At 44.8% G+C, this 288,358-nt stretch overlaps 1 protein-coding gene, 1 non-coding gene and 1 pseudogene across 11 annotated transcripts; 1 reads left to right on the forward strand and 2 right to left on the reverse strand.

Annotated features, from left to right (window-relative positions):
• Window positions 1–2,416: 2,416 nt before the first annotated feature.
• Window positions 2,417–212,341, reverse strand: TRERF1 (transcriptional regulating factor 1). Of its 10 annotated transcripts, none has more exons than XM_027524008.1 (18): window positions 212,234–212,341; window positions 211,286–211,370; window positions 125,961–126,043; window positions 71,075–71,189; window positions 43,554–45,221; window positions 42,142–42,188; window positions 41,103–41,253; window positions 39,731–40,036; window positions 35,970–36,357; window positions 34,874–34,940; window positions 33,491–33,630; window positions 33,254–33,357; window positions 31,652–31,727; window positions 23,641–23,729; window positions 21,645–21,758; window positions 14,292–14,492; window positions 11,469–11,716; window positions 2,417–6,170 (listed from the first exon to the last, which is right to left on the reverse strand). In XM_027524008.1, the coding sequence occupies exons 5-18, from the start codon at window positions 44,961–44,963 to the stop codon at window positions 5,846–5,848; spliced, it is 3,666 nt and encodes a 1,221-aa protein (XP_027379809.1). In that variant the 5' UTR covers window positions 44,964–45,221; window positions 71,075–71,189; window positions 125,961–126,043; window positions 211,286–211,370; window positions 212,234–212,341; the 3' UTR covers window positions 2,417–5,845. The 10 variants fall into 10 exon arrangements, with proteins under 10 accessions (XP_027379809.1, XP_027379810.1, XP_027379808.1 ...); XM_027524009.1 differs by lacking the exon at window positions 212,234–212,341 and adding an exon at window positions 212,009–212,149; XM_027524007.1 differs by lacking the exon at window positions 212,234–212,341 and adding an exon at window positions 211,801–211,994.
• Window positions 212,342–226,548: 14,207 nt separating this feature from the next.
• On the reverse strand, window positions 226,549–226,831 carry LOC113881417 (annotated as a pseudogene).
• Window positions 226,832–251,750: 24,919 nt separating this feature from the next.
• LOC113882350 lies at window positions 251,751–251,857 on the forward strand. Its single transcript, XR_003508359.1, has one exon. It is a non-coding gene; the product is annotated as a U6 spliceosomal RNA (small nuclear RNA).
• The last annotated feature ends 36,501 nt before the right edge of the window (window positions 251,858–288,358 follow it).

A 288,358-nucleotide genomic window follows, 5' to 3' on the forward strand; every position in this document is an offset into this window, starting at 1 on the left:
AGGTGCCAGCCCTGTACCAATTAGCTGGGGGCAAGGTGGGAGTCATTGTGTGGGGCCAACTGGGGTTTCGCCAACAGTGGGGTTGTGGACAGGGTCTTTTGGTATGGTGTGTAGGCATAGACAGTGCAGGTTTTTTGTTTTGACACATTAAAGTTCTTAGTTTATTAGCATGGACAGTGTTCTGAAGCTTGGCCAGTCCATTATAAGTCTCTTCCCTTTGGTGGCTCAGATGGTAAAGCGTCTGTCTACAATGCGGGAGACCTGTGTTCAATCCCTGGGTCAGGAAGATTCCCTGGAGAAGGAAATGGCAACCCACTCCAGTACTCTTGCCTAGAAAATCCCATGGACGGAGGAGCCTGGTGCAGGCTACTGTCCATGGGGTTGCAAAGAGTCTGACATGACTGGGCGACTTTACACTTTCACTTTCTCTATGAATTAACCCTTCAAACCTCTGAACTAGTGTAATTGAACAGGAGATCAAGTGATTCTAGATAGTTGATGCAAGTCTACCTTGCTTTATATCCAGGAAAAATAAGTGTGTGCATCAAATATTTCTAAATTAAATCATACTTTGATTGCACCGGTTGTGCTGTTTTAAAAGACAGCCCTTCTCCCTTGATTGTGCTGGTTTCATGGTTATACACTTATCTCCAAACTCATCAGGTTGTACACAATAAATATCTATAGCGTTTATGTGTCAAACGTGCCTTTAAATAAAGTGGTTGGGAAAAGAAGAAATATCAAGACCGTCAAAAATAAAATTACAGAAGCAGCGGAAGTAATGACCCCAAACAGCCCAAAGAGCGATCCGTGTTGTATGTTAAGGGTGTGTGTGCTGCAGTGTAGATCAAGCATATGTGACTGCTTGGCCTTTACATTCAAAACAGAAACATTAAACACATCCCTTGAGGGATGGCTGGAGGATAGATTTTTTCAAGATTCTCTCTCATGTAAAGTAATAATCAGTCCTTTGGTTCTCATATACAGGGATATCTGAGACTCAAAAATCTATTATCTAAATAATAAGATATTAATTAATATTAGATTAATAATAATATATTATCCAGATTCTTAACATGACTTCCTAATTATGTTTTGCTTATGTCAACATTAAAACTCAGCCTCAGTCTCCAGCTGGCTGGCTATGACCAAGGAAGGTAGACTGGAGGCCCGTGGAACTAAGAGTTGACTTTAGGTAAACTCAGAAGAGGTTTTATGTACACATACACGCACGTAGATAAGCATACCTGGAAGATTAGAGATAATCAATTTAACAAATAGTTGCTGAGCACCTATTGCAAATTGCTGTGACTATGTGGGTGATGGAGAAGGCAATGGCACCCCACTCCAGTACTTTTGCCTAGAAAATCCCATGGACAGAGGAGCCTGGTAGGCTGCAGTCTATGGGGTCGCTAGAGTCGGACACGACTGAGCAACTTCACTTTGACTTTTCACTTTCATGCATTGGAGAAGGAAATGGCAACCCACTCCAGTGTTCTTGCCTGGAGAGTCCCAGGGATGGGGAAGCCTGGTGGGCTGCCGTCTATGGGGTCGCACAGAGTTGGACACGACTGAAGCGACTTAGCAGCATGTGGGTGATGGTGAGATGGTTCAGTAATAGTAATAAACCATGAGCTTTGCTCTTCCCACTGGTGGACTTGGATCTGTTCCCAAGACACTATATGTTTTTTTCAAGTATTAAATGCCTTGGCATGCAGGCAGGAATGATGTCACAGTCCTCTTTGTCCACTCAACTCCCCCATGTGTAATACAGCATAGAATAGTGCCTGCTAGATTTGTAATGAATGAAAAACTTAAAATCTTCAGATTGGACACCTGAGCCTCTGGAAGCAGAATTTAAATGTCCAACACTGGCTAAACGCACAGTGTTTGTAAAGGAAGAGCTGTTTTCTTTGGTACAGGACCAGAATTGCCCAAATTAAAAGTATAAAATCCCCAAAGCATATAGAGGATCAAGGTCTCGAACAGCTATGCCCCACTTAAATCAAGTTCTGTATAAAATCCAGAATTTCAGATTTCTTCCGAACTTTGCTGTTGAGTATTAAAAAGTAAACACACCTTTTAGAATTTGGAAATTGAGATTAGCCATGCCTATAAATCAGGGTGGGCTGGATTTTGTTGGCGGTTCCTTGTGAGATAACTCGTGTATTACTGAACTGCCTGAAATGGCACTGTGACTGCTGCGGGTTAGAGACCATCAACCCTTCACATGGCTCATCCACTGCTTGGAGAAGCAGAAATGTTCAGCTTGGCCTCCAGAGTGGGGGTGGGGGCACTTATATGAGCATTAGATCTGATCAACACCCCTCTAAACCGGTCTCTAGAAACCAGCTAATGGTAAATTAGCATTGAGAAGTCACTTCAGCAGCTAAAAAAGAAGGAATGTTAAGCCAAATGAAACTCAAAAAGATAACATTTTATTTTCAGAGCAGCTGATGCAATATTGAATCAGGTTTTCACAAATAAATATGACAGTGTCTATTTGGTTACATCTCTGATGAATGCCTATCTATAAGAACTGTAATAAATTTCTGAGGAGGCTAATGGCTGGAAACTTTTAAGTAAAATTCTCCTGGCTTTCTGAAAAATAGTATTGTGGCAATTTAAAAAAAAATGCTTATCACTCAGGGGGAACCAACCTAGAATGCCCTAGTTGTTTTTGTATTTTAAGGAATGCAACTTTTGAGGACAAGTCTATAAAACATCTTTATTTATTTGTTACATATGATGTTTAAATATAACTTTGCTTTCAAGCTTCAAACTTTTTTGTTAAACCCCTGGGAAAATAAGACTTTTGGTTCACCTTAACAAAAACTGACCTAGGAAGAAACATTTTTAGCAAAATGTATTATAAAATTCACTAGAAAATACTGTCCTCTTTTTTTGCCAAAATGTTACATAAAATCCTTATTAAAAATACACACGTTACAAAAGAAAAAGGTATGAATATGCTATACATAGTGCTTTTGATATGGACCAAGGGACCTGCATTCCCGGGGAAAATACAGTGAAGCACATTAGATATTATGATGTCAACTAAAAATAGTGCAAACCGGAATAAATTACATCCTAACATGGCAAGGCATGCAAAACATTTCCTGCGAATAGAACACAACGAAGCCAGAACAGGAAGCAATCACAACCACCATTTAAAAATGTTTTCGTTTTTATTACATTAATTTTTTTCAAAAATACTTTTCTTTACAATAGAACTCCTAGAAAATATTTACAACCTTCCTCTAATAAAATAGAACAGCAGTTAAATATATTTGAAAATAAGATGGGTTTTTCCATAAAATATATCTTTTAACTTTTTATATACAAGCTTTCTCAAAGAGGTCTAAATTCACTAATGAAAAACTATCTGATAGTAAACAGTAACGGGTTGAAGACATAAACCATCGGGAAGAAAAGTTCTTTGGGGTAAGGAGAGATGGGGGTGGGGAACTAAAACACAACACGTACATGCAGGCAGAATCATTTCAGAAAAAAAAATAAGTGCAATATTGTACTATGAAGTCAATCCTCTACGCTAATACTGTGAAGAAAAAAACTAATTCAGCAAAGTGAACTGTCTCGTCAAGGAGGAGTTCTTTGGTTATTTCAAGTCAAAAATGCTTAAGGTATACTGCATGGAAAGTCAAAACTAAATTGTGCATTATATTTTTGCCTTGGCAACTCAGTTTATTTTAATGTTTTAAACTGGAACAGCCGGGCAAATCTCCAAGCAGAATGCATACATTTGCTTTATAAACATTTTTCCTGGGTGTCTGCTCCTTTGCCAGATAAACTTTCAGAGATCCACAGAACCCTTCCAGAACCCTCTCATATACCCACGTGTGGAGGGAAGTAGTCACTGGGCAGATGGGATCAGCTGGTATTACACTTAGTACGGTTCTCAAATAGTTCTGCCACAAAGCTGATGCCCTGCCCAGGCAGTTCTGAACTCAAACACAGAATAACTTGTCAGAAATGGCAGCAAATGACACATTATTTCCCTCCCTAAAAAAAAAAGGTAAAGGAAACTTGCAAGACCTCTTTTTTTCTGAGAACAGAAATGATGGCATGAAAGGAACCATTGTATTGATCTTCTGTCCATGGCTTTCCTGAGATTCAGAGGACACTGCCTGCGTGGGGCCGCTGTGGGTCGTGGCTGCCCGCTAAATGCTTTTGCAGAGACAACGTAAACGATGCTTTGTTCCTATCCTCATCCTTCCACTGACATCCTCCTTCACGTCAAGCTAGTTACTGTGTCAGCAAAGTGCCCTGGCAGGGTTGCCACGCCTGCAGGAGCTGGGGCATCAGCCTACCTGGGGTGGGGGAAGGCCGGAAAGCCCCCTGCTCAGAAGTCACCAGCCAGACGCGTCAGCTCTGAGCTGGGACTGCATTCCAGTCTGAAGGCGTGCACTCGTTTGCCCTGACGGAGGCCAGAGAGCAGTCTGACTCAGCTCAAAAGCCTGAGCTGAAAGCCATTTTTGAAGGATTACAGGTTTAATACCGTCAAGTACAAACAGCAGCCCTGCCGGCAGGGACAGGAGGCAGAGCAGAGTTATGTCGCTTGGAGAATTCTAGAAGAGCTTTGGTAAATGACTTTAATGAAAAATTCACTGTTTGAATGCAAACAATGGAGCCAAAGGGGCATCTGAAACTGTTTTTGTTGGCCTTTAATGCTATTTCCCTTGTATTCACCATCAGATTTGCTAGAAAACCCAGAGTTAGGAAAACTCAGAGTTAGCGTCAAAGTAAACTTCAGTCCTGCACAGATGCATAGCAGCAGAATCCCAGTGAATCAGGTTTCATAGTGCTTCCAAGTGGCACAGAGTAACTTGGAACCCCACAGACCATTAACAGTGTGGCAAAAAGGAACGGGCTCTTCTGAGCTAGTTTTTGGGCAGAAGAAGACTGCTTGGCATTCTAGATACTTTAATCTGTGCTCCTTGACTATCTTCCCCTAAAAACAACCCTGGCAACTTAATAGTTGGGGTTATTTTCCTCTAGACGGACTTGCAGTCAGTCAGCTCAGGCCAAAGTATGCCTCTGCCAATTGGTGAATTGGAGTCAACCGGTCCTCAGGGAACTGGGAAGAGGACACGCTTGCTCTATGAACCACCTTCTCAGTAAACCACTGTCTGGGAGGGAAAGCCTGAAATGATACAGTACTCAGTTTTTAGAGCCAGGCTGAGTGATGGGCAGGGCAGGCAGAAAAATTATTTTTACATTTGGTCAACTCTTCCAATGATGTGTATGCTGGAAGAAAGCCGTGGAACACAAGGCTGACTTTGCTCACTGGAAAGCTACTTCCTAGCAGGGTCTCCCAGCAAAGATGCCAAGTTCACTGCCAACTGTGGAATGAGGTCAACACAAAAATGACTGTTGGTGGGGAAGGATGGTCCAAGACCCCAGCAGAAAGAAAGCAGCCTGCTTTACACACACACAAACACACACACACACACTCGCTCACTCACGCAAGCTTTGGGACAGAAGGCAACCAGGATGGTTGGCATCTAAAAAGCAAAAGAACATGAATGTCAAGTTCATTCCCAGCCAGGAATGAGTTCTTGGGAATGTAGCCTAGCCCAGATGAAACACATCTTAAAGTAGAATTGTGCCAATTATTTATTCCCCCCAACCGCCCATAAAAACAATTGTTTTTAAATAAAAGGAAAAGAAAAAACCGATTTGTTTCTAAACCTGGAAAAAAAAAAGACCACTTTTTAAACAGGTAGTTTAAAATGATTACAAAACAAGCGGGCAGTCCCAGTGTCCTGATGAAGGAGGCTGGAGGCTGTGGGTTTTCGCTGTCTCAAAGCGACACGCGGGGCCTTTAGAGTTCCGTGTCACCCTGAAGCAAAACTGAAGCCTGATCATCCAGGAGGAGACCGGTGTCCACAACCTCGGCCTCTGCCATGACGCCTCCTAGCTGCTGGACGACGTCGTCATCGAGGAGGTCCACGTCCTTGATGGGTTTGATCAGACTCAGCTGGTCCAGGGGCAGCAGCCCCTGCGGCCCCACCGGCCCCGTAGTCCTCTCGATTGTGGCTGCCATCTCGGCCGCGAACGCCGCCTTCTGCGCTTTCTGCCTCTGCTGTTCCTCCTGCTGTCTGTGAGTTTTCATGTGTGCATTTCGGCTTTTGATCTTGAAGAAGACTCTATAAAAATGAGAAAAAGAAGCATGAGACATTTAGAGCATCAGAGTTCTTGGAAATCCAAGGGGTCCTAAGGGAACAGTGGGTGTGTGGTCTGATGCCTGCTTTGGGGTGGTGTGACAGTGTTCTGGTCTCCTTAGCTCCCAAGACCTCCTCCCCCAGTGACCTGTCACCTCTCTTCTCTCCAAGGGAAGAAGATGGGGACAGGAACACATTTATGTGTGTTGGGCTTTCTCCCTGTGACAATGGAGGATGAATTCTCAAAGCTTTCCTGTCCACCTGTGGCCTGGGCCCACGCCCCTTTCCCTCCTTCTCTTCCCTCTTTCTATCTCCATTGCTAAGTAAGCCCTCTCAACCAACTGAGAATCCCCAAATCATGCAGCCCAGCTCCGCTGGTTCCCACCATAAAACCACCCCTCCCCTGCCTCTGGCCTCCAATCCTGTTCTTCCTGTCAAAATTCCAGGGGGTCTCTGCAGACATGGATTGCTCGTCCGTCCTCCACACTCTCCAAGTGGAGCACCGTCCGCTGTGCTCAGCCCGAGTGCTCGAGATCGCTCGCTAGTAATTGTGTGGCCAAATCCAACAGCCCCACCTCGGTCTTCACTGTACTTGACTTCTGCACCGAGCAGTCCTCTTTACCCAAGATCCCTTCTTGTTTTGGCCATCATATATCACAGTTGGTTCCTGTTAGCTTTCGAATGAGACAGTGGCTCTCAGCTGAGGGTGGGTCTGCCTCCCAGGGAGTAACGTCTGGAGATATTTCTAATGGTCACAGTTGGGTGGTGCTGGCACTTCTGGCTTTGAGTGGGGTAGAGGCCAGGGACGTCACTAAACATTCTACCATATTGAGGGCAGGCCCTCTACCCCAAACAAGGAATCGTCAGACCCAGGTTGAGAAATCCTGGGACGAGGGGTCTGCCAACCACGGTCAGTGGCCAAATCCCATACGCTGCCTGCTTTTGTAAATAAAGTTTTCTGGGAATACAGCCATGTCTCTCTGTTTATGTATCGTCTATGGCTATTTCTGCACTAAAATGGCAGAGCTGAGTAGCTGTGACAGAGACAGAATGGCCTGCAAAGCCTAAAATATTTCTCTCTGGACCTTTTCCAGAGAACATTTGTCCAGAGGTGAGGCTGCCTGTTTTAGGGGAGGGTGGGTAGCATAAATATTCATTCCTGAGCTCATAAAGGAAAAAAAGACCTGATTTGTAAGACCTGTGTCTTAGAACAGAGTTGATGAATCACCACATGACACTGAAAACTGTCTAATGTGATGAACATAATTTCAGCAGCTAAAAGAAGCATTCTGCAAACATTTGCCTGATGTTATTCTTAGTGTGGAAAACCATAAAAAATATTTTTATTTTCCATAAAATCTTAACTGGAGTTATGCTTGAAAAAGATCCCAAGCAACATAAAAACAGGACAAGAAAACAGCGAAAGTCACTGAAAGAGCCGGAAACTCTTAGTTCTGGTCGTTCTGTCCTTTGCTGCCACCTAGTGGAGTAAGGCGTTGCTGCCTGTCTGGGGGAAGTGAGCAGAGGGTGCTGGTTCCCTGCAGAAGACACTGGTGTGACCCTCTTTTCTGCCTCTCTCTTCCACCCCAGGGCAAGTAGATGGAAGTCAGACTAAGGAGGTTTCATTGTTCCAAGTAAATAAGGCTGATGGTCAATCCAGGGGCTCCCTTATTTCTTGGTGACATGAAGATGGCATCATGCCCTGGCTCTGGAGGACATCAGAGCCCCGAGGAGGGGGCCCATCCTAAATGTCTCCCCATCTCTGCAGGAAGAGAGCTGCTGGTTCCAACTCACCTCGCAGGTGCCACTGACCTAAGGCTAAGAGTACGTACTGGGCTGAGGAATAAATTAATACATGTAAACATCCTTTCAAACAATGCCAGGCAAGCACTGAGTAACTGATAAATGGAAGCAAAATGCCTGAAATATTCCATGAGGATGAATATTATAAACAGAGGTCCTCGGTGGCCTCACTCATATAACCAAGGATGTTCCCTTGGTAGAGTTCTGGCAGCTACCTGGTGGGTACCTCTCCAGGTAACCCTGCGTGTCTGCAGCATTGCAGGTTACAGGAAGAGCAACTTGGTAAGGCTCCTAAAGGAAGTCACTTGTGACAACCCCTCTTAGCAGACTCACTGAGAAATAAACTGGAATTCTATACTGGATGCTGTGGGAGGGGACTGTGTGTATCTTACCAGTGATAAATAAGCAAACAAAGCAAACCCATGGGATGGAACAGTGGTCAGACACCCAGGCTCTGTATCTGAACACTGACGGCTTCAAATCTCCGTTCTGCTCTTTCTGGGGGTGTGACCTGGGGCACATCAATTTAATTAATGTTCAGTCCTTATTTGTAAACCAAGGATAAAATAGTATCTGCATCACATGGAGTTTTTGTGTGGGGATTAGAAGAGCTCAGGCACATAAAGTATGTGACAAAATCAAGTGCTCAGTAAAGGTTAGCTGTTATTACTGCCCATTGTCAGTTTCGCCCTTTTCACTGTTTTAAATTATACTTAAAAGGGCAGAAATGACAAATAGGTTTTCTCTCATGGATCAAGTCTGATCAACTGGTTGTGCCTGCTTGAAGCATGAGGATTTAAAGGACTGAAAAGCATTGGAGTCTTAACTTAATACAGTAGCAAAGAGCGTAGCAATTGATTAGTGATGTCTGCCCCGGGTGCAGGAGTCATCAGTGGTGCTAGAAAAGCCATTTCTGCTACAGAGAGTTCCTGACTAGATGTTTTAGAGCCATTCTCAAATCACTGGGCAGGGATGCAAAGAGAGCAGTCCTGGTGAATATGGTTTCGGTGTGAAGGGAAGAGGTGGGAATCAGTCCCATCCATCATTTCTGGAAAAGAGTGAAGTTCTGTCACTAGAGATCTGCTCTCTGATGATGTCCATCCTTATTAGAGTTTCAGTTCAGTTCAGTTCAGTTGCTCAGTCGTGTCCGACTCTTTGCGACTCCATGAATCGCAGCACGCCAGGCCTCCCTGTCCATCACCAACTCCAGGAGTTCACTCAGACTCACTTCCATTGAGTCGGTGATGCCATCCAGCCATCTCATCCTCTGTCGTCCCCTTCTCCTCCTGCCCCCAGTCCCTCCCAGCATCAGAGTCTTTTCCAATGAGTCAACTCTTCTCATGAGGTGGCCAAAATACTGGAGTTTCAGCTTTAACATCATTCCTTCCAAAGAAATCCCAGGGCTGATCTCCTTTAGGATGGACTGGTTGGATCTCCTTGCAGTCCAAGGGACTCTCAAGAGTCTTCTCCAACACCACAGTTCAAAAGCATCAATTCTTCGGCGCTCAGCCTTCTTCACAGTCCAACCCTCACATCCGTACATGACCATAGGAAAAACCATAGCCTTGACTAGATGGACCTTTGTTGGCAAAGTAATGTCTCTGGTTTTCAATATGCTATCTAGGTTGGACATAACTTTTCTTCCAAGGAGTAAGCGTCTTTTAATTTCATGGCTGCAGTCACCATCTGCAGTGATTTTGGAGACCCAAAATATAAAGTCTGCCACTGTTTCCAATGTTTTCCAATCTATTTCCCATGAATTGATGGGACCAGATGCCATGATCTTCGTTTTCTGAATGTTGAGCTTTAAGCCAACTTTTTCACTCTCCTCTTTCACTTTCATCAACAGGCTTTTGAGTTCCTCTTCACTTTCTGCCATAAGGGTGGTGTCATCTGCATATCTGAGGTTATTGATATTTCTCCTGGCAATCTTGATTCTAGCTTGTGTTTCTTCCAGTCCAGTGTTTCTCATGATGTACTCTGCAAATAAGTTAAATAAACAGGGTGACAATATACAGCCTTGACGTACTCCTTTTCCTATTTGGAACCAGTCTGTTGTTCCATGTCCAGTTCTAACTGTTGCTTCCTGACCTGCATACAGATTTCTCAAGAGGCAGGTCAGGTGGTCTGGTATTCCCATCTCTTTCAGAATTTTCCACAGTTTATTGTGATCCACACAGTCAAAGGCTTTGGCATAGTCGATAAAGCAGAAATAGATGTTTTTCTGGAACTCTCTTGCTTTTTCCATGATCCAGCATATGTTGGCAATTTGATCTCTGGTTCCTCTGCCTTTTCTAAAACCAGCTTGAACATCAGGAAGTTCACGGTTCACATATTGCTGAAGCCTGGCTTGGAGAATTTTGAGCATTACTTTACTAGCGTGTGAGATGAGTGCAATTGTGCGGTAGTTTGAGCATTCTTTGGCATTGCCTTTCTTTGGGATCGGGATGAAAACTGACCTTTTCCAGTCCTGTGGCCACTGCTGAGTTTTCCAAATTTGCTGGCATATTGAGTGCAGCACTTTCACAGCATCATCTTTCAGGATTTGAAATAGCTCAACTGGAATTCCATCACCCCCACTAGCTTTGTTCGTAGTGATGCTTTCTAAGGCCCACTTGACTTCACATTCCAGGATGTCTGGCTCTAGGTCAGTGATCACAGCATTGTGATTATCTGGGTCGTGAAGATCTTTTTTGTACAGTTCTTCTGTGTATTCTTGCCACCTCTTCTTAATATCTTCTGCTTTTGTTAGGTCCATACCATTTCTGTCCTTTATCAAGCCCATCTTTGCATGAAATGTTCCCTTGGTATCTCTAATTTTCTTTTCTTTTTTTTTTTTTTTAATTTTATTTTATTTTTAAACTTTACAGAGATCTCTAGTCTTCCCCATTCTGTTGTTTTCCTCTATTTCTTTGCATTGATCGCTGAGGAAGGCTTTCTTATCTCTTCTTGCTATTCTTTGGAACTCTGCATTCAGATGCTTATATCTTTCCTTTTCTCCTTTGCTTTTCGCTTCTCTTCTTTTCACAGCTACTTGTAAGGCCTCCCCAGACAGCCATTTTGCTTTTTTGCATTTCTTTTCCATGGGGATGGTCTTGATCCCTGTCTCCTGTACAATGTCACGAACCTCATTCCATAGTTCATCAGGCACTCTATCTATCAGATCTAGGCCCTTAAATCTATTTCTTATTTCTACTGTATAATCATAAGGGATTTGATTTAGGTCATACCTGAATGGTCTAGTGGTTTTCCCTACTTTCTTCAATTTCATTTAGGACATCAGAAGGACCATATTCTGAGTCAGAGACAAGGTCCACCTGCCACGATGTACCATGCCGACCCCAAGGATGGTATGAGAAAAAACTGGAGAGTCTGGGTTCTTTTTCTACCTGGAGACATTTTAGACTACCCTGGCCCAGACCCCACAGTGGCCTTATTCATCACACACTTAGATCCAGTCCCTGGCCAAATTCTACCTACTTGCCGCACTCTTTGCAGGGGAAGATGGTGGTGGGGTCTGTCTCGCCGCTGGTGGTGCTGTGGGAGGGTGAGCTCTTCACCGAGCAGTACCCACTCTGGGCACTGCCAGGCTTCTGCTTCCCAGAGGGAACAGTGCCCCGAGCTTTGGTCACCTGGTTGGTGCCACCATGGATGCGGGCGTGGCCGTTCAGTGCCTGCCGGGAGCTGAACACCTGGGGAAGAAAGGGAGTGACATGACATCTACAGTCCTGAAAAGGAAATTAGGGTTATTAGTTACTCATCGGTAGAACATGGGATACTTGAAACAGAGTCTAATGACAAGGCACAGGGGTTTTACATAAGCAAACTCTGGGCAAATGCCACAGAAAGCAGAGATCAAATACCACAACCACAAATGCTGTGCCATCAACAACAACAGTCACTGTTACGACCAAAGACTGGGGGCTCAACCCAGAGCCTCCAACACACACGGAGGTCACTGGGCCATCTCCCCTCTGAATGCCTTATTTTTTCCATCTATACAATGAGGGGGGTCTGAACCAGCTTTCCAATATTTTTTTCAGCCAGAAACTTCCTTCCACTTTTTCCCCTTTATTTTCCCCTCCTCTTTCCTTTTTTTTTAAACTTAAAAAATCTTATTCAAAAGCTCAAAGTTAAAAGCAGAGGTGCTCTGGCTGAAAGAGACAGCATCCCAGAACTGGGTCTATTTGCTCAGCTCTATCTATCTCCCCTAGGAATCCCTAGAAGCCTAAGAGACACGGCTCTGAAAACACTGATTAGCTGCTCTGCTCTATTCTATGTTATATCTAAGCCCCAGTCAGTAGCCCAGTGCTAAAGCCACATTTCAGACCCCCAAATTTCACTGCAGGATGATAAAAAGGGGAATGACTCAGTCTTTTGAAGTCTGCCGTAAAGCATGGTTTCCCAGCCTCAGTATTGCTGACATTTTGGGCTGGATGACTGTTTGTTGTGGGGCTGTCCTTTGCATCATGGGGTGTTTAGCAGCATCCCTGGCCTCCACCCACCAGATGTCAGGAGCACCTCCCCAGATGTGACAAAAATGTCTCCCTCTGGACACTGCCAAATGTTCATGTGGAACAAGATCATTCCCCAGTGAGATTCACTGTTGTAAAGGGAAGTGATCCACCCCCTGAATTCCTAGAGCCCTGACTTCCAAATCGCTAAATGCACCAGCTAATGTGAGTACTCACTGAACCACCTGGCCACAGACGGTTGCTGTGTTAAGTTCATGAGTTCTGTTTATAGTCTTGCAGGGGAAAAAAATCTTTGGTTGATTTAGCAACCAAAACTTCCACGGTTAGGCAACGAATAAAACCAACACACTTTTTTTCCCCCTGTTGTTTTTTTGAAGTCATGAAAAAACATTCATCCCGCTGAGCATTTTTGATTGGGTAAAGTAAAAGATGATTCCCCTCACAGTAAAGAATTTACTGTAGACCCAAACTGTGAACTGAGAAAGCAACCAATTTCTAAACAAATTCACCAAAAATACCGTCATTTAAAGTCACTTTTTGAATGGAAGTGTTCTATACAGTACGGTAATGATGGAGTGAAGCATCTAGGTCTTTAAACATCAAAGACAGAAACAAGCTAGCAATTTATGTTCTCTTCAAAGGTAATGCAAGATGTATATATCATTTTTTTTTTTACTTCTTAATTTTTTTCTTAGATGTGAATCAAGTAAATTTCAGCTTTAGAGTCTAAAATATTTGAAAGACTGCTGCTATCTTCATCTAAGTGACAGACTCAATAAACAGCATTCAATACACTCTGGAAAAGTGTGTTATCCTATGTAACACACAAGCAGAAATAAGCACTAACTTGGGGGAAACAGGGCTTCATATGAAATGAATCATATGTTCTAATTTTTTTTGCATAATACCTCTAGAACTTGCCTGTACAGTTGTGTACAGCTTTAAGAAACCTGATCTGAGAAAAGCTCAGCAACTCAGATGAGTAGGAAACCACTGGCCTGGAGAAGGAAATGGCAACCCACTTCAGTATTCTTGCCTGGAAAATTCCATGGACAGAGCTACAGCCCATGGGGTCGCACGAGTCGGACACAACTGAGTGACTTTCACTTCACAGGAGACCAGTGGATGACTGACAGTCCGAAGTTAACAATTTAAAAAATCTATTCTTCAAAATACACAGTCTTACATCAGCCAGTACAGATTCTGTAAGGCTTTAGCACTACGAATGATCAAATGGGAATTGGTTTTATTTTAGCAAGATGATGCTTCTAACGTACTTATTAATAAAAAGTACTAGGTTAAGTAATTAAACAGACACGCTTTCAGCCTGTTTACATGATTAATTTGCTTAGTAAATCTTTTTTTTTCCCTTCCCTCAAAGAGTACAAAGATAAACTTCAGCCAAATCTTTGTAATTATGCCATAAAAGGAGACTCCTCTGGGGGCTCTTTCACGGCATTCCAATGCATGTTTCCAGAGCACGCCTGGTGCGACAGCTCAGAGGAGTCGGGAGGCACCAAGAAACAGGAAGTGTGAGTTCTGGAGGCCAAGGCCGCTGCAGAGCCTGAATCACCTGCTTCCTGAGGCCAGGAAAGGACTTGCGTCCTCTGAGCATTGGCAGTGTTTGACTCTGCTTGACTCCAGAAATATCTGTGGGCCAAACAAGTAAATGGATGAAAGAAAGAAAAGCCTGGCTACGTGGATTCTCTCTGCCCAGCTTTCACTGCTGGAAGAGCACCCTCCTTTGTAAAAGGCATCATCTCTTTAAGCCGGCTGTGCGCACGGCTCTCACCAGTCCCAGAGCCTCTGAGGACACGGAGACACTTACCGCCCCGCAGTTGGGCATTTCACAGATGAAGGAGCCCGAGGGCTGGCCCAGGGCCTGCAGGGGCGGCCCCTCTGCGGGAGCCAGGACCGGGCCTTGCGGCGGCTCCGGGGACTTGGGCAATTCACTCTCCTCTTCTCTTGTGGATTTCCTGTCTTCTTCCGGATCCTCCTCCTCCTCTACCTCTTCATCTTCTTCACTCGTCTGGTGTTAAGGGAATACAAGAGAAAGGGGGAAACCCCCCCAAATGACATTTTTAGTGATGAACAGAACCCAGGGGCCAGCAAAGAGGGCCTGGACGCTGGGGCTGTGTCGGCATCTTTGTGCATGAGGGAGTGTCTGGCAGAGGCCTCTCAGAAGGGACAAGGTTGGTCACTGGACACCTGGAATTCTGAGAGCAACCAAGTCCCCGAGGCCCACTCTGGGTCCCCTCATCACTTACTTAAAAAAAAAAAATGCTAAGGCAGACAGGAGAGATTTTTCTATGTAGAGTTTCTCTCCCTTGTTGGAGACCAGTAGAACATGACATCGACCAAAACCCAGGCAGGCTGCCCCACTTGTAGCTGCTCTGCCTTCCAAGGGAGTAAGAAGGGTTTTCAAGCAGCAATGACACCGTGGAACTCCGTTGGGCAGAGACCAAAGCCCTATCATTTTTTTTAAGCTTACTACTTATTTTGGCTGCACCTGGTCTTCATTGTGGCTCGAGGGCTCTCTAGTTGCAGGCTTGATCCCTGACCATGGATCAAACCTGGGCCCCCTGCTTTGGGAGCGTGGAGTCTCAGCCATTGGATCACCAGGGAAGTCCCCATGTTTGTTTGTTTAATTAATTTATTTTTAATTGAAGGATAAATGCTTTTCACTATTGTGTTGGTTTCCGCCATACATCAACATGAATCAGCCATAGGTATACATATGTCCCCTCCACCCATGGTTTGTTTTTAAAGGCTTTCTATCACACTTCCTTGCAAGACGCCCAAGATATTGATTTGACCTTTGGCAGGCACATGACCCATGGCATTCTGATGCGTTCCTGCTCTGTTCTTGTCAGAATATAGGATCAAAGAGTGAACCACAATGGCTCTGAAAAGGGGCAGAAATGCAAGGGGATTGGTTATTTCCTTTTACTTCTCATGTTTTTTTGTTTGCTTGTTTCTGGTCATAGGCTCTTGAAGAAATGCCTTTCCGAGGCACTCTATAAAAAAGAACAAGAAAAATATTTCTATGAATAATTATCTTCTCTGCAACTGTATCCCCTCCGTCTACTTCAGAACAGCAACGAGATGAATTACGCAGAAGATTCTGACCATCCTTGAAGTTAACAAGACAGTTAAAGGAGCAGCCTGGAGGAGGTACTGGGTGGGCTGGGAGGGAGGGCAGGAACCCGGGCGGCCCTTTTATTGAACTGAGTGCCCTATTTTACAATCTCCATCCGCATGAGGAGGCGGGCTGAGGAGGGCTTGCTCCCAGGGCCTAGAAGGACTGAGGACCAAGGATGGGAACTCTGTGTTCCAGCAGCCTCATTTCAGCTTCTGTTTTACAGCACTTCATGGTGTATGAAGTGCTTTCACATTTGCTTTGTCATTTGATAGACTGTAAACAGTCCGCCTGTTTAACAAATGAGGAAACAACATGGGGGTGGCCACTGCCTCCCTCCCTGATGGGTCACTGGTTTCTGCTGGGCTCTCGGCACGCCCACTGCTTGAAGCATGTGGGCTCCAGTTTGGTTTACCCTGGACAGTGATGTAATGCTGGTTGAGCCTATGAGTCTTAGAACCTGGAAGCCAGAACTCCTGGGATCCAGAAACCACCAGCTTTCTTTTTCCAGTCTGGATTGGAGATGGGAGTGAAAGACAATCCCAGTAATATGGGCATTTAGCACACTCCTCACTCTTTCAGTTTTAGCCTTATTTAATATGGTATATGGGGCTTCCCTGGTGGCTCAGACGGTAAAGCATCTGCCTACGGTGTGAGAGACCCGGGTTCAATCCCTGAGTCGGGAAGACCCCCTGAAGGGAATGGCTACCTACTCCAGTATTCTTGCCTGGAGAATTCTATGGACAGAGGAGCCTGGCAGGCTACAGTCCATGGGGTTGCAAAAAGCTGGACATGACTGAGCAACTAATACTCATTCACTCACAGTATGCTATATATGCCTATTTGAGACTATGTATTAATAGGGTATACTTAAGAAATTATCCCAGTTTCCAGTGGTTAATTAGGATTACTCAGTAATGATTACATTTGCTGAAAGACTTCAATGAATTCAGATATAGGCTTAATTTATTTTAGAGTGATTTGTGATATAAACTTATAGTCTCTTACCAGTTTAGAACAGACAGGTTGATTTCACTTAAATGGCCTTAGTCTCGTATGAATCCACCACCTTCCAATCTCAAGAATTTTAGGTAAAACCATGTTATGTCAAACCCCACCGGTTCACTCCATTCCTTTACAGAACTGGAACTTTGTGGTGTCAAGTATCAGGTTATTAAGCAGACCAGGGCCTACAGCTCACCATTTAAAGTAAATTACACAGTAACTTTCAATGACAATGGCATTTATTTCATGGCAGTTGTTATAATTACAATTTTCTCACTGTGCCATTGTTTGGGCTTAAAAGCTCTTAGAAAAAAAGTTCCATAGAGCCATTAAATTACAGACTAAATTATACTGTCCTGTGATTATATACGTCTCAGGAATGCAGACAGGTTTTAATTCAAATGGCAATCTATGCATGTTCACAAAATGATTTATCACCAAGCCAAAGGGCTCACCAAGGTGACTAACAGATGCAAAGACGGGATGAAACCCTAACATGTAGGACTCTGTATCTACAAGTTGGCCATTTCCTGATGTACTGTGAAAAGGAAACATTTGGTAATATTCCAAACCTGGTGGAAAGGCAGGCAAATACAGGGCTGGGAGATGGTTCTATATGATACAAGCTGCTCAAAACTTGGAGAGTCCAAGTAAGAATTTGTTGAGGAGGAGGAGATTTTTATTTCTCAGGCCTGCAAATGGCATTTATATTATGAGAAATTTACAAGTTAAAACACAGATGCTCAATAATCCAAATTTCAATGACACAAATTTGAGTGTTACAGTCACCAATGAAAGATGTTGGTGATGATAACACACTGAAGGCCTGCTTTGGATCAGGGACTACACACACACACACCCCCACCCACACACAGCTAGTTCTCACAAAATCTCTGCATATTTTTTTTCTTCTTGTTTATTTTTTCCCTTTGTTTTTTTTTTGGGGGGGGGGTGGGCAATGACATGCAGCTTGCAGGATCTTAGTTCTCTGACCAGGGACTGAACCTGGGCCCTCAGCATTTTGGCAGTGAAAACATGGAATCTTAACCACTGGACCGCCAGGGAATCCCCTACAAGTTTTTATTTTTTAAACAAATAAGAAATTTGCCAGAGAACTGATTTTCCCAAGAGCACACAGCTGGTAAAGAAGCTGAATTGAGATTTAAATCCTGCACTGTCTGATTGTAAAATCTCAGCCTCTGCTCCTTGCCTGCCTGCACATGTCCATAGACGCACATCTGTCCATCTGGGCATGGCTTAGATTTTCAGCTCAAACACAGAGCTTTTAAACCTCTCAAAACCATTAAAGCCAGCTGCTTTTCTGTGTCAAAGGGAAGAGGGATGTTTCCCAGGCCCCTTGTCAGGGGACCCCGCTGCAGGTGACTCAGGCCGGGGACCTGGGGGAGCTGTGCTCTTGGTGCCCTGACTGCTGTCTTCCGAAGTCAGTTACATTTCTCAGCTGGTTTCTTGAATTGCGCTCAATTTTGCTCCTAGTCAGACCCACGGATTCACCCTGAGTGGGGGCAGGAGCCTGGGCAGGAGACAGGACGGTGTGATCAGCACTTCCCTCCCACCTCCGCAGCAGAGCACACCTTGGCCCCCTCTTCTGCCCAAAAGGGTGGGAGAGGAAGGCTTGTGATGGTCTCAGGCCAGAAGTCAAGTCACCTACAAGGTGAGCGATGTGCTATGCTGACCCCCTGGCCCCTCAAGAGCAGTCACTCCCCATCCTTCTTCATCACCCTTCTCCCCGGGGAAGTCCCTGAGCTCCGGACTGTGCTCCATCCAGGGGGAATAGTCATCTGTCCCTTTAATAAATTACTGAGCACACATGGTCAGGAGAGCTACCCAGGTAGGCCCTGAGGACTGAGAGAAGGACGCCCTCCTAGGACGGTGCTTCCTACAGCCTCTCTGTCCTTGCCGGGTCCTGGTTTTTATCTCCACTTGGCAAACTATCCTCAGAAGGTGGACTGTGGGACTTCCCTGGTGGTCCAGTGGCTAAGAATCTGCCTGCCAATGCAGGGGACATGGCTTCGAGCCCTGATCTGGGACGATTTCACAGGCTGCAGAGCAACTAAGTCCGTGTGCCATAACTACTGAGCCCACACGCTCCAGGGCCCATGTTCTGCAACAAGAGAAGCCACTGCAATGAGAAGCCTGGGCATCACAACCAGAGAGTAGGCCCAGCTTGCCGCAACTACAGAAAGCCTGAGTGAGGCAGCAAAGACCCAGCACAGCTAAACAAACAGGCGCTGAGTCATCTACGCACATGGCTTTTTGTTCTCTCTAAGCTCACAGGTCACAGGTGTGGCACACCTGACCCAGCTTAATACCAGCCCCTGGCAAATAATCCCAAGAAGGTGGGGTGCCTGAGTGCCATCTTAACCTTTCCTCCTGGGTCTGAGGCTACACGCTGGCTCGGGCCTTTCCAGACACCCACGAAGGCCTGCTGGCCCCAGATGGCACCTCTGCCTCCGATAGTGACACCGTCTTCAGCAGCCCTCCTCTGCTCAGAAGCCCCTGGTTCACCCCATCTCCTCCCAGGGAGCTCATAGAGGGATTGCTCCCATGACCCAGAGTGACTCCTAGCTGGGAAAAATTTTCACTCATTTACTCAACAAACATTTACCGAGTGCCGATATTATGCCAGGCACGGTCCTGGGCACTTGGTAACACCCAAGCCAAAGGTCTGCCTTAGGAAACCATACCCTCTGATTTTGCTCTCCTCCAAAACATGACTCTGAACATTCCAGAATCGGAAGGGACCGTCCAGGTTATCTAAACCATCGGCCCCATTTTACAGGGCAGTAAGCTTAGGGGCCGGGTCTTAGGTCTCCCAGGCCGGGAGTCTTGGTGCTTCCTCATTTACTGTCTACCCCCTCGGAAAGCAATGCTCGTGTGACCATGGGCAAGCCCCTTCCCCTCTCTGGGCCTCAACCTTCTGCCTGAGGACTGGAAGAGCTGGATAAGAGAGAATTCCTGAAGGTCATATCTAATACTTTCTGGTTTTCACCTCACAGTGTTTTTAAAGACTTGAAGTTCATGGTAAGTTTTCTCTTCAGGTATACCACGTCTTCCAAACGGTAACATATGCCCTGGGGCAGGGGCCGAGGCCAGTCAGCAGCCCTGGCTCACCCACAGCACTATGGACACAGCGAGGACTCAATTTCTTTTAGCGGACTGAACCAGAAGAGATCACGCTGCTTTCTTAAACATTAACCACAGATGAGAAAAAGGCTATTCAGATGTAAGGCATCACTACTTAAGCCAGTCCAACAACAGTCCTGATCACAAGAATACTGCCATCTCTCATCAAATGAATGGCAATACCATTCTATTCTACAGATGTCTATTTTTTTTTTTTGATATTTGGGTCCACATATAACTGTATATACGTGTTTATATTTTGTAGCTGGGATCAAACTCTTAGTTAGGAACTCAGGCTTTGAAATCTTAATGACTCCAGGTGTTTTTAACTTCCCAGAAGGCACAATGGTAAAGAATCTGCCTGCCAGTGCAGGAGATGCAAGAGATATTGAGCTTGATCCCTGGATTGGGAAGAACCCCTAGAGTAGGAAATGGCAACTCACTCTAGTATTCTTGCCTGGAGAATTCCATGGACAGAGGAGCCTGGCAGGCTACAGTCCAGGGGGCTGCAAAGAGCTGGACATGGCTGAGGCCACACACATGCATGCATGTTTTTACCCTTCTGTAAGAGGATTAGCATTTGCTTGCTCCTGGGTGTTATACAGGGGAGTCAGTCCCAGACAACACACTCACCAGCCTTTGACCATGGCTAAGTTACCTAGGCTCTGTGCCTCAGTTTCCTACCTCATAGAAATGGTACAAGGAGTAAATGAGTCATTATACGTTAAGTCCCTCCTAGTACAACGCCTGGAATGTATGAAGTGCTATGTGTAAGTGTCTGTGAAAGAAATTAACCTGCATATGTGCTAGGAACACTTATGCATGGATACAGTTGGGAATGAAAGTATAATTGTAAAATTCACGATATTTATGAATTTGAAACCATTTCCTTAATGGCTGCAGACTGGAGTTTAGTAATCTGTTGTAAGACGTAATTTCTACATACACGTATGTGTTTTCCACAACATGCAAGATTTTCCTTGGCTATGGATGCAGAGAAGAGAGTTAACCACAAGGACGAAAGCAGTAGCCATTTCCAAAGCCACAAATAAGGGGTTTGGAGAAGATTTCGATCTCGTGACGCCTTTAGTAGGTTCTTCATCTTAATCTGCAGACAACTTTGGATTTGTCTGCTAATGAAGGAAATCGATATTAAGGATAAATGGTGATGTGAGGACCAGACTAATCCACACACTGCTAACCAGCTCGCCAATGATGGAGGGTTCCTGGCGCCATCTAGAGGTCAAAGCTGCTTCTTGCGCATGCTTCATAGAAGCTGTGTAAAATCCCAGAACCTTCGTCTTCCTGAGGCAGGGCTCCCCAACCTTTTCGGCACCAGGGATTGGTTTCATGGAAGATAGTTTTTCCACAGACGGGGGGTGGGGTAAGGGGGTGGTGTGGGGATGATTTAAGCGCATTACAATTATTGTGCACTTTATTTCTATTATTATTACATCAGCTCCACTCAGATCACCAGGCATTAAGATTCTGGAGGTTGGGGACCCCTGTTCTAAGGCATGTTAGTTCTCTGGTGAGAACTATTGTGAAAAGATTGGGAAGGGCTATCCCAGGACAACAGGGTGCCTCTTAAAAACCACACACATCAAGGCTGGGACCACCACAGTTTAACTCCCCTGGCACCTACCTGCCAGAATGCAAGCCAGCCCTCACTTCCTTAACCGATCACTGGGCTGCAGGTCAAACTGGAAGCTGCCCTTCCCTTGCCTAGTTATCCCAGGAAGTCAAGGCCTGAATCCTGACTGGGAAATGGCCCATCACCTACTCACCACAGCTGCCTGGCAGTAAAGCCAAGCCCAACACTAGCCACTTATGAACCTGGGCGTGGGGTGGGGGTGGGGCCCGCAGAAGCAGCACCCGGGCACCTTCACTCACCACACAGTCATCGATGATTTCTGAGAGCCGTGTCCGGTGTTTCCTCCCCAACCTCATGATTTTTTTCCACGTGTAATAGTACTCCACACACTGAGCCACCGTCTTGGACTTCACCTGTTGGGAAAACCATCTCAAGATCAGCTCCAACGGTGGGCAGGGTGTAAGGCAACCAGTTTTCATGCAATTTTAAGTTTGTTAATAGGTAGGAAGTTTATGCAGTTAAATAAAAACATGTACATGGTGGAAAATCTCCTCCCCAGCCCTGTTCTCCAGCCATCCATTCATCCGTTCCCTCCCCACCCCTGCAACTCAGCTAGCCTCCCTGGTTCATATCTTGGGGGATATTCCAGAATTTCTCTACATGTATACCAACAACACAAAAATATATTCCTGCCCACCATTTTGCCTCACACAAGGTAGTAAGTACACTGTATGTACTGTTCCGCATCTTGACTTCTTCACAAGAGGGCTTGGAGATTTTTTTTTCACAACCATCCATAGCAAGCTCCCTCCCTTTTTTAACCCACAAAGCAGCATGCTTTTTCAAATGCTTGAATGAGTTTGGCTCTCCGAGTTGCTGACCTTCAAAATCTATTTATGAAAAATGTTCCTTAGTAATCGAACAGGAATATAAGGCAAAAGTTATGATGACAAGAGCTTAGTGTTTGCAGAAAACAAGCCTTGTCCTGTTCTCCCCCCAAAGGGCAAAGGTAAATGTGTTTTAAAGAGAAAAAAATTCCTTTGTTTAGTTCACAGTTCTCTAAGCTCAAAGTGGGGTTCAATAATGTGAGTTTTCTGGAGGCAGGCTGGCTGTCCCATTGGGTGTGGAAAGAAGGCCACCCACACAGTGAGAGTGAAAAGGGCACCTTCCAGACATCTGGTCTCCTCAAAGTTACGCCCTTCACACACACCTGATAGAGTGAATTTCTACATTAGAGTTGCCCAGGGAGGGAAGATAGTGAGAATCCCAGAGAATCCTGGTTTAAAATCCTGAACTGCCTGGTGAGCATGTCATGTGAATCCGTCATCAGTCAACAAGGTGTGGGACCTTTAAGAAATAATAAGACCTAGGACAGGAGGGGGTGACTCAGTACAGACAGGAGCTGCTGGAACACAGGGCAGCAGAGTGCGGTGGCCTCCAAGACAGAGTAAGCTGGGTGCGCATTCAGATCTGCAGATGGAGGCAAGTCGGAGAAAAACTCCACCTATTTCCGTTTCTCATTCACTCAAGGCCCAGGGTTAAGGACAGGAGAAGGAACCTGGGACAAGACTGAGGTCCAGCCCAGAGCCAGTGGCAGCTGCCGTCTGAAACCCTGCTCTCCGTGGGCCTGAGCGTTTTCATGACCTTAATAACTCAGTATGGTTCCCTCATTCATCGGTTTGCTGAAACACTCCGAATCATTGTAACTTTCAGCCTGAACCACTCTCAGCCAGTTAAGGCCTATTCCATTTATTACGTGCTGGACAAATGCTATTTCATCTTGGTGAACTCTCTTTTGCTGCGAGATGCTGTATATGTAACATTTTATTGCTATTGTTACTGTCCTTATGATCAGGGGCCCCACAGCAGAAACTCTGCTACTGGCTAGGGCCAGGGCTCATATTCTCCCTTCTCTGGATCCCCCTCCTCCCACCATGTTCTGTCAGAAACATGACAGATCTGTCAAACACACATGAAATAAATTATATAAATTGTGAACCAGCAGCCCCAAGCTTATTTTATTCTGATAGAATGTATAAATCACACATCTTTATTAAGATACAAATACCCCTCCCCACCACTGCCACATCCAAATAATCTATGCCCACCTCCCCCCACCTCCTCAACACCAGGGCCCCGCCATCCATAACAAATACCATCCTTTACCAACAAAAGATGGAAGACATTGTTTTGGTGACAGTCTTAAACCAGCAATAAAATAATTCTATATGTATCTTTAGGTGCGCAACTTCCCAAATTTGGTTTCAAGACAGCAGTGGGAAAAAGCATGCTTACCATCTTCTGTACAAAAATAAAGTCTTTGCTGTAAGTGGCTAGTGCTTTATTAAACAGTTTTCTTTCTAGGGAGGTCCACTTGTCCGAACCTACAACAAAACACAAACTTCATAAAAAAACAGCCCAGTTCTTCCCACTTGTAGTTGCTGGTTCACTTAGTGAAGTTAAAAACTACAACTGTTCGTGTGTGACATGTAAATACCCACACTACACTTCTTTCTGAACAAAAAGCCAGTGCAGTGTAATGGTTAACAACCCTGCCACCTGGATTCAAAGCTTAGCTGTGGCCTTGACTTGGCAAGTTACTGAACCTAAGACTTGATTTCTTTACCTACGAATGGGAATACTTCTGAGTGTCTCCACCTCTTAGAGGACTTTTGTGAAGGTTAAAGAACCTAAACTCCCTAAAACTGTCTCTTAGTAACTGGAAAATTGTGAGCACTCAGCAGATTTTAGCTATAGTTTTAATATAATTAGGGAGGGCAAGCATTCACGTAGCCAGTGCTCCTCGTGCGTGCTGGACTCAACAGTCTAGTGGGGAGAAAATCAGGAGGCAGTGCATTCAAGGGGATGACTGCAAGGATGAGGGCAGGGGTTGGGTGCCAGTGGGGCACAAAGGAGGAACACCAGACTCAGAGAAGCTGGGAAGGCTTCCAGGAAGAGGAAACACCTGAGTAGGGTTTAAAAAGACACAGAAGCAAGTCAGGCCAGGAGATGGAAGGACTTCCCTGGTGGCCCACTGGCTAAGGCTCTGTGCTCCCCATGCAGGGAGCCTGGGTTCAATATCTGGTCGGGGAATTAGATCCCGCATACCACAGCTAAAGATCCCACATGCCACAACTAAGAGTTGGTGCAGCCAAATAAAAAATAAATAAAATAAATATTTAAAAAGAAGGAGATGGATGGGAATTCTGGGGAGCGGAAGTGGCGAGTGCACAGTCAGAGCCAAGTAGTGAGAGGATACATTTCATTCACTTGTTCAGCAGATATTTATTAGATATTTAGATCGCTGGGTGGAGAGGACCCCCCGGAGTAGGAAATGTCAACCCACTCCAGTATCTTGCCTAGAACATTCCATGGTCAGAGAAGCCTGGTGGGCTACAGTCCATGGGGTCGCAAAGAATAGGACACAGCTGATCAACTGAGCACACACACATGCAAGACACTAGGGGGGAAAAAGCTAATGCTTATAAGTGCTTGCTATATGCCAGGTTCTAAGACCCTCGAAGATACTAGTCATTTGCTTCTATAGACAACCCTATAAGATTGATATTACTTCTTCCCATTTTACAGATGAGGAAATGGAGGTGTTCAAGGAATAAGCAGTAATCTGGTATGGCTCGGCTACAGGGTTCCAGCAGAGGGAAGGCAGATGAGGCTGGGAGGTAAGAGGGACTGGTTCCTGATAAACCTGTAAACCAATGAGGAAGAGGCCCAGAGGTGTCAGGCTGGGGTACCTGCCTGATGGATGAGCTTGACATTCATGTCAAAGTGGGATATGCAGACAATCACAGAGGATGGTCCTGGTCTAGTTCCAAGGGAAGTCCTATTTCTGTGGGCTGCAAAGAAGGCTCAATTTCTGTGGCTGGTTAGCAGAAAACTCGGCCTCATTCTAATTTTTTGAATTCCCTATATCTCTGATTCTTTGGATGGTATATGTCTGGGCCTTTGACAGGCTTCTACTTTTCAAAGCTGTAATCTCCAAACCATAGTATTTTTCCTTCCAAGTAGGACAAGCCCAAGATTTCCATTTTGCTATGGTTCACTGAGGGGCTGAAGTATAGAAAACCTGAATTGCTTCTTCCCTCAAAAGATTCGGCCTGAATCAGTTGATTAGGTGAAATCATGCCTGGCAGGCAAGCAGGAGGTGAAGATCCTAGGATCCTTGAGAAAATATGTGACTCGGTGATGTCAGCTCAGATTTCTGAAATAAACACCTTCTCCGTGGGACTCCCTGAGGGGTCCTTAAGCCAAGAGCTCTGGCTCCAGTACAGAATACACTCTCCACATCGCGGCTGTTCCAGGTCTCTAAAAATCACCACCTGACTCCTTTGGTTTGCAAATTTCTCTAAAAGAAAAGCAGCTTTCTAATTAATCCTCAGCAGAATGAAGCATCTTACACTGGTTCTAGAGACCAGGACATGTCTGGTCGTGCAAACCATCGTGACAGGGAGAAGTAGGGCCAGGGCTTTGATGAAATTCTGCTAGAGTGGATGTGAGCAGAGGAGGTCGGTGGGATTTCAGGCTCTGGAGTATTTTCATCACCATTCCTCAAAATTCTTCCAACATTCAAGAACTTGGGGTCCTGGCTCTCATCTGCTCCCGATGTCCAGAGGCAGAGACAGAAAGAGTGAAACAGAAAGGATGGACCAACAATTGAGCGACCACAGAGGAGTCACGGTTACTTTTAGGCATCCATCAAAACAGCAAAGAGAGATCAGAGAGCAATGGTGTAAGTGGAACACGACAGGGACGTGCCACACCAGTCGAGTCCCCTGACAGACGTGTAAGGATAGTTTTGTTCTGCCCTGATGCAGGTCCAGTCTGTGCAGCTCCAGGTTGCATCTCAGTTAGGAAGTTAGGGAACACTCTTTTTTTTTTTTTTTGCTGTACTGAGTCTGTTGCTGCGCATAGACTTTCTCTGCTTTCGGTGTATAGGCTTCTCATTACAGTAGCTTCTCTTGTGGAATGCGGGCTCTAGGGCTTGCAGGCTCAGTTGTGCACAGGCTTAGCTGCCCCCAGGCAAGTGGAATCTTCCCAGACCAGGGATCAAACCCATGTCCCCTGTATTGGTGGGCGGATTCTTAACCACTGGGCCACCAGGGATGTTGGTTAGGGGACATTTTGCTGATGAAACCCCTCCCAATGAGATGAGTAAGAATCCTTTCCATCTTCAGCTGGACCCTACGTTTCCCCAAAGTGCAGCTTTAAACCCTCATGAGACACTCAAGGGCCATGCGGCCTTCTCAGGTCAGCACCCAGCCTCACACTGGGTACACTTCCACCCCACACCAAGCTCACCACTGGATTACTGCCCAAACCACAGTGTGAAGTCCCCAGGTCAGTATACCTGTGAGATGTCCCTTCATGTCCCCAGATGGCCTGCCAGTTGTAACCCCACAAAGGGAAGTCACTTCCTAGACCATCTGTTATAGGGGACCCTCAAGCCTCATAGGGGAAGGAGGCCTGCTCCCCATCAACTCTCCAGTGATTTGAGTTTTTTTTTTTAAATAATTTCTCTAGTTGCAGTGAGCAGAGGCTACTCTCTAGTTGCGGTGTGTGGGCTTCTCATTGCGGAGTACGGCCTCTAGGGCTAGCAGGCCTCAGTACTTGTGGCTTGCAGGCTCTAGGGCGCAGGCGCAGTAGTTGAGGTGCACGTGCTTAGTTACTCCTCACCACGTGGAATCTTCCCGGACCTGGGATCAAACTCGTGTCTCTTGCATCTTCACCACTGAGCCAGCAAGGAAGCCCTTCTCCGTTGGCTTTTAGGGCTGCTGCTCAGTGATGGGGCCTCCAGTCTTCCTGATCCCGGGGTGTTCACTCCACACCACCAGTCTCCGACTGAAGTAGAGAAGCCTCTAGCTTTCCTCTCTGTGCTGGCCAGAACCCTGATGGCCAGGGCGGGGAGCATGTGCTCAGACGCTGAGAGACGGCTCCTCTACTCAGTCCTAGGGTCCATGGTTTAGCACACAGGACTGTGCTGTGCGTGCGTGTCTGTCCAACAGGGGTGTCCATGAACTGAGAGACACAGGTGGGGCCAGACAAGCCCATCCGTTCTCACACTCACAGTAGCAGGCTCTTTACCGCACCCTGATCACGGATCACCCATGGGGCCAAGAATCTACTCCAGGTCTCTTGGGCGGAATTCTCAGGCCAAAGCCTGGTGTATAGACATAATATCTGAATGTGCTCACCCCAAATAATGAGGTCACTGTGCTGTGATTAAAAAGGGGCAACTTTAATCAGAAGACGGTTTGATGCGAACCTGGTTCTGCCACTTAACTCCTGCAAATTTACTTCTCTGATCCTCAGTTTCCTCTCTTGCGATTTAGGGATTTTGACAGTCATGCAGTGCCTAACAGCCTTTGGTCCTAAGGAGGGGCACAGTGAATGTCTCAAATCTGGCCACTTGGACGGAAGATTCCAAATAAGCTTGCCGCCGTGGAAAACATGCTGTCTGTGCTGATGTCCATGTTAGTGGCACTCGTGAAGCCCACTGGTCCCTGCCGGTGTTCCGTGTTGCGTGTGCACACTCACAGTCTTACTCCAGGCCGCTTGGCACTTGTGCAGTCTTCCTCTCCCTGCCTCGAAATCCTCCTGTAATCCATCGAGGTACGGTTCGGCATCTGTACTCCTGGAGACTGTCCGGCAGGAGTGTTTTCCCCATTCTAGGACAAGGTGTTTTTTGTTTTGTTTTGTTTTAAGCCAGTTCTTCTGGGATTCTGCTTCTTGGACAAAGTCCAGGATAAAAATGCAAAAACCGAGGCAGAGGGCTGCCCCCACTTCTCGCTTGGCCATCCTCCCTCTCTGAGATCACTGCTGTCCACTCAGCACGTCCCTAGGGTCAGTGGGCTGACACCCTCCCCCTCCCCACCCCACACTCATTCATTCTCCCTGGGGATTCCTGGCTAGTGGACTATTATCAGCAGGGGTCCCTAATAAGATGATTAAGCCTAATTACAAAGAGCCTAATTAACAGGAGGAAGCCGGTGCTGGAACAGTATCCAGAGGAGAAACGTTCTGAGCTTCGGTTGCCGGGAAACAGGCTCTGGATGGTGGTGAAATTTGGGGCAATCTATAGAGAACGCAGGCAATTAAAGAGAGACCTGGAGGGGTGAGAGAAAGTTTGGGCACAATGTCTTTTAAAGAGGGCCTTTCGGTCTTCCTTTCAATCTTTTAAAAACTGTTATTGATGCTGTCACAGAGGTTACATAAGAAAGACATGTTCATTGCAGAAAAAGGAGGACTTGTTTTTATACCAGATCTTCATTTAGTGAAAGATTTTCCATGATGGGTGAAGGCTGAGTAATTTTTTTAGGGGTGCATGTGAACTGGGTGATACCAAAGTTCCCTCTGGAGGCAAAGGGCAAGGAGGCCTTGGTCTGAATCCAGAACCTGAGCTTGTCCACTAACCTTCTTCTCTCTAAGCGCCGTGTCAGGCCAAGCAGCAAAGTGCATAGTAACTTGGTTCCTGCCCTTTGCGGGGGTCAGTCTCCAGCTAGCAACATGGGCTAAGAATGCCTGCGAGGTGACTTCACAGCTGTGGTTCTTTCAAAGTATTCTCTGGAGCATGTAATTCTGTTTCCCCACCAAACTGGGGCAACTTCCAAGACGTAGACCAGCCTCCTCCGCCTGAATGGGTATTTCCTCCAGGTCTCTCCCATCTCTGGAGTCAGGTCAAGGTTCAGGACCCCTTGAGAACTTGGGCTGTGGGGGCGCCCATACGAGCCTCTGCTGAACTCTTGCCAAGAGTCCCAGGGCCAGCTCTGACGCCCCTCCACTCTGCACCCATCTGCAGGAATGACCAGCTCAGCGAAAAACCAAGGATGCTGAAGTCCTCTAATCACAGCCAGGCATCCTCGCCCCCTCGACATCCCCATGCTTAAGCCTTCTCCACCCAATCCAGCCGCTGACTGGGAGCCACTGCAAACAACAGCTGCCCACACATGGGTGGAGGGTGCGGAGAGAAAGCTGGACCAGGCGCTTTGGTGTCAGTTTGAGAGCCCTGAAGGCCACAGCAACAGCGCCACCCTCTGAGGATTCTAACAGAGCTCCTCCAGGTTTGCCGAGCAGCCCACCCACACCAGCGTCTCTTCTGGGCTCCAGAACTGGCCGTTCTTCCCTTTTCTTTCTGAACTGCTTGGGGTGGGATGGGGTGGAAGGGCAGTCAGGAGTAAAGTCAGAGAAGTGATTTTCAAGGGCCCCTGTCTCCCCCAAATTTAGTCTCCCCCCGAACCCAGTCTTTCCACCTTCCTTCCAGGGCACAAGCCAAGGAGGTCTGACCTCTCTCTAGACAACTGGGAGTCTGGAGTTCAGCCCTTCCAGTTGTGTCCGACTCTCTGCGACCCCATGGACTGTATAGCCTCCAGGCAAGAATACTGGAGTGGGTTGCCATTTCCTCCTCCAGGGGATCTTCCCAATCCAGGGACTGAACTCGCGTCTCCTGTGTCTCCTGCTTGGCAGGCAGATTCTTTACCACTGAGTCACCTGGGAATCAAAGTTTTTAGTCCTATTTCAATGTTTTTTTCTTGTTTAGGGTGGGGGTAGCTTCCAGCCCACAGTTTTCCCATCTTTTTCACGTCATGACACACATTAAAGAAAAAAAAATCACAATTGTTGCTTGGCATGCGGGAAAGAACCAGAGGGGATTTAGGTTCCAGAAGAGGTTGCTCATTGCTGGAGCTGACCCACCCCGAGGCGCTGGCCACCCCAGTCACCCTGGGGGCGGAGGGCAGCCGCGGCAGATGGTTGGGAAGTCTCACCCACTGAGCAAAGAAGCTTGACACAGGCTCCAGGAGGCTGGACGGCCTGTCAGGGTTTAATGGGTAGCAGATGACGCTGGGAATTAAGAGAGGATTGAATTGTTTCCACAGCAGATTAGGGAGAACTCCCACATCTTCTAGCCACACTCAGGGAAGACACCGAGCAGGAAATGATGGAGACAATATTAAGAAACTGGCTCCTTGAGGCAGACAGTGGAGGTGGGGACAGGGAGCCGTCTAAGAGCACCGTGGTACCTGCAGAACAGCCCTCCCCTGAGGCCACATTTGGCCACCTGGACCAAGGCCTGGAAAAGGCACCACTGGGTCCCGAAGGCCACTGAGGTAGTCAGCACCTACTGTGCAGGGTCCCCCCAGGCACCAGAGACACCTTCAAACGAATACCACCAAGGGGCACTGGAGGATCCAGCCCTCTCGGAAAGAGAGAACCTGGGCAGGCTTGTGGAGACGCCAGAACAGATAGGGCTACCGCTTAACAGAATACAGACGCTGACTTCGACTTCACTTGTCACCACAGGCTCCCCAACCTGTTTCCTTGTCTTTTCACCATTCTCACCACATTCAACTCTCTAAGGTGTGTGCTCCTTCCCTCTTATTGGTGATGCCATCATTAATCCACCGGCTTCTAAGACAGTGTACATGCGTGTGTATGTGTGTATCTATGCGTACAAGTACATGTAAGTGTATATGTTTGTGTGTGTGTGCTCAGTAGTGTTCGGCTCTTTGCAACCACATGGACGGTAGTCCACCAGGCTCCTCTGTCCATGGAATTCTCCAGGAAAGAACACTGGAGGGGACTGCCATTTCCTACTCCAGGGGATCTTCCCGACCCAGGGATCGAACTCGAGTCTCTCGTGCCTGCATTGGCAGGTGGATTCTTTACCACTAGCGCCACCTGGGAAGCCCCATGTGTATACGTATAGGTACAGGTATACATACGTGTCTTTCTCCTGCCATTTGTGTGACCTGTTGTTTAATAACTGCCTCCTCCTCAGACTCCAAACTGCATAAGGCAAGACCGTGTCAAAATCCGTCACTGTCACTTCCTCATCTTAAATTGTTCAATAAATGAATAATAATGGCTACTAGAATGTTCCAGGCAAGAGGCTCCATATGCTCTCTAGTCTTCACAAAATGCCATAAGGGATGGACTATGAGCCCCACTTTACAGGTGAGGAAACCAAAGCCGCAGAGGGCCACGGGGAGCAGGCAAGACTGGATTCCAAAGCCGAGGGGCCACTGCGAGTTGTTGCCTCTGTGCTACCCTCTGGGGCTCTCTCCCCTGCCACACGAGGGGCCCCTGGCCGCTGCTGCCCAGCTCTTAGCACACCCAGGAAGGGAGGAGACGGACAAATGCCCAACAGCGACCAGTCGGTGGACACAGCTGCCCCACTGGCCACGCCCCAGAGGCCCAGGGAAAACAAGCAGCACCGAGGAAAGAACAGGTGCTCTAGTAAAGGGGACACGAGCGACATGCAAACAGTGAGCCCCGGCAGGGCCCTGGCACCTACCGGCATAGTGGTAATTTGCTAAAGGATGACATTTTAACCTGACTGGTTTCCGCAACAGCAGCATTTCCAGAGCAGCCTGCAGACCCACGGGAGAGAAAAGGCGAGAATCATTCATGGGGCTGTGCATCCTCGGAAGACCAACTATCCCACAAGGAAGATGAGCCAGCATGGCAGGGCCCAAGGTGGGGGTGCTGGAAGGGAAAAAAGGGGAGACTCCCCTATTTGGGGTCCTTCTTCCAGTCAGCACCCAACAGGACTCGTCATTCTAATACCTCCCTTGCCCATGCCTGCAGCTAGCTAGTCATGTCACAGAAACACAGGTGGCAGCCCAAATGCCACGCCTTCCTTGGTGAGGGCCCTGGTGTCAGAGATACGGGGGGGCCTCCTATGAATGGAGGCTGAGTCTCTGGGGAAGGGTTCTGAGGAAATGAGTGGGTGACTTGGAACTGTTTTTGCAGAAAAAAAAAATTACATGTTTCACTATAACTGAACACAAACAGCTGTATTAGTAATAACTGTACTGCACATTGTCCTTCCAGGGAGCCTCACTAAATAACCTATTCAAATCTGCCTCCTTCAGCCTTGTTGGGGTTCTTTAAAAATGGCACAAGCAGAGTTGAGTAGTGGATGGTTTAGGGGGCAGAGCAAGGTCTGGAATCTTGCTACTCCAAGTGCAGTCCATGGGCCAGCAGCCCGAGCATCCTCTGGGAGCAGGTTACAAATGTAGCACCTTGGACCCCAACCTCCTGAACTGCTGTATTTTAACAAGCCTCTCCAGGGGATTCATGTGCGTGGTAGAAGTTTGAGAAGCACAGCTCTGCAGCACTGATCTTAAAAGGTCAAGGGGAGTTTTCCAGTGTTCTAGAGAATCTCTGAAGGGTATCAATAATCTTGTGAGAAGGTAGTACTGGGACATTTGTTTGCTTATGCATTTTCATAAACTTACAAAGCAGGAGGCTAGCTCTGGTATAAGAATCATGTATTTACTGAAGGGAAAGCTGAGGCTAGTGACGTAGTGCTCCAGCCAGGGGTCCTGGTTGAGCAGGTAAATGATCAGCTCTGATTCTGGGAGAAGAGTCCCAACATCCTGGCCTGGGTCTGGCAGAAAACTGTGTCAAAAGTGGAAGAATGACACCAGATGGTGTGCAGCAAACATCTCTCTTTGATTAGGGCAGCAAACGGTTCTATGGACATCAAACTCTGATTTCCATGGTAGGGAAGAATGAAGAGCAGAGAATGACAGGCTTTTTTAGGCCAAGTCTTGTTTTAGGAAGGCCTTCTACCTCCACCATTGCAGACCTGTTTCCTGATGTGAATTACAAGACTGCTGAAAAGAAATTCTAGTTTTCCAAGACAGATGTTCAAATCATCATCACTGAGGAACAGATGTGTACACAAAAGTCCAACTGGAGGTTTTCTTGCAGGCTTTCAAATTCTGACCTATTCACTGAGATAAGGAATATGGGAGGGCACACTGACTGGTCATCATCTTATGAGTTGGTTACACGGGACGTGAGACAACACAGGAACTTGGGGAAATGCTTTTCAGAATTTCCACATGAAGAGTATAAACTGGGAAGCCTCCTTTTCATGGTTCCTTACCATCACATCACCTTTGGCCTCGAAGAGAGAGTGCAAAGCAAATTCAGAATTGGTCCCTCCACCTGGCAACGCACTTGAACAGCATAAATTCAGGAGATTCTCCACTGTTGGGAACAAAGACAGGGCACTGCATCAGACAGAGCTCAGTGTCACCAGAAAGACACACTGATCCTAGAGCCAGAGGCCCTTGGGAGAAATCCAGCCCTTCCTACCCAGTTCTTCCCAGGCTGTCAATACCTCTTTGCTGGAGGTCGTGGTTTTCCAGCTCTGGCCAGGGCTTCCATACTAGTGTGGCCCTGTGTGTGTCCTGGGCCAGGGCAGAGACATCCTGGAGTTCTGGGATCTCCGCTTGGAATCGCAAGCCAATGTTGATGCGTCTTTAAATCACAAGAAGAAAAACAACAGTGTGGTCTTCAATTTGAGACCAAAGGTAAATGTCAGGGACTTGAAAATGAAGGAAACCAGCTCCTTCTGCAAGAAGAATGCAGGGGCATTTCCTTGCACTGTGATCTGAAGATTCCAGGCATGACTTTTTCACTGGGATAAAGAACAGCTTGAAGATTGGGGAGAGATGCCACGGGAAGCAAGGGAGAAGGCTGGCTGGGGATTCTTAGCTCCCTAGAGCTGGGGAGGGGCTTCTCCTGTGGCTCAGCAAGTAAAGAATCCACCTGCAATGCAGGAGACCTGGGTTCGATCCCTGGGTTGGGAAGATCCCCTGGAGAAGGGAAAGGCTACGCTCTCCAGTATTCTGGCCTGGAGAATTCCATGGACTATACAGTCTACGGGGTCGCAAAGAGCTGGACACCACTGAGCGACTTTCACAGCTGGGACAGGGAGGGTGCTAATGCCAAGGGACAGCTGCCCAGAACATGGCCAAAGGTACCACTTGACCCAGTGAAACAAATACAAAGTCCTTATTTTAGTTTTGTCCTTTCAGGCCACTTTCACATAAATGATCCCATCAGAACCTCACAAAGGCCTGTGAGGTAAGCAAAGCAATGAGAAGTATTCTACTTAATAGATGAGTTAACTAAACTCTACAAAGGTTAACTTTATCAAGATCAAATAACAAAATGGTGCTGGAACCAGGTTTCTTGATTCCTGACTCAATCTCCTTACCACTCTACCATCTGGCCTCTTTTGCGTTTACCCAGGAACAGGAAAAAAAAAAATTTTTTTCTCTTCAAATATATCCCCCAACTCAAGTATTCAACAAGCCCATTTGGCGGCCCAGCCAAGAATCTTAGGGAGGGGGTAAAGGAGCAGGGTGGTGGGTGGAGCCTCCTAGGGAGCTAGGTACCCTGAGAGAGATGTCACTGGGGACGTGAAGGCCTGTGGCCCCCAACCAAACTGGCTCATGGAGCTGGAGATGGGGACACTAAGGTTCTCCAAATACGAGGCTCCACATTCTTAATGCCTTTAGTCTGTAGAAAAGGCCTTGAAATACTGGAAATCATAGGGTAACCATCATACTTGAGAAATACCACGATCCTACACTTTCTACAACTTCTTGCCCAGTGGCCACTCGGCCCCCAGAAGTACTAGCTATACTTCTTAAAGCTCCTCCTCCCTTTTCTAGGTTGAGGCTTCTGTTCTAAAGAATAATTGGCTCTTCCTTACGGTTCGACATCAACGGTCTGCTCTCCAGGCCCCGGGGTGACCGTCAGGTTGCTGCCATCGATGCTGTCTGAAGCACAAAAACCAGAGGTCACTGGTCAGCAGAGAAGGTACTAAAGAAACTAAACTAAACAAGCAGTTACCTGAACAGTCATGGTAGGGACCCTCTCCTACCCAAACCACGCAAGAGTTACCCCCGCAGTCCCTGAGGAGCTGGAGTGTGGAGCAACTTGGCTTAGGGTTTCCCCATTTCTTAACACCTGGCTTCCCTGGTGGCTCTTAGGGTAAAGAATCTGCCTGCAATGCAGGGGGCCTGGGTTCGATCCCTGGGTTGGAAGATCCCCTGGAGAAGGGAATGGATACCCACTCCAGTATTCTTGCCTGGACAATCTCATGGACCGAAGAGCCAGGCAGACCACAGTCCATGAGGTCACAGCAGAGCCAGACACAACTGAAGCAACTCAGCCGTACACACACGCACTTCTCAGAGTAAGGAGGGCCAGCTATCTCTCTGGTCTACTACTCTTTTTTTCTTTTCATTAATTTTTTTTTTGGCCTGCACTGTGCAGCTTTCAGGATCCCAGTTCCCGGGCCAGGAGTCACACTTGGGCCCTTGGCAAGTGAAAGCCCGGGGAGTCCCAACCAATGGACCGCCAGGGAATTCCCCTGTTAAGCTTTCTTGTTCTATGACATTCCTCTTGCTCTAGAAAGAGATCCTGCTACAGGCCTTGATCTTTACACCGCGTGCTAAAATGTGGAGGTGTGGTCTTGCCGCTAATCCTATTTGTACGTGTACTTAGTACATTTACTTTGGGTGTTTGAACACGATTCTCCACGGCGCACTTCGACTGTTTTTTTTTCCTCCCTCATCTCAGAGAAACCCTAATGAGCTTTATGCGTTGGTCTCCGCGACTAGACTGTGATTCCCTTGAGGGTAAGTATTCTAAGAATTCCTAGCACGCAGCACACGGTCCGAGCCACCTCAAAGGTCTGTGGGCCACCTCAAAGGTCTGTGAGGTGAATGAGACAAGGGCAGAACGCGAGCCTTAGGGCAGCACCCACAGCCGGGGTGGCGGCGGCGGGGTTGGGGGCGACTCACTGGAGCGGCAGAGCAGCACGCGCGGCGTGGGCGTCAGGGGCGTGAGGGGCAGCTGCGGGTGGGCGCCGGGGCCGTGGCCGGCGATGAGCACGTTGCTGAAGAGCCCCGAGCCCTGGCGCACCGGGCTGAGCATGGGCGGGGGCGTGTAGGGGGGCAGCTCGTGGGCGGGGTCCAGGAGCAGGTGGTCGCCCAGCACCCGTGGGGAGCGCAGCTGGCTCTGGTACAGGGTGGCGCCCGAGTGCGAGGCGGCGAGGTTGGGCGTGTAGGAGGGCGGTGGCGGGATGAAGAGCGGCTCCGGCCGGTGCCGGAACTTCTTCTTCTCTGCTGGCGCGCTCCTGAGGGCTTCCTCGGCTTTGGCCGCGCCTGGCTGGTGCTTCTTGGGAATTTCCTACGACGGAAGAACGATCCGATTCAGATACGGGGGCTTTTCCCTCAGGCCCTTGCCACAGGTTGAGGGGAGGGGGAAATCCGCGTTCTAACGGGAACACGCCCCCCCCCCCCCCCCCCCGCCCCGGTCTGACCCCAGCATCCCCTGCCTTGAGAAACGGTCACAGCCATCTCCGACAAGGCGAGATCTGGTGGCCTGGTTAAGGGAGCCGACTTTGGTTTGGGAGGAAATCCCTCATGTCTGGAGACGGATTGGGGGGATGGGGCGGGTAGGAACAGTGGGTGGGCAAGAAAGAATAAATTCACATTCTTTACTGCTTATCACCGCATTCCCATCTGCTGAGTGGACTCCAGCTGAGTGGGCCCTTTAATTCCCCACGGGCTCCCCAGGGACGGGACTTCGGGGACAGATAACACATGTTCTAAGAAGGGGACAGAATCGTCTATTCAGGGAAGCTGGCAGAGGCTGTGGGGCAGGAAGACCGGGGGCGGGGCGGGGGGGGGGTGGTCAGGCCCCAGCCAAAGCTCCCAGGGCCAGTGACCCACACACTGGGCTCCCCCTTGGAGGTAACTGTCAGGGTGGAGGAGGGCCAGCTGGGATCTCTGAGGCCCCCCTCTCATGTGCTGTCCTAGAAGTAGATCCGCTGACCCTTCCCCCTCACCGCCCTTCACTCCTGCTCCCAGCACTGGTGACTCTCCTCTGTGGCAAACCCTTCTCCTAGGTTGGTTTCCTGTCAGCGGGGTTAGTTTATTTTATTCCAGCAGAACCAAGCATCTTCTGGAAGGAAGATTTGCCACATGGAAACAGATATACTAATAAGTAAACATATGCATGGAAGGAGATAAAGCAGGGCATGCCAAAGCCAAACATAAACAGATTTGGTGTGTGCCAGCATCAGCTCAGAAAACCCAGAGCTGGGTGAGGCTGGAGAGACAGTGATGCTGTTGGGGGGGGCACGGTGGCGGGGGTGCAGAGGGGATACCTGCAGGGAAATTCCGGGCAGTCTGTGGTCCCCTCCCAGGCCCTGCAGGCCAGCCTGTCACAGCTGTGGTCCCTGGCAATCCTGGTATCCACCTTGGTGCCTTAGTAGGAGGCAGCAGGGGGTGATGGGAAGGGTTGGCCATGGTCATGTGACCTGCCCCAGTCACCCCTCAGCTCTGGGCTTCTCTCCCTCTAACCCCGCTGAAGGCAGTTCTGCTGCCTTCAGCACTTCAGGCTGCCCCTCCTTGTCTCCCCCTCAGTTTCTGGGGTGCCATCCCAGCCCCTAGCAGGGGAGTTTAGGGAAGCAGAGAGGTGGGGAAAGAAGGGGCAGAGGGACTCACCAGGGGGCTCTCCTTAGGCCACAGAGCCCCAACCTGCCTTCTTTCCCCACCTGAGGGCTCCTCACTGCCTGATGCTGAGATGGAGTGGAATGGGGAAAGGATGCCTGTGCCCCCCAACTAGGGGAGCAATCCTGATGCTTTACACCTAGTTCCTGGGTGACTGATGAGGTCAACTGAGGACTCTGCATGTCTTCAACACTGCACCGGAATCCAGACCTCTGACCACAGACAGGGCCAGAGGTCCCTTTGGGGCTCTCTCTCCTTGAGCCTCTGGTTCAATGACAACAGCTCTGAACTGGAACTTTCCAATCCTCCAGGCAAGGCTCTGAGACTGTGGGCCAGGGAAGGCCCCCAGAAGGTCAGACCTGGATATCACCTGGGAGGAAGTATATACAGAATTCCAGCCAAGCAGGGCCAAGCGCTGAGAGGTTTTAAAAGCTCCTCAGAAAGGTGACAGCCACTGAGGAAGCCCACTCCCTTCCCCCTGAGGTCACAGGAGAAACCATGGTTCTGAGAAGCGAAGGGTCTCAGCTGTCTGTACCCCAACTGACTAGGAGCACAGTAGAGATTAAAACCCAGGGCTCCTCCCTGAACATTTTCATCTCTTAATATATTAAGTGTCATGACCTTGCTCACATGTACTCAGTCCTACTTTATGCTTCCACTTCGGCTTATCTCCTCACAGTATCTTTCTCACCCTTGCCACAAAACCGAGTTCATCTCTGCCTTCAAAACTCTGTCTGGAACTCTCCTCATGATGGTCTTCTAACACCAAACGTCCCTTGCCTTGTCTTAGTCCCTAACGACCTTAGCTCTTGGGGTATATTCCCCACCAGCCCCATGCAGGGCAATGCTGCCTTGGTGTCTCTGTCTTGAATTGAGGCAGACCTGCTGCCTGGGGCTCTGATCCCTGTGTCATTAGGAACCTGACTTTCTCCAGCTTCAGGCTGAAAGTTTCGAAAGGGTAGAAACAGTATCTCTCCCACCAAATCAGGCACTTCCTGGGCAAAGCGGGGGCCTGGCGGTGTGGTTTCATCTCTCTCCCTGTTGCTGGCCCCCAGGACCTGCCAGCTGATGGGAATCCTCACCTCCAGAGGTTCTCCATCTGTCTTTTTCCTCTTCTGAGCCTTGATATTATGTAAAGAACCAAAAAGGCTCTTTCTGGACTTTTCTAGTTCTCTTAATTATTCTCCCTATCCTTCTCCTGGCCCAGCCCCTCCTTTATGCCTCCTGGAATCCCAGTGGCCACTTATTCTGTGAGAACAGGTATGACCCAGCACAGCACTTTGTGGGGAGGGGACAGGTCTGATGTAATGAACCATAGGGGTTCCAGACTCCACGGCGGTTGGGGGCAAGGGTGGGGAGGGAAGGAAGGGGAGAAGGAAGGAGACAGAGAGATCTCTGTCCCAGAGCCAGGCTAAGCTGCTTGGGTGAAGCACTTGGAAGCTGAGAAAGAGAAGGACAGTAAGAAACACGAATCTCTTTGCTTTCTTGAGATTGGGGGTGGGTGTCTCAGTGGAATTACTTTGGGAACCTCAATGAATCAGGTCCTCTGAGAGTATTTATTTATGCAGAGGTGATATTGAAAATATTAAGCATCTACTAAGGCTGACCATCAGCATGGATGCCTGGAGGACCTACTGTGCCAGGGGTTTACATCTCTGGTGGATGGATCTGGGGAGGTCTGGAGATCCTGGGGGAGGGACCAGGGAGGGCCCTGGGCAGTAGCTCTTTGTGATCCGGAACAGTACTTCCATATTTTAATCACTGTGATCATCAGCTGAGTTATCACCTCTGTTTTTAATCCAGGAACATCTTCGGTTCTCTCAGAATCTAATCTGGAACGTGAGCCTGGTAGAGTACTAGGCATTTACTGGGTAGCAGGTAGATTGGAAGCAGATAGGAATTCCCAGGGTAGCCACAGGGGCTCAGCCCCAAGGAGCCATGCCACGTCTGAGCTCTGGCTGGTGGCCCGGGCAGATCTGTCCCCATCTCCAAGAAAGCAAAGGGATGTCCCCACCTCAGGCAGGTGGGGTGGAGCTGCAACTCACAGCAGGCGGGTTGGGGGCAGCCCCTTGGGGCGAGTGTGGGGGAGAGAGGGTCATCCTCACGAGCACGGGCATCTCGTCGTCCGACATCGAGCTGGCTGGCTTGTCTCTGGCCGAGGGGGCGGCAGCGACGCTGTTGGCGAAGCCCTGAGAGCTGGGCTTGGGCGGGAGAAGCTTGACAGGGACAGACACGGGCATGACCATAGGCGTGAGGCTTTCCGCCTCGGGAGGGAGCTGAGGTGGCGGCGGCGGAGGCGGCAGTGGCGGCTGGGGCTGAGGCGGAGGCGCCGGGGCCTTCTCTCCTTCCTCCTACACAGACAATAAAGGCTTTGATCCTGGGCTCAGAGCAGCTCCCACAGTGGGGCATGCAACTTCGCTCTCCCTGCAACGTTCCTGGACATCACGCGTGGGTGACAGAGAACCACCTCAGGGCGGCTTCCTTCCCGCCACCCTGAGTCTCTCGGCTCCAGTGATGCCCATGAGCAGTGAACAAGGCACTCTATTTTCTACATTAAAAAAATCCTGACCACTTGTATATTCAAACAGACAGTGAAGAAAAATTTTTGTGTGGTTGTCATTGCTTTTAACGAAAAGGATCTGGACTTAGAATCAGGCAAAAAAAAAAAAAAGAAGGAAAAACCCCACATAAGCTCTCATGTAGGACCTTTTAATTCTTTGGGCTGTAGTTGACTCATCTGTCAAAGACAAAGATCTTTTAACTGGCATCGTCAAGAGACGGAGTGACCTGGATCACATCAAAGTTTTTGGTGAACAGCAAGTTAATCTCATAGACTTAAATTAAGATGCAAAATATTCAAAGAATCAAGAAAATTCTTTTGAGTTTTAACCTAACTCTAAAACTGCGTGGATAGTTCACCACAAGCATATCCTGCCTGGATAATCCCGAGGGCATTTAAAGGTCTCTAGACTCTAAATGCTAGAGTCTAACACTGGTGCCCCAGTGAATAGAAAATAATGGCTGGGAGCCTGGTGGTCACACTAGCTCTCCCTGGCCACTGACTACTGATCTGGAAGGCCTAAGGGACCCTGGTCTTGAGTGCTTCATGCAACAGAAGTTAAAAACAATATTGCATCTCCATGTTTTCTTTGCTGTCTTCTCCAGGACGCAGAGAGGCTGGGATCCCCTAAAAGGATTTCTACCACCTCAGTTCTGGATTTTTGTTCATGGTGCCAGTGGAAGTGGGGACTGTGTGACCTGGCTGGCTCCCAGCGTCAAAGCTTGAGCACTTCTGTTAGGGAAAGACTACGCCTCTCCAGGTCCCCCGGGTGGGGCTCATATTACTCCATCTGACGGCAGCAAAGCAAAGCAAGCAGCACATGGCCTGGAAAGGATAGGGGGTGGATTCCTGCTCACCTGTTTGAGGCTGGGGGAGGCCCTCATCCCCCCATGGGACCGCATGTGGCCATTCAGGGCGGGCAGGCTCTTGAACTCCTTCAGGCAGATGGAGCATGTCAGCTTGTTCTTGGCATCAAACTGCTCCCCAAACACTCCTTTGGGTTGGCCACTGCTCAAGGGTAGGGCCAAGTGGAGAGGACACGCACATCAACGAAGGGAAACAATGACTCATCACAAGGCCACATACCCCACAATGAACCCGTTTCATTCACCCAGAGCTCCCACGGCCATGGCCCCTCACCAATTCCCTTCAGAGAACTGAGCCCAATTTGCAGATGGAAAACGGAGGCTCAAAAGTAAGAAAGGGTATGCTTAAGATCATGCAAAAGATGAACCAAACATCCTTCTTCATTCCAGGCCTTCACGTGCTGTCTTTTTTCCCCACCTCTGGTTTACTACCCTTCTAGAAGCAGGGTGCTTGGGTCCTCCTCTTCTAGAAGCCTTCCCTTAGAGATATGAGTCTCAGTCCACTGATTAAGTCTTCAGATTACACGTCTTAAGTTTGTCAGGTTCTGGCTAAGTCTTTAATGATTTACAAGACCCACGAGGGGAGAAAGCAAGACTGTACTATTTCACTCAAAGCTTAGTTCTATGTCTGGCACACAGTAGGTACTCAACAAACACTCACCAAATGGATAAGAGGGCAGAACATGGGCTTTGGAGTCTATGCCAGCACCCCCGCTTTCTTGATGTGCAAACTTAAGCTCTCTGAGACTCAGCTTTCTCATTTGTAAAATCATAATGATAATAACAGTTAACAGTGGTTGAGTGCTTACTACATGCTAGGCACATGGTAATCACACCTACCCTCACTGAGTTACTTTTATTAGACATGATATGGAGTAATGGTAAGTGGCTCAACCACAATAGCTGCTATTATTGTCCTTATAAATTTCTTTGAGGAACTGACTTTGAATTTGGAAATGAATCATGAGACAATCCAGGAAAACCTCCCAGTCCCCCCGCACGCCAACAAGCCTCCACGCATCCATCCTACCTTGACTCAGGAGACCCTGGCTGGGCTCGGCCATCAGGTAGGTGCATCTAATTTTGAGCAATGCAGGACACCAGAAGAAAGAAGAAAAAAAAAAACATGTTTCTGACAGGAGGGGTCCTTGAGCAGTGGGAATACCAGGGCCTGCCCTTCTAGGATTCTTCCCTCTCTCTGCCTCATGGTGACCGGGCTCATAGCTACTCATACCCTTGCCCTTCTGCACCTGAAACTTCCAGTCTTCTTTCCCTCGATGCTCCTGGGCTTGGGGCCACACCCCTGAGGATGCCCCGCCAGCCACAAGCCCACTGGGACTCAGTCCCTCACCTCCTTTCCTGTCCTTCCCGTCCACCCCTCTGTGCATGGACAGACTCCATTCCCAAGAGAGACACAGAATGGAGAGCTGATGATACAGCCTCACACAAGGAGACCTCCTGCTGGAATTCTTTTTAGCCTGGGCCATGTCATCTTATTCTTGTATTCACAAAGGCTCTCAGTTACTACTGGCCTGAGTCCTAAACAAAACAGGGTCAAAGGGAGTTCATCTCTGGCCTTCAGCCTTCATCGGAGCCCTCTCTTCATCTACCCTGGTCTTATTCAAGGTACCCTCCTCCCTTGAATCTGTTGTCACTTGAGTGTAGCACTTGGAACACGCCAAAACACGAACGGTGCCCAGCACACAGTAGGCAATTTTATGATCAAATATATTTGGGAAACAATTAAGAGTTAATACCTGTCACCTGCAGGCTGACTCTGATCTGCAGACATAGTCTGCTTGGCTGGACTGTTTTTAAAAACCCTGACTATGGATATCATTAGTTGGCGCATTGGCCCTCCAGTCCACACAATCCATACCAGGCCATTCTGCTTATTGACTTTACCTGCCTGGATCCTGTGGGCAGCTAAGGTTTCTCGCCTCTGCAACTACATGAGGTATCCCCTCATATTGATTTCTCCCAAGAACCCACTCCCCTCCCCCGAGCAATGTCCACTAAACATTCTATGGAACTCCTATTCTAAGCAATAGACTTTGAGAAATGCTGTCACAATATGGTCTCCCTCCCCAGAAGGGAACAATTTCATAGGAAGTCCCCTAAGGATTCAGATCTAAGGGGACAAGACCACTCCCACTGTGTGGTCCCTGGGCACCTGATGAGGCCTTGACCATGACATGCATCATTTGGGACCTGATATATATTTTGGCCACCTCTTTAGTGAGATTATAAGATCTATGGGCAAAAGACTGAGTCACAGTTGATTTCGTATTCCACAGTGTCTGATTAACGTTTGTGGAATAAAGAAAAGAACGGAAGTATCAGAGGGGTTTGGAGGACAGGACTAGGCACTGCACTGGACTCAGCTCTGGTTGGCACGCGCGCACCCTGAGATCCCTGGATTAATGTCCACTCTGAGGATACCTGGGGCCACACGGCACTGGGAGACAGCTGCTGGTGCTGAGACCCCATGTTGTTGAGGTGGATGCTGCCAGGGGACAGGAGCGGCCGGTGCGGGAGGGCACTGCTGGCCCGGTTCAGGTCGGAGCTGGCTGCGTCTCCCATTCCTGTATCTGGAGGTCCCAGGTCCCCGTGGGAGCTCAGCATGGCCTGGGCCTGCCTGTCGCCTGGATAAGTCTTGGGCTGACCATCCTCAGGCTGCTGGTGCTGAGGCAGGTGGCTCTGCTGGTACACGGGGTGGCCGTAGGGCTGCTGGGGCTCCTGGTAGTAGTACTGGGGCATGGAGCCCAGCTGAATCAGCTGGACTGCATGCGCCTGCTCTGGGGTGTATTGATGGGGGTCCCTATGATAAGAAGAGGGCTGTAGGTGCATCTGGGGCTGCTGCGGCTCTGGCAAAGGCTGTATCATGGGTGGGGACTGGTAATACTGAGGTATCTGCATTGAACCCTGCCGCGGCTGCGGCTGCGGCTGGGGCTGTGGCGGGCGAATCTGCTGTTGTGGTGGCGGCTGCATTTCTTGCATGGACACCCGCTGTTGCCCGGCGTGTGTCTGTTGCTGCGGTGGGTAATACTGATGCGGCTGCAGCTGCTGCATGTGCTGGGATAGCATCTGGGGGGCCTGCAGCGACTGTCCGCCCTGCACCGGCATTTGGGCCAGCGGCTGCTGGTAGTCGTAATACAGGTGCCCTTGGCTCGGGTGCTGCCCGACCTGGAGAGCCGGTTTGGACAGCCCACCAGTGAAACCAGGGTGAGGCTGCTGGGACGCCTGCTGGTAGCGCGACGGGAGAGCCGCTGCTGGGGCCTCCATGGGCTTCTGGGACAGCAACTGGCGGAGGGCGCTGTCGGGCGCTCCATCCATTACTGCTGACTGGGTGTGCAGCACCTGGGCCATATTGTTGACCTGAATTCGCAGGTTTTGGTTGGCAAACACCTGGGTGAAAGAGTCTAGCTTGTGCAGGACACCGCTGGTGAGCTTCTGGGTCCGGATCTCGCTGGCCTGCGAGTAGGTGTACTGGTAGCCATCGGTGGGCTCCGCCTGGGCCGGCGCCCCCCACATCATGTTCGAATTGGTCAGGTTTCCACGTAGCTGGACATGGTTTCCAGGCCCTGCGTGGCCTCCCCACCCTCCCTGCCTCGAGGTATCCACTTGGCCAAGGTTTTTGGAGCCAACAGCCAAGCCTAGACCATCCCGAGTGTCTTGAGGGAAGTGGGGGGAGATGGGTGATGCCTGAGGGGCATCCATTCCAGCCCCGGGCACTGTATTCCCATAGCTGTGGTTCAGCCCGCCGTGGACGCCAAGTGGTGGCTGTTGGTAGAAAAGGTTCTCACCACCGTGGGCCACATGATTGGTCTTGTATAGCTGCTGGTCTCCCATGGTGCCTGCCCTGGTTGTGAATGTCCAGCCACAAAACCATACAAAAAGGTCAATGACACAAACCCGAAAGGACTGAAACCCTGAGAAGCAGAGAGAAAGCGTCCACACTACTCCACGGCTGACATGTCCGTGACCGTGGCTGCAGCCAGGTGTTCCTGTTGGCCTCTACCACGCATGTGCAGAGCGAGGGGTTTTACATCCTCACCCGGGCTAAGGGACGGACCAAATGCCACCGTGGTGAAGAAATGCTGCTCACACCTGCAAGACAAGTTGCAAAGGACAGGAAAGACTTACTTGGCTGTTTTGCAATGAGCAACTGTATCTACCACGACTCATTAGAGAAATAAACACAAAACGGGAGCCTGGATTAGAAATAGCCAGTTTCATACACGCCACACCTTTACACTGATTCCGCAGATCTCGACCCTCACGTGAGATGTGAACTCTCTTACTTTCAAGCCATTGCTCAACGGCTCATTAGTTCATCGATTCGTTAATTCATTGTTTTGCTCACTGATTAATTCATCCGTTCTTCTGGGACCCTGCTATTGAAAGCCCAGCACTACTGTAGGGCCTAAAAGGATATGAAGAAGTTTAAGACACTCATAAATCAATTCATCTGGTCAACAAATACTTATTAGACACAGACATTTACTAAGTGGAAGACGCAATGCTTAAAGGAATGATTAAGACATGGGCCAGATCTCGAGGAGCTTACAGTGGAAAAAGAAGTTGGTCACATGAATAACTACAGTACAAGGAGGAAAGAGATGCATGTATAGAAAGGGAAAAATAACAGATATGGAACTCATAGGCTGAAGGGTATATTTCTAGCAGAAGAACAGTTTCAAAGAAGAGCAGTGCACGTCAGTACACAGCTACCTGATCCTTGGGAATCCCTGCTCAAAGAAACATCTGGGCACAGTGCTGATCACCTGGCCAGAGTCTATGATGTGCCTGGACTCAATAAATCAATAAATAAGTAGATAAACAAATAGGCTGAGCCAATCAAGTTCCCTCTCTTAGAAACATGAACTAGGGGGTTTCCCTGGTGGTCCAGTGGTTAAGAATCTGCCTGCCAGTGCAGGGGACATGAGTTCGATCCCTGATCCAGGAAGATCCCACATGCCACAGAGCAACTGGGCCCCTGCGCCACAACTACTGAGCCCACACTCAGAACGCTGAAAGTGAGACACTCTAATAAATACGTAGTAAATCTTATTTGCAAGCTAGGTGGTTTCCAATTCTTGTTTTTCATTAGGAAGGCCCAGGAGAATTAAAATACAATTGTCAGTGATAGATCGCTATGTGATTTTTGGTACATAACTCAGAAGCAGATCAAGAACACACCACTTTAATAAAACTCGTATTTTTTATCTATTAGTTTATATGAATGAGAGTTTTCAGTGTTTACATCTATATAAATGAAAAATGGAAATATAATAGATGCTGGTCTGTGTCTCATATCTCATGCAACAAATAGTATTCTTCCATGGACAGATAAGCAAAAACAATAAACAAGAAACAACCCAGCACCAGCAAGAGCCTACCTCTGGATCTGGGTGACGACTGCATGGGTGGTGGGGTGCTTACTCTGTGATAACCCGAGTTGCACACTCGGACTTCATCACATATGTATATGTTGTGCCTCAATTAAAAAATGACTTAGCCAAAGCATGGAAGCAAGCTAAATGTTCATCAACAGGTGAATGGATAAAGAAGACATACACACACCCACACACACCACACACACACACACATAAAGGAACACTACCCATCCATAGACAAGAACAAACTAATGCCATTTGCAGCAACATGGATGCAATCTAGATTGTCATACTGAGTGAAGTAAGTCAGAAGGAGAAAAGCAAATATATCACGTAAAAGTGGAATCTAAAATATAGCACAAACGAACCTAACTACAAAAAAGAAACAGACTCACAGACACAGAGCTCAGACTTGTGGTTGCCAAGGGAGGAGGGTGGGAGAGGGATGAACTGGGAGTTTGGGGCTGGCAGATGTAAACTATTACACTGAGAATGGATAAACAACGAGGTCCTACTGTTTAGCACAGGGAACTATATCCAGTCTCCTGGGATAAACCATGATGGAAGAGAATATTTTTAAAAGAATGTGTAAAACTGAGCCACTGTGCTGTACAGCAGAGATTGGCACAACATTGTAAATTAATTATACTTCAAACAAAAAAAAACCCCAACACCGCAAATAAAAAAGTGTATTTACTTGAAAAACAATTAAAAATTACTTTAAAAAGTCTCCAGCATCACCATCTAAGGTATATTTTCAATATAATTTTAGTTTTTATGTGTATTATTTATCCAAATTAGAATATACTTTATGCTATCTTGATCAACTGTACACTTTTAATAATCATTATAATGATAACTCAAACAGGAAGAAAATTTTAGAACTTAGAACTTTATGATTTCAGGAAATTTTAAAAGTTTTAACTTCATATAAAGTTGTTACAAAAAATTAGGACAGAGAAACAACTGATAGAGTTTTAGGGACAAAAACATATTACATTAGCATAAAATTCCACGGGGGAAGTGAAACAGAAATAAAATTTCAGGAGAAAAAGGAACACTGACTATTAATGAAGAACATGTTCATGCATTTTTAAAATGGATGATGTGGGTATCAAATTCCATGGTGTTTAGATTCCACTGGATAAATTTAAAACAGTGATGTCATAGTTTTACTTATAAATATCAATGTTTACAGTGTACTGGAAATTGCATCTTCTGCAGACATATGATAAAAAATGTAGATGTAAACTTAAAAATGTGTGAGGGGGTAAATGGTTTTACAATATCCTTTTATGGAGGATTTTAAGCAGGAAGTTTTTGAAGACCCTCCCTCCAACTGGGAGCAAATCTAAGTTGGTCTCTGTCCCTTTCTGAATAAGAGATGGAGATGGACAAATTCAGGGTGAGGCATTTGGTTTGGTGGAATGAAGGGAGGAACAAGGAAAGCAGTGGGGTGGGACAAAGGCTGGGTCAACGTGGCTGGAGCAGACCCTGAAGATGAAGTCTTGAGGACTCCCAGGGACCACCCCCTAAGAGGGTCTGACCTCCTGATCAGCCTCCTGCTCCACACCCCCATTTCCAAGTTCAAAGCAAACTCAACATCTTCTCCCCACAAATGGATGCTCCTCCAAAGCCCTTGGGACTTCCCTGATGGTCCAGTGGTTAAGACTCCACGCACCCAGCGAAGGGGGCTCAGGTTTGATCTCTGGTCAGGGAACTAGATCCCACATCTGAAAAAAAAAGATCCTGCAGGCCGCAACTAAGACCCCTGAGTGTTTGTGTGCTAAGTCGCTTCCGTCGTGTTTGACTCTGTGTGATCCTCTGGATTCTAGCCTGCCAGGCTCCTCTGTCCATGGGATTTTCCAAGCAAGAACACTGGAGTGGCTTGCCGTGCCCTCTTCCAGGGCATCTTCCCGACCCAGGGATGGAACTTGTGTTTCTTATGTCTCCAGCATTAGCAGGTGGGTTCTTTACCGCTAGTGCCACCTGTGAAGCCTAACTAAGACCCAGCACAGCCTAAATATTTTAAGATAACAAACCAAAACAAAGTCTCACCCTTGACTCTTGCTTCCCCCTTAACCAACCACCACGACCCATCAGTTTACCACCTAGTATTTTCTGAACTCGATCCATCGTCCTCTGGTTCCACTACCAGCACCCTAGTCCAGGGCACTGTGGTTATCTTCCGCGCCACCCCCAGAGCATTCTGATTGGTGGTCTCCCTGCTTCCAGTCATGTCCATTCTCCACACAGCAGCAGCAGATCTTTCCGAAATGTACTGTGGTAACATCATCCCACTGTTTAAAACCTTTCCATGGCATCTTTAGTACCGTTTAAAATTACAGTTTAAAATAAAAATCATAACAGGGCTGACAGGGTTCCCCATGGTTTGTTCCCAGCCTCAGGATATAACCCTTTCCTCCTTGTTCTCCCCACCAACTCCCTGTCCACATTCCCAGTCACTCTGGTCTCCCAGACTGACCAGGTTCCATGAATCTGCCAAGCTGTCTCTTACAACAGGGCCTTTGCACATACTGCCCCTCCCCAGTTTGGAGAGCTTTCCCCTTCCCTTCTCCACCTCTTTATCCAACCAAGTCCTGGGCACCCTTCGGTTCTCAGCCCAAACTATACTTTCTTAGAATGTCTATCCTAACCTCAACTCCCAAGGCTACATCAGGGTCATTTCTTTTATGTTCTCATAAAACCATATCCCTCTCCTTCAGACCACTCTTCTCAGCCTGTAACTGTATTTCCACCAGTGTAATTATTTGATTCACGGATCTTTTCTTACCAGGGCAGGGACCATGTCGTTTTTTTTGCCTATTATGACCAACCTAGATAGCATATTAAAAAGCAGAGACATTACTGTGCCAACAAAGGTCCATCTAGTCAAGGCTATGGTTTTTCCTGTGGTCATGTATGGATGTGAGAGTTGGATTGTGAAGAAAGCTGAGCAATGAAGAATTGATGCTTTTGAACTGTGGTGTTGGAGAAGACTCTTGAGAGTCCCTTGGACTGCAAGGAGATCCAACCAGTCCATTCCGAAGGAGATCAGCCCTGGGATTTCTTTGGAAGGACTGATGCTGAAGCTGAAACTTCAATACTTTGGCCACCTCATGCAAAGAGCTGACTCATGGAAAAGACCCTGATGCTGGGAGGGATTGAGGGCAGGAGGAGAAAGGGACGACAGAGGATGAGATGGCTGGATGGCATCACCGAATTGATGGACATGAGTTTGGGTAAACTCCGGGAGTTGGTGATGGACAGGGAAGCCTGGCGTGCTGTGATTCATGGGGTTGCAAAGAGTCGGACACGACTGAGCGACTGAACTGAACTGAACTGATGATTCTATTCCCCAAATCTACCATAATTCACAGTATATGGTAGGCCCTCTGATAAGAATTTCTTGACAGAGGGGTAATATTATTGAATGAATGAATCAATAAATGGAAAAAAAATTAAGAGAACAATGATCAAGTGTCCTGGTGAACTGATATACAGGAAAAGATATTCAGTGTAGGCTGAGCGAATATTAAATCCTCATAAAGAACGATTATATTTTACCTGGTCCTGATGGACACACAGGGTTTACAGAGCTGAGAGGACCAGCAAGGGTATCCCACCTGTGGGAACGTGCACAAAGGCAGAGATCAGGTGCAGGGGTCCATGCTGAGGCTCCATGTCCTTGTGAGGAACTCACTGATGATCAGGCTAAATTTGTATGGTCAGGGATAAATTGTGGGGGTCTTAAAATGATGTTCAGGGACATCCCTGGTGGTCCCTGGGACTCCAAGCTCCCAATGCAGGGGGCCCAGGTTTGATCCCTGGTTGGGGAACTGGATCCCACATGCCACAACTAAAGATTTTGCATGCACAATTAAGGATCCTGCGTGCTGCAACTGGGACCCAGCACAGCCAAATAAATGAAAAGGAAAAAAAAAATATGTCCAGCAGTGTTATCCTGTGGGCATTAGCCTTGGTGATATCAGAATGGCCTGCCTGGCTTAAACCTCACCACGTAACCTTCCTTGAAAGCCTTGCACCACGGCACCTCCCCCAGGAAGAATTACTTGCTGAAACTCACCAGACTCTAACCATGATCTGACTCTGTGTCTCTCCATTAAACACCGTGGGTGGAAGGGAAGCCAGATCATTTTATGTCTGTTGACCTGTCTGCTCTGTTGTGTTCCCAGACTGCTGCGCAAGAGGGATTACTTGGTGTTCTGAGCTACTGTATCCGTTATTTGTGGATAATTTCAGAACTGGGAACGTAGTTTATTTATAAAGAACCCTAGAAAGCAGAAAACACTAGAAAGTCAGAGGCGGGGCTCCCAAAGTGTTTTTTCCCAGGCCAGCAGCATCAGCATCACTTGGGAACTTGTAAATGCTGATTCTTTTTCTTTTCCTTTAAATTTATTTTTTATTGACATATAGTTGAATTACAATGTTGCACTAATTACTACTATACATCAAAGTGACTCAGTTATACATTCTTTTTTCATATCCTTTTTCATTTTGGTTTATCACAGGGATTATAGATTATAGTTCCTACTCTGCTTTACAGTAGGACCTTGTCATTTCTCCATTGTATATACACCAGTTTATGTAAATGCTGATTCCTGAGCCTCACCCAGACCCACTGAATGTCAGGGGTGGGGTGGGGTGGGGCCCAGCAGTCTGTGCTTTTTTTAAAAAAACATTTCTTTTTTGCTGTGTCGTGCAGCATGCAGGATCCCAGACCAGGAATCAAACCTGAGCCCCACCACCCCCAACATTGGGAGCACAGACTACCAGCCACTGGGCTGCCAGGGAAGTCCTGGCAGTCTGTGTTTTAATGAGCCCTCCTGTTCGGTCTGATGCCCTCTCAAGTTAAAGGCTGTCTGTAACTTCCAGACCTAGAAGAGCACCTGACTCAACAGTAGTAGGCAATCAAGAATCATATACTCTGTGTAATGGCTCTAGGTCCATCCACCTCAGTTCAACTGATTCACATTTGTTCCTTCCTATGGCTTAGTAATATTCCACCATATATATGTACCAAAACTTCTTCATCCATTCACCTGTTGATCGACATCTAGGTTGCTTCCTTGTCCTGGCTATTGGTGGGAGGTAAGCTCTAGAGGGAGGGGATATATTTATATATATGTGTATGTGTGTATATACACACATATATACAGCTATGACTGATTCACATTTTTGTACAGCAGAAACCAACACAACATTGTAAAGCAATTGTTTATTGCTCAGTCACGTCCTACTCTTCTGCAACCCCATGGGCTGTGGAACGCCAGGCTCCTCTGTCCACAGGATTTTCCAGGCAAGAATACTGGAGTGGGTTACCATTTCCTTATCCTCCAGTTAAAAAATTAATTGAAAAAAGTGAATACAGATATCATAAAATGGGAAAAAAAAGAATCATATACTGAATGGAAAAGAGGAAAAATGACTTCCCTGGGGAGATGTATTGAGGTAACGGCAAAACCATATGCTACTTATTTGATTAAGTTTATATATTTTTGAATAGATACTAAATTCACATGGTTCAAAATTCAAAAGGTATGAAAAACATACAAAAGGTATAAGAGCATACAAAAGAGTGAAAATAATCTCAAATAAATGCTTGACAATGAAATGAAAAGTTAGAGCAAATTTTTTATAAAGGGTACTTCAGCCAGCCAGCACCCCTCCAGACAATCACTCAGGTTTGTATATTCTAGAGACACTTTATGCTCATACAAGAATGCTTGTACATAGCCCCACCCCTACCCCATTTATACAGGCAGCAGCACACAGGGCCCACAGTTTAGCATCTGGTCAAATGTTTCTAAATAAAACATTTAAAACCTGGAAACTGTTCTTCTTGGTGGATTAGTCAATCCCACAGGACTGTTATAATACTAACTCAAGATTCAGGTCTTTATTATTTTGCTAATAAGGTCACTGCTTTTCTCATTATGTATTACACTTCCTATTGGGTAACTGGCACCGGGAACTTTTTCATTTATGAATGAATTAACAGAACAACTGCTTTCACATTTCTTTGGTCAAGTCCTTCCTTAGAACAAGACTCCTGGATTTTGGATTCAGCTCAACAAAAATGCTGCCTGCTCAGAACCTGAGATGCTCACTCTGATTCCTCTGAAGCATTAGAGTCAAATGACCTGCTTTGGTGTTATGCCCCCATTGGCTGCCCAGTCCTTCTAAGGCAGGGACAGCATCCTCTCCATTTGGGTTCCCAGAGACACTCATTGAGCTGCAATGCCAAGTCAGACAAATGAGGCCTAAAGCACTTCCCCCCCAGATTCCTATGCCTCTTTTCCCAGGGTGCTAGAGTGCCAGAGTCATGGAATGCTGTACATAGTAAGAAGGCTCTACGGAGATGTTTTAGCACAGGGCTTTTCTGTACAGGGCCAGAGAGTAAATATTTTCAGCTTTGTGGGCCATACAATGTCTGTCACAGCTCTGCGGTTGCAGTGTGAAAGCAGCCATAAACCATATATAAATGTGTGGTTGTGTTCTAACACAATTTTATTTATGGACACTGAATTTTATATAATTTTCACATGTCAAGAAATAGTGTTCTTTTTTGGATTTTTCTTCAACGTGAAAAACCCTTCTGGGCCCACAGGCCGTTCAAGAACAGGCTGGGGCTGGATTTGGTCCCAGTCACGGCATGCTGACCTCTGTTGTAGTGCATCAAAGTCCCTCTCCCCTCCCCTCAAGCCCCCCGGGGGTACAGGAGACAGGACGCAGTCTGCAAAGAAGGATGGAAGGGACCATCCTTGGAATCAGAGAGAGAGAGGAAGTTGATTTTGGCCAACGGTTCCGCAAGACTTGTTTGCTTACAATTCAGGGTAACACCATGCTCCCGCCAGACCACCACCGCTTGTTTGAGGAAGAAAAACCAAAAAGATTTTCCTTTTTTTGACACCAGGCTATCCTTCAGGGACTATACACACAATTCCCCTAGTGACTTGGCTTCGGTCTTAGGCAAGACTTCCTCTCAGGTCTGTCAAAGGAGCTTAACTTGGATGCTCCTGGAATTCTGTTCCCCGAAGGAAGCAGAAGCCAAGGGCAGTTCTCCAAGACATGGACTCGTGGCTCATGGTCTCCTTTCTAGCAACACTGTTGTTCTAAATGCTTTCTGATTAGTCTTCTAAATAAAGCCAGTGGGTGTTTTATAATCCAGTAACCCAATTACTGCGGACCAGTTCTGCCAATGCGGGCGATTAGAGCTGAGTCTTCCTCCACGCAGAGCGCCTGGCCCGTCCTCGCTCCCTCCAGCCCCCACTGCTCCCTGCCCCCAGTCTCACGCTGACTCTCAGCCCTGGGCGGGTTCACAAGCCTTCCTTTGGACACCAAGAGACATTTATTTCTACATCTTTCAGTCTCACCCCGTAACATCAATTGCTTCCTCCCAAGCCCCAGGAACCAGGAAGAAGCCTGACTCACAGCCTGGAGAGTTTGGACTTCACTTCCTGGGGCCGGCTCTCCACCAGGGCACGGAGATGGGAGCTATTTCACTTTCTGGGATGCAGTTCTCACTGTCTGTGCTCTCTCTGGGCCAACGGGAGTTCTACCAGAGAATTAATTAACATTGTCGTCCCCAGCCCTCGTGACTGCCACATGCCGCTTCCTTCCCACCCTAACTGGTATGAAGCAGTGTGGATGCTGAGGACACAGGGAGAAAAGGGGAGGGCCTCAGGAGTCTAGGGGAGCTTCCTGGAGGAGGCAGACATGGTCTGAGGGGGCCCTGTTGATCCATTTCTGGATACAGTTTTTCAAATCACCTCTCCTTGACAAATGGTTGGGACTAGGTGGGGAGATTAGGAATAAGAACTAGTGGGACTCCCCTTTGTGGTTCAGTGGCTAAAACTCTGCACTCCCAATGCAAGGGGCCGGGGTTCAATTCCTGGTCAGGGAACTAGATCCTGCATGTTACAACTAAGACCTGGCAAGGCTAAGTAAACAAATAAATATTTTTAAAAAGGAATAAGGACTAGCCGGAAGTTGATGAGAGATGTGCAGAGAGAAGGCAGGATGGGGAGACACCAGAACCATTCACACGTGAGTCCCTGGGCGACCTGAACACCGACTACTTCCTCATCACACGTCTCTCCTAAGGAGCTGCTGCTGGGAGAATTTTAGGAGTCACATGACCATATTTTAAAGACCTACTTTGCGCCAGGAGAGATGACTAGGTCATGACCACTGGCCTCCCAGCCTGGAGACTGGCATCTGGGCCTGGCCTTATCCTCCGTATTCCTTCCTGCAAACTCACACGGAGGACCTACTGTGCCAGCACCCTGCTAGGAGAGACAAAAGCCTGCAAACCTCTGTCTTGAGGCCCACAGCCTTGGGGTGGGGGCAGGTGCCAGGCTTCCTAAAGAGCCAAAAAATTTCACAAGGAGGAGGTGGAGGGGGCAGAGGAAAGCCTGGCGGGGGCTAGGGTCACTCTAGCCAGCACTCAGGAGGTGCTGTGGGCCAGTCCCCTGCTGCTGGGGACTCAGGGAGGGTCTCGGCAGGGTGACCAGATGGAGGGGTCTGGGCCAGGGTTGCAGGGAGGAGCCTCCACTCCTGCCTCCAAAGACCTGAGGCTCAGGGCTGTGAATCAGCACTGGGGGGTGCAGCCAGGGAAGAGCCCTGTTCCCACAGCTGTCCCGGGCAGGGCAGGGCAGGGCTGGGAGACTGGGAGGCTTCCCTCTGACGCAGCCTGAGGGAGCACGGAGTGAAAATGGAGGGAAGGAGAGGTGGCTGGCAGGTAGATGTAGATTCACTGGCCCCACTCCCAGAGACAAGAAACCTAAGAAAACACAAGTCAAGCACCCGAGGACTCTGCTCCTCACTCAAGCTCCACACCCAGCACCCTGGGCTGAGCTGCTGGGAGGGACTCCAGCTGTTCAGGCAGCACAGACTGGCTTCCTCTGCAGGGGAAGGGAGGCGGGCGGCCAGCACTGGCCCCTGGGACTGCACCAGCCCCCATCCCCAATGTCGCCCAGGATTCCAGGTAGGCTGCATGGTTAGGGGCTCAATTCACAAATGGAGCGGCTGGCTTGGCTTTGGTCTGTGATGTTGAAGATGTTCGATTGTGCAAAAAACAAATGCCCCTTGACACCCAAGGCCTGGAGAAGGAGCTGGTGTATCAGGGAAACCACCTCCCTTCTTTTTGGTAAACAGCCCACAGTTCATTGGGTAACAAAGCCTGGGATGCTCCCTTGTGTGGAAATAAGTGCGTGAAGGTTCTCGTGCTCTCTTGATTCTTCTGTCTGTGTTTCAGGCTTCTCTGGTGGCTCAGACGGTAAAGAATCCGCCTAGAATACAGGAGACCTGGGTTCGATCCCTGGGTTAGGAAAACCCTCTGGAGAAGGGAATGGCAACCCACTGCAGTATTCTTGCCTGGAGAATCCCATAGACAGAGGAGTCTGGCGGGCTACAGTCCATGGGGTTGCAAAGAGTAGAACATGACTGAGCGACTAATATGTACACTTGGCCCTTCTGTCTGCATTTCGGACGGGAGGTACCCCGGGTTATGACGTCAGTGCCACACTGGGCCATCCTGTCAACACAGGGCCCCAGCCTGGGGCAATGCCACGGCCCTTCTGACCCAGAGTTCTAAGACTTTGGGGGGAATTCTGGGAATCAGGAAACAAGCCAGAAGGACCTCTGGTGTCTGGGGCTGGAGGCTTTCCCAGCGGCACTTCCTGAGTCGGTCCCTCCTCCGGGCCCCTGTGAACCGGGTTCTGGCGGATCATCCTCAGTCCGCCCCCACCTTCCCAGCGGGGGTGAACTTGTCGAGGGCAGCTGGAGGCCCCTCTTGCTCGTTTCCAGGACCCAGCCTGGGCCCCATACCTGGCACTGTGCTAAGCAGGCGTTCGCTCAGTGGAGCCAGACACAAGGCCTCAGCCCCTCTCTCATTTCCCACCACCCCGGAGCCCCTGGACTGAAGTCTGACTCAGTGGCTTGGCTGCCCCTGGCGATGTCTCTTTAGTCCTTGTGCCAAGCGAGGGAGGCCAGCCTTCCTCATCAGAGAAGAGGGCACCCTGACCAGGATCCTACAGCCCACAGGAAGCTGTCAAGGGAGGGGAAGCAAAGGGTGGACAGCCCCGGGGATGGAATAGGGAAGATGCCCTGCGGGAGACGAGCTGACGCGAGCTGTCGCGACCACTTTTGAGACCACTTTTGGGAGGGTCCTGTCCCAAATGACAGCACACGCCAAGACTGAGGAAAAACTGCATGCTTTAAGTTACAGATGCTTCTAGGAATTCCAGTATTACAGAAAAAAGTTGGAAGTGAATATTCACCTGAGAATCCTGCTGTTCATGTTCTGTGTGCAATAGTAGGAGGATCACAGAGCCTGGCTTCCGTCTACCCAACAGGTTCTGAGAGGCCTCAGGAGATCAAGGGGCTGTCCTGCCCTTTGTGAGGTTTGCCCCCTCCTCTGGTAACCTCCATCCCTCCTGGGAAGCTCCCAAGCCTGTCTGGACTCGCTCAAGACCGATGTCCCCTTGGTCACTGGCTCTCATTACCTCACTGCCTCCATTTCTTGCCAAAGTAACTTTCCTTGGGACTACCCTGGTGGTCCAGGGGTTAAGAACCCGCCTTGCAATGAAGGGCATACAGATTTGATCCCTGGTCAGGGAACTATGACCATGGATGCCTCAGGGCAACTAAGCCCGAGTGCCACAACAAGAGAGCTCGCGTGATGAAACGAAGAACTGATGCAGCTGAATAAATAAATAAATAGTGAAAAAAAAAATAACTTCCCTTGGCTGCTCTAAGATCAGAGGGCCGAAGTGATGCATCCACCAGGGGCCCCAGCAGCTGGAGCAAGAAGGCAGGCATGGGGTTCTCAGAGCCTGGGGGGCCTCAGGGAAAGGGAGGACCAAGCCCTGGGCAAAGATCTGTAGGCCCAGACACATGTCACTCCTCCAGGTCAGTTCTCAGACGAGAACCAGAAGAACCTTGGGTGTTCTACTTCTCCACCATTGCCAGACTCTAAGTTCTATAGAGGCAGAGCTGTCTTAAAAGCTCTGCTTTTACATCTCTCCCTTGCTTCTCCATGATGGCATGAGCAGTGTTTGACCCAAAGCCAACCCACTCAATGTTTAGGGAAAGCAGTCAACAAGCTTGTCAAACTTCCCTTCTCTTTTGCATCCACAGGTCGTCAATTTACGTCACATTGAATTAACTGAGATCTTGTGAGATCTTAGTTTGTGAGATCTTAGTTCCCCAATCAGGGATTGAACCCGGGCCCATAGCACTGAAAAGTGCCGAGTCCAAGCCACTGGACCGCCTGGGAGTTCCGTCTCTGTGCATTTCATGTATTAGTTACATGTCTTCAGGTCGGGTGCAGACCCTCTGGGGGCCAACAGCTGGGTTCCCCATGGTGCTCAGAGCAGAGGTGGGTAGGGCAGGGTCTTGGTGAACATTTTCAGAGATGAGTGCAACTCTTTTTTCCAAAGGCTTTCACAGTAGGATTTCTGACAAAGCTGACATCTAGACATCACGTTTCAGGAAATGGGTGAGCAAAGACAGGTCTCTTAAGATCTCCTTGAGTGCCTGTTTAACCCCCTAAGGAGCTGTTTGGGATAGAAATCCCCAGCCTGAACCCCCAGCTGCTCCTGGCCGAGTTGAACCCCTCAACACTTTAGAGGGGACATGGCACCCTCTGCTTGAAAAAGGGAGAAGAAAAAAGCCTATGACCTGAACCTCAAAAGCTTTTCGTCTCAGCAGATGACCCTAACTCCACTTCATAGAGAACAGGTTCTCTATGAACACCTCCACTTTCTGACTCTCACACAAACATCCACCTTCCACCTGCACCCCAACAACTCTCTCTCCACTCATCTTAAACGCTGGAAGGGCCTGGATCAGAAACATGGGATCCCAAGAGCTCACCTCCCCCACTTCCAATCGGCTATCAATTCCAGTTGGCTTCTCCTCCATAACATTCCCTGACCACCTTCTTCTCTTATCCCCACTGTCCCAATCCACAGAACAGTCCTTTATAGCTGGCCTCACCTGCTCTAGCCCTACCCGCTCTACCCCACTGTCCACAACACCTCTGCTTCAAACCACCAGTGTGCCCTCTGTCCACAGAAGCATCCATAGAGCTTAGCCTAGCAGAGGGCACCCCACGATTTGGCCTCACCTCCTCTTTCAGTGATTTACCCCACCATTCACCCATACACGTCTTGAACCCCCTACATGGAGCCACACAGAGTCTCCAGAATTTGGTCCCTCTGCCTGAAATCCCCTTTTCCCCCTTTCTCCTTTTTCTCAACCTATAAGTTCCTGTTGAAACCTATCTTTTATAACGCCTTCCTTGATTCTCAGACATTCAATGAAATGAAGTTTTTACTGAGGGCCCTCTATGTCCTAGGCACAGTGGACACGGTGAGGGGGGTGCAAGACGTGGTGTCAGGGGCTTGCCATCGAGGGATGGGGGAGTGTCAGACAACGACAGATCCAAGTCTGTGACTGTGATGAGGGGTTACAGCAGGGGCTGTGACCTCAGCAGAAGGTCAGGGGAGAATCCTCTGTGTGACTCAGTGATACAGCCACTTGCAGGATGAGAAGGGTGTAACAGGAAAAACAGAGCCTCCCAGACAAAGTCAAGGACAGCACAGGCAAAGGCCCTGTGGCAGGTGGGAACGCAGTGGACACAGGAGCAGAAATAAGGCCAGAGTGGCCAGAACAGGAGCACAGCAATGAAACTGGACAGGGGCAGGGGCTGGACCACCCCAGGTTCCCAAAGGCTAGGGGTTTTATCTTTACATCCAGAGCAACTGAGGAACAAGCCAAGTGTTTGGAGCAGTGTGTTTCTGTGTGTGTGTGTACAAGCATGTGTCCCTGATCAGATTTCCATTAAGCAAAGGCCACAGGATGGAGGAGAGATCAGCAAACCTTTTCTGTAAAGGGTTGGATAGCATATATTTTAGGCTTCACAGCCAGGAGGCAAAATTGAGGTTATGATATAGACATTTGTATCACAAAAGGAAAAACAGATTTCTACAAACTTCTTGAGGAAAACTCAAAATATAAGAGTAATTGAGTATAATTTTTTATAATGTAGATCTAATGAGAAGAATGGGATTATTTTTTGGAGGGATAACATTTTGTTGAATTGGGTTCAAAGTCAGTGTCCCATATCATCAAATCACCCTATGGACAAAACATTTCTAGCTCGTGGGCTGCACACACAATCGGGCAGTGGCTGGATTGGCCCCAGGGCCATAATCTGTGGACCCCTGGTCAGAACAACGGGCTGCAGGAGGGTGAGTGATGATACGGATGGATGCGGGGGGCACTCAGCTTAGTGATGGTCTGAGCCAGGCAGTTCGGATGTGGGTGGTGATGGAAGGGCATCTGGGGGTGAGCCTGACAGGACTTAGCGATGAGATGGGCACAGGGGTGTGGGAGAAGTGAGTGTCAAGATGACGCCTAGATCTGCATCTAAGACGGAGCACCGCGAAAGCACTTTCATTCCGAGACCTATGACAGGAGCTGTCACAGAGGCAGCTGGACCGAGGGCTCCAAGGTTCAGCGAGGCTGGCGAATCCCCTGACAACAGGGGGGAAGTGAAGACAGAGACAGGAGGAAGGACGGCTGGAGGGCAAGTGAGAAGGCAAGACTCGGGCTGTGTGTCTTGATTACACCACTTAGTGCCCCGGTTCCAGCTGTTTTATCTGCCTCAGCCACCAGACTGGGCCTTCTCTAAGGAGTACCTACTGGGGTCAGCACGATACAGGGCACTGCTGGGAGCTAAGGACACAAGACAGGGAAGAGAGAGGAAGCGGGCACATTTCACTTCTGCAGGCTCATACAGAGAAGAGCCCCCTCCATTCACAATGGAAGCCCACTTCCCACTTCCACCCTCAGAGCCCACCACCTCCCTGGCTAACCTTCCACGGGAGCTGCTTTCTGTAAGGGTCATGGGACCTTCCCTGATCACTTAAAATCATTCAAGCATGTGCGTGCAAACACAAGCACACACAAATCTCCCACCCACCAACCCTGGCCACATGATTTGTGGTGATGTATTGACAACATGCTCATCAGCTGTCAGTTCAACATGTCTAAATATTATGTTCCATCACCCAGAACATCTTTTTTTTTTTTTTTTTTTAATTAAAAAAAAGTGGCAGTCCCAGTCACAGCAAGGAGGGGAGAAAGGGAAAAAAGCCATAGGTTAATGAAAATCAATTCTCCTTTCTTCCTCCTTTTCTTTTCTTTCTCTTGCCTTTTTCTAAACAGAAGAGTGACAAGCTTGTGGCTCCGTCTCTCCAACAGCCCTGGGACGAGGAGGTCAGGGCTGACATGGAGACTGACCCACCCTGGCGGCCGTGGGTGTGTCTGCCTGCGGTCAGTGGAGCTCAGAGCAGACCCGTCCCCTGAGGCAACGGCCACGAACCCTTTGGCCCACGTGGAGTCTCTGGTAAGGACAGTGAGAAGTTCACGGGAGGGCGTGCTTGTCCTCACGGCCAACAGTAGCCTTCTGGAAAGCACTGGACAAAGCACCGACATCCACTATTTTGTTTTGTCCCCACCACAGGCCTGTGAGTTCAGAATTGCTTTCTCCATTTCAGAGATGAGGAAACTCACATGCAGGGGATGATGTACCCATGGCTATACACATGCAGCTGGGGACTAAACCTCCAGCCCTCTGATGCCAGGACGGGGTGTCCTCTGATACCGTGCAGTGCCCTTCGTTCATCTGTCACAGATCAGAGTAGCATGAAGTTACTTGCCCTAGCTGGACCCCTGCAGCGCTCCCCAGTTCTGACGGGTCAAGGAGAGCTGGCTTATACCCTGGCGTAGACACGCCCTGGCCATCAGCTCCAGGCAGCCTTCAACCATCCAGCATACAGCTATGGAAGTATGAGAAAGAATCTGATGCAACTTATACCCCAAGTTCTTTCTCTTTCTAGGTTTAAAGGGCTAGCTTCAGTTCTCTGAAACCTTTTTTTTTTTTTTTTTAATCATCAGGAACTTTTCTCACTGGAGAGAAACAAAATGGATTATGTGGCAGGCGTTTCCCTTACAGAGGCACCCAAAGCACCAGACTCTGGAGTCAGAAGACCAGAGTTCAAATCATTAACATTCCATGGCAAAGTGAGAACTGGGCAGGCCTATCTAATCTCTTTTTTGAGTTTTTCTGGGGCCTCAGTTTTGACATCTGTCAAAGGGGCGTAACAACACCTCGTTGCTCCAGGTTTTGGGTGAAGGTTAAACAGGAGAAGGCTTGGGACATGCATGGTGGCCAGGGAGGACTCACAAAGTCTCACCGCCTGGGTGGGGTTTCTGCTGTTTTGTTTTGACTTGGGTACAGTTTAGATCAGGCTCAGTGACTCAGGGATGATTAAATATGTTTAGTTATTTGTTTCCTGGGCAACCTTCAGCCTTCCCTTGTGTTTCAGTGAGCAGCACAGCTCTCAGGGGCAGAAATGGCTAGACGTGGACGCAGCAAGGAAGAGAGAAAAACCACAGCTGTGTGGGCCCCTCTGGTGTGGTGATAGGTAACCTCTCTTCCCCTGACACCCCTCTGAAGCACCACCGCATCGGAGAACATGCACCTTTATCCCCAGGGAAGATCCAGAGTTGCCATGGAAAGGCTAACGTCCATTTAATATACTGTTCGCCAGGCGGAGGAAGAAGCAGGGGGCGCACAGGCCCACATGACTTGCTCATTGATGAAAGATGCTTTTGGGGCAGGCTGGTCCCTGTGAGAGAGGCCTGCAGATCTCCACAGGTCAGTGCGACTCGGTGGTGCCCGAGGGACTCAGTGTGGCCGTGGGTCAGGCCGAGCTCTCCAGTGAGGCTACCGTTAACTAAGAAGGTATTCTGCTCTCTGGGGTCTGGCTCGCAGGCTGCTCAGACTCCAGGAGAAGGAAAGAGAGGTAATTCTTGAGAGGCCACCTCAAGCTTAGGGATATTAGAGGTTATCATTAAAGCAAGAAGCTGAAAGGGGTGCCGCCCCAGTTACCCGGAAAGAGACATTTCATTCCCTCTACCATGCCTAATAAGGAGATAATCTACTTCCTTTCCTGTTTCAAGGGGGGCTCCAGTTCTCAGATTCCAGGAAATTGGCAGTAACTGTGTCCATATCTGATGTTTCCTTACTTGCAGTTACAGCCTCCTGGCCTCTCAAACAACAGCCCCCTTTAAGGGACGTGGGACATGCTGTCTGGCAGGGCTGGCCCAGGCAAGCAGGCCTTGGTGCCCACATCTGCCACCTAATGTGATGGGTGAACAAGACCCTTTCTAGTGGAAGCTCTGAGTCCCTCAGAGTCCATGCCAGCCTCCCAGAAGTTAGGGGGAAAAGGAGGCCAACCCTTGAGATTTGGGGAACACTTCTAGACCTGTTGTTTTTCTGTGAGTTTTGAGCTAAACTGTGGAAGCTCCAAAGGAGGAAAAGAGTTCCAAAAGATCGCACGTGGCAGGAAGAAGCCAACCTGAGGGAGAAAGAGCGGAGGCCTCTGGTCGTTGGCCAAAGAAGCCCTCAGAACCACACACGACCAACAAGAGCCTCCGCATGACTCGAGTGTGCCCCAAGACATAAACAAGAAGGCATCATGGAAGTGCAGAGGAACAAACCCCGGTTATTTCTACTCCACCGATGAGAGCAGCACGGCCTCTCTGTCTCTCCCGCCAGTCCTCCTCCTTGTCCCTCCACTCTCCGTCTTCTGGACCGGAACCAAGCCTCCCCCCTCCTCTGGATCATGTGCACACAGATTATCTGCCTCTTCATGGGACACTCACAGGAAATTTAAACATTCTCAGAAGGGGTTCTTCTAAGCCCACTTCCCCTGCCCTCTGCCCCACCCCCCACCCAGCTGCTGTGTATTCAGGAAATGCAAACCCAATATAAAGATAACCCGGGCCAAACAGAAAAGGAGACTGGCCCTGTGACCTTGTTGGGCAAATGACTTCCCCTCCCTGCATCTCAGACTCAGCTTCTGCAGAATGAAGAGGCTGGACCTGACGGGCTGCAAGAAGCTCCCACTGCCTGCACCCAGCAAGGGCTCAGCTGGGGGAACCTTCCAGACCCTGCCTGTCTCGGGGACACCCAGCAACCTTGAGGCAGAATATTGAAGCAGTAGGGTTTTCTACCACTGACACCTGATCCTTAAAACCTCTGGCTCCCTGGGTGGGCGGGGAGCACTGGGAGTCGGGACACCTGGATGCCTGTCTCAGTTCTGCTGTATTTCGGAAAAGGAAAGTGAGTGAGTAGGGGGAGGTTATCAGAGCGGACTGAAGCTCCAGCTGGAGTGTTTTAATTTTTTTAAAATAGAATAATCTAGGGACTTCCCTGGTGGTCCAGTGGTTAAGACTCTGTGTTCCCACTGGAGGGAGCATGGGTTTAATCCCTGGTCGGGGAACTAAGATCCCACATAACATGAGGCACAGCCAAAAGAGGAAAGATACAATAACATAAGTATTAAAAAATAGAATAATCTATATGACTAGTAAAATAAAGATTATTAAAATAGTTTTAGAACCAAGACCACCCAACAGAGAGGAGAGGATGGTCAGCTTCCACAGAGGCACTTACAGACTCAACCAAGAACGCATTTCCATCGGCTTTTATGAGGCCAAGGCAGCATATGCGTCCTGTGCCTGGGGCACCTCCTGCCTCTCTACCATAAAAACCTCAGCCCCCAGACTCCTCACATACTCCCGTATGTGATGTCCCAACTTCCTGGTCTGGAAAGGGTTTCCACATCCGCGTCTAGCAAAAACCCTGGTCTGACTGTATGGACTCTGCTGACAAGGAGAAGTCAACCAATGAAGAGTATTTAATCTACCAGTTGAGCTCCCCATGGGCAAGGCCAGTTGGACGGTGTAAGTAATCAATCTTGGCTCACAGCCCTGAATAACTAAAACGGAGGAGGGACAGGAAGCATGAATCATTATCTGGAGAGAGGCTGTTAATAAACTTTGAGGTTTGTAGGCTGGGTGGGGATGGGGTGGGGTTGGTCTGGCCTCTCAGCTAGGTCGAGAACGTTGGTGGACATCTTCCTGGGAGCCAGCCCCGCTCCCGAGTGCAGCAACATCAATGGTTAGGCACCTAGAAACCCCCAAAGTCCTAGATATTGGAGCCATACTCAGAGAAAGAAGACAAGTAGTTGACTCCAAATAATATTTTGATCCTCAGAGACTGAATTTTTAAAGTCACCAATCCCTGTTTTACGAAAGTTAGTTGGTAGCCTTTATAGAGAGGCAAAAGGCAACTGCATATCCATTCAAGACCATCATGGTCACTGGCCATAAGTGACTAAACAGAGGAAACCCAGTGAAACACAGTCAAACATTAATTCCAGGACTTGTCGGGGGCTTGATATGCTGATGGATCTGGCTTTGTAAGAGGGGCCACAGAGGCCATCTGTGGGGCTGGCAGTACCGCACTGGGTCTCCCTGGTTCCAGAGAATGCCCATCTCTAAACCTCAGTTCACACTACTTTTACATCCACCATGTACAAGGTTCCTTTTCCAGCCACCTCACCCTACCTTTCCCCAGGGGCCAGCTCCAATCTTTTCCCTGGCCTTCCCCAGAAAGCCTTCCCTGCCCAGTCGAGGACACATGGCTGTCCCCCTTGAAAACCGACTCTGAATACCTGGCATTATCTTTGGAAGGCGTTTTCCCCTTTATGCATTGTTTTGGTCATAAAGTCTTTTAAATGAATAGACTATTTCTCAGAGTAGTTTTTGGGTCTCAAGCAACTTTGTGCATTTTTCATAACATTTGCCCACGGTACAAACCCCAGAGTTACTACAAATAGCAGGTGCTAAAACACGGTTGCTTGATAGATACCGAATCAGGAAGTGACACAAATCTAAGCGTAATATAAAGTCACTGACTTATGAAAAGGGAGTGTGAAATAATAAGTAGTAAGCTGTAAGGTTGGACATAAAAGGAACAGTGAAGACTACCCATCCTGCCCCTCTGGACAGGTATCTAACAGAGTGGGCGTGCCATCCACCGCCTGAGAGACTGGGGCTCCACAAGGGAAAAATTCCCAGCAAGTGGTGTCACGAGACTCCAGCCCCCTCATGGTTCCATGACAGAGAAAACAACTTGGAGGGAGGGCCAAGATGCTGAGGTGTTCCGTCTCTAGAAATGACCACTTCTAGAACCCATGGTTTACAGCTGATGCAAATACTGGCCAGACCGATGTGCTTTGTTTTCCCTCAGATTATTATTATTTTTTTAAAAAAAAAAACATACCCCAGTGAGGCTGGGAATCCTACACTGACCCTAGATTTCTGCCTCCATTTCCATCCCATTTCATAAACCAACTCTGCCAACATGAGCACATCACTGAACAAAAGAGTGAGCCCTGAAGGGGACTCTTCTCAGTCACAAGGATACTGACTACCATGGACTGAGTGCCTGTGATATACTGTAAGCTCTTGTTACGAGCTCTGCATACACACGTCATCTCATTCAGTCCTTGAACCGCTCTGTCTGTGGTCCCCACGTTGCAGGTGAAGAAACTGAAGCACTGAGCAGTGAAGCTAGGGTGTGGCAGAGCTGGGTTCAAGCCCATGAAGTCTAAGCACCCTGCTCTATGGTCTCCCCTCTGCTGAAAGGCACACAAAGAGAAGACAGGAAAACCGAGAGCAGGAAGGATGGGGCTGGGGGTGTGGAAGAGAGGCCCAAGGGAGGGAAGACCCCAGGAGAGAGAGCACGCGGAGGAGAGGAAGCCGGGGTCTAGGCAAGGTGCATGTGGGATCTGGCTGTGGGTCTAGGAGGCCTTTGCCAAGTGGGAACGAGGCAGGAAGGCTGCTGGTGGCCACGGGAGAAACACGCCACCAAAAATGCAGAAGCCATTTCCTCTCTCGAGGAAGATAAACAATAGATTCATAAACAAATTTTACAAAGCTGCTCAGCTATTTAAAGCATTCTGGTACAAACTTGTATCCTTTGAGAACATAAAGCTAATCCTGACAAATGGTCAACAGTTATTTTGGGGAGAGAAAAGGTAGGAAAGCGGGGTGGGGAGGGATATACTCCTTCTGAGTCCCTCACCAGCTACATGTGTGCCTGCAGCCAGTTACATGTCCTTTCTGAGCCTCCTGTGAACAAGGAATAGCAATTCTTGCCCCACAGGCTATAGTGGAGAAGAAAGAAGACAGACCTTCCGGCAATATGGCCCACCAGATACCCTACTTGACATTCCCAACTGAAACAACTAACGTACTATTTAAAATTTAAAATATAAAAATTGTAAACACACTACAGAACTGGTAAAAATGGAAGGATTCTTCAAAGACCAAAACCAAAAGCAGGAACCTTGGGATGTAAGAGAACAGCAAAGCTGGCTTTTGCCCTATGGGTTCCTGCCACAGCCTATGGATTCTAAGTTTCCCATGAGAACTGCACATGGCTCAGGAAACAGGAGAAATATCTCAGTTCCTACATAAAACTGGGACTCCAAAAGGCTCCCACTTCCAGTGAATAAGAAAAAGACCCACAACCCAAAAGGAGACCACAAGGAAACCTGACCTTGGGCTGGGTAGAAATCTGAACTCATAAGCTGGACCTCACACAGCTTTGCAGTCTGAATTCAAGCCCTGGGTAGAAAATGAATTTAAAGTGATTTTTTATTTGGGAGTGCCCCGAGACAACCAGCAGACGTTAATGCAAAACCTCTCTGGAAAAATCGACTTCAACCCATCCATCAAATACTTCTCAAAGGTAAATATCTAAGGAAAATGAAGAGCTCAGAGAAACTAACAACAGCAAGGAAACAAGGCACTATGAGGAAACTAACACACAAGGAAACAGGGCCAGCAGAGGCAACAGACAGCAGAACCAGACCCACAAGGAGCTCAGATTCTGCAACAACCAGACATGAAATTCTACAATGTCTAAATAGGATCTTCAGTGTAGCAAAGAAAGAAAGAAGTTTGTGAATATAAGCAAGGAGTGAGAGGTCATAAACTCACCAAGCAGATTTAAACAAGAATGGACCTGGTGACTTCCCTGGTGCTCCACTGGTTAAGAAGCTGCCTTCCAATGCAGGGGACATGAGTTTGACCCCTGGTCAGGGAATGAAGATCCCACATGCTTTAGGACAACTAAGCCCCTGAGCCACAACTACTGAACCTGTGCACCACACTAGAGGGAAGCCCATGGGCCACAATGGAGACCTGATACTGCCAAATAAACACTTAAAAAATAACGGACGAGAACGAATAGCAATGATAAATAAAGAAGATGAATGGAAACATTTCAATGTATGGATTAAAGAGCACTTGAGATACAGAATAAATTAAATGGAAGACACGTTTGAAGACATTATTCAGAGTTCAGCACAGAGGGACAAAGAGGTAAACAGCATGGAACAGAGGCTGAGAGATACAGAGAACAGAATGAGAAAGTCCACCATATGCCTACCTGGAGTTCCAAACAGAAGCATCAGAGAGAATGGAAAAGAGGCAGTAGTCAAAGAATGAAGAGTGAGAATTTTCCAGAATTGTTGAAAGTCATCCATCTTTAGCATTAGGAATCCCAACAAAACCCAGAATAAAGACAGAGAAACTGACACCTAATTGCATAAGAAGGAAGTAGCAGAACACCAAAGCGAACAGCAGCATCTTTAACGTTAACTAGAGAGAAATGCCGGAGAAGGCAATGGCACCCCACTCCATTACTCTTGCCTGGAAAATCCCATGGACGGATGAGCCTGGTAGGCTGCAGTCCATGGGGTGGCTCAGAGTCAGACACGACTGAGTGACTTCACTTTCACTTTTCACTTTCATGCACTGGAGGAGGAAATGGCAACTCACTCCAGTGTTCTTGCCTGGAGAATCCCAGGGACGGGGGAGCCTGGTGGGCTGCTGTCTATGGGGTCGCACAGAGTCGGACACGACTGAAGCAACTTAGCAGCAGCAGCAGAAGCAGAGAGAAATGCCAGGCCACTTATAAAGCAAAAGTAAAGAGACTGACAGCCAACTTCTCAGTAACGCTGAGAGCCAGAGGCAGTGGAATAATGGTTTCAGTGACAGAAGAGAATATATTCCACTAAAGTTCCCTCTCAAAACTGAGAGCAAAATAAAGACAGGTTCAAGTCAACAAAAACCAAGCCAAAATAAAACAAAAACAACTTGAAAGCTTACCACCATAGATTCTCACTAAAAGATAATTCAAATGGATTTATTTTAGGCAGAAGGAAAATGATCTCAGGAAAGAATGGTGAGAAAAGAATATGAATAAATCTATACAAACACGTATTATATAAAGTAATGATGTCTAACTTGTAGGGGAAAAAATAGAATAGAAGGAAAACACAGGGTAACAATTGTACATAAGTTGGAAGAAGCGGTGGTTAGAATTAAACCAGTTTATGATTCTTGAATTTTGGGGCAGGAAGGTAAAGACATTGTTCCATTTTATACTTTGTTTTGCTAAGTATGCCTATTAAAATAGATGGGATAAACATTGAAAGAACAGACACAGAGCACATAACTTCCAAATAAGAAGACAGAAAATGGAATGAGGAAGGAAAAAATCTCAATCAAAAAGAAACAGTAGAAAAAACTGAAAGTATATAAAGATGGTAGAAATGAATCTCTATTCATCAGTTAGATATACCTGTTCTAAGTATCTATGTGTCAAATAGCACTGCCCTAAAATATACAAAGCAAATTTTTTTGCAGTACAAGGAAAAATGGACAAATCCAACAGGAGATTTTTAACAGGTCTCTCAATAATTGAAAGGCAGATAAAAACAGAAAAGGACATAATATACATAATTTGAATAGCACAGTGAACTATATTATTTTAATGATCATATATAGAAAACTACTAAATATGTAATAATTGGAGAGTACACACTTTTTCAAGCACTCACGAAATATTTAAGAAAAAATTTGAAAACATAAAATATTTAAAAAGAGCATATAGAAATGGTTCAGTGCTTATTTCAAAATCTTTCCAAGGATCTATATCTGTTTTGTCTTAAAAAGACAAAGACCCTGTCTTTTTTGTTCACTGATGTAACGTAGATAGCATACTAAAAAGCAGAGACACGACTTTGCCAACAAAGGTCCATCTAGTCAAGGCTATGGTTTTTCCAGCAGTCATGTATGGATGTGAGAGTTGGACTGTGAAGAAAGCTGAGCGCCAAAGAATTGATGCTTTTGAACTGTGGTGTTGGAGAAGACTCTTAAGAGTCCCTTGGACTGCAAGGAGATCCAACCAGTCCATTCTAAAGGAGATCAGTCCTGGGTGTTCTTTGGAAGGACTGATGCTGAGGCTGAAACTCCAGTATTTGGCCACCTCATGCGAAGAGTTGACTCATTGGAAAAGACTCTGATGCTGGAAGGGATTGGGGGCAGGAGGAGAAGGGGATGACAGAGGATGAGATGGCTGGATGGCATCACCGACTCAATGGACGTGAGTTTGAGTGGACTCCGGGAGTTGGTGATGGACAGGGAGGCCTGGCGTGCTGCGATTCATGGGGTTGCAAAGAGTCAGACATGACTGAGCGACTGAACTGAACTGATGTATCTCCAGGGTCTAGTACAGTGACTGTCACAAAGGGGGAACTTAGTATGTCCTGAAGAATGAATGGTGAATGGAGCCTGTGTTGAGGAAGGTACAGGTCAGGTGGGCAACTGGCAGGACCAAACTGGAGGGGATTAAGACCCTTCCAACATGGAGGGGACAAGAGAACAAGGTGAGTGGCACCAGTCTCCACAGAGAATTTTCTCTTCAAGAAAAGCAGAGTCATGACAGTCATCATCAAATTCAAAGAGGGTCATGTGGAAGAGTCTTTGAAAGCCCAGTCTTTGTGGCTCCATGTGGCAGAGCAGAGGAGAAAAGGCAGAAACTGCAGAGAGGAAGTATTTGTACCAATATTAGTAGGAATTTTCTAACAATTCACTGTTCAACACTGGCCAAGAATTGGCCTGGTTGATCCTTCTAAGGCCCCTTACAACCCTGCGTGGGAAAGGAGACTCTGTCTAGGGCATTCTGTGAGTCCCAGGCCATCCACCCAGTTCTATCCTATTCCAGAGATTCCTTCACCCCCAGAGTCCTGGATGCTGTTGTTATTTGGTCACTCAGTCATATCCCACTCCTATGATCTCATAGGCTGTAGCCGCCAGGCGCCTCCGTCCATGGCGTTTCCTAGGCAAGAATACTAGAGTGGGTTGCCATGCTTCCCTCCAGGGGATCTTCCTGACCCAGGGATCGAACTTGAGTCTCCTCTGTTAGCAGGCAGATTCTTTACCACGGAGCCACCAGGGAAGCCCAATATACCTGATCCCTAAAAGACCTGTCCAAGGTCCCAGATTCAGCAGGTGGTGGAGGAATAATGACAGCTTCAGTCCCCAGAAACTCAATTCCCTGTCCTTTCTGCTTCATCACTGGCTTCTCCATTAACCGAAACAAAGACATTTTGCCCCATTAGACTGACATGCACCTTTTCAGTCTACCCATATCCCAGTAAACACTCTTTTTCCAGTACATGGCAAATGATTATAAAATCATAGCAAATTAGTTCAAGTGAAAAATGCCCACACCTTCCAGGAGAAGGGGAACGAGCTTACCTTGACTTCTGCAGCAGCTGGTTGAGATGGGGGCCTGGCTCTGGGGGCTTCTCCTGCGGCCGGCCAGTCATGCTGCTCTCATGCTGCTGGGCAGGTGGGGAGAGGAGGCCTGGTTCTGTGGGAAAAAGAGAAGAGAAAGCCACTCCATCGCTTGTTCCCAGCTCTCCATCACCAGCGTGCCGAGGACACTATCCAGATGCCAAGGGAGCTCACCCACTTTCATGTCACTAGGGAGCAGACGTGCACGGGATGGATGTTTCCCACGCCCTCCAGTGTGCCAGGCAGGGATCTAAGGAACGAGGCTACAAAGATGAATTAGATGCAGTCCCCGCTCTCAAGCAACAACAGCTTAGCAAGACAGAGAGAGACGTACACGCGTTTCATTACAAGATAATTTGGTAAGTGCTGCGATTTTCCCAAATTCATTCAACAGCCTACCTGTCCCACAGGGAGCAGAGACAACTTACAAGCGCTACAGTACAGGGCTTCTCAAAGCTATTTGCGATGAAGGACCAGTTCTTTGTTTCAATTTCCGATCCATCACAGATGAATACTTTTATAAAATATAAGATAAAGGAAGGGGTAGAAAAATGAAGTGACAAAGATATTCACACAAAGTACAAGCCTTCTTCTAATGATTCAACAGCTTACTTGGTCAAATTGGCATGGAAGCATCTCAGGGCTTACTCTCAATTTCTGTACTGATCTGGTCAACAGTTTGCAGACTAGCACGATTCCACACACCATGGCTGAGAAACACCACTATAGGAAAACGTTTACACAATCTGCGACTTTCCTAAGATGGCTGGCTGAGTTCTTGGTTGAGACAGAGTGGCTAAAAACAAAAAGATGTCAAACTCACCCTCTAGACTACAGTTCAGATTGCTCAGAGAGTCTCTCTCCAACAAGCAAGAGATATGGCATAGATGCTGGGAAAGTGTGGCGTTGGGGTGTTTGTTCAGAGGTGGTGGCACCAACTCACTGGGTTCATGGGAACCTAGTCAGAAGTTGTGCCTGGAGCCCTGTCCTGCTCTGCCTTGAACTTTTAAGTGTAACTATGGCAACCCCAGCCGAAGCGACCGCCCAGAATGGGAAGAACAAAGTGTCATCTATTAAAATGGACTGAGACGTTTCAGAAAATAAATCATTTCCAAAATGTCAAGAGGGCTGCTGCTGCTCATTCCTACTATTTAACGCTATAAAAATGATTTTTTTTTAAATCGAGAAATCTTTTGTCTGTGACAGCCAGCTCCCAAAAAAGCCTTTAAATGCCTATTGCCTTAATACTTGAGGGAGAGATTACAAGTCATTTTCCCCCATTTGAATGCTTAAGAGAAAGTGCTCATTCCTCTAAACTTGCAGCTTTTAAGTAGTTCTTATTTTAAACTTTAGAAGAAGATATCTCTGCAGAAGAAAAACTTCCCTTTTCAAAGTCTTTTTTTTTTTTTTTAATGCATATACATATACGCTCTCACTCCCTGCTTCAAATGCTAAATCATCTGCAATTTGGGAGTTTGTTGCTCATGAAATTCTAGCGATAAGCACATCATAAACATTCCTATAGCAAGAGAATGCTTTTGAAGTGACGTCTGTGATGCTATAAAGATCGTCTATCATTATCTCTGAACGTTGGCGAAGAGAAGATTATGGGAATAACTATTTATGTATAAATAAGTCAACAGAGTAACTGGCAACTTCCACAGCAGACCTTACCAAGAAGCTAAACCAGAGCATGAGCCGGGAAGCAGGGATGGACCCCCGTCAGGTTCCATGAAGAAGTGTGCCATCCTCACTCTCAACATGGGAAAATAACTCTCCAAGCTCCCCGACAGGAGCAGAAGCCCTTGGATCCAGTCTCAAAGGCGAGATTAGCTTAAACAACCACACCACCAGCTTTTATATATCAGGTGCTGGGTTACATTCTAATGGTCCCAAAATGCGTTCTTCTTGAAAGAGACACAAGGGAGATATATAAACAGGCGATCCCAATCTCCCTTGCCTGTAAGACAAGTATATTGGGTGGAATTAAGGGAAAGTAAATGAAGTTAACTAGCTCCGTCCATCAATCCAACCATCCAGTGGTCCATCCATTGCTGACTGAGTGGCTGGTACAGAGCAGGCAAGTACGAAGCACTAGGCATACAACAGCTGAGACTGATGTCATCCCTGGCTTCATGGAACTTCTCCTCTACTGGGGAAACCAACATCAAAACATCAGAAAGAACTATAATAGCAGTGTGCTCTGAAGAAAGCATGATGACTGTCGTAACAGTATATATCAGAGGCAGACCTAGCACGGGAAAGGGTCAGTGGTGCATTTGCAAAGAACTAATCTTTAATCTGAGCCCTAAGAATAAATTAGTGAAGCAAAATAGGGAAAGCAGGAGGGAAAAGATAGAAAGAAAAGGTGCTGTAGGCAGGATGAACAGCCTGTGCCAAGATCCTATGACAGAAAGAGCGTGGAATGTTTTAGCTATGAAAAGAGGCTCTCAATAGGGATCAAATCGGTTCTTGACCTCACTCCACGCTTCCACTGCTGTGGTTTTCAGGGCATGCATTACAGATGTGCAGGTTTTTCCAAAAGTGCCCAAGAAGTTACCTAGAGCAAGCCAGGAAAGAAAGATAGATGTGTATCTGCTAATTTTCCTTCTTCCTAAACTGGCACAGGGCATCCAACACAGGGGGCCACCATGCCCACCCTCTCAACTTACAGCAAGTTTTGGGATTTACCTATTTTTCTCTTCAACAGTGGTAACTGGGCCAAATCCAATTTGACCACTGGTGAAAATTAGCTGGTCAGTGCTGACATAGGCAGATAGTGGGTGTGGGTTTGGGGATGTGAATGAGCATTCAAAGCCGCATGGTCAATGCTACTTTATGGAAGGTCACTTTCATGCAGAGAGCATGAGCTTTGGGGCCAAGCAGTTCAATTCAGTTGTTCAGTAGTGTCCGACTCTTTGTGACCCCATGGAATGTAGTTCGTGGAATTCTCCAGGTCAGAGTACTGGAGTGGGTAGCCTTTCCCTTCTCCAGGGGATCTTCCCAGCCCAGGTATCGAACCCAGGTCTCCTGCATTGCAGGCAGATTCTTTACCAGCTGAGCCACCAGGGAAGCCCAAGAATACTGGAGTGGGTAGCCTATCCCTTCTCCAGCGGATCTTCCTGACCCAAGAATCAAACCGGGGTCTTCTGCATTGCAGGCGGATTCTTTACCAGCTGAGCTATCAGGGAAGCCCGGGGCCAACCAGACCTGTGTTCAACTCTGGTCCCGCCCCTCACTGGCTTGAACCTTCCACAAAATGGAGTTAGCAGTGACTTCTTTGCTGGGAGATCAGCAAGAGCGTGGGTCTCTGACTGAGCACATTTCCCAGTTCCCACCCAGCCCTGGATAAGTGGCAGCATTACTATCACACACCAGTTAGTGAAGACAGTTCAGCTCCTCTCTCAGCATAGAAATCAGCAGGAAGCCATGACACTATTTCCCAGGTGGTACGGGGGCTAAAAAGCAGAGACATCGTTTTGCCAACAAAGGACTGTATAGTCAAAGCTATGGTTTTTCCAGTAGTCATGTATGGATGTGAGTAGTAGCAGATCAATCCCAGTCATGTCCGACTCTTTGTGACCCCATGGACTGCAGCACACCAGGCTTCCCTGTCCATCACCAACTCCCAGAGCTTGCTGCAGCTCATGTCCATCGAGCCGGTGATACCATCCAACCATCTTATCCTCTGTCATCCGCTTCTCCCCCTGCCTTCAATCTTTCCCAGCATTGGGGTCTTTTCCAATGAGTTACTTCCTCATGTCAGGTGGCCAAAGTACTGGAGCTTCAGCTTTAGCATCAGTCCTTCCAATGAATATTCAGGACTGATTTCCTTTAGAATTGTCTGGTTTGATCTCCTTGCAGTTCAAGGGACGCTCAAGTTTTTTCCAACACCACAGTTCAAAAGCATCAGTTCTTCGGTGCTCAGCTTTCTTTACGGTCCAACTCTCACATCCATACATGACTACAGGAAAACCCATAGCTTTGACTATATGGACCTTTGTCAACAAAGTAATGTCTCTGCTTTTTAATATGCTGTCTAGGTTGATCATAGCTTTTCTTCCAAAAAGCAAGCATCTTTTAATTTCATGGCTGCAGTCACCATCTACAGTGATTTTGGAGTTGGGCCTTAAAGAAGACTGAGCACCAGAGAATTGATGCTTTCAAATCGTGGTACTGGAGAAGACACTTGGGAGTCCCTTGGACTGCAAAGAGATCAAACCAGTTAATCCTAAAGCAAATCAACTCTGAATATTCATAGAAGGATTGTTGCTAAAATTGAAGGTCCAATACCTTGGCCACCTGATGTGAAGAGCTGACTCACTGGAAAAGATTCTGATGCTGGGAAAGACTGAAGGCAAAGGAAAAGAGGGTGGCAGAGGACGAGACGGTTAGCTAGCATCACCAACTCAATGGACGTGAATCTGAGCAAACTCTGGAAGATACTGAAGGACAGGGAAAGCTGGTACACTGCAGTCTAGGGCGTCACAGAGACTCAGACACACGACTTAGCGACTCAACAACAGTAACAACAATGGGGGCTTCAGGGCAGCTTTGCAAGAGCGCAGGGTTCCCAGTGACTCAGTTTCCTGTGCCCTCTGGGTTCCCTACCGCTATGCTCAGAGTTCCCAGAGGGCAGTCCCACCACACCAGGGCTGACTGTCACTGAGTCACGCTTGTCAGTCCCAGGTCCACCTTCTCTGAATGGGACTTACAGAGGGCTCCACCCAAGGGGCTGAGGGCTGGCAGCCAATGGACTCAGATTCCAGTTCCAGCTCCACCACTCATGGCTGGGGTTCCCTCTGGCAAGCAGCCGAGTTCCAGAAGGTAGAGGAGATGGAACAACTACCACATCCTGAAGGTCTGGACACAGGGCAGGCCTGGTGCTGGGCCTTCCCGGATGTGCCCAAATCCTGAAAACACTCCTGCGGGGTCACTGCTGTACCACCAGGTCACAGGTGAGGAGACAGAGGTCTGCTGGTTCATCCCAGACTTGTCCCAGACCTGAGCGTTGGAGCCAAAATGGGAAGCTGGGAAGCCCTTCCTCTTTAGCACTGCACCACCTTCAGTTCAGTTCAGTCGCTCAGTCATGTCCGACTCTTTGCGACCCCATGAACCGCAGGCCTCCCTGTCCATCATCAACTCCCAGAGTCTACTCAAACTCATGTCCATAGAGTCGGTGATGCCATCCAACCATCTCATCCTCTGTCGTCCCCTTCTCCTCCTGCCTTCAATCTTTTCCAACAACAGGAATGGAAATCTTAGCTCTTTCCCACACGACCAATGAGCATGCAGCCCGGGAAGGCTCTGTGACTTTCCAGGGACCAACAGGCAGCCAGCCAGCAAGCAAGGCCAGACTACTTCCCTTGTCCTCACACGGCTGTCAGGGCCTCAACTCTCCTTCTGCACACAGTGGTGACGAACATTGCCTTACTGACCATTCTGCTGTTGGAGTGATGGAGAGAATGAAGATTTAAGAGCCTTGTGAGGGAAAAGTCTAATACGAGACATGAACAATTTAAATGGCTATCGAGAGGCTCAAACCAAAGAGGAAGGGTCCCCATCGGCCACAAAGCAGTTGAAAAGAACTGCTCCCATCCCCCTGGGCCAGGAGCAGGGTGCAGCCGGGAGAGGGGAGAGGACAGAGGAGATAACTGTGGAGCTTCTGAAATGGGAAGCAGGGCCCAAGGAAGTGTAAAGAATTCCCTCCATGCCACCCACAAGAAATCAGAAACTGGCACAGATTTTTAAAAGAGGAGACCAGGAGTGGGGAGGAGAAAGAAATTGAGGAGGAAGAGGAGGAATTCAATCTGTAAATTTAATATAAGAACATCTAAGAAACAGGGTGGAGAGTAATCAATGCAGTGAGAAATCTTAGACTCCAGTCGCTTGAGGGCCACCCATCCTGTCAATGAGTTCTCCTGCATAGAGATGATGGTGACATTGTGGAAGATCTAATTTTCAAGTGAGACACATCCACAGCCAGGGAGGCCTAGAAGCTTCTCTGATGCAGTGAAAATCCCCATTCTCTCTCCAGACAGCTCTCCCCCTCTGTTGATGCCTCCCTCCTACCTCCATGGAAGTTGAGGCAAGAATAATTCACAGGACTAGAAGAGGGGGGTCCTGCCCAGACCATTATGGGAGACGTGTGGCCACTTTATCAGGCCTTCATGCTCTTGGGTATTCCAGAACACAGAAGCTGGACCATATAGCAGCTCAAACACTGAGAGTGTATCAGAGGACTCATAGTAGATCAACAGTGGATGGCAGACCTCCGTCCAGTCTCCAACTTCCTCAGGACTCCTATGCCCTCGCTCACAACTCCATCCAGCTTGTCTTTCAGGTTTTCATATACTCCAAGCTCTTTCCTACCCCAGGGCCTTTGTACATGCTGGTCTATTTCAATAGGACGCTCTTCTCCTAGCTCCCCACTCATTAATGTCTAGTTAGCTTTCAGAGTACAGCTTCAGTGAGACGTCTTTGACTCTCCAAAAAGCAAGTGTTGGAACAGTACTTATCACAATTGCAATTAATTAATTATGTGATTAAGGAATGGGCCTCGCCAATCAGGACAGTAATCTCTCTGAGGGCATGGGCAAGGGTCTGCTTTTTGCACCGTCATGTCCCATGGGTGAGCACAGGAGTTCTCAGTCCTGTCTGCACATCAAAACCACCTGAAGGAGCTTTAAAAAACACAAATACTTGGGTTTCACCAAAACCTATTAGACAACAGTGCTTCAAGTTTGCCAGAAGATGGTAACACGTGGCCGAGGCTGAGAACCGCTGACCTAAGGAGGCCGTGGGTGCTGGACCTCTGCCCTAGAGCCGTCTTGAAGTGGCCCAGGGAGTAAGTAACAGTAGGACCTTGCTCCCTTTCCTGGTGGATAAATGTATCGTTTAAAGGTTGTTTTCCACCGCAGAGATTAAATTTGAGGAAATTCCGGAAGAGGGAAACAAAATCCTCATTGTTAGAGAGGAATACTATTCCTTTCGCAAAGCACTCCCGCTGCAGCCCCCGCCCCGACACGCCTCTGCCCACTAACCCCAGGTTATCACCTTCATCCTCAGAGCCGCGGGATTAACCTGACATGTTCCTGAAATACACTTAACTCTCTGGGGTGATACCCCCTAATTTTAAAAATAAAGTCAGGTCCAGCTATACTATGCAGTAGAATGCAAAATTTCACAGGACATTTTATTAAAACAGAAGAATTCAAAGCCAGTTCATGCCAGCACAGGCCCTCCAGGCCAAGCCCCAAGCTGCAGGTTGAGGTGCTTTGCTGAAACTTGCCCATGGGGCACAAGGGTGGGGGGACCTCACCCGGGGTGTGGGCAAGCCATCTGCAACTGATCTGGCCTTTCCAGGGCAAGCTGAGAGCAAGTCACCCCTACTCACTCAGCTCCCCTTACTAAAGAGGAAAAAGTGCTACGTGCTAAATGTTCTATGGTTCCCCCGTTCCCAAATATTTACGTTGAAATCTTAACCCCCAAATTGGTTAAGATTGGTAGGTGGGGCCTCTGGGAGATGTTTAGGTCATGAAGGTGGGTGGGGGTCTCACGAATGGGATTAGTGCCCTTATCAAAGAGACCCCACAAGCTCCCTCATTCCTCCTGCCACGTGAGGACGTGGCGAGAAGGCACGGGCAATGCACGAGACGACGGGCCCTCACAGAAGGCGGCCATGCCGGCTCCTTGATCTTGGGCTTCCAGCCTCCAGAATCGTGTGACATAAACCTCTGCTGTTTAAAAGCCACTCTCTGTGGTATTTTGTGGCAGCCCAAATGGACTAAGACAGTAAGATGAGTGAAAAAAATCCAACCTCTTAATCACACACACAGGAACAACGCCAATTCCTGCTAGGTTTCACCAGCCCAACAAAAGCACTGTTTGATCAAGTCCCACATCCCACCGCCCTTGAGAACCGGACCATCACTTAACCCACTGTAGCACGAGCTCTCCTGAATATGGCTCGAGCGCCCAGAGGGACCACCTGGAGAAGTTAAGGACAAAGTTCACTTTGTAATCACTAGGTTGGCAACAACAAGTGTCAGTGAGGGTGTGGAGAAACTGGAACCCTTCTGCATTTCCGGCAGGAATGGTGCAAGCTGCCCTAGCAAATAGTGCAGCTTAAAACCTTAAACACAGAGTTACCAGTGACCCCTAAGAGCAGTAATTCTGCTCCTAGGTATAAACCCCAAAGAGCTGAAAACAAGTACTCAAACAAAAACTCATTCACGAATGTTCAAAGCAGCTCTGTTTTGTTCACAACAGCCACAAAAATGGAAATGACCCAAATGCTCCATCAACTGACGAACAGATAAATCTGGTACCTACATACAATGGAATATTATCCAGCCATCAAAAGAATGAATTTCTGATACATGCTCCAACATGAATGACTTGAAAACATTAAGTGGAAAGAGACACAAAAGATCACATATTGAATGGTTCGTTTTATCTGAAATACCCACCAGTGAGTCCATGGAGACAGAAAGCAGACCAGTGGTTTCCAGGGGCTGGGGCTGGGGGGTGAATGAGACGTGGCTGCTTAAGGGGTATGGGGTAACCTTGCGGGGTGATGAAAATGCTCTGGAACCAGACAGAGGTGATGGCTGCGCAACACTGAGAATGCACGGAACGCCACTGACCTCTATCCTTTAACAGGGTCAGTGGTTAATTTTATGCTATGTCAATTTTACCTCGATTAAAAACAACAATAAACTAAGCTTCCAGGGCCCCACCACGAGAGGCTCTGACTCAGCAGCTGTGGGCTGGGCCCAGGGACCTGCTTTTCCAAAGAACATCTGAGTGTTTCTGATGGGGGTAGCAGTTGTCTCAGGCATGGCCCGAACGTCAGGGCTGATGTGTGTAAATTGTGCCTTTTTAAAAAAAATGTTTTAAATTTTATACTGGAGTATAGCCAATTAACAATGTTGTGATAGTTTCTGGCCGACAGCAAAGGGACTCAGCCACACATATACATGTATCCATTCTTCCCCAAACTCCCCTCCCATCCAGGCTGCCACGTAACACTGAGCAGAGTTCTCTGTGCTATATGGTAAGGCCTTGTAAGTTACCCATTTTAAATATAGCAGCGTGCGTATGTTGATCCCAAACTCCCTAACCGTCCCTTACTCCCATCCTTCCCACCTGGCAAGCATAAGTTCTTTTCTAAGGTCATGAGTCTGCTTCTATTCTGTAAATAAGTTCATTTGTATCTTTTCTTTTTAGATTGCACACATTAGGGATGTCATTAGATATTTCTCCTCCTCTGTCTGACTACCTTCACTGGGTATGACACTCTCTAGGTCCAACTGATGCCTTTTCTTCAGATGGATTAGTAATACCTGCTGTTATTTCCCAAGGGCCCAGTATGGACCAGGCAGACACTGGGCTTGGTGCTTTCAAGTAGAGTATCTCAGAATCACACTGCAAGGTGGGAATGGTCACTGTTTCATTTTATAGATGAGGAAACAGAGGCTCAGAGAAGTTAAGTAAGTTGTCCAGGGCGCACAGCTGAGTAACAGCAGATTCACACCAATATCCGTCTGACAGACTATATTTTTCCCATGACTTAAACTACACCACTGTGTCTTTTAACAACCCCTTCCAGGTGGCAGACCTGCATTTCTGTGTTTATAGACTCTTCAGGTTAGAGACTTAGTTCATCTTACTAAAACTGTGGTTGGCATCTCCTGGGAATTCACTAGAAACGCAGACTCTCAGTCCTCACCCCAGCTTTGCTGAATCAGACTCTGCTCTCCCCAGATGACTCGTGTGACACTAACGTGTGAGCCACACAGGTTTCTCTAGAGCTGTGCTATCCAGGATGGTAGCCACTAGCCTACTGAAGTGGTTACTGAAATGAAAATTAACTAAAATGAAATAAACTTTAAAAACTCAGTCCTTTGGTTGCGCCAGCCACATTTGAAGTGCTCCATGGCCGCATGTGGCCGGTGGTTACCTCTGGGCAGCCCAAAATAGAACGTCTCCATCAGTGCTGCTCTGAGCAGGGTATCCTCTGGGCTGGATAATTCCTTCTTGGGGGCGGGGCTTCCAGCACATGGTAGAGTAGTAGTTTGCAACCTGGGAAGATTTTGCCCCTCAAGGGAATGGCAATGTCTGCAGACATTAATTGGTTGTCAAAGCTGGCAGTTCTACTGGCAACATATGGGCAGAGGCCAGGGATGCTCTTAGACACCCTACATCCTACAGGGCACAGGACAGCACAACAAAGAATCATCTGGTCCAGAGCGTCAGTAGTGTCAAGGTGAAAAACCTCACTCTAGAATAATCAAAAATATGTGCTCAACACTGCCTGGCGGTCCATTGGTTAAGAATCCGCCTGCCAACGCAGGGGACACAGGTTTGGTCCCCAGTCCAGGAGGATTCCACATGCCTTGGGGCAACCAAGCCCGCGCACAACAACTATGGTGCCTGGGCTCTGCAGCTTGGGCACAGCAACGAAGCGCCAGCGCAGCCAAAAATAAATAAATAATTAAAAAAAAAAAAAGCATAGCCATTCTCAGTAAAACTGGAGGCAGGAGACTCACGACACCAAAGTGTTCGCCCCCCTCCTTTGCCAAATTCAGAATCCAAGAAGAGTATCTATTTTCTCAGAGTGCAGAGTAAGGAGTCCTACTTTCCAGAATAATCGACGAACTCGTTACTAAAACGAAATCCCTACACTTCGAATCCCAAGGGCTGGGAAAGGAAGACACTCATCTTTGATGTTTGGAATGCCTGATAAATTCCACAAGAAAGCACAGTCTGTCTATTTGCCAGGTGTAGACATAGCATTCGTTCGTTTGGTTATCCACTTATTTACATAAAGGTTATTTTCTGATCACCCATCAAGTGTCAGGTACTTTTCTAGTGCTAGAAGCAGAGCAGCCAATGAAATGAACCAGGTCCTTGCCCTTGCAGAGCTGGCATTCTCGTGGAGGAGCCCAACAGGACCCAAGTAAACAAATACACCAGCAGTGAAACGGAGGTGATCAGTGCTTCGAAGGAGAGGAGGGCAGAGGAGTGATGGGGACGGGTATCTGAGGTCATCTATCTGAAGTGCCCGGGGCACCTGAAAAGGTGACATCTGACAGAGATCTGAATGAACTGAGACTGTACCCGGTAATTCGAGGTGGGACGAGAGTCCTAGGCACAGGGAACAGCGGCTCCTGAGTTCCTTGGTGAAATGAACTTGTTGGAGCTGGAAAAGTTTGGCGGGTGAGGTCAGCGAGGCAGGCGGGAGCCAGGACATGAGGCTAGGAGCCCACTGGACCTCTCTGAGCACAAGAGAGGTGGGGCTTGATTAGTTTTTCACATAGAGAATACACTACAGGAGAATAAGATGGAAGAGACCAGACCTGTGGTCTATTTGCCTGCTACAGGCTTCCAGGCAAGAGACGGTGATGACTTATTATTAGTTAATTGATTAATGAAAGGTTGCGGCATTAGCAGTAAAGAACCTGGCCTGCCAATGCAGGAGACACAAGAGACTTGGGTTTGATCCCTGGGTAGAGAAGATCCCCTGGAGTAGGAAATGATAACCCATTTCAGTATTCTTGCTGGAAAATTTCATGAACAGAGGAGCCCGACGGGCTACAGTCCACGGGGTTGCAGAGTCAGATGCAACGGAGCAACTGAGCACATACAATTAATGAAATCATTAATATTAACACTAGCTCTCTACTTGGCCGATGCTATTAATACTCTACCTCGGATATGACAGCATCATGTTCAAGCTACATCTGTGGGGAAATGCATTCTGAGTTCCAAATGATCAACCAGAAACCTTTTCCATTCACCTGGGTTTTCAGTTGGGGATTGTGTGACCTGGGAGAAGACAGTAAGAAAGGGACTTGGGGGCTAGGGCACATTAGCAGGAGGAAAAGAGGGTGTATTCCCCAATCAGTCCCTTTCTCCAGAACTGTCCGAGCAGAGGTGACTGAGAGGGGCCTTCATATCCAATTCTTCCAAGGGTTGTTGGGTAGCAGGTGGTGGAGAACCTGCCGTTCCACTGCAGGCAGAACAGAAGGGAGAGGACAGGTTCTCCTGAAGCAGGGCGCTGCGGCTGTGCTGGAAGGAGGGTGTGGAGTGTTTCCCGAAAGCAGGGGAGCCTCTATTTCTGGGGTTTCTGAAGTTCCACGGCATCACAGGGTCAGGGAAACAGCCACAGAGTGGGCAGAGTTAGGGCAGAGGAACGCAGCTGTGCTGGTCACTAACTACACAGTGCTAGGTGTGCCATCCACCTCCCTGATCCTCTGAAAAAGGAAACGACACCCCTGCCCCTCGGAGTGGTTACGAGGGGTCGAGTCAGATGATGCCCAAGCCAAGAGAGACGACAGCTTCTGGTCCACGTGCCGAGGTCTGGGCACACGCGCCCTCTGGAGCAGGGGTACCATCCTCCACGGCATGCGGCTCTGGGCTGGACACACGCTCAGGTGGTTCAGCTTTACATGTGAAAATGTGCTTCCCTGTCATTAGTTTCTTTATTCAACACACATTCCCTGGGTCTTGGTGCCAGGAGTGGTTGGAGACATGAGAACAGGTTGTTCTTTTCCCTGGGGACCTTGTGACTGCTTTCCAGGTGGTTTGCATGCCTTTGGACTAAACCCACCAGCCTGCTGGGGCCTGGTCTACATGCAGCCTGCAGTGCCAACCTTAGCGGGGGGGTGGTCAGTGCCTCTCTCCTCTCCAGACTGGCAGGCCGTCCTGGTCATTTCTGCTGGAGCAGAAAAGGATGGTGAGAAAAAGGCAGGGCTGGCCTTGGCAGAGGGAAACCGGGAGAAGCAGTGGTTCAGCAAGGCCTTCCTTCCAGCCCCCACTTCTGGCCCCCCGTGGACATGGCTCCAGAGGGGTCAGGGGGCCAGGACACCCTCTCTGGCCCCCTGCTCGCCTAGGGCACAGCATCTCCCTGGCGTTTCCCAAGGAACGTGTTCAAGAGAAGGTCCCAGCTCTGAGTCATCTGCAGCAGAGAGGAGACCTTGTAAAAATAACTCCAAGGATGAGGCTCCTCCTGCAGTCACATTATTCACCATACAAAGAACAAAAAAGCTGAGCAGGAAGCAGAGGAGGAAAAGTGTCGTTCACATCAGTTTTCTTCACATGACAAGCAGCCAGGGACTCGCTTGCTGAGCCCCACCGCACTCTCTCCCCGCAGAGTGATTATATAAGCCGGAGAGAGGGGCTTCTTTGCAACCTTCTGACTCTGCCACCCACCCCTCTTCATCTCTCCCCTCCAAATCTGAGGCTGTGTGCCCCAGAGAATCCTCGTGGAAATATGACGGAGCAGCTGGGCTGTGCTCAGGAAAGGCCCTGGGGAGGTGCGCGTTGAGCTGAGGCCCGGATGGCCGAGCAGTGGAGATCTGAGTGGAGGACGCTGAGCAGCCAACGGGGGCAACTGAAGCGAGGCCCCTTGGCAGGGATCAATGTGCACACAGCAGGACAGAGCAGAGAAGGGGTGTGGGAGGGGAGGTCCCCATCATGTGGGGTACGGGTCCTCAACCCACAGCGCCTTCGTCCTCCAGAGGAGATCTGACGATGTCCGGAGACATATTCGGTGTTAACAACTAGGGAGTGCTATTGGCATCTGGTGAGTAGAGGCCAGGGAGGCTGCTAAGTACTTTTGAACACGCAGGACCGCCCCTATCAATACAGAATTACTAGGCTCAAATGTCAGTAGTGCTGGGGCTGAGAAGCCCAGTATAGGGTTTCACAGGTCACCGTAAGGATTTCTTGTGCACACAGACACACATGGGTGCCTGTGACTGCCCGAGTGTGGTCCTTCCACATGCCCGTCCATCACAGGCGTGTCCGGGGTATGTGTGTGGAAATAAAAAAAAAAAAAAAAAAAAGAGGAAGCTAAGTTCAGTTCTCGGAACGCAGGAGCCAGGGCGGAGGCAAAGAGCTGGGATAAGTTTCCTCCAACCTCATCTGGAGGGAAAACGCAAGAAACAAAGACAGAGGAGGTTGATCACAGAGAGGCATGGAGGCTATGGCCAAGCAAACGCCGGCCATGGGAGCTGCGTTCAAGCAGCTGATGTCCCTGGAGGCTCGAGAGAGGCCCCTGGGTGAGGGGAGAGGGCCACCCTGTCCTAGTGAAGGGGCTAAGGGCTGCAGAACGTGACGCATCTGATGAGTGTGGAGGGCACACAGGCTGAGCCAGTGTGTAGACAACCCAGGACTCAAGAATGACATTGCCAGAAAAAACAGCCAAGGGCTAAAGAGAAGGAACTCAGGTGGGTGTGAAACAGGAGGAGGGAGGGCCCCCGGACCCAACCACTTGATACCTGGAAGAGGCAAATGAGGAACCAAGAGGGACCCAGCCAATTAAGGGCGTTTCAGTACGACCTTGAACTTGGTTAGGATGGCGGCATGGGTTGCTCTCTCTGCTCTGCTGGTGGCAGGGGCACCTGGAAGTCAGGCCACTGTAGCTGGTGGTCAACACAGACAGCACTTTGGGGCGCAAGTGATTTCATTTCTCCTTAAAGTCTAGCAAGCCCACAGGGGAGTGGCCGAGATGACCGATGCCTGTGACACGCAGTTAACCCCAGGCACACCCCTCCTCCTCACCCTATTGATAAATCTCGATGATTCATCCAGAGAGGCTGGTCCCGCCTCAGCGGAAAAAGAATTGAGATGAGGTTCTCATCACTTAGAAATGAGAAGAATTTCTCAGCAGAGAAGCAGGCTGGAACCCTTCCACAGTCGCTATGTAAAGACGCCTTTCTCCTCTGAGGGAGGGTGAGCGGCACGGGCTGCCTCAGAGGACTTGTTCGGACAGAGTTGCCAACGGCATCCTTGGGCCCACACGCGTGCTCACGAGCGGGCGGACGCCCCGTCACCACTCAGACTGACTCTCTCTGCCTCTCTAGTTTCAAAACAGCATTTATTCTTCTCTGCCTAGAAAGCATGCTCACTGTAAAAGTTTTAAACATATACAAAAGAGAAAGAAAAGCCACTCATCATCCTTGTGAGAATATTTACCCTCCCTTTTTTTTTTTTGACTAAATTTTTAAGACATGATCGTTGAGATCATATTGTATATATAATTTTATATCCTGTTTCTAACATAAATATATGGCCATGTTATTATTCACCTTCATCACTGAAATAACCCATTGAAAATATGGTGTATTCTTTCATGTTATAAGAAGCAGAGGCCCAGATCCTCTGAGGGCTTAATTCACCTCCTACGGGTACTTTAAAGGGTTAAGCATTGAATATAAGAACTGTCCCCATATTCTGACCACTTACGATGTGTGCCATGGCTGGTGGCTGTGGAGATTAGGTGTGGGGGTGGCTTAATATATTGTCACAAGCAAAATGCATTCCCTTTCTCCAGACTTGGGACCTCTGCGCTTCACTGGGCTGGGGTGAGTCATACTGCTTCTCACAGAAACCACGAACTCACCCTCCTCACTCAGTTGAGGGCAGTTGCAGGTCCCATCTAGGGACAGGGAATGGAGAAAACGTGGGTTAGGTCCTGAGACACAAGGAAAAGCGGACAATGGAAAAGCTCTGGAATGGTCACCAGGTGGAGAGATGAGCAAGGGTTGGTCAACCACAGCCTGCAGGTCGGTCAACCACAGCCTACAGGTCAGTCAACCACCTGTTTATGTAAATAAAGCTTTATTGAAACACAGCCACACCCATTCATTCCAACAGTGTCCGTGGCTGCTTCTGGCCACCAGAGGCAGAGTTGGGCAGTTGTGATGGAGACCACGTGGCCCGCAAGCCTGAAATATTTACCACCTGGCTCTTTAAGACAAAGTTTGCCGGCCCCTGTGTTTGGAAGCCAGCCATTCTCCAAAATGTGTGTTTCCCCCTTACTTAGCTAGGAGTTGTCACTGAGAGGCTGCTGCTCAGCCCAGACCTACACCTCCCAGCTCCTCCTGTGTCAGGATGGGACCCGTGACTAGTTCTCATCGATGGAATGTGGGCTAAGAGATCTCGGTCATTCTGGGGCCAAGATGGTTAAGAAGCGAGTGAGCCTTCACCACTTTCTTTCTTCCCTTTTACCTGAGCACAGGATGCTCCTCGGCCCTGCAGCCGTGTCTCTCAACCTTTTTCATCACTGTTGCCCTTGTAAGCGGTCTTTTCAGGCACTTTTTTCACAGTTTCTTCCTCTGTGGAATTTTAATGCACTGTGTATCTCTTTATGGACCACATGTATGTCTGTGATTCATGTATCAAAATGAAGGGTTTTTTTGTTTTTTAGCCCCAAGAACTAATTTTGCCCCAGTTGAGAATATATTCTCTTAAGGCAGCAGTCCACAACCGTTTTGGCAGCAGGAACAGGTTTTGTGGAAGTCAATTTTTCCATGGATCAGGGTAGGGGGTGGTTTTGGGGATGATCCAACTGTATTACTCCATCTATTGGGCACTTTATTTCTATACGATTACCTCACCTCCATCTCAGATCATCAGACATCAGATCCTGGAGATTAGGGATCCCTGCTCTAAAGTATAGCAGAGTCATAAGATGGAAGATGCCTGGGTCCCCGCATTACTTTGGGAAGAAGGCCAGTCGAGTCATAACACTCCATTTGACTGCTGGAGCTGTGAGAAACAACGTTAATCATGGTAAGCCTCTGAAAATTAGGAGACGATTATGGCAACTAACATTGCCTTAACAATGGTAGTACGAGATCTAAACCGATAGTTAAAACAAAGTAAGAATTGGATAGACATGTTTATAATACAAGGAACTCATAAATCCTAAAAGAGGTAAATTTAGGATTGAAAATGCCTAATTTAGATGGTGGACAACAAATTAACTGTATTCATTTATAGTCTCATCATCTATACACATCATCACCAAGACGAGAGTGAAGTAATTTTAAACAACAAAGGAAACATGTAAGGGCTACTGGAAAAGAGACTGGGAAAAAAGATAGAGTATGCAAGATTAGAAACTGATATTGTAGCCACAGGGAGCCTGAACCTGGGCTCAGATGCTAAGAGTTCATCAGCCTGGCAGAATGGCCAAGGGGCTCATGACTCAAAGATGCCGGGGCAATGGAGGGCAGGAATCAAGTGTGAGGCTAAAAAGCGGGGGGATTATATAAAACCTGAAGTCAGAACAGTTGAGCCACTGGTACCCATGGGGCAGATAGATATCTACTCCCCCAAGCACAAAAATTTAAAAAAAAAAGAAAGGAATTTCCTTCTCTAAAGAAACTAAATGGACACAAAGAAGAGATGAGATCCAGGAAACAGCAGAGCTAACCTAGTATAATAGTACAGGAAAGTCCCAAATGTCAACTGTGTAGCAGGCCTAGACAGCAACCAGGTCAAACTTGAGGAAGATGGAGAACTCTGGGAGGAAGGGAGAATAGATAAAATACCCAACTGGCTAGAGAGTCTGAGAGGGGGGAAAAAAAAAGGGATATGATAATAGCAAATAGTGGGGAGGAAAAAAAGAAGGCAATGACATACTCGGGAAACTATAAAGCTATATATATAAAGGAAATTCATAATATTGACTGCAAAGAGAGTAACAGATCAGGCATAGGATCACACACTTAAATGCCGTCAGGGTCAGGCAAATACGTAAATGAACACAGCAGGCTAGGAGTCTGAGCACTTGCCTACCCGGTCTGAGTAGTAGGGTCTGCAGCAAGCTGGAAGGAGGCAAGCTTATTCTAAAGGAAACAGTGTTGCCATATGGAAAGTCAGACAAGATACTACAACCTTTAAAACAGTATCCCAATCTCTGTATCTTTTATGGAAACTCTCCCGACCTTTAGAATGTTAGCTGAATTTTTTTTGTTTGCAATCACTAGGCAAACTAAACATGTATGTCGGAGAGGAGACTGCCACAACTTGTTTCCACACTCACAATAACATACACTCTATCCATTGATTGTTCAGTCTTTAGAGTCAACCTACAGACAGAGCACATTTTTTTACTGGCAGTTAGAAAATAAAGATGTAAATGTTATCACCCTTAACAATGTAAAAGAAAAAACAGAGATGACAGAAATTAGGAAGTTGGAAGGCAGTTGGGGTAAGGACACTAATATCTTCATCTTACTGTTCAAGGGAATCAAGAGATACTGCTGTTAATAAGCAAGAAATATGATAGTGAAAATATTACTTATAAAGCTAACCAAATAGAGGAACTATAAATAACGATGCAGCTATGCTGTGAGGATGTGGGGAGGGGAGGTAGAAGCGTGGTACAAGTGAGTGGAGTCGTCATCATAACAGGAAGTAAGCAGATAATTTCTAAAATAGGAGTAAAACAAAAGCACATTATTTTTAAACATGGAGGTAAATGTCAGAAAAAAATAAATGAAAGAGTTAAAAGAAGTTGCCCCAAGGGAGAAGTACAGGTTAAGAAGGAAAGAGGCCAGGAGACTTTTCATTTCTATTATAGAATCTTTTCAGTGTGCACCCCACTGCCCCAAACCCCCAAAACCCTCTGTAAGAAAATGAAACAGGTCAATTCACAAGTTGATAACCAGACCAGACAACTAAGCCTACAAGGCTGACTCTCAGTAATACGATGAAAAATGAAAGTGAAAGTGTTAGTCACTCTGTCCCATCTAACTGTGACCCCATGGACTATAGACCACCAGGCTCCTCCAGGGAATTTTTCAGGCAAGAATACTGGAGTGGATTGCCATTCCCTTTTCCAGGGGATCTTCCCCATCCAGGTATCAAACCCAGGTCGCCCACAATACAGGCAGATCCTTTACCATCTGAGCCACCAGAGAAGCCCAGACAGCATGGTGGAGGGACCCAAAGGCCACCCTCAGGAGCTGGAACTTTACCTCTGGAACAGGACGTGGTCCAAAATTTCAGAACAGATGACGTGCCTGAAGCAGTACGGGAATGATATGGGTGGGAAATGAACCAATGTCAAAGCAAGAGGAGGTGGGGATACACACAAGGAAGGGACTTGGATCCTAGTAGGTGTTAGTATGTGTGGAAGGATGAGATGTCGGGAGGGACTGAGTGATATAAGTAAGGACACAGCTTGTCTTTTAAGACTCGACAGTCATCTCTTTTGTAAAAATTTTCTTGACTAAACTCTGCCTTTTCTTGGTACTGGGAATATTAAGCCCCCAACTAAGCATGGAACACTTCATGGAACTCAGGTTTCCTATTATTACTGTATGAATCCCTTGAATGCAAGGATGGTGACCTACTCATCTCTGTATCTTCAGGTCTTTACTCTGGGTCTGATTCATAGTTAAGTGCTCAAAAATAAGTACTCCACTGGATAGATAGGTGACTATATGTATGTATGTATGTATGGGCTTCTCTGGTGGTTCAGACTGTAAAAAATCCTCCTGCAACATGAGAGACCTGAGTTCGATCCCTGGGTTGGGAAGATCCCCTGGAGAAGGTCATGGCAACCTACTCCAGTATTCTTGCCTGGAGAATCCCCACGGACAGAGGAGCCTGGCAGGCTACAGTCCACAGGGTCACAAAGAGTCAGACACAACTGAGCGACTAAGCACAGCACAGTATGTATGAGTGTACGGATAGATGGATGGATGGACGGATGGATGGATGGACGGATGGGGTATGGATGGGGTGACGGGCGTCTACAGTACAAAGAATGAAAGAACAGAATCAATGGGCTCTGGTGCCTGGATGCTTCCCAGAATGTGCTGGGCTTGATGCCTCTTTAGGAAAGTAGAATATTATAACATTATTGCTTTATCACTCTGCAAATATTCCCCAGCTTGCAAGGGCATGTTTGGTTAATAACAGATCGTGCAACAAATTAGACACAGGAAACAAACCAGGATGACAGAAAGGCGGGTGGGGCCCAGGGCAAGAACCAGCGACCAAAGCACCGTCTCACATACTGCTTAGGAGGAAGGGGTCAGACAGGTTGGCCTGCTTTACTTGAAAGGTTTGGTCACTCCATTCTTCAAAGTCCATCTCAAGAGGATGACAAGGAGCAAGGGCTTCACAGGGCTGTTTCCCCATCACACACCAACATCCCGTCTATTACCACAAGCTGATTTCTAACTCATGGCCTTGGCAAAAACCACAGAAAGCAAAACATTGCTCTTGCCTTAGGTTCCAGAATAACACCAGCTGTTGGAATTAAACAGCCAGGCTAGTAGCCTAATGATGACTGAGAAGAACTTCCTTCCAAAAGCACCATGAGTAGGTAAGGGATTTTGGGGTCCTTGGACAATAAAACACCACTTCCAGTTAATGGGAGGGCTGCCCTAAGTATCATAATCCTACTGACCAGTTATAAAAGTACAGCATCTCATATCAGTGGGTCAAAAATTGATTTTGAGATTCTAGCTATCCAACTCTCCAACTATTTTAAGACATTTAAGAATTGCTTGATACCATAAAATGACGGCAAGAAAGGGAAGGGGGTGAAATCTGATAAAGACTTAGGACGAGCAGGACAGATGTGTGTGTGTGTGTGTGTGTGTGTGTGTGTGTCTGTGTGTATGTGCACGCACACACCAAGGTGCTTCAGTCCTGTCTGACTCTTTTCAACCCTACGTATGGACCTGTAGCTCTCCAGGCTCCTCTATCCATGCCCTCCTCTAGGTGATGCTCCCAACTCAGGGACTGAACCCGCATCTCTTACATCTCCTGCATTGGCAGGCGGGTTCTTTACTACTGGCGCCACCCAGAAAGCCCAGGACAGAGATGAGTGTCCTCTGCCTTTCCCTCCAGCAGGTAGGAAAGCAGAACATGTCTGTGGTCTCCTAGTCTCAGAGTGAGGAACGGCCAATGACTCCCTGCATCTGTACCTGTGCACACCCCAAAGTGATACTAGAGTGATGGATCACCTCAAAGTGATTTCAGCAACAAATCCTCCAAACCCAGAGGAGCAGCTGGGGCAGGTGCCTTTATCTCTATTTTTAAAAATCATTAATTTTCTTTTTGGTGGCACTGGGTCTTCATTGCTGCTCTTGGGCTTTCTCCAGCTGTGGCGAGTGGGGGCTACTCTTCGTTGTGGTGCACGGGCTCTAGGTGTGTGGGCTTCAGTTGTTGCGGCTCGTGGGCTCTAGAGCGCAGCTGTGGCCCCTGGACTCAGTGGCCCCGAGGCGTGTGGAATCTTTTCAGACCAGAGATCGAACCAGAGTCCCTTGCACTGGCAGGTGGATTTTCATCCACTGGACTACTGAGGAAGTCCTCTTTATTTCTATTTTACAGATGGGAAAATTAAAGCACATATATCTGTGTAAGCAACTTGTTCCAGGCTCTCAGAGAGGAGTCACCGGCCCAGACTGGTCTAGAACACTGTCTCCTGATGACTTGAATGCAGGACAGTGACTTTCTCATTTTTGGATCCCCTGATCCTAGCACAGAGCCTGGACCTGGTCCACAGTAACTGTTTAATAAATGTTTACTGAATAGAAGACTCCCAGTGCCAAACTATTACATGAACCTCTGTCTGGGCTCGATTTCTTTATCTGTAAAACAAGAATAATAGTGGTCTTCTCATATGGTTAATGGGAGGATCAAATGTATTCACACAAGTAAAAGTTTTTTATAACACTTCCTGGCACATGGTTGGTACTCTTTAATAATAGCTATCATTATTATTGTTGATATTGTGTCTGCTATGAAGAAAAGAGAATGAGGCGATATGAGAGAGAACAGCACAATGAGGGATGTGCTACCTTAACTAGGGTGGTGGGGAGGGGCGACACTAGAGAAAGACTCAAACGAAGAGTCAGGTGTAGAGGATCTGGGGGAGGGCAGGACAAAGGCGGGGAGATGCAAGATTATGTCGGAGGAGCAGAAGGAAGTGGCATTTTTGTGCTGATCACAATCCAGCTTGGTTTTTACATTCTAATGAACATCCTTAACTTTAAGGAGAAAATGTCGAATTACCCATCTGAACAGACAGCCCACGGTAGACACTCCTAAAGGCCACTCTGAAGGTTTGATCACAGTATCTCAAATAGGTCTGAAGATCTCACTTTGCTGAGAGTTTAAGAAAACTCTCTTCAACACTGTTCACACATTTCTGAAACACATCTAATTTCTAGCTGTTGAACCAATGGCTGAGGGGGAACCGAGGCTCCAAGTCCCTCCCCATCCTGGAAGTCCCCAGCTGAAGCTCTGAATGCAGCTTCCCAGCATCCACCCCCGTGGCCCCACTCCCCAAGCAAGTCTCACCAAGAGCAAATCTGGGAACTTGCAGAGGAAGCAGGCAAGTCAGTACAGTAAGCACCGCGGAGAAACACAAACTGCAAGCAAAACCACGGAGGCGACCCTGTCCTGCGTCATTTGAGGCTGCTCTGTGCTGTTATTCCCTGGGGGCTCCAATGGTAATCAATCTGCCTGCAATGCAGGAGACTCAGGTTCAATCCCTGCGTTGGGAAGATTCCCTGGAGAAGGGAATGGAATGACTAGCCACTCCAGTATTCTTGCCTGGAGGATTCCATGGACAGAGGAGCCTGGTGGGCTACAGTCCATGGGGTCACTAAGGGTCGGACACGACTGAGCTACTAACGCTTATGCTATTATCACAGGAAGCCTGAGTTGAACCAAGTCATGCGGGTCCTTTTAAGTCCTGGTCCCACTTGTCTTGTTCTGACTTCTGAGGCTCAATGGTAAAGGATTTGGACAGAAAGAGCCCCTCCTCTTATTCACTGGCCCTAGTGGGCAACACTGCCGCCCTGAGGCCAGCTGATAGTGAGAGACCAGCAGCCATGCCTATTCACGTCACGTTCATACCCCTCATGACATCCACCCTCTGGCTCTGGATCACCCCAACGGCCAGCTGCATTCCAGGTTGGTAACTCTGGGTCTTGGGCGGGGCTGCCTCTTCACCAGCACCAACCTCGACCCCGCACTGTGGGTGAGCAGCCTCTGGAGAACTGTCCATGGTCACCTTGCCCTGCTTCTGAAGGACCTGGGGACCATGCCTGGAACTGAGGCAGCAGCCCATCACCCAGGCAAATAAAGACATACAGGATACCTTAGAAGGATACCCAAAGTTCAGGTAATTCTGGAAGCACATCACAAAGACAAAAGGCTGGTAAACATTACTGTTTAAAACATTAGCTGGGACTTCCCTGGCGGCCCAGTGGTTAAGAATCTGACTGCCAATGCAGGGGACATGGGTTAAAGATTCCACATGCCATGGGGCAACTAAGCCTGAGTGCTGCAACTACCAAGCCCATGCTCTAGAGCCCCTGCTCTGCAACAAGAGAAGCCACTGCAGTCAGAAGCCTGTGCACCACAACTGGAGAGTAACCCCTGCTCCCCACAACCAGAGAAAGCTAGGGTGCAGCAGCAAAGACCCAACACAGCACCCCCGCAACCAAAAACTTATCAGCTAGATATATAAACAGACAAAAAGGGCAAACGAAATGTCAACAAAATTTAAAAAACAATTTGTTATATGCATATTAGTTTCCTTAATATATAAAGAGAGCTTAAAAATCAAGAAAATGATAAACACTCAAGGGAAAAAATGGGTTACAGGCAATCCATGAAAGAAAAATACAAATGGCATAATATATGAAGACCTGTCAAACTCTGGAGAAATCAATAAAATCAACCTACTAAACTGGAAAAGATTTTCATATCCTGCTGCAGTGTTGGCAAGAATGCAGAGGAAACAGGCATGTTCATACGCTGATGGTAAGTTGAGTAATATCCATCCAAGCTTTGATGTGCAAGCGTTTGAGTCAGGGATCTATCCCACAGGATGTTCACATTATATACCCAAATAAACATGCTGAAAGACACCCAGCATCAACAAGAGGGTGGAGCACATTCACGTATGGCTAGTGGGGATGCAAATCAGTGTCATATTTATGAAGAGAAATTGAGCAATATGCAGCGAAAACACCTTTAAGTTTTACATATCCTCTGACCCAGAAAGTCTACTTATCAGAAATTCACTCTTAGGAGGTGATCATAATATGACTAAAGGTTTAGCTATAAAGATGCTTATATGTTAATTTTAAGGGACAAGCGAAGGGGGGAAAATATAAAATGTATAAAATGTTAAGACTGGATAAATAGATGACATAGACACAGTGGAATTCTAGGAAGTGATTCCAAATTATGCCACCGGTCTTCTGGTTTTTAAAAAATTGTAGATGAAAAACATGTGTTGATCTCCTTTTCCTTCTAAGACTGCACTAAAATGATAGTAAAGGAATTATTTTAATTGTGTAAACCTAAAACATTGAAAAGAAGGGGAAAGAGGCAACCACAGGGACAGTCCCTTATGACCTCCGCCTCCCCCTTCCTCTGAGCACTGCCAGAGTTAGAAATGGAGAATTTGCTCCCAAAGAAGGAACATGTGTCACTGACCACTCTCTTCCTGAACAGCCAAGAGACGGTCTAAACCAGGTGAGTCCTCTTTACAAAGAAGAGGCCCCGTGAAGCGTGGGTGGGATGAGGTTTGGGGGCTGAGCCCAGGGAAGCTCGGTCTACTCCGAATTTTCCTCAGATCTCCACACAGAGAGAACAACAGCTCAGAAAACAGACGATCCAGGACTGGATTCTCTCGGCCGGTCAAGACCCCCTTACCTCCTCGGGCTACAGATGATACTGAAAGTGAGCGAGACCACATGGGGGAGCGGGTGTCGAGCAGGAGCATCCCTCCTCGGCCTTACAGGCAGGGGACAGTCCCAACTCCCCAACGGGCGGGATGGTCCTGGCTAAAGGCAAGCGGACAGCTCTTGTTCCTTTTCTAAGTCTCCCTTCCCATCGCCATGAATGTGACCCCTGTAAATGTGCTCAAACGGCTCTCACTGTACTTGGGGCCTGTGTGAGGAAGACTTTTCCACTGGCTTTTCTCAGACAGACAATATTTATTTTCTTGTTGCAGAAAATAATTCTTTCTAAGAATTTCAGAAGGCTGCGTTCTGGCCTTTAAGATCCAGGTCAGGAAGGGAAAATGGTTGCAGTGGGATAAGAAGAGGGTCTTCCATGGAGCCCCTGGCTCAGTGATCCTACATCTTGGTGCCACGCTGAGAGCAAAGGACAGGAAACGGGTCTGCTTTTATGGATCTGTTGTGTTTCCAGTTAAAAATAAATAGATAACCAACACAATATTGTAAAGCAATTATCCTTCAGTTAAAAATAAATGAATTAAATATATATATATACACCTACAGTGACTTCTCTGGTGGTCGGTGGCTAAGACTGCTCCCAATGCAGGGGGCATGGGTTCAATTATCCTACATACCATGCCGTACAGCCAAAAACAAATAAGTTAATTAATTAAAAGAGTGTGTGCATGTGTGTGTGTGTGTGTGTGTGTGTTAGTCACTCAGTTGTGTCCGACTCTTTGCAACCCCATGAACTGTAGCCCGCCAGGCTCCTCTGTCCATGGAATTCTCTAGGCAAGAATACTGGAGTGGGTTGCCATTTCCTCCTCCAGGGAATCTTCCCAACCCAGGGATTGAACCCAGGTCTCCTGCATTGCAGGCAGATTCTTTACCATCTGAGCCACCAGGGAAGCCCCAATTAAAAGAGTGTGCAATTCTAAAAACAAAAAAATAGACCTTACAAATATATATACATAGAAAGAAAGCACTCCTGATGTTCCAGGGACTACTGGAAAGCAAACAAATCGGTCCTTGCCCCCAAGGAGATCCTAGTAAGAAATGGGGTTGGAGGTTCATATAAAAGTCAGGTGAGGGAGCACCAGAATGAACCGATCTCTCACAGCCCAGCACAGAAGCGTTCACTCATCACCTCGGGGCTTGTTCCTTTATAATGACCAGTCCTACCATTGGCTGGTGTTAACTCAGACGGGTCCTGATTCAAAGGAAAGGAAAATGTATCTTAATTTTCACAAGCTTATTTCATGTTCTGCTTTTATCATCCTTGGGGTCCCCGTAAACTGGGGAGCTAGGTTCAGGCAATATTTAGGGGGTGCTCATGACCGCTGTCAGTGTTTAAGGACATATATGTTACCATCCTCCTGGTGAGCTGTGAATGGGGCGCTGGAGGGGATATTTTCAAGTTCTTGGAACGTGGTTCTCTCAGGTACTGGCCTCCTCTACTGCTGCTCACCTGGCTGGACGGGGACCTGCAGCAGCCATGTGAGAGCCAGCAGCAGCCCTCCACCCCGTGAAAAGAGTCCTTCCCGCCAGAGAGCAGGCCTGGGTCCCTGAGAAAAGATGCAGGGTTCTTACCACCGTTAAGTAAAAGGACACCTCAATCCAACTGGCACAAGGGGCGGAAAAAACCCACAAGATCCAAAGGCGGCCCCCCACTACTGACTTCAGCCTCCATGCGAGGAAAATACAGGAGTCTCCAAGGGCCACACGGGCCCCTCCAGTGCTTACTTAACGTGAAGAGGAAATTGCCCCACAGACATCCACCAACGGATGCAGAGAACGGAGGCCAAGGATGGTGACGAATCCCAACGGCCAGATCCGACCACCTCCCAGCCACAAGGAAATGGAAAATTTCAGGGATACAGCAAATTCATTTTTTCTTTTCGGTTGGCAGTCCGAGATGGGCTTTCAGTTGGGGCCACTAAAAAGACAAACAAAACAGCTATACAGACACATGTAGCTCACAGGGGTGTGTAAGTGTGTGTGTGTGTGCACACTCAGAGGGGCACATACACATGCATACATATGAACAGGTGTGTGATACACAAATCAAGGAGCCCCAAGGGCATAAATATGGAAATCTAAAAGTAAAACAAAGAAAACTTCGGAAAGGTGAGTGGAACCCAACGATTTCAAGGTGGTTGAGTCGTGGGGGGTTACAGCAAGCCTCAGAGAGCCCAGGAGACCTGCCGGCAGCAACCACTGGACCCACTCATTCCTTCCAGAACAGTGATCTCAGCAACTTCCACCATTACTACCCCCTTTCAAATTTTAAAGCTACTCAAGTCCCAACTCTAATATTCTCAACAATTATATTATCTAACGCTATTATAGAGGCCCATCTCATCCATCAAATCTCATTACAAGAAGAACTGCTTGGATGGGCCAAGTCATGGTGATGTCTAGTTCTGGCTAGAAAAAAAAAAATCTCTCTGTGAATGAATCCTGGGCAGCAAGTCCTTTATCTAGGTCTGATTGTGTAGAGTGGTCCCTCTCTGTGCTGAGAATCACTGGCTCTGCACTGGCAGCAGGACAGACCTGAGATGCGCCAGTGGAGAAGGTCATGACTCTGCTCATGGCCTCAAGTCCCTCATGGGGAAAGGGATTAAAGCTTGAGACCCCACCCACGTAAGGCCACCACACACCACAGGCCCAGGGACGCCGGAAGTGGAAAGATAAAGGGGGGATCCTTTGGTATTTCCAAGCTGTGAGTGATCCACCTGGCCATGATAGCTGCATGACAGCAAGAGGCCATGTGGGAACCTGCGGGACACATCGTCGGGGGCAGGAAGGGGCACTGGGGTTCCAATCTGATGGAAGTTGGCGAGATGCTTCCACCTCTGGAGTCTTAACACCCAAAATGATGTGAATCTGACACTTTAGTGTAGGACTTGCTGGATTGTTTATAGGCTCCATGGCTCACAGGCCATGGAAATGAATACAGTGAATACAACTGCTGTGACTTCTGTACAGCCAAATTAAGCACTGACAGGGTCAGCTGGGAGGATTAAAAGCAGAGAGGACAGGGGCTTCCCTGGTGGCTCAGTGGTAAAGAATCCGCCTGCCGATGCAGGAGACACGGATTTGATCCCAATCCGAGAGGGTCCCATATACCTTGGAGCAACTTAAACCCATGCACCACAGCTACTGAAGCCTGAGTACCCTAGGGCCCATGCTCTGAAACAAGAGAAGTCACCGCAGTGAAAAGCCTGAGCACCACAACTAGAGAAAAGCCTGTGCAGCAACGAAGACCAGCACAGCCAAAAATAAATAAATATATAGAAATATTTTTTTAAAAGAGAAAGCAGAGGGGACAGGGTTGGCAGGGTGGGGAGTGGGGTACAGGATCCAGAACTCTTGGTTCACCTGGCAGTGAGAACTCGGAGTGCAGAAGCTCTGCCCCCAAGTAGTCGGGGGCCAGCACCAGGTAGGGACTCCTTGATCATAGCAGGAGCTCGAGGCAGGGCAGCCCCCTGCTAACAAGTCACTGGCACGGGTAAGAATGGTAGTAACAGCTAACAATGCAACAGCACTCACAGTGAACCAGCACCCCTAGGTGCTTTTCGCGTACTGACTCAATTCTCAACCACAGCTCTGTTGCGTACGTATTATTTTGCCCATTTTACAGATGAGGAAACCGAGGCACTAGGAGTTTAAACGAGCAGATTTGAACACAGGAAATGTGGATTCAGAGCCCATGCGCGCTCAGGATAGCAGAGTCCATGCTTCCACACAATTCTGGATTACACAGTCAACAAGAGCATGCATGGGGAACACCATTTATGGAATGCCAGCGAGCAAGATCTCCAGGCACTTTCACATGCTTTAACTCTGTAATTCTCTCTTCTCCACTCTTCCCCAACTTCCCTGCCAGCCTGGTTACCTGACCCAACTCCAACTCACCCATCACTTCCTCAAGGAAACTCTGGTCCCTCTGCACTAGGTTATTCACTGGTAAGGCTCCCTCTACTCAGTCTCTTATCACTGTCCATGGCTCTACACTATTTGGTTGGACAGTAAAGAATCTGCCTGCAACGCAGGAGACCCTCATTCGATCCCTCAGTTGGGAAGACCCCCTGGAGAAGGGAATGGTTACCCATTCCAGTATTCTTGCCTGGAAAATTCCATGGACAGAGAAGAGTCAGACACAATGGAGCGACCAAGACTCACTTAATAAAGGTTTCTCTCCCTGGCTCGACTCTAGGCCCAGTATCATTCAGTAGAATTCTCTGCTATAGTGGAAACATTTTATGTTTGTGCTGTCCAATGCGGTAGCTCTAGCCACGCATGGCTGCCGAGCACCTGAAATCTGGTTAAGGGCTGAGATCCTACTTCCTGAACCAGAGGCATCACCATCACCTCGCAGCTAAAAAGTACAGTCTCAGGTTTCACCCCAGACTTCCTGAATCAGAATCTGCCTTTTAATAAGATTCTCACGCGATTTACATGCACGTGAAAGCTTGAGAGACCCTGTTCTTACAGTATTAGAGGGAGAACAAGGAACTGCATTTAAAGCAGCTGGTTTCCATTTTTTGGATCAAAGGCATCTGACTCACTGTTGTGAGTGAGTAGCAGGGCCCTAAACGATATCCAAATGACTCAAAGCACCAAGAACCGTGGATCTACTGAGCATCTACTAGAGAGCTGCCTCTACTGGGCATCGTGGGGAAAGAAGAGTCACCATAAAGCACACATATAGGAAAGGAGAGAAGCTAGGGGTCAGGGGAACCAGTGTTCTGACAAGGCTGGGATTCTGTGAGGCCATGAGAAGAAAAACTGTTCTGGGCCACAGGGGTGTGAATAGAGGGTGCGTCCACGTGCAAACACAGAGGCATGGAATTCAAAATGGCGCTAAAGGGGTATCAACCTCTGAGCTACTATCAGAAGCTCAGTGTTCTAAGTTAAATGCATCTGTTCATTAAAATGGAGTTTACAAAGAAATTAACAAGCTCTACTATTAAGTTTTGAAAACCAGCTGTCCTGCTTCTGAGAATCATGGGCTGGAAATGAGAGCAAAGGTGGATCCACAATGATGCTACTTTGCCTCCCCTCTTCCTGTGCACCCTTCCTGCCTAGCCAGCTCTCAGCTGGCTTTCCCTGAATCCAGCCTGCACACTGACTTCGGTGGTGATCAGCTACGGGGCTGGAACGGGACCTAAAAGATGTCCTTCCATACTATAACACGCAGGTACTCAAACTCCATTCACACACAGGAAACTACACAGGAGCATCTGGGTTTTTTGTAGTGATGATTCATCATATATTTGTTTTTGTTTTTTTCTTTTTTCACCGCTAGTCTATGCCCAATGGCTGGCTGGATAACCCTCCAATCATTCCTCACCCTTCTTGTCCACTTCCGCTATCAAGGCTGGAAAAGCTTACTCATCCCCTCACCAGCCTCCCTTGCAGCTCAGGGCGACCACATCACACCCCTGGAAGTGACAAGACTAAGAAGCCAAAACACTACAGAGGACAGGGCAGAGAAACTGAAAAAACTCCTATCTTTGACGTCACTGTTGAACTGCCAGATCAACACCAGACAACCACTGTATTCACCCCAGATTCTTGTTTCATGAGATGTGTTACTCAGGCCACTATTCGTTTGCTTTTTTTCTGCTTACAGCCAAAAGCATGCCTGTGGTCGTTTCCTATCCCCAACTCCTCTCACCTGACTTGCTTCGCCTCTTTGCTCACTTACTATTTCCATCTAGCTCCTGCACCAGCCCCCAGACTGCTCCAATTTCCCTTCTTCTTTTCCTATTCACATCCTCCTCTCACAGCTCATAATATAACAGTAGGCTCAGATGCCCAACTCCCATTTTCATTTTTTTGGAATATTTACTTCGTTTTGGCTGCATCAGGTTTTTGTTGCCGCATGCAAGATCTTTCTCGTGGCTTGAGGGTTCACTAGTTATGGCACACAGGTTTAGTTGCCCCAAGGCGTGCGGATCTAAGTTCCCAGACCAGGGATCGAACCTGCGTCCCCTGCACTGGAAGGTGGATCCTTAACCATTGGACCACCAGGCAAGTCCCCAGCCTCTATTTTTGAAAGGTCAAGTCTGAATACCCAATCTTTGGTCCTCATGTAGCAACCCTTCTGATCCCTGGAAACGATCTTAGCTACAAATTTTACCCAAAGCTGTAAGAACAATGAGCAAATTCCATTATGATGTTTCTTTACTTCTTGGATTACTGTTATGAGCTAATAAAAGTATGTAAGGATATTTTTCAAATGCATTTAAATTGAGCAAATCTCGAATTTCAAAGCAGGTATGCAGACTCGGCCAGCCCATCCAGGCTGACACAACAACCAAGAGAGAAGGCTTGAATAAGGAACTACTCCTGCGAGCAGATGTGTACACGGAAACAGTTTATGAACTAGCTCAGGGCTCTTTCTAGTGCAGACTGATGTAAGCTACCTGGCTGGGCCCTGCAGCCTCCCTCTGGCACTTAATTGGATCTGTGATTAGGAAAAATATATTTTAATCTTGATTAAGCTTAAGATTTCCATCTTTCAGTTTACCACTTAATATATGTTCAAACCAACCTGTTTCCTGCAACTATGGACATGCCTTGGCCTCCTTTAGGTGATGAAGTGCCGAAAGGCAGGAACCGAGTCCAAATGGCACTGTGTCCTTCCACACGGCACCCACCCCGGGGCCAGGTCTGATCCCATCCCCAAAAACAACAGCAACCAAGTCAAAATTAGAAATTATATGGCAGTTGCCAGTCACAACCAAACAGCCATTTCTTACCTGTACACGCTACAGAAATGAGTCACATTTTCAGGGCTCCTTCATCTCAAGAATGATTCACAATTTTTTGTGACTCAGACACACCACCCCATTCCTGCTCCATCTCAGAAGGAGTGTGGAGTGAAAACGTCAAGGGATGGACACGTACTTCAAGAGGACCTTAGGGGGCAGGCAGGCAGACCAGAGAGGGATGGGGGGTTCACCAGGACCATCACACAAGATGGAGCGCGTTCCCCAATGGCAATGCTCGAGTTGCCCAGGCAGGAAACTTGCCGTCATGTTCAACCTCTATTCATCAGCGCCCAGACAGATCTATTTGTTCTTTTATAAGTGGTATTCTCCCCACCTTCAGCTTTGTTTCTTCTTCACATATTGCATATAAACTTCAGATGGGTCACCTTTCCCCAACCACGAAAATGAGCAAAAAAGAAAACTCTCTTATCAGATCACATTAAATGAACATTCTGAAGAATCTCCTGAAATGATAGATTTCTTTCTGGAACATTCTCTGACCAGTACCTCATTCCTTCATAACACGGCTGGCTGACTGCTTTTATATGCTGAGCACTTGGGTATGGGTGCTGGGAAATCATTCAGAACCAATTGCCCCGAGGCCCCTGTGGGTTCTGAGGTGTTGAGGGCCCATCAGCAGTGACCGGCTCCTAAGCAGTGCCCCGCTTGTGGGCAGGAGTGAACCCAGCCCAGTGGCTTCCCCTCATATCCTTCCGGATTTGGGTATGGGACTTTTATGACCCCAAATCATTTACCAGCAGAGCAAGAGAGTAGAAAGAACAAGATGCTTTATAGATACAGAGCTCTGGGTATTAACACAGCTTTGGGCAACCCCAGGCACCTTATTTAATTTCTCTAAGCCTCATTTTCTCAACTGTAAGTTAACACTTGCCGTGCAGGGCTGTTTTGAGAATTACAGCGAGTGCGGGAAGTTTCTGGCCCAGAGGGGATGGGCAATACTTGTCAATTACCGATAATTGTCATCCTCATCACCAAAGTGAGAACACTCCAGAAACTCACCTATGTGATGCAGAATCACGTTAGTACAGAACCTGCCTGGTCTGTGTGTGCGCAGACAGTCAGGGTTTTCATTCTCTGGCGTGTCTGTGGGTCTGTTTAGATTCTAAGGCCCTAGGGATGGAACAGGGGTGAGGACAGGGCAAGGTCTGGACAACACAGCAGAAGAAAGCACGTTCCCTTTGGAAATGAGACACCTGTTATTTTTCCGGGAGATGTGGCTTATCATCACAATTCAGCAGGTTAACCAGCTCTCTGGATTGTGCAGGGTCCCAGGGCTAACCCTGACTTGGCTCCTTCTTCCAAAGCCATGGAGCCCACACCCCTTCCACATCTTGACCTGGCCAGGTGTTTGATGAAGAAAATGGTTACCAGCCACAAACAGCAAGTTAGCACAACCTGCTGGCACCCCCAGAAGAAAATTAAAAATCTGTTCCTCAATTTATCTTGGGGACAGGAACTTCAACTTTAGTTGTAGGAAGAAGGCCATTGAAGTGTTCAATATCAATTCATATGCCAACACCCCTCCTTGCTGCAACCCCAGGCTTTGGTAATTATTAGTGGAGCCATCTGCTCATCCTAATGAAATGTGCAATCTCCTGTACATATAATTAGTGAAGCTATTTTAATTAATTGAACAAATTAATTAATTGCAAAGATAGTGCAACCATCTCCCAGGGACTGCATCCAACTCATTTATGCTGCATGTGTCTATGGGGCTCCTGCAGAGGGCAGAGCCCCACACTCACACGCTGAGAAGATGAAGATGTTCCTGTATCTTCTCCATCAGCAGAAACGGAACCCAATACACACAGTCACTGGTGATCATCTGTCCTACTTGGGGTGACCAGTTCATCCTGGTTTTCCTGGGTCTGTCTTGGAGTCAAAGTCCCGAAGGGAGGGCCGCCTTGATCCCAAGCAAACCAGGATGGTTGGTCATCCTGCTTATGCTTGACCTGAGTCCGAGATTACCACCACCACTGGAAAAGCGATGGCTAGGCTGGGTATCCTGTAACATAGCCTCCTGCCATAGCAAACACTACTAATCGATTGAGGAGCTCCTACTTGCTTAACTCAGACTGAGCCAGGTCCCAAGCATTCTCATCTTTGCTTTAGGCAGTCACTATTAAACACACTGAATAGGAGGGTCAGAAAATTAATTTTCCATCTGTGTCCTAGAATCATAGAAGCTCTAGGCTAGCAAAGACTTTCGAAGTCTAGTCTAATCACTCATTCAGGGCTTAAATCCCTCTACAGTATTCTCCACAAGTGACCAGCCAGGCTCTCCTTACATACATCTAAAGATGGTGAACTATCTCTTAAAGCAACTCGTCCTATCGGCAACAGTGTTGGCTGTCAAACGCCTTCCTTAGATTACTGAAACCTCTCTCTTATCAGTTTCTCTTGGGGGACTATATCATGGTGCTTCAAATAATGACACTCAGTTATTAAATTCCTCCCAAGTTGTCTCTTTTCTAGGCCCAATTTCTGCTTATGTTACTCATATGGCTTGGTTTCAAGTTGGAGTGTTGTCCCAGTCTTCCAACATGCCGTCTAAGCCTCTCTTGGGGTGTGGAACCTCTCTTGAGGTGTGTGTCCCCCACACCAGTTACCCTGCTCCTGGTGAATTCTCCACCAGCATCTGGCAGCTCCATCAGGCACTGACTCATACCAACATCCCAGTGCCATTTCTAAACACGCTACTGTTAAGCCACAGCTCCACTCATCTGCCACAGGACTTTCCCGGAGCTTATGCTTCATCTGGAGTCCCGGGATAGGAGAAGCCCCATGAGACGGTTAAGAAATATCATATAAATTACTGGCAGCCAATTTCCTTGTTACAAACAACTTGCTCTAAAGGCTTGCTTAAAAGTAATTGTTCAGAATCTTGACAGAACGTAGCCACAGAAACCATATTTTAAATGATGGTTAGACTCCCAGGCTAGCCCACAAAAGCCTTCTGAACTCACAACGTACTTGCAGCATAAAATGAACAGTGCTATTTTAACTACATGCAGCCACCATTTATATTATGGTTTCCATGGTAACACACACTCGCACTCCATTTCAGAGAACCAGACACGAGGTAAACCCAGTGCTGCATTTACTCTCGGTGTCCTCATGGGTGGCAGGGTGGGTAGGGGTGCTGACCCCAGAGGAGAAGTGACCCTAGACACTAGCCCCCGCCAATCCAGCTCTGTTCAGACCCACAGGTCTTTTCAAGTGTGTGGTCCTAAATGTACAATGTCCTACGCACATGAGGGCCTGTCGGGACCAGGGGAGTCAGGGGACCCTTGGAAAGAGACCAGTCATCATGGGTATGAGGTGTGGTTGTGTTTGTGATGGTATTGCTTGTCAGCAAGTTCCTGCAGACACAAGAAAAGGGACAGTTCTCAAAGTCAGAAATGTAAACCTAAAAAAGCCACTGATTATCGTGTCCATCTCTAAATCCTTCAGAGGCATGGTTACAAGCTGGTGTCTGTGGCGATGGGAGGGGAGGAAGAAGAAGATGCACTGATGTCTTAGTGGACCACAGTGGGGATGCCGAGCAGAGCTGCTGAGTCTCCGTTCTTCCCTGTAGAAGTCCATACATTTGCTTCTTTCCGCCTTGACCAACCATGCCCCCCTCCCTACTGTCCTCGGTCACCTCTGAGATCCACTTCTCTTCTGAGGAGACCGTGGAGCAATCAGGAAGGTCGTGGCCCATGTCTCTTGGGCATCCGCCTGAAACAGGAGCACCTGCCCCAACCTGGAGGAGGGCAGTGCCTGCATGGACTGAATAAGACCCCAGAACCCACTTGTGCCCTGAACTTGTTAACTAGAGAGCCCAGCCTCCTCCAGCCTCATCTTCCACATCTCTAAACTGAGCACCATGTCCTCGCTGGGTGGTTGTGATTAATAAATGAAAGGCAATAATAATAATGATGATGATGATGATAACAGCTGAACATTTTGGTAATGGGTCTTACCAGCACTGTTCTCTATGCATTTGCATGAACTCACTTAAACTGTATGAGAGTCCTATTATTTCACAAGGAAGGAAACCAAGGCCCACAGAGGGTGGGTAATTTGCTCAAAACTGTGCAGCTAATAAGCAGCAGGGCCAGGAGTAACAGATAAAAAGCTGCTTTGGAAACTATCATGTTACCGAAACGGTGGTCACTCTTATGGTTACTGAACAGCATAGGGCCCTGCCTGAATGCTGTTTTCTTTTTTTTTTCCCTTTTATGATTTTTGGTTTTTGATGTGGACCATTTTTAGTATCTTTATTGAATTTGTTACATTATTGTTTCTGTTTTATGTTTTTGTGTTTTGACCACAAGGCATGTGAGATCTTAGCTCCCCATCTCCCTGGATCGGAAGGCGAAGTCTTAACCACTGGACCACCAGGGAAGCCCCCTGGGTTTTCTACCACAAGGGGACCTAAGTGGGTCCTGTCCCAAGCTCCCAAGGCTCAGCTGGTGTGTCTCCTCCAGCCCCAGCCCCGGACCCTGTGCAGTCTCTCAGCAGCGCACATGTTTGCTAAACATCACCGCCACCAGGGCTTCCCTCTCACATGACCACCCTGCTCAAAACTGTGAAATGCACTTTACCTCCTTCCCTCCCTTTCACCCTCCTTATCTCATTTTTTTTCCCTATAGCACTTAACCACTTTGTAACCTACTACGTATCATTTTTATTTATTGTCGGTCTCCCCAAGGAGACCACAGGTTCCAGGAGGGCAAGGAATTTGATCTCTTTTGTTCAGTGCTTTACCTCCAGCACCCGGGACAGTGCTAGACACGTGGCAGGCATTTGGTGAGTATCGGCTGAATGAAGGACAAATCCATTTTTATTGACGTAGGGAAAATGTCCTAGCATAGTGTTCAGCAAAAGAAAGGCCCCTAAATTTTATATAAAATGATCCCACCTGTGTAAATACGTTATGTGTGTCTGAACACAGAAAGAAAATCTAGAAAGATACCCAGGAAAATGTTCACTGTGGTGGTTTCTAAGGAGTAGGAGTAAATTAACTTCCTTCCAAATGTTTTACAAAGACCATGCATTATTCCTATACATTCCTAAAGCTATTTATAGTTGAAAACAAACACACTTGTGTACACTCGTGGGCAGACACACAGCAGAAGCATGCAGCTGGTTATCAGTGACCAGAGCAGGAAGTCAGGACAGTGACAGCCCTGAGCACCCACCTCCCGCATGGTGGGCCATAGCACATTCCCACCCATCCATCAGCAACGCCAAGAGAAATCACAGGATGACTTCTACAGGGTCTGGGACTCAGCAGTGCCTCCTTCGAACTCCCCCCAGAAGGAAATGAATCAAAAAAGGAAAACTCTCTAAGATCCAACCCCATTCCCCCACCTCTCTAGAGCCCTCTCAAGAATTGTTTAATCCTATGATTATCCGTAAATTACATTAGAATGTTCCAGAAAATGTACAGTGAATCCAAGACATCAAGTGAGGCATTTTGGAACTAAAAACTCACTTTGCAATTAAAAAAAAAAAAAAGCCTCTTTCTCTCATGCCTGTGTTAAAGAGGAAGTCAGAAAGAGGGAATTCCACCCGACACCTTTGGCTTGGGCCTGGCTCGGGTGCCAGCCTCCGTCAAGCTCCCCTCCTCCACGCCGCCCGCAGATGTGCTCTGCATACAGGTGCTCACAGGAGCCTACCCACTGACTCACGTATCCTTAAATCACATGAACAGTAATGATGTGCTAAGTGAGGGCCAGCTGTGGGCCAGCACAAGGTCAGGTGCTGTGAGGGGGAAGGAAAGGAGACCTAAGATGAGACATGTGCCCTCAAGGAAGGGGAGAAAGACGGAAGAAAACAGTCATACTTAATGGGGCAGCACTCAATAGCCATGTAGTAAGAGTTCTTCCCTGGTGGCTCAGTTGGTAAAGAATCCGCCTGTGATGCGGGAGACCTGGGTTCGATCCCTGGGTTGGGAAGACCACCTGGAGAAGGGAAAGGCAACCCACTCCAGTATTCTGGCCTGGAGAATTCCAGGGACTATAGTCCATGGAGTCGCAAAGAGTCGGACACAACTGAGCAACTCACTTTCAATAAGAGTTCTGAAAACAAACAGGTGAGTGTGGACAAGGAGGCTGCAGGGAAGAGGGCAGGCTAGGCCCAGGCCTTGCTGAGAGCCAGGCCCGAGGTGCCCACGAGACAGGGGCTGAGGGCTGAGGCCCGGGCCCAGGCAGGTGGGCCTTGATGCCCGCCACAAGCCCTGCCACCTTCCTGCCCTACCTCCCGGGCACAGCCTGCCACTCTGAGCACTGCGTGTGCCTGGAGAGCCCCCCCCACCAAGAGAAGACACTCGCATCCTAAACCAACGGAGGTTTACCTCTAAGTGACAAATTCTCATAGCTCAGTTGATTTCTGGAGCCAAATGGAACCAGAGAGGGGGACAAGGTAGCACCTGCAATTCCATCCAGATCTGGAATGCTGCTCAATCCACCGTGATTCAGGAAATGGTCCGAAAGGCCTCTAAGCATGGAGATGCAGGCAAGGCTCATGGCTTGGCTTGAAAAAGCTAGGTGAGAAGTGGCAGAAGGGGACAGATATAAAGAGAGGAGGGGGAGAGGCCAGACGAAGGACTTCGCAAAGGGAAAAGAGATCAAGAGATCCAGCCAGGGCAGGGATGGGAGCCAGTGGTATCCAAAGAGACCATGTGTCCTGGTTTTCTAGGGACGGACAGGTGGCCCAGGACTCAGGACTTCCAGGACTAACACCAGGACCACCCCAGGCAAACCGGGATGAGTGGGTCAGCCCAGTGGTAGCATGCCACTCAGGAATGCTAAGGGGTTTGTCATCCCTGGGAGCTCTCCCTCCCTTCTCAAGAACCTGTCACTGCCCACCTGTACCTGCGGGGCGATGGGAAGGACGAAGTCAACATACAGGGGCAACCACGTACCCCTCCTTCTGGCTTAAGTCCTCTCATCTCAACCGTGCAGATGTCTGAAGAGGCTCAGGAAGCAAAGAAAATTATTGTTAAAATACAACGCAGAATCGCAGCCACTCTCCTTTCCTCAATGGTTCCTCAGGCACCTGGCTCATCGGCTGCCCAGCCAGGAGTGGACACAGCACCTCACCCTCAGGGAAGTGCTGCTTCTATACTTGGACATCAGAAGCAGCAGACGGGGGACTTCCCGTCTGCTCCAGTGGTTAAGACTCTGCACTCCCCAGGCAAGGGGCCGGGGATTGATCCCTGGCCAGGGAGCTAGATCTCACACGCTTCAAGAGTCCACAGGCTGCAATGAAGATTGAGGATCCCGCGTGCCTCAACTAAGACCTGGTGCAGCCAAATAAATAAGCTAATAAAGAATTTTTTAAAAAGAAAAAAAAAAAAGCAGCAGCAGAGGGGTTAACACACCCAGCTCCTCAGCCCAGCTCCATCCAGTCTCCACCTCCTCTGCCCTTTCAGAGCTTCACTTCCCATCTGCCTCTCCCCAAAGCAGGTCCCAAGAGGGTAAAATCCACTCACTCGGCAAGGTCTTACTGGGCACTTACTGTGTGGCAGAGGCTGTAAGAGACCGTGAAGAACACAAAGAAGTTATGGTTCAGTGGTGGGGGGTGGAGAGGGGTGGCAAGGTGGGGCTGGTTTAGAGAAGGTGAGAATGATTCAATTAGTCAACACTTAATCACACAGCCCTTAATATAACAGACGCCAAGAACTGCAATGGAGGGAGAGAGAGAACTTACCAGACAACTACAAAACCACTGTAAGGACGATGATGGTGATGCAGGGGCACCTCCTTCGGTTACTGAACCAAATACCAGTGCACTTCACTTTAGCCTGGAGGTAAGTGCCATGGAGAAGGAAGGAAGGGAAGGAGGGAAGGACAAGGAAAGAAAGAAAAAAAGGAAGGACAGAAGGAAGACCAAGCACTGACCTGAAAGAGCTAACAACCCTACCATACAGGAAACAATTAGTGCACTGGTGCTGACCTGGAATACGGACCTTCCGCACACAGAGATGCAGAGCTGGAGAAAGTCCATCGCTTCCCAGAGGAAGTACAAGCAAAACCTGAGATGAAATGCTGATGGAGGAGGGTCTTCCAGGCAGGGAGAAGACAATAGGCACTTGCAATTTTTCCCAAAATGAGAAAGCAAGGGTATGGTTGTTATTCAAAATGGCACACCTATCACTGGTCCGTGGTTTGAGTATCTTGCCAGTGGTGACTTTCATAAATGTAAGTTACATTTAAGTGGAAAGGCAGGCATCAAATCTAATTCAGTCGTCCAGACTAAGGCAGCAGGGAATCAACACATAATTTTCTAACACAGATCTGTATGCATGCTCCTACACACACACCCCCACACCCCTTAGCCCTTCTCTGAGTGTCTATCCTCAAGTGATCCAAACCCCATCTCTCTGTTAGGAGAACTCTGTAATACAGGGAAAGGGAAAGGGAATTACTAGAGACAATCTAAAAATTAATAAATGGGAATTGACCACACTGGTGGTTTGTTATAATGATATTCGCAGAGTATGAGCAGAAAAGGCCACATGTGGTCTGACGGTATATTGGTCAGTCAATAGAAGTTAACAACTATTGACTGACTGTCTGTTTAATGAAGAACCCTTGGCTGGTGTTGGGGGAGTGGGCTGGAGGAGCCCCTGGGCAGGTCTGGTAGGAAGAAGGCAGGATACAGTGAAAACAAGCGGAAGACACAAGACACCGAGCCTGAAAAGGCCTTGGGCGAGTTGATCCCGGGTGAACTTCCCTTCCTCATCTATGCACATGTCCTACCTACTTCTCAGGCTCATTTCCTGAAGTGAGAAAATCTAAGCCTGAGTACTGGGCAAGCAGAAGGCTCTGTTGAGGTGTCATGGGGCTTAGAGGTGCCCCCCAGCTTCCCTTTCTTCAGTGGCTACCATAAAAGAGAATAAGAAAACATCTGGAGGAAACCTGCAAAAATAGAACTGAGACAAAAACTCTGATTCTTCAGCTTATCATGGAGGGTTTTCCCTCCTGCCATCTCTTCCATCACTAGGACCCTCCCTGCTCTTGAAGGACAGGAAGCAGATGAAGGCAGGCCCAGCAATCACTGAAGGCTTACCCCACTTTCTCAGCACTCCCCTGAGTCCCCCAGGTGGTCAGTTCATCCCATCCCATCCATACAGTTCTGGTTCAGAAGAGCAGAGGATACAAGTTGAGCCGACCAGAGGAAACCAGACTCAGTTACAAGCCGTTGGCCAGCCCAACAGGAAAGTCATCATCATCTTCTCCCACTGACTGAGAACAGAGAAAGAGAAGCCTGGGCGGCCACCTTGGGGGCAGAAGGGGAGATTGTGCCTGAGAAAGGAGCTCACAATCAAGGAGAGAAACGGGTTTCAGACACATCACAGGAAGCTCGGGAAAGCCTCACCTGATGCCAGGATCTGGACTTCTCCTGGACTTCTCCATCACATACGCCAACCCATTTCCTATTTTTCCTTAAGCCAGTTTGGGTTGGTTTTTAGTTCATCTGTCACCTAACTGACATAAAAGGAGGGAAAACGTGGCTCATCAATGCTATAAACCTCTCTAGTCCCTCAGCAAATCCACAAACTACACAGGGATTCACTTCCTACTTACGGTCCTCCTGAGGGGTGGACCTCAAGGAAACAAACAAAAAATGGCAATCGTAAGCAGTAAGTCTTCAGTGACTGCTTGGGCCTGCCTTTATCTGCTTCCTGTCCTTCAAGACCAGGGAGGGTCCTTGTGATAGAAGAGATGGCGGGGGCAAAACCCTCCATGATAAGCTGGAGAATCAGAGTTTTTGTCTCAGTTCTGTATTTGCAGGTTTCCTCCAGACATTTTCTTATTCTCTTTTATGGTAACCACTGGAGAGCCCAGAGGAACAATACGGGTATCCCTCTGATTTATTTTATATCTTAAAAGATTATGTAGGGCCTGCAGTACTGAGCTCATGTTCAAATTAAATTTGCTGGAAATCTAATTTGGGATGAGTAATTTAATTTGGCTACTACAATTAAAAGTGGCACGGTATTTGTGTTTTAGAGGAAAACCACATTAGATTCATCTAATCTTATTTGGTGAATATCACATTTAGATCACATTATATCTAGGACAGATATATACTGGATTGATTTCTTTCATAAATCACTCAGGGGACCAAAAGAGTAATCTTCTCCCTGCTTCCCACCCATTCACCTAACACAGGTCAGAGTAGGGAGTGAATGTGGAAGAGGACTCGGGGGGAACTCTGCAGCGTAGCCCTGGAATTCGTGTGCCCAAAACACCACTTAAAGACAATCCCTTGGGGACTTCCCTGGTGGTCTAGTGGTTAAGAAGCTGCCTCGAAATGCCGGGGACAGAAGTTCAATCCCTGATGGGGGAACTAGGATCCCACATGCCACAGAGCAACTAAGCCCAAGAGCCACAACCAGAGAGTCTGTGCTCCACGATGAAGATCCTGCATGACACAACGAAGATGCTGTGTGCCACAACTAAGACTCGATGCAGCCAAATGAATGAATGGATAAATACTTCAAGAAACAACCCCGAGCATTATGCAGAGGAGTAAACTGAGGCGTTGGTCGGACAAGAAACTTGCACGGGGTCGCAGTGAGTGAGTGGAAGAGTTGGGACTACAACTCAGCTCGCTGATCCCTCGTTTGGTGCCCGCCATGCTACTAAATAAGATCTAACATGAAAAATAGCCAGAGGGCCTCTGCTGCTACTCACTCAGCTAAAACCATGGGGTTGTCAGATATCACCTGTCTTCCTGCCTATCCTAAGTGTCCTGGGAAGATAAAGAAGGAGGTCTTACCATCTCCATGGGTGACTTAGACCAGCACCCCAAATTCTTCTGGGGAAGTCTATTTTCTTGATGAAACCCCCTCACTCCCAGATAACTAAAGTTCACATTAAAAGCATTCCAACCATATGATGGATCATAAAAAAAAAGAATCTGCTTTGCTTGTTTAACCTCAGGAGTACTGCTAACTGGGAAGATTCAGCGGGTGTGATATCACACATCAGAGTTTCAACTGTAGAGTTTAATCTAAAAAAATTAGGTTACAAAAGAAAATCAAGGCAAGAAGTTAGATAAAAAATATTTGTAACATGGGCTTCTCAGGTGGCTCAGCAGTAAAGAATCTGCCTGCCAAGCAGGAGACTCGAGTTTGATTGCTGGGTTGGGAAGATCCCCGGAGGAGGAAATGGCAACCCACTCTAGTATTCTTACCTTGGAAATCCCATGGACAAAGGAGCCTGGCAGGCTACAGTCCATGGGGTTGCAAAGAGTCGGACGCGATGGAAGCAACTTAGCATGCATACATGCATTTCTAACATATGACAAGTCAATACGCACACTGCATGAAAATCTCTTATCAGTGATTGAAAAAAGATGGAACACTGCACAATAAAAATGAGAAAGGATGCAAAGAGGCAATTCACACACACACACACACACACACACAAAGATTATCAATGACCACACGAAAAAATGTTCAGACCCATTACTAAGCAAAGCTTTCAAATTCAACAATGCCAAACTATTTTCAACAAATTGACAAAAATTTAAACAACTATAATGCCCAGGACAGTCAAGGGTGCTCTGAAATAAGAATCCTTAAACACCACTGATGGCAGTGTAAATTAGTCCAATTTCTGAAGGGCCATCTGGTATAATATATCACCAGCCTTAATACTAAGCAAGAATTTTCCCCGAGGAAATGATCAGAGGAATGCTCAAAAATTTATGCACAAGGACAGTTATAGCAGCACTAATCACAATAATAAAAATCTAGAAAAACCTAACTGTACTATAATAGAAAAATGGTAAAATGAAATACAAGGAACACCGTGTAGACATTAAAACTCATGCTTTTGAAAAAGATTTAAAGACACAGGGAAATGCCCACAAAATGATGCTAAAATTCAACACTCAGTAGGATAATACCATTTTGTAAAGAAAATATATATCATATACTTTATATGTATTATAAATGTAACGCATATTTATATCTATACAGGCTTCCCAATGGCACTAGTGGTAAAGAAGCTGCCTAACAATGCAGGACATGTAAGAGACGCAGGTTCAATCCCTTGGTTAGGAAGGTCCCCTGGAGAAGGAAAGGGCAACCTGCACCAGCAAGAAAATTTTCCATGGACAGAGAAGCCTGGTGAGCTACAGGCAGAGTCAGACACGATTGAACACACCTACTTATACAGTATATATTTATATGCATTATAAATGCAATAAATGGTGGCAGATTCAGCCAAAAGTCCAACAAATATTCATATTCCTCTTGCCAGACTGTAAGGTTTTCACTGGAAAACAGCTGCCCAGCCAGGGACTTCATTTCCCAGCATCCCTTGTATCTAGATGGCCCCATGTGACTATTCCCACTAATGGAATAGAGGCGAAGTGAGGAGAGGTGGCTCACTTCCAGGCTGAGGTGGTAAGTTTTCTTTCATCTGCCAACTATGTAAGATGTTTCAGGAAACCCAGATGAACTTTTTGGCTAACTCAATAGAGGCAGAGACCCCAAAGCCCTAGCAAATGCAAGAGTCATAAGATGGAACTGCTCATTGGAGGGCTGAGCACCAATCAGGAGCATCTATGCTGGACTGAATAATCCTCTACTGTGTGAAGTTATAATTGGGGTTTTGTGTCTTCAGCAAGTGTTACTCTAACTAATACACACATATAGAAAAGTTACTGAAAGGTAAATTACCAAATTTTATCTGATGCACTGTATGATAAATTATAAGGTAAATTTTCAAGTGTATTCTTTCCACCACACACATGCCTTATTTGATAACCAACAAAGCTATTAAATAAAAAAGCAAACTTTAGAGGGCATGCTATGTAATGAGATCTCTATTAAGGTACTTAATAAGGTAACAAAAATTAAAACTTAGAAAGTTACAAAGACTCAAAAAAAAAAAACAAAACCCAGATGCATAACATTTAAAAATCAACTAAAGCAATTCCAGACAAATGATTGTGATTGTTCAAAAATGACCCAAAGTTAAATGACAATAAACCTGGAAATATTGCAACTTACATAATATATGAAATATTTGTAACTATTAATATGTAAAGAGCACTTAGGAAACAATAAGTGATGGATAAATACAATCATTGGGGGAAAAGATATAAACACCCAGTCACAAAATAGAAAATACTAACATGCCTTATGAAAATTCACTAATAAATAAATGCAAATTAGAATAAGAGAATCTTTATCCTTTTATCAGATTGGCAAACATTTACAAGATTGTGAATATAGCACCTAATGTGGCTGAGCTTATGATAAAATGGAGGGAGTTCAAAATGGTATCATATTTTCAATAAACAGTTTGGCATGATAGGAAAGAAAAGCTTTTAAAAATGTCTTTGACCTTCTACATATTTGTCAAAAGAAATAAGCAAGTATGTAGAATTGTTTGAATAGTGAAAACCATGAAACAACTTAGATACTCATCTGTAAGGTACTTGTTAGATATATAAACGATGGCATGTGTGTGTGTATTCACATACTGGAATGATAAATAGCCATATTTTTAAATTATGATGAAGATCTAAATGTGCACAACAGTGACCACAATATAAAAAAGCAGAGTACAAAACAACACAGTTAGTATACTTTCTTAATTGTTTAAAAGTGTATATGTATAGAATGTTATAAGTGCATACAGAGAAAGTACAGTGAGATTTTTATCAAAATGTAGTTCTCTCCTAGGGGTTGGATTATGGGTAACCTTCACTTCCTTCTCTATACTTTTTTATGCTTATTTTATGTTTTATTGTAGAAAATAATAAACATACACAAAAATAGCAAGAATATACTTACCCACGGCCCAGCTCCTATTATTATACATAGCTGACAACATTTCATCCATATCTCTAGATGCCCCCTATCCCTGGATGATTTTAAGGTAAATCCTGGATGAATATACCTGAGACATAAGGACTTTTATAGTTAACATACTCAAACTCTCCACTGTACTATTTTAAAGTAAATATCCAATATTTCATTTGCCAAAAATCTTTAGCATGTATTTAAAAAATATACTCATCATAACAATATCACACCTAAAAATTAATAATTTCTTATATCAAATATCCAGTCAGTGTCCCAATTTCTCCAGTTATCTCATAAATGCTTTTTTACAGTTGGTTTATTTAAATCAAGATCCAAACAAGGTTAACATTTGTATCTGGTTAATGTCTTTTGACTCTTGTAAAATTTATTACATAGTGCCCCCCCATCCTTTTCCGTGCCATTTTATTTACTGAGAAAATATGGGTCTTAGCTCCTAAGAACTTCCTGATCAAATCCCTGTGGTGTCTTTTAACAGGCTTCTCTATTTCCTGTATTTAATTTCAACTGAGATATAGTTTAAATGTCTAATCTACTTCAGGTTCTATTATATTTTTTGTAAGACTATTTAAAATCAATTGCATTATTTTATAACCAGACAAAACAATGAAGCTAAAAAACAATTTTTTAAAGGAATTCAAAGAAACACCAGCCTTTCTAATTCACCCATTTCAGCAATTCATCAAAACTCAGTGTCCAAAATTTCTTTGGAAGGCAGGCGAAGCCAATGCTGTCTTACAGGAAAGATGCTCAGTAACTATTGATGGACTGATCCATTTTTCAAACACTTTCCTTTTACAGTTGAAATCCATCTCCCCTTCTGCCTCAGAGCTATAAATCAGTCCACCACCCTCCGAGCAATGGCACACCCTCCAATGGAGGGAGCTTACGTCATCCTACAACTGCGTTGGTCTTCAATTTTCCTTTCCTTTTTTAAAAATAATGTAAGCACATACCTGAAAATGTGGAAATGAGAGAAGATGAACGAAGGAGACAATCACCGTTACCTGCACACTCCGTCCCGTCCTTATTGCTGTTGTTCAGTCACTAAGTTGTGACCGACTGTTTTGCCCCCCACGGACTGTAGGCCGCCAGGCTCCTCTGTCCATGGGATTTCCCAGGCAAGAATACTGGAGTGGGTTGCCATTTCCTGCTCCAGGGGATCTTCCCGACCCAGGGATCAAACCCAAGTCTCCTGCTTGGCAGGTGGATTTTTTGCCACTAAGCTGCCTGGGAAGCCCACCATCATTATTAGGGATACACATTTTGTACCTAAGTGTAATCAGCGAATACTGGTTTTAATATTCCTTTAGTTAACATTAAATGCATTTTAAATATCTGCAGTTTATATGAAGGGTATAAAAAATAGCAATAATAAATGCAGGTGTGTCCACAGACCAGCATAAGGAAGAGATTTTTACCATGCTCCTAGCTCACTCTATGGGCTGTTCCTTCATCCTAGCCTTGCCCCCATCAATTTTCTGAACCTCTGTTTACACTCACTTGGTCTCACAGGTCTTGCCACATGCATGTGGATGTGTAAACACTGTATCACTGGTTTCGCGTGCATCTAAACCTTATGCAATTGGAATCACACCGCAGCTATTGTGCAACTTGCTTTTTTATTTAACGTTATATTCCTGAGATCCTTCTGTGTTGTCATAGCAGCTATGGTTCATTCATTTTAACAGCACAGCTGATAGAGTTACATTCCACAGTAAGACTATGCCACAGTTTATACTGCAATTTCTGCACATAAAATTATATTGTAAATATCTTGTCACAATGCTACGTATCCTGAAAATAATTATTCATTATAGTAGAGTATTATGCTGAGAGAAGAACTATTTAATTTTATAGTTACCCAACTGCTGGACATTAATTGTGTGAATGTCTGTGTGTGTTTGCTTTGTAAATAATGCATCAGGGAAGCATCACTGTCTAAACAGCATATTAAATATTTGGTATTATTTCTTTTGGAGGGGGATGTGGAAAGATAGTCCACAGAAGTGGTATTACTGGATCAAATGTATGAATGAATAATATAGCTCCTTAATACATTGTAAAATGGCTTCATAATAATGTAATAACATCAGAATTGGGGTTATCATTAAAAAATGGGTTGTTTTGCTAATTTGTTAAAATAGCACTTTACTGCTGTTTTAATCTACATATCTCTTGTTGCAAAACTGAACATTTTCCACATATTTGCTTAGTGTTCTCTTTAGGTTTTCAAGGGCTCTACCCAGGTTTCAGTGTCTTCCTTTTTAATTTGTTGAGCACATAAGAAAGAATAATTTCTGTTAGTTACTTTTCCCAGGCTATTGTTTTCTCATTTGTTTTTTACATGAAGAAATCTTTGACTATCCTTAGCTTGATGGACAATTCTTTTCCCTTTTTAGTGTTCTTCTTTTGCTTCTAAGCAATATTCAATTCTATTGATTTCCTATGCATCTACATTTTGCACTTAATTGTTTAATCCATCTGTAATTCATTTGGATGAAGTCAAATGATTTTTTCCAAATTGCTAACTAGGCATCGAAATTATTTATTGAATAATTTTCCCTTTCCCACTGATTTGTGATGACTTCTTTATAATTTATTAAATTGTATCTGTGAGAGTCTATTTCTGAACTATCCTAGTTCACTTATCTGCTCCCCCCTTTTCTTCTAGCACCAAAATATTTTAATTACAAAAGCTTCATAATGCATTTTAATATCTGAGAGTGCTATATATTTTAATATCCAGTAGATCTAACTCCCTTCCTCCAAAACCATTTTCATAATTCCCCTTGAGGTTCTCATATATGTATTTTTCCAAATAGACTTAGAACCATCTGGTAAAATTTTTAAAAATCCTGATGAGACTTTTGAAAGGAATGGCATTAGACTCATGAACCAGTTCCACAAGTATCCAAATCCTTAATTTTAATCTCACCATTTAGAAATAAGGATTTTAGCAAATCTCTTTAACTATTAATTTACAACTAAGCAATCTGTAGTTAATGATTATTTTATTATTTTCTTTACAGTATTTATTCTCTAAAGTTACTATTTTTATAACTTTCTGCATTGGCTTTTTGCTTTGATCTCAGTTCATATCCAGTGATACCTTTCTGGGGCTCCAATAAAGTATAAAGCCAATGGACTCCACGAACTCAATTTTCCTTATCAGATTAAGGAATGGTCATCTTACATAGTGCATTCCTCCTTTTTAAGTGGTTTGCTGAAATTAGAAGTTGAATTGATTGAATGTACTTTTGATATTAATGAGATTATTACATATTTTTACTTAAACCATTTCGTGAATCAAATGAAAATATAATGTATATGAAGCCATTCCTACATTCCAGGAATACAACTGACTTGGATATGGTAGAACACTCACATGCTCTAGAATTGAAATCTACTCACTAGAATTTTATCTCATATTTTCACATTCCTAAGCAAGATTGGTAATAGAGCCTCCCTTTGGGGACTTGCCAGATCTGTTATCAGGGTCATGTTTGCTTGAAAATAGGATCTGGAGGTTTTCCATCTTTCTTCTAAACCCTGGAACATTTTATACAACACAGAAATTATTGGTTCTTTGAAAGTTTAAAAGAATTTTCAAAGGATAGGCTGAAGGGTGGGATGGGGAGGGTGATGGGAGGGAGGTTCGGGAAAGAGGGGACATGGGTGTACTTAGGGCTGATTCTTGTTGATGTACGACAGAAAACCACAAAATTCTGTAAAGCAATTATCCTTCCATTAAAAAAATTTAAAAAACAACAAAAAAAAATTCCACCTGGCATGTGTGTGTGTGTGTTCCTGTGTGCACATCTCTGTCCATGTGGACGTTACTGTGTTTGTATATATTTAAAATGACACTGTAAGATACTGATCTCTCATGAAACAGGGAGCAGTTTTAATTTACTGCCTTTTCTTCCCCCCATGAAACAGGAAGAAATGCCCAAAATGATTAAGTGCTAAGAAATAACCCATTTTCCCAGGCTTTGGTTCCAAGAGCCTCCTTTTCAGAGGCCCACCAAGTTATAGAATACTTCATGGGAATACTGAGTGCTAAACCATCCAGATTTCATTGAGGCTGACCAAGTTTGGCAACCACAACTTTACCACTGACATATGAAACTAAGAAATCGAAGCTCTGAAAAGACAAGGAGATCACCAGGCTCCTGCAGGTTCCCTCCAGCTCTGCGGTAAATGTCGTCCAACTTTCTAGTCCACAGAACCATCTGCTCCAGTTGGGAACACTGCACCTCTCCCACAGCAAGGAAAGCTCGGACCTCTAAGGCCTCCTCTGCTTTCTGCAGGGCTCCTGGACCTTCCAGGAGCATTGCTATGGGCTGTTTGTCCCCATGCCCCCACATTCTTATGTTAAAGCCCTAACCCCCAATCTGATGGGATCAGGAGACGGAGCCTTCAGGAGTCAATTAAGTTAAAATGAGCCACAAGGGTGGAGCCCCCACGACAGGAAATGTGTCCTTAGAAGAAGAGGGACTTCCCTTGTAGTTCTGTGGTAAAGACTTCTCCTTTCAATGCAGGGGGTCCAGGTTTGGCTCCTGGTCAGGGACCAAAAGATTCCACATGCCTAGTGGCCAAAACAAGCAACATTTTAACATATTCAGAAAAGACTTTTAAAAATGGCCCACATCAAACAAAAAAATTTCTTTTAAAAAAACCAAAGGAAGAAGAGGAAGAGACACAGAGCTTCCTCTCTCCACAAAGAGGTCATGTGAGCACGCAAGATGGCGGCTACCTAGAAGCCAAGAGAGGAGGTCTCAGAATGAAATCTACCTTGCCAGCACCTTGATCTTGGACTTCCTAGCCTCCAAAACTGTAAGAAATAAACTTCTATTATTTAAGCCACCCAGTCTATGATATTTTGGCACTACGGCAGCCCAAGCCGGCTAAGACAAGAGGGTTGTGGGAATGTCGGCCCAGAAGCACACCAAGCTGTAGCTGTGCAGACGGCATAGCCTGCTGTGGAGATTCACCTTAAGAGAAACAAGTGGCGCAGAGTCTGAACCAGTTAAGACCGAGCGTCTACTAGACCATGCAAGGACGGTGCCATATGAGCGTACGGGACAATACAAACAGGACTCCAGGAATGAGGCAGTGAAGAGGGCAATCACTGCAGACGCGAGTGTCTGCTTAGGATGGTCTGCTTTGATCCCAACTGATTTTTGATCCCAACCCAGGGATCAAACCAGCATCTTTTAAGTCTCCTGCATTAGCAGGAGGGTACTTTTACCACTGGGCTTCCCAGGTGGTTCAGCGGTAAAGAATCCACCTGCAATGCAGGAGCCCCAAGATACGTGAGTTCGATCCCTTGGTCGGGAAGATCCCCTGGTGGAGGACATGGCAATCTACTTCAATATTCTTGCCTGGAGAACCCATGGGCAGAGGAGCCTGGTGGGCTACAGTCCATAGGGTCGCAAAGAGTGGGACACAACTGAAGCGATTTAGCACACAAGCATGCACTTTTACCACCAGTGCCACCCAGGCAGCCCTGCTTTTTCCTGAGGAAGACAAATTTGAATTCTACAGAGGATCCATGAAACATCAGAGATCCACAAAACGTTAGGATTAGGTGCCCTTTGGTCAGTCAAGGTGATGAGTGTCAGGGTAGCCTGGCAGGATGGCAGAAACCTCACAACCCTCTTTGGCGCTAAGATTCCACGATTCCATTCAGGGTTTCACACAGACACAGTGAGCAATCTTTTGCTCCCCTCATCTCAGTCATGGCCCCACACAGAAGCTTAATCCTGGGCTGGAAGGCCAAATGTATTTGCGGCAAAGCCATGCAGGCGGGTGAAGCAAAGCAGAATGAGAAACATTTTGTTGCTATTTTGGATGCTAGGGGCGGTTGGGTGTATGTTTGGTGTTTTTTATTTTTTAATGACTTCAAAGGCATCTTAAAAAGTCACCCTCTTTTGACAGCTCCAAGATGTAATTGCTGCTACAAGTTCTAACACTTACTAGCAACTGACTGGTGGACACATTGCTTTTCTCAAAAGTACCCTTTCCTTTCTGAGGCCTTTCAGACCAAACTAAGTTTTGTGTGTGTGTGTGTGTGTGTGTGTGTGTGTGTGTGTGTGTGAGCCAGGGCCTACGCACACATAGAAACACAGCACACCACTGAAAGCCAAAGGAAACTGAACAAATTTGCCATTTTCAGTGATAAGTGGTGGAAAAGGAAAAAACTACTGACATGCCTTTTCATTTGAACTATTTATTTATTGCAAGATCTTCCTATCAGTAGAAAATTAAACTAACAATTCTAAGTTAATGACTTGAGAGTAAACAGCTCCTCTTCTTTTAGAAAATGAGTTGGGCTTATCAAAACTTGTGTTTAAGTGAATTTCTCCTGTCCCTTTAAATCAAATAAAGACATGATGTCAGTGAATGCCCAGGCTCCATGAGAAGCTTCCTAAAACTATGATTTTTCTCCGTACAGTTGCATAGTAACTCCATATATCCCCAACACCTGTTAGGCACAGTTGCAAGGAAGCATCCACCTTTAACACTGTTTTCACAGGTGTTGCCAGAAAAATAAGGAGTGAAATAATCATTCCCAAAGCTGAATATTTTCAGTGTAAAGATTCCACTCCTTAGACTATCTCTTTCCTACTATTTTAGCAACAAGATGGTCCTTTCTTTTATGAAATTGTCCCTCCTTGGCGAAATAGAAAAAAAATTGGTAGCCTTAAGCTAATCCCCTCAATTCTTTTTTGTAGTTTCTTGGTCCAGGAGATCTATTGTACATTTGAGGATCACTTCTCTACAGCATCCTCCAAACCAAGGAATTTAAGGTCAGTTGTTCAGTTATCACCAGTTCTCATCTACTTTATCACCATGGTGACCAGCCAGTCTTGGGGCAACAAACAACCTACAGAAAATTTAAGTCAGTGTTCAGCAGGGAGGAGAATGAAAATTTTTACAGTTTATAAATTTGTGGTCTGTAAGTTCCTGGTCACTCTGGAACTTTTCCCTCCATCCATAAGCCCCTCACTGTGCCCTATCCATCCTGCATCCTCACAGTTTTCACCTCCCATTTCAGAAATCAATTTCAGGGTGCTGTGCCAACTTGTGCTCTTCCCACCACTGATCTGAGAACCCCAAACCAAGACCCTTCAGCTCCTAGAATTCTGAGGTCAGCCTGATGGCACCCAAGGCTCTCGAGAACAATCCACAGCATTCTATCAGATAAAATTCCACTGAAATAAAAGCCCAAGGCTAGCTTCTCTCTACTCCAGCATCTCACCCAATCCAGATGATCCTAAAGTCTATCCCATCCACCCAGGAAAGCTTAGCTGTGGGAAGCCAAAGCTGAGGAGGGCCATCTGCCCCTCCAGGAACTCCAGACAGAGAACGGCGGCAAGAAAATCAGTTGGTCGTAACAGGCTCTCAGCTACTTACAAGATTTTTTTTTCAACCAAGAATACATTAATATGTAAAGTTAAAATTCCCTGTTTTCCAGGGATTATGAAAGTGAAAGTGAAGGTCACTCAGTCGTGTCCAACTCTTTGTGACCCCATGGACTATACAGTCCATGGAATCCTCCAAGCCAAAATACTGGAGTGGGTAGCCTTTCCCTTCTCCAGGGGATCTTCCCAACCCAGGGATCGAAACCAGGGCTCCCACAATGCAGCCAGATTCTTTACCAACTGAGCCACAAGGAAAGCCCAAAGATCCTTGAGTGGGTAGCCTATCCCTTCTGCGGCGGATCATCCCGACCCAGGAATCGAACTGTGGTCTCCTGCATTGCAGGTGGATTCTTTACCAACTGAGCTACCTTTAATTTAACTGTGGGCTACTTAAATTTTTCTTTATTTAATTTTCCCCCCAAAATTAATTCCAAAAAAAAAGTTTAAAAATTCATAAACACTAAATATTTTAATATCTTCATTTACCTTGTTTCTAACTGAGCTAATCAGTGACACATATTTGTTGTAAAGAGTTAATTTCCCAGATTAAACATGCACATAAACATGTAAATATGACAGTATTTTTAGTTATATGAAGCTAATAGAGATAACATTTATTGGGCTAGCCACTGGGCCACTGGGCACTTTGCTTGGATTACCTCAGTTAATGCTAATAACAAACCTATAAAGAAGGTGCTTTTCTTATTCCCATCTTACAGATGAGGTTATAGAAGAGCAACTTCATTACTGTAATTTAATCTCCACTAACTCAGAATTCGAGTAGAGTGTTTATTCTGGCTATAAAAAGCTTGAATATGCATATTAGAAATAAAACAGCATTATACAAGGCATAGTTAACCTCCTAGAAAGTCCTATGTTCTAAGACATACTGAAAAGCAGATCAGTTGCAAGATTTCCAACGGAACTGTTTGAGAAGGTTCTGTCTGAAACTATGCTATGCTGAACACTAAAATTCAGACTTCCACTATCTAAGAGTGGGTTTCCTCTCACTGTTACCTCAACAATTGGTAGCTAGTCTATAGATTATACAATATAATACATATCATTTGTCACTCCCCGCATGTCTATCTCCCTCCTCCCACAACAGTATCCAGACCTGTGCCTTCCCCCACCCAGGTGCTCTGAGGAAAGCTGACACATCACCCAGTGTAGGGATAAGCCAATTAGGAAATAGCTCCCATCCCTGTCAATCAACAGGGGGTGTTCACCTAGCCACTGTGATTGGCTAAGGAATGAACATATGACTCAGTTCAGGCCAATGAAATGCCAGGGTTGGCTTTCTGGGGAGGGACTTTTGGAAAAGATAGTTTCTCAGTCTTTCAAAGAGTTACTGGAAAGGATGCTTCTTTCCTTCTGGCTGGAGAGGTATGCAACAATAAGCTCAGAAACTTCTGTGGCCATTTTGCCTCCAGGAGAAAAGCAAGGCCTAGGATGCACTGACACCATGGAAAAGCAGCTGAGAGAAGGGAAGAAACTGGACTGCTGATGACAAGTTGAGCTGCTACCACACATGTACCCTATAGTCCATCCCATCTCTGCATTTTGCTGGTACAAGTCACTTCATTTAATTCCCTGTGCTGTGGGAGCCCCTTTGAGTTCCGTTTTATGACATTCACAACCCCAAAGAATCCAAACTGAGAAATGGGAAATAAGCAGTCATCCACAGCTTTTTCCTAGCACTTGCTCATATTTTGCTTTGCCCTGTTTCCAGTGGTTTTGTGTTTTTTTTTCTTGAAAAAATACAACGGACTTTCAAGAAACACTTTCATGAACTAATGAGTGGCCGTGAGCAAGTCACTTGATCTCCCTGTGTCTTTTCAATTCTAGAACGGGTAAAGTTTGACTGGAGGGTTTCTGGGCTCCTTCCAGCCCCCAGAGCCAATGATCGGTTCCATGTAGCTGACCTAATAATGCAAAGTTTCACTCACTCAAATCAACGAAAAGCCCTATTTGGGTTCTAAAGTAGAAACATCCCTTTTAATATATTCCAAGTGAGAATATATTAAGAGCGCATCTCTTGGTCGATCGGGTATTTTCCATTTGCGCCTGGATATCCACCCCTGAGGGGGCTTCCCTAGTGGCGCAGAAGGTAAAGAATCTGCCTGGAATGCACACACGCCTGTGGGTGTCCAGGCCCAGTGCAGGTGACCTCCAATCTGTGGGGCATTTTCCACACCACAAGGATCAAAGAAATGAGCATTCAAACACCCAGAATGTCAGAGAAGCTACCTGTTTCACGATTAAGAGGCTTAATCTCTCAGGGTCGTCCTGCTTCTGTGTCTTCCTCTTTCAGCATCCTCCAGAGCCAGAGCCTGTAGGGGTGACCCAGAAAGTACATTCAGGATATCTGGCTTCACCATGGGGACAGATCATATCAACCAGGAGGGACTGAAGAAGCAGCTAAGGATGGAGCCCTGAAGAACCCAGCAATGGAAGGACCTGCCTGGTGAGAGGCCCTTGCAGGGTTCCTGGGGGTAGAGAGGATTTAAGAAAGAAAGACACTCAATTCTAAACTAATAGTCACTCAGTTCCGAAACCCAGGAGTCATTGTGACTCCCCTCTTTCCCTTACACCCTATGTCCAACCCATCAGCAAATGATGTCAGCTTTATCTGCAAAATACATGCAGACTCTCACCATCTCCACTGCTATCACTTTGGTCCAAAAAGCTTCTCTTATTAGCATATTGCTCTAACCTCCTAGCTGGTCCCCATACTTTCATCCTTGCCCGTTATAATCCATATATTGTGGGTTGAATTGGGTTATAGGTTGAATTGTGTCTCCCCACAATTCCTACATGAAAGTCCTAAGCCCAGAACCTCAGGACATGACCTTATCTGGAATAGGGTCGAAGGCAATGTCATGAGCTGTTAAGCTGAGGTCGTACATCATACACTGAGCAGTAAGTGTGTTAGTCGCTCAGTCGTGCCCGGCTCTTTGTGACCCCATGGACTGCAGCCCACCAGGCTCCTCTGTCCATAAGATTCTCCAGGCAAGGACACTGGAGTGGACTGCCATTTTGTTCTTCAACACTGAGCAGGGTGGGTCCCTAATCCAATGTGACTGGTGTCCTTACAAAAAGGAGAAACTTGGACACAGACACCTACACAGTGACAGCACCATGTGAAGACTGGAGTCACACTGCCACAAGCCAGGCAATTAGCAGAAGCTAGGAGAGAGGCCTGGAATGCGTCCTTCCCTAGAGCCTGCGAGGCAGTGTTGCCCTGCAGACATCTTGTTCTCGGACTCCTGGCCTCAGAACAATGAGACTATAAATTCCTGCTCTTTAAGCCACCCAGCTTGTGGTACTCTGTTATTGGAATACTAGCAGACTAATACACTAGGCTCCTCACAGCCTCCTAAGTGATCATTTAAAAATCAGTCTTCTGCTCAAAACATTCCCGTGTGCGTGCTGAGTCACTTCAGTCGTGTCCGACTCCTTGCGACCCCATGGACTGTAGCCTGCCAGCCTCCTCTGTCCTTGCGATTCTCCAGGGAAGAATACTGGAGTGGGTTGTCATGCCCTCCTCCAGAGGACCTTTCCGACCCAGGGATCGAACCCATGTCTCTATGTCTCCTGCATTAGCCAATGGGTTCTTTACCACTAGCACCAGCTGGGAAGCCCAAAACATTCCTAGAGTGTCTCATCTCTCTCAAAGTAAAAGGCAAAGTCTTTGAAATGTCCCACGAGACGCACACGACCTGGCCCAGCCTCTTCCCTGAACCCCTCTCTTCTACTCTGCCCTTCAGTTTCCCCCAAACACAGTGGCTTCCTCTAACATCCCAAGCAGGCTCCCACCCCAGGCCTTTCATGTGCTTGTCCCCTGCCTGGAGTACTCTTCCTCCAGGCATCCTTCACTTCCTGCAGGTTTCCATGATAATGTCACCTTCTCAGTAAGACCCTCCTAACAACCCCAGCACCCATCCCCCTTCCCGGCTGTATCTTTCCTTGTTTCGCTCTTCACCACCTGACTTTTATTTATATTTTTATCCATCTCCCCTCACACTAGATTAGAAACTCCCTGAAAGCAGGGACCTGGTAGTATGGTATGCCCCAGAGCCCAGCACACAGGTGATGCTCAAGAAATAGTGGCTGAGAGGTTTATCTGCAGAATGAAAGAAGGCAAGAGAAAAGAGAGTTGCAAGAAGGAGGAAGTTGTCCACAGTGTCAGAAGTAGCAAAGGCTCCAGAAAGATAAGGACCACAGTGTGTGTTGGGTGTGGTCACATGGAGGCCACAGGTGACATGGAGAGCAGTTCATGTGGAAGCAGGAGCCCTGTGCAGCGAACCCATCGCATCCTCCCTTGCACCCCTCACACCTCCCAAGGGCAGAAGCCGGCCTGAGCGGGCTGCCTCAGTAAAGGACCAAAACCCAAGGGTAGGTTCTTTCCGTCTGGGAAAGAACGGGAAGGAAGAAGAGAGGCAAAAGACAAAGAGGGGGTGAAGGTTTGAGGAAAGACTCCAGCAGCATGACTGCAGGGGGTGAGGTCCCAGGAACTGAAGGAGTGAGTCCCTGGGTGCAGGAAGAAGGTTCCCTCTGGCCAGGAGGAAGAGGGGCATGTCCTCCTCTGAGTGGAAGGAAACCAAGATGGGATGAGCCCAGCTGGAGATCATGGCATGACGGGAGAGGAGAGAACCTGGGTGGGCTTGCTGCTGAGCGAGGGGCTGAAATCACTGAAGGAAGGTTGTCTCCTGAGTGACCAAGGACAGACAGGAGGGGGACTGGAGGGAGTGGGGACGGTGGGGAACGTCTCTCAGGGTCAGCCCTGAAACCCAGCACCCCCACAGGTCTCCCTCACATCACCCAGTATCCACCCTGACAGGAGAGAGAGCAGGTCACAGGCCAGCATCACTGAGGTCGCAGCTGAGAGGCCGTGGGCTCAGACACGCACAGTCCATGTGGCTGTGGGTTTCTGGGACAAGCCCGTGGCAGCCTGAGTTTAGGAGATGGGCCTTTTCCAAATGAAGAATGCTGGGACCCCACACAGCGCCACCCCTTTCTGTCTGGGCTGCCTCACTCTCCCAGGCCCCCACATTCAACCCTTCCGGTCCTCATTCTCCGCTCCCCTGATTCCTCCCCGTCAGTCACCAATCCTGCCTCTCACATTTGTGTGCTGGGTGCGACCCAAGTTAAAACCCTCACACACTAGTCCCGTGCAGTGTTCTGAACATCTGCTTACACTTGATGAAACTAAGCCTCAAGAAACGAAGTCACGTGCTCCAGGTCTCACAGGCAGCAAGTCAAATCCCAGTCGGGGTCTGAAATCTTCCATCTCTCTTTCTTCTTGTCTATATTCATACCTCCACCCTGGTCCAAGGCCTCAACATTTCATTCCTAAAATTTAATATAATAAACGTCTTCTAACTGACCTTCTAGCATCCCCCCTGGTTCAGGGGACACATCCAGATGAACCTTCCCACACCATTGTCTTGTTTGGTTTTTCTGTTCCAATAAGACTTTACATACAAAAATAGGCTCCAGGCCATAGTTGGCTTGCAAGTCACAGTTTTCCAATCATTGAATTATAGTCTTCACAGAATTATGAAAATTTTTCTCCATTATTTGTTCAAGTATTCTTCCCTCTCCCACTGAGACTTCACTTACAGATATGTCTGATCACTTAATGTTGTCCCACAAGTCAATGCTATGCTTTTGTTTTAAATATCTCTGTGCTTCTTCTTGGACAGTTTCTATTGCCGTGACTTCAAGTTGGTGTCTAATCTACTTTAATCTCATCCAGTATGTTTTTTTGTTTCCAATGCTGTATCTTTCAGCTCTAAAAGTTCCACTGGAATCTTTTTTAACATCTTCTGTTTTCTTCTCTTTTCTGATCTTGTTTTCTCCCCTTGTTGAATATGTGGAGAGTATTTATAATAGCTCACAGCACTGTTTTTACCCATTGCTGTCCTATGTAACCGGAAGGATCCTTCTTCACTCTTGTTTCCCACATGCATGCTCTGCTCCACCCCATGCACCCCTCAAGGTCCCAGTGCTGGGACATTCATCCCCTCCCTCATCCCCATAGCTCCACCCCTCTGAGCACCCTATTTGAGTCCCAACTTGCTGAGCAATCTGTGTTCTTGTGAGTTCACTGCATTTAGCTTCTCTTGGCAAGTGTTCCGTCTGCTGAGTTTCCGAGTAGATGGCACACCCCTTGAGGGTAATTAATATATGTGTTGAATGCTTGGAATTGCCCACTGCTTAACAGAGCCTACAAGGGTAGATGTCACTTGATCTACAGAACAATTCTGATGGAGTGCAGATGATATACTTCTAGAAGTATAAATATAAGAAAATACAAGAGAACTGGGACAGGTAAGGGAAGGGACACAGGGCCTTCTTGAAGTTTTAGAAGGGTAACTATTCTTCCTTTGTAGGAGCCCCCAGAGTTTGACACCATGGAACAGCCACCATGATAATAATGAGGGTGGCTTGACGGAGCTCTCTGCCTACCTCCTGCATATTCAAGGTCTTGGAACCCCTGCTTAGCTATCTGCTTGCACTCACACAGATATCCTATCTTCCTCCCTCTTCATGGGAAGAGCTTAAAATGTGAGCAATTCAAATCTGGCTGAATGGAGTTCACAGTGACCAGCAGGATGGTAAACGTAGGGAAGAGGATCCTCCACTTCTGGGAAATAGGGAGTTGGCCCTAACCCATTTCAACTATCAGCTGGGGACAACGCAAAAAAAAAAAAAAAAAATTAAGATTCCCTCTAGAAAAATGGTACAAATGAACCTATTTGTAAAGCCGAAATAGAGACACAGATGTAGAAAACAAATGTATGGACACCAAGGGGAGAAAGGGGTGGGGGGGAGAGATGAATTGGAAGACAGGGATCGACATATATACATTACTATGTATAAAATAGAGAATTAATAAGAACCTACTGTATAGCACAGGGAACTCTACTCAATGCTCTGTGGTGACCTAAATGGGAAGGAAATCCAAAAGAGAGGGGATATATTATACATATAGCTGAATCACTTTACTGCACAGATGAAACGGTTGTAAAGCAACTATACTCCAATAATTTTTTTTTTAACTCTAAGAATTCCGGGGCCAAAGCAGGAGGATGGTTGGGAAAAGTGAACGTCAACAAGGCACTCAGGAGTCTATGCAGACAGAATGGACAGCACCTGAATAACAGGGCTCTGGGAGGCTTGGGGACGCAGCAGGGGCCGGAGAGAGTGGGACAAATTGAGAGAGTAGCACTGAAACATATGCATTGCTGCTGCCGCCACTAAGTCGCTTCAGTCATGTCCGACTCTGTGCGACCCCATAGACGGCAGCCCACCAGGCTCCCCTGTCCCTGGGATTCTCCAGGCAAGAACTCTGGAGTGGGTTGCCATTTCCTTCTCCAATGCATGAAAGTGAAAAGTGAAAGGGAAGTCGCTCAGTCGTGTACGACCCTCAGCGACCCCAAGGACTGCAGCCTACCAGGCTCCTCCGTCCACGGGATTTTCCAGGCAAGAGTACTGCAGTGGGGTGCCATTGCCTTCTCCAAACATATACATTACCACATGTAAAACAGAGAGGTAGTGGGAAGTTGCCCTGTAACACAGGAAGCTCAACCTGGTGTTCTGTGACAACCGAGAGGAGTGGGATGGGCTGCAGGGTGGGAGGGAGGTTCAAGGAGGAGGGGACATGTGTGTACTTATGGCTGATTCACGCTGTTGTACAGCAGAAACCAACCCAACACTGTAAAGCAATTATGTGCTATGCTTAGTCGCTCAGTCGTGCCCGACTCTGCAACCCCATGGACTGTAGCCTACCATGCTCCTCTGTCCATGGGGATACTCCAGGCAAGAATACTGGAGTGGGTTGCCATGCCCTCCTCCGGGGGATCTTCCCAACCCAGGGATTGAACCAGGGTCTCCTGCATTGCAGGCGGATTCTTTACCAGCTGAGTTACCAGGGAAGCCCTCAAAGCAATTATACTCTAAACTAAAAACAAACAAACAAGGGTCCAGGAGGAACCTATGGAGGGGAAGGCAATCCTGTCCACCAAGATGCCCACTAAGAAATCAAGATCTCCCCAAACCCATGGAACCAAAGGCACAGTGTGGTCCTCGAGACACAGTGGAAATACCAGGAGCTTTGGAGTCAAGCCTGGGATCAAACCCTGACCCTGTCATATAGTGGCTGGCTAACTTACGCTGGTCACTTCCCCTCTCTGAGTCTGGCTCTGCATGAGCTAATGTGAAGCCTAAATAAAACAAGAAATGTGGAGACACATCCAGCACAGTGCCTGGCATTATATAAGGGGCCCTATAAGTATGCTGCTCTCCCTTCTTCCAACCTTCAGATCTCACAGCTCTCAACCCTCCCTAAGAGGAGCTAGTGCAGAAGCTAGAGAGCATTTCCCAGAGGGAAGGTTTGCAAAGAAGGGTGGCCAAAATCAGCAAAAGGCAGGAGGACAAAAGGAGCTCCTCATGACCACGAAGAGAGAAGCACTGGACTTCTGTCAGTGCCAGGGTTTCGAAACACACCAAGCCCCAGATCAGACCTAAACAGGAAGTTTGTGACAAGCTTAGAAAACACGCTAGCTCAACTGCAGGAGGTTGACAGCACTCAGAAAAGATGGAAATGAGCACTTCTGGGGGCAGGGGTAGGTATGGAATAAGGAGCGTGCGCAGTCAACATTCCACAGACACACAACTCCTCCCAGTGCCCAGAGCACCCGCCCTGTGCTCCGCTCTCATACGAAGCACAGGGACCAATCCCACACAGCTGCCCTGGTTTTCTGGCTTCCACGCGGAGCCTGTCAACATCTCCCCACTCTCTGTCCCTCTCCTCCCTCCCCAGGCATCAGGAGCAGTGGACACTTTGATCAGTTCTCAGGGATCTGGGGAACTCAGGTGTTGAGATCATTTCTCAGGTGGGAGAAATTAGCACAGAACGAGGAAGTGATGTGTGGAGGTCCCACAGGGCTCTCCACCAACATCTGGTTGGCTCCCAGGAGGGCCTCCTGGCCCTCCACCATGGGTTCTCCAGGCTGCCATGTTTCCTCCTCTGAAATCCTGCCTGGGACTAACATTTTCACTTGTACTGTTCACACCGGTACGGGACACTGTAATTTCAGATCGCTTACTTGCAAAGGCAAGAAATACAGACATGCCTGACCTCCATGATTTGTGTCCGTCCCCAGATGAAGTGAAAACTAGAAAGCTCCTTCCCCTGTGTTCTTAATTTCCTAGCACATGTGGATTGAGCCTTGATACCAGGCCCTATGTCTGTTGGGTGTGTTCCAGAAAATACTTAGTAAATTAATAAACAACATCATTACCATTTCATCCCAACTTCCCCACCCGCTTCCCACTCCCCCATCACTACCACCAAACTGTCCCACTGGTCCTGATACGCCCTGGGCAGACAGGTCCTTAGCTCCGCCCCTCCTGGGTCAACCACCCAATTGTGAACTCAGTTCCCTGATTGTCAGCCTCAGTGCCCGCCCCCTCCTTGGCACCTCCCAGCAGTGGTTTCCCCACCTCCCCAAGTTAGGTTCCTTTTTAAAAAATGACTCATTTAGGAAGAGACAAAACCAAAAACTTCAATGGTGAAGATAAAACAGCACCGACTCTCTTTAAACACCTCCTACTCCATGTAAAACTTAGATCCGATAAAGACACCCCAGACTGGACCTCCTCTTTTTAAACACCTCCTACTCCATGTAGAACTTAGATTCAATAAAGGCACCCGAGACTGGACCTCCTCGTTTTGAACTTACGGTATACACAATTCTTCTAGCAAAACACATTTCCAGTAATGTCTTCTCTCTGAACTCTTCAGGGTCTTCTTTACAAATGGAGGTGTCAGTACCTTTTTAAAAATGTGGGAATGAGAAGTGAAAGTCCATGCTTTCAACTCCTGGGTCAACAATTATTTCATGTTTTACTACGTTTATGATTCTGACGTACTGGACAAAGGACACTGACATTATACCACTGGCCTGATGAGAATTATGGGGAGTTGTTGTTGTTTTTTTAATAAAAAGTAAGATTTCTTCATATGTGAGAAGTTTATAATATTTTGTGCACAGTATCTGAAAGAAACAACATTGTAGGATATAAGATGTAGAATCATAACATTTTAGGACAAAAATGTGCAATTAGGATGATCCTAATCCTGAGATTCTCAACATTGGCTGCAATAAAAAAATTCCCAAACTGGAAGGAAACTTAACAAAAAATTCCCAGGCCCTACTCCCAGAGATTTGGATACACCTGGACTGTACAGGGGCTCTGACATTGGTTTTTTCTCTTAAGTTTCCTGGTGATTTTAATGTGCAGCCAGGGTTGAGGACTCCTGATCTACGGCAGATAAGGAAACAGAGATCTAAAAAAATTAAGGTGCAGCCCCAAGTTGCATAGCCGGATACAAAACCTGAACCAAATATGACATTTACAAACCTCCATCCAGTTCTGCTACCTTGCTCAGATTTTCAGTATTCATCCAATTGTTAAAACCTTTTTTTTTTTTTTTTTTAATTTGGGGGACTAACACAGACATGCCAACTTTTCATTTTGTCAAACAAGGGTATTTTTATAAATATCTATCAGTGACTGTCACTGCTTCCTGACATGTCTCATGCTTATTTGCATGCCTGCCATCTCTCCACCCCAAACCATCTATCTCTCCACGCCCAGGAGGTAAGATTGGACCATAGCTGGCCCTGTTCACAGTCTTACTCACCTCTACTCACCCTGCCCCTCACCAGCACCCACAGGACAAATCCAGATACGACCCAGGAACTCAAAAATTCTCCATCTTCCCCTTTCCTGACCTCCACAATACTGATTTCTGAAAACCCCTTCCTTGACCACAATCTACTTCCCAGTCCCTCCAAACCCACCCTTGGCCTTTCTCCTGACCAATGCATGACAGCTAATATTTATATGAGTCACAAAATTCAATATTTACAATTCATTCTTCCATACACATTATCCCTTTCAAATCTCTCCATCATCAAGGACATACTGGAAATTTTTTAAAATTGAAGTCTAGTTGCTGTACAATATTAAATGTTACAAGTGTACAATATAGTGATTCATAATTTTTAAAGGTTATATTGCATGTACAGTTGTAATAAAACATTGCCCATATTCCCTGTGTTGTACAATATATCCTTGTAGCTTATTTCATAGCTAACAGTTTATACCTCTTACTCCCCTATCCCTATTTTGCCCCTCCCACCTTCTGCTCCTAACAGGAAACCACTTGTTTGTGTCTGCTTCTTTTTCTATTATATTCACTAGCTTGTTTTATTTTTTAGATTTCACATATAAGTGATATCATACAGTTTTATGTCTTTATCTGACTTCTTTCACTGAGCACAATGCCTCCAAGATGCACTGGAAATTTTTAAAGAGGCGACCTCTGAGGAGTAGGATTAGAGGCTGAAGTGGGAAGGTGGGCAGGGGGTTTCTCTTTATACCCTTCAGTCTGAGTTTGAGGCAAGCATGTAATTTTTAAGCGGGATAAAAATCACACATACATGCACACATAGAATAAAACAAAGCAAGTTACAAAATACACCTACAGTTTGCTTCCACCTTGTAAATACACATGTCTCGGGGAAGTCTCCATACCCAAGTTTTCAACGTAAATGATATTTCAGTTCAGTTCAGTTCAGTCACTCAGTCATGTCCGACTCTTTGCAACCCCATGGACTGCAGCACGCCAGGCTTCCCTGTCCATCACTAACTCCCCAAGTTTGCTCAAACTCATGTCCACCAAGTCAGTAATGCCATCCAGTAATGCCATCTGTTGTCCCCTTCTCCTCCTGCCTTCAATCTTTCCCAGTGTGGGGGTCTTTCCTAATGAGTCAGCTCTTCACATCAGGTTGCCAAAGTATTTTGGCCACCAGATTTCGTTGAGTACGGTGTTCATGCTCTCAAAGTTATTTTATGGCTTCCATATCTAGGTGGCGGGATGATGGGTGACGTTAATTTCACTTCCTTTTTCTCTTTGCTTATCTTTATTATGTTTTATTTATGTAATAAAGAATATTGAAAGTTTAAAAACTGTACCAAAGCATTATCTGATCTCTGAAACCTACACAGTATCAAGACGCCACAGCACCAGAGCATGATTCAGTCTGATATGCAGAAATATCTCCTTTTTTGAAAAATGCAAAATTTCTCCCCAGTCAGGTCTTGGCTTCTGCAGCCTTCCCAGAGGGCAAATCTACCATTACAACTGACCCCAGCCACACCCAAGCCCTGGCGCTTCCCAAGAACTGATGTAGAAAAGAAGCCCAAGTGCAGCGGTCAAGTCCCTTCTGGGGCCCAGCTGGCCTTTTCAGCTTCATCTTCCCCTTCTCCCCACGTTTCAGCCACACGGAACAGTTGCTCTCTCCTGAGTGTCTCCACTGGCTCCTGCCTCTAAGTTTCACCCAGGCTGTGTCACCCACCCCTTACTTGTTTCCTTCCTGAGTCTCTGCCAAAGCAAGCAGCCACACCTCCTCCAAGTAACATTCAAACCCACAGCTTGAAGATCGGGAGCCCAGAAACTCTCATGATGGAGGGAAAGCTGTGGAATTCTCCACAGACCCCACTGCTCCCTAGTATCTAACAAGGCAGTGCAGAGGGTGAGCGTGTTTTCCAGGTAGCAAGAACCATGAGCTCGAGGGCCTGGAGCTCAGAGGGTGTGTCATAAGTTCTGGGGAAGAAGAGGCATTTAGAATGTCTGAAGCACCTCCTGGCCATCCAAGGCTCAGCAGAAAGAAAAATCCAAAGACGTTTAGCAAAATATACAAGGGCCAGCACAGAGAGGCCCAAGAGAAGGGCTCTTAGCCTTCCATTTGCTACTCCTCCTTCCAACTGCTTCCCCGCAATTCACTCTGCCCTTCCAGTGTATATGGGCTGAGGCTAACAGGAGTGGGTGGAAAAAATAGGAATAGAGAAAAATGAGATTAAGCAACACCACACTGAGGTTCTTCCTGTGCAACACCAAGTACTCGGGTGATGCTTGGGGCAGGCTGGAGAGAGTGGGGAACGTGGTGCTTGGCCCTCTCCTCGGTGTCAGGCCCAAAGGTGAAAGATGTCTGCAATTATACAAAGTTCCAAGAACCTTCAGAGACATTTCAAAAGAACCGTGAGGCTTTAAAACTGTCGAGACACAGACTGGTTATGCTCCACCCCGCTGCCTCTGTGGCCTGTGTGAAGCCTTTGGGGAAATCCTCCTGGGGGCCGTGGGACTACCCTCCCTACCTTCTGTCCTGTAAGAAGGAGACTTGCGACAATTCCAGCTCCTCACATGTCCACCTCCATTGGGTGTGGTCACCAGGCTGATACCCGGGGGGAGATACAGCTCTGTGAAAGCACAGTGCTGTCGCAGACTTCGTGTCTGTCACCTCTCCTGAAAACACTCAACAAGACCGTAAGCTCCTCATCTCTAGCTTATTCTCTTTCCTTTTACAGAACCCTCCCTGCTGGCTCTCAGTGGGCATTTACTAACCAAGGAGAAAACCAGCCCTCCGATCCATCACCGCCTGCCACTCGGCCCCTCTCCCAGGGCCCCGGCCCTCCCTGGGCTCTGGGGCAGATCCCTCTGAATAAGTTCCCTCAGGCTTTGCAGGCGTAATGGCATCTCCCCCATGTCACTGGTCCGTGGGCACCATCGCTGTTGGTCCCCTGAACCCTGGAATAGTTACTCTAGCCTCTTCAATTAAAACTTCAGAGCAAGGGAAGGGTTCCAAGAACACTCAGGACCCAAGATCTGTACTGAAGGAAGCTGGAGCCTTCTTGGAGATTGAAGAGATGGACACTCTCAAAATGGCCGGAAAACACACCCTGGAGGGCATAGTGGGCAGTCCCCTGCCGCTGCCTGCGCGGGGGAGGCGTGGGGGCTGGAATGGCTGGAGAAGGGCTTGCAGAGGAAGTGAGATCTGAGTTGGGTCCCAAAAGTGGGTTTAATTGGGTCAAGTGGAGAGGAAGTGGGAAGACCATCCCAGCACAAGCGCAGCACTGACCACAGTGTGGGTAGGGCCCCACTGCGGGGGAAGGGGACCCAGGGAGGCAGTGGTGGGTACACGTGTGCATGCAAGAGTCAGACAAAATTGCTCTGATTTTGTCAGAGCGACTGACAAAGACAAAATCAACTTTGCCTCTTGTTAGCTGTTGCAACAGGGCAACTCACTAACTCCCTCAGTCCCACTCTGAAGATGCCTGCCTGCTGGAGTCATTGCGAAGACTGAACAAGAGGATGCCCGGAAAATGCTCAGGATGCTGCGTGCCTGCTGTCAATGAACATCATGTTATTCCTGCTACAGTCAAACACCCAGTGCTCACCCTGCTGATGTCGACAGGGTACTTTCTTCTTTATAAGCCACGATGCTGGGAGGGAGGAGACACTGCCTGACCAGGCACATCCTGAATAACCTAAGAAGTGTATAAGAGCCAGATGGGCATTGGAATGCCCCAGCGGCCAGGGGGTGGTGGGTATTCTCAGCCGCGCATGCACGCGCACACACACACACACACACAGAAGCACACATGCTTCTCTGCCTTACTGAACCACCTACTGCAGCACCTGGGCTCCCTAAGCTTCCAGCTGAACTGGGCAAAGGGAAAGCATTTATTCCCCGCTTCCTTCTGTTTCCCTGGTGGCTCAGATGATAAAGAATCTGCCTGCAATGCAGGAGACCTGGGTTTGATCCTTGAGTTGGGAGGATCCCCTGGAGAAGGAAATGGCAAACTACTCCAGTATTCTTGCCTAGAGAATCCCATGGACAGAGGAGCCTGGCTACAGTCCATAGGGTCACACAGAGTCACACACAACTGAGCAACTAACACTTACACTTTCCTTGGCAGTGGTTGTATCCCTTCAGCATCACAGCTATTGTCAGGGGCCCCAACTCCCCAACTCCAGAGCTCTGTCCTCTTAGCCAAGGGGGAGATAGCAGCTTCCCACTGCTGCCAACCCCACAGGTGCCTGCCTACCCTTTGGCTTCCCTAACCCTGACCATCCTTCTCTAAATACTCCCCTTCACTAAAGTCTCCCCAGTAAACCCTTTGCCGGTCATCTCATTCTGGGACTCTGATGGACAGAGCCAGGGCCGCGTCCATCTGCCAGATACATGGGGTGGAACTCACAGCCCTGTCTTATTCTCACTCCATCCCTTCCCTCAGAGGCAGGGTGTGAACAGCAGTGTTTAAGACAGAAGCACCAATGCACTTTTCCCATGAGCCATCACTCAAGACTTTAACATCCCTAGGAATCTGGAGAAAACTCAAGAGGCTCAAGGAAAAGCAACTCTTCCAGGCCAGGCAGGGCATATTCAGAGGCGCTGTGGTTCTCCACCACCAAACAGAGTTCTAATCAAGTGGCAGAATCTAGATCAGTGCCTGGCAGTATACACAATAAATATTTGTTCATGCAGGTCCTTCTGGCTAAGGATGAAGCCTGAAATCCAAGACATCTTTCAGGAGAGGATACTCCACAGAAGCAGCTCCTCCACGAGGAAGCTCCAGAGATGCCCTGAGCTCATGACATGAAACTCTGAGGTGCCCCCAGTCTCCCACCCTTCATACCACACAAGCTATTTCCTTGTCTCTTATCAAGTCATTCCTGAGCCTTATAATGTCCTCGGCATCTCCCTTGCTGAGTTCATTTTTCTCATAGGGTCAAACACCATCTTGGTTCAGTGTAAATCAAAAGCATTCATTAAGGGCTTACTGTGTACAAATACTGTGTTAGGCATTGAAGATCCAAACATGATTAAGATAAAGGTCTTGGGATCCAAGAGCTGCAGAAAATATGAAGGAAGAGGGCTTAACAGTGACTAAAGGGGAATCTCAGAGAGACCAAGCTTGGGCCACATCAGATCTTGGAGGATGGGGCTGTGACAGCCGGGAAGACGGCAGGAGATGTGAAGAGGGAAGTGGGGGGTGGTGGTGAAGGAGCACTGGGGAAGGACAAGTAACACTGAACTGACAGGAACAAGAGCAGAGCAGAGCCAGGGAAGGGCTCTCTCCCAAATACGGCCCACCTGATTCAAGAACCAAGGGCAGCCACAGAGCAAAAATGAACCTGACCAGAAGGGTATTTCTTCCCAACAGCCCCCCACAATCAAAATGCCAACCTCTTTGGAAAATGTCAGAAGAAGCCTGGATGGGTCTGGGGCAAAGATGCTCCTCCTGAAAGGGTGTTTCTCGGCCTGCTTACTCATCACCCGCCTGGCCCTGCCTCGGGGTTGGCCAGATCCATGGGTGGAAAGGGGACCTGCCGCCCTGGAGCTTCAGAGGCGCTGAGAGCACTCCACCCAGTGAAAAATAATAACTTTCCACACACGCTTGCTTGCTCTTACTTGGAATTCTAAAATTAAACGTTCCTTCTTCTCACCTAAAAGCTTTCTCCCTTTAGAAGCTAATATGCAAATGCCTCGGGAGAGGTCTTAGCAGCCGCAGATCCGCTGAGGATGAAGACTTCCAATAGTTCTTTCCTGGAAAACAGGCTTTGCAGGAGAGCTGCTTGAGAGAGGATCTGTGACTGAGGGTGAGGCAGGAAGAAGAGGGAAGGGGTTCAGGGAAGGGAAGAACGGCCACTCCTTCAAGGAACCAGCCACATCCACCAAGGGCAGAGGGGTAAGAGAGTTAAATGCCAAGCCCTCAAAAGACCTTAGACCTTTTTTTTTTTTTTTTCCTTTTAGTTTTAAAAAAATTGAGATTCGGTTCACAAACCATAAAACTGACCCTTTAAACTGCCCAATTCGGGAACTTCCCTGGCAGACCAGTGATTAAGACTCCACTCCCAATGCAGGGGGCATGGGTTCCCTCCCTGGTCAAAGAACCAGACGCTGCACACCATGCACAGCCTGACCTAAGACATGAAATAAAGAGATAAATGAAGATTAAAGTTTCTTGAAAAAAAAAAATCCTATCCAATTTGCTGGTTTTAGCATATTCACAAAACTCACAAAGTTGTATAACCATCATGACCACCTCATTTCTGAATATTCTCATCACCTTCCCCTCAAAGAAAAAAACATTTCCATCAGTGGTCACTCCTCCTTTTCCTTGTCCCTTGGCCACCAATTTCTATCTTATGGACTTGCCCATTCTGGACATTTCACATAAACAGAACTATACAGTCTGCAGCCTTTCGTGTCTGGCTTCTTCCATTTAATGTTTTCAAAATTCATCCATATTGTAGCATGCATCATTACTTCTCACCTTTTTATGACTGAATAATATTCCATTGTATAGATAATTCATCCAAAGATTTTCTAAAAGGCAAAACAAATGATGTTCCTGCAAGAAAGGACCCCCTAATATCCTTAGGGCTGCTTGGGCAACACAACCCCTTGTAAACCATCCCTCTCTGCATCTCCCATCAGCACCCATGAACACCATCCAAACCCTGTCCATTGGGCTGGAGTGATTTTCCAAGCACACAGAGGCTCAGGACAGCTGCCCTGAATCACACAGGCCATGACAGAAACAACTCAAATTCCTTCTGAGGGAATTTATAATGACTCTTAAAATGTGTTTTATAAATCTCCATGGTCCTGGTATTGAAGATAAGAGAGCAGAGTCCAGCTTCACAAGCTTACAAGGCCCCCCAACTTGGTTTAATGCTCTGTTGTTCCTGTCTTGAAATCCTTAGTCATTCTTAAACAAGGGGCCCCTCATTTCCATTGCACTGGGCCCAGTAAATGTCTGGTCCTGGGCAAGAGGTAAGGATTTGGGAAGTGGTTGGAATTTAGATACTCTTCCTGAGTAGACCGCTACATAACAAACAGCTCACTTGAGTCAGGTTGGGGAGGGGGGTGGTTTGCAGACAAGTGGCAAAGAGGGGCCAGGTCTATAGCAAAGCTGAAAATCCAGCTTCGAAACTGCCTGAAACCACGTCTTCCTACCCTAAGACCTGAACAGTGTGGCTGATCAGGCCTCCCCAGAACAGCCAGACTAGCTGAAAGTAAATGTGATAAGCCAACGTGATATAGGTTCAGACTGTAAAGCAGCGAGGACTCAAACTGAAACTTGTTTGATCTTGTAATCGCTTACAGGTTAAGACCAAGAAAAAGAAATACAGAAAAAAAAAAAATCCCACACTTACTAAACTAACGGGCACTGAGAAAACTTTTTAAACATTTATTTTTTTTAAACTATCACCTTTATTTCCAGCATATCAAGGAAGCCACGGTTTCACCAAACATCTGATATTTGATCCAAAGAGAGCAGTGAATCTAAATGCAGCTGACGTTAGGGATGTTAAATTAGAAGGGACTTTGGGGACCACATCCACATGGATCCCCAGGAGCCTTAACCCCAACCCCCACCGAGGGTTGGCCAAAGCTCACTTTATAGATGAGGAAGCTAGGCTGTGAGAGGGGAAGTAACCCACCAAGGCCACCCACAAAAAGGGGCAGGACAAGAACCCAGGAGCTAGCAGCTTCCCGTTCCTACCTCCCAATTTCATGAGTCCATACAAAATTCATATGCTGAGTGTATGCACCCCCACACCCAATCTTCTCCTGAATCCTCAACTCAAATCTTCTAGTGCCTCAGGAGGAGTCTGGTGGTGCAGATAAGATTCGCACACCGTAGGGAAGAAGATGCCGCTTCCTTCCAGCAGTGCAATCCCCAGTCCGTCATCTGGCGAAGGGCCAGGGTGCTCCAACGCAGTTTTCAGAGCCCCTCTATATCCAGGGCATTCATAAAACACTCTCTTTCTGGGAAGAGTGAAGTCTAACCTGGTTTCTTTGCAGTTGTAGGTATAAGGATCGTGTAAGGCGGATGGAACTCAGGGGCAAACTGGAAATGCTGCCAGCCTACCACCATACCAAAGAGAAAGGTCCAGATGCCCACTGGAAAGTGATGGATCTCTGCCACCCCAATACATTTCATCCTTTTTCTACATCACAAATTAACCCAGTCAAACCATCCTTAACACCACGTGCCTGGATTTCAATTTGTGTTGTATGCTCCCCACCTTTATTCTTCTCTTCTTCCCCTGAACAAATAGATTCTGAGCACTTACAATGTGCCAGGCACATTCTGGTTGCCTAGGATACAGCAGCAAACAAAACAGATCATGTTTTGGTATTTATGTTCTAAAGGCAGGAAATGAGGAAGAGTTAATAAATAAATGAATATATACCCTTTAAGATGGTGACAAAGGCTCTGGGTGAAAAGATAAAACAGGGTAATAAAAGGGATGGAGAAGGGCAAAGAGGGAGAGCATTTTATCTAGAATGTCCAGGTAAGGATTCTCTGACAGAGGTAAAGGAGTGAGCCATACAGATATCTGGGGGAAGATATTCCAGGCAAAAGGATCAGCAAGTGCAAAGGCCCTGAGATGGGAATGTCCTAGTACATCCAAGGAACAACCAGAAGCCCAGTGTGGAATGTGTGAATGAGGAAGAAAGTGGCAGGTCAGAGAGGCAGCAGGCGGGAAGTCAGATCAGGCCGGCCCCAAAGCCATGATAAGGCTTTTGGCTTTTTGGTTTTTTAATTAATTCATTCATTAATTATTTTTGGCTGTGCTGGGTCTTCATCGCTGGGCAGGCTTTTATGTAGTTGCGGTGAGTGGGGGCTACTCTCCAGTTACGGTCTCTCCTTTGGGTGAATTCCCTGTTTCCGGAGCACGGGTTCCAGGGCATGTGTAGTTCAGGCTCAGCAGTTGTAGCACATGGGCTTAGCTGCTCCGAGGCATGCGTGATGCTCCCAGATCAGGGACTGAACTCCTTGTCTCCTGCACTGGCAGGTAGATTCTTCACCATTAAGCCACCAGGGAAGCCCAGGCCTTTGGCTTTTAACTCAAAGTGGGATGTGAGCGTACAGGGCAGTGAGCAGGGGACTCATTGACCTGACACAGGGTTTCCCAGGAGCTCCTGAAACCACTGTTACCAGGCCTGTGCTGGGGACAAGATGCAGGTCACAAATCCAGCACAGCTACTAAGCAGCACTGAGAAGTACACTTCCCTCCCTCTGGCCTCCACATTCTCCTCTGTGAAATGGGAAGATAAGACTAGGTGATGCCTAGTGATATTTCTTTCTCCAATATTCTTATTTTCTGACTCTAAGACAATTGTTCAAAGGCTCTAAAAGTCTCACTCTCTGGCTTGGGAGAAGGCAAAAAATAGCAGCCGGGTTTTAGAAGTCTCCAAACATTCCCCACGGCCTCCCCTGCCCCAAAACAAATTCTCACCCTGTAAAAGGCCCCAGCTCTCTAGGGAGAAAGGTCCAGCCCAGGAAACAGCCACGTCAGCAACGTCTTCTAAAGATTACGAAGGGTGACCACTAAAGATAGCACAGCCCCCACACAGGGTTTCAGGGTGGGGCTCGGCCAGCAGAGGCCAGTGAAAGCGGCTGCTGCAGCCAAATCATAGGCCACTCGTGAATCTGTTTCTTTGCTGGGTGGCCAAAGCTTCTATCTCCCCTACTTCCATCATGTCGCCAGAAAGAAAGTTTGGGTTGAGAACTGCCCGCTCCTATCCATTTCCTTGAGGACTCTGTGTCTCACACAATCAAAGTCTTGAAAGCAAGACTCAGGTCTCCTTCATCAGGCTGAATTAGCAGACTTTGTCCCTCCCCCATCAGACCGAGAGCTCCCTGAGAATATGAACAATCTCACCCATCAGACTGTGAATTAACCCTATGCCATCAGACTGGGGGTTCCATGAGGGCTGAGGCTGTGTCTCCCCCAACAGATTGGGAGCCTCTATCAGGGGATGTGCCACGCCACCCCCATTGGATGGAAGCTCATTGAGGACAGGGCTTATCTTCTCTTTTCCCTCACCGCATCCCATGAGCCTTCTGTGTATTTAGTGATGTCTTAAAGTGCTGATGAAAGCTTTCAGGTTAAACCATCCCCCAGGCATGAGACCCTTGTGATCCGCCACCATTAAACAATCCATGAAAACTATCTGAATACGAACCTCAAGGTAAATGCAAAGAAAACAAAATTAAAAGTTGGCTTCACCCAACAACTTTTGGGCAGACTGTTTGTTTATAGGCTCTGGCCAAAGGCTGTCCACGTTTTATAAATAACCCTTTCTGGTGACGGTGGTGGAGGCCAAGCTGAAATGGACCTAGAGGACGGAGGGCAGGGAGCCCACCAGCCCAGGCCTGACTAAAACTGAGTCCGATGTGGGAGGGTGGCCCACGGTCCAGAAATGACAGTCTTCTCTTCTTCCAACTAGAACTTTTCCAAAGCAGTCACACCAAATGATGTGGTGAGAAATGAGAAACTAGAATCAGGAGAGTGGGATGAGGAGGAGACCATCTCAGAGAGGCAGGCCCAGGGGACACGCAGGAGGCCACAGTGGGCAGGTGGAGCTGGGGACAGAGAGCTAAGGGCTGGTGCCTCCCGGAGAAAGGAGCGCCCAGCCCAGACTCTAGGAGGGGGGCTATCTACACGAAAGCCACCCCAGCCTCCCTGGAATCTAGGAAGCTGGCTCATCTCAGCAAAGGGTTTTCCCCCCAAAACACAGAGAAGGGGCAAGAAGGCTGGAACTTCCAAGAGCTGAAACTAGTAATAATAATAGCTAGCACTTCCAGGCACTGTGCTAAGTACTTTCCATCTGCTAACTCAGTTCATCTTCCTAACAATGCTACTACTACCCCTCTTATACGGACGAGACAACTGAGGTCTGCCCGAAGTTAGGCAAAATAAAGATTTTTTTATTCTTTATTTCAGGAATAAAGATTTCAGCTTGGTGGTCTGGCTCTCCACCCTGTGCTCTCACCCACCTCCCTCTCTGAAAACAAAAAAAGGGGAAAATCCAAGGGTATTTCTGCTGGTTCCTCTGAACCTCTGGGGTTGAAGGCCCCTATGCGGGAGATTGGGGTGCTGGAGATTCAGACAGAGTCCAGCAGGGTCCCAGCATCACCTGGGCTCAGAGCCTGGATACCCAGAAAATGCCACTCTGCTGGGGTATTGCTGACTCTCGCCTTTCAGGAGTCTCAGGTTGAGAAATTCCTACCCGGTCTGAATCTGGAGTGAGCACAGGGCAAGGAGTGAAGGCCGTGAGGAGGGGCAGGCGGCAGTGACAGCCCGGTTCCCACCAGAAGCCCACGGGGGGTCCCCAATCAGCAAACATAGATTAGACTTCTTTCAAAACAGTGTGCTAGTTACATTTCCAAATAAAATTCTCAGTATGTTTTCCTTCAACCACCATATCTTTTCAGGTTAAGTTCCTCTAAATGTAATAAATCAGTGAGTTCAACCGTGACACTACAGAGTGTCCAGAATATCTGAAAACTAAAGGAAATGTTATTGGGCTGTCTTTTTTTTTCTTCCAGATTAACAACTGGACCTCATTGCCTTATACAGTGTCCAGAATATCTGAAAACTGAAGGAAATGGTGGATCTACTGGGCTGTCTTTTTTCTCTTACAGATTAACAACTGGACCTCATTGCCTTATATGAGGCCTTTCCACGTATTGACACTATTGACATTTGGGGCTGAAAACTCTGTTGTGGGGTTGTCCTGGGTGTTGCAGGATGTTCAGCAGCATTCCTGGCCTCTACCCACTAGATGCCAATGGCATTCTCCTTCCCTCTCCCCCGTGAATGTGACAACAAAAATGTCTCCAGGCATTGCCAAATGCCCAGGGCTAAGGGTGGGGGCCGGCCTAGGGGGAGGGCTCACTCTCAGGTAAGAACCAATACGTTATGTTTGGATAAACTTCAAGTGAAAAGGTGTCTAAAAGCTGAAAAAATAAACATACCAAGCATCATACTGAAAATGGAACTGACGTATTACTTAAAAATAAGTGTGCCCTATTTGCCTGACTTCCCAGACACCACGTCTTTGAACTTTTTCAGTGTGGCTGCCGTCTTTCTTTCCTGAGAATCTGCTAAATGCAAATACTCAGTGCCCAGATCCCCATGCCCCATGGCTTCCTCAGTCTCATTCATGTCCACCCCCCAAACCAATCCACACTCACGTGTTTAACACACCAATAGGCACTCACTGTCTGCCCGAGTCAGACCGCTGTCACCTCTGAAGCAGCACAGACGGGGTGAGACCAGAAACCACTCAAGGACTCCAGCTGCCTCAGAGGCTACAATGGCCACGCCCAAGAAAATGGACCCATTTCATCATCCATTTCACTCTCCAGAGCCTCATTTGAATGCATGTTCTGCCTCAGCCCCCCAGGAGAGAACTATGCCAAATACAGAAATGAGCCAAAGAGATAACACAACTAAAAGACTTGTGAACGACCCAACAACCTGGTAGAAAAATGGGCGAAGACTATGAATTGCAAGAAAAGGAAATACAGATGGATCTTCACCTTGTGAAAAAATGCTCAACCGCACTCATAAAAGAAATGCAAATTGAAATGAACTGAGATACCAATTTTCATCTATCAGACTGGCAGAGATCAAAAAGTCTGATAACTCACTGTGCCGGCGAGGATGTCTCATTCATTAAGGGTGTAAATTGCTATAACCTCCTTGAAAGGATACTCGCAACGTCTACCAATACCACTGACGTGTATGTGCTTTTACCAGCAATTCCACTTCTAAGAATTCATCCGGCAGACATACTCCTACATATGCAAAATGGTATGTACATGAGGATACTCACTGCAGTGTGATCTGTAATGACGGAAGACTGGAAACAGCCTCAAAAGCCACTGTCAAGGGAATGCTTTAATAAATTATGGCTTATCCGTAAAATGGAATGCTATGCAGATGTTAACAAAAACAACGAGGGCATTCTGTATGTCATGATACGGGATAATCTTCCATGTATACTGTTAGGTAAGACAATAAAGCACACAACAGTATGCCAGTAGTTGCTCAAAAATACTACGGGTTTATATATGTATTTAGATGCATAGATTACCTTTGAAAAAGATAACCCAAAAGTTCTGGACAGGGAAACTGGAGGACTGGGGCAGGAAGGAGAATTACTATACACCACTTCAGACTTTTTGTAACCTCCCATTTTTATACCCTGTGCACACACTATTTAGTAAACAAATAAATAGGAAGAGATCGTAACTGATCTGGCTCTACCATCATGATACGTATATACATGCAACAGATATTACAGGTCAGTTTCAATGATAAATTCTCTTCTAAGTATTCATGTGTGTCAGTCCAAATGTCTCAGGGGTTTTTGCTGTTGTTGTTGTTGTTGTTATTCAAAAGTAGGATGATCAGAAGCAGACTCACAGACACAAAAAACAAACTTATGGTTACCAAAGGGGAAAGGTTGGGTGGGGGATAATTAGGCTTTGAGAATAACACTACTGTATATGAAAGAAAACCACAAGGACCTACTATATGACACAGGGAACTACACTCAGTATTTTGTAATAACCTGTGTGGGAAAGGAATCTGTAAAAGAATATATATACACATATCTATGTATAACTGAATCGCTTTGCTGTATACTGAAACTAGCATAACGTTGTAAATCAACCGTGCTTCAATTTTAAAAATGATTTTTTAAAAAACAAAACAAAGACATCCTGTCAAGTTTCAACGGTGTTTAACCAGGTGCATCCACTGATTGGCTGGCTGGAATCTTGGACAACCCATTTCAGATGGTCTGAACCCAGATTTCCCAGCATGACCCATTTCAGATTGTCTGAACCCAGATTTCCCAGCTTTTGTGTCTCAAAAACCAAAAGACAACCAATTTCTGAGAAGCATTGACAATTTGCCTCCTGAGCCACCCAGAGAACTGAACTTCATTTTTCTCTTACTTGGCTAGTTCTAGAGCTCTGTGCTGTCCGATGTGCTGGCCACAGATAACTCTTGAGCATTTGAAATGGGCCAGTTCAAACTGAGATGGTTCCAAGTATAAGATCACAGTAGAAGCTGGAGATGTAGTACCCAAGAAAGGGAAGATATCTCATTAATAATATTTATATTGATTACGTGTTGAAATAGTGATGCTTTTGATATAATGAACTAAATAAAATATATTACTAACATTTAAATAAATGTTTTTAAAGAAATGATTTGAGGAAAAAAAAAAAAAAGTAGGCTGATCACCACGTCCAGAATATGAAACTGGCTTTCTTCCTCAGTTGGGTTTGGTGAGCATTCATCCTCAAAGCTACTTTCTTTATCTGAAAAATGGACCATCATTGACCCATATTACCTTGAAATTCCATATGCAGGCAAGTGAACTCCTTCAGAAGATGCACTTTGGCATCAACTTCTAGGGACCTGGGGGCACCCACACTTTTAATACAGCTTCTAAGTACCATCAGCTGGGCCTGTGTATCACAAAGTGATTTGGACCCTGATACCTACTGGGAGAGGCAGAAACCCCCAGAATCCACTGAGGATCCTCCTAGCAGCTCTCCCTGCAGCAATGTTTTAATGGCATATTACTCAAAGGTGCCACAGCCGTCACTTTAAACCTACCCCACCGCCACTGCCACTTCATCATACAACAACCCTTATATATTTTAAGCTGTAAATCAGCATTTGTCAAGTTCTAAATTGGGCTACAGCAATATTTATTCATCGAAGGATAAATCTTCCCTGCACAGTCATAAAACTGCCTAATAATTTAATATGCTATCATTCTTACCTAAGACTTGTCAAAAAGTGGCCTAAAAGAGGCGTTTGTTTTACAGGTGACTGGTGCTAAGTCCATAGTTTTTTAAATAGTTCATATTTTTGATTCTCTATTGGAGGAGGGAGAGAAAATGGCACATGGGACCCATCTTATGCAGAAAAGCAATTTGGAGACTCATTAACCTGTTTTAGGATAGAGAAGATTAGACTCCCCAAAGAGGACCAAGGGCTTATCCAATACAGCTTTAAGATGAGTGGTAGAGATAAAAAAGCATGAAAAATTCAAATTAGAGCATTTTGTATGGGGTAGGGGCCAAACACACTAAGTTAGAGAACTCATGTTGGGGGAACAGGTTCTTGGGGCACCAAGATGGAGAACTGTTAGAAGAAAAGTGTAAAAAAAATGACTCGAAGCTGCAAAATTATTGCAACTGGACAAAGATGCCAATTCCTGGGGCCCTTTCAGATCTTTGGAGCGGCAAGCCTTCCGGACCTGGCAGTTCCACTCCAGTAGAAGTGTGTAACTTAACACAGCCCAGTGCCAAATCACCGCTCAGTTGAAGGATGAATGGATAGCAACCTAGCCCTGAGATCGAGGTTTCTCAATCTCGGCCTTGTCACTCGGGGTGGATCAAAAAGTGGCCTGAAAGAGGCATGTGTTTTACAGTTGACTGGTGCTAAGTCTATAGATTCTTAAATAGTTGATATTTTTAATTCTCTATTGGAGAGGGGGGAGAAAATGGCCCACGGGACACATCGAATCATTTTTTTAATCATGAGGGCTCTCCTAGGCAGAGTGGAGTATTTAGCAGTACCCCAGGCCTCTACCCATTAACTGCTAGTAACAGTCCCCTGGCCCAAACAGAGAACCAAAGATGTCTCCATTTTCTTTTTCTTTTTTTTTCAGCCATGCCACAGGGCTTGTGGGCTTTTAGTTCCCAGACCAGGAATTGAATCCCCCCAGACCACAGCAGCGAGAGCACTGAATCCCAACCATTAGATCAACAGGGAACTTCCAGACATTTTCAAATGTCTCCCGGAGACAACATCATCCCCAGCTGAGAACCAGTCTCCTAGATGAATTAAGTCTAACTTGACAGAGGTGGGTTGGTGGAGATAAAACCACTTCACTCCAACAAACATAAACCGTGTCCTCCACGCTGCTTGCTCTGTGAAGTTTTAACATACATATCTAGGCGGTCCAGGGGTTAAGAATCCACCTTGTAGTCCAAGGGACATGGGTTTCATTCTTGATCAGGGGACTAAGATTCCACATGCCTCGGGGAAACTAAGCCCACACGTCACAACTAGAAAGTCCTGTACAGCAACGAAGGTCCTGAGTGCCACGACTAAGACCCAATGCAGGCAAATAAGTAAATACTATGAATCTTGCAACCAGCAAAAATATTAAAAAATAAAATACAAATCTAAGGAAATGAAGAAAGGAGAACATCAGTGCTTAGTTCACACATTGTGAACCTTCTCTCTAGCAAAGTCCGAGCCTGCAGAAGGCCAAGGATCTCACCAGTCTGCGTTCCTTTTTCCTCCCTCTATTCTGCAGCCCCCACCCACAACCAGCCTTCACGTTTTACTACAAACTTACCCCCCATTTCCTTTACGTTTTTCCACAACCTTGCGGTTTACTCTGGCACAAGAAGAGGTTTCAGGCTGGCATTCACCAGTGGTTAATGACAGAAAAGGTGGGTTTCTAAACCACAAACACTATTAATTCTAAACTGTTCAAATTTGTTCTCTCTGTTCATGGCGAGCGGGGGAGGCATTCCCTCCCCACTGCTGAACACTGAACTCCTTACAGAGCTTAAACAAATAATCAAAGATAGAGAACCACTTTTTAATTAAAAAAAAAAAAAAAAGTTCAGTTCCCATGTTCACATTCCGGGCCACATTTCCCACAAGAATTTTACAATCAACAGACCAAGATGCTACATTTAATTTGCAAGATTCCACTGGGGAGCTATCTGGCTCTTAGGGTATTAAAACCAACTGGGAGATAACAGAACATGGGCTGTACTCCAATAAATCTGTGGTAAGATTCTTCTTTGATTTCATTGTGGAGAGTTTTTTTTAAGTTAACTTTATGAAGGTAGTGTTGGAAGAGGATGGGAAACATTGAAATGAAGCTGGACAGGAAGCTGAGAATGATTTTTCATCTGTTTATACTGTTCTATCAGTTAGATGGTGCCAACCCCCAGCAGCAGAAAAACCAGAGAGATATGAGCTGGGCCCACCTACATGGTCCTCCACTGACCACAGGCAAGTGGTACAGCTCCCAATTGTGCAATCCAACCTCTCTGCCTATTTGATTCATAGAAAACTGAAAACCACACTGCCACGAGAGCCCTACCTTGCCTCTTCAAGTCTCATTCACTTGAAAAACTACCAGCTATCGCCACATGCCTAGCACGCCTCTGTATAGCTTGGTAGCATCATCAGAGTAAGAAACACCAGAGGCTTGGATTGGTCAGAAGGTAAACTCCACCAGCAAGTTGTTTAGGACTCCCCAAATGAGCCTGTGAATGCCAAGTTTCTGCTGGAGACGAAACTGCTCAGGGTTTTAAAAAACTGTTTCAGCCCCATGTCCTATTCGTCCCACGTGCTGTATACAAGTTCTCTGAATCAGCTGATCATTCAACTCCCTATGCCTTCCACACCGCTACTCCAAGACTGAAATGCAAACAAAGCTGAAATGAAGCCACAAGAAAGTAGGAAGGCGCCCAAAATCATGTGAAAAGAGCCCACACCACACAGCCCTTCCACCAAGCCTTGAACTTAGGCACTCAGAGCAGGCCTTACTAAAATCTGATCGTGGCAAAGATAAAATGCCATAACATGGAGTAGAACTGTTGTTGAGTCCCTAAGACTCTTGCAACCCCATGGACTGTAGCCCACCAGGTCCATGGAATTTCCCAGGCATGAATACTGGAGTGGGTTGTCATTTCCTTCTCCAGGGGATCTTTCCAACCCAGAGGGTGAACTTGCATTTCTGCATTGGCAGGTGGATTCTTTACCACTGAACCGCTAAGGATGCCCAGAAATAGGGACAGAGGTACCTTAAAAAAATTCAATTTTTCTTTGGAATAATCCTCACTCTGGTGCATTTCCAATGGAATGCAGCTGACACACGAATCTACAAAGCTGCAAAGGGTATCAAGTTGCATCTGTATCCATGGCAAGCCTGCCTAACCATCGGTAAAGCTAGTGGAATCAGGGTGAGGGCATCCCCTGGACCTGCAAGGTTCCCCCAAAGAGACATTCTAGGGCCAGGCCACGCCCTAAGCCCAGCCATCTCAGAAACCAATGTCAGTGACCACAGAGGGCAATACGGGAGACACAAGCTGTGACTCAAGTGAACTTCGGGACAGGACACCCACTTCATCTCAGGTTACTGAACTCACTGCTCCCTGGCGCAGTGGCCTCCACTGGCTATCTGTACAGTGGAGTTCCTTCAGCAATAAATAAGATGATGCCTCGGACCTAGTATTCCCAAATGTGCCTAGTAAGAGCTGGCTTACCATTGCTATCTCATTATTTCATTATTATTATTACTATTATCCAGCCATCACTGAGCACCAGTAATAACTTCCCTCCCAACCTCCCAAGCTTGGGAGGAGATTAATTTGTGAAAAGGCAGGTGAAGCTTCGACAAACACACGGCTCTTATCACACAGCACCGTTATTGCTGGCTGCACCCCACTCACAGCCCTGACGTAGCTAACTGAACCTGAGTTAACTGGGCTCCGATATCCAAAGAGGGAGCACCCACTGGTAGCTTGCATCCTCAGGACTGTATCTGCTCTTCAAATGAAAAGCAGTTTATAACAAACATTCCCTCTTGGTGCGGCCAGCCAGCGATGCATCCCCGAGTTGTCCCCCATGTGTGAAGTGTGTCCTCTCCAGTGGGAGGCACCTCAGGGATCGACCACTTAACAGGGTCTTGTTCCAGTCAATGGACGGGCCGCTCCGGATACCGGAAACAGGTGACTGAATTTGCCTTCTCTCCTTTTTGCAGTCATTGGCAGAAAATAAGAAACTGAGACAGAAGCACAAAAAGAAAAACCCTGGGGGCAGAATGCCACTTTCCCCACTGTCTTCAGTCAGGGTCATGCAGAGTCCTATGAGGGAAGGTCTAAAAGAAGAGAAAATTTAAATAACTTTCCCCAGCCCTCAGTACAGAAAAGTGGAGTGAGAGGATGAAAGGGCCTGAGAACACCAACCCGATGTGAAATTTGCATACTTTTGCCAAGCACGGCGTGTGTGTGTTGGGGGGCGGGGGTTGGAGGGGCAGTTTGCATCGTCCCTAAAGGTTGTTTCACTCCACCACGTGCTCTCTCCACGGGCCTCTCCAGAGGCTGAACTTTTAAAATAAACAAGAACTTCTATCTCAACCATTTAAGAGAACTCTATGATTTTTAAAAGGGGAGGGGAAAAAAAAGGTCGCCATTCTGAGCACACATCGCAAGCTTTGTTCTGCTCCCTTCCCCACTTCCTGTTGCTGCCTCACCTCGTCACATTTTAGTTCTGAAGCCTGTGTGTTTGCTCTGGTATCACTGTCAAGTTTCGGTGGGAGGCCGCCGGCGGGACCAGGATGAGGACAGTACGGTTCTGAGACACAAAATCCCAACCGCCTGACCGTGAGGAAAGTACAGCCAGCCTCTCACCCGCCCGGAGGCCAGCAGCGCACCCACTGCTAGGAAAGCGTTTGTGGGCGAGTTTTACTTTGTGGGGAACTATCTGTGTGGGCAAGGGCCACCTAACCACCAGCCAATACCAGGTGGCTTAAAACTGGGAACCACGGGGGGAAAATACTGGGCACCCACAGACCAAGAAATGCCCCGGAGGCGCCCCAGCCCCCCAAACCTGCGCTCCAGGGAGCCGTCGCCACCTGGGACAGGAACTGAGAGACTGAAATGCTTTGGAAGCGGGTCCCTGTTTAATCTCCGGCTTAGAATAAAGGTTAGAGCGGAAAAAGAGACGTTAAACCGTTTGGCCAGGCCCCTCCGGTTACAGGGAAGGAAACCAGACCAAGACCTGCCTCACACAGCTGACTTACTAACCACAGAGTGGACACTGGATCCCAGCTCTCCATCTCCCAGGATGGGGATTTTCAGTATCTTATCAAATGAACGTGGAGCCAATGGTGAATAAATGTTGGCTCAGCCATACTGGACACTGGCTGGTCCATAACACAATGGGGTCCAGGTGGGAAGGGCAGCCTAAAATACTTTTTGGCTCTTACACACCAGGAGGGCCCATCTTCTAGCAGCATGTCTTGTGGGTAAGAGTAGCCTGTCCTCGTAACTTACTCCAACTCCTGGGTGCCTGGGGTTGGGGTTGCCCTTAAACTAGCTTACTGCAGCCTTAACTGTTCCTAAACTAGCTTACTGCAGCCATGTCCCATTATTCCCCAGCCAGAAATTTAAAAAAAAAAAAAATTAAAGCTGGGAGACGGTGGTGCTGCACAGGCTCAGGACTGGGAATGCAACACTGGGCTTCACCCGTCGGTGAACACAAGGGTGGCCTCGGGAGAGCTATCCTGCCCTTCTCATCTTCCTGGGTCCACATGGACCATGAGAACATCAGCCTCCAAGAAGCTGCCAACCCCACGGGTCTCTGATTCTAAACCTGTGTATCCTCTCTCAGGCCCTGAGCCCCACGGAGCTTGCTCTCCTCCTGCATTCACCGCTCAGCCCTCTGGCTCATGCCACTTGCCCAGCACATCCTGGGAGTCCTCAGTGGGGTATGCTGGAGGGCGCAGCGCCCTGTGCGCCTGACTCGAGCTCACCATGAGCTCCCCATCTGCCTTCCTGTATCATCACCACGGAGGGAGGCTTTGCTCCCAGGCACCCAACCAACAACAAGGTGAGGAGGGGCTGCAGCGCACAGGGTGCCCGCTAGCTTCAGGGTGGGCTCTATTTCACGGGCAGTGAGACACCCCCCCCCCCAGCCCTGCCTCATCAGCCTGTGTCTCCTCCCCCTGACTGGTTTTCTTCATAGCCTACGACTGACATCGCAGTACTGTTTGCATGTGGATTTACTGTCTGTCTGGCTCACTAGAAGGGCTGTTCCGTGAAGGCAGGAGCTGGCTTGGCACTTCATCCTGGGAGCCAGGAGGCATCCAGCATGTGGCAGGGGTTAAATGTAGGCTGAATGAAAGGAGGATCTCCCTCAGTCGTGCCCAAGTTACTTAACGTCTCTAAGTTACACGTGTTCCTCGTTTATACAACAAGGATCATATTAATGTACTTTTTAGATGACTGGAATGAGGATTAAACTAGAAAATCATTATAAAAGCATTAAAGATGTACCTAGCACACAGCAAACAATCAGTAAATGTTAGCTATGACTTGCAAGCCATTACTATCACAGTCACTGATGGAAACACAGGGAGATAAAGCCTCTTTATTATACCCTGGGCAGTTTTAAGGCTAAATAACTAAAATTCTGTGTAAGATCCACCTATAAGAGGTCATTAAGAGAGGACTGGGCCATGGGCTCGTGTAGTTACTAAGAATCCCACAGAGCGTAAGTCTTAGCGTAAAACCTTTTCATGTAGTTTACAGTAATGAGATCATTTGTGCAAATGCTGCTTTACAGGTTCTGGTCATTAAAGTCTTAAAATATCTAATTCTTGCTCCAAAGAGTTTATAGTCCAGCTGGGGAAGATGAGACAATAATACCTGAACTACAGACTCAAAACAATGTATGTCAAATCAGCACAGGAGACACTGGGGCTGTGAAGTGCTGGTAAATGTTTAACAATCAGCCCTCAAGAAAAAAAAAAAAAGCCTCGACTGCAGTTTTTGTCAATTTTCAGGGTGTAAATACTCTCAGTATGGCCCACCTCAAGCTACCAACTCGAGGGCCAGCAATCCTGGAGTCAGGAAGAGATGGGCAGAATCGAGTCTCAAGAGCTGGTGCAAGCCAGCTGCAGCAGCCCTGGGCCGGGTCCTGTGACCAGTCCTCAAGGACAAGGGTCACCACTAACAACCAGCACCTTTACGGTACTTCAGGTTACACGGCACATCTGAGGCCAGGACCCTCATCCTCTGGTCAGAAACATATTATCACTCTCATTGTGTAGATGAAGAAACAGAGGATTAAAAAGTATCCACATTTCTGGAAACTTCCTCAGTGGTCTAGCAGTTGAGACCCCACACTTCCAAGGCAGGGGGCGCAGGTTCCATCCTGATGGGGGAACTAAGATCTCACACGCCGTGAGGCACAGCCAGAAAGAAAGAAAGAAAGAAAGGATCTTAACAACAATTAAAAATAAATAAATATCTTTTTAAAGTACCCACATTTTTCAGGGGTGCTCTGCAAGTGAATGACATAGTCAGAGCTTGAATTTGGATCTCCTGGGGCAACTCTGATCTCTCGTCGTTTTCTGTTCTCCTGATGACCAGAGAAGTAGTTAAAGGGTGAGCTGTGTATGGAGCACACGGTGGAAATTCAGAAGAGGCACAGAGCTCACCCAGATGGTGAATTCACTATAAAGCCCAGAGATCTAACATGTAAGGCATGAAAATAAACTCAAAACTAATGAACCCATTCCGTTCAGTGTGCTTCACCTGAGAATTGCTTTCCTGAAACAGTGATCCAGTTATGAAAACCTGCATCCCCGAATCCACTGCAGCATGAGGGGAAGGAGCAAAAGGAACGGAAAGCAATTTAAATGATGGAACAATAGGGGGGCTGGTTGAATAAGTTCTGGAATATCCGCATAGCGGAATGTTGTGCCCCCACCCAAAGCCGTGTTTTAAAAGAACAGTTTACAACTAGGAAACGCTCACAGAATATTGTTTTAAGAGCATGTTACATAACAATATGTGCAAGATGATTCCAGATCTGTGGAAATGAACCAGAAGGAAACACACCCTATGTGTACAGGCACAGAAAGAAACCAGAGGCACGGGCTTCAGAATCCTCATGCTTGTTTCTCCCAGAAGAGTGAGATTATAGATAGTTTTTATTTCCTTCTCTATGATTTTCTGTCTGCTCCCACTTTGCTCTAACATGTTGCTTTTATAACCAGAAACACAATATTTTTTAATTTGGATTTTCAAACGCTGAGAAGACTTAAGAGCGATGAATCAGTGAGGGTAAAGCCCAGGAAGACAGTTCTAGATGCTCAGATCTCTAATATTCCTGCAAGGAGACAAGTCAAGTTCCCCTTTAACTCCAGTTCCCCTACACACACACACACACACTCTCTCTCTCTCTCTCTCTCTCTCTGTCTCTCTCTCTCTCTCTCTCCAGGACGTGCTTCCCCGCCACTCTCCTCTCCTCCTCCAGGAGGCCATCATCCTCTCAACCTCATCCCCAGATCCAGTCCCACCTTGCTGGGAGACGAGGCAGGGAAAGCACAATGGAGGATGGACAACCAAGAAAAATTCCCAAGTACCTTCCGTGTGGCACACGGCACGCCAGGAGCTTCCAACACATGGATTCAGATGCAAGGCAATTCTAAAACTTAGGTATTGCTACCAACATTACCAAGAGGAAAGTCAAGTTTGGAAATTATAATCCAGGGTCACGCAGCCAGTGAGTGCCCAGAATTGGGAATGAAACCCAAGTCCAATTAGAGTTTATCTATAGATGGTTAACAGGCCTGCCCAACAACTGTACCCTAGCCTCACAAAATGCAAAATAATAATATTTCCGTTCAACCTACTTTAATCTCGTTCAGCCTGAAAGCAAAATGCACCACCAGTCCCGATTCGAGAATATAGAGATTTAATAATTTCAAAAAGAAAGAAAAGGAAAGGGGGAGAAAAAACCTACAGCTCTGAGCTCATCCCTCATTCAGTGAAGTAAAAATAAAAATCGAACCTTCCCCCAACACATTGTGCTTTAATGAAAGCACCAAGCCAATCTTCTTCACTACCACCCACCCCAGCCCACTTCGTTTAAATTTAGGCAACCACCAGGCAAACTGTACCCAACTAACTGCATTATCTGAAATGAAGTCATAAAGTCCTCATCTGAAACACCAGCCCTCATTCCAAGGAAAACAGGGCAGGGCACACAGGGCCGGCATCTCAGGGGAGTCTGAGGCTGGGCCTCGCAAGACTTTTTGCAAAGCTCCCTGGCGCTCTGAGTGGAGCTGTGGGGCCTTGCAGCAGCAGCTTCCCCTCTCTGGGTCTCAGCCACCCCTCTATAAAGTCGGGGTGGAATGACAAAAGGGATCGCGAAGGCCCATCTCAAGGCACAGCTCCTATCATTCCTGGGATCCCAACGTGCAGGCTGCTGCGTAAAGGCCCAGACACCCCACCCCACAGACTGAATAAACAGCAACCCAAGGTGTGGCTGATCAGGGTGACATGAGCTGGCCCTGCCTGGAGCTGCTGTAGTTCTTAAGCTCCAGCTTTGGAGTATTCAGTTCTCAGTAAATCTGTAGCAACAGGAGGGAGAGAGAGGACTGAGCCTCCAGGAAGGCTCTGGGGCTGGTCACCCTCTGTCCTGTCCAGGCAACACAGGGACTCTGCCCACTGGGACTCAACAAACCCGGAGTCGCTGATCCCTCTTCTGCCCACACTTGACTTTTTAAACGTGATTGCACTGGAGAAAGGAGGGGGGTGTTCACTAGCTAATGAAAAATGCTCCTTGCTTTTCTGGATGAATCTGAGGCTCTGGGAGCCTATGAGCTAGCTGGATTTTTCTTCCAGCAACCAAGTCCCTGGATTTCTTTTCCAGGTTTCCCTCTTGTGTTTCAGGAGTGTGTCTAAGCCCTATGGTAGGACTATATCCTCTCCCTCAAGTGGAGGTATGGGGCACCCTGGAAAGGGGAACAAAGTTAATAATCACAATTTGAAGAGAAGCATGGCTGTAACAACAGCAGATAGCTCCACACTGGAGACACCATTAAACAACTCTGTGCCCAAGGGCACCCATGACTGGCTGCACTGTCTCATCAACCAGGGGCTCTAATTTCTGCCTTCGGTGGAACAGCAACCTGGAACTGATCAAAGGCCTCCCACACACTCAATTCCAGTCCTCCTCAAGCTGTGCCCCTATTCATACACTTCCAAGCAGGTTGATCCCAGTTCCTCATCTGCTGAGCCAAGCTCTGAAGACTCTATGGGAAATCCAGGGGAAGACCGAAAAGCATCAGAGAAAGATTTAGAGAATGAGGAAGGCAACCAGTGGCCTCGGGGCTCTGAAGGTCCCAGACGCTGACTTTAATATCCAGTTTCAGGAACTGGGAGGTCAGCCTTCCAGACCTCTCCCCTGACTCTGACTTTGACAGAACCAAAGATCCTAAGCACGGGCCCTCCAATTTCCCATCTCAGTCAGACATCCAAAATAGGACTTCCAAGGTAAATAAAACTGAGATAAGCATAGCTTTTGAACTATGTGCTGGAGAAGACTCTTGAGAGTGCCTTGGACGGCAAGGAGATGAAACTAGTCAATCCTAAAGGAAATCAACCCTGAATATTCATTGGAAGGATTAGGGCTGATGCTCCAATACTCTGGCCACCTGATGCAAAGAGCCAACTCATTGGAAAAGACCCTGATGCTGGAAAAGACTGAAGGCAGGAGGAGAAGTGGGTGACAGAGGATAGGATGGCTGGATGGCATCACTGACTCAATGGACATGAATCTGAGCAAACTCCAGGAGACACTGGAAGGCCTGGGAAGCCTGGTGTGCTGCAGTCCATGGGGTCGCAAAGAGTCTGACACAACTGAGTGAGTGAACAACAACAACTACTGTACCCAGTGCTAAATTTACCCGTCCCACCTCTCCAAGAGGGATAAATGACAGAATAATAAACAGTTCTGGTTGTAGGTAAAAGTGTGGTTGATGCATATACAGTAGTAAAAATGATGAATTTCAAATCAGATCTGGATTCAAACTTAGACCAATTCACTTATAAACTGTATGACCTCAAGCAAATTAATCAACCCCTCTGAGCTTCCTAGTCTGGGATATGAGTATTACAGGAGAGAGCATATATAATTGGGGACTTACTCACTGACCCACAACTTGTTTTCCTCAGCAGACTGGGATGAAAGGAGGAGAATTATGAGCCCCTGAAGAACTAGAAGCAGAGGAAGAGCAACAGGACAGACACATCGACCCCCACCTCCCACCACTGCCCCCACAATACTCACAGCAGGAGGTGGAGCCCTCACTCACAAGCCCCTGGAGTCACCCTTGAAGACCATGAACACTGCAGAAATGCTTTAGACATCTGGTTTTCAAACTTTTTTAGCAGCAGAATCCCAGACCCCACCCCCCCTACCCCATACAGAGAACAGAGAGATAAAAAGCAGGATGCTCTTGGAGAAGTAGATTCTAAGATTAACTGCTCGGCAGCCCTGCAAGAATCTAAAATTGCACTGTAATGGAGAAGGAGCCGGGAGAGGAAGAAAGCAGAGGGAGTCATCAGAGGAGAGCAGTGACAGAAATTATCTATGGAACAGGACTGGTATCGCATAGGGATGGCACCTCCCTCCTATGACAAAACTGGCAGCCCCAGGCACCTTCCGCGGACAGCGCTCACTGCACAAACTCCTAGCTAGAGGGATCAAGATAGAGGACCATTGCGATATACTCCAGGACTACAATATTTTTTCACAATTGCCAAATATTTACTAAGATTCAAGCACCCACCCTACTCCTTGATGACCACCATCTACCTTACAGCCCCAGCCATGTCTCAAGACATCCCTTGGAAACTGGGTCCAAGTAGTCCAGCATCCAGCCTACTGCCTCTGTTCCAGGAAGTCCACCCTATACTAAGTTGCTGCTCCTCAACCCACCCACTCTCCTTGTTTCTCAGCTTGTTTTCATGGGACAGCACTGTCTGTCCAATAAAAACACTGTCCCACCAAACAGAAGGATATGGGGCCAATTCTGCCAGCTCAAATGCTTGTATCCTTAGGAAGGCATCAACAACCCATTTATGCACAGAACGTGACTTGTCAGCTTGGGCAGGTCAGAGGTCAAAAGATACCCGCTCATCATAAAGTAATATACATAGCAACTGTCAGAAAAGCCAGCCAAATAGCAGCATCACAAAAGAATGGCACCACCAAGGGTCATCCAGAAAGCATAACCGAGGCAGAAATACCCCCTCCACTAACCACAGGAAGTCTCAATGATGTGAGCTAAGGCGACAAAATATTTTCACAAGCATTCTCATCAGGCCACCCTACTTTGCCACCTGAATCCTGAGACACGGGAATGACTGTTTAGCATCAACAACTTCCCAGGAGAAGGTGATAAGGCAGGCATGTGGGAAGAACAGGGGCCCTGGGAGCAGAGAGCTCTGAGTTCAAATCCCAGCTCAACAGCTTGCTAGCTATGTGTCCCACATTAGATGATGTAGGTCAACTGGATAAATATAAGTAAAACACCCAGTAAATACTAGCCCTCTCCGAAGGCCAACCTTCTACCTCTAACCTTAACTTCAAAGTGAAGGAGGTCCAAGCAATTCTGCAAAACCATTAATAGGCAAGTACCATTAACACCTGGGCTTTCCAGGTGGCTCAGTGGTGAACAATCTGCCTGCCAATGCAGGAGACACAGGGGACGAGGGTTGGATCCCTGGGTCAGGAAGATCTCCTGGAGGAGGAAATGGCAACCCACTCCAGTATTCTTGCCTGGGAAATCCCATGGACAGAGGAGCCTGGCGGGCTACAGTCCATGGGATCTCAAAGAGTCAGACACGACTGAGCAACTGAGCATGCATGATGCATGCACACTTAAATGCATGCCAGGATCCCTCTATGTTTGTGCAGTGTGACATGAAGGAAGCAAGAGTGGCCACAGCATCAGCCTTTGGTCCTTCTTTCCCCAAGTCTACCCATCATCTATTCATCCTGCAAAATTCAGCTCCAATGCCGTCTTTGCAGCTCTGAGAAAAAAGTCACCCCTCCTTCACAACTCCATTTGGCTTGATGCTTATCATAGTACTTACTTTGTTCTGTCTGGTATTATTGTTGTGTTATAGTTCTGTGCCCCAACCCCATAGAAAACACTCTTCAGAAGTGGAGTTTTGACTCTCTCATCCCTCCAACCTGCCGGCACATTGCCTCATGCAGAGCAGGTCAAGAAATACTGTGGTTGGCTGGCTGGATGGGTAAGGAATCCATTCGAGATTGTCCAGACACTACATAAATGCATGATCCTAACAATTCTTTGGTGAGAGCTCATATTCAGTAAGCCAGTGAAACCACAGGGACCCTGCATCTAACACCAGAGCTCTGGGCAGAAGCAGAAGCACTGGCCTGGAGCCTAAAGAGTACAGCCCTACTCCAGTGTAGTCTTCAAGCCACTCCCATCCCCTCCATGGGCCTCAGCTTCTCCATGTCAACACCAACCTGCTCCCCCATCAGACTCATGAAGAGACTCAGCCAGATGGTGGGAAGAAGGTGTCGTGGAGGGAAAAGTGTTCTGTATTCCCCAGGGTCTGATTTTATTTTTCTAAATGGTTTTGGTTTGTATAGTATGTTGTTTGTGACTTTTCTAAAAGAAAAGTCCAGAGGAAGAGAAATGAAACAGCATGCACAGAATTTTTAAAAATAAAACAAAAATCAAGAGGAAGTGGGTCCCTCTCACAGGTTTCTCATTAAACCAATAGTCAAATTTTAGTAATCAGCTTGTGTTATGGTTTCCATTACAGAGGAGAGTGTATTAAACCTAAAACGATCAAAGAGAAAGTACAGGCCCCACTGCAACTAGATTCCACCCCCAGAGGTCCCCTGACAAGAGGTCTGATCCTCCCCAATTACCAACTGGGGGGCCCTGGGTACCTCAGTACCTGCCTGCATGAAAAGAAGAGAAGCAGCTCTGCTTCTGATCCCCAAATGTCAATGCTTAATCAGAAAAGGACCCACATCTTCCAAGTGGCTGCAAGTGCTGGGTGCCCAGGAAATGCGAACCTGATGTAATTATTCTAAAAACCCTGGGACAAGAGAGTTCTTCCAGACAGAAAGCTTTAGAAAAGCAATGTACATGGCCGTAGACAGTACCAGGCTTAATGCTGATTGGAAGTACCCAGAAACTGACAATGGGGTCGGGGTGGGGGATGGTGGGGGGAGAGCTCCAGGGATGCTGAGACCAGGACCACGGAGTTCCAAACACGTCGAGTGGAACAGAGGGCTCTGGGAACAGTGGCCAGCTTCAGTGTTCTGATTTCTGGCTCCCATTCCTCCTGGGCAGACCCTTTACAGTGTGGCAATGAGTGGAGAAAGCCACTGCTGGTGACCATCATTTATCACACTCTCTCAATTTTCCAAGCAGGTCCCACAGGACCCAGGATGGATGGAAATTCCAGGGTTAGAACCTTCTAGTATTTCAGAGGGCAGGGTGATGCTGCAGAAGGAACACTGTCTTTGGACTGAGAATGGCATTCGAATCCTGATTATTATACACAAGATATCACTAAACCTCTCTGGCCCACTCGACAGGAATAGGCTTCCTTTCTCCCGTTGGATCCAGTTATGACAAATCCAATGCGAGAAAGGAAAGAGGAAGGTCATTGGATCAGCATCTTTTGTGCAGAGAAAAATACTCCTGGTCCTAGCCAAGGACTGTCCCCTTGATGCCAGCCAACCACCCCAGAGATCACATCATTACTACACCAGGGACAACCCAGCAAAGGGGTCTACAGATCAACGTGCTTCACCTCCAGTGACAACTACACAACTCAGCACACAAACGCACACACAGAAGAAAGAACAAGTTATAACCACCCTCTTCCTGTAGGGGTGGGGACCGCACTCTCACCCTGTCTGCGTTTTTTCCCATTGTGAGGAGCTGTCATCTGGCCCTTCATTCACTCTCTCAGCACTGGCTCATGAGGGCATGTCTTGGGGAGGCAGCTGCAAACAAGACACAAAACTCCCCCAGCTCTACTGCAAGGACTGCACCCTGGGAGAGGGCAGTAGAGGCGACCAGACCGTGTGGAGGCTGGCAAATTCAAGCAGCAAGCGTGCTCTGCTCTTCTCCAGAGCTGGGGATAAAGAAGAGGATGGACTTAGGAGACACTGCTCATGAGAAAGGAGACAAAAACCAAGGCCAGCCCCTTCATCTTTCACTGTAGACACTGTCCAGCTACAGTTGGCATCATCGAGTGTCCCCAAGCTCCAACTTCAAATATTCTGTCACTACTGTCCCGCAAACCCTCGGCCATTCCCAGAGAGCCCTGAATTTCAGAATCCCAAATAGATGTCTTTGACAGTCTCTTGTTCCCAGGGGAAGCATAAAAATGTCTGGGAAACCCTGGGGTCTGACTGGGGCCTTGGGACCACCTCCTCTAGAGCAAAGGGGAGGGTGTGAACTATACGGCAGGGGCTTGTGGCCATCCTGCATACACACCAGGAAAGCGTGGACTGGCCGATCATGGAAGAAGTTCGAGAGGACGGGATGGGCCAGCTCCCATTATTTCACATGGGCCAGCACCAAACCCAAGGTGGAGAGGCAGAAACTAGGCAAAGGAACACAGAGGACAACTTAAGATACTGAATTAATTACCACCAAGAACCAGAGGTGACCACCTAGAAGGAATATCTTAACTTCCCTCTTCTCACTGAAAGACTCCACCATCCACACTCTGAAAACAGATTCATAGGACTTCTTGTAATTACAATGACCATTTTTTTGAACCCTACTATGTACCAGGCCTGTACTTGGTGCCTTAAAATATCTCATCAAATCCTAAAAGTCACCCAACTGAGAAAAGTGTCAGTATGCCCATTTTACAGAGGAGGAAACTGAGGCTGAAAGTTCCCATAACTTACCCAAGGCCCCATGGCACAGATCTACTCACAGACATGCACAGTAAGGGCTGTATGAGTTCAATCAGATTGGAAATTCCATGAGAGCCCCAGGCCCTGCTACACAGCCCGCTTGCAGGGAAGCTGGGCCCTGGCACAGAATCAGGCACGTGCTGGGCACTCTGTGAGTGCCTCTCCAGCCACTCACCATTCCCCACACCCTGCCCCATCCAGTCCCACCTGCAGGAGAAAACACGCAGTGCTTCTCAGTCTTTTTGGTTCTTTACAACCAAGTTCATTTACAACCAAGTTTTTTCAAGGGCAAAAACTGAAATGCCCCAAGCCCTGTCTACCGTTCGAGACCAAATGGAATTTCACAGGTTCATCTCTTGAAAGGAAAAGAAAACCATCACATGCAGGCAAAGAAGACCCAAAGACAGTTCTACTTAAAAGGATAAAAAAAGTCTCAGGCTTTGAAGCACTGCTCTCAGTGGCCAATAATTGAGAAATGGGAGTAGGTCCCTTTAAAAAAGTTAATATTCCACGTAAAATCAAAACCAGACAGAAGCATAAATCTCTAACTTAGAAGCAAGCAGACACAAATTTGCACAGACTTATTTAAGTGACTTGAAAATATGCCTACAGATCAAAATAAAATTCCAATAGGAAATTTGGGAAGGAGGCTATGGACCCTCACCTAAGACCTTCCTACCACTTGCGCCCACAAGTAGTTCTCCCCCTTGTTATATGCTCGTGGCTGGGGTGCCTGATCGCAGAAGGCCCTCTCACTCCTGACTGGTATACGTCTGCCGGGCATCTGAAAGCTTTACAGTAAATGGTGACTCATCTATTGCAGCCACCATAGGTACCGCGAATGTAAAAAGCCAGAGTTTGTTCCATCCACATGAAAGAGAAACAGCAGGTATGGAGCTGAGCCTGACTCAAACTGCGACCCCCGTTCACCGCCACTTGTCAGCATTTAGCTGAAACTCAAAATGCAATTACCCAGCTCTTGGGGACCAAGGGCAGGAGGAAGCAGGGCTTCTAAGGGGGTCCCATCCATAAACACAGCAGTGTTCCTTCTCATCAAGCCAAGTCTCCCCACGCAATCACTTATTCAACAAATATTTTATACAGCACGTAACATACCAGACACTGGACCAAGTGCTAGAAACACAACGTGAATTAAAAAAACACGGCGGGACCTCCCTGGTGGTCCAGTGGTTTAGACTCCACACTTCCAGTGCAAGGGGCGTGGGTTTGATCCCTGGAACTAAGATCCCACATGCCATGTGGTGTGGCAAAAACAAAAACCAACAAAACAAAACAAAAAACCATGGCAACCACCCTCAAGGAGACCCTAAGCCCCTCACGAGGCTGCTTTATAATACTTTTTCTCATTGAATGTATTAAATTCCATGTGATAGCTCCATCTGACAGATGGGGAAACTGAGGCTGGAGGGTTAGAGCAGGGTCACATGGTCAATTAAGTGGAGAGAGAAGATTCAAATCCATTTCTCTGGCATTCTGAGGCTGGGCTCTCAAACACCAACTTACTTTGCAGTGAGCAGGGGTGGGTGAGGTCCGGTCCCCAGCCCAAGGAGCCCAAGACTGGCAGAGGACATGTGCCATTGAGGAGATGTTGGGGTGCTCACAGATGGGGAAGCTCACAAAACCAAGACAGTGAGCCTGAGCTAGGGTCGGCTCTAGATATCTTCCCCGAAGGATGTCATGGTTGGGGGAGGCAGGAATGAGGCCAGAAAGGCAGGAAAAGGTGAGGCCCATACTGTGTTGAATGGTGCCCCCTGCAAAATTCAGAACCTCAGAATAGGCTCTGATTAAGAAATAGGGTCTCAGCAGATGTAACTGTTAAGATGAGGTCACAGTCATCTCAAACCCACCCGAATCCAACGACTGATGCCCTTACAAGGAGAGAAAAGAGACACAGACACGCACAGGGCTGTGTGATGACGAGGCAGCGATGCAGCTACAGGTCAGGGAACGCCAAGGGCTGCCCGGAGTCACCGTAAGCTGGGACAGAGGCATGGAACAGACTTGCCTCCAGGCCTCTGGAGGAGACCAACTCTGCCCACACCTTGACAGTGAACTTCTGGCCTCCAGAACACCAGAGAATGCATTTCTGTTGTTTCAAATCCCCCAGCTTGCTGCTATGTCATCCCAGCAGTCCCGGGAGGCTAGTACAAGGCCTGCTCTGGACAGGCCCGACACATCTGGTGGAGGAGTCTGGCCTCCCCACTGCAGGCTGTGGGCAGGCTTTAAGCAGCAGAGTACAGGTAGGTGTGGGGTGGGGGTTGGGGGGGCGGTTCTAAAAACCAATCTGGAGGGGACTTCCCTAGTAGTCCAGTGGTTAAGACTCTGCAATGCCCAGCGCAGGAAGCCTAGGTTTGATCCCTGGTCAGGGAACTAGATCCCTCATGCAGCAATGAAGATCCCGCATGCCGCAACTAAGAGCTGGCACAGCCCCCGCAAAAAGCCAAAAAAAAAAAAAAAACACCAATACGGAGCTTATGTTTTTCCAATTGGCGGCCTCCAGCCCAATCCACTGAGCGTTCACCAGGACTCCACCACCAACAAGTCCACCCTCTGCTGCCGGACTCACCCACAGCTGGGGGCTTCCAGGACCAGGATATGTTTGCAGATGGCACTGGCCTTCAGCCGGGATGTTGTTCTTGACCAGATGTCCCCACCTGCCATTCTCACAGATTCTCAACCCCTACACACCCATGTCAGTTCCAAGCTTTCCCTTCCATCCTGCTTCTGATGGGTTCCTCTCTGTCATCGCCCTAAAACTGGGGCTCCCCTTAGAGTCCTCTTTTCTCCTCCACCTTCAGAGAGTCACCAACTGGCAAACCACCTCATGACCTGGAGGATACGCCCATCTCCTCTCCCTCCTGGATGTCTCTGTGGCTGCGTCATGGGTTTCCATCCCTCTTGGGGGGACTCCCCTTTCTTCTCCACCCTCTACCCCAATCCAGCTGGCCTGGACACCACGACCAAGGCCAACTCCAAGAAGCCCGGTTATCAGAACACCTGACCTCTGGCCCCTCTGCACCCAGCCTGGAGGCCTCTGGCTGATCCACAGGCCTCTACTGGGTCAGGGGCCCCACCCAGCCTCATTTCCCAACCCTCCCAGCCTAGCAATTCACTCTCCTCCCTCCTCTCAATCCTGCCCTCTAACTGCTCTTCCTGCCAGCTCCTCCTTCCTGCCCCAGCTAAGCAACTGCAGAATCAAAGGCCCCAAGAAGTCAAGACCTTAGCTTTCTCGTACTAGGGAACACCCACACTGAGTCTGCTTTGGATTCATCCAAAGTGGAAATAAGTTCACACTGTAATGCTCGGCAAACTCCTCTTAAGGTCCCCTAAAACATCTACATATTTAGTCAAAGCTATGATGCCCATTGGGCTTTCTGGATGGCTCAAGCGGGTAAAGAATCTGCCTGCAATGCAGGAGACACAGCAGGCGCGAGTTCAATCCTTGGGTCGGGAAAATCCCCTGGAGGAGGAGATGGCAACTCACTCTAGTATTCTTGCCTGGAAAATCCCACGGACAGAGGAGCCTGGTGGGCTACAGTCCACAAGGTTGCAAAGAGTCGGACATGACTCAGCACTCATGCACTCACACATAATATCCACTCTCCAGGCTAAAGCTGACAAACAGGCCCCTTTCCCAGGGGCTGGAGAGAGTCTGAGGCTGGAGACAGGGGCGATGGCAGCCACCACTTGCAGCTGTGATCCAGAGCTTTGGGTATTATCTTGTTTAATCTCTACAATAACCTTCCAATTAATTGCTGTTATCACTGCCATGTAACCACAGAAGAGTAAGCCCTGGGGTTAAATACTTTGACTCAAAACTGCAATTGTGAGGGGAAAAGGAAATGAGACTCCCCTCCAACCCCCCGCCCCTGCCAGCTTGGTCCCAGTTCACTGACTAGGAAGGGGCAAGGCCTGGGCTCACCCAGGCCCTGCACCCAGTGCCCACCAGAAGTTTGCTCAGAGTCAGAGTTTGGATCCCCTCTTGTCGACTCTCTAAGACTCCATTTCCCTATCTTATGAATATGAATACTGGGACCTCCCTGTTAGTCTAGTGGTTGGGCTTTGGCCTTCCAATGCCGGGGTGTGGGTTTGATCCCTGGTCAGACAGCTAAAATCCCACATGCCTCAGGGCCAAGAAACTGTAAAGTATAAAACAGAAGCAATATTGTAACAAATTCAATAAACACTTTAAAATGGTCCATATTAAAAAAAATTGTTTTAAAGAACAAGAATATTTAACCCCCTCTTCCCAAAGAGTTAATGGGAAGATTTAAATGAGACAATATATGTGAAATTACAGAACAAAATGTCTGAAACACAAAAGGTCCTTAATAAAGGTTAGTTGCTTTAAATTGAAAATAAATTAGGGCAGAGAGAAAGAAGCATTTACTTGCCCATGTGAAGCAAAATGTGTTACTGATCCACCAGGCAGCAAAACCAACTATTCATTTCTAAGAGGGGCCAATCTTTCATAATTACAAAAAACAAAGTAAAATAATAACAACAATCGTCATCATCATCATCATGGCAGCTATCGTGTATGGAAGCCTTCAGTTCAGTTCAGTTCAGTTCAGTCGCTCAGTCGTGTCTGACTCTTTGAGATCCCATGAACCGCAGCACGCCAGGCCTCCCTGTCCATCAACAATTACCGGAGTCCACCCAAACCCATGTCCATTGAGTCGGCGATGCCATCCAACCATCTCATCCTCTGTCATCCCCTTCTCCTCCTGCCCTCAATCTTTCCCAGCATCAGCATCTTTTCCAATGAGTCAGCTCTTTGCATCAGGTGGCCAAAGTACTGGAGTTTCAGCTTCAACATCAGTCCTTCCAATGAACACCCAGGACTGATCTCCTTTAGGATGGACTGGTTGGATCTCCTTGCAGTCCAAGGGACTCTCAAGAATCTTCTCCAACACCACAGTTCAGAAGCCTCAATTCTTCAGCGCTCAGCTTTCTTCACAGTCCAACTCTCACATCCATACATGACCACTGGAAAAACCATAGCCTTGACTAGACGGACCTTTGCTGGCAAAGTAATGTCTCTGCTTTTTAATATGCTGTCTAGGTTGGGAGTGCCGAATACTTTCCATACATAACTCTAAATGAGTTAGTCCTCCCAGTCTCCAGGAGGTAAGCTGAATGGCCCCATTTTACAGAGGGAGGAACTGAGGCTCAGAAAGGTTGATTTACTTGGTCACAGTCACAGCACCTCCTAAGCTGGGACTCACCCCAGTGACTGACTCCAGGTCCCACGTTCTATCACTGCCTCTTGAAAAGTCAGTCAGAGCCCCTCACAACCTTCACCTTCTTCTCCACCTCAGAAACTTCCTGCTCTTCATCTCCTCCACAGCCCCTATGCTCAGAGCGAGAAGTCCCAGGCCTGCTCTTTCTGAGAGGGTGTGTGGCTCACAGGAGCAGCACAGCAGGCGAGAGGACTCTGTGCTGGACCCAGTCAGCCCGGGAGGGAACTCGGGTCCTCCAGGCCCTGCGAGCCTCAGAGCCCTCACCTCGCAGGTTGGTTGCTTAAGGCCCACACAAGGTAACAGCCACAGATGTGCTCAATACATCCTGCAGGGCTCTGAAATCCACCTCAGGCCTTCTGGAACCTTCCCCCACCAAATACCACTTCTCTCTCTCAGGCATCCCCACACTCTGCCTCCTAACTAGCTCCTCACTCCTTGCCCTGAATGGTCCAATTTCCTTCATCCTAAAAACATCACCCCGACTTTGCTACCTTCTCATGACATACTTTTGCAGGGGTTCATGCACTCACCCGGCTCCCGGCTATACACGCTCCCCAAAGGCCCGAATGATCACTCAGACTGCTCTGCACTCCCTACGGGACTCAGCGTCATGCCATTTTTTTTGGCAGGCATCCAGGGAAACCTGGACAAAGAGTGACTGAAAGCACAGAGAACACTCGGGCACAACATCTCAAGTCCTTTGCACAAGAGACTCGGAAGAGGTTATCCTCATTTTTCAAAATGAGGAAACTGGGGCTCGGGTTACGAAGTTCAAGGTCATCCAGCTTCCAATTAGAAGAGTTCAACACTAGAATTTATTAGTGAGGCCCCAAAGTGTCCCAAACACACCAGTTAAGCAGCTGGGCTCCTTCCCTTCTTGCCTTGTCCACAAGTACATCTTCTAAAAAAATTCAACAGCCTGATCAATCTGCATTTGCTCACCAGAATGTTCTCTTCTAAGGCTCTTTTTCCCTTGGGCCACATCGCTGGTTCTGAAACAGAAGCGGTCTCTATTGCTTTGTTTAATGCTTCCAGGGGGCTGCAGTACCTTCTCGGGGCTATTTGCAGTGGCTCTGCTGCCTGTCTAGTTCTGGAATATGTTCTTTGTCTGCCCCCCATATCTGCTGTCACCCTAGAAGTGGAGCTGCCCAGAACTACAAACATTCTGTAGAGATGGGCACAGCACGAAGGACACCAGCCAGGGCTCCCCCAGAACTCTGCAATGCTGGTTAATGAAAGTGTTTGCTCGGAAGGCAAGAACTCCTGGGATCGCATTGGTGGTTGTCCCCATTACCTCGTTTTGGGGTGGAGACAAGGGAAGCTGGAGAAGATGTGTGACTTGCCCCAAACCGCATGGCAACGCAGTGACTCAAATCCAGCCCACGTGGACGCCCTGCCCAGGCTGTCTCTCCACCATACTCTGCCCACGTTTCCCCTTTTTACTATCAGAATTTCCTCCCCTCCTTTCTTCTTTGAAAAACCTGCCTTACATATTAACAATTTTACTGGTGGGGGGGAGGGAAACTTGTTCAAAAACACATCAAATAAACTCTGCCCTTTTGCAGATTCTTTTCAGTGTGCATGTGTGGATGTTCACCGGCTTGCCCTGAGCACCAGTGAGCCACTCCGCGCCATTCTGGGCACGTGTAAGCAGCCCTCACTCTCTATGTGGGCATGTATTCCTCTGCACTGCTGTCACCGAGTTTATGCAACCCTTCCTGGGTTATCTACATTTGGATGATTTCCAATTTTTTCCCATCTTTGGACGAGTTGGTTTTCTGCCCCTTTAGGATGACTTCTGTGGGACTTATTTTCAGAAATAAAAATACTAGTCAAAAGGTATAAGCAGTGTTGGGACTTCCCTGGTAATCCAGGGCTTAAGAATCCGAGCTTCCACTGGCAGAAGGCACAGATTCAATCCCTGGTCAGGGAACTAAGATCCCACACACTGTGCAGCAGAGTCAAAAGAAAAATTTTTTTAATTTTTTAATTAAAAAAAAAAAAAAGATATAAGCAGTGTCACCAAAGTCGCCATGCTCCCTAGAAAAACAGCTCCCCTTTCCGATAATGCCAATGGTACCCTGTTTTCTTTCCCACAGTCCTCAATAGTGAGTTTTATAAATTTGATCTATTTGTCACTAATAAGATAGGCCAACTAACTCAGATCTGTTTTAACTTAAGTATCTTGTGTGTTTAGGAAGTTGAACTGTTTTCCACGTCTCACTTTATTAACTGGGCCTTATATGAAACGATCTGTTCCCATGTTTTGGTTATTTTAGCAATACAATCTGAATATTTACCCTAAAGAGCCTGATCAGTTCTGTGCATGCTTTTGACAACATGTTCTTATAGCTATCAGTTTCTCACAATTGTTTCCCTCTTCTATACCTTCCCCTTTAGCACAATTTAATTACTAGGGGGGGTTGGGGGGAAAAATCCACTTTACTGAGTCACCCCAGCTGTAAACGTGTCACTGTGAGAGCCCCACCCCAGCCCCAGGCCGACACAGTTCACCGAGAGACGACTGGGTGTATGGTTATTATTTTTACTTTACAGATTTTATTCCTTTACACCATATCCTATTTCCTCAATGATCATTTTTATGGAATTTTCACAAATACATTTGCTCTCCACAGCGAGGATAAACACTCCATCTACTTTTGCTGAGTTTTAAAGAGGTTTTAAAACTGAGTTTTAAACACCTCTAGAATTTATAACTATAAGACCTATCTGAGTTCATTTTCTCTATACTGTTACTTAGTTCTTCCCAAGAGTCATTTACTGTATTTTATTTATTTATTTATTTATTTATTTTTGCCATACCGCAAGGTTTGTGGGATTTCAGTTCCCCAACCAGGTACTGAACTCAGGTCTTCAGCAATGAGAATGCACAACCCTAATCTAACACTGGATGGCTAGGGAATTCCCAGGAGCCACTTACCTTAAAATAATGTCTCTCACTATTGTCTGCCTTTCCAAATTCACCAATAGCAATGCCTTCTATTTATTTAGATTATTTTATTGTATCCATCTCTTCTTTTTCTGTCTGATCCTAATACTGTATAGTTTAAATAACTACTGCTTATCTGCTTCATTTGCTGAGAGGAGCCCACTGCTAAAAGATTTTCAAGACATCCTTCAGTACGCTTGTCCACCAATTTTTCCTGATTATTAGGAAATAATCTAATCCTGATTGTTTCCTGATCGTTACTCATGCCTTCTGAAGTATTTCACTGGAATTTTAACTGCCTAAGCATGAAATCTAGGCAAAAACCTGGGATACTGACCCTTCAATACTGCGACTTCTGATCAGAAGCAGTCACATAGGATTTTGTAATTTTCTTTGAATAGAAATTGTGTCATTTGCAAACAGCGATGTTTTTATCTCTTCCTTCCCTATACCAATCCCTCTAAGTTTCTTTTTGTTCCTATATTGGTATGACAAGCATCTGTTAAACTATGTTAAATAAGAGTAGCGATAAGGGACATTTTAGTTTAGTTCCTGTTTTTCAGAGCACACTTCTAGAATTTCTCCACTTGGAACCTGCAGCCCCCATGCAAGGCTTGGTACATGATTATACACAGGTAGGTTCTTTATCATATTTAGGAGTAAATCCTCTAAGACACTTAGTTTTAGTTTTATGATACTTTCTAAAGCACATATAATTCTTTCCAGTATATTTCTGCATCAACTGAGTCTACATTCATTCATTCATCAGATATTTGTTGAGCACTGATTATATTCTAGGCACTATGCTAAATATTGGGGGTTCTAATTTTTGTGGTTTATTTCTATTAATATTAGTCTCTTTGATTGAACCAGGCACATATTACTGGCATGAGCCATGGTTGGTAATTTTTCAAAACTCATCTTTCAAGACCCTGGTACATGACTATAAAACTTATCTGAAAAAAATTAAGAGACAAAGATATAGAGATATCGACCTCCAGGGACCTAGTCAAATGCCACCTACTCCATGAAGACTTCCAACCCTTACTTTTTGGAAACAGAGTTGCCGGCTCATTCCCCTGGGCTCCCACAGTCCTCTCTTCCTCCACTATCACATTTGTCACAGAGCCTGTAATGTAATCAAATGTCCACATGTCTGTTCCACCCCTCCCCCCAACCCCCAGGGGCCTCAGGACTCCATCATGGCCCCGAGGACAGAAGAATCAGCAGTGCTAAGGACCATGACTAGTGGATGGGAGTTACACAATAAATATTTCCCAAAGTACTGAGGCCATTAGTTTAGTCCACTGATGATTTCTGCAGCTGTATTTTTTAAGTGAAATTGATCTGTAATTTCCTTCTTGGGATCAGCAGGGAGTGGACAAGCCAGTCCAATCCCATGCACACACAGATCAACTGTGGTTCATTGGGCAGGCCTCCTGTCCAAGGAGATACTAGAGAAGTCCAGCTAGAGTTAGAGCTTACAGTGACTTTGGGGAAGCGAGTGGCATAAGATGAAGTTTGAACTGTCCCAACAAGTGGGCAAAGCCCTGTGATGGAGTGGGGGAGGGGCACAGGTGAGCCTCAGTAACACAGGTATCGAGACATCTGTGAAGGTTACCAAGGCCCCAGGTGGCTGGATCCAGCAGATCCAACCCCTAGGAGCAGGACCAGTTGTGCCAGTTACTGGTTAGTAACACATACTAACACACAGTTCTCTCTCCCTCTGTAGAGGTGTATTCTACAGTTCCCATCACCCATAGAGGGAAACCGAGGCCAGTCGGGCTACATAATATACCAGAGTCACATGGCCAGTGAGTGAATGGGCTGGGATCCCACCGCACCCTGTTGTCTCAAGCAAAGCCCACGACAGGGTCTTGGCCCCAGCCCAGGACCTGGATACCAGGCACGTCAGCAGAACAGGAACCAACACAGAAGCCTCTGAGAAGAACTGAGACTGAGAGAAGGGAACAGGACGCAGGAACAAGACAGGAGGTTCTGCCATGTCAAAGCCAGAAGAGCGTCTGAGCCCAGGATCCTGGCCAGAAGGGATCTGAGTCTCCGCTTCCCCAGGCCAGCTGAGGGCAAGGCTGAGCTGCAGGAAGTAATATGTGGGGCTGCCCTCCTCCGAGAGGATGCAGGCTGAGTCTGGGTGGGTCTGCCCGCTCGGCTCAAGAGACCACATCTAGGGGAACCAGTGTCCGGCCAGGCAGGTCCCCGATGGCCACAGGGAGCCATGTTCCTCCTCTTGGGATTCTTCCCCTTAAACAAGGTGTCAGTTGAATGGTTTATATAGATTGGCTTTTGGGTGCCTAAAGCCCAAACAAGTAAAAGAAAAACTGGAGTTTCAGTATGCACAAATGGAGGTGGAGTATTTCTGGAGAGGAAGTCCACAGCTTGCATCATATTCCTACTAATAAGTCCATGGACTTCCAAACAGGCTCAGAACAACTGACCCAAAATGTACTTAAAAAGTCAGCTAAAGCAGCAGAGCCCAGACAGCTGTGCTGAGCAAAAGTGGTCAGCTCAACCAACCGAATATGCCCTAAGAAATTCTGCAGCCATGAACCCTTCTGTCCTTTCAGATCACCTGGAAAAGTGTGTGGTGGTCAGTCCCGCCTGGAGCCAGAGGGTGAGGCAGGACATCCCATCTTCACTACATTAAAGGAGATGAGTATGAATTTTTTGGACATACTTGGGGCATCATATTTATATAGTTGGTGGACTCGCTGGCTATTAGACACTTGAATACTTGGTGCCCTAAGGTCAGAGGAGAAGCAGGGGCCACTGGACCCACTTTCTGGCTCCTTGGAGGTCAGCCCCAATTGGAGTGGGTTCGAAATGCAGAATCTGGGGTCTCACCACCAGCCTGCTGGATCCACATTTAACTGAGGCTCCAGGCCCCATGTGATTCATGGGCACCCTAAAATTTGAGAAGCACTGCTGTTGAATGAAATTTGTAGAAGGCAAAAAGGAAGGAGAAAAAGGAAATGTGAAAACCAAAGTAACAAACAAGAATACAAACAAATGTCAGAGAAGAGGATGAAAGTCGAAGTTGGCTCTTAGAAAAAATATCTGAGATGACTAAACCAGGGATCCAATTAATTCCCAAAGAATAAGCTGGAAAACTTAGAAAAGACATATAAAGATCCAATAAATGAGCCACTGATAACACTGTTTAAAGAATTTTATGTACAATCTTAAACTAAAAGCTGAAAAACAAAGTTAACAAGCTGATGTGAATTTATAAGATACTCAATTTAAAGCTAAAGGAAAGACACTTAAACTGATCAGGAAAATTAGTTAGAAAAACGCAAATCAACAGAGGGAAAAGCATGGGGACTTAATGGATTTGTTGCAAAGTCCTTCTATAATGCGTAAACATTTTCTGCTCATTTAAATACACAAGTAAAACACTCATACTTTCCCTTTGACAAATTAAAGCATGTACTTTAAAGCCAAGGCCTCTCTTAATACCACGCCAGAAGGCCTCTCTGATATGAGCCTGGTGCACATATTTCAGGCCTGTTTTGTATGAATACATGATTCCACCAAAAATATACATTCTCAAAAATGGCATACCAGTGCACATACCATTATGCAACTTGCTTTTTTTTTTCACTCCACATTACATTTCTCAGACCTATTCTCACCATAAGCCATCAACCTAATATATTCCTTTCTACTTTTCTGGCAGTGTTTTTCCAACTTCGCTGACTGAGTCCCACAGTAAGAGATATGTGACCCAGTTCACACTTGTGAATATGCAAAACTGAAACAAAAATCTCACCAAATATTTACCCACTCCGTGCAATGCACTCGTTATTTTCTATTCTTTGTTTCACACTGTGTCACAACCCACTGTTGATTTATTGACTCACTAATGGTCTGAACCACCTGTTTTATTTTGCCCTTACTAAATAAATAAATATTTACTTCTCCATCCAACGGATATTTGCATTACTGGGCCTAATTTTCCACTATTACAACAACATTCAGTGAAGACTGTGCACGTACGTGAATGGATCTCTAGAGCAGATACCTAGGAAAGAGAACCGCGGGGCCCTAGGATATGAGCACCTAACAATTTAAATAAAAATCACAAATTGCTTTCCAAACCAGTGTATCCATTTATTCTCACCAGCAATGTACAAAAGCATGTTTTCTTTATATCCTCACCAACTTAGGTTTTGATCTTTCCTCATCTGATGGATTACAAGCGCCATTTTACTGTAGTTCTGCTTTGCATGTTTTACTATAAGAGAGCTTGTGCATCTTGCCTTTTAAAGATTCATTTACTCTTCTTTTCTCATGATTTTCTGTTCCTGTCCTTTGCCCATTCTTCAATTAAGTTAATGCTCCTTCTTGGATTCTAAGAGCTCTTTGCATATCGAGAGAATTAGCTCTTTTTATCACACATGCAGCAAATATTTTTTCCTCGGTATCATGTATCTTTTGACTTTGTGGATGTTGTCTTTCTCATTACAGAAGTTCTCATTTCTATGTTGTCAAAGATATCAATCTTTCATTTTATGTCTTCCAGGATTTGTGTCAAATTTGGAAATGCCTCTCTATTCCAAGACCGCAGAAAAATTCTTCTAGAACTCTAATACTTTCATTCTTCATTTACATCTTTGATAGACTTATTTTGACCTAAGACAGAAAGTAGAGCGCCTGCTAAATGTACTCCCCCAAGGTGGTAATACGGTATGAAGTTACTATCTTTCCCCACAAATTTGAAAAACTGCCTTTATCACAAATTACACACACAAATATGCATCACCACTATTTATTTCAGGGCTCTCTGTTCTGTCTCATCTGTTCAATCTATTCAGTACCAAGTTATCCTAATCACTATAGCTTTTAAAATATTTAATATCTGTTAGAACTATCCCCTCTTCTTTCTTTCATGTATTTTCACGTAAGCTAATTTTCCCATGTGAACTTAGAATCAGTCTTCTACTACCAAAATAATCCTATTGGTAATTTTATTGTGATCACATCTTAAATGAATAGGATTTTTATAACACTGACCTTCTAGCCAGGGTTATATTATCTTCTTGTTTAAGCCTTTCACGCATTAGCCTTAGTAGCATTTTCATGCATTGAGCCTTAGTAGCATTGAAGTTACACATAAATATATTTTTTATTGAGCTCATAACTAGTTTTTTCCTCTCTTTTGCTGCTTACATAAGTGAAAATTTTTTTTTCTTCCATCATGTTTTCTAGTTGAATACCGTTTCTATGGGAGAATTACTGATTTCTGTGCATTAATTATACACTCAGTGACCTTACTGAATTCTCTTATTGTTTTTAGTAGTTTTTGTATCTCTTAATTCTTTCTCTTATCTAATTATACCAGCTTATCCCTCCAAAACAAGGTTATATAATTATGGTACTTAATAATTTTAGCATAATGATTTGGTTTACATATATCATGAAGCAATTACTGCAGTAAGTTTAGTAAACCTGAACTTTTTAAATTGGAATGTATCTAGTATCCACCACGTCAATACTAAGCCAAATCTGGCTACCACCCTGATAAAGACATATTTTCTCACGATGAGGAGGTATCTAATTATTCCTGTATTATGAGTTTTTATTAGAAATAGATGCTTAATTTCTCATAAACCTTTTCAGCATCTTATTTTCTCCTTGAATCCTTTAATATGGGGAGCTTATTAATAGAAATCCTAACATTAACCTATCCTTGCATTCGCGTTCTGAAATCCACCTGCCCATGGAGTTCTTCCTGTGGGTTGCTGGATTCTATTTGCTGGTTACGTTACTAGGATTTTGCATTAATATTCAAAGCCAAGATGACTTTGTAGTTTTGTGTGTGCCCATGGTGCTCTTTTGTTATGTTTTGTTACACTAGCTTCATAAAAAGAATTTAAGCATTCCTTATTTCTTTGCTCGAGAATGATTTAAACAGCAATAGAATGCCCTGCACCCTCAACATTTGACAAAATTTACCTGTGAAACCAGCTGGTCCTACACTATTTTAAGGAAAAGCTCTTTGATAAGTTTCTCAGTTTCTTCTATGATAACTGGTCTGTTTAAGTTTTATTCTATTCTACTTTCAGGCTTTTTTTTTTTTTTTTAAAGAATACATACTCTCATATTACATAAACTATTTCTAAACATAGAAAAAGATTCTACCAGCATCACTGTAAGAAGTAAATATAGCCTCTACCCCAAACTCTGCCAGGACAACATCCAACGGCCTGGTTCCTCATCTCTGCACCCCTTCGTCCTCGTCCCTTTTCATCTCCCTTCTCTCACCACCAAGCGGAGAATTCCTTATTCTTTACCGGCTGATCCATCTGGGAAGCCCCTACACTCGTCCTCATCCTTCCTCGCCCCTCTTCTCTCACCTCCAGATTCACATAAAATGAAAACGGACAGGTTTGCAATTAATCAGAAACACGCTGGCGCTCCTCCTCCACTTCTGGTACCATCAGGGAAGGACTGGAAGTGAACGGCCCAGTTCCTCCCACCTCCCCTCACTGGAGTCCCCTCCAATCTCCCCTGGGCTTCTCTTCAAAGCTCTCACCGGCCCCAACACATCTGTGAAACCAGTAGCCACCTCACCCTACTCACACCAAATCCTTGGCCTCCTGATGACCAGTACCAAGAAATCCACAGGTGTTCAATCATCAGACACCTGCCAGGTGCTTGGGGTCCCTGACATACAAGGGTATTCCTACCTTCAAAAAGCATGGATCCCAAGAGTTCCCATCACAAGAGAAAAAAAAAATGGTTTTTCTTTTATTATCTATATGAGATGATGGAGGTTCACTAAAACTTACAGCAGTGATTGCTTCATGATGTATGCAAGCCAAATCATCATGTTTAATAAATAAAGTTCATTGAAAGTCTACGTAATCTGTTTAAAAAAATCATTGAGCTGTACACCTTGAACTTACACAGTGCTATATGTGAATTATATCTCAATACAACTGGAAGAAAAGAAATAAAAGTGTGTTATCTGACTGAGGGGTTAAGACCTGCCCGCAAGTAACCACAAGGCCTCAATAAGCATCCCAGAACAACCAGGGACTCCATAGTACAGCAGAGCAAATCAGAAGGGCAGAGAACAGAGAAACCACTGACCACCAGGAAGATGGTGGGAAAAACACTTTAAGCGAGGGACCCAAAGCCAGGCTGCAGGGAAGATCAGCCCAGTATGTGCCAGTGGTACAGAAAGTGGGGCAGATAAGCCTGGGAGCCCCAGCGAGAGGTTTGGACGTGACACAGCAGACAGTGGGAGCCACCGTGGGCTCCTATGCAGAGGAGTACAGGAAGAAAGTGGTGTTTGGTCACACTCCCCACATTCTAGGATGCCAGACTTGCATTCAAAGAAATGACTAGCTGTGCCAAGAACTCGGCGAGCTGTGGGGAGGACTGTAAACCACAAGCCTATGCTGATGCCACAAGTGACAATGGACAGACAGACAGACACACACACACACACACACACACACAGAGTCCAGGCTCTAATTGAAGACACGAAACTGGGAATTATACCTCTGCATTAGGGTTTAAATAGTTTATTGCACTACACAATAAAAACCACATCGCCACAAATCTCTAACCTCAGGGGGCACAGGTGCTAGCCCAAGCACTTCTCAAACCTAAAGGGCACCCAGATCACTTGAGAATCTTAACACAGATCCTGATTCTGCAACCTTGGGGTCTGGGTAATGCCAGACGCCACTGGTCCAGCGGCGACGCTCTGAGTAGCAGAGGACTCAATGATACGGAGGGCGCTCCCAGGCAGTAGATTAAGGGCATTAACCACAGGCAGAGAAAAAACTGACGGCTGTCTGGAGTCAGTAGCAGAGCACCCAAACTAACCAACTCATTTTCTTGAAAAATTCACCATGGGGGTTCAGTAACTGGCAGGGCTCCCTGCAAAGCCGTTGGTAAACAGAAACCACCCCTGCATTTCACAACTACCACTTAATTACTCTCCCCATAACCTTTAACAGCAGCCCTCAGCCAGCTCTTTCAAATGCTGATGCCACTAATCAAGTCATAAAGCCTTAAAGTGTCATATTAATAGCTTTGATAACAGAGTGTAAAACAAACCCCAACAACAATCACATCTGCCTACCCTCTCAGCTGAGGCCATCAGGCAGGGTAACATTTGTGTCGCAACCTGGGTCAAAGGAATGACGACTTTAACCCAAGAGAAATTTATCAGCTCTTTTAGGATCCATCTGAGATGAGTCTGGAGGCCAATCACAATGCGACAATCCTAGTGACTTCCTTACTGTGCTCAGCTCCTTGGGTAACTTTGAAGCCTAGAAAAAGCTTCTGCCTGTCCCCACTCCCCTTCTCCTGACCCTCCTCCCTTGGGTTGCCTACTTAGGCACAGAGCGACCCACTTCAAATCAACCCCATCACAAACCACAGAGCTCCTCGACATGACTTGATTCTGAAGTCGGACAGCCTATGTTTAAGCTTCACGCGGACAGTCCATCAACAGAGCAAAAATCAGACTATTTGAATGTAGATCATCCCACTTCCATGTGACCCACAAACTACTCACACAATACACACATACACACCATCAATTCAGTGAATCAGGTGTCTATAGCATGCAGAACCTCAGCACTCTACCATGCACAGTAAGGATTCAGAAAACACAATCCCTGAATTTGAGGAGTTGATCAAAGAATTAATCTCACACCTCATACTCATGTAGCAACCATACTCTATACGTTCCCCAATGGCTGGGACCTACCAATCTGGAGAATCTCCTCTACTGTGGCCTGAAGTTCTAGAGAATATCACTAATGGCAACTCCACTGTGAAGATTAGGCCATTGGCTCTGGAAGGAAATAAGCCTGAGGACATCTTCTGCTGGGGATGAGTACGCCTGCAGTGTGTTGACTAAGCAATACATGAGTAACAAGAATTAATCTGTCCTCCAACAGTGAGTAAGTGATTCAACCAAGTTTACACAGGGAGTTTTAAAGCTGGGAGCAGAACTCAGGTCAACTCCCAAGCTGAGATTCTTCCAACTAGACCACATTCCCCTCACCTCCATTTTGGAACTCTCCTATGAAATTAAAATTAGAAGGTTTGCCACTTCTTTGCTCTTTATTCCCCCCACAAACTCAACCAACTTTCTGGACCCTCTTTCTTTTGGGGGAAGCAACATAATCTAACCCATCTGAGAGGTGATCCCAGTTCTGCTCCTCATGCAATGGGTCAAGAGCAAAGCTAAGTCACATCCCTTCTTTAGGACTTCAGTTTTCTCTTATCTAAATCAAAGAGGTTAGTGGGGATGACTTCTAAGATCCTTCCCAGCTTTAAAGAGGATTAATGGGGGACTTCCCTGTTGGCCCAGTGGTTAAGACTCCGAGCTTCCACTGCAGGGGGCACAGGTTTGATCCCTGGTTGGAGAACTAAAGATCCCATATGCTGTGCAGTACGGCCAAAAACACAAAAACAAAAAGGGAGAATCAATGGAAGCTTCACTTCACAGTTGAGAGGGAAAAGGGGCTCCCCCAAGCCACAAGCCCTGCCTCATCCTGCTCTGTGCAGGGAGGGTGGGCTGGTCCAGGCAACTGATGAGAAGCTGCAGTCCATGGCCTCCTGTGGTTCACACACAGCTTCCCCAGCCCACACAAAAGGGAGAGCAGCAATTGCCAGCTGTCTTCAGAAACTTGCCAGCAAGAATTCTTAATTAAAGTCTTTTGTTGCAATGCAGCATTATTCTTTTCAATGACTTTTGTAAATTATAAAATTGATTTGTGTTCACTCCAGAAAACCAGAAAACATTTCATTTTTAATGACTTTTTGTAATCATAAAATAAATGCACGTTCATTACAGAAAAATGAGGAAACTTGTTTAAAAAATCCCACCTAAACAAATCTAAATCTATGTTAATCAAATCACATTCCAATTGATAATCAAAGAAACTCCAGAGTTGGGACTGATGTTAAAGAGGGACAAGGGACAAGTGGCCTCCTAGGCTATGCCACGAGTGTCGGAGGGCGACCATTATGACAGCACAGTCCCTCTCCACAGCCCCTGACAGGTGGTCACCTGCTCCAACAATTCTCACTTTTCCAGGCAATCCCTGCCGTGTGATGGACACTCCAATGGTTCTTCTTGCATTGGAGAGTGGTCATAATTATATGCACAGGAGTTGTGTTTTTTTTTTTTAATTAGGGTTTTATTTCACAGACTTTTTATTTATTTGATTGAAGTATAGTTGATTTACAATGTTGTGTTAGTTTCTGGTGTATGGCAAAGCAATTCAGTTATACATGTACATGTTCCCTTTCATATTCTTTGCCACTATTGTTTACTATAGGATACTGAATATAGCTCCCTGTGCTATCTAGTAGGACCCATTGTTCATCCATTCCATATACGTCAGTTTGCATTTACCACAACCAGCCATCCTTCACCCACCCCACCCTGGCAACCACAAGTCAGTTCTCCGTTTTCCATGTTTCATAGATAAGCCTGTTTCTGTTTCATAGATAAGCTCATTCGTATCCTATTTTAGATTCCACCTACAAGTACATATTGCATGGTATTTGTCTTTCTCTTTCTGACATACGCACAGGCTTTTAAGAGACCTGGACTTGAGTTCAATTCCAAGCTCAGCCTCTTACATGCTCCTTGACACTGGGAAAGTCACTTGGCCTCTATGAACTTGAACTTGCTCATCTCTCAGATGGGAACAATAATACCTGCTTACAAAGATTGTTGTAAAATTGAAATGAGAAAATATATATAAAGCATTTAGCAAAGTGCCTGCACAGTGGAAAGGGAAAGTGAAAGTGTTGGTTGCTCAGTCATGTCCGATGACTCTGCCACCCCATGGACTGTGGCCCGCCAGGCTCCTCTGTCTAGGGAATTTTCCAGGCAAGAATACTGGAGTGGATTGCCATTCCCTTCTCCAGGGGATCTTCCCAACCCAGGGATCAAACTCAGGTCTCCTGCACTGTAGGCAGATTCTTTACCATCTGAGCCACCAGCTCAATAGATGGTAAGTATTGTTATTAAATGCTCATAACCGGTAGCTCATAACAATGGCCTTCAAACTTTTCCACCTCACCCCCAATAAGATATTATACCATGACTCGGTACATAAAATATCAACATATACATATAAATATATAAAACTGAACAAATATTTCATAAATAAAACTGACCCATACACATCTGATCCACTCAAGTCTTTTTCTCCAATTCTATTTCAACCTTTCTATTCTATTTCATTTTTTAAAAACTGCTGGTTTAGTCACTAGATTGATTGCACAACCCACTAATGGGATGCCAACAGCAGCTTGAGAAAGACTGATATATACACTAAGCCCAAATACCTCCTCCTGTAGTTTCCACCCCTTTCCATTCTAGCTTTACCTTCTGGAACCACATGGAACTACTGTGCTCTTCACGTGCTTGTTAAATGTCCAAGCACGAGAAACATTTCCCATTCTCTTGAGCAGCCACTGTGTGTGATCTGGCTTCCCAATCCCTCTTCGTACCCATCTGCTCCTCCTCTGGACTCCTTCCTCCCTCTGCAAGTTTTCCTCCTTCAGTTACCACTGCCCAGGATGCCCTGCTCGTTTGGCAGCCCTTCTGCTCTTCTGGTGGCTTCTATGTTGCCTCAAGTCAAGCAGCCTGATAAGAGCATCATTTTGAACCTTCCCAACAGATGCACTATTCATCCCAGAGGAACTCAGCTCTCCTTCAGCCCATCCCCAACTCCTCTCTGTAAGCTGGTTCGTTCATACAAAGGTGTTCCCTCCACCTCCTCTTCTGCCTTTCCACAAACGAGATAAGGATGCCTCAAGGCCCACCGACCAGAAGAGGGAAAGTGAGGAAGAGTTTCAATATGCACAGTTGAGCTTGAATCTACAAACAGAAAGTGCCCCCTTCTTACTCATTTCTGAACTAGCTCTGCCTGCAAACCCTGGCACCAAACTGAGAAGGCCTCATCACCCAGTCACATCTGTCCCTTCATGGTGACAGCAGCCTTGTGACAAGGAATCTCACACCTGGCTGCAAACACAGCCCTTCGTGCTGACATCTCCCAGCACCAACTTGCATATGCAGGAAATGATACATATCAGATACAGCCAGTTTCCCATATCCTATCTGCATTTGTAGTCATCAAAAACATACACTTCTAATGATAAAAAAAAAAAAAAAGAAATGCACACACTTGCACCTAATGTCACTACTTTGATGGGTAACATTTCATAATCTGGTCTTTAAAAAGTTTCCAAAGCAAAACCTAAAAAAAGCCTACTGTGCCTTCAAACTGAGAGCTGGCTTCTCCTGGCTCCCCTATCTATCCTGCAGGTGGGGATCTCATCACAAAAACATCCACATGTCTTTCCCACAGAAGAGAACCCATCAACTCATATTTATGGGTTTATAATTTAAGTTTGGGCTTCCCTAATGGCTCAGACAGTAAAGAATCTGCTTGCAAGGCAGAAGACCTGGGTTGGATCCCTGGGTTAGGAAGATCCCCTGGAGGAGAATATAGCAACACACTCCAGTATTCTTGCCTGGAGAATCCCATGAACAGAGGAGCCTGGCGGGCTACAGTTCATGGGGTCACAAAGAGTCGGACATGACTGACTGACTATCACTTATATATATCTGTACCCCTAAATAATGTATTTTAAATATTTGTTGAGTTTTTAAAATATATTCCAAAAGTATCATATGGTATGGAATACTCAGGGTATTGCTTTTTTTTAAGTTAATTTTTCTTTTTTTTTAATGTTTTGGCCATGCCCTACTGTATGCAGGATCTTAGTCCCCAGATCAGGGGTTGAACCCGTGCGCCCTGCAGTGGAAGACAGAGTCTTCACTACTGGACTGCCAGGGAAGTCCCCAGGGTCTTGCTTATTTAAATTCAACCTTAGATGACTAAGATTCACACAGATCATTGCAGGGAAATGGTTGTGCATTCGTGTTGCTGCCAGATAACAGCCCATCGTGTGACCAGAATGTTTTGACCCATCCTCCGGCTGATGAGCATCTCGGTTTCCAGTTTTCAGCTAGTATCAACAGTGCCACAAGGAACATTCTTAGTATACCTCACCTGTGCCCACATGAATGAGCTTCTCATGGCAATTTTACGCTCAGAAGTAGAAATGCTAGGTTATGCCATAGGTGCACATACAACTTCACAAGATAATACCAAACTGTTTTCCAAAGGGGTTGCATCTGTTTACACGCCGACCAGCAGCACATAAAAAGCCAGTGATATATGTTCTTTCCAATGCTTGCTACTGCACAACTTCTCAGTGTTTGACAATCAAATGGGGATATGGAATCTCATTGTGATTTGTATTCACCGATTACTAACGAAATTAAGTGTCTCATAAAAAGAGAGAGAGAGATCCTCCCTCAACCTAAAGGCCCTGTACTTTTCTTTCACAGCTCTTATCATGGTCTGTAAGTACACATTTGTGGGGTGATTTGATTAAAGTCCATCACCATGCCTGTTTTCTTCGCCACTGCATATTGGACCAAGGCACAAAGTTGGGCTTCTGTGTGTGTGGCGAATAAATGAATGAATGCATAAAGAGCTGAGTAGGGACTTCCCAGGTGGCTCAGACGGTAAAGAATCCACCTGCCAATACAGGAGATGCTGGATTGATCCTGGGTCAGGAAGATCCCCTGGAGAATGAACTGGCAACCCACTCAAGTATTCTTGCCTGGAGAATCCCATGGACAGAGGAGCCTGGCCGGCTATAGTCCACACGATCACAGAGTCAGACACGACTGAGCCACTGAGCACATACGCACGCACAATAACAATAAAACAACATCTAGTGTTGTAAGCTGCAGGCCTAACGGGGACCACACACTTCACACCGAATAATAAAAACTATCATGTACATATAGCATGCTTATTAGACTCCAGGCACTGTATTATGTGCTTACGAGATTATTCTGATCCTCCCAACATCTCCATGGAAGGGATATGACAAGCCCCATCTTACAGCACAGAAAATTGATGTACACAGAGACTAAGAATGTACCCAGTCGCAGCACATGAGGGACAACCCCAAGAGTCAGAGTCGAATCAAGGTCAGTCTGGCTCTGGAACCCGGGCCCTTTCCACACACCTGCTGCCAATCCCTCCCTCCGGGCTTTCCTCCTCCTCCACGTAGGCTGCTTTCCCTCCCCATCTGCCCCCACAAAGACCCTCTGACTCCCAAGTATTGCTTCACAGCCCATAAATAACTTTCCCTGCCCTTGGGGAACAGTACTCTAATGATCACCTGCTATCTGTCACTTAAACGTCTGCACCGACGACACACTTACCTAGCAGGTCGCCGGCTACAGAGGCTGGGTGTCACCTGGCAGGCAGGCACGAGGACATCACCCATGCCAGGCTCTCCCAGAGCCTCCAGAGCCACAGTTCCCACCAGCAGAGCTTCTGCGGAAAACAGCGCCTTTTCAACTCTGGGTTTTACTGAACCTGGAAACAAACGTCTAACAAGTGCCTACTAAACCCCAGCACATGACTCGCCTTAATTCAGCAAGAAATACTATGTAGCCACTAAAATTATACACTCTAGACCAATACATAGAAATATGCATGCAAAATTATGTTAAGTGGGGAAAAGAACAACTCAAAAATAGTGTCTACCAAATTAAGGACACACAGTACCCCCCCACCCCCACCCAGACCCCACTACACACCCATAGATAATATAAATAGAACTGAGTGTTCACTGGAAACTTTCTTCAGTAAAGTTACTTAGGCTTCCAATGCTCCCCCCAAAGCTACTTGTCAACTATTTATAACAGGTGTGTTTCCAAAGCAATGCTATTAACAATAGCAAAGAATTATTCCCAAGGGAATGAAAGCGCCATGAGGGTTATAATGATGTCAGGTTTGTTCATAGCTGTGTCTCCAACAAAGGGGTCAAAAGGGTCAGACCAGGGGTCAGCAACTGTGGTCTGCTGCTAAGTCCCACCACCTGGTTCTGAAAGTACAGTCTGCAGGGAGCACAGTCACTCACCCATCTATGTGTTGTCTGTGGCTGCCTTTATGCTACAGTGTGGAGTAGAGTACTGGGGACAGAGACATGGCCCACCGAGCCGAAATATTAACTCTCTGGCTTTTTATAGAAAAACTGCCAATTCTTCAATAAAATATGTATAATATCATATATGAAACGAGTCGCCAGTCCAGGTTCGATGCACGATACTGGATGCTTGGGGCTGGTGCACTGGGACGACCCAGAGGGATGGTACGGGGAGGGAGGAGGGAGGAGGGAGGACGGTTCAGGATAGGGAACACATGTATACCGTGGCAGATTCATGTTGATATATGGCAAAACCAATACAATATTGTAAAGTTAAAAAATAAAAAAAAATAAAAGTAAAAAAGAAAAACTGCCAATTCTTGATCTAATGCTTAGCCCAGTATTCTGCATATAGTGAGGATTCAATCATTTTTATTGAATTCATCATTGCCAATTAGACTAAGTCGAGCTAATACATAAGAATGAAGATCTTATTGACCCAGGGCACACGATAACCAATGCCTGAATGCTAAGTCACTTCAGTCCTGTCAGTTCAGACTCTTTGCGACCCCATGGACTGCAGCCTACCAGGCTCCTCTGACCGTGGGATTCTCCAGGCAAGTATACTGGAGTGGGTTGCCTTGCCCCCTCCAAGGCGTCTTGCTGACCCAAGAATCAAACCCCTCTTGTGGCTCCTGCATTGCAGGCAGATTCTTTAGCACTGAGGCACAGAGGGGAATAGCCACCAATGCCTAGCAAATGCGAGATATGTTCTTTTTGTTTTGGAAATATCCCCTTTTACATTACAAAAAAGGAAGGGAGGGACCCCTGACATCCTCAATAGGAGAAAAGCCTTGAAGACGGATCACACCGAGTCACCCATAGAGCTACAGTGAGAGACAGCTGGCAAGGGCTTGGCAGGCCATCTAAGGTCAGAAGTAGGAGTCAAGTCTGGACAACCAGTCAAGATGCTGTCATAATCCCCACATGGGCTCAAAGCAGGATTCTGGCCTCCGGAGCCTTCATTTTAAATAAGTCAGCTACATGCCGAGCCTTCATTCTAAATAAGTCAGCTACATGCCCAGGACCTACTAGGGTGAAATCATTTATTTCCTTTGTAACTTCTGGTTGGGACAACACATCAGCAAACAACTGTAGACTCAACTGCTGCTGCTGCTGAGTCACTTCAGTCGTGTCCGACTCTGTGCGACCCCACAGACGGCAGCCCGCCAGGCTCCCCCATCCCTGGGATTCTCCAGGCAAGAACACTGGAGTGAGTTGCCATTTCCTTCTCCAATGCATGAAAGTGAAAAGTGAAAGGGAAGTCGCTCAGTCGTGTACGACCCTCAGCGATCCCAAGGACTGCAGCCTACCAGGCTCCTCTGTCCATTGGATTTTCCAGGCAAGAGTACTGCAGTGGGGTGCCATTGCCTTCCCCAGTAGACTCAACTATTTCCCCCTTAATTTATCAGTACATCTGCATTATAATGCAACCCTGTATTTTTAGTTCTGTAGGGTTGATTATTCACGGCTGATCATTTGGCTAGTGGCTTTTAGAAGCTTATTATGGCCCCAGAACCAGAAGACAGGAGAGAGGAAATGAAAGGCGGTGAAACTCAAATCGGTTGGTGTTGCTACTTTATTAGCTGATGAGATGCTAAGATTGGGGCAGAGAGGGTGGCAGAGGGTGAAACCCCTGGTCTGGAGGGCAGAGGCTCCCTGCAGGCATGTGTCACCATATCTCCACATCTCACATCCCTGCGTGCTGAGAGTCTATCAATAACTTCGTATAACTGGCCTGTCCCTATCGAACTTACTCCCTAAACTCTCTTCCTTTTTTCATATAGAAAAACCAAAAGTCACAAGGAGATTCAGAGCTAAATGAAGCTCTAAGGCCTACCTACAGCAAATCCTTGGCCTCCTGGAGTCGGAGGACAGGCCTGCCCTGACTCGGAAAAGCCTGAAGATGAATTCATTTAGGAAAATGTTTAGAAAAGAATGCTGGGAGGAGCCGAAGCCACTTCCTCATCAACCTCGATGTCCTCCTCCCTCCCATCCACACACATGAATTATTGCCAGCGGGCCTTCCCACTTCCCAAAGACCCACAGATCCAGGAGAAGTTCAACACGCTGGCTCTGAGCCACTGGGTTCACCCAGGGTCCCCAGGGACCAGCCACCCCGCGGCCTCTGAGTGGTGACGGGAGAGCTGACTCCAGCCCAGGCCCATGGACCCTTCTTCCTTCTAGCCCATCTGTATCCTAGCAGCCTCTCCATGACTATGGATGAGCAAGTGAATGCCATCCACCCATCACTTGAACCGAAAACTAACAGTCACTCAAGGAGGACCACACTCCTCATTTCTCCTTACAAAGTCACTCCTCCAACCGAACCGAACAAAAAACACACCTCACTGTCCCCTCTCGCTCTTCTCCTCTCCAGCCTGCCTCCTTCTTCCTTCCGCCCTGGGTACTGGCAACTGGCGAAAAGCCTTCACTGCAGGAAGGCAGGCGTCCCCTCTCTGGCTGACCACACACTCTCCCTCGGATGCACCCTGGGAGGTCTGGGACTGCTCCCCTCGACTCTGTGGGCTTTGGGACATCCTAAGTGAACCAACCACGCAGAAAAAGCCAAGGAGAGGGGGCCGGCGGGGAGCTGCCACCGCCGCCTCTCACTTTCCTCAGGGCCTGAGCGCCGTCAGATTTTGAAGCATAATGAGTTTTGTTTCATAACAGTCTTAAATGAACTGGAAGGGGGAAGGGGTTGACAATGATAAAAATCTTAATTAAAAAAAATTCCTACAGGCAAAGAGACTTTCCAGATCCTAAGATGTGATGAAAATCTCTTGAGTTGGGGGCTCTACAGAGGACCCCCCCCCCCGACAACCACCCAGCATTCAACATACACCTATGAGGACCTACTATGTGCCTGGCATGATTCGGGGTGCTTAGGATACTGCAGAGAACACACACACAAAGATCCTTGGCTTCCTGGGGGCTCATATTCTAGGAGGGAGGAGGGGGCAATAAAGATACTTAGCAGGTAAACAATACAGAGAGCTTCCCGGGTGGCTCAGTGGTAGAGAATCTGCCTGCCATGTAGGAGACGGGGTTTGATTCCTAGGTCAGGAAGGTCCCCCAGAGAAGGAAATGGAAACCCACTCCAGTATTCTTGTCTGGGGAATTCCATTGACAGAGGAGCCAGGGAGGTGGGGAAGAGTAGGGGGAAGGAGGTGGGGAAGAGTGAGGGGAAGGGGTGGGGGAGGGGAAGAGGGTAGGGGAGGGGAAGGGGTGGGGGAGGAGGGGAATGGGGGAGGGGGAGAGGGGCCCTACAGTCCATGGGGTTGCAAAGAATCCAGCAGGACTGAGCGACTACACAACAACAACAAACTATCTGGAAGGCTAGAAGGTTAAAGAGCCTGCGGATAAAAGAAAAAGTCAAGGAGATAAAGAGGATGGAGACCTCAGCGGTGAGGGAAGCCTCAGTAAAGAGAGACATCTGAGTGAAGACTGGAGGCGGAAACGGTGAGCAAGGCAGATGGGTATCCAGGTTCTGGAAGAGCCATCCAAGCAGCGAGGGCAGCCTGGGACAAAGGCCCTGAGGCAGGAACACGGAAGGTGCATCCAAGGAATAGTCAGAGAGTCACTGTGGCTGGAGCGAGTGGGCAGGTAGAGAACAGTAGAAAATCCCATCACAAAAGCGGGGGGAGGGGGCAGGGTGTCACCAGACCATCTGAGGACTTTGGCTTTCACTGACTGAGGTGGGGGCCATTCAGCGGGGGAGGGACAGAGCCCCTTCAATTCCCTGTTACACTGTCATTCCTTCCTGGTGACCTGCTTGAATATATTTAATAAACACATCTCTTCTGCAAAGCCCTCGCTGATTAATCACTGCAAGTTATAAACTCAAACCACTCTTAAAAAACCAGCAAACCCAACCCCTACCTTTCCCTCAAATCAATATTAGACCCAAAGGGAAGGAGAGTCAGAAGGTGAGGGAGGGGAATGGGACCAGGAAAACACAATGACAAACAGAGAGAGGCAAGGAGAAAGAAGATACACGTGGGAATGAACACGAAGTTCCAAAGAGAGGCTCCAAGACAAAGGAACAGGAGTCCAGCTGCTCCTAAGGTCCCTTATTCTTCATCTACTCCATCCAGTTTATAAGGTCCACAGCACCAGTGCTTAAGTTTTCCAATCCCTGCTGCCCTGTGGCCGCCCTGACATTCCCATCAGTCGGGAGCCCTCTCTTTATACATCTTTACTCTATATCCTGATATTCAGGGAAGGAAGAGACAGAGTCCTTTACTCTTACTCTCTAACCTGCAAAGGCCCAGCAAATACTAGCCCAAAAGGTAGAAACAGAAACTCCCTTGTAGGGATTTCCCTGGAGGCTCAATGGTTAAGAATCCTGGCCATGGCAGGGGACACTGCATTTGGACTGAATTCAATCCCTGATCTGGGAAGATCCCACATGGCATGGAGCAACAAAGCCTGTGCGCCACAACTTGAGAGCCCGTGCTCTGCAACAAGAAAAGCCACCGCAGTGAGAAGTCCGCGCATCACAAGCATCACAACCCATGCTTGCAACAACTAAACAAAGCTCAGGCACAGCAACGAAGACCCAGCACAGCCAAAAATAAAATAATAAATTAATTTTAAAAAAGAGACTCCCTTGTCATTGAATCCACACCAGATCCCCAAAAGATTCACTACAGGCCACTGCTGCTGCTGCTGCTAAGTCGCTTCAGTCATGTCCAACTCTGTGTGACCCCATAGATGGCAGCCCACTAGGCTCCCCCGTCCCTAGGATTCTCCAGGCAAGAACACTGGAGTAGGTTGCCATTTCCTTCTCCAATGCATGAAAGTGAAAAGTGAAAGTGAGGTCGCTCAGTCATGTCTAACTCTTAGCAACCCCATGGACTGCAGCCTACCAGGCTCCTCCGCCCATGGGATTTTCCAGGCAAGAGTACTGGAGTGGGGTGCCATTGCCTTCTCCGACAGGCCACTAGGCAACCTCAATCAGCCGATCTACAAAGTGAGCGGCCACCACAAAGCCCGAGTTCCAGGAGTCACTTCTGTCCATGGCACCTCCTTCCCCAAACTGTCCCCACATTCACACTCATCCCCCAGCTACCACACGGGAGAAAAAAAATAAATGCCTAATTGTAAGAAAAGGCTGGGGAAGCCCTGGAAAAGGCCAACGTTGGTAGAAAGGAAATAATAAATTACAACAATTAGCTCAAGGTTACCACCTTGAGTGTTGCCACCTTGAGTGTGGTGGCTAAAAGCACCAGCTCTCGAGCCAGAATGCATGATCCAACTCTGCCACTGAACAGTGCGTGGCCTTGGACGAGTCATCTTGTGAACTTGGGTGAGCTACCCATCCTCTCTTGCCCCAGATTCCTCATCATTATTAGTTCCATTATGGCCCTAGGACTATTAGGAAAACTAAAGTTAGTATTATATTAAAGCATGTAAAAGAATGTTGGCACACGGTAAGCATTACAGGAATATTTTTAAAGAAGGGACGTCCCTGGCTATCCAATGGTTAGGACTGCGCACTTTCACTGCCAAGGGCCTGGGTTCAATCCCAGGTAGGGGAACTAAGATCCCACAAGCAGTGCAGCACGGCCAAAGAAAAGAAGGAAGGAAAAACACGTTTTTAAAAAAGGATAGCTTCTTTCTAAAACATCTGAAAGAGAAAAAGACTAGTTTTATTTCTGTACCTGACATATACAATCAATACTGATAATATTTTCAACTCTGATCATTCCCATCCCATACTTTTAAAATAGTAATACAGTACTACGGCACAAAGATTGCACCATTACTTATATATGAGCTTAATGGGAAATGACCTAAGTGTCTGACAATAGAATGGTCAAGCAGATTATAAAAGCTGTAAGAAGGGGTTCTGTGCAGATATTAAAAATCACCTAATGATTTTTTTGAAGACATGGAAAATACTCATAATGTCAAATAATAAAGGATACAAAAATTAGCCTTTGCTTTCTGCTATTATGACACGTGTCTGTGTGCATGCTCAGTCACTCAGTCATGTTTGACTCTGTGGCCCCATGGACTGTAGCCCGCCAGCTCCTCCGTCCATGGGATTTCCCAGACAAGAATACTGGAGTGGGTTGCCATTTCCTCCTCCAGGGGATCTTCCTGACACAGCGATGGAACCTGCATCTCCTTTTCTCTTGCATTGGCAGGTGGATTCTTTACCACTGAGCCACCTAAAAAGCCTCCATTATGACATAACTTCCAGTAAACTGTCCTGTATAGAACAACCATGAAAACCACTGTAAATAAAATGTAAACCATTGTAAATAAAATACAAAACAAAACAATAATAATAACTGCTGGTGTGGCACAGGAGTACAACGAGGCAGCTAGGACTTAAGAAGCCGAGCTCTTAGGAAAGGGACGCTTCTGAGACGCATATTAGTACTAATGCTTCCCCTGAGGACGTTTGCCGATTTGGTAGAAGCAACATTAAGGTGAAAGAGAAGGCAGCAAATTAAAGCTTGCAGCAGCTTCCTCCCTGGACTGAGAAGACAGAAACTGGAGTTCAGGGCCATGACAATAGCCAGGATTTGAGAGGCCAAGATCCCAGACAAAAAGAACACACATAAGTGAGCCCAATATTCAGCAGCAGTTTCCCCTCAAGGCGTTGGCTGACACCTAACCCAATGTGTGTACAAGGCTAGACGCTGGGAACCTAGCAACAACAAGCTATTAATAGGGGTCCAGTGGTTAAGGATCCACCTTGCAATTCAGAGGGCACAGGTTCAATCCCTGTTCTGGGAACTAAGATCCCACATGCCACAGAGCAACTAAGCTCTGAGCCACAAGTACTGGGTTGGGGGTTGGTTTCAGCTATGTGTCAAAACTAGAAAGTCCATATGCCACAGCTAGAGAGTCCATGCACCGTAAAAAGATCCCGCATGACGCAATAAGACCTGACGTAGCCTAATTAATTTTTTTAAAAAGAAGAAGCTATTAAAAGACTTAAAAGGTAGGTAGAGATTTTAGTAGTTTCACAGGGGCAGGAAGACAAAATCTGGAGATCAGGGCCTATGAAGAAAAAGGGACCCTAATAAACACCCACCTTACAAGTAAGGGCAAATCAGAAATACCAAGCTTAAATGAACCAAGGTGATACAGCCTGAGCCTCTATATTTTCCACGTAAAATGCCCAACATTCAGACAAAAATGACCAAGTATGTCAGGAAAAGGCCCAAACCAAGAGAAAAATACAATCATTAAAAATAAAGATATATTTTATCATAAATCAAATATTTCCAACAATAAAAACAAACTTAAGAAGTAAATAGATGAGTTTTATAGCAAAAAAAGAAACAACAGAAGAGACAGTGGATGAATTAGAAGATAGAACAGTAGGAAAAAATATTCATATTACAGCACAGAAAAAACAAGAACAAGCTCACGGGGCATGCAGGACACCATGAAATGGTCTAACACGTACAGAGGTCTAAGATGAGAGGAATAGCGGGGCAAAGGAATATTTGAGGAACTGCCCAAGGTTTTTCTAAAACTGACCAAAAAAACACCAGCCCATGAATTCTAGCAGCTCTCCAAACTCCACAGGGCTCACACACCAAGAGTACCATACTTTTATGCACAGCATAGTAAAACTGGTGAAAACACAGCACCGAAGGTGGGAGGAAATACGTTCATTTCAAAGGAATCACAATAAAACTGCCAGATGACATTTTAACAGAAATGAAGGAAGGCAGAAGACAATGGAATGATATCTTAAAAGGACTAATTCTATACCTGGTGAAAATATCCTCCAACTATAAAGGCGAAAATGACATTTTCAGACAAGCAAAAACTGAGAGAATTGTGACACCAGCATACACACACATATACACATAACAAGGGGGAGTTCTCCAAATAAAAAAAAATTAATCTGTGAGGAAAGCATGTATATGTTTTTACAGGGAGAAATGAAGAACACCAAAAAAAGGAAATATGTGAATTAATCTAAAACACTGTTGACTTTTAAAAACAATGGGATTAAATTCTTATGATAATTTTATATTATTTTATAAATAAAATATTTACATATTTAACTTAAATATATATTAAAATATATCTATTTGACCTAAATTTATATTTGAATATAAATATATTTATTTTATATTTAAAATATAATGTATTTATTTTATTTTTAAAATATAAATATATTTATTTTATATTTTAATTATGTTTTATATTACACTACAATAATTTATAGGATAAAATTCTTAGGAGAATTAAAATCACAACAAGACTTCAAAAGGAATATAAAGAAGGTATAACAGTCAAAGTGTTCTAAAGAGCTTGCATTGCCCAGAAAATGGTGAAATGATCACTTCAGGGTAGATTCTTAAAAAAAAAATACAAAATCACAGACAAAGCATTCAACTGTGCAAAGGTGTATCTATTGGAAAAAAAAAGGAAAAAAACACCACTTTTTAAAACAGAGGTTCTACCTAGACGATGGAATGAGGTTCTACCTAGACGATGGAATGAGGTTCTACCTAGATGATGGAATGAGGTTCTACCTAGACGATGGAATGAGGTTCTACCTAGATGATGGAATGAGGACTGGTTTTCATTTTCTTCGTACTTTGTGGCATTTTCAGTAGAACAACTTTTCCCCTCAATATCTAGTTTCATATAACACTAGTCAGTATTTTCTTATACTTGCAGGGGGTAAAAGTAGCCTTCGTTTTCTTATAAAGATTTAAAAAGAACAAATTTCTAGAAAATTGGACCAAGATCCTGTATTTCTTCAGTCAATTATTAGCAACATTTATTCTAAGAATGCTGCTTGTCTACTGACCAACTATTTGACATATCCCGTGTCCTGGGCACAGAATGACTACTCATGCTAGGTTTGGTGAGAGACACCACATCTAAGTCCTTCTCGATAAGCACGAGGAAATTCTCTCTTCACTTCTGAGAATAACTCGGGTCATCTGTTTGGTCTTCCATAACAGAAATCCAAAGAGCCTACTAAATTAACAAGTAACAGTCATCAAGCAAGAGGCAGTTCCACTCCACTTTGCAGCAAGGAAAAAACTGAGCCCCAGAGAAGGAATGCATATTGTTTACAGAATAATTCATGTTACATAAGAAAGACCATTTTTTGAAAAACAGTAATATTAGGGTGGAGGGGATGCAGCATACTCTCGTATGCTGGTAGTAGGAATGAAAATTAATTTTATAACTGTGTGAAGAACAATTAGGAAATATTATCAAGAACCTTAAAAAACACCCACTCTCCTTAACACAGTAATTCTCCTTTCCAGGAATTTAGCCAAAGAAAACAATCCAAGATGTGATCAAAGATCTATGTATATCTATGTTCCATGATCTATGTTCATCAAAGCACTATTTATTGTATAATAAATGATAAATTAATAATATAATAAACAATATTAACAATACATAATAACAAATGAGAAGTAAAGTAAATCTCTAATAAAAATGACTAGTTAAGTCCGGGGACCCAATGCCTGGTATACAGTATGTGCTACATAAATATATATTGAATACAGAATCCAAATAAGAGAATACTAAACAAGTGTTTCAGAATAAAAATGTTTCCCAAGAATATTTAATGAGCTAGATATTAAAGCATATGCAAAATAACCCCAATACTACTTTTAAAGCACAATATCATAGCTAATGCTTCTTGAGCATTTACTCTCTGCCAGGCACAGCCCCAAATGTTTTACACGTACCATCTCATCTCATCTCAACCAGTCCTAACAAGTTGTTGCTGTTGTTTCCAGTAACTGAAGGATCCTGGATTCAAACCCAGGCAGTCTGGGTTTGAATTTATATTAAGAACTTATACTCTTAATATACTCTTAGCCACTAGACTACACTCAAAAAAAAAAATACTGGATGGAAATTACTAAAATGTTAATAAGAACGAATTAAAGAGAACTTAACGACAATTTTTATTTTGTTCCTTAGACCTGCCGATATTTTCTAAATTCCCTATGATCACTATGTACTATTTACAGCCTCTTTTTCCAAAACAAAGTCTTATGAACTCTTTTCACTTACCATTTACACAATTTCAGTGAAAAAGTCTTAGCTCTAACAAAGCTTTGAATCATCTTTTTTTTTTGGCCCTTGCAGGGTGCAGGATCTTAGTTCCCCAACTAGGGATCGAACACATGCCCCCTGCAACAGAAGCTTGGAGTTTTAACCACTGGACCACCAGAGAAATCCCTGAATCATGTCTTCTCGAGGCCTTACAATCAGGAGCCATGACATTCTGATCAGAGAAGAGGGACGAGCCTAGACTGTGGACTTCTATTCCACAAATACAGGTTACTCTCTGGCTGCTGAAGTGCTGATTTTTACATATATTCTGCTGTTAATCTTCCCAATGGCCCTACCAAGTAGATGTGACTATCTCAGGAAATGGAGGTTAAGGAAGGTGAAGTGACTTTCCCAAGGTCATGAACACCACTCCAGCTCTGGTCAAAGGTCTGTCCACCAACCATCCCTCACAATCACGTAGAACAGTTGGGGCAGAGCTGAGAGCATGTCCAGGCCCAATCACTACATCCCTTGGTACCTCCATTCCCTCACTTGTATGATAGGGATAATAACGCCTTTCTCACAGAGTTGCTTTGAGGCTTAAATGAGGTAATATATGTAAACTGGTGGCGTGTATTTGCGCTTATTAGGGAGCTGTTACACTCTGAAATGCATCCTGCCCCCAAACGTGCACAATGTGAGGTCACCACAGCCTCATCTACTGAAAGAAAAGAATCCTCTTATGCTTCTCTAAAGCCTACCATCCTGGTTCCCTCTTAACTATCTCAGAGACTGGACTGATCTCAGTTACATCCCAGGCTCCTTTTCAAAACTCTCTACACAGGCTTCTTCAGTTTAAGCCCCCAAAAGTATCCTCAGAGAAGAACCTGGCACGAGTCTGCAAAAACAGAAAGGCTGAAATCCCAGCCTCGGAGCCCTGCACTTCTACTCGGATTTGATCACAAACTGAGGCTTGGGATGACCCAGAGTGAGACGTTCCCTGGAGGGACATGAATAGGCGGGCATAAGGCGGCAGGGGAGGGGGAAAGAGGACAGCCACCAACCAAGCAGAGAGTGGACGGGGGTGGGGGAGGGTCCCAGTACATGGCAGGGGGCCTCAAAAGCAAAAGGGGTGCAAGGACCCAGAAGAAGAATTCTTCTTGCAGTCTCCCTTAGAATTGGAAAAGAGCATCTAAAATGGAGAGACACCCACTTCTCTAGTGGTCCAGGGTTAAGACTTTGCCTTTCAATGCAGGGGGTGTGGGTTCAATCCTTGGTCAGAGACCTAAGCCCCACAAGCCTCCATGGCCAAAAACCAAAACATAAAACAGAAACAACACTGTAACGAATTCAGTTCACTTCAGTTCAGTTGTTCAGTCATGTCCGACTCTTTGCGACCCCATGAATCGCAGCATGCCAGGCCTCCCTGTCCATCACCAACTCCCAGAGTTCACCCAAACTCACGTCCATCGAGTCAGTGATGCCATCCAGCCATCTCATCCTCTGTCGTCCCCTTCTCCTCCTGTCCCCAATCCCTCCCAGCATCAGAGTCTTTTCCAATGAGTCAACTCTTCACATGAGGTGGCCAAAGTACTGGAGTTTCAGCTTCAGCATCATTCCTTCCAAAGAACACCCAAGGCTGATCTCCTTCAACAAAGACTTTAAAAATCGTCCACATTCAAAAATTAAAAAAAAAAAAAAAAAAAAAACTTTAAAAATAAATAAAATAGAGAAAGAAATGGTAGAAAGCCCTGACTCGGCAAGATGGCAATGCTACTCTTTCCGCATCACTGCCGCAGCCCGGAAGTCCAGACCCTTAGCCCTCTTACGCCTGCACTTCCAACATTTTCCTAACTGCTCTCTCTCGGCCTGCAGGCTCAGCAAGGCCAGCCTGTCTTTCCACACCTCTCAGGGTAATTTTTCTAATACATAAATCTGATGTGGCCCCATCCCAAACCTTCAGTGACTTCTCCACTGCCGACAGGGTCAAGATTAAGTTCCAGACCATGGCACTGAGTACCCCCTGCCCAATCCTTTGCTTATTCCTCCAGCCTCTTCGCCTGAAATGTCATTAACTTCTTTGTGCCAGGCCTCACCTGGGGTCTAGGTATACAGTGATAAGCAAGACATGACACAGATGAACAAGACCCAGTTCATGCCTTTAAGAAGCTGAAAGTCATGCTGGGGAGATAGATACATGAGGGGATGCTGTAATCCAGACGGACAGGGAGACGGAAGTCCTGCCTGTCTGGGGTGTTTAGGGAATGCCTCTGGAGGAAGTGGGAGTGAGCCAGGTGAGGGGCAATGGAAAGAACATTCCATGCTAGAAAAAGCCTCAGAACACAGTTTGACAGCACTCTCCTGACAGAACTTCTCCACTAGCAGAAATGTCCTACATCCATGCTTTCCAATATGGCAGTCACTAGCCGTGGGTGGCCACTGAGCACTTGACATATGGCTAGTGCAACTGGGAAACTGCATTTTAAATTTTATTTATTTTTAAATTAATTTAAATTTAACTGGACACAAAGAGCTAATGGCGACCATGCTGCACGGCACAGTTCCAGAGCATTCAACTAAGGGTGATGTGAAATGAAGTTAGATGGGTAAGCCTTGAAACAGAAGTGGCACTGCAGTGAGGCCAGACTGTATGTGGCTTCCTATACTAATCAAGCTGCAGTGGTCCCCTCCCCCTGGTCTAGCTGTAAGCACCCCTGGAACCCACACAACCCACCCACATACCACCTCTCTCTGAAGACTTCCCTCCTACTTACTATTTCTGAAGTTTTGTCTTTTTCTAGGGAGGCATCACTGTGTATCGTCATACTTCTATGTTCTATATATGTTCTTCTAACAGTCCTCCACTAGACTTTGAGCACCTTCACTTACTTTTCTAGTACATCCAGCCACTGGAACAATCCCAGCACACGGGAGATAATCAGTAAATGCCTGATAAACAAGCGAGTTATCAGGTGTTGGGGGGGCGGGGGGAGCAGGGCATTCACCTCTTCTAACAAAGACGTGAGCCCCTAACGTGACCTTTCTTAGAATGCCAGCTCTGTCCAGGAGGGCACCAGCTCTCATGATCGCCCTGAGCACTTTACCCTTACCAACCATCAGCATGCCTCGTGGTGGCTCTATTTTCCCCAAATTCCTAGAACCCAGACGCCTGTACAAGGACGGTGATGAGCCAAATTTTAAAGGCGGCGTGGCCTAGCGATCAGGAGCCAGTCTTTGGAGTCAGTCCTAGGTCTGGAGACCAGCTGGGCAACATAGCCCCTGAATGTCCTGAAATGAGTTACTAAGCCTCAGTTTCTTTGAGTGTAAAGTAGGCATCATGTCTGCCTCTTACAACTGTGCAGATGACACTGACACTCTACACAGTCAGCTCTCTCTAAGCTCTCTCTAAGCAATAGCTACCATTCCTAAAGCCATGTGGAACCCTCACTTGGGTTCCCTGTGGCATGTGCAATTCCTGAGCCTCTCAATTGGCTCTTCACGATGCTCCCCCAGATGCAAGGGATATAATCCAATCTCTGACTCACAACACAGTTACCAAAAATCTCCTCAAGTTCCCAGGAGAAATTTTATTTTAATTCCCTCTAACTTTAAAAATTAAACAGTCTTCACAGCATTTTGGGGTGGCAGGGGTGAGGACGGAGACCGTGAAATCCAGCAAGCTGCTTCGAAAAGGTTACAAACTGATTGGAGAAAGAAAAGGAGAAAGAAGCTGGAGGGGGTGGGGGGGATGGGGACAATCCCCTGAGTTTTTGCTATTATTGAATACCCCAACTCTCAAAGCAGCCCGGCAGCCCCCTCCTCCACGTGGGCTAAGCTCCGTTAATGAGAAAGCGGAGCTCTGCCTACATTACCACAATAATGATTTCCCCGTTGCATTTTTACATGCCTGCTGCTTTATCATAGCAGAAGTAGACATATATTTTCAATAAATCCCTTCTCTCTCCTTCCTCCTCCCCAACTCCAGCTCTCCCAGTAAATGTCGCTCCCTCCGCGCCCTCCCCCACCGCAATCCCAACCCCGGAGCACAATGAGTTCCACTAATCAAAACAGAAAGAAAAAGAAAAATGGAAAAATCACAGCTGCTGAAAAACAGCATTCGCTACAAGTCAAAGCCCTCCACATTTTTTCTGCAGGCAGCGTTTACTTCTTCAAGGACACAGCACCCCTCCCCTATCAGAAATCTTACGTAGAGTTGCTCCAAGGGGAGGGAGGGGGGGTGGCGAAGAAATCTAATATTCACTCTTTCCTATTTTGACTAAGCCAGCACAGACAGAAATATAGATAAGGCCTTGAATAACTGATTTAACAAAATGTCACTTATTAAAAGAGATGGGGGGATGGGGCCACATTTGCATTTGAGAGCTCAGTTAAACCATCCCACTAAAGCCTGCCAGGCCAGAAAGGCAAGGGGGAAGCAAACATTTCTCTGGTCTGGTCTCCTTCAGGGCTGCAAGAGCTGACCCTGGTGGCATAGAGGCCAGGATTTCTCCCTCCACCAAGAACTGATGGGGAGAGAACCAGAGAGGCAAAACCGAAGCAACAAAGCAGCTGGAAGCATTTACAGTGTACTGTATTAACCAGCACCAGGCTCTGCGCTAGGCGCTGGGGGTGCAGAATTGAGTGGTGACCCAGTTCTGGCCTCCCCAGGGCAGTCTAGAAGGAGTGAAAGACACGCCCAGTGGTCAAGATGACAACAGTCCTGCAAGCCAAGGGCTGCAGGGGCCCAAGGGTATCCCCCCCTCCCCAACCCCCGCAGCCCACCCCACAGTTTGGCCCAGGACCAGGCACATGGAGCCCTCAAGAAAGACTTCAGGAATGAGGAGCTGCACTGTGAAATTGTCTGAATTCCATGCTGGTCTCTAAAGAAGCTCAGACCCTTCAAAAGGAAAGAGGCCACCAAATGTCCTTACCTACCCTGGCTCCCCTTGAAAACCCCTCAGCTCACGTGTGTTCCCCCAATTAAAACACAGAAGTGGACACGTCCCAGCACTTGAAAATCAGCTCATTATGGGCAGCCTTCAGTTGAATTTTAAGGGAGTTGGGTATCTCCCATTGTGATGACAACAGAGGGAACTCAAACGACCCTCCTACTAAAACTCCTTGGGTATTGACTCCATTATTTTTTTCTTTTCCTTTTTTAAAAAGCTTTCAAAGAAGTGGGACTGGAGGTGGTTTCCCAAAGATGAGGACTGGCTCTCAGGGCAGCCTCTGTTAAGACAAAGAAACCCTAGGGGCCCTCAGGAAGCCTCCCCAGGTAGCAACCTGTTCTGGGCCCAGTTGTTCAAAGGCAGAGCCTACAGACTGAAGGCCAAGATCTATTATAGAAATGACCACGGAGGGGCCCCATAGAGGGGCCAGGCTGAAAGTAGGAGGTCGATGAAGAATAGCCACTAGATCTGTTAAAGTCAAGTTTTTTGGCTTTCATCACGAAGCAGACTTAAAGCTATGTGCTACAGCACGAGCCAGACGATTGAATTTTTTGAAAAATGTAATGCCCAAAACATGCTTAAGTCATCTGAATATTTCCAGCTAAGGTCCTTGGAGTTCTAACCCCCAAATTCCCAGAGGATCTTCTTGGCTTCCAGGATCCTTAGCATTTATTCTGTACCACACCTCTTATTGAATACTATACAGCATTATCTGTTTGAGGGTACACAAAATTTGGAGGCCATTCAAATTCTGGCATTAAACTAGAGCTTTGGATGCTGGCTGGACATGTGACTCTGGGTTAATCACTTATTTATATTTTTTTCAATTCCACTTCTTTAGCCTCACTTTCCTCAGCTGTAAAATTAAAGTAAAAGCTACCTCCTATGGTTGCTGCAAGACAGTTAAAAATAAGACATGCCTAAGAGGCTCTGGACCTGTAACATGATAGGTAAACACTAGTTATTACAATGACGTCATCCATTTCCTCTCTCTCTCTGATTTCTCGTTGATTATTTTCCCTCTCTATGAAACCAAACTGATATCGGTTCTACTGATCTCTCATAACTGACAACTCGTGTTTATTTTACAAATACAGGAAGAAGTCCCCTTATCCACAGGTGTGCAAAATTTCACTAACTTCTGAATCTAGGAGATGGGTACAGTGGAGTTCATTATACTAGTCTGTCTGCTTTTGTGTGCGTTGAAGTGTTTTCATAGTAAAAATTAATTCTAAAATATATAAATAAAGCCTCAACCTCTGAGGCAGAGGCCAGGGGTCTGATTAGTAAGAAGCACCAGTTACTTTTTAAAACTAGAAATGACTTTCCAGCATACACAGTAAGACTGAGTGCTAAGGACTGTTTTCAGGTAGACTCAGCTTTATGGAACAGTCCTCATTTGCAAAACAAATTCAGAAGGTGAATGAATCACTGCTAAGACCACTGGACCACTGCTGGCGTTCTTCCCTGGGTTCAAGGTTCCCCTGTACCAAATTCACAAAACAAGTTCATTTGGCCCTTTGAGTGGGCAGGTCTCAAATTCTATATATGGAATCAGACCGTGAACCTATAAAGACTGGCATTTCACAGCCAGCCCTGCTGATGCCAGCTTTCCGGCAGTAAGAGCAGTTTCACTCAAAGAAATCACAGAGGACTTGAAAACCCCAAACAGAAAGCGGCTCCCAGCAGGGAGCAAGAGTGAGAGTGGACACAGTGTACCGGGAGGGGGGGTTTCAGCAGAAGCTTCGGAGAACCGAGGGAAGTTGTTCATTGGTTGTCAGGTTTCACATCTAAAAAGAGATCCGGCTGAAGATCACTGCACCTCGCTGCCGCCCATGTGCCACACCGCTTACAGTTTACATCGCACTTTGCGTACATTATCTGATTCCATCCTCACAACTCTCACAGAAGAGGCGGCAGATGGTATCACCTTCTTCTTACAGATGCGGAGACAGACTCGGAGGCTGACTTGTCCAGAGCCACACGACGGGGCTGAACCCCCAACCCAGATCTTCTGACCCTCTCCTCGCGCACTCACCTGCCAGACAGACCCCATCAATGGGGCCACCGGCGCAGTCTATGGCAAATTTTTGTTAAAGGCCACCTGAAGAAGAAACAACCCTTTCGCCTTTTATTTTTTATCCCTCCAAACGTATGACACCAGTGCCCACCAACTTTTGAATAGGGCTGCAAAGCTCAGATGTCTTTTCCCAATTATAGTTTTCAAATCAGTCTAACGCGAAGCTCAAATTACTTTAACTGAAGACTCTTTTCCCCAAGCGAAAGAATCCTGTCTTTCCTCTGTACTGCTCCGTAATGCAGTCAAATGTTCAGAAAAAAAACGCAGTACAATTTTCTGATGCAGTCTTAACCCTTGTCGTCTCTGGCTGGTGTCAAAGCCCGACCTCAAAGCCCCTGCCCAAGGGGAGTGGGACCTCAGCCTGGAGAGACAGAGCACATAGCTGCCCCAGCAGCTCCTCAGCTTTCCCTCACTGCCACCTTCACTCTTCCTGGATCTTCCCTCCAGGTCATCATGAAGGAAGTGTCCCTCCCTCCTCCCACCACGGCCAGATCTTCCCCACAGACTTTCTCAAGGACTTTTGCTCAGGCTGACCCCACCCATTGCTCAAGATCAATCCCTCCCTCTCCCTGATCTTTCCCATCATCACACACATAGACCAGCAGCACCTGCAAACCCTTCCCTCTACATGCACATCCTGCCAGCTCCCCCTCCATTTCTCTGCCCCTCTTTCACAGTCAAACTTTGCCCCAAAGTTGTCTACACATGCTATTCCGGGGTTCTTCACCTCCTATTCCCCTCCCGACCTCCTCCAATTTTGCTCCCACCTAATCCATTGCTCCACTCAAATTGTTCTTTGCAAAGTCGCCAGTGGCTTCCATTTTGCCAAATCTAGTGGTGACGTTTCTGGCCTTAAATTCATGAAACATTTAACACACTTCTGGCCCAAACACACACACACACACACACACACACACACACACACACACAGCCTTTTCTTATCTCTCAATAGACTCTTTAGAGCACCTCATCCAGTCTCCTGGATTTAAATACCACCCTTTGGCTGATGGTTCACACATTTTGATCTCCTGCCTGGCCATTCCTCTGGGGCTGGATGCTGTAACAGACTGCAAGCTTAACATCTCCATCTTGAATCTAACAGGCATCTCACACTTGGCAGTGCCCAAAGTGAAATCGCTTTAGTCTCCTCCCTGGGACTCTCCCTTGCCCCCATCTCAGCAAAGAGTACCACCTGTGTGTATGCAACCACCCCCATCAGAAACTTCCTCTTTGGATTCCTCCTCCTTACCCTCCACCAGATCCATCAGCAAACCCTGCCCATTCTACCTTTAATGTGTGTCTCACACCCACCTGCTCCCCTGCATTCAACTCCTGTCACGTCCCCAACTTGGCCTGCTCCAAGTGCCTTTTACTGTGCTCCCTAATTTCACTCCTACCCTCTCGACCAATACCATCCCCTTTAAACATAAGTTAGGGGATGTCACTTCCCATTACAAACTTTCAGTGACTTCCCACTGCCCTTCAATGAAACTCAAACCTTTCCAAGGCCTGGAATTCTGCAAGATCATTTCAAACGCCCTCTCCCCCTCCCTCTTACCCACCTTGTCTCTTCTTAGCCCCACCCCCACCCCGCACCAAGTTCTTCCACATAGACTTCCTTGCTCTGCCTGATGCTCCCTGTCTTCCTCCACTCCCAATCCCCAGAGAGGCTTTTTGAGGCTACTTTAAGTAAGTCCAGGTCACTGCCCTCTGTGGTTTCATCTGAGCATTTATGGCATTTTGCAAGATATATTTCTTTACATGTCTGCCTCCCCTCTGGACTGTAGAATAAATGGTAGGGTAGGGGATGCGTAGAGAAAGATGATAATGTCTCTTTTAATTATCAGTATATACCCAGAGCAGTAACACAGTGCTTAGGAAACAGTAGGTGCTCAATAAGGAGCTGCCAAATGTACGCATGAATAAACCAGATCCGGTTACAGCATGAAAATAACTGTTAACCTCCAGCCATTTAAGCACATAGGTTCTTTTTCCCCTTCCTCTCTATCAAAAAAAAAATTTTTTAAGTGTTACTAAACCAATAGCTCAGTACATAGCACTCATCCCCAGCTTGTCTTCCATGAGGAAAAAGCAAAAATCGTCTTTCTTCAGTAAACTCAAATTTACCAGAAGTCCCTACAAGCAGCTGCTGTGAGAACTTAAACATTTTTAGACAAAATTCAAGAAGTTTTTTGTTGTGTATTTTCTTTAACCCAGAGGAAAAGTTTATTAAGAGAGCCATGGAATCAAACTTACGTAACCAGGACTATATTATTCTTTAATATGCCACAGCACCCTAGCTGAAAAACACGCCAATATCTCCAGTTGCTCTAGTCTCCCCCTCCCCACAAAAGAAATCATCTAAGTTTTAGTCTCCCCTTTATTTCATTGGTTCCTCTCTGATGTGCAAATTCAGACATATTATTAATCCATGAGATTCCAGCTGATTCTCCTCCCTAAATCACAGTTTCATGAGGTCAGAAATAAAATGAGCTGAATTCAACTGTTTTTAGAGCAGGACAGTCAACACCCGTCTCTACTCCCTGAGGTCTGAACCACTTGTCTGGATCCTTACTTCTCATGTCAATACTCAAGGTCAATAAAAACATCAAGAGCTTTTCCCCCAAAAGTGCCTGTGGTAAAATATACGTTATTGCAGAAGGGACAGTAATACAATATCATTATTATGAACTTTATCACAAATACATGACCAAATCCCAATAACCCACTTGTGAATTCTCCACAGAAAGTGGGTAAAGCCACACTGGGTGTTCTGGTCTCCCACTCCTCCCAGGACTACCTCCCCCTGCTGCCTGGGAATAACAGCTCAATTAACCTTAGATTTGACCAGGCATAATTAGGCAGGTGAACCAGTTGGCTGGAGGGGAAAACTTCCAAGATGAACTGAAATTATTTTCGGTGTCTGGGATTATATGCCCCACTCTTTATTAGCACATATAATTGGGAAATGCACTCCCCCCACCCCCCGCACCACCCCCAGCACTTTTTTCCCCCTAAGACAAAAGTATTTCCTTGCATTTGACAGTCAAGATTATCAGGCCACTCAAGAGTCCTTGTTGGAATGCCAAGGTATAAATCCACTCTCTCCAGGAGAAGACAAAAAGAGAAGTTAATCAACGCCCAAGTCCATGAGGCAATCTGGCCGTTGGCCCAGGAAGAGACGGACTGTGGAGATCTCTTGAGACTTCTCTCCACAAGACCGAGTCACAGAATTTCAGAGACGGATGCAACTCTCGGATCAAACCATGCATTTTTAAGATAAAAATTCTAAAGCCCAGAAATGGTTAGATGCTGATAACCTCCCCACTTTTCTTTCCAGTGACGCTGTCCTCCTCGCCTAAGAATCAAATCACCTTAAAAGTTCTTGTCATTTTACAGATACTGTAAACTGAGCTAATGGCTGAACACAAGACAATTTTACCATTTCCTGATTAATCAGCTTTATAGACAATTCTCATGCTTCTCACAAAAAAAAACAATGCTTCTGATTCTTAGGACCAAGCCACCCATCAGAGCAGGAGAAAAAGAATTTTAAGTAAGTCTTGTTTCTGTGACCACATATTTTATTATATAAGCAGCAAAGAACACTACAGACTATCGCCTCTTTTACAACGAAAGCTCCTACCTCAACAAAAACCACAGGCCCAAGTGGGTTAAAAGAGGCAAAACTGAGTACTTTCCACACAGTTCATAGAACAACTGTTTTCACAGCAAGCTCACATAAACGCTATGTGATATTAACACATGCCTGCTATGTGGAAGCCTGCTTACCAAGCTGTGAAAAGACCCATGCTTACTATGGAACCCGCAAAATTAATCTTCTCAGTGCTCATAAAGCAGAAGGGAAACGCTTTTTTTTGAGATGTCAAGCAGGCTTCTTAAACAATTCTTTGGCGAAAATGGACATGCCTAAAAGGGCGGAGCCCAAAGAGGTGTGTCACTGCCTGTATCAATTCCTATAAATCAAATCCTGACAATATTTTTAAAAGAATGAATTATGATTCATGGGCCTTCAAACCTTTATTACCACAAGAACATTCTCAGAAGAGGGAAAAAAAGCTCCTGTGACTTGATTAATGGCCAAAGCAAGACAATAAAATAAATCTCATAAATTAAAAAAAAAAAACCTGAATGACTGCTCTTGGCTTCAAGGGTAGACTGTAAATAATTCCCCTTCCCTGGGATAAACACACATAAAGATTTTGTTTACCTTCCCAGCATATACATCAACCAGACTCAGATTTTCAGCAGGGGAAAAATAATAGCTAATTTGTTTAACGAATGCCTAGTTAGGAACACTTGATAAGTGGCAATAATATTTAATTCCCAGCAAACTCAACTCTCAAGCTGCCAAATATCAAATTCTCAATCTGGAAATCTGATGACAGGAAGGAAAGAAAAAAAAAACAACTCTCCATCAGTAACATGTACAGAGCTCATTTTTTTAAAACAGATTTTTTTTTTCCCCTGCTAGTATTGAGCTTGTCTACAGAACTGCAGAAAGCTTAACCAACTTTAGTTAACCACATTGCTTACTGTTTACTCCCTGACTCTTCTAAACATGTCTTGGTTTGAATCCCTGATGCTAAAATTATCCTGACCAAGTTAAAATTCCTAGCATATTTATGGTGGTGATCATTTCATAATGTACAAAAATACTGAATTGCTATGTTATTCAACTAAAACTAATACAATGCTGCAAGTCAATTATACTTCAGTTAAAGGAAAATAAGGAATAAATAAACCTCCCAGCATAATAAAGGTACGTGACAGCCAAAGACCTACAACTCATCTACAGAAACCAGTAGGCTGAGGACCAGTTAAAGAGGCACAGAGAAGCAAAGAGGGCAGGTTAACTAGTTAAGCGCTGACTACTCCTCCTTGTTATCCTTCCACTGAGCACCAAAACCACATTTTCCATCACCAGACTGCTTTCCTGAGACAGTAAGTGATGCAGGAGGTTGGTACCAGTTGGGACAATGTAAAACTCCTTTCTTAAAGCTCTGCTCCATGGCCTGCTAAAAAGTGCAAACAGCCGGCATTTTTTAAAGAACTCTTCGGCCATCCCTGGATCCGTCATTCCTAAGCATCACTTCCATGCACTTCACGAGACAGCCGGGGCCATGCTGTTAGCAACCCGCTTCACCACGTTCACTTGCCAAAGCCGCGTCTAGCGTGGGGAAGAGTTTCCACAAAGCTGGCTCTAACGGGCCAGTCGAAGGCACACGGAGGAACCAGAAGTCATTTTCTTTTAACCTAAGGATGGCAGGCGCACATGCTCCAGCCCAGTGCCGGCCAGAGGCTGCCCGCCAGGTGCTCTTGGCCTCTGCCAGTGAATGGGTGGTTTTGTGCTGTTTTTTAAATATCTATTTCTTTAGACCACCAGCAGTAACTTCCCAGCCTCCCCGAACTGAAGTTGGGGAGTGAAGGGATAGGTTTACTCCCTTATACATTTCTCCCATCTGGGTGGCCACTTTAACTTCTGGGGAGTACCCATGCCCCGAAGAGCCCACAGGAGCGTATACATACACATATGCATCATGTCAAAACCCCCAAAAAGCACATCCCTAGAGTCCTGCGGTTTCTTGGCTGGAAGAATGAAGGCCTTATAACAGCACAACCTTCAATTGCAAGCTTCACCACCACCATCACCCTTTAAGCTGGGGCTGCCAATTACAGCGCCCACCTCACCCCTCCCCCTTTGCTGGGATGCTGTGCAGCGCAGAGAGGGGAGAGGGAAGAAGGGAAGCAGAGAAGGCCCTGCGAACATACTGAAAGTAAAAAAGTGGGGGGAGACGTCTCCTAATCCATCCCCCCACTTTTTCCTTCCCCTCCCCTGTCTTCTCACGGAGCATCCCCCAACTAATTTTTTTTTTTAATGTAACTTAACAAGCTTCTTGCCTACCTTGGCTGTTTCTGCAACAAGTGCATAGGCAATCCGACAAGAAGACCAGTCTTCGCCTGGGGGGTGAGATGAGGGGCGAGCAGAGCTGATGGAGTAATTTCAATATTAATTTATGTCAGAGCCGCCTTCTCGAAGCGCTACTCACTTACAGTACTGCCCTTAGCCTGTAAACAAATATCGCTCCGCCAGGAAACATACTCCCCAGATGCAAGCCCCTCTCCCCAACAGGGAACCTGGCCCTTCGCCCCCCCACCCCACCCCCCGCCACCCAACAGCGTGCTTCCCCACCCCGGGTAGGAAGCGCTGGGTTTCCAAAGCACCAACCCAGCAGCTCCGCCACCACCCCAGCAAGAAACTTACTCGGTCCGTCTACGCCTCCACCCTCCCTTCAGGAAATCTACTCTCCATATGCATTCAGCCTCCCCGCAGGAAATCTGCTCCCCCCTCCCCCCTTCTGTATACATGCACCCCTCCCTCTCCTCCTCCCCACGCGCCCTCCCCGGCCAGAAACTTACTAGCGAGCAAGCGTGCAGGCTCTCCCGATCCTGGAAACTTACTCCCAGATATAGCGCCCGCCAGCCCCCTTTCCCGGCCCTGCTCCCCTTCCTGCCCTCCGCCGCAAGCAACTCCAAACTCTCTGCATCCAGCCACTCTCCCTCCCCGGTGGAAATTTGCAGCGCGGGGCCGCGCGCGTGCATCCACCCTCCCCTTCAGGAAACTTACTCCCCATCTGCATGCACCGCCTCTCAGCCATCGCTTAGAGGGAAGGGGGTGTGCTAGGGAGACAGAAATACATATGTATCTCTCGCCCCTCCCCCGGCCGCAGCCCACTCGGGGCCGAGCCGCGGTAACCTGGCCTTACCTTTTGCATTGCTCCCCACCCTCGCCCCCTCCCTTAACCCTCCTTATCCGCTCCCCGGCGCCCCCCTTTTTTCACCCATTACCCACCCCTAGCAACCGTTCCCAAGCTCCTCTCGGCCTTTTTTTTTTTTTTTTTTAATCCAGGATGCAAATTCCTCCCCTGTCAGCAAATCGACTGTCAAATTATTTTCTTGCAAAAGGAGAAAGGCGGGGTGCGGTGGGGGGGAAGCAGAAGCAAAAAGGAGGGGGGGGGCGGGGAAAGGGAGAGAGAGGGACAGAGGAGGGGAGAGATATCCCTCCGCAGAGCTGGGTCTGGCCGCGGGCGGGGAAGCAGGAAGTAAGGTGTCCAGCGCCTCGGCCGGCGGGTCCTCCGCCGCGGCCCCCGCCCGCGCCCCTTGTCCCCCGGGGCGCCGCGCTCTGGCGGGCGCGGGCCGCCCGGCGCATTGTTCGCAGCCTCCCCGGCGATGCGCTGTCGACCTTATTATGTGTGCTCTGCTTGTGCGTGAGGTTGCACCTTTTGTAGGCTGGCGAGACTCTGGACGAGGATGGGGCAGAGGGCGCGGATCAAGTTGCTGCCCCGCGCGGGACCTGTCAGCCCCGGGGTGTGGCAGAGTCTCCGACGAGGCCGGAAAATCGAGGCCCGGGAGAAGGCGGCGTGGCCGGGGAGCTGCCGCTCGAGACCCGGACCAGTGCAGGATTGTTTCCTGCGTAGCCGTCCCGGTTATTGTAACGCGCTTTGCAATCTAACGACTGGGCTTTGGGTTTTCTGTTTATTTTTTAAGGGGCTGCAGAGATGCCAAGGTCTGAGTGGGCTGCGAGGAGACGGTCTGCGCCTACCCACCACTGCACCCGGCCTCAATGGGGCTGGGAGAGGGGCTGAGGCTCCCGGGAAGGGGCTGGAGGTTCGCGAAGCGCGCGGCTCCCGTCCCTCCACCCCTATGGGGGCGGGGAGGGGGTGCTGCAGTCGGCGCTGGAACGGCAGCCCTCTGGGGAGGGGTCTCCATCTCCGCTGCGCAGCAGGCCGGGGAGGGAGGTTGCCTAGGAGAGGGGCCGGAACCGGGCGGCGGAGGGGAGGGGAGGGGGCGCGGGTGCCGCCGCGGCGCGCGCTCGCCCCTCCTCGTGCGCCATGACTGTGGAACGTGGTGCCGGGGAGGAGGGCCGGCCGCCGGGGGCCGCCCGGGGCTGCTCGGCATTGGTGCGGAAACCCGAGCCGGGAGCCGCTCCTCGCTCAGTCTCCTCCTCCTCCTCTGCGGGGGAAACCGCTGCACCCGAGCCGAGAGCAGCTGCGAGCAGGGGGCAGGGCGCGGGCTGAAAGGCGAGCCAAGGGTTCAAACCTCGGCGGCGCCAGGGGGGCGAGAGCCGGACAGCCCCCTGGTCCCTCAAAGGCGCAGCCGGCCTTTCGGTCCATCCTGGGACGCCAGCCTTTCCAGGAGGCTTCACGAGTTCAGGGAAACGTGAACCAAAGATGGTTGGGTGGCACAGACCACCTCGAGCCGGGTAGGGGGCATCTCTCTCGTTGAGGTCCCACAAGACAGCGAGTGCTTTTTGCTCCGGAGAAAGTTAAACCATGCGTTTTTCACTATGGGAAAATCGTTGCGCCCGTTCCCCCAAATCTTCGGGCAGCACAAATAAGGTGCTCCCGCTCCCCGGACCTTCGCCACTGTCCCCCACCCCCACCCCGACTCGGGCGCCGGGTGTGGACAGGGCGGGGGAAGGCTATATGGGAGCTTAAAGCATGAGGTCATGGGCAGAGAAGGCTGCTGCCAAAAGCGGCCGAGGTTTTTGTATATTTTGAGGGGTAACGGTTCTCCATCTTCAGCAGTGTTGAGTTCTCCCGCATAACCCTATAAATTCTGGGGCACCTGGGCCAGAGAGCCCCCGAAAGAAGAGGGGGCTCTGCGCTCTTTTCATTCTATGAGCTTTTGGCCGGTGCCCTACCCTTTTAGGGAGCCCTTCCACAGAATCAAAGAAAGTCGAGGGACAGCGCACAGTGTCGAGGGGTTTGAGAAAGATTCTGATTCCTCAGTCGTAGGTCATCTTCCAACCCGATTGCTTTCTGCGATGGCCTCCTGCCCCACCTCCGACCCATTCTTCCTAAGTGTCCAGAAGAATCTTCCTACAACTCCGGACTACACTCCTTCAAACCCCTCCCATTTGCTCTTAGAATAAAGCTCCGAAGCCCCCGCGCGATCTCGCCCCTACAGACCTCCACTCTCACGGCTCCTCCTCCTCTACTGTAAGCAGGGTAGTGCTTCTTTGTTCTGTGGCTGGGGGCGGGGGTAACCCTTCCCCCTCCACCTCTTCTTACTAACTCCTGCTAGACCTTCAGACTCGACTCACTGTCACTACCTCCAAGAAGCCTTCCTAAGGATACAGTCTCAGCTCTAACTCCCTCAGAGAGAAAAGACCCACCCTCGACCTCGCGGCAGCGGGGCTGTGGCCGAAGCTGGCCGCAGTGGCAGCCTTTTTCCAAGTGGAGGAGGAATAGCCAAGCTTGAGCGCCATCACTGACTGGGGACCAGACCTCCTGGGTGGGAGTTGACGAGGACAAAACCTCAAAACACCCTGTTTCCTCAAGAGACCTAGGAAAGGCAGCGGCAGTACCGCCCAGAAACCTCAGCTCCACCACCTCCCACCCCCGGCACACACCCACACTTGTAATGCAGGGAGAGGTCTTTTAATCTAAAACTCCTCCCTGGGGCAGATAAGGAACCTGAGACTTGAAGGGAGTAAGTAACCTGCCTAAGGTCAGTGAGGAAATTGACACCCTGGTCTTTCTTGCTCCTAAGCTAAAAGGAAGGATTGGGGACCTAAAGTATTGCTGCTGCACAGCCTAGGATGCCCGTGTCGCCTTCCAAGGACCCCTACATGCTTAGCCCACTACCAACAGAGGGGTAGTAAGCCCAGTTGTTAGCCGGGCAGGCTCTGACCTTATTAGGCAAGTTACTTAACCCCACTTGGTTCAGTTTTTTGCTTGTAAAATCAGAATGATGGTACCCGCAGTGTAGTGTTTTGTGAAATTTTTATGAGTTTGTACATGTAAAGGCCTTAGAACAGAGTCTAGGCAAGTTCTTGGGTACTTGTGAGTGGGGTTTTTTACCCTCTCTTCCCAAGGACTCTAGAAAATCAGGGCCTCAGAGTCTTCCCATCAAAAACTGCCTAGGGCCTAGTAAACTTTGACAGCACCTATAAATGCACAGACAATACACATTACAAAGGATTTAGTTAGCCAACAGATCCAGCCCTCAACAACCCCAAATCTGGGAGCACTGGTTCTGGACTTTTAGAATGAGTGTCAGAGGGAGGGTGACTAAGGTTAAAATATTACCTGGGATCTTTGAAATCAGTGTCAGGCTGAAATAGTCCCATCCTGGTGCGAAACCTGCCTGAGATGACAGAAGCCTTCCCAGGGCTGCAAAAACTGTAAGGGGACAGGAAGGGAGTATAGCTCACTGGTAGAGCACATGCTTTGCATGTATGAGGCCCCGGGTTTGATCCCTGCCACCTCCAGGCATTGGTTCTGTTTGGGGGCTTCACTGGTGGCTCAAATGGTAAAGAATCCGCCTGCCAATGCAGGAGACACAGGAGATGGGGGTTTGATCCCTGGGTTGGGGAGATCCCTTGGAGACAGAAATGGCAACACACTCCGGTATTCTTGCATGGAGAATCCCATGGACAGAAGAGCCTGGTGGGCCCCAGTCCATGGGGTTGCAAAGAGTTGGTCACCACTGAGCCACTAACACTTTCACTTTCATTATTATTACTATTATTATTGTCATTAGATCTTAGTTTTCCCATTCTCAGCATTTACCCCATGATAAGAGAGGGTTGTTTTTTTCAATGAAATTCATTTTCTTGGAATTTGTTTGATGCATTTATAATGGTTCCAAATTCGAATCAACATTGAGACGTCTCCCTCCTTCCATCTCTACTCCTACCAGTTTTCCCTCTGTGGAAGGTCAGAAGACATGTTCAACTGTTGTCCAGCTGAGGTCTCTGGAGAACTCTTCGGACGCCTATTTAAATTTTTATGTCCAGGGCTTTCTTCTCCAATTCAGGCAGAATCAACCCCCTACTCCCAACCTCTCTACACCTTCAGACTCAATCCTAAACAGGTTTGTAGTAACAGTGATGAAGCACCACTCCTGGACTACTAACAAAAGCAGAAAACTTGTTTGTGATTCTTTCTCCTCCTCTACACTAGAAATAATAGCTAAGGTTTACTGAGTACTTTCTATGTGCCTAGCACTATGCTAAATTCTATATGTGCTTTCTCCTATTTTATCAGCCCCAAACCATCATCATTAATCTTATTTTACAGATGCAGACAGAAGAGGAGGATCAGAGAGATTACGTAACTTGCTCCAGTTTGCATCCAGGCCAACCTGAGCCCAAACACTCCCTTAACCACTAGGCCTTTTGCCTCTCTCCAATGCAGGAAAAACCCTGGTAGCCTGAAGAGGAAGGAGTGAAAAAGAGTTTGGGGACTTAAATTGTGGTTAGTTGCACAGTCGTGTCTGACTCTTTGCGACCCCACGGTCTATACCCTACCAGGCTCCTCTGTCCATGGAATTCTCCAGGCAAGGATACTGGAGTGGGTTGCCATTTCCTTCTCCAGGGGATCTTCCTCACCCAGAGATTGAACCCAGGTCTCCTGCATTGCAGGCGGATTCTTTACCATCTGAGCCACCAGGGAAGCCTTAGGCAGATCTTAATTCAAATTCTGGGTCATGCCCTAAGCAATGAGAACCTGGAAAGATTTCTTAACCCTTCTGAGCCCCAGTTCACCCACCTATGAACTGGGACCATACAATTCTTCCTTGGTCAAATGAAGTGAAAGTCAAATGCCTGTGAATAATGAGTTTTAAAAGGCATAGTAAACCAAATGCAATGTTTAGATCTTGTGTGGCTGTGATTAGAATAAACCAATTGTTTAAAAGACATTGTTGAGACAATCAGGGAAAGAAAATGTCAACTTGATATAGATGTCAAGAAATTATTAATTTTTGTTAGACTTGATGGTATTGTGGTTATGTTTTTTCTTGAGTTCTTATCTTTTCATGCATAATGAAGAATTTAGGATGAAAGTTGTTTTGGATTTATTTTCAAATACTCCAGGCCTCTCTCCCAAACCCAAAAGATAAATACAATAAGATTAGCAAAGTTTGGATAATTGGTGGAACTGTCTATAATACTGTTTATCCTACTTCTGCTGAATGTTTCAAATAAGTCTGAAATAAATTTAAAAATAAAATAAATAATTTAAAGCACTGAAATTTAAAATGATCAGGCTTATTTAATTACTATGAAAGGTTATCAGTAACGATGAACTTTTTTAAAATTGTTGTAATAATACAGTAGTGGCTTATAGGAGATAGGTAAAGATGGCAATTTTGTCACTATAAGACATTTGGAGCAACTCCTGTGTCTGGAAGGTAAACCAGGGAAGGGGCAGAAATGAACATCACAGAGAGCAAAGTAGATAGGTAATTGTTAAGCACCCTCCCCCACTTAACCACACAGAGAACAATGTACAGGAAAGAAAATGGCAGGAATGGGTGATGGAGGAACAGGCACATTAAAATGGGGGGTCAATTTTCCCCCAAACTGTGTGTCTCCATAGAGCCACTTCAAAATTGCATGGATTAGGAATCTGATACCTTGGGCAAAATTCTCAACTCTGTGCATCAGTTCTGTCACCCAGTCCAGAAACGTCCTGAGTTTCCTCATTTGTAGTTTGGGTATAAGACCTCTCAGGCCCTTCCAGCCATCCAGACTAAAAGTCTAAGCAATTCTATTGTTGACTTTCACAAGAGAAGGCTCATTTTTGTGGCCACACTGGTTATTTGCCTAGCTCAAGAACAGACCCCAAATGAATGGAAATGTAGCCGATTCACAAACAAATGAAATGTTTTAGGCCCAATGAACATTCTGTGTATTGTTCTAGGAGTAATTTTTCTATGCTCTGGATTTAAACAGTTGGATTTTTTTTATGACCCCCTTTTGAAATGAAAGTTTGTTCTTGAGAGAAAATTTGCATTTCAGAGAAAAGATGAGACAATATATTTGGTAAATCTTCAAAGAAGTGAACTTTTCTGTATAATACTTTTTATTAAAGGTGACTGTTCAGGAGAGTTTCTTAAAAACTGAGACTTCCCTGGCAGTTAAGTGGTTAGAGCTCTATGCTTCCAACGCATGAGGCTTGGGTTTGATCCCTTATTGGGAGCTAAGATTCCACATGCGGAGTGCATGGCCAAATTTTTTTTAAAAGAATAAAAACTGGGAAAACGAGGCGTGGAGAAATGGGCAGAAAAACACAGAAATCCCACTTCTGCTTCCTGCTCTATCCAAGGCTCTGAGATGCAACATGACCAAATCAATGGACTGTGTGTGTAGAACCCATCAGTGTATACCTTAGAAACCAGTGATACTGCTATATTTAAAATGGATAACTAACAAAGACCTACTGTATAGCACAGGGAACTCTGCTCAGGTAACCTGGCAGCCTGGACAGGAGGTTGAAGGAGAATGGATACATGTATATATATGGCTGAGTCCCTTCACTCTTCACCTGTAACTATCACAACATTCTTAATCGGCTATACCCAACACAAAATAAAAAGCTAAAAAAAAAAAGAAAAGAAACAAGTGATGGATGTAACTCCCACAGTTGTTGAAGAAGGCTCAGTGGTCAAGGGCAAAAAAGCCTGTGGCAAGTTCAAGCAGTGAAACACAAGAGTTGTAGACTATTTCTGAAACTCATGTTTGTTTGCCACCAAAGCAACAAAAGCAAAAAGTCCTGGCACAAGAGGGCTTATGGGACTCCCATTTTGAAACCAATAAGATAGCATGATATGTTGACTGTCACCTTAACCCCCAAGTCTGTTAAAGACGGTGTTGAGAGAGCAGGCCTTACTCAAGACAGGAGGCCTAACTGGTGTTTATTTAGTAATACTAAGAGATCGCTATCTCAGGCAAGTTTCTAGCCAGAGAGAGAAAATAGGTTCCAGACTATGAGACGGTTCTCAGTTTAAGTCTTATTTCCAAGAGAGAGGAGAAAAGGCTAGCCTATTTGGTAGATTCTGTATCTGGTACCAAAAAAAAAAAAAAAACCCCACACATACACACAAAAGCAACACATTGGTTGAAATTCCTGCTAAAAATTCCTGCACCTGCCTAGAAGGCATGCTGGGGAGTCACACATTTCAGCTAGGGTACCAGCCCATGGTGAGTCAGACTCAAGGGTTATGGTGGTGGCCCCCGCTGGTTCGCAAATGAGTGGCTTTTTTCGGTATAACGTTGAGGAAGAAAAAGTAAGTGAATTTCCTACTGGAGATGCAAATCTACTAAAAAAGTTTTAAACTGCACAGTTTTTAAATCTAAATATAGATCACAACTACTGTTCCAGAAGCCCCAATGGAGTCACAATTTTTTTTTTTTAATGGGAAAGAGAACACTTAAGACCTCATATTAGAAAATTAACCTGGCCGGCACACTTCAACAGGTAACAGAGGAGCATTTCGGGTAAGAATTGTTTAAAATAGTGTGCAAGAAGGGCGGGCTTCGTGTATATGCAGCTTGTGTAGTCACATTAGACCCCGCACTTAGAAGGTCCCAGCACTGTTCAATCAAGATGGCGATGGTGGTCGCCATCTTGAAATTCATTGTGGTCTTTGAACGAAAAGTTCTGCGTTTTCATTTTGCTCTGGACCCGGTGGTTTAGATGGTAAAATCTTCTGCTTGCAATGCTGGAGACCCGGGTTCAATCCTCGGGTCAGGAAAATCCCCTGGAGAAGGAAATGGCAACGTACTCCAGTATTCTTGCCTGGAAAATTCCATGGATGGAGGAACCTCGTAGGCTACAGTCCATGGGGTCGCAAAGACTCGGACACGACTGAGCGACTTCGCTTGTGCAGAGCTGAGGGAAACCAGGAGCAGACAACATAGCACCAGAGGACTAAAAGCAGTGTGGAACCTTAAACAAACCCATAAGTCAGAAAGGGCAAGAAAGAGAAATATCTGGAATACAGGGAAGGATGTTGCTGAAGTCATATGTGAGAGGGTTACACAACATTAGTGACTGTCTTCTGTAAGAACACAACACAGAACACACCCACAGTCAACCGGCAGCATGCAAAGAGCACTCTCTGCCCCTGCCCTCTGACCTCCAGCACGTGCCTCCCATTGGCTGAACCCTACAGGAAGTCAGAGACTCTGGAGCCTATTGAAATCCGTATAGGTCAGCCTGCCGGGGTACCGGATATGCTAGGAGAAGGTAAGAGTGAGTTTGGAGAGGGCAGAAAATAGCCAGCTCAGGACTTCTATCTGAAATTTTCAGGATCATGGTTAAGAGTAAATAACACGGAAATGGAAAATTCAAACAGTGAGTTTCAGTAAATGACTTTGTGTTGATTTTTTTTTTTTAAAGGATAGTCATTTGCTAGGCATCATGAAGAGGGTCTTACGTACTTTCAAAGGAAAAACGAGGTAGTCCAAGAATTTTTTTTAAAAAATCAGATGTTTGAAAGAACCATCGTTAAGTGAAGAGAGAAGCCTAAGATTTCAAAATTTTTAGAAACATTCCAGGCCCCAAAGTCGAATTTTGTAGGTAACACCTCACCTTTACTTCTCTCACGCTTAAACCAACATCACAACAAAAAGGTACCTTTGACAGGCACTGGATCCCAAGAATTGCAAGGACCGTTAGGGTTCAAGAGATTCTTTTCACACATGAATAGCCTATACAAAGGGAGTTCATTATGCTGATTTGTAACCATTCCGACTACTCAATTCCTCTGAACATTTTTAGACTATTCAGATCACTTTCAAAAAAGTGCATATCACTGATTAATTCTCATGCCACTCAGAGTTCTTAACTATTCAGATACGGGCTAAACTAAATTTATCCTTTATAATTTCCTTGAAAAACAAAGATTTTTGCTGCAAATGTGAAGAAGACTGCAGGGACACACTTCATCTCTTTTTTAAAAATTGAGGTAAGAGTCACAGAACACAGAATTAAGCATTTTAAAGAACATAGTTCAGTGACACATCTATGTAGTTCCAAACATTTTCATCACCCCAAAGGGAAACACAATACATGTTAAGCAGTCACTCCCCATCCTTCCCTTCCTCTAGGGCCTTGCAACCACTTACCTGCCTTCTGTCTTTAGGTTTACCTATTTTGGATATTTCATATAAATGGAATCATATAAAACGTGACCTTTCCTGTTTGCCTGCTTTCACATAGCAATGTTTTCAAGGTAAATTCATGATGTAGCATGTGTCAATACTCATTCTTTCTTATGGCTGGGTGATATCCCCTTATGTCGGTATTAATATTTTTTCATCAGTTCATCAGTTGATAACATGTGAGTTGTGTTTCCAGCTTTTGGCAATTGTAAATAATGCTGTGGTGAACATGAGTGTATATGTACTTATTTGAACCCAGGTCTCCCGCATTGCAGGCGGATTCTTTACCAGCTGAGCCACAAGGGACGTCCAAGAATACTGAAGTGGGTAGCCTATCCCTTCTCCAGGGCATCTTCCCAACCCAGGAATTGAACCAGGGTCGCTTACACTGCAGGCGGATTCTTTACCAGCTGAACTACCAGGGAAGCCCTACTTATTTGAACACCTATTTTCAGTTTTTTTGGGTATACACATAGGAGTGGAATTGCTGGGTCATATGGCAATTCTGTTTAACTTTTTGAGGAACTGCCAAATTGTTTACACAACCTTTTAAGGGAACTCTGAAACCCTTTTAGAAGCACTCATTTTACAACCACTAGATATCATACCTAGAGTAACTAAGCCCATTCTTGCCTATAAATTAAAACATGGTCCAGAAATTTTTCTATGTGGAAGATACTCCAGTTAGCAGTTGACTTTGGTTCTTATAATGTATTTAGGTTATTGGTTTATAAAGTAATACATGTTCACTACAGAATTTTAAAAAAAACAATAGGATGCAAAAAGAAAACATCATTTGTAACCCACTGTGAACTCTTATGGAGAAGGCAATGGCAACCCACTCCAGTACTCTTGCCTGGAAAATCCCATGGGTGGAGGAGCCTGGTAGGCTGCAGTCCATGGGATCACTAAAGTCGGACACGACTGCGTGACTTCACTTTCATACATTGGAGAAGGAAATGGCAAACCACTCCAGTGTCCTTGCCTGGAGAATCCCAGGGATGGGGGAGCCTGGTGGGCTACCATCTATGGGGTCGCACAGAGTCGGACACGACTGAAGCGACTTAACACCAGCAGCAGCAGTGAACTCTTAATACACACTTTCTTTTTTTACAAAAATAGCCTCAGAGTGCTTATCAATAAATCCAGCCTGAAATAGAAAATGAAATTAAGTCAAAGAATAAAAACAACACAGTAAACCTCTGAATGGTAACAATTTCACATCAGAAAGCACCCCTGTCTAGCTTTTTCAGTTCAACCCGTTGCTCTAAAAACCTGAAGCACGATTGTATGATTGTATAGGATAATTCAATTCAGTTCAGTTGCTCAGTCGTGTCCGACTCTTTGCGACCCCATGGACTGCAGCACACTAGGCTTCCCTGTCCATCATCAACTCCTGGAGCCTGCTCAAACCCGATCCCATCACTTCATGGCAAATAAGTGGGGAAACAGTGACAGACTTTATTTTCTTGGGCTCCAAAATCACTGCAGATAGTGACTGCAGCCATGAAATTAAAAGTTTCTTGCTCCTTGGAAGAAAAGCTATGACCAACCTAGACAGCATATTAAAAAGCAGAGACATTACTCTGAGCCCTGAAGAACTGATGCTTTTGAATTGTTGTGTTGGAGAAGACTCTTAAGAGTCTTAAGGGATCGGATGCCATGATTTTAGGTTTTTGAATGTTGAGTTTTAAACCAACAATAAGTAGGATAATTACTCTTTGAGTTGCTGAGCCTGCATATAGAAGGTGTGGTTTGGGTTTTTTTTGCTGTTGTTGTTTTTTTAAATCTATTTATTGACTTAATATTTATTTTCTCCTTTGGAATTGAGTTGAGAAGAGTGAAGGGACTCAGCCATATATATTGGGTTTCCCTTGTGGCTCAGCTGGTAAAGAACCCACCTGCAATACAGGAGATGTGGGTCTGATCCCTGGGCTGGGAATATCCCCTGGAGAAGGGGAAGGCTGCCTACTCCAGTATTCTGGCCTGGAGAACTCCACGGACTGTGATTGCAAAGAGTCGGACATGAGTGAGTGACTTTCACTTTCACTTTTCACTGAGATCCTATTATATAGCTCATCGGATGAAAAAAACATCAGTAGCGACAAAAGCCTGGCAGTATCTACTGATGGCAAGGCTGTGGAGCCATATATATACATGTATCCATTCTCCTTCAACCTCCTGTCCAGGCTGCCAGTTACCTGAGCAGAGTTCCCTGTGCTATACAGTAGGTCTTTGTTAGTTATCCATTTTAAATATAGCAGTATCACATCAGGGACCATTCTAAAAGCATGGTAATATTATCAGAATTTTTGGTTGTTGCCATTTAATTATTGTTGCCATTTAATTATTTCATCAATAATTTTACTTTTTCTTTACAAGTCTTTAATTATTCAGCAAACACACTGACTGGTTACTACCTGCCAGTTACTATGCTAGGGCTTGGAAATAAAGTAAAAACTACCCTCAGGAGACACGTTAATACTGTAAAATAAGAAAGGTTCTGTGATAAGATATGCACAGGAACTGGGCAAAGCACAGTGGAAGGAATATGGAATTCATATTTAAGGGGCTGATCTAGAAGAGCTGATCACTTAAATCAAACTGAAGTGAATAAAGTGCTTACTTATACTTTTCCTGTAATATTGATATTAAACAGAATTAATTTTAAACCTCAATTATTTTTGTTCCCACCTACAGTAATGTAAAGACTTCCCCGGTGGCTCAGACAGTAAAGTGTGTGTCTACAATGCAGGAGACCTGGGTTCAATCCCTGGGTGGGGAATATCCCCTGGAGAAGGAAATGGTAACCCACTCCAGTACTCTTGACTGGAAAATCCCATGGGCGGAGGAGCTTGGTAGGCTGCAGCCCATGGGGTCGTGAAGAGTTGGACACGACTGAGCGACTTCACTTCACTTCATAGTAATGTAAATTATCCAGAAAGCACTATATTTTAAAATGGCATTGAAACCAAACGAAAGGCATTGGTCATCATTTCCTATCAAGATAGGTATCTTTGGGGGCTTTCCTGGTGGTACAGTGGTTAAGAATCTGCCTTGCAATGCAGGGGACTCTGGTTTGATCCCTGTTCCAGGAAGATCCCATATGCTGTTGAGCAGCTAAGCCCATGTGGCATAGCTACTTCATCTGTGCTCTAGAGCCCTCAAGCCACAACTATTGAAGTCCATGCCCCTAAAGCCCGTGCTCCACAACAAGAGAAGCCACCACAACAGGAAGCCCAAGCACCGAAACTGGAGGGTGGCCCCAGCTCACCACATAGACAAAGCCAGCACACGGCAATGAAGATCCAGACCGGCCGAAAATAGATACATCAATAAATGACAGGTATGGAGGGGCCTGGCAGGCCACAGTGCATGCAGTAGCAAAGAGTCAGATGTGACTTAGCAACTAAACAACTTTTGTTTTAAGGATTATAAGAATTAAACTGTAACAAGATGTTCTCGTTTTTAGTTGGGTTGTTTGCTTTCCTACTATTGAGTTTTGAGAGTTTTTCTAGATACAAGTCCTTTGTTGGGTATATGATTTGAAAATACTTCCCCCCACATCTATAGCTTTCCATTCTCTTGATGTCTTTCACAAAGCAAAAGGTTTTCATTTTAATAAAGTCCAATTTGTCCATTTTTTTCTTTTCTGGGTTGTGCTTTTGATATCAAGTCTAAGAAAGCTCCCTGATCCCAAGTCATGAACATTTCTACTCTATTTTCTTGTGAAAGTTTTATAGTTTTACAGTTTACATCTATGATCTATTTTTCAATGAAGTGTGAGATTGAGGTCAAGATTTTTTTGACTTTAGCTTCTTGTGGCATACTTTTGCATTTGGATGTTCAGTTATTCCAACATCATATGTTGAATAGACTATCTTTTAACCATTGAATTGCTGTTTTACCTTTGTCAGTAATTGACATTTTCTGACTCAGTTGTTTGATACAGACTGATCCATTGGTCTCTGCCTCTATCCCTCCACCCGCACCACAGCATCTTTTTGTTATTTTATCTTTAAACTTTACAATATTGTATTAGTTTTGCCAAATATCTAAATGAATCCGCCACAGGTATACATGTGTTCCCCATCCTGAACCCTCCTCCCTCCTCCTTCCCCATACCATCCCTCTGGGTCGTCCCAGTGCACCAGCCCCAAGCATCCAGTATCGTGCATCGAACCTGGACTGGCAACTCGTTTCATACATGATATTATATATGTTTCAATGCCATTCTCCCAAATCTTCCCATCCTCTCCCTCTCCAACAGAGTCCATAAGACTGTTCTATACATCAGTGTCTCTTTTGCTGTCTCGTACACAGGGTTATTGTTACCATCTTTCTAAATTCCATATATATGCATTAGTGTACTGTATTGGTGTTTTTCTTTCTGGCTTACTTCACTCTGTATAATAGGCTCCAGTTTCATCCACCTTATTAGAACAGAATCTTGATTATTCTTCCTTTATACTAAGTTTTAAAATTGGGTAGACTGATTTCTCCTACTTGATCCTTCTTTTTCAAAATTGTGTTGCCTATTCTGCTCCCTTCCCCTTTCCAAATAAATGTAAGAACCAGCTTGTCTATATCTGCAGAAATCTTACTTTTGATTAGACTTTTGATTGGAATTGTATTAAATCTATTGATTTCTTGGAGAAAATTGGCATGTTCAACTAAATTGGATCTTCCAATCCATGAATCCAGTATGTTTCTCCATTTATTTATGTCCTTTGATATCTTTCTTTAGTGTTTATAGTTGTCAGCATGCAGATCCTGAACAAGTTTTGTTAAATTTATATTTAAGTATTTCTCTTTTAAATTTTTTAAATGAAATATATTTTGAATTTTGATTTCTGAATTGTTTAAACATATAGAAATATAATCGTTTTGTGAATTAGCCTTATCTCTTATAGTTGTGCTAACTTCATTTTTTAAAAAAATATTTATTTTTATTTATTTATTTGGCTGCACAGGGTCTTTTGTGGCATGTGGGATCTAGTTCCCCCACCAGGGATCAAACCAAGGGCGTCAGCATTGAGAGCTCAGAGTCTTAGCCACTGGACCACCAGGGGAGTCCCTTCATTTGTTAATCTAAGAGTTTTTAGTAAATTACTTGGGATTTTCTATGTAGAAAATCATGTCATCTACAAATACACAATATTCTTTATTTTTTCTGTATCCAAAATGTGTTTATTGGGATGGTTTCCCATTCATCCTGATACAGGGTATTTTAAGTGCTGCTTCCATCTGAAGAAGCATCCTTCTGTAAGCCTTGCTTTTCCTCCTATAGGCTGGCAGAGGACAATAGAGCAGCCAAACTATGATTTGTGCATGGCTAAAGATAGTGGTGATTTTAAAGCATCCTGGGCATTTCACATCCATGAAATACAAATTGGAGCTCTGCATCAGGCACTTCTTCCTGTGTTTCCTCTTTTCCACTTCTGGAGAGGGATGAAGGTGATCCTTTGCGAAAGTCACGTTCTCATGGGGAGGTCGTCACTGCCAGAAAGGCCATATTTTCTTTCATATGCTTTTGTATGCCTTTTATTGCTACTTTCTCTGACTTACTGCACTGACTAGGACTTCCTGTATTACACTGAATAGGAGTGATGAAAGGACATCTTTGCTTTGTTCCTGATATTAGGGGAAAGCATTCAGTATTTCACCATTAAACATTACATTAACTGTAGGTATTTTGTAGATGGCCTTTATCAAATTAAGGAAATTTCCTTCTATTTCTATATCGCTGAGAGTTTTTATCATGAATGGATGCTGGATGACTTCAAATGCTTTTTCTGCATTGTTGGATATACTCAAGTCATTTTTCCTCTTTAGTTTTTTAATATGGTGAATTACACTGATTGATTTTTATATTTGGAGCCAGTCATGCATGTCTAGGATAAATCCCACTTGGTCATGGAGTAGTAGTCTTTTTATATATTGCTAGATTTGATTTTCTAGTTTTTTGTTGTTGTTGCTGTTTCACGATTTTTGTGTACTGTTCATGAGGGATAGTGGTCTATAATTTTCTCTTCTTGTACTGTCTTTGTCTAGTTTTTTTGGTATCAAGGCAATTCTAGCCTCATAAAATGGGTTGGGAAGTGTTCCTTTCCCTTCCCTTCTGTTTGCTGGAAGAGATTGTATAGAAATAGTGCTATTTGTTTTTTTAAAGTTTGATAGAACTTACCAGTGAAGCCATTGGGCCTGGAAGTTTGTTTGTTTTTAAGGTTTTTAACCTGTGGATTCCATTTCTTTAATACATATGTTACCTATTTCTTCTTTGGGTGAGTTTTGGAGTTTTGTGGCTTTTAAGGAATTGGTCCATTTCATCTAAGTTATTGAATTTATATACATAGGGTTATTTAGAGTACTTTTTTTTTAACATCTCTGAGGTCTTTAATGACATCAGTAATTTGTGTCTTTTCTATTTTTTAATTGTTATTAATAGTACTTTGATTTCATTGATCTTTTCAAAGAACCAGCTTTTGATTTTACTGATTTTATTATTTTTCAGTTTTAAGTGGCTTTTTTTTTCTCGCTTTATTATTTCCTTCCTTCCACCTTCATTTGGCTTACTTTGCTTTTCTTGGTTTCTTAAGATGGATGCTTAGTCTGTTGATTTAAGACCTTTCTTCTAATATAAGCTAATTTATAATGCTATAAATTTCCCTTTAAGAGCTGATTTAACTTCATTCCACAAAATTTTATGTGTTGCGTTTCATTTTTGTTCAAAAATATTTTATAAAATGCATGCATCCCAATGTTCATTGAAGCATTATTTACAATAGCCAAGACACAGAAACACCTAGATAACCATTGTCAGATTAATGAATAAAGAAGATGTGGAATACTCAGTCATAAGAAAGAATGAAATAATGTCATTTGCAGCAACAAGGATGAACCTAGAGATTATCATAAGTGAAGTAAGTAAGACAGAGAAAGACAAATATCATATGGTATTGCTTATATGTGGCATCTTAACAAAAAAAGATAGAAATGAACATATTTATAAAACAGAAAGAGACTCACAGACATAGAAAACAAATTTATGGCCACCAAAAGGAAAGGGAGGAGGAATGAATTAGGAGGTTGGCATTAACATATATACACTACTATACATAAAATAGATAACCAACAAGGACCTACTCAATAGCACAGGGAACTATATTCAGTATCTTGTAATAACCTATAAGGGAAAAGAATCTGAAAAAGAATATAGTTGCTACCTCCCCGAGTTGCCTTCCATTAGACCACTATTCTCCTTCAGGAAACAGCAAACCTTCCTTTAATTTACTGACTAAAGAGTTAATATTTGGCCCATTAGGAAACCTACCGGACTGAGCTCCAGTGCTGTGATTGAAGACTATTCTGATTGGTCAAGGCCAGTGCCTACCGGTCATTAAATATTTGAAACATCATCTGTACCAGTACCTTATGTTTGTACAGCATTTTTAGCTTATGAAAGATATTTACATATATTATCTCAGTTAAGTTTCATGCCAACTCTGGGCCATCAGTAGGAATTGTTATAGACATCATAAAATATTTTAATTATAGAATTAACACATATGAGTGTGGAAAATGAATTATTATTTGGGGACTCTCTGCTCGGAAAAATGATCACTTACCCGATGGCATCCCACTCCAGTATTCTTGCCTGGAAAATCCCATGGACAGAGGAGCCTGGTAGGCTGCAGCCCATGGGGTCGCTATGAGTCGAACACGACTGAGCAACTTCACTTTCACTTTTCACTTTCATGCATTGGAGAAGGAAATGGCAACCCACTCCAGTGTTCTTGCCTGGAGAATCCCAGGGACAGGGGAGCCTGGTGGGCTGCCGTCTATGGGGTCGCACAGAGTCGGACACAAGTGAAGCAACTTAGCAGCAGCAGCAGCAAGATCACGTGGTTATAGGAGTTGGGGTCTAAACTCCTAAAAGCTTCAAGAACAGTCATATCTTACGTGCTCGGGTTGAGGGAAGACGATTTCACTCAGCACTAGATAGATATCCAAAGGCAATTCCAGGAAGAAGGCACCAAACTTGTACTAAGGGAAAAGTGGGGCGTGGTTCACAGAGAGGGAGAGCAGGGATATTTTACTAAGGAACAGTGTGAAATGTGGCCCAAAATGTAGTAAAAGATCCTATTTCCATGATCATTTCAGGACACCCACTCTGAAGGGGTTGGAACTGAAATTCTCCAATGCAAATTCACAAAGAGCACCCAAGGCAAAGCCTACTTTGCTTGCTCAATTCTGGAGTGCCGTTGAGGGTGGCAGGAAACGCATTCTGAAGCTGCTGAAGCCGAATTACATTTATTGGGTCACTTTTTCTCCGTCACACTTGGGTCCCTCTAGATCGAGCAGTTGATGAGAAAGCAAGTGAAGAAGTCTGAAGTATTATTCACAGCTCCTCAGCGGCTGTTGGCAAGTTCACAGAGGCTTATCCCAGGAGAGAATGGTACTCTAGACCACCATAGTCCTAAAGTTCTTTGTGTTTTTGTGTTCTGTCTGCAATAGCAATGGGACCAATTTCCTCACATCACACTCCTTAGGTCATTTAACAGCAGCATTGGGCCATTCCTTAAGATGGCGCCGGGTGGCAAGATGGCGGTGCCAGTGTCCAAGAGGTCTCTGATGGCGTCCTCAAGGCTGAACTGAACAAGCCTCTCACTTGGGTACTGGTCAAAGATGATGCCCCTGTTGAAGTCCGACTTCAACCAACAAGGACAGAAATCATCATCGTGGTTCCCTGGACACAGAAGTGTTATTGGTGAGAAGGGCCTGCGGATTCAGGAATTAACTGCTGTGCTTCAGAAGAGATTTCGCTTCCCTGAGGGCCATGTAGAACTTTACAGGGGAAAGGCAGACAGGAGAGCTCCATGAGCCATTGCCCTGGCAGAGTCTGCAGCGCACACTTCTAGGAGGGCTTGTTGGAGTGTGCTATGGGTCATCATGAAGAGTGGGGCCAAGGCTGCTAGGTTGTAGTGCCTGGGAAACTGAGGACAGAGGGTTAAATCCATGAAGTTACGGATGGACTGATGATCCACAGTGGAGACCCTGTTAAGTCCTACGCAGACACCACCTGGCTCCATACGCTGCTCAGACAGGGTGTGCTGGGCATCAAAGTGAAGATCATACTGCCTCCAGACCCAAGTGGTAAGAGGGACCCTTAAGAAGCCCCTGCCCACCACTACCATCCCCACTCCAATTGAAGGGAGGGAAGCCATGGATGCCTGCTGTGCCCACAAGTACCCGCAGCATAACACGGTCATAACATGGTCTCTTCGGCAGCTGGATCTGGAGTCTGGATGTTGCTCTATAATAAAATCTTTTTTCTTTTTTTTTAAAGTAGGGTTGGGGAATTCCCTGTCTGCCCAGTTGTTAGGACTCTGTACTCTGCCCCGGGGGCAGATTCAGTCCCTGGTGGAGGAACTAAGATCTCACAAGCTGTACGGTGTGGGGGAAAAAAAAGTTAGGGTTGCCTCCAGGTTTCATGGAGCCTGAATCTTATATAATACAATACAATTTGGGGCCTTTAAAAAAAAGAAAACACAATTACAAACAGAAAATTAGCTATAGAACTTTGGAAAGAACTCTACAAGTGAAGGTCCAGGAGCTTTAACTTTATTAGCATCCCAGTGCTTAACAGATCTTATAAAAAGAGGGGAGATTATTCAATTAAATAGCATAGGAGTATTTTTCACCTCTGCTTAACAGTAATTTTTAAAATTTGCTAAAAGAAAGGGAAACTACCCAAGGAATAGCATAGGAGGTTTTACTGTTTTGTTTGTTTGTTTGTTTTATGGACCTGTGCTTTCAAGCTGGGTTTTTTTTTTTTTTCTTTCCAGTAATTTTTAAACAGTTTTATTTAGATAAAATTGACATAAACTTGTATTTAAAGTATACAATCTACGTTTTATAAAAGCATCAGTATAATCAAGATAGTGAATGTATTCATCACCCTCAAAAGTTTCCTCATGTGCCTCCCCCATCCAGGCCCTCCTTGTACCCCAGCACCTATTTTTTCATATATTTTAATCTGCTTTTGTAGTTGTTGAAGGCAGAAGGATAAATCTGGATCCTGTTGTTTTATCTTGTCCAAAAGTAGATGCCTTCAGGCTTTTTGTTTGGTCTGTTTTATTTTATTTTTGTGTTTGTGTGTGTGTGCTCAGTTGTGTCCAGCTCTTTGCAACCCCTTGGATGCCAGCTCACTAGGCTCCAATGTACATGGCATTTTCCAGGCAAGAATACTGGAGTGGGTTGCAGTTTCCTACTCCCAGGGGATCTTTCCCACCCAGGAATCAAACCTGCATCTCCTGTGCCTCCTATATTGTCAGGTGGATTCTTTACCACTGTACCACCTGGGAAGACTTTATTTTTACTGGAGTATAATTGTGTAACAATGTTGGGTTAGTTTATGATGTACAACAGAGTGATATATGCATTGTGATATATGTATGATATCCATATATCCCTTCTCTTTTGGAACTTCTCCCCACTCCCATGCTCTAGGTCATCACAGAGCACTGAATTGAGTTCCCTGTACTGTACAGCAGATTCCCAGTAGCTGTCTGTCTGCACCCCAGTTGTCACTGCAGCGCTGTTTACAATAGCCAGGACATGGAAACAAGCTAAATGTCCAACAACAGATGAATGGATAAAGTAGATGTGGTGCAGGCTTTTTTAACACAGAGAAAAATATAAACAACCCAAATATACAAAGTGAAGAGACACTCCTTTCGGGTAAGTATGGTTTTGAACAGAGAAACCAGAAGAACAATAATCCACGATGAACTCCTCAATCTTAATTCGAGCAAAAGGGGAGGAGAACACACCCAGGAAGAGGTGTGTCCAGTCCATACGGGTCTTTCTTTACAAATTCACAGATGCACTTTAGGGATGTAGTCATCAAGGCAGAACTCATGTAAAAGAAGCAAAGACATTTCCTTCCATACCTGACTTGTCATGAACCCACAATGAAATTAATTTTGGTTTCAGTCTATGTGTCCTGGGTATGAGCCACTATGATGTGGCTGGATGTGTACTCGTGCCAGAGTGCAGTTTCTGTATGAATTCAGTAAATGTTCAATTCTTCATAGTGTTCACTGAGCACCTGTACCTACCCTGGGGATTTGCAAAGACCCTTGAATCCTCCCTTGCCCTCCGCTTAGGCTCTGGCACATTTATCATCCAAGGCTGGGCCCAAACGCTTCTTCTAGGTTCACTCAACCTAGTCATTTTTTTCTTCCAAAGTACTTTCCAACTGTACTTTTAGTTCTCAGTGAACACTGTTTCCTGAATACCTTGTCTTATTATGAAATGTTTTTCCAGTGTATGTGTGAACAAGATCATAAATCTCTTGAAGGCAAGTCTATATCCATTTTACTTCTTAGAAGCTCCACCCACATCACAGAGCCTAACACAGTTTGATATATATTTATTTTATTTTAATATCATTATTATGTAATTAATACTTGTCCTTGATGGAAATGTTCATTATGGAAATGTTAGATGATGCAGATAAGCAAAAAGATTTAAAAATTAACCATAATTCCAATATTGGAGAGTAACTACTACTGATATTTTGTATAAGGTGTACACCAAATAGGATGTATAGAGGAGCCAAAATTTTAATGGAATAAATTGAAATATACACAGCCACAAGTAAGATGGGGTTACAGGGATGCAGTGACATTTCTTGAGAAGCCAGGAAGATGATGTATCACTTGTGACCCAGAGCAGGTAGCATAACTGGGCCTTTAGAGACTTGGCCAAGCATGTGGTCCAGAAAATACTTCTCCCGTCACTTCTTGGAATTCTTATAGTAGGAATAAAGTCCTCTCGCGATAGTATTCAAACAATGTCAGGAGACATGAGGTCCCCAAACCCGCAACATCATCTGGGAACTTGCTAGAAATGCAAATTCTCAAGGCCCATCCCAGACCTACTGAATCAGAAATCCTGGTGGGCCCAGCAGTGTGTGTTTTAACAAGCCTTCCAGATGATTCTGACGTACAATAAAGTTAGAGAACCACAATGTACTATTGCGGGGGGTGGGGTGTATCTTGTTCATTATTGAGTTCTCTGTCCCAGAAGGTCAGGAAGAATTTGCTAAATCAAGAATACAAACACCCCTAGAGATGCATCACTTGTTAACATTATTTTTATTATGGCATATTTCTCATCAAAATATATAAAAGATATAATGAGTATCCAGTATATCCAGCACTATCTATAGCAAATTAAATCTTAACAGTTGGCCACATTTCCTTCAGATATTTTTTTGGAGAACAAAAGCATTGCAGATTCAACTGAGAGCTTTCTGCATGTCCTCTTTCCAATCTCATTCTTCTTTCTATTTCTTCAGAAATAACCAAGATCATGAATCATTAATCATTCTTGTACATGTTTTATGCTTTAACTGCACATTCATGTATCTGTAAACAATATATGGCACTATTTTGCAGGTTTTAAAACTATTTAAATGGTGTCACACTCTACATACCCTGCAATTAGCTTTTCTGAATTGTTTTTAAGATTTATCACTGTGCAGACCCAAAGCTGTGATTCATCATTGTAATTGCTATATAATATTCCCTTCTATGAATACCTTATGATATATGAATCTGATCTTCTATTAATGACATTTAAATGTCTCCAGTTGATTTAGTTTTTCACTATTAAAAGTAATGCTGCCACAAACTAATATATCTTCTGGTGCAATCAAATTGTTTCTCTAAGGTACAGACCAAAGAGTCGATTTTGTGGGATGTAGGAATCAGAGCATTTCCAATCTTAATAGATAAATTGCTCCCCAAAGTGGCTGTACCAATTTCAATACCCTTTTCCAACATTTGCTACCGTTGAAGTTTTAGATTTTTGCCAACCTGATGAGTATGAAATAATATTTCATTTTTATTATAAATTTCTCACTACCTTAATTTCTAGCGAGGTTCAGCACCTTTTCATATTCTCACAAGCCATTTGGATTTGAGAGATGTACAATTAACACATATTTACATGAAAGATAATAAATCCCTAACATCATCTGTACTTTTTTTAAAAATTAACTTTTGGCTGCACTGGGTCTAGTTGCTTCTTGCAGGCTTTCTCTAGCTGTGGCGAGCAGGGGCCATTCTCTGTTGCAGTGCGCAGGCTTCTCTTTGCAGTGAGTTCTCTTATTGCAGAGGACGAGCTCTAGGACCCACAGTCTTCAGCAGTTGCAGCACGTAAGCTCAGTAATTGTGACACTTGGGCTCAGTTGCCCAGTGGCATGTAGGATCTTCCTGGACTAGGGATCAAACCCATGTCCCCTACCTTGGCAGACAGATTCCTAACCACAAGGGAAGTCCTCATGTATGCTTCTGAAAGAGTATACTAGCTTGACAGGGAAGAAAAAGTGGAAATCCCTGCCAGATGGGAGAAGATGGAGTGAGAAGGTAGAGGTATCATTTGCCATCCTTAAGGTCCTTTCCAGGGCTGGTCCTGGCTGATTGTCACATCAGCTGTGTTTCCTTCCCCCTAGATCTGGAGTCCCTAGGAGAGGCTGAGGGAAAGTGGAGTTGTAGTTCTCCTCTTCATCAAGGAAGGACTTTTCTGGTCCCGAGTTTTTTCAGCCTTCTTGGACTCAAGACTAACTACCCCAGTGATTGTCAATGAGAGAAGAAAATCCCTATCTGGGGGGATTTTTTATTATCACACTGATTAGGAGACTGGTATTACTGGCATTAGTAGATTAGGACCAGGGGTGCTATACCTCCTTCCACATATGACACAGTCCCACCCAACAAACAATTTCCATGGACACTCCAAACCACTTTCAAAAGCCCATTTATACGGGTGGAAAGCCTGTTCCAATGATCAAACCTAGCACCTAACTCTGTTTTCCACATAATCACAAAGTGTACTGTCGTGGGTTTACATTGACTTTTCCAGGAATGTAGACTACAGTTTAAACTGAGAGAAGATTCTAACTTTGTTTTATTCAGCATCTGACAACTTTATTATATTTTGTATTATAGTTAAGCCTACGCATTTTATATAGCTTTATGATAAACAGCTCTTCTTTTCTTTCTCCTTTGTATGTAAGTATTATAATTATTTAAAACTGCTCAGTGTAGAATGATCATATTACCTATGAATTTCATTTTGGTATTGAAAAAGGACCTTCCAAAATGTTTATTGAGAACCAGTGAACTAATGGTTCCTCGATAAGGAAAGTTAGGCTAAGAGAGTGAAAAAAATATCCTAACTTACCCCAAGATACCACGGTTGGTAACTGGGAGAATTACAAGACCCCTGTAGGATGATGAATCTAAAACACTTCCAAAACCAGTGGGGAAAAAAAAAAACATTGGTCCAAATCTTTAAATGGGAAATTATATCAGAGAGGATCTTATAACTAAAAAGGAAGTATATAGTGAGGTCTATCCCAGAGTAGACTTAAGGAAAATAATTTCAGAGGATCACATTATAAATAGGTCTTAAAAGAACAATCTTGTGCCACTAGGACCTCTGTAGGGGGTTGTTTAGCTGTGCCCTAGCTGAAGGAGCAAATGGAGTTGAGTTCCAGCCAGCAGTCTCTTCACTAAGCTGTGTGCCCATGTGAAGGGTCTACTTTTTATTTATTTATTTGTGACCATGACTCAGGGCATGCGGGATCTTAGTTCCTCGACCAGAGATCTATCCCACGCCCGGTACATTGGAAGGGCTGAGTCTTAACTACTGGGCCACCAGGGAAGTCCCAAGGGTTTACCTTTTAAAAATTTGCACAAAGGAGATTATTCACACACAGTCCCGTGTGTAACCACCACCATCTCCGCTGGTTCATACTATAAAAATCAGCTAGGTTTCATCCTCAGATCTAAACTATCATCACTAGCAATATATTCTTCATAACAATATTCCACTGATCTAGAACAAAAGCAATTTAAAAGCCTCGGGCTGTTTGTTATAATGGAATTTTCCTGATGTGAAAAAGTAAGCATTACTGTTGTATTATTAATGGAGTTTTATTCTCTTTTCCACCAAGTTGACAGTTTTAGGATCATGTTGGTACGATTTACTCTACTAAATGATTAGAATACTTCTGTGTCACATTTCTATCTTCCTTTTCTAAATTGGAAATATTTGTATTCTTGCTCTAAAGTCCAACATTTAATGAGATTTGAAGTTGTTTGCTTTGTGTTGAATGGGATTAACCCCCTGCCAGAGCCTACTCTCGAGTCTTTGTGTTGGGGAGGCCTTGGTTATGTGGGCAAATGGATGGTTATTCTCAGCAATAAAAATGAGCAAATAACATGAAAGCGCCCATACCTCAAAAAGCAGAAGAGTGACCTCTGTTTGACCTTGAGGTCTGTGCGCTGAAGAGAAAAATTCTTTAACAGACAAAACAAGCTTCGAGCCAGAGAGAAAGAAGAAGATTGCTTACTTTCTGATTACTTTTGTTTAAACCAACCTCCTTTCTAGTTTATAATCCTTTATGGGAGCATATTAAGAAGAGGCGGTTTAAGGTCTGTTTGGAGTAGAGGAGAATTGTGAAATAATTAATATTTAGGAAAGAGACTCAGAACCTTCTATTTGTCGGGTTTTTTCCTTCCCCTATTTAATGAATATTAGCCTTTGGCTATGGTCTCAGGCATCCTATGTGTTTCTTTTGATTGCTGCTGTGATATATTCATTCACTGGTTACACTCCATGTGTTATTTTGGACAATCCAAAAACTAGGGGAACTCATTGGAGGAAATAATGCAATTGTTTCTGCTGGCATGAGTTGTTTATGGCATACAGGATTGTCAATTCAGTAGTCATGTTTTGTCCTGGCTAAGTGGTCTTGGAACTTTTGCCTTAAGGAATTAAAAAAAAATCAGTCCTATTCCTTCCTTTTTCAGCCAAAGACTCCATTACATGGAAGCTTAACGTTTGGTCTCTGTTGCTCCTGCCCCAGGCTGATCTGCATTGTCCAGCTTCTGGGCTTCTGCTCAGGTCAATGCCTCCTGCTGGGGTGCCCTCCCAAGCTTTTGTGCCTATTGAATCCTTCTTATATTCAAAGGGGAGTTCAAATCTCAGTCTTTCCAAGAAGCCTTGACACCTACTCTTCCTCCTCCAAATTTTGGCAACCCATGGCTTGGTCCTTCCCAACAGACTATTCATTGTCTTTTCAAGCCTACAGGTTCTTATTTCCCCAAGTAGATTTTAACTTCCTACAGCAGAAATTGTCAATTGCCACCCAATATCCATTCAATACCCCACTTTTCAGTAATAGAGGTACACTGCCACCCTCTATTAGAGTAGAACTTTCTAGTAGAAATTGGTCTCTCCGGGGCTTTCCTGGCAGTCCAGTGGTTAAGAATCCACCTGGCAATGCAGGGGACACAGGTTCCAGTCCTGATCTGGGAAGACATACCACAGGGCAGCTCAGCCTGTGAGCCACAACTACTGAAGCCCACGCACTCTAGAGCCTGTGCTCCTCAGCAAGAGAAGCCACCACAATGAGAAACCCATGTACCATAACTAGAGAATAGCCCCTTCTCTGCACAACTAGAGAAAGCCCTCACGCAGCAATGAAGACCTAGCACTTCCAAAAAAAAAAATATATATATATATATATTTTTTTTTTTTTTTAAGAAATTACCCTCTCCAGCCTCCCTTTACATGGTAAAGTATGGTCATGTGACTAAATTCTGATGAATGAGATATTAAGAGAAAAGTTTTCTGGAACTTACAGGAAGACAGATAAAGGAGAACAAATTCAGATGGGAGGCTGAACATTTTGTCCTTTCCTCCTTCCACCTTCCTGCGGCCTGGGGTGAAGAGGGAATGGCTAGAGCTAAGAAAGCCATCTTGAATAATGTAATTTGCAGCGATATGGAACGACCTAGAGATTGTCGTACTGAGTGAAGTTAAGTCAGACAGAGAAGGAGAAATATTGTATAACATCTCTTATATGTGGAATCTAAAAATAAATGATACAAATGAACTTATTTACAAATCAAAAGCAGACTCCCAGACCAGAGGAGGAACTTACAGTTGCTGGGAGAAGGGATAGTTAGGGAGTTTGGGATGGACATGTACACACTGTTATATTTAAAATGGACAACCAACAAGAACCTACTGTATAACACAGAGAACTCTGTTAAATGTTATGTGGCAATCTGGATGGGAAGGGAGTCTGGGGGAGAATGGATACATGTATATGTGTGGCTGAATCCCTTTGCCGTCCACCTGAAACTATCACAACATTGTTAATCGACTATACTCCAATACAAAGTTAAAAAAAGAGAAAGCCATCCTGGATCATGCAGTGACCTTCATTATGGACACCACCAGTTAAGGATGATGAAAGAGAAAGATAGAAGGAGGCCAGAATCCAGACTGAAACCACTAGTCCAACCCTGGCTTATCTCCCCTAGACTTCTTTTCTGGAAAAGGATCGATCTTTTTATGTTTCAGTCATTGTTGTTCACTACAGTCAAATCCATCCAGCTTCTCTCATCCAGCTTCTTACGAGCAGATCAGCTTTTTAATTATTATATCACCAGCAGTGCCTGACACAGTACATGATAAATTCTGAACAGTTCAGTTTAGTCGCTCAGTTGTGTCCGACTCTTTGTGATCCCATGGACTGCAGCATGCCAGGCCTCCCTGTCCATCACCAACTCCTGGGGTGTACCCAAACTCATGTCTGTTGAGTTGGTGATGCCATCCAACCATCTCATCCTCTGTCATACCCTTCTCCTCCTGCCCTCAATCTTTCCCAGCATCAGGGTCTTTTCAAATGAGTCAGCTCTTCGCATCAGGTGGCCAAAGTATTGGAGTTTCAGCTTCAACATCTGTCTTTCCAATGAACACTCAGGACTGATCTCCTTTAGGAAGGACTGGTTGGATCTCCTTGCCGTCCAAGGGACTCTCAAGAGTCTTCTCCAACACCACAGTTCAAAAGCATCAATTCTTCGGTGCTCAGCTTTCTTCACAGTCCAACTCTCACATCCATACACGACTACTGGAAAAACCATAGCCTTGACTTGACAGAACTTTGTTGGCAAAGTAATGTCTCTGTTGTTGAATATGCTGTCTAGGTTGGTCATAACTTTCCTTCCAAGGAGTAAGCATCTTTTAATTTCATGGCTGCAATCACCATCTGCAGTGATTTTGGAGCCAAAAAAAATAAAGTCTGCCACTGTTTCCACTGTTTCCCCATCTATTTGCAATGAAGTGATGGGACCGGATGCCATGATCTTCATTTTCTGAATGTTGAGCTTTAAGCCAACTTTTTCACTATCCTCTTTCACTTTCATCAAGAGGCTCTGTGGTGTCATCTGCATATCTGAGGTTACTGATATTTCTCCTGGCAATCTTGATTCCAGCTTGTGCTTTTTCCAGCCCAGCTTTTCTCATGATGTACTCTGCATAGAAGTTAAATAAGCAGGGTGACAATATACAGCTGTGACGTACTCCTTTTCCTATTTGGAACCAGTCTGTTGTTCCATGTCCAGTTCTAACTGTTGCTTCCTGACCTGCATACAGTTTTCTCAAGAGGCAGGTCAGGTGGTCTGATATTCCCATCTCTTTCAGAATTTTCCACAGTTTATTGCGATCCACCCAGTCAAATGCTTTGGCATAGTCAATAAAGCAGAAATAGATGTTTTTCTGGAACTCTCTTGCTTTTTCCATGATCCAGCGGATGTTGGCAATTTGATCTCTGGTTCCTCTGCCTTTTCTAAAACCAGCATCTGGAAAAACATCTGGAAGTTCATGGTTCATGTATTGCTGAAGCCTGGCTTGGAGAATTTTGAGCATCACTTTACTAGTGTGTGAGATGAGTGCAATTGTGCGGTAGTTTGAGCATTCTTTGGCATTGCCTTTCTTTGGGATTGGAATAAAAACTGACCTTTTCCATGGCCACTGCTGAGTTTTCCAAATTTTCTGGCATATTGAGTGCAACACTTTCACAGCATCATCTTTCAGGATTTGAAATAGCTCAACTGGAATTCCATCACCTCCACTAGCTTTGTTCATAGTGATGCTTTCTAAGGCCCACTTGACTTCACATTCCAGGATGTCTGGCTCTAGGTGAGTGATCACACCATTGTGATTATCTGGGTCGTGAAGATCTTTTTTGTACAGTTCTTCTGTGTATTCTTGCCACCTCTTCTTAATATCTTCTGCTTCTGTTAGGTCCATACCATTTCTGTCCTTTATTGTGCTCATCTTTGCATGAAATGTTTGTTCCCTTGGTATCTCTAATTTTCTTGAAGAGATCTCTAGTCTTTCCCATTCTATTATTTTCCTCTATTTTTTTGCACTGATCACTGAGGAAGGCTTTCTTATCTCTCCTTACTATTCTTTGGAACTCTGCATTCAAATGGGTATATCTTTCCTTTTCTCCTTTGCTTTTCACTACTCTTTTCACAGCTATTTGGAAGGCCTCCTCAGACGCTATTTTCTTCCTGACTCATTTCAACAGTTTTTCATCATCATTAATATTGCAATTTCTGTTTTTCAAATCATGCCCATTAATCTTATGCTCCAATTTCAAAAGTTGATATTGTTTCCACTGCATAAAATTTTTTATCCTTACAGATGAAGTCATTTAAGAAATAGAAGAGATAGCAGGGCGGGGGAAGGGAGAATGCCATTATTAGATAACAGAGAGAAGGAGGCAAGTTCACCCTATGACCCAGAGGAACCCATATAAAAGATGTTTTCATGGGTTTAATTTCATCTGGTTAATTTTGCTCCATTTCAGGCAAAGGAGAAACAAGGCATTTATATGCCTGTATAATTCTCTGAAGCCCCATCTTCTTTATTTGATCTTCTGATAATGAGGTCATCTGTGATCTATGATATGGACCCCAGTCACTTAGCAAGAAGAAGTGCTCTAGAAGTTTTGAACCATGTTATCCAGTATGTCAGTCAGAACTTGGTCAAGAAATAAAAGTCATTTCAGGTATTACACGATGCTCAATATCGCTCATTATTAGAGAAATGCAAAACAAAACCACCATGAAGTATCATTTCACACTGGTCAGAATGGCCGTCACCAAAAAGTCTACAAAGAATAAATGCTGGGGAGGGTGTGGAGAAAAGGGAGCCCACCTATACTGCTGGTGGGAATGCAAACTGACACAGCCACTATGGAGAACAGCACGCCTTTTGCTTCTCTTCTTTTCACAGCTATTTGTAAGGCCTCCTCAGACAACCATTTTGCCTTTTTGCATTTCTTTTCCTTGGGGATGGTCTTGATCCCTGCCTCTTGTACAATGTCACAAACCTCTGTCCATAGTTCTTCAGGCACACTGTCTATCAGATCTAATCCCTTGAATCTATTTGTCACTTCCACTGTATAATCATTAGGGCATGATTTAGGTCATACCTGAATGGTCTAGTGGTTTTCCGTACTTTCTTCAATTTAAATCTGAATTTGGCAATAAGGAGTTATTGCCCTATTATTATTTCCTAGAACATCGATGGTGCCAACCCTCTTGTTTTAAATTGGAGTATAGCTGCTTTACAGTGTTTGTTAATTTGTGCTGTACATCAAAAAGCCAATCAGCCACACGTATGCACACATCCCCTTTTTTAGATTTCCTTCCCATTAAGTCACTACGGGGCACTGAGTAGTTCCCTGTGCCATACAGTCAGTTCTCATTTGTTGTCTATTTACAAGGGCTGCCAGTCTTGAATAAAATTTTATTTATAAACACCCTTCCCTTGCCTTTCTCCCAAAGATAATAATTCTTAGGAATAAATGGAGGACAAATGCTCTTCCAAAGCTATACAGAATATATAGCAAATCATAGCTTTGTTATTTTAAGGAAAAAGGAGTTAAAACTCAAGCTTATAATTTTTCTTTCCATTTACCATTCCCATGCTCTATTTATGTGCCTTGGGGGCAAAATAAAATGGAAAGCTTAAAATTTAATTGTGCTCTTGAATTTTAAATATGTAAAAACGCAGAACTAGAAAAGGATCTTGAAAGCGTACCTGATTTTGTACTCTTCCTTCACATAGATGAATAACTAAACCATAAAAAACATGTTTCAGTCCATTCCATTCATAAAGTCCCTAGGAATCAAGAAATACATTGATATCTCAGATAGTCTTGTCCAGAATTTAAAAGTTCTGTTTCATATTTGACCAGAGTATCTACACCTCCAGCTCCAAAATTGCCCTAGAAAGGTCCCTTAGAAGAATATCACCAATACATGAATCTTTTTATTAGGAGCCCAGTTACATGTAGTGAAGTGGCAGGCACTACGGAAGGAGAATTTCTGTCTCCGTCTTGCTAATTTTTCACTGAACATGAACAGGCACAACTGCACACAAATGGTGGAGGGTTTTTTTGTTTTTGTTTTAAATCAAATCAATACCTAAGTGGACAAGGAGACTGTCTTATATAAGAAGCCTTCCTCCCACTGGCCAGGTAATGAATTCTGTCCAGGAAATTCGTTTACAGAGGATAGCGACTTTCTGTAAAATAAGGGAATAATTTTTCTAGGAAAATACTCCCCAAAAGGGAGAAGGATTGGTGAAAAATTGGGTTGATAGCCAATCTATTTGAAACCCATATTTAAAACTTGGTCATTCATCCTCTTTATACCCAAATAATTATACCCATAATTATGATTCAAGCCCCTAGCAAACTCCTTGCTATAAATAACCACACACATCCCTCAACATGTTTGAGAAGCTCCTCTATAGTCCACATCATGATTCACCTTTCTCCTGGACCCAGCTTTCTTCGGCTGACTGATATCGCTAACCGTCTTCATTGAGAAATTAGGGATTCCACTTTTCCTTCTAATTCATTGCTCCAAGCCTGGGCATCAAATCTTTCCTAATTTCTCCCAGCAGCATTGAGACCAAGATAATAACATTAATAACACCTACTGGAGGCAATTCCCTGGAGGTCCAGTGGTTAGGATTCCATGTTTCCATTGCAGGGGGTACAGGTTCAATAACTATAGATAATACCCTAACACCTTGAGTTTTTGTTTCATCAACCACCTTTTTATGTTTTTTAAATAGAATTAAGATATTAACTCCGCAACCAATCCATTTAACAATTCCACAGCTCAATTCAAAATTTTCATTATCAAGGTTATTCCTAGGTTTCCTAAGCGTTACCCAAAGGTTGGTTATGAACAACTAAAAATCAATTAAAACTCTCCTGTTGGCAATAAATGCATCATGATTACAGAATCAAATACTGTTCAATATAGCATTGTCTTATCTCCTCTCATTTTAACTCCTTACATAAGAAGGCTCTAAAGACTTGCTATGTAGCTGAAAAATATATAGATATACTGGGGAGAGACAGAGACAAAGAGAGACAGATAGACAGACAGAGATGACCAAGGATATAAAGGCTATGATCTGCTTGAGAGTTATATTTTATACCTAAGTGAACAACATATTACTATGGCATGAAGGGCATAAAATCCTTGCAAAAATTAAATACTCACATATGTAACATATATACATCATTCACACACACCTGTGTAGAATGAGAGGAAGAGAGCAAAAAAAAAAAAAAAATTCCCTCTTTACATTATTGTTATTGTGAAAACACTGTTCATTGCAGAAGCTGTAATCATTAGGTTTCCTTTCTTGCTGCTTTTTTATTTTTTCTGGAGTTTCTAGCTGAATTTATCTTTTGGTTCAGTTCAGTTCAGTCGCTCAGTCATGTCTGACTCTTTGCAACCCCATGAACCACACCACGCCAGGCCTCACTGTCCATCACCAACTCCCAGAGTTTACCCAAACTCATGTCCATTGAGTCAGTGATGCCATCTAGCCATCTCATCCTCTGCCATCCCCTTCTCCCGCCCTCAATCTTTCCTAGCATCAGGGTCTTTTCAAATGAGTCAGCTCTTCGCATCAGGTGGCCAAAGTATTGGAGTTTCAGCTTCAACATCAGTCCTTCCAATGAACACCCAAGACTGATCTCCTTTAGGATGGACTGGTTGGAGTCCAAGGGACTCTCAAGAGTCTTCTCCAACACCACAGTTCAAAAGCATCAATTCTTTGGCGCTCGGCTTTCTTTATAGTCCAACTCTCACGTCCATACACGACTACTGGAAAAACCATAGCCTTGACTAGATGGACCTTTGGCAAAGTAATGTCTCTGCTTTTTATTTTTATTCTATACTATTTATAAATTTTTATGAATAATGTATGAAAATTTCCCACATTATTATTTACATATTTCCAATAGCTTTTTCAAAACTTTGTGCATTTGTGTGTGTGTGGGTATATGTGAATGTATGTGTAAAGAGGGTTTTATTTTGTAGGTTTGTTTTATGTCTTATAACACAGTACACGTGGTTCTTTGACTTGTCTTTTTAACTTCCTTTAACTCTCACCTAAGTACTGGTATGGTTATATCAGTTTTGTTCATTTGTTTGTTTTGTTTTTCTAAAATTGTTTGTTTTGTTTTTCTAAAATTGTGTTGCTGCTGCTGCTAAGTCACTTCAGTCGTGTCCGACTCTGTGCGACCCCATAGACAGCAGCCCACCAGGCTCCCCTGTCGCTGGGATTCTCCAGGCAAGAGTACTGGAGCGGGTCGCCATTTCCTTCTCCAATGCATGAAAGTGAAAAGTGAAAGTGAATTTGCTCAGTCATGTCCGACTCTTTGCAACCCCATGGGCTGCAGCCTACCAAGCTCCTCTGCCCATGGGATTTTCCAGGCAAGGGTACTGGAGTGAGGTGCCATTGTCTTCAAGAACTCAGCTAAAAAAATGTATCAACATGATTTGATTATTCATACACCTTAGTTATGGCCAATTTTGACTTTCATTCCCTACCCCCATTCTTCCCCCTTCACTATAGACATCTACTCTCAGATATTTAATGTGTATCCTTTTAATTCACCTGCCACATTTTTCTTTGATAACATACAGCATTATTTTGTGAGCTTAAAAACTGTTACAAAATTGGTTTCTTTCTATATGACTCTACAACTTGCTTTTATCATGGAAATATCATTTGATATCCATCCACATTGATAAATATGTGTTTTTATTCCTATTAACTGCTATATAGTAATCTATCATATGGTAAGACCACGCTTTATCTATCTATTCCTTCATTATTGTCATTTAAGTTGTTTTTAAGATTTTCTACTACAAATAGTGATGCAGCTAACATTATTGTACATGTCTTCTTGTGCACATGAACAATCCATAGATCATTTAGTTCACCTTAACTTTTCATTATTATAGAATCTCTTTGTCACATGTGCATATAGTCTCATAGTTATGCTATGTAAGTAGTGTGCTTACATAAAAGGATGTGCATTTTTAGAATTCTGATATTGCTAAATTATCCTCTAAAAAGATTGTATCAATTCAAACTCCCAATAACTGAAATTAGGGTATCAATTTTTTCCCTATTTGCCTGTGCTTAATATAACTGGTGTGAAATTCTTGACTATATCATAGTTAACAAAATAGTTTCTCATTGTTAAGATCTGGATGTCTCTGATAAACTATATAAGGGATATATCTCTTAATATCTTTATGGGGTTTTTATTTTGCTTCTTTATAGTGGTTTACAATTTTTCTGTTTAATTTCATTTTTTCTTGTTGACTGGCTAACATATTTGTGATGGTAGTTTTTTGTTACTCTATATAAGATGAAAATCTTTTCCTCTAGCCTCTCGCTTTTTCTTTCATTTTGGTTTTGATGATGAAATAATCAAATTTATAAAAATTTTCTATAAGGTTTTTTGTGCAAGCACAAGTATGTCTTGCTTTAGAGAATTTTCTCTACCCCATGGGTTATAAACATTTGCCTGTATTTTCTTGTGTGAGTGTATGTATGTTTGATTTAGAGGATCATTCCTTCTCCGTAGTTAAATATATAAATTTGTCTGTATTTTTATCTAATAATTTCATAGCTTTTTTTTTTTTAAGTTTAGCCCTTCAATCCATCTGGAATTTAATTTTGAAAAGGCTATGTCATAAGGATATATACTAAGTTCTTATATAGAGACAGATCTATTTCTACAGTCTCCATTCTGCCTCATTAATCTAGTTACATATTTCTATGCCAAAACTACCCAATTTTAATTGCTTTAGAATTAGAAAATATATTTGATATGGCAGGTCCTAATTTCTGTTTCTAGCAGTATAGTAGACCAGATAGTCTTAACTACTTCTTTCTGCAAGACAAGTAAAAATTTTGGACAAAATAGATTTGCTTTCAGTTTTAAGAATAAGCTAGCAAGAGAGTTAGATGAGACAGGTAGCATCACCAACTCAACAGACATGGATTTGAGCAAACTCCCAGAGATAGTAAAGGACAGAGGAGCCTGGCAAGTTGCAGTCCATGGGGTCACAAAGAGACACATTAGAGACTGAGCAACAATAACAACAGCAAGAGAGTCACAAAAAGTTGCACAGGTCATATGAGTGAAAGGAGCGATCTAAGTGCAATGCCAGGGGCCTTAAACTCACCTTTTATGACCTCAGGTTTCTATCTTGACATCCTCGCAAGGTCTAGAGAACAAAAGTCCTTCCAAAGTTAGGGAAGTGGATAGGAGACCCACACACAAAGCTAAAATACCCAACGATGAGCTAGGAAAATCCAGCATACAGAAAAGCACAGTAAGAAAACTTACCTGCTTCAGTCTTAATGGTGGGTGGGAGGGAAAATACAAATATCCTCAGAAAATATGGAATCACAGCTAGGCTTCACATAGGCGCATGACTTAAATTCACATGGCCCATGTTTTCTGAGAAATCTCTATCTGATCATTGATTTGTAAATAGTTCCAGAGCAAACACAACATTGATATCAAAACCTGACAAGGACTGCACAAAGAAAGAAAATTATAGACCAGTCTTACTTATAAATATCAACATAAAAACATTAAATAAAGCATTGTTGTTGTGGTTCAGACACTAAGTCATATCTGTCTCTGTGACCCCAAGGACTGCAGCACACCAGGCTTCCCTGTCTTTCACTATCGCCCAGAGTTTGCTCAAACTCATGTCCATTGAGTCAGTGATGCCATCAGACCATCTCATATTCTGTCATCCCCTTCTCCTCCTACCCTGGCATCAAGGTCTTTTCCAATGAGTCAGCTCTTTGCATCAGGTGGCCAAAGTATTGGAGCTTCAGCTTCAGCATCAGTCCTCCCAGTGGATATTCAGGGTTGATTTCCTTTAGGATTGACTGGTTTGATCTCCTTGCAGGCTCAAGGAATCTCAAGAGCCTTCTCCAGCACCACAGTTTGAAAGCAACAATTCTTCAGCGCTCAATCTTCTTTATGGTTGAACTCTCACAACTGTACATGACTATTTGGAAAAACACAGCTTTGACTATAGTGATCTTTGTTGGCAAACTGATGTCTCTGCTTTTTAATATGCTATCTATGTTGGTCATAGCTTCTCTTCCAAGGAGTAAGCGTCTTTTAATTTCATGGCAGCAGTCACCATCTGCAGTGATTTTGGAGCCCAAGAAAATAAAATCTGTCACTGTTTCCACTTTCCCCCCATCTATTTGCCATGAAGAAATGGGACCAGATGCCATGATCTTAGTTTTTTTTTACTGTTGAATTTAAGCCAGCTTTTTCACTCTCCTTCACCCTCATCAAAAGGTTCTTTAGTTCCTCTTCACTTTCTGCCATTAGAGTGGTATTATCTGCATATTGAGGTTGTTGATATTTTTCCCAGCAATTTAACTTATAGCTTGCAAATAAAATATTAGCATTCAGAATCAAGGGATACATTTAAAATAATAATCGAGTTGTTTATTCCATGAATGAAAAGATGGCTTAATATCACTGATAGTTTTATATTAATAAAAACAAGGAAAAAAATTATCTCAGTGATAATAAGGATTTGGGAAAAAGTAAAAACCCATTCTTGATTTTTAAAAACACACCATGGGAGTTTAGGGGAGAATGGATACATGTACAAGTATGGCTGAGTGTCTTCGTTGTTCACCTGTCACAAACATTATTAATCAATTATACTCCAGTAGAAAATAAAGTTAAAAAAATAAAAATAAAAAACTTCCCATGAAATATTAATGGATGATTTATTTAACACGATTCACATAATTTATTAATCCAGACACCAGAAACAATCTTAATGGAGAACAATGGAAGAACACATGCTAAGGTAAGAAATAAGCTGAAGATGCCCCCTGTCAATACTGCTATTTAATATTGTCCTGATCTGCCTCTTGAGAAACCTATATGCAGGTCAGGAAGCAACAGTTAGAACTGGACATGGAACAACAGACTGGTTCCAAATAGGAAAAGGAGTATGTCAAGGCTGTATATTGTCACCCTGTCTATTTAACTTCTATGCAGAGTACATCATGAGAAACGCTGGGCTGGAAGAAGCACAAGCTGGAATCAAGATTGCCAGGAGAAATATCAATAACTTCAGATATGCAGATGACACCACCCTTATGGCAGAAAGTGAAGGGGAACTAAAAAGCCTCTTGATGAGAGTGAAAAAGTTGGCTTAAAGCTCAACATTCAGAAAAACTAAGATCATGGCATCTGGTCCCATCACTTCATTGCAAATAGATGGGGAAACAGTGGAAACAGTGTCAGACTTTATTTTTTTGGGCTCCAAAATCACTGCAGATGGTGACTGCATCCATGAAATTAAAAGACGCTTACTCCTTGGAAGGAAAGTTATGACCAACCTAGATAGCATATTCAAAAGCAGAGACATTACTTTGCCAACAAAGTTCTGTCAAGTCAAGGCTATGGTTTTTCCAGTCGTTGTGTATGGATGTGAGAGTTGGACTGTGAAGAAAGCTGAGCACCAAAGAATTGATGCTTTTGAACTGTGGTGTTGGAGAAGACTCTTGAGAGTCCCTTGGACTGCAAGGAGATCCAACCAGTCCATCCTGAAGGAGATCAGCCCTGGGATTTCTTTGGAAGGAATGATGTTAAAGCTGAAACTCCAGTACTTTGGCCACCTCATGCGAAGAGTTGACTCATTGGAAAAGACTCTGATGGTGGGAGGGATTGGGGGCAGGAGGAGAAGGGGATGACAGAGGATAAGATGGCTGGATGGGATCACCGACTCGATGGACATGAGTCTGAGTGAACTCTGAGAGTTGGTGATGGACAGGGAGGCCTGGCATGCTGCGATTCAAGGGGTCGCAAAGAGTCCTACACAACTGAGTGACTGAACTGAAGTGAACTGAGAATATTAAGAACTACAATCAGACAAAAGAAAGTATAAGAATTGTAAGAGATGGCAAAATTGTCACTGTTTTCAAAAGATACAATTTTATATTTAAGAGAATCAGCCGAAAAACTACTACAAATATTAAAAGAATGCAATAAATTGCAAAGTATAAAGTTAATATACAACAATGAATAGTTTTCTTACATAAAACAATACCAATTTTAAAAGCACAAGAAAACCACATCTGCATTAGCAAGAACAACAAAAAGATAAAACACTTAAGAACCAACCTAAGAAATAGACATCTTGGGACTTCCATGGTGGTCCAGTGGCTAAAAATTTGCTGCAATGAAGGGACTCGGGTTCAATCCCTGGTCCAGAAAGATCCCACATGCCACAGAGTAATTAAGCCCACATGCCACAACTGCTGAGCCCACTCGCCCTAGATGCTGTGCTCTACAGTAAGAGAAGCCATTGCAATGAGAAGCCCAAGAGCTATAAGGAAGAGTAGCCCCCGCTGGCTGCAACTAGAGAGAGCCCAACATGCAGCAACAGAGATGCAGTGCAGCTAAAAATAAATAAGCAAATATTTTAAAGATTGATTTTTTAAAAAAAGAAATATATAACTTTATGAGGAAATTTTCAAAACACTACTATGGGAGTGAAAGTAGAATGGAACAATAGAAATGTTTGCCTTATTCTTTAGTAAAAAAAATTCAACATGATAAAAAGTCTGTTCTCTCTGAGTCAGTTTATAAATTTAACCTGATCTTTAAAAAATTACCAATAGATTTTTTTCTAAGAAATAGATACGTTGTTTCTAAATTCATTCCAGAAAATAAATAAGCAAGAGTAACCAGAAAAACTTGAAAACTGAAGAACAATGTGATGAAGCTATCCCAAACAGATATTAAAATATGTTAATAGGTCCCAATAATTAAAACAGTATAATTTTGCTTGACTAGACAGGCTAAAGGAGTAGAATTTAAGTGCAGAAATAGAGCCAAATACATACAAAAACTTAGTATATGAAAAAGTGGCAACTCAAATTGGCATGGCAAGAAAACAATTTCAAATAAATGTTGTTGAGAAAAGCAGATAACCACCTGGAAAAAATACAGTTGGATCTATCTCTCATCATGTACCAGGAAAAACACTACTATCTTTAAAATCTTGATATTAAAAATTAAACTATAAAACTCTCAGAAGAAAACGTAACTTCTTTATGAGCTTACTATGATTCAAAATGCATACACAAAAATTTTAAGTACATAGAAAAATATGCCATAAGAAATGTTGAAAGACAAATGATAAATTGGGAAAATACCTTTTTAACTTGCATCTTTAGACAAAGTGCTAATTATCCAAATACATGGAGAACTACAATACATCAATACAAAGAGACCAAAAATGATCAGTCTTTTTAAAAAAAAATGAGCAAAGTACAGAAACTGAAAAGTTCATAGAAAAAGACAAATGGTCCTCACGTATGTAAAAGGAAACTTTCTTCAACTCATAAGAAAAAAGCAAATTGAAACGAAACTGAGGTAACTATTAAATTAGGAAAACCCCCAAAAACTGAGCAGTAGTTTCTGTCAGCAAGGCTGTGGGGAATCAGGTAATCTTAACCATTGTCAGTAGGAGTGAAAAAAGACACAGTCGTGGGGCTTCTCTGGTGGTCCAGTGGTTAGAATCCGCCTGCTGCTGCACGCGACACAGGTTCAATCCCTGGTCCAGAAAGATTCCACATGTCACAGGGCAACAAGCCCATAGGTCAGTCGACTGAGCCCACGCTCCAGAATCTGTGAGCTGCAACCTCTGAAGCCCAAACTCTCTGGAGCCCGTGCTCCTCAACACAAGAAGCCATGACAGTGAGAAGCTTGCACACCACAACCGGAAAAAGCCCGCACACAGCAACAAAGACCCAGCACAGCCAAAAATAAAAAAATTTTTTAAAGTGACACACCATAATAAAAACCAACTGACAATATTTCCAAAATTTACAGTACATTTACCCTTTGACCTGACATTTCCACTTCTGGAGATTCTATGTTTCCCTCCACAATGACAACATGATATAGGGGATAATTCATCATTGCATCATTGTCCACATAGAAAAAGATCAGAAGCAACCACATGCCCATCAATAAGGAATAGATTAAATAAGCCATGCTATGTTCGCACATGAGAACATAATACAACTAAGGTCCTAACACTTCTTTTGCAACACCATTAAAATTCAGTGGTCCGTGCTCGCTTTAGCAGCACATATACTAAAATTGGAACGATACAGAGAAGATAAGCATGGCCCCCGCGCAAGGATGACATGCAAATTTGTGAAGCGTTCCATATAAAAAAATAAATAAATAAAATTCAGCGGTCCAACGTCACATGGGTTAGACATACATTTAAATTTCCACACATTCTGATTTTGGAAATAGTTGCACCTATTTTTCAACTTGGTTTTTCCAGTAATCATGTATGGATGTGAGAGTTGGACTATAAAGAAAGCTGAGCGCCAAAGAATTGATGCTTTTTAACTGTGGTGTTGGAGAAGACTCTTGAGAGTCCCTTGGACTGCAAGGAGATCCAACCAGTCCATTCTGAAGGAGATCAGCCCTGAATATTCATTGGAAGGACTGATGCTGAAGCTGAAACTCCAAACTTTGGCCACCCGATGCAAAGAACTAACTCATTGGAAAAGACCCTGATTCTAGGAAAGACTGAAGGCAGGAGGAGAAGGGGATGACAGAGGATGAGATGGTTGGATGGCATCACTGACTTGATGGACATGAATTTGAGCAAATTCCGGGAGTTGGTGATAGACAGGGAAGCCTGGCGTGCTGCAGTCCATGGGGTTGCATAGAGTCGGACATGACTGAGCGACTGAACTGAACTGATCTTTCAACTTTCACTTTCTCTAGTAATGAAACATGAGTCGCTTGCATACATATTAAGGGTAGTCCCTTCTGGCCCCCTCAAAGAAGACTAATAACTGCCTTATATATATATTCTATATAGCTCATACCCCAGGAATTCTGAATTCATGCGCTATGAAAATTAAATGAGCAAGCACGTGTGAAAGTATTCCTTGGCACTTAGTAGGCTCATGACAAGTAGATGTTGTGAGTTAGAAACATCTCCAGTCTCTACAGATGGGTGGCATCTAAGGTTGATTTTTCAAAATGCAAATTAAACTCTCAAATGCAGTTGTTTCCAAAGGTACATATATATCTATATGTATATAGATATATATATCTATATAGATATCTATATATATATAGATATAGATATAGATATAGATATATCTATATAGATATCTGGCCTGCCAGATTGTGAGTTTGTGTTTCCATTTCTCAGGTGAGCCTGTGTAAGCTCTAGGAAGCCAGCAGTGACTTATACTCTGTACTCTGAGTCCTCCCCTACCAGAGGGTCTTATGTCCCATATGGCTTCTTTCTATACACATGATGGTGTTCATAGCTGGCCTTGGTGTATGGGAGTGAACCTCCAGGCACCTTGGGGAAAATGAAGCTGTTCCCCACCCTTCTCCCATGTTACATATCACAGTTAGGCTCACTCAGCTCCATTCCAAGTCCCTTGAACTTTCTCTAAATACTTCAGACTAAAAAAGACAGACTAGGGGCTTCCCTGGTGGTCCAGTGGTTAAGAATCCATCTTGCAATGCAAGAGACTGCAAGGGATAAGGGTTTGATCCCTTGTCAGGGAACTGAGATCCCTCATGTCACAGGGTAACTAAGCCCACATGCCCCAATGAAAGATCCCACATGACATAACGAATATCCCAAGTGCTGCAACTAAGACCCAATGCAGTCAAATAAATGTTTGTTTTTTTTTCAATATTCTTCAACTTAAAAAAGACTACGTATTTCCTAGACTCCTTGACAGGGAGAGTTCCGAGTCCATCAAGGAAACACATCTGGGGATTTGGAAGGCAGAAATACGGGGCAGGCCAGGCTTCTGCTCTTTTCTGTTATTTCTGCTGGCACACATGCAAATAGAGGTGGGCTGGGTCCTCCTGAGACATCAGTGGCAAGAGTCCCAGGGTCTGTTTCTCAGCTCTGTGGGTGTCAGGAGCGACGTGGTCCTAGTACTTCCTGATCCCCCAGCTTACTAGTATTGACAGAAGTCAGAGCTCCCTTTGTGGGCCACCATCCTGTTCTAGGCATCATTCCTGGAAGCTCAACCTAGGGCTCTTCCGACAATCCTTCAAACAATTTTTTAAGCACATAATTCCCTTATTTAAAGGGTTGTTGAAATCAGCCAAAGTGGTTTCTGCTCTTGCAAATGGACCCTGATTGAGAGACCCTATAAATGCCCCCTTTCTCTCACTACCCCATATTCCCTCAAGGCTGTGGGTGGAAAATGTATTCCATTTATTCCAGCCTCTGAATCCTATACGCTTACCAAACATGGGAATATATAACCCATTATAGGATATTCTCAACCAATTATAGGTCAGAATAATAAATATAGAAAATTTCTCCTGGTGAAAGATTTTGAATGTGTAGAGAAAAAGAGAGAGGAAGGAAGGAAGGAAGAGGAAAGAATACAAGTATACAGAGATTGCCCTGGTGGTCCAATGGTTAAGACTCTGCACATCCAATGCAAGCGCCCAGGTTTGATCCATGGTCAGGGAACAATACCCCACGTGTCACAACTAAGACCTGGTGCAGCCAAATAAATAAATTTTTAAAAAACATGTAAAATACCACGTAAGAAACGAGCTGCCAGTCCAGGTTCGATGCACGATACTGGATGCTTGGGGCTAGTGCACTGGGACGACCCAAAGGGATGGTATGGGGAGGGAGGAGGGAGGAGGGTTCAGAATGGGGAACACATGATACCTGTGGCGGATTCATTTTGATATTTGGCAAAACTAATACAATTATGTAAAGTTTAAAAATAAAATAAAATTTAAAAAAATAAAAAATAAAAACATTAAGGTGAATAAACAGTAAAAAAAAATAAAAATAAATAAAAATACAGGTATCTAAGGCAGCTTTGGAGAGTTGACACTGAGCGGGGAGAACCAGATGCTGAGCCGGAAAACAAATTTTGCCACCCTTACACTTTTACCCACAGCTTTCCCTGATGATGGTGAGTTTGGTTTTGGGCAGAGCTGACCATTAGGAAAACCAAATAACTGAGATAGTGGCTGAGGAATCACCCATCTCAACTGGCCTACTTGCCTGGGTCTGCATTTGTGATGCAAATTTTCCAAAATGCTCTGTTTAGCAAATAAAGAGCTGGCTGTGGGATCTAAAGAAAAATCCCTGATACTGTGTTTGTGCCCATTCCAAGTACTCTTTCAGGAGGAGTTTTTTTTTTTTTTTTAATTTAAAAGTAAAATGTAGTTATTTTTATTTAAGGCAGTTCCCCATCTTGAACACATTTACATTTTTCTTCCCCCATTTACAGCCTATTTCCTGAAAAATGCTGCGAAGATTTAAGTGTCTAATATTTTCCAAAGCCATCTCATGATTCATCAGTTTATTGTTTGTTAAAATATCAGCCTCAAGAAACTGGCTTAAATGGGAATGTTCATCTGGATTTTCTCTTCTGATTTACTTCATGGATGACATGAGAATGAATTAAAAGATTAAAAAGTCAACATTGTGCTGAGGCCCCTGAATAACAAGGAGGTCCTGTAAGAATCAAGTGAGGCTACAACAGACACTCCTCATTCTATAATCTAGAATCATATATTAATAGAATTTGTAACTGGGAGGGGCCTGAGACCTGTCACCTTATTTCACAGAGGAAGAAGCCAGGCCCTAGAGAAAGAAAATGACTAACTCAAGATCACACCCTCAGCCACTGGCATAGCTGGGACTAGAGTTCATATCTCCTGAGAGTCACCCTCCAGTGCTCTCTCTTGCTTATTTTCAATTATATCCTTTTCAATCGCTCTTCTCTTTCCTGCTCTGCAGCTGTTTCTACTTTAGTAGGAGTCAGACACATTTCTGAGTCTCTACTTATGAGAAGTAAGAGATCATTTAAATAGCTGAGAATTTCCTTCTCATCTAGAGGTCCATAGAAGTCGGGACCCCCGGTCCCATGGTGCAGAGATAAAGTTCAGAGATGAAGTTGACTTGCCAGAGGCCGCACAACTAAGGCTCAAATTCAGGCCTCCTAACAACCAAGCCAGAGTGCTTACCAGCACATTGTAATAGGTGGCCTGGTACATTCCATGTGCTTTTAAGATGTAGATTGCAAGCAGAATTTGGTCTAATAAAAGGTCATTCAGGGACTTACCTAGGGGTCCAGTGGTTAAGACTTTCCCTTCCAAGTTGGGGGGTGGGACGGGATGCAGGTTCTGTCTCCAGTTGGGAAACTAATATCCCACATACCTTGGAGCCAAAAAACCAAAACAAAAAAAACAAAACATAAAACAGAAGCAATATTGTAACAAATTCAAAAAAGACTTTAAAAATGGCCCACATCAATAAATCTTTTTAAAAAATGTCATTCAATTAATGAAGTACAAAAGGGACCTCATTAAAAGGATCTGTCCTCTACAAGGCAGGACAATGGCAGTTATCTTTCCAAAATGAACATTAGAAAGCAGTTCCTGTGTAATTTTCCAATCATTTAACTTCAAGATTTCTATCTATAGAGCACATATGGGTTTGCATGTCCTTTTATGATGGTCTGAATCTAGGCTGACTTAGAGGAAAGCTGCTAAAAGTCAGTGATCATGAGCTATTACCTTTATTCAGGTATAATTGTTTAATAATAAAAGTAATACAAGCACATTACAGAGTTTTGGAAAATTCAGGAAAGAAAAATACATACCCATAATTCTACCATTCCTCATGTTATTGCTATTATTTTGCATATTTCCTTTCTCTCTTTTTCCTAAAAGTGTTTTTACATAATTTTAAGTGGTCTTCCTCTCATTTCTGTAGCATACTTATAATTTTGAGTCCTGCTTTCCCCTCTGGCATTAGATCATAAATATTTTTCTTGTAATACATTGTCTTCATAAGCATGTTTAATGGCTGCAATACATTCTCCCTCATAAGAATCTCATAAAGTGTCTGTTATCCTTTGCAAGGTCCATGAACATTATTCCAGGGAATTCCTCAGAATGTGGAATGTTTTACCACATTCAGAGTTGGCAATTGCATTTGTTTGAATTTCAAAAAGTAGCTCAATTAGTTATTTAAAACATTTCTCCTGGACTTCCCTGGTGGTCCAGTGGCTAAGACTCCATGCTCCCAGTGCAGGGGGCCTGGGTTCAATCCCTGTCTGGGGAACTAGATCCCCATGTCACAACTAAAGATCCCATGGTGCCCCAACTGAGACCTGGTGCAATCAAATAAATAAATAAAATATTAAAATAATGATAATACTAAAACATTTCTCCTTTAAAGACCAGCATGAGAGAACTCTGGGCATGTTTTCAGTGAGTCACACAGACAGAATTTGAGGAAGTCATGAACTGGTCCCTCAATTCTTACCCAGGTCGATACAACACCATGGGCATTAACTCTTAAGAAACCTATTACACAATTATAGTCTTTATTCCTTACTGCCTTCTTTAATATACACTCATAATGATTTAAGACTGACAAAAGAAGAATAAGGAATTCTGTTATTAAAAAGCCTCTTGATCAAAGTGAAAGTGGAGAGTGAAAAAGTTGGCTTAAAGCTCAACATTCAGAAAACGAAGATCATGGCATCCGGTCCCATCACTTCATGGGAAATAGATGGGGAAACAGTGGAAACAGTGTCAGACTTTATTTTTTGGGGCTCCAAAATCACTGCAGATAGTGACTGCAGCCATGAAATTAAAAGACACTTACTCCTTGGAAGGAAAGTTATGACCAACCTAGATAGCATATTCAAAAGCAGAGACATTACTTTGCCAACAAAGGTCCGCTAGTCAAGGCTATGGCTTTTCCTGTGGTCATGTATGGATGTGAGAGTTGGACTGTGAAGAAGGCTGAGCACCGAAGAATTGATGCTTTTGAACTGTGGTGTTGGAGAAGACTCTTGAGAGTCCCTTGGACTGCAATGAGATCCAACCAGTCCATTCGGAAGGAGATCAGCCCTGGGATTTCTTTGGAAGGAATGATGCTAAAGTTGAAACTCCAGTACTTTGGCCACCTCATGCGAAGAGTTGACTCATTGGAAAAGACTCTGATGGTGGGAGAGATTGGGGGCAGGAGGAGAAGGGGACGACAGAGGATGAGATGGCTGGATGGCATCACTGTCTCGATGGACGTGAGTCTGAGTCAACTCGGGGAGTCGGTGATGGACAGGGAGGCCTGGCGTGCTGCAATTCATGGGGTTGCAAAGAGTTGGACACGACTGAGTGACTGAACTGAACTGAAGTGAATGAGAACATTAAAATGATAATTGTGTACCGATACATACATAACATGGACAAACCTTAAAATCATCACACTAGATGTAAAAGACCAGGCACAAAAGGCCATATATTATATGCTTTCATATATCTGACATGTCCAGAATAGGCAATTCCATAGAGACAGAGAGATTATTGGTTGCCAGGGACTGGGAGGTGGAGCAATGGGGACTGACTGCTTAATAGTTATGGACAAAACTGCTTAATAGTTTTGGGGTGATAAAAATATGGGGTTTCCTTTTGGGGTGATAAAAATGTCCTGGAATTAGATAGTAGTGATGGTTACACAACACTGTGAATTTGAATGTGCTATATGACATTAATGGTAAATTTTATATTCTGTGTATTTTACTATAACAAAAGATTATAATTCTGAAAATTTTACTTGAGATAGTCTTTATCAGATATGTAAGTTGGTTTTATTTTATAATTATAATAACATGAATTCAAACTTCAAAATATGTCTTATACTTTAAAATCTGTTTTAAAAGTGGGGAAAAGCAATCTAGCAATTGATACATACTAGATTTCTAATTTATATTCACTCAAAACTTTGATATAGTTTCACATATTTTGTATCTAGTATTACTGCTAAAAGTAAAGAAAGTTTATCTTAGTGATTTTTTTTTTAATTTGAATGAGGCTTGAAACTTCTAATCCAATTCTGAGAACATAAAGAAATACTATGTCGTTAAAAAAACAACAACAGGAAATTAACATGATACAGTATTAGTAACTAAAGTACAGATTTTGTTCAAATTTCACAAAAATTGTATGCTAGTGTCCATTATTTGTTTTTACACCTTATTCAAAATTCTATATTGTATTTAGTTGCATTGAGCAGCTTCAACTATGTGTAACAGATTCTAGTAAATTCTTATTTCATTTTTATTCTGTTACAAATATTTCTAATTTTCCTTGTATGGGCTTCTTAGATACACCTATCATTTAAAAGTGGACATTTAATTACCAAATACACTTTTGATATTAATTTCTCATTTTGATACTAACTTCTCATTTAAATGCTTTCCACTTTGCAATCACCCTCTGGGTTTTTTTCAATCTTCTAACTTTACTGAGGCTTTCAGTGGCTAAGTCAAAGATCTCTCTTGGTAAATGTCACACTGCACTTGAAAATACATGGATTACTTTCAATTATCTTTAGATATTGTCTTCTAACATAATTCTTCAGTGATAAGAGAACAGTCTCTGTATGATTTCAATACCTTTAAACCATGAGATTTTTGTTCCTTGTTTTATGTCCCTGGGTATGTTCCAGTGTCTACCAGTTTGTAGGTTATGGGAACTTGAACAGAATTTGTATCCTACTGTTGTGTGAAAATTGTATAAATCTTAACTATGTAGAATTGGTTCATGGTGCCTTTTAGGTCTACTACATCCTTCTACTTTTTTGTATATTCATTCTATTAATTTTTGAGAGTTTGGTATTGAAACTTCAACTAAAAACTTTCATTTATCTACTTTAAAAATAACAGCAATATATAGTGGAACTATATGTAATTTTGTTCTGTATTTTCCAAGTCTCTTGCAAATGTGGTCATACTTTCATAATTATCATACTTTCATAATTTAAATATTTTTTAAAAGAAAGAGTAAAAAAAAGAATTGCCCACTATCATTATGGGTCCTTAGGCCATGTCAATAAGCACACAAAAAAAGCAGATTTATGCACATCAAATAAATAAAAAGTAAAAGTGGAAAGAAGCAATCCACTTACCAGAGTACTAATCAGCCACACCAAAATCCCATTCCCAAATATATTTGTAGAGAAGTATCTGTTAATTACAGTCTGAAATCTCTCTCATCTCTTCACTTGGAAATACAATTTGAAAATTATAAAAATAAAACATTGATATTTTAAGTTAAAATATAAGAATTCTAAGCATTAGGCAATGAAAACAATTTTTGCCTATTTTAATGGCAGAGAATGTAGTTTCTTTCGATCTATATTAAAAATAGATTTTGTCCCTAAACTAAGCACAATAAATTATTCTATTTAAAAGGCATATCATAGATTATTTTCTTATGTATTTTAAAGTATTTGTCATGTATTAATAGGAAGTTAAATTTTGTCTTAGTAACATGGATATTAATGAAGTTTGCAGTGAATCAATCTTTATCAAACAGCTTTAATATTATTTTGTTAAAAGTAAAATATTTTATAAAGATTTAAAATATGTATCAATGATTTAAAACATAATATTTTAAGTTTTTAAAATAATGCCTGATACTTATTAGGCATCATACGTGTTTGTTAAATAAAAATAATGAAATGATTTTAAAAATACTATGAATTTTATGAGACTATATATGTGTTGACAAGGGAGACTTCAAAGTAAAAAAAAAATCTATATATTTACATATAATATATATATGCAGGGAAAGGCAGATTTATATAATGATTCCCCCATTGTTAGCTATTTGGGTTACTGCCCATGTCTTTTTTCAAAAAAATTTAAATATAATTGACATACAATATTATATTAATCTCAGGAGACAACATAGTTATTCAATATGTACTATAAAAAGATCACCACAGTAAGTCTAGTAACATCTGTCACCATAGAGAGTTATTACAATGTTAGTGACTATATCCCCTATGCTGTACTTATTTATTTTATAGCTGGAAATTTGTACCTCTCAATCCCCTTCCCATGTTTTACCTGTCCCCCAACATCTCCCTCTGTGTAGCTTTTATAAGGATTACTATAACAAACAGTTTTCAAGCATAAAGATAGCTCTGTAGGTTGTTGTTCTTTTGAGGTATCGTAAGAGAATTAGGGTTACTGGTCCAAACGTTAGAATAACATATATTACTTTTGATATGTGTCATTATTGCTAACCTTATCTATGTGGAACTTAGCATAAGGAAAATATAATGTCTCAATTCATACAACCTGTTGTATCAACCTTATCATTTTGATCTTCGTAATGACTCTATACAGTAGGAGGTATTAAAATTCTCTTCTCTAGATGAGCAAACTGAGACTTCAAGAGCTGATCCATTATGACTTGATATGTAGCTAGGAGGGAACAGTGAGTTTCAACTTCAGGGACACCAAGCAGAAAGACTGTGTGATGAATTTCTTTTTCTTGGTAAGGGGGCCAACTTACTGTCAAATTGGATGTAGGTGCCACCTGAATCCAGCATGGCTTCATCTTTTCTTGACTACATCTGTAAGGACCCTATTTCCAAATATGGTCATATTGACAGGTTCTAGGTGAACATGAATTTGGGGAGACACTTCTCAACCCACTACACTTGGGTAGGAGGATGCTGATCGTCTGCCCCTCCTACTTCCTACTCTGTGCTGTGCAGTAGTTAGCAGAGGCATGTGCTCCTAATCAGTGAAGGGAGATCCTGGGGCCAAGAGGCAAGGCAGCACCCTGGGAGACTCCCCATACTCAAAAGGCCAGATAATGGGCCCATTCTCATCTCCCTCCCCATCAGTGGCTGGAAGCAAGTTTCAATAAACAGCTCCTCCCATAGTCAGAATAATAGAGACTCACAAAGGAAAAGATGTGTACAGAGCCAAGAATTACTAGTACTTCATGAAAGAGAAGCATAAAGTGCAACACAGGACAAATATCTAAGAAACAGTTACTAGAACTCACAGAAGGTGATTTTAAGGAAAATATAATTGAAATCTTCACCGAGGTAAGAGAGATAATTAAATCCACAAGACAAAAAGAAGTTATGAAAAAGAACCAAGTAGAGCTCTTGGAAAATAAAAATATTCAGAAGAAGGGGAAATAGCAGAATGAGCTAGAAATAGCTGAGAGATTCTCCCAGAATGCGGTACAAAACAGAATGTATGAAGAAATGTTTAGAAACATGGAGAATAGAGCCAGAGTCTCCCAACCTATTTATACATGTTCCAGAAGAAAATAAAAGACATAAATGATAAAGCAGAGGAAAAGTTCACGAATCTTCAGGTTGGGAATAGAGTCAGATGAATGAGAGATGACTACACATCGATAAATAGAGAGCTAGCTAGATAAGTAAATAATTTTTTTTAAAAAAGAAGAAAGGACTATAGTGTATATGAGTGAAATTTTAGAACAATAGGCAATAAAAGAGAATTTCTTAAAATCATCCAAAGATTTTACAAAACATTTCTATGAAGACTGACATCAGAATTCTCAGTGAAAACATATTGGACGCAAGAAAACAGAAGAAATATATCTCCAAATTTTTGAGATAAAAATGATTACAAATTTAGAATTCTATATACTCAGCTATTATTCAAGTGTGAATGTAAAATAAATATATTTATAGATATTCAAGGATGCAGAACATTTGCCAGCCACAAAGAATTAATAGAGAATGTACATAGAAAAAAAGGAAAAATAGTAATCCTAGAAGTATCTTATTAAAGAAATCAGTGAAACTTGTAAAATCCATATGTTAGGGTAACCACTAAAAGAAACAGCAGACACAAGTTCCAATTTTAAGAAGGATAAAATAGGACAAGGAAAATTCAATCAATCTTACAAATGACAAAAGGAAACAACAAAAATCTAGGTGAGTAGAAAGGGCAAAATAAGTTGGGAGTTCAGATGTATCAGTATTACTTGGAATGTGAATAGATTTAGTTCATGGATGAAAAGAGAATCTTATATTGGATTTTTAAAAATCTAGCTATTACAAGATATACATCGAGTTAGGGACTTTGAGAAGGTCATATATATACTGCTAAATTTAAAATGGATAACCAATAAAGACCTACATGTATAGCACATACATGTAGCTCCATGTATACATATAGTTCCATGTATAGCACATGGAACTCTGCTCAATGTTATGTGCCAGCCTGGATGAGAGGGGGGTTTGGGGGAGAATGGATACATGTGTATGAATGAGTCTTTTTGCTGTTTATCTGAAATGACCACAACATTGTTAATCGGCTATACCCCACTACAAAATGTTTTTTGTGTTTTAAAAAAATTAAAATGAAAATATAAATATATAAAATTTATGATATCAAAAAGAAATAAATAAAAGTCATCTAGGGGATTCCCTGGTAGTCCAGTGATCAGGACTCCATGCTTTCACTGCTAAGAGCCCAGCCCAAGTTTGATCTCAACATTCAGAAAATAAGATCATAGCATCTGGTCCCATCACTTCATGGCAAATAGATGGGGAAACAGTGGAAACAGTGGCTGATTTTATTTTAGGGGGCTCCAAAATCACTGAAGATGGTGATTGCAGCCATGAAATTAAAAGACACTTACTCCTTGGAAGGAAAGTTATGACCAACCTAGACAGCATATTCAAAAGCAGAGACATTACTTTGTCAACAAAGGTCCATGTAGTCAAGGCTATGGTTTTTCCAGTAGTCATGTATGGATGTGAGAGTTGGACTATAAAGAAAGCTGAGTGCCAAAGAATTGATGCTTTTCAACTGTGGTGTTGGAGAAGACTCTTGAGAGTCCCTTGGACTGCAAGGAGATCCAACCAGTCCATCCTAAAGGAGATCAGTCCTGGGTGTTCACTGGAAGGACTGATGTTGAAGCTGAAACTCCAGTACTTTGGCCACCTGATGCGAAGAGCTGACTCATTTGAAAAGACCCTGATGCAACTAAGATCCCACAAACCGCATGGGAAAAAAAATCATAAAGATCACCTAAGAAAGTTGAAAATAAAGTGATGAAAAAAGATATTCAAATAAAAAATGAATAAAGAGACACTATGAGTGACTATATTTAAAGTAAATAAAATTGAAGGAAGATCTGGAAAATGGATCCACCTAGTTGCAAGTGAGCACCCCAATATCTAAAGAGTGGCCTCTAAACATCATTTTCCACTAAAAGGAATTAGAATTCACTTGAGAAAAGGCTGATTTCAGGTCTGGGGCAGGAAAGGTATAAGATGAGTATGGAACAAATTGTCATATCAGAGACAAGAAAGCCAAAGGCCACGGAGACCATCAGAACCACTCAGGAGTCCTCATACAATTTAGTAACAACAACAACAAAAACAATCCAGCCGAAAAATAGGCAGAAGACATAAACAGACGTTTCTCTGAAGAAGATATACACATATGATCAACATCCACATGAAAAGATGCTCAACATCATTAATTACTAGGTTCATCAAAAAAACTAAAAATAGAGTAGCCATAAGATCCAGCAATCCCACTCCTGGGCATATATCCAAACAAAGCTACAATTCAAAAAGATGCATGCATCTCTATTTTCATAGCAGCTCTATTCATAATAGCCAAGACATGGAAACACTGTTTCATCAACAGATGAATGGATAAAGAAGACACGAATCCTACTCAGCCATAGAAAAGAATGAAGTAATGGCATTTGTAGCAACATGGAGGGACCTAGAGATTATAAGTGAAGTAGGTCAATTGCCATATGATATTCCTTTTAGGTGGAATCTAAAATACGACACAAATGAACTTATCTACAAAACAGACTCACAGACACAGATAGCAGACTTGAGGTTGCCGAGGGGGAAGGAGGGTGGAGGAGGGATGGACTGGGAGTTTGGGAGTAGCAGATGCTAAGTACTATATTTAGAATGGATAGGGACTTCTCTGGTGGTCCAGTGGCTGGGACTCTGTGCTCCAAATGCAGGGGGCCCAGGTTCAATCCCTGGTCAGGGAACTAGGCTGCAGGTGCCACAGCTAAAACCCAGCACAGCCAAATAAATAAGTAAAATATACATAAAAATATACCTATTTTTAAAATGGGTAAACAACAAGATCTTACTGTATGGCACAGGGAACTATAGTCAATATCTTATGATCAGTCACAATGGAAACAAATATGAAAAAGAATGTATATATATGTATAACTGAATCATTTTGCTATATAGCGGAAATTAACACAACATTGTAAACCCACTATACTCAAATAAATTTTTTAAAAACCCACTTAGAAGTCAACTTGAAGAGGCTCCTGTTGGCAAAAGATGTGACAGTTTTGCATTAATAAAAAATAATAACTGTACTGGATTAAAACACTTCAAGTTTATGATATGGAATAATTTTTTAAAGTCAGTATTGGCTATTTTCTATAAGGAACACAGTAAACAACACCAGAGAAATATAAATCCAGACTGTAGGAAATTCTACATAACAAGTGATCCAGTTCCTTCAACAAATAAATCCCAAAGAAAGAGAAAGATGTGTGTGGTATAGTGGACAGGGGAGATCTATAAATTAGAAGAGACCTAAAAGACACATCACCCAATTGCATGTATGGCCCTTAACTGGATCTTGATACAAACATTGTTAAAATATTGATGAGACACAAAAGGAAATTTGAGCACCAATTGGATATTTTATGTTATATTGTGGTAGGTTTTTAAAAGTTTTTATATTTCAGAGATATGTGCTGAAATATTCGTAAACTGTAATGTCAGGGATTTGTTTCAAGATGATAATTGCTGTGTATTGATCATCTGGGGCTATGAGTTAGTAAATAGATGTTTATTATACTATTTTCTGCATTTTTTAAGTTTCACTGTTTTTTCCTTGCCCATTGCCACACAGCTGGTGGGGATCTTAGTTTCCCCCCTAGGAATCCAACCAGTGGCCCCCTGCAATGGAAGCAGAGGGTCCTAATCACTGGACTGCTGAATTCCCATAGTGTCTTTTTTTTTCCCCCACTGACATACAATTGCTTTACAATGTTGTGTTATTTTCTGCTGTAGACTACTGTGAATCAGCCATATATATACAGATATCCCGTCCCTCGTGAGGCTCCCTCCTACCATCCCCTTTACTGTCTTCTTTTTAAGCTTTATAAACTTTGTAAGGGAATTCTGTGGAGGTCCAGGGGTTAGAACTCCACACTTGCACTGCCTGGGTTTAATCCCTGGATGGGGAACTAAGATCTCTCAAGCCAGTCACAGCCAGGAAAGAAAAAAAGAAAGAAAAAAAAGCCTAAGAAGTTTAATGGATAAGCACTAGGAAACCTTCCAAAAAGAGATAAATTTCTATGTTATATACATTATTCTGGGCTTCCCTGGTGGCTCAAATGGTAAAGAATCCACCTGCAATGCGGGAGACCTGGGTTTGATCCCTAGGTTGGGAAGATCCCCTGGAGGAGAGCATGGCAAGGAGGTCCACTCCAGTATTCTTGCCTGGAGAATCCCCATGGACAGAGGAGCCTGGCGGGCTACAGTCCACGGGGTCACAAAGAGTCGGACACAACTGAGCGACTAAGCACACAGCAATAGGTTATTCTACTGTTGGAAAAGTATCTAATTCGTTTTGTGCGTTCAGCAAAACACCGAGGCCAAAACTCAGTAAGATTAACCTCACCTGGAACAGAGATGCAACAATTCCATTTAAATTTCAACAAGGCAAATACAATAGTGTATCAAGGAAATATATTCTGACAAAGAGGTTAATTACAGAAGTCTAAGGATCTAATTTTAACTTAGAAAGTTTATGTAATTCACTACATTTACAGATTAAGGCATCTGATTATATCAACAAATGCTAAAAAATAATTGGCAAAATTTAAATCTATTATTGATTTTTTAAAAAACCCACAAACTTCTAAGCAGCTAGCTCTAGAAGAGAAATTTCTTATCTTAATAAAAGGACTTACCAAAACCTACAGTCATTATAATATTTAGGGGTAATTTTAGAAGTAATCCTATTAAATCTGGAATAAGACAAAGATGGCTGCTTTCATGCTCTATACAACATTACACTGGGAGAGCTAGTCAGTAAAATAAAATAAGAAAAATGAATGAGAAACCTATAAATGAGGATGTTTTCATCTACTAATAAGAGAAAATCTAATTTGAAATAGCTTATACAATAAATAAATTTTATTATCTCACATAATAAGAAATCCTGAGGTAGGAAGTCTCCAGAGTTGGTTAATTCAGTGGTTTGCTGACCTCATTAAGTATCCAGGTTCTTTCTATTTTCTAACTCTACCATCCCCTGGAGGTCAGATTTGTAAATCTCCCAAGCTTGCCTCTCCCAAGTCAACAAGATGGCTCCCGTATTATCAAGCATCCTTTGTAAATCTGGCCTGTGTGAGGGATATCTATTCCTGTTTGTTTCTTTTCAAGAGTGGGAACATTTCCCTGAAGCACTCTGGGATATTTTGTCACCTGTCATTGGCCAGAACTAGGTTATATACCCATCCCAGAACTATGTAATAGAACTCCCAGTCTGTTATAATGGAATTTAGCGGGAGAAAGAAAAAGACCACTGAGACTTTGGTGTGATTGTAACTACCACATAACCAAGCCTATCCTGATTTTTTTTTTAACATTTATTTATTCAGCTGCACTGGGGCTTAATTGTGGCACGTAGGATCTTTGATCTTCATTGTGGAATACAGAATGTCTAGCTGCAGATTGTGGGATGTTTAGTTGAGGCCTGTGAAATCTAGCTCCCTATCCAGGGATTGAACCTGGGCCTCCTGCTCTGGGAGCAAGGAATCTTAGCCACTGTACCACCAGGGAAGTCCCAAGTTTATCCCAACTTGATTAACAAAACCTCAAGTTAATCAACATCTTTACCCTCCTCTTTCAACAGTAAATCCAGTCACTCTCTTTCTTGATATGCTACTCCCACTCCCTTCTCTCTGTAGTCAAGCACTTTTATAAATTTCTTTTAAATACTTCCAATATTTTTCTATGCAGGTACATATTCTTGCATAAAAGACAGAAAATTATATATTACTATTCTGTACCTTCCTTTTATTGCTTAAAATAGACCTTGAAACTCTTTCCATATCAGTACATAAAAGGTTCCTAATTCTTTTACAGCTATACAGTAAATCCCTGTGAAGCAGCCATTATCACTTTCTGCATTTACAGATGAGATGTTAGGAAACTGCCCATGGTCACACAGCTATTAGAGTAGCAGAGCTGGGATTTCAACCCAAGCAGTCTAGTTCTAGAGCACACGCTATTCATCACTATAAATCAGAAGCAAAAGGACACTATTCAATAAGAACACACAGATTTTTCAAGTCAAATTTCTAGAAACAAAAAATAGTCACTCTTTCATTCATTCACTAAATATTTATTGAGTTCATAGTACATGCTGGACATGATTCAAGGCTCTGGGATCATGGCAGTTAACAAAATAGATTTTTTAAGAAGCCTAGTCTAATAAACTTTACATTTTAATAATGAAGAGAGATAATAAATATAATGGGGCTTCCCTGGTGGCTCAGACAGTGAAGAATTTGTGCTTGCATTGTGGGAGACCTGTGTTCAATCACTGGGTCAGGAAGATCTCCTGGAGAAGGGAATGGCTGCCCACTCCAGTATTCTTGCCTGGAGAATTCCATGGACAAATATATAGTATATGAGATAGGAGATAAGTAAAAAGGGTTAAGGAAAAAAATAAAGTAGGGAAAGGGGTATGGAATGTCAAGAGGGAGGGGTTAAAGTTTTAGATAAATTACCTGAGAAAACTTCACTGAGCAAGTGATGTTTATTCAACATCTGAAGAAGTAAGAGAGCAAATCACAGGGATATGTGGGGAAGAACTTTCCAGGCAGAGGAAACAGCCAGAGCAAAGGTCCTGACTGGGAACCATGCCTGGTATTTTTAAATTACAGCAAGGAACAGGGTGTGTGGGGGAGTGGAGTGAAAAAGAGAGAGCACGCAGTGGGAGATGAGTCTCGGAGGTAAAAGGGAGCTGGATCATGCAGGAATCCTTGCAAATCACAGTGAGGACTTTGCTTTTACCGTGAGTGATAAGTGAACAGTTACTCTGGTGGGTTCTGAGCAGAAGGAGACAAGGATTTGACTAACACTTTAATGAGGTCACTCTACCACATTGAGAATTGGCTGAAACCCTACCAGTCATGAGGCTGCTGCAATAATCCAGGCAAGAAGTGATGGTGACTTGGACCAGGGACAGCAGTGAGGATTATAAGAAGTGGTTCAATTCTGGGTTCATTTTTAGGTAAGCTGCATAGAAATTGCAGTATCAGACAAAAAGAGGACGTAAAGATGACTCCAAGGATTTTTCCCTGAATATTTATAACAACAGTTATCATTAACTGAGATAAGAGAGAACTTTGGGGTTTGGGGATGAAGATCAGGAGCTCAGTTTTTTTTCAAGCCTCATATGATCTTTAATAAATATAAACTACAATGCATTGGTTGCTATATTTCAGATTAACTTGTTTTGGAATTTTTTTCTTCCTCAGTACATATAGACAGCTTTCTATAAAGAATCAATAAGCTGACTTGGGTGTCAACATGATGGATCAGAATCTGCAGAACCAATGGTCTTAACACACATACTTGAGAACATCGAGCTTTTTATTTAATATATATCATATTTCCATGTCATTATATATGCAGCTCCCTTGTTCTTTGTATCAAGAGTGTAATGCTGTAAAATATTCCTAATTCTCTGTTGATGGGTCGTTTCCAATTTAATTTGAATTAAAATAATGCATATTTTTGTTGCTAAACAAATAAGGCCATCTTCCCCAACAATTCCTAATCCATAGAACCTGTAAATATGTCAGGATGAGTTGATTATCCTACTAAAGGGAGTGCTGATGCTAAGAAGGACTTTTAGAATTGTCCCCCATTGAGACAAGAAGACTGGCTCTTTGTATCCCTGCAAGCTTTGTATCCCTGCATCGACCAATCCCAATCGTTGGATGCAAGCTTCCCTTCCCTGATGGCTCGGTTGGTAAAGAATCCGCCTGCAATGCAGGAGACCTGAATTTGATCCCTGGGTCAGGAAGATTCCCTGGAGAAGGAAAAGGCAACCCTCTCCAGTATTCTTGCCTGGGAAATCCCATGGACACAGGAGACTGGCGGGCTACATGGGGTCACAGGAGTTGGACACGACTTAGCAACTAAACCCACCCTTAGGAAGGGGTGTAACCCTGTGAGCAAGGCAGCACTATTCAGCTGCAAGTACTTCCTGGAGAAGGCTGATATATAAGCATTGTCTTCTGGAAGTAGCCCCAGCTCCTAGCATCTAGGGGGTTTGATCCCTCAGTCCTGAGGAGGGTACAGGACAGTGTTGAACATAATGCATCTTTCTAACTAAAGTAGTAAATTGTCTCGAACAGAATAAATAATGCAAATCTACACCTAAACACATCATCACACCTGCAGAACAATACAGACAGAGAGATAAATCTGGCCAAATTGGAAAGACAGACTGTCTACAAAAGAACAACAATTACTGAGAACAGACTTCTCATCAAATAACAAATGCCAGAAGAAAATGAAACAATATCTTCAATATATTACAGGAAAGTAATTTTAAACCTGGAATTCTATATTCAGCAAAATCATGTTTCTACATTAAGCATAGAATAAAATGAAGACATTTTTAGACAAACAAAAGACTCAGTTCACCTCTCACTAAACCTTCAGGGAAAGAATTCCTGAAGAACATTCTTCAATAAGATGGCTGTTGAAGGACTGTGATGCAAGAAGCAGTGGGGAGAAAATGGGTAATCTAAACCTAATAAACATCAACTATTCAAAACTACTCATTTGTGTGGGGATGTTTAAAAACAAGATGGAATACATTTTAGCCCACAGTTACATGGAACGTGGGAAACAGAGAAAGGAATTAAATCATTATAAGACCTTGTATTTTTCTTCAGGAGGATAACCGTACCAATTAGATTTGTACTTTATTATGTCAAGAATGCATATTAAAATTCTGAGTATAACTCTTAAAAAAACAAAATAGAATACATAACTTTCAAATTTGTAGAAGTAAAAAAGGGGAGGATAAAAAAACTCTTCTAATATAATAAAAAGCAATAAAAGGAAAAAGAAAAACCATCATAAAAGAAAAGCACAAAAAAAGGAACTAGAGGGGCTTCCTTGAGGGTCCAGTGGTTAAGAATCTGCCTTGTAGCAATTCAGGGGACACCAGTCAATCCCTGGTCCGGGAAGATCCCACATACTGTGAGACAACTTAGTGCACGTGCCACAACTACTGAGCCCACACTCTAGAGCCCGAGAACCACTGCTGAGCCCGTGTGCTGCAGCTACTGAAGCCTGAGCACTCTAGGGCCCATGCTTCACAAGAGAAGCCACTGCAATGAGAAGCCCGAGCACCGCAACTAGAGAAAGACTTCATGCAGCGATGAAGACCAAGCAGAGCCAAAAATAAAAAATAAAAAGAAATGAATAAAAATAAATAATTTAATAAATATTTGTTTAAAAAATGTAAACATACATAAATCCAAATAGATTACTAATGTCTATAAATTTAAACAAATAAACCCAGTTGTTAAAGGACAAACATTCTCAGACTAGGAGATAAAGCCCAATTGTGACATTCTTTTTAAAGAGACAAACCTGAGACGTAATGATATAAGAAGGCTCAAAGTAAAGAGCTGGAAGTATAAACACCAGGCAAATATTTGTGGAAGGAAAGCTAGTGTGGCAATCGAAGACAAAAATAGATATTAAGGCAAAAGCATGACTAAAAATTAAGTAGACCTCAACTTCTGGCCAAGATGGAGTAACAGGAAGTGGATCTACCCTCTTTTGCCCTAAACAACTAAAAAACTGGACAGAATACTAGAAACAAAGGTTTTTCAGGCTTTGGACATGACACAGCACCCTGATCCCCCAGAGGTGAAACACAGTAGCTGACCCTATGCTTGCTCCAGTTAAGTTCTGGAGAGTTTCTAGGCCAGAGCTAGGCAGGGAGAACCTGAGCAGATCCACAGGGCCTCCAAGTAGAAGAGATATATCTGGGAGTCTGAGAAAGCCAAAGCTGTCGGAATTTTCGGGCACAGAGAGGGAGGAGACTGCTCACAGAGAAAGCCCATTTCAGAGATGTGCCCAGGATCCCCATTGAGTCTTCAGCTGAGAGTTCATCAGCCTGTGAGTGTGATACATCCACCCATGGCCAGAGAATGAATGACCCAAAAGGAGCAGAGATAGCAATCCAGGGAGATGACACAGGGCTGAGAAGAACCGGACTCCCATCAGACAGAGTGGAAAACCTTGTCATTCATACGGCCTTGAGTAACCAGAAAGGTACTGCCTCAGTTGTGGAGAAATAGCCTCAGACTAAAGTCTACTTGGGTCCTGCCTAACAAAGCTTAAAAATAAAAAAGCGTTAAGAGGATCAAACTCATTCCAAATAATTTGACTGTGTCTCAGAACAAAGCTCCGGAATATTTACAGGCATACAAAGCATCCAGCATTTAACAAGATAAAATACACAATGTCTGGCAACCAATCAAAACTTACCAGGCATGCGAAGAAGCAGGAAACGCTGACCCACAATGAGGAGAAAAATAATCTATCAATAGAAACACATCCAGAAACAGCACAGATGACAGAATTAAAAGATAAGAGCATTAAAAGTTATTGTAACTATATTTTATAAACTCAAGAAGGTAAAGATTGAGTATGTTAAGTGGAGACACAGACGATGGAAAGGAGACCCAAGTTGAATCTCTGGAGATGAAAATGCAAGTTTTACTGAAGGGTGTGAAGATTAGACACTGCAGGAGATAAAAGAAACAATTCATCAGGAAGTTGGGCTTCCCAGGTGGCTCAGCAGTAAACAATTCTCCTGCCAACAATGCAGGAGACACACGTTCAATCCCTGGGTCGGGAAGATCCCTGGAGAAGGAAATGGCAACCCACTCCAGTATTCTTGCCTGGAGAACCTCAGGGACAGAGGAGCCTGGTGGGTTACAGCACACAGGGTCACAAAAGAGTTGGACATGACTTAGTGATAAAACAACAGCAGGAAGTTATAAAAATCCTGAACTGGGGCACCTACCAAAGAATCCTCAGAGTATAAGCAAAAATGAACAGTTTTAAAGGAGAATCTGATAACTTCATAACCGCAGATTTTAACATTGCTTTGTCAAAAATAATAGATAAAAATACTAATATATTAATAATATTAAATACTAATATTAAAATAATACATTAAATATACACATAAATTAAAATATACAAAGTAAATACATATTGACATTGCAGGTCTTATATATTCGTTCACTGAGACATTTGTCATCTACTATGAGCTCCATGAGGACAGAAACAGTGTACTGATCAGGAATGAATCCTCAGAGCATTGGGGCCTGGCATGGGGCCTGGCATATTTTAGTTTATCAGTAAGTTAATATTATTAACTTATATATATGTTATTATTAACTTAATATAAGTTAGTATTGTATTTATAATTTTAAATGAAATACCTAAAATATTGTAAGGCTATAGAGGACATAAATGCACAATAAACAAGCTTAAATTAATGGATATGTTTAAAACTGTACCTCACAACAAATAGAGCATACAACTTTTTTTTCAAAAACATCTAAGACATCTATAAAAGTCAACCTTTCAGTAGCCATTAGAAAAATGTGCTATTATGCTATTGCAGGATAATCTAACTGGAACTTACGCTTTCTGACTATGTCAGCAATGAATTCAGATACTTTTGACAGTTCTTGTGAATAGAGTTATGCACATGGTTTTGTTTTCTGGGAAACTGAGGAGGGGGCCATACTGCCCTCTTCCCTTTCTTCATGCTGACAAGCTACTATCACATCAAAAATTAGAACACAGCAATTCCCTAGAGGTGACTTAACAAACCTCAATCAGAGAATTTAAAGATTCAGACCAAATCTTTGTATTGATCTTCACCTTATGGATAAGACGAAGCTAAGAATATTAACTGTAATATTACATTATATTAACTGTATAATAAACTGACATTCAGCTCTCATCTCATGTTGTTTTGATAAACTACCCCATCAAAAAGCCTATTCAAGTGCTGTTAGCTCTCTGAGTTGATTTAGCCTTATCTGATGACAGGCAAGAATCTAGTGCCCAAAGCAGGCAAAATAAAATAGATACCAGTCTAACAGGAGATTGCCTTTCTTGTTTTTTTGTAACACCTTTATTGAGCTGCAATTCACATATCATACAATTCACCCATTTAAAATGGGCAATTAAATGTTTTCAGTATATTCACAAAGGTTGAAATCATCAATCTGTTCAATTTTAGAATATTTCATTATACCAAAAAGAAGATCTGTACCCATTAACAGTCACTCTCCATTGCTACCCAGTCCTAGGCAACCACTCATATAAACAAGATTCTATAGTATGTGGTTGTTGTGACTGGCTTCTTTCACTTCATTCATTTTCAAGATTCATTCATGCTGTAGCATGTATCCATACTTCATGTATGTATCCTTTTTATTCCTTTGTATCTACACAGTTCTCTTGTATAGATTATACCACATATTATTTATCCATTCATTAGCTGATGGACATTTGAGTTGTTTCCACTTTTCAGCAATCATGAATAGTGTTGCTATAAAAATTCCTGTACAAGTTTTTATGGGAACATATGTTTTCATTTCTCTTAGATATATCCTTAGTAGTGGAGTTTCTGGGTCGAGTGCCAGCTCTATGATTAACATTTTGAGGAACTGCCAGGCTGCTTTCCAAAGCAACTGCACCATTTTATATTCCCATCAGCAGTGTATGAGGGTTCCAATTTCTCCACATCTCTGTCAGCACTTGTTATTATCTGCCTTTCTGATTGTAGTCATCCTAGTGGTTATAAAGTGCTATCTCACTGTGGTTAGAATACTGCTTTAATGAGGCTTGTTTTTTAATGATTTTTTTCTAATGTGGACCACTTTTAAAGCCTTTATTGAGTTTGTTACAATATTGCTTTTGTTTCATGTTTCGGTTTTTTGGCCACAAGGCATATGGGATTTTAGCTTCCCTACCAGGGATTGAACTTGCACCCCCTGCATTGGAAAGTGAAGTCTTAACCACTGGACTCCCAGGTAAGTCTCTAATGAGGCTTATTTTTTTTTACTGGGTGTTTTAAGTGAATGTTTTTCATCACTTTACTATAGTATACATTTTTATCAACACTTCAGTTCAGTTCAGGTCCGTCGTTCAGTTGTGTCCGACTCTTTGCGACCCCATGGACTGTAGCACGCCAGGCTTCCCTGTCCATCACCAACTCCCAGAACCTGCTCAAATTCATGTCCATCAAGTCGGTGATGCCATCCAACCATCTCATCCTCTGTCATCCCCTTCTCCTCCTGCCTTCAATCTTTCCCAGCATCAGGGTCTTTTCCAATGAACCAGTTCTTTGCATCAGGTGGCCAAAGGATTGGAGTTTCAGCTTCAGCATCAGTCATTCCAATGAATATTCAGGAATGATCTCCTTTAGGATGGACTGGTTGGATCTCCTTGCAGTCCAAGAGACTCTCAAGAGTCTTCTCCAACACCACAGTTCAAAAGCATTAGTTCTTCACCGCTCAGCTTTCTTTATAGTCCACCTCTCACATCCGTACATGACTACTGGAAAAACCATAGCTTTGACTAGAGAGACCTTTGCTGGCAGAGTAATGTCTCTGCTTTTTAATATGCTGTCTAGGTTGGTCACAGCTTTTCTTCCAAGGAGCAAGCATCTTTTAATTTCATGGCTGCAGTCACTATCTGCAGTGGTTTTGGAACCCAAGAAAATAAAGTCTGTCACTGTTTCCATTGTTTCCCCATCTATTTGCCATAAAGTGATGGGACCGGATGCCATGATCTTAGTTTTCTGAATGTTGAGTTTTAAGTCAACTTTTTCACTCTCCTCTTTCACTTTAATCAAGAGGCTCTTTGCTGCTGCTGCTGCTGCTAAGTCACTTTAGTCGTGTCCGACTCTGTGCGACCCCATAGACGGCAGCCCGCCAGGCTCCCCTATCCCTGAGATTCTCCAGGCAAGACAACTGGAGTGGGTTACCATTTCCTTCTCCAGTGCATAAAAGTGAAAAGTAAAAGTGAAGTTGCTCAGTCGTGTCCGACTCTTAGTGACCCCATGGACTTGCAGCCTACCAGGATCCTCTGTCCATGGGATCTTCCAGGCAAGAGCACTGGAGTGGGGTGCCATTGCCTTCTCTGTGTTAAGGCTTAGATATGGTCAATTACATCCTCCAACCCCACTGAAAGCACACACACACACACAAGCTGCTAAGTGGTTCCTCTTAACTTTCTGCCATAAGGGTGGTGTCATCTTCATATCATAGTTATTGGTATTTCTCCTGGCAATCTTGATTCCAGCTTGTGCTTCATCCAGTCCAGCATTTCTCATGATGTACTCTGCACATAAGTTAAATAAGCAGGGTGACAACATACAGCCTTGACGTACTCCTTTCCTGATTTGGAAACAGTCTGTTGTTCCATGTCCAGTTCTACCTGTTGCTTCTTGACCTGCATACAGATTTCTCAGGAGGAAGGTCAGGTGGTCCGGTATTCCCATCTCTTTAAGAATTTTTCACAGTTTGTTGTGATCCACACAGTCAAAGGCTTTGGCGTAGTCAATAAAGCAGATGCTTTTCTGGAACTCTCTTGTTTTTTCGATGATGCAATGGATGCTGGCAATTTGATCTCTGGTTCTTCTGCCTTTTCTAAATCCAGCTTGAACATCTGGAAGTTCATGGTTCATGTTGTTGAAGCCTGGCTTGGAGAATTTTGAGCATTACTTTGCTAGCATGTGAGATGAGTGCAATTGTACAGTAGTTTCAATATTCTTTGACATAGTTTTCTTTGGGATTGGAATCAACACTTGTTTCAGTTCAGTTCAGTAGCTCAGTCATGTTTGACTCTTTGTGATCCCATGAACTGCAGCACACCAAGCCTCCCTGTCTATCACCAACTCCTGGAGTTTACCCAAACTCATGTCCATTGAGTCAGTGATGCCATCCAGCCATCTCATCCTCTGTCATCCCCTTCTCCTGCCCCCAATCCCTCCCAGCATCAGGGTCTTTTCCAATGAGTCAACTCTTCACATGATGTGGCCAAAGTATTGGAGTTTCATTGTCAGCATCAGTCCTTCCAATGAACACCCAGGACTGATCTCCTTTAGGATGGACTGGTTGGATCTCCTTGCAGTCCAGGGGACTCTCAAGAGTCTTCTCCAACACCATAGTTCAAAAGCATCAATTCTTTGGCGCTCAGCTTTCTTTATAGTCCAACTCTCACATCCATACATGACCACTGGAAAAACCAGAGCCTTGACTAGACGGACCTTTGTTGGCAAAGTAATGTCTCTGCTTTTTAACACTTGTTTACCCATAATCAATTTTGCTATATGAATATGAAATGTGTTTCGTTATCTATTACTATGTAACAAACTATTCCACACTCAGGAGATTTTAATAACAAGTCTTTTATTACTTCTCATGTTCTATAGGTTGGTTAGGCTCAGCTGGTTGGTTCTTCTGCTCTGCGTGATATCAGCTAGGGCTGCAGTCACCTAGGAGTTCAACTACACAGAACATTCAAGATAGCTCAGATACATGCCTGGTGCCTTCCCAGGGATGGCTGAAAGGCTGGACTAATGAAATACTTGAACAGTTGGGACTCTCTCTTTCCACATCATCCTGGAATATCTCTTTCTCTCTCCATGGTCTCTCCAGCATGACAGTAGTTGGATTCATACACAGCAGTACAAAGTTCCCAAAAGTACACAAATGGAAACTTTAAGAATTTTTCTAAAATTGAGGCCTGGAACTGGCATAGCATCACTCTCACCACATTACATTTGGGCCAGTCTAGATTCCAAGGCATGAGTCCCAGGAGGCATGAACCCTTAGTGACCATCCATGGAGATTAGCTACCTCAAAAAGAATAGTTAATTCAGGCATCAGTAACCAAGTTTCTACTTTACTAGCATTACTGTTAAATGCTCTCCATTTTTGAAGCATTTAAGTCATCTATCATTGAGGATGTTTTGAGAGGCAGGAAAGAATGTGAGCTCAAAAGAAACCACCAAGACTCTAAGAAAGCATCCTTCCCACCTTCCAGATTTCTTGTTAAGCGTAAAGGATCATTTTTACAAAAGAAGATAGAGGGGGGAAAAAAGGGCCTCCAATGTCAGCTAATAAAGATTTTGCTGTCAGATCATTCCCATTTTCAAAGCATACATTCTTCTGATGTTTTTGGATGGTTGCCTTGTCCATCATTCCACATGTTAGATACTTTCTTGATGTTCATGCTTGGATTTGCCAACGTAGGCTACCTTCCTTCTGCTGTGTGCCCCACTCCAAAAAGGGAGAGAAGCAGAAGTCTTCATGCTGCAGAATTTCAGACTCCAGTCCTGAATAGCACACCTAAAAAATTCTGTATTTCACAACTGAAACCACTTTGCCAGCATACAGTCATAAAGTAAATTGAGGTTTAATATTTGAAAAGTACTCATTAATTTCAACAGAGGAGCTGACCCCTGGTGAGGAATGAAGCTCTCATCCCCAGTAGAGGTCAGGCAGAGCTGGGTCACCTGTCAGGGATGCTACTGTAAAGATTTGGGAAAGCTGAAAGAGACATAACAAATTCCAGATTTTATTCTTTTGAACCTATTAAATGTAGACAAAGCATTGCCCACTAATGAGAGACTCAGTTTCTGAAGTCAGATCTGGATTTATAATCTGGCTTCACCATTTACCAGCTGTGTGACTTCAACAAGTTTTTTAAACTCTGTCAGCCCCTTTCCTCATCGTAAGGTGAGTTTAAGAACGTTACCTATATTTCAGGTGTGGGGCTGCTGTTGAATCAGAAAGCATACAGATGCTCCAGCCTTGGAAAAGCCTTGGAACCCTCTTCCATATGAGGCCATGGACTTTTCCGAGAATCTGAGAGCTTTGGCTCCTCCACATTGCCCCAGTCAATATATGTATAATAAAAATTGCTACAAGTTCATGGGCCTCACATATCCCTAGTTGTCCATCCATGGTCCTCGTAGAGAGTTATAAACCATGGCTCTAGACTAAACACAGCAGCCACAAGCCCACAAAGAGAAGGCAGTAACTCCTCATGAAAGTTGCAGCAGCTCTGAAGGTGAACACAGCTCTTGTCTTTTGAGAGTCTTGGTCTGCCTCTGAAGTCTGGAAGTGTAATCTTCTGAGACTGAGCAGACCCTACAGAAATTTCCCTTATTTTATGGTTTAAAGAAATATCTTGGGAGGGATAAGGCTGAATACACAACCCATGACCATCTTATCTTTAATGTTTTATATATACATCTTTCATAATCTAACATTTTCATTTCTTTGAGTTCTCTGAGGAAAACCTAATTTTTATTTTTTTTCCAGAATTATCTCTGGATCTTTTCTCTTGGTTCTCCCACATAAAGACTTGACCTGAGGAGATTGATAAAGGGACCTTTAAGGCTACGTCTGTGATTAAAAAGGAGGAAGGGGAAATTTGTTCATTTTCGGTATCTCACTCAAGCCCTGCCCTAGAGTACGACCCAGGAGCTTATGAACCCTACAAGTGTCCAGTGGTTATCAGTTTTAAACTCTGATGCTCTGTGGGTAAGAAGATCTGGTCCTCTGGTAGATAAAGAGAAATAACAGGTTAACTCATCTCAGGAACAGAGTTATTTTTTCTAAGTCTTTACCCTCTGAGAGGTGGGTTGGTAGGGTCTCTTCATAAATGAAGAGACATTATGATACCTTATGAGTGTATTATTGTTAATCATTGATTTTTATCAAGAACAGATGGAGAACATCTCTTGTGCTTGAAGAAGGAATTTTTATGTCCCTTACATTATTGTATGCAACTCCTCTTAGGCTGTTTTAAGCCAGAGCTTAATTTTTAATAATTCAATAATGAATCTTGTTTAATCTCTCTTAATCCTCTTGCCTAATTCTCTTTTACATTAAGGGATTAAACACAGAAAAGTAGACGTGGCCAAACGATGAGTCACTCCTCTTTCAGTACTGATCCCCAAAGGCAGATAGACGAGAAGAAACGTCCCAGAAGTGAATGAAACACACAAGTCTCAACTGAGAAATAAATCATCTGATTCTCAGGCTATTTACTCTTAACTTCCCCTTTCTGCCGCGACACAAAAATTAGTCTTAAAAGGTTTGCAAATGCTATTTATTGCTGCACCTTCCACAAAATATTCTCTAATGAAATTGACATTACTCAGTCACCATCACAGACTATTTGCTTTGAGCTGTTTCTCTAATAATGGGGATGGGCCACAGTGAGTCATCCACACTCTTGCCCAGTCCCCTGAGAACCCAGGAGATTCATTAACTTGACAATTGGCCAGGATTAGCAATGCAGGGACTGTGGCTGTGGACTGCAGCCTAGGCCTGGTGGACTGTGGACTTTTGGAGCCCTTAGGCTGAGGAGGCTGACTTCTCAAACGGCTTGGAGAGAGCCTGATCAGGTCAGCTGACTCTCCAGAACCTAGAAATGGTGCCCTGGTCACATTCACGGGGCTCTGTGTTGCCCTCACCTCCTTCCTGCTTCTGCCCAAGCTGGTGAAGTGCATCATGATGGGGTAAGGCTGGAAGGGTCCCTGCTCTGGGGCCACCTGTGCTTTGCTCCTTCTGAATTCAACCCGGAAAATTCCCCCTTTTCCACCGCATTCGTAGCATCTTACAATAGCCTTGTGCGATGGAGAATAAAGTAGAAGCTTCCTATACGCCCTCATTCAGGGGTGTCAGATCAAGCCCTCTCCCTGAAGAGACCTGGCTCATGGCTTACCAGGCCTACAGGACACCTTTTTTCAGGCAAGACATTAAAAGTGGTTGCTAAAAGGCAAATGAGGTTTGGGTGGTGGTCTACAATAGAAACCTATTTTTCCCCATTAATGCCTTTCAAACTGACTTATCAGATTTGCCCACTGGGATATCTGAACTATGAAAATAGCACTCTGGACTAGTTACTTTTATGCAACCTGGGGCCCAAACTCTCAAATTCAGAATCCTGAGTATTTCTGCCAATGATCTGTCCAGCCGTCACATTAAGATTTTGTGGAGAAAGTATCCAATACCATGATATCAAACATGGAAACAGTCCATGTTCTGCCATCCACATTCCTCAGCTGGTTCAGAGGCTGCTGCTGTGTTCAGTCATGTCCAACTCTTTGTGACCCCTGGGACTGTGGCCCACCAGGCTCCTCTATCTGTGGGATTTTTCACGCAAGAATACTGGAGTGGGTTGCCATTTCCTCCTCCAGAGGACCCTCTCAACCCAGGGATCGAACCCTCATCTCCAGTTTCTCCTGCATTGGCAGGAGGATTCTTTACCACTGAGCCACCTGGGAAGCCCTGGTTCAGAGGCTACATTCTTCATATTATAAAAAAGCAAAAGCTAAACCAAGGTTCAGAGAAATATTTAATACTGTGTCTTCTCAATAATCCAAACCAGGAGAGGAAAGTAAAAAGATTTTAGAGAATGCACAGTACCAGTTCTACAGCGCAGAGGCTTGTGCCTTTGTGCATACTCCCCTGGCAGGCCTAGCTTTCTGAACTCACTTTTGCTTGGGAACCTGCCATGAGGAGTACAGGTATGTTCTGGTCTGTTCCCCCAGTCATGTGGCAGGCCAAACAGGACAGCTTCTTCCCAACAGGGGTAGAGGATGGCATTTTGGAAGGTAATTTTGAAATAGGAGGGTATTAGCAGACTCACTTGACAACCAAGCTACATCCTCCAATCTAACTTTATAATGAATCCAAATTTTTATCTCCAAAAATATTAATATTTTTATAAAAAATAATATTTAAAAAGGATCCTAAGAATCCAAATGGGAGAAGAGATATACTCTTTTTTTTTAATTGGAATACAGTTGCTTTACACTGCTATGTCAGTTTCTGCTGAACAGCAAAGTGAATCGGCCATATGTATACATATATCCCCTCTTTTTTGGATTTCCTTCCCATTTAGGTCACCACAGAGCACTGAGTAGAGTTCCCTGTGCTATACAGTAAGATCTCATTAGTTATCTATTTTTTACACAAAAGTGTTATCACTCAGTTGTTTCTGTTTGTGACTCCATGGACTGTAGCCCACCAGGCTTCTCTGACCATAGAATTCTCTAGGCAAGAATACTGGAGTGGGTTTCCATTTCCTTCTCCAGGGGATCTTCCCAATCTAGAGATCGAACCCAGGTCTCCTGCACTGTAGGCAGATTCTTTACCATCTGAACCACCAGTGTATATATGAGACATACTCTTCTGAATTGTCCCACCCTGCCTAGGATGGCTTTTGGTTCTGTCTTCCAGTTTTAAGGAGTGCACTGTCGGGGGCTCAGGGCTGGGAGCTCTCTAGGGTATTTCTGACTCAGCCTTTCCCGACAGGCTCCCCTGGGTATATATATGGGCTGTTTACCACTTTCCCACACTCTCAAGAGACAGCGCCCTTCACACCTCCCAGAACAGTGAAATAGGAAGTCCTGACACCTACTCAAGAAATGTTTCTGTGTTACGTACCAAGAGAAATACTGAGGTTACAAAAATGAAAGAAAATCCACAAATTCTTTGGATGATCTCACAAACATGTCAATGACTATGAAAGTCTATGTTAAATTCTAGAATGGAAGTACAGACACAGGGGTTGTGGGCACACAGAGGAAGGGATGTTTAACTCTGTCTTGGGAGGGAAGGACTTCAAAGAGAATGCACATAATTTTTGGCCGTTAAGTAAGAGAATGCAGTAGCCTAAGTGGTAATAATATTAATGTGTGTGCTAAGTCGCTTCAGTGGTGTCCGACTCTTTGCAACCTCATGGCCCAAGGCTCAAATCTGCATCTCTTATATCTCCTGCATCGGCAGGTGAGTTCTTTATCAGTAGCACCACCTGGGAAGCCCAATAACATTAATAAGATATTAATATTATAAGATATTATAATACCTTAATATTATAATAAGATATTAATATCAATGAAGTTTATATTAATAAATAATGTTGCTATTAATATCTCATATAACAAGAAATGCAGGAAGTACCTGAATGCTTCATTTTATCCTGGGCCTGGGGAGAGAAGCTTTCATTTTACTTCAAATCTTCTCCACTGTGGATCTGATAGGAATATTCCATTCTTATATTCCTCATTTCTGATTCAGCAGTTCTGAATTTCTCCACTAAAACAAACATATTAGAGGACGTTAAAAAATTTTAGTAACTCACTCAGGCCAAACAAGTTCCTATATTTATGCTGCACACATGAAGCAATACCTTTCAGTTCTGCAATGGTGACTGTATAACCTGGATTGTCCCCAAGCACTGGTGAGTGCTCCTTATAACAACCGTTTTAGGGAGACAAAGCAAGGCTGCAACTTTTACTGCTTTTATTTGATTACACAAGAGTAATACATGTGTGTTTTAGAATCTATGGGCAATAAAGGAAGTTGCATAAGCCAAAGGTGCGCAGAGAGACAAACGGGGCCTCTGGAGTTGTGGAATGCACAACTTATGAGATTATATATGGCAGCCTATTTCTGAACACAGAACGGGAAAAAATTCCCAATGATTCTACCTCCCAGCAACATTATTATTTTGCTAAGTTTCCTTCCAGTCTTTCTTCTAGGTAAATTGGATTTTAAAATTGTATTATCATGTGTACCTGCTCTATAATCTCTTTCACTTAACAATTAATGATAAACAGTTTAAATATTCTTGAACACATCATTCTCTATAGCACCATATTTTATTATTTCATTTAACAAACACTTACATAGTATTTTTCCCTTGCCAGTCACTATCTTAAACTCATTAAAAATATCAATTCATGTAATCCTACACAGATATCTTTGTTTGCCTCTCTAGACATCTCTACCCTTTTCTGCCCTGCTCTGTGCCCCAGAAAGGCCCTGTACAGAGAGCACCACCCAGCTTCTGTGCCCCTTGGATGTGGCCAACGACAAGTTGTCACTGGATTATCATTCCCAACTCCACTCTCTCCCTCTCTGCCTGTGTTAGGATTTGCCATGGGAGTTTACCTTCTACTAGAGTGTATGGAATATAAATATCTCTACTCTATTTACTTTAGCCTCAGTCATGGGACATGCTTTGGCCAATGGAATGTTTGTACACTTGGGGTAAGCAGAGGACTGAAAGGGACTTGCCTGTTTGGTTTAGCCTCTTGGCGGCTGGTCCTAAAATAAGGGGGCTAGGAAGCTGACCTGAACCCAAACAACCCAAAGCCTGAAGGAGCACTGTCTCAGTCAACCTGGGAGTGAGGAAAACAAATGTCTGCAGTTTGTAGCCAGTGAGATTTGGGATTATTTATATGTACCATTATTGCAGCAGTGGCAGACTAATTACAGATGTCTCAGAAGAACCTGAAGGGTGAGGTTAAGGTATGAAGGGTCACTGAGCTTTTAACAAAGACCACAGCTCCTCCGAGGAACTCTTTCTCGCTCCAGGTTCCAATACCTGCCTAGATGCTCTCTATGACTTCCTACCATTACTAGCTGAGAGTACTACACTATCCTTGGGGGTTTCAAGACATCCTGTCCGCAGCTCTGCACAGAGTCCCTTTATTAAACTCTCTTCAAATTAACTAATTTGAATGTGTCATCTGTTTCCCATATGGGGTGTGATTTAAAAATCCTCATAACCATCCTATGATGTAGTACTATTGCTATCCTCATTTTATGGGAGGAAATTGAAACAGAGGCTAAGTAACTTGTGCAAAGTCACACAGCAAGTAAGTGGCAGAGCTGAGATTTGAATCCAGGCAGGCTGGATTCATGCTGACTTTACTATGTCACTGTAGGTTCATCTAAGGGGCCTGTGTCATAATTTATTTAGCTTCATATTATTTACATGATGTTTCTATGTCTGTTATCAGGTTTTTTCCTATTGTAAACACTGTTATGATGAATCTCTGTATAAATAAATATTTGCTCATATTCAGCATTAAGAACATTTCTAAAAGTTGGAATAAAGAGTATGAACTTCTTTGTTCCTCAGCCCTTTATTTTTTAATATTGTTTGCTTTTGACTATAAAAATGATAACATTCAATTAAAAAAAAATTCAAGCATTACAAAAGTATATATCATAGCACACAAACGTCCCTGTATCCATACGTTTGATAAAAACATTGATCCAGGTTCTAAGTTCTCTTTAACAATAATTAATAGTAATTATTAGTCTTATTAAAAAATCAATAAATGTATACTGTAGAAATGTAGAAAAGTAAAAAAGAAAAAGAACAAATCATGAGTAATCCATGTCATGCTCTGTGTGTATGTGATTATGTGTATATGTGTATATATGTGTATAAACAAACACGGGATCATGCTATGAATACAGCCTAGTAACATGCTTTTTTCACTTAGCAATATACATTGTCATGGATATTTTTCATGTAATTAAATATTCGTCTACAATATTAACTGCAGAGTATATTTGTTTAATTGCCTCTCATCCTGCTAGAACAATAGTGTGTCATTTATGCAACCAATTCCTTAGAACTAGATATTAAGTTGTTTCTTCCTTTTAACTTCAATAAATAAAATTTCTACACACATGATTATAAAGAGATATTTGCACATATTTCCAATTATTACTTTAAAATATAGACAGACATGGCATTGCTGGATCAAAATTAATTCAGGTTAATAAGGTTTTAATTCCTGTTACAACTGGCCTTACAAAAAGACTACTGATTTATTCTCCCATCAGCAAAGGATATTATGGTTTAAAATTTTTTTCCAATATCATTAGGTAAGATAAAAAATGGAGAGAGAGAGATCTTTTTGGTTTGTATTTACTTTCATTTGCTTATTAAGGAGATAGAAATTTAAATAATTTATACTTCTTTGACAAATTGGGTACTTTGCCATTTTTCTATTAGTATGTTTTTTTTTTCCTATTTGCAAGAATTCTTTCAAATCATCATATACGTAGCAAAGGTTTGTCCTACACTGTCATTTATATTAAACCTTTTAAAAATTTATTTTTCATGTAGTCAAATTTAATCTGTTTTCACCCTTATGATGTCTGCCTTCTGTATTAAAATTAAAAAGGTTTTCTTCTCCCAAAGATCCAGAAACATTCACTGGTTCTTCTAATTCTTTTGTAGCTTTATTTGTTTACATTAAAAGTTAATTTATTTTGGAGTTTTGGGAGAGATAGAGCCCTACTTTTATTTACATCTAAATTATCAGTCTATTTGCTCAATATCATTTACTAAATAAACAATCATTCCTATTGACCTGAATCAGCTTTAGCATATACCAAATTTCTAATATGCTTTGGGTTCTCTTTCTGGGCTTTTTATTTCATTCCACTGATCAATCAATTTTGTGCCAACCTCACTGCTTAAAATACTGTAGTTTAATAACTTTGAAAACCTAGAAGGAGAGTTATCCTCCTTCACAACTGTTTCTTTTCAAATTTTTCTTGAACTTTTCTTCAAGTTCATCTAGCAGATGAACTTAAGAATAATTTTGTTACATTCTAAGAAAAGTCTTGTTGGAATTTTTGTTAAAACTTCATTCAATTTAATGAAATTTGGGGAAATTATTATATTGAACTGTTCCACTTAGAAATATGATGGTATTTATTCCACGTTTCATTCGTGCAAGCCTTTTGGATCTCAAACTACAATTTGGGTTTTTCTTCGCAAAAGTCATGCACAGTTATTCAAAGTGATGGAAGCTCCATGGTGGGTATTTTCAAATTCCAGGAAGCCCTGATTAGGAATCAAAAGACCTAATTCATTATTTTGGCTACTCATTTACTAGCTGGAAAAATTTACAAAACTCTTCTCAGCCTCACTTTTTCTCAAGTGGACTAATAACCCCTGCCTTTTCCTGCTGTCAGAGTTTGCCTGATGATTATATAAACACAGCAGTAGGAGAGCCATGCTAATATAGGGGTTATTATTTTGACACTGTATTGCTAAAAATGGGAATGTGCTTAGTAGGGATTTTGCCATATAAAACAATCCAACCAATCAAGTTATAATTATCCAATCAAGTAAGGACCAATCAAGTAAGGGATTCAAGAAGTGCCCAGCTGACTTGTCAGGACTAAGTGGGTTTTCTGGAGGTGGGACTTTCAGTGCTAAAACCAGCAAAGTCCCAGGCAAACCAGGAGGCACTGGCCATCCCAGCTGTCGAGCATCCCCTTCAAACTCTAAAATGCTATCCAGGGTTCTATAATAAGAGGAAATAGGCCTATGTTCCCAGGTTGCTTCTGGTCTAACAGTGGAGACATAGTGAATGTTTATGAAAAGATGAAGGAACGGGTATGTATATAATCATCTCCTGAGGACTGTGGTCCAATAGCCATCTCAAACGCAGAAGACTGGTTTGGACTGCAGGCTCCAGTGAAGGTGCTAGAACTAGACTTAAGAGCACTTGTATGGGATGGAGTCCAGGTGGGTGATGAACAGGAGGCACAAATCAGTGTTCTGTCGCAAGGAAGAGATGACTGAGCATTCAGTCCCCAGACTGGTACATGGGAGCGACTCAAGGATCATGTTGGCCAAAAAGTTCTTCTGAGTTTTCCCATAAGATGGTATGGAAAAACTCAAATGAACTTTTTGGCCAACCTAATATTTTGATTGAACACAAGTTGGTACCACAGAACGAGGATATGTGTGCAGCATCTATTTAGGGTTGCACATCCTGAAGTTCACAAGAGTAAACAATTAGAAATGCAGAAAACCACCTAAGAGGCTCTCTCATAAAACATGAAATAAAATACTATGAAATTTATACAATCAACATGTTTCTTTTTTTACTTTGGCTGCCAGAGTTCTAATGCTAAATTTAGTGCCCCAAATGACCTCAAAGACTAGTTCCCACTTACTCCTTCCACTTCCTTTAAGCAGGCATTGTTCTTTCATATCCTGAAATATCTTCGTTTGCATTGCTCTAGAAAAATCGCTACCTAAAGACATTATGAAAAAATCCAAATATAAGGAAAAAATGTAAAGAGGAAAGTTAAAACTTCTGATATTCCTTCTAAAAATAGCCACTGTTAATGTTTTAGTGCTCCCGCCTCCACACGTACCCACTGGCTCTTTCTTCCTGGATATGGTACTGAATATGTTTTCTAAATTGCTTTTTTAACTTAATAATACTTCATGAAGATTTTTTCCATTTCAGTACATCACTTCTATATCAGGACTCTTAGCTGTTACATATTTTTTCATTTTATGGTGATACTCTAATCTGTTTAAACAAGTCTCCTATGAGAATAGGACACTGAGATTTTTCTAGGTCTAGTTGTGTTCTCAATTATGCAACTGTCTGATCATTTCCTTGAATAAAATCCTAGGACTAAAACCATGGGGCAAAGTTCATTTTATATATCACTTAGAGGTCAAGAGACAGATTCTAGGACAGACTACTTGAGTTCAAATCCTTTATTTTCCAACTCTTGTGGCCATGGGGTCTGTCCTCTAATCCCTCCAGCCCTTGTTTTGTTTTTTATCTGAAATTAAGATAGTTATTGTACCTGCTGCATCAGATTGTTGTGAGGATTTTTCAAAAATTATTATTATTTTAAAATTTTGGCTGCACCCTGCAGCATGTGATTCCTTAGATCCTGATCAGGGATCAAACCTGCACCCCTTGCATTGGAAGGTGGAGTTTTAATCACTGGACCGTGAGGGAAGCCCCTTTATGAGAACTTAATGTGTGGGTGAAGCACTCAGAACAGTGTCTGACATTGAGTGAGCACTCCATAAATATTTT

This window comes from Bos indicus x Bos taurus, chromosome 23 (assembly GCF_003369695.1).
Source record: "Bos indicus x Bos taurus breed Angus x Brahman F1 hybrid chromosome 23, Bos_hybrid_MaternalHap_v2.0, whole genome shotgun sequence".
In the NCBI taxonomy this organism is placed as follows: Eukaryota; Metazoa; Chordata; class Mammalia; order Artiodactyla; family Bovidae; genus Bos; species Bos indicus x Bos taurus.

Bases quoted from the DNA above. Each gene is read 5' to 3' on its own strand.
- TRERF1 (XM_027524008.1), bottom strand. From the start codon at position 44,963: ATGGGAGACCAGCAGCTATACAAGACCAATCATGTGGCCCACGGTGGT. The intron at 34,941-35,969 runs GTGAGTCGCCCC...TTTGTGCTTCAG, and splicing joins CGTGCTGCTCTGCCGCTCCA to ACAGCATCGATGGCAGCAAC. The intron at 14,493-21,644 runs GTGAGTGAAGGT...CCTTAACACCAG, and splicing joins AAATCATCGATGACTGTGTG to ACGAGTGAAGAAGATGAAGA.